The 266,569-nt window shown below is 45.5% G+C and overlaps 11 protein-coding genes and 2 long non-coding RNA genes across 27 annotated transcripts in view; 5 read left to right on the top strand and 8 right to left on the bottom strand.

Moving 5' to 3' along the window:
• Positions 1 to 23,624: 23,624 nt before the first annotated feature.
• Positions 23,625 to 54,012, bottom strand: HDAC8 (histone deacetylase 8). 4 transcript variants are annotated; one of them, XR_014538771.1, is made up of 11 exons: positions 53,881 to 54,012; positions 53,189 to 53,241; positions 52,124 to 52,254; positions 50,119 to 50,260; positions 47,705 to 47,817; positions 44,947 to 45,024; positions 43,073 to 43,181; positions 41,864 to 42,036; positions 39,994 to 40,092; positions 38,961 to 39,066; positions 23,625 to 23,889 (listed from the first exon to the last, which is right to left on the bottom strand). XR_014538771.1 is itself a non-coding variant. In XM_083573045.1 (11 exons), the coding sequence occupies exons 1-11, from the start codon at positions 53,980 to 53,982 to the stop codon at positions 23,867 to 23,869; spliced, it is 1,125 nt and encodes a 374-aa protein (XP_083429171.1). In that variant the 5' UTR covers positions 53,983 to 54,012; the 3' UTR covers positions 23,627 to 23,866. The 4 variants fall into 4 exon arrangements, 2 of the variants coding, with proteins under 2 accessions (XP_083429171.1, XP_083429170.1); XM_083573045.1 differs by having other exon boundaries at positions 23,627 to 23,889; positions 39,994 to 40,088; XR_014538772.1 differs by lacking the exon at positions 23,625 to 23,889 and adding an exon at positions 36,236 to 36,621.
• On the top strand, positions 28,337 to 34,831 carry LOC310743074 (lithostathine-like). 2 transcript variants are annotated; one of them, XM_083573170.1, is made up of 7 exons: positions 28,337 to 28,374; positions 28,911 to 29,058; positions 29,491 to 29,569; positions 30,759 to 30,871; positions 31,903 to 32,040; positions 33,174 to 33,285; positions 34,686 to 34,831. In XM_083573170.1, the coding sequence occupies exons 1-7, from the start codon at positions 28,352 to 28,354 to the stop codon at positions 34,757 to 34,759; spliced, it is 687 nt and encodes a 228-aa protein (XP_083429296.1). In that variant the 5' UTR covers positions 28,337 to 28,351; the 3' UTR covers positions 34,760 to 34,831. The 2 variants fall into 2 exon arrangements, with proteins under 2 accessions (XP_083429296.1, XP_083429295.1); XM_083573169.1 differs by lacking the exon at positions 28,337 to 28,374 and adding an exon at positions 28,512 to 28,675.
• Positions 54,013 to 63,458: 9,446 nt separating the features above from the next.
• Positions 63,459 to 77,162, top strand: LOC310743080 (ciliary microtubule associated protein 1A-like). 2 transcript variants are annotated; one of them, XM_083573177.1, is made up of 9 exons: positions 63,459 to 63,597; positions 64,249 to 64,391; positions 66,585 to 66,666; positions 67,074 to 67,329; positions 68,614 to 68,817; positions 70,711 to 70,812; positions 72,868 to 72,989; positions 75,020 to 75,160; positions 75,867 to 77,162. In XM_083573177.1, exons 4-9 carry the CDS (start codon positions 67,221 to 67,223, stop codon positions 75,945 to 75,947), a joined length of 759 nt encoding a protein of 252 aa, XP_083429303.1. In that variant the 5' UTR covers positions 63,459 to 63,597; positions 64,249 to 64,391; positions 66,585 to 66,666; positions 67,074 to 67,220; the 3' UTR covers positions 75,948 to 77,162. The 2 variants fall into 2 exon arrangements, with proteins under 2 accessions (XP_083429303.1, XP_083429304.1); XM_083573178.1 differs by lacking the exon at positions 66,585 to 66,666 and having other exon boundaries at positions 67,096 to 67,329.
• Positions 77,163 to 77,376: 214 nt separating this feature from the next.
• LOC310743190 lies at positions 77,377 to 79,721 on the bottom strand. The gene is made up of 2 exons (XR_014538869.1): positions 79,618 to 79,721; positions 77,377 to 77,789 (listed from the first exon to the last, which is right to left on the bottom strand). It is a non-coding gene; the product is annotated as an uncharacterized lncRNA (long non-coding RNA).
• On the top strand, positions 77,780 to 106,146 carry TYMP (thymidine phosphorylase). 2 transcript variants are annotated; one of them, XR_014538767.1, is made up of 11 exons: positions 77,780 to 80,560; positions 88,638 to 88,805; positions 91,683 to 91,885; positions 92,094 to 92,192; positions 92,332 to 92,461; positions 93,235 to 93,353; positions 94,754 to 94,916; positions 95,704 to 95,934; positions 101,221 to 101,361; positions 104,743 to 105,124; positions 105,829 to 106,146. XR_014538767.1 is itself a non-coding variant. In XM_083572983.1 (10 exons), the coding sequence occupies exons 2-10, from the start codon at positions 88,688 to 88,690 to the stop codon at positions 104,982 to 104,984; spliced, it is 1,446 nt and encodes a 481-aa protein (XP_083429109.1). In that variant the 5' UTR covers positions 77,780 to 80,560; positions 88,638 to 88,687; the 3' UTR covers positions 104,985 to 105,716. The 2 variants fall into 2 exon arrangements, 1 of the variants encoding a protein (XP_083429109.1); XM_083572983.1 differs by lacking the exon at positions 105,829 to 106,146 and having other exon boundaries at positions 104,743 to 105,716.
• A 2,797-nt stretch (positions 106,147 to 108,943) lies between these two features.
• LOC310743079 (ciliary microtubule associated protein 1A-like) lies at positions 108,944 to 117,252 on the bottom strand. Its single transcript, XM_083573176.1, has 7 exons — positions 117,139 to 117,252; positions 115,048 to 115,188; positions 113,890 to 114,093; positions 113,430 to 113,531; positions 111,916 to 112,037; positions 110,207 to 110,347; positions 108,944 to 109,089 (listed from the first exon to the last, which is right to left on the bottom strand). Exons 2-7 carry the CDS (start codon positions 115,154 to 115,156, stop codon positions 109,009 to 109,011), a joined length of 759 nt encoding a protein of 252 aa, XP_083429302.1. The 5' UTR covers positions 115,157 to 115,188; positions 117,139 to 117,252; the 3' UTR covers positions 108,944 to 109,008.
• A 3,416-nt stretch (positions 117,253 to 120,668) lies between these two features.
• On the bottom strand, positions 120,669 to 161,397 carry LOC310743102 (ovocleidin-17-like). Of its 3 annotated transcripts, XM_083573214.1 has the most exons (7): positions 161,114 to 161,397; positions 142,762 to 143,515; positions 141,502 to 141,628; positions 127,240 to 127,319; positions 122,906 to 123,040; positions 122,483 to 122,594; positions 120,669 to 121,902 (listed from the first exon to the last, which is right to left on the bottom strand). In XM_083573214.1, exons 3-7 carry the CDS (start codon positions 141,620 to 141,622, stop codon positions 121,820 to 121,822), a joined length of 531 nt encoding a protein of 176 aa, XP_083429340.1. In that variant the 5' UTR covers positions 141,623 to 141,628; positions 142,762 to 143,515; positions 161,114 to 161,397; the 3' UTR covers positions 120,669 to 121,819. The 3 variants fall into 3 exon arrangements, with proteins under 3 accessions (XP_083429340.1, XP_083429338.1, XP_083429339.1); XM_083573212.1 differs by lacking the exons at positions 120,669 to 121,902; positions 122,483 to 122,594; positions 122,906 to 123,040; positions 127,240 to 127,319; positions 161,114 to 161,397 and adding exons at positions 135,161 to 136,679; positions 137,160 to 137,271; positions 137,570 to 137,704; positions 139,622 to 139,701 and having other exon boundaries at positions 142,762 to 143,025; XM_083573213.1 differs by lacking the exons at positions 120,669 to 121,902; positions 122,483 to 122,594; positions 122,906 to 123,040; ... (1 more) ...; positions 142,762 to 143,515; positions 161,114 to 161,397 and adding exons at positions 135,161 to 136,679; positions 137,160 to 137,271; positions 137,570 to 137,704; positions 139,622 to 139,701 and having other exon boundaries at positions 141,502 to 141,792.
• Positions 161,398 to 165,975: 4,578 nt separating this feature from the next.
• Positions 165,976 to 173,853, bottom strand: LOC310743109 (C-type lectin-like). Its single transcript, XM_083573225.1, has 6 exons — positions 173,743 to 173,853; positions 173,194 to 173,263; positions 171,468 to 171,559; positions 169,917 to 170,069; positions 167,366 to 167,474; positions 165,976 to 166,158 (listed from the first exon to the last, which is right to left on the bottom strand). The coding sequence occupies exons 2-6, from the start codon at positions 173,255 to 173,257 to the stop codon at positions 166,091 to 166,093; spliced, it is 486 nt and encodes a 161-aa protein (XP_083429351.1). The 5' UTR covers positions 173,258 to 173,263; positions 173,743 to 173,853; the 3' UTR covers positions 165,976 to 166,090.
• A 3,249-nt stretch (positions 173,854 to 177,102) lies between these two features.
• LOC310743110 (C-type lectin lectoxin-Enh4-like) lies at positions 177,103 to 185,576 on the bottom strand. Its single transcript, XM_083573226.1, has 6 exons — positions 185,542 to 185,576; positions 184,990 to 185,059; positions 183,310 to 183,401; positions 181,474 to 181,626; positions 178,455 to 178,563; positions 177,103 to 177,388 (listed from the first exon to the last, which is right to left on the bottom strand). Exons 2-6 carry the CDS (start codon positions 185,051 to 185,053, stop codon positions 177,321 to 177,323), a joined length of 486 nt encoding a protein of 161 aa, XP_083429352.1. The 5' UTR covers positions 185,054 to 185,059; positions 185,542 to 185,576; the 3' UTR covers positions 177,103 to 177,320.
• A 7,361-nt stretch (positions 185,577 to 192,937) lies between these two features.
• LOC310743123 (regenerating islet-derived protein 4-like) lies at positions 192,938 to 200,622 on the bottom strand (the record flags this gene model as incomplete). 3 transcript variants are annotated; one of them, XM_083573248.1, is made up of 5 exons in its annotated part: positions 192,938 to 193,188; positions 196,163 to 196,274; positions 196,824 to 196,970; positions 198,609 to 198,709; positions 200,559 to 200,622. In XM_083573248.1, the coding sequence occupies 5 exons, from the start codon at positions 200,620 to 200,622 to the stop codon at positions 193,109 to 193,111; spliced, it is 504 nt and encodes a 167-aa protein (XP_083429374.1). In that variant the 3' UTR covers positions 192,938 to 193,108. The 3 variants fall into 3 exon arrangements, with proteins under 3 accessions (XP_083429374.1, XP_083429372.1, XP_083429373.1); XM_083573246.1 differs by lacking the exon at positions 200,559 to 200,622 and adding an exon at positions 199,002 to 199,117; XM_083573247.1 differs by lacking the exon at positions 200,559 to 200,622 and adding an exon at positions 199,029 to 199,100.
• On the top strand, positions 200,548 to 238,289 carry LOC310743107 (C-type lectin-like). Of its 5 annotated transcripts, none has more exons than XM_083573223.1 (6): positions 200,548 to 200,654; positions 218,083 to 218,140; positions 221,279 to 221,373; positions 221,874 to 222,020; positions 235,761 to 235,872; positions 238,095 to 238,289. In XM_083573223.1, exons 2-6 carry the CDS (start codon positions 218,083 to 218,085, stop codon positions 238,163 to 238,165), a joined length of 483 nt encoding a protein of 160 aa, XP_083429349.1. In that variant the 5' UTR covers positions 200,548 to 200,654; the 3' UTR covers positions 238,166 to 238,289. The 5 variants fall into 5 exon arrangements, with proteins under 5 accessions (XP_083429349.1, XP_083429347.1, XP_083429348.1 ...); XM_083573221.1 differs by having other exon boundaries at positions 221,276 to 221,373; XM_083573222.1 differs by lacking the exon at positions 200,548 to 200,654 and adding an exon at positions 204,741 to 204,857.
• Positions 238,290 to 247,259: 8,970 nt separating this feature from the next.
• On the top strand, positions 247,260 to 253,379 carry LOC310743178. Its single transcript, XR_014538857.1, has 3 exons — positions 247,260 to 247,357; positions 248,765 to 248,911; positions 253,172 to 253,379. It is a non-coding gene; the product is annotated as an uncharacterized lncRNA (long non-coding RNA).
• A 4,345-nt stretch (positions 253,380 to 257,724) lies between these two features.
• Positions 257,725 to 266,569, bottom strand: part of LOC310743112 (C-type lectin lectoxin-Lei1-like) — a 16,160-nt gene continuing 7,315 nt past the window's right edge. The window contains exons 3-6 of the mRNA XM_083573229.1: positions 264,368 to 264,462; positions 260,298 to 260,447; positions 258,507 to 258,609; positions 257,725 to 257,966 (exon numbers count right to left, since the gene is read on the bottom strand). Coding sequence (XP_083429355.1) covers positions 257,899 to 257,966; positions 258,507 to 258,609; positions 260,298 to 260,447; positions 264,368 to 264,462 — 416 coding nt within the window. The 3' untranslated portion in view covers positions 257,725 to 257,898. The remainder of the gene's footprint in view (positions 257,967 to 258,506; positions 258,610 to 260,297; positions 260,448 to 264,367; positions 264,463 to 266,569) is intronic.

Below are 266,569 nucleotides of genomic sequence, written 5' to 3'. Positions count from 1 at the left end.
GGAGAATAAAACCCCAAGGTGGTTGTCACCAATGGAGGCAAAGGCACTTAAAAAGTCCAATATGGAGGCCAAATGGCCGAAATATTGGGAAATATTGGAACAGGAAGGAGACAAATTGAAATTGCAGAGTTTTGAGAAATTAAAAGACAAGGTGCGAGATTGGCTGCACTATTTTCAAATAAGAGAAGCTTATAATTTGGATAAAAAAATAGGTTTCCAGGTGGAAAAATCTAAATTGGAAACTGAGTTGTTAGAACCCAAAACTAAAACACTTTCAAGAATGTATAACTTGCTGCTAAAATGGAATACGCAGGATGAAACGGTTAAATCTGCTATGATCAAATGGGCACAAGATGTTGGTCATAACATTATGTTTGTTGACTGGGAACAGTTGTGGAACACAGGTATGAAATTTACGGCATGTAATGCTCTAAGAGAGAATATTATGAAAATGATATACAGGTGGTACATGACACCAGTCAAGCTTGCAAAAATCTATCACTTGCCCGATAATAAATGTTGGAAGTGTAAAGAAAATGAAGGAACATTCTTTCACCTTTGGTGGACATGCCCAAAGATTAAGGCTTTCTGGGAGATGATATATAACGAAATGAAAAAAATATTTAAATATACATTCCTTAAGAAGCCAGAGGCCTTTCTCTTGGGCATGGTGGGCCAATTGGTGCCAAAGAAGGACAGAATTTTCTTTATGTACGCAACAACAGCAGCAAGAATTCTCATCGCAAAGTATTGGAAGACACAAGAGCTACCCACCCTGGAAGAGTGGCAGATGAAGCTGATGGAGTATATGGAACTGGCGGAAATGACTGGCAGAATCCGAGACCTGGGAGAAGAGTTGGTGGAAGAAGACTGGAAGAAATTCAAAGACTATCTTCAGAAATACTATAAAATTAATGAATGCTAAAATTGTGCTTGGATTGGTAATAAGTGGTAATTAGTGATAAAAGTTAACAAGATTATGTAAAAAAGGTATTGATAATTGGTTGAAAATATTGATATAGAATACGTTAAGGTATAAAGTTTAAATATTTGAAAAAGGGTAAGAATTTGCTGAATTAAATATCTAAATGGGAATACAAAAGGGGGAGGTGGGAGGAGGTCAAGAACATAAGCATATGAATGGAGAAAAATGGATTTGTTTTATTTTTTCTTTTTATGAAATTTAACCTTTCTGAATTAGTTGTGGTTTTTTCTTTCTGTATTTTTTTGTGTTTCTTTTTTCTGTAATCTATAGTTTTTTACTTTGTGAATTCCTACTTTTTTTCTATGTAAAACTCTAATAAAAATTTATTTAAAAAAAAAAATAAACACATGACGTGTATTTGTGTTTTTTTTTATATATAAAATTTTTATTAGATTTTAAACACATAGTAAAAGACAATACAAAACAATACATAAACAAACAAACATAAAAACACGTATACTTTCTTAACATTTTTTCCTTTTTTTTTTTTTTTTTTAAAAATATTTTTATTTTTCCATATAAACACAATACAACAAACATAAACATACAAAAACAAAAACAAAACAAAAAACATGTATCGTTTCATATCCTAATTTCATATCCTATCTTCCCCGACTTCCTCATGCCTCCCCTTTCTGTATTCCAAATTCTTATCGATTGTTCAGCAAATCTTCCCTTATTTTAATTTAAATTTAGACTATTCTTCCTTGTTTTCCTTGTCTTAACCATTGCTAATAGTAACCATTTACTTTCCAGTCCAACATCATTCTAACTTTCATTAACTTTGTGATATTTCTTTAAATAGTCCTTGAATTTTTTCCATTCTTCTTGCGCTGCTTCTCTTCCCTGGTTTCGGATTCTGCTCGTCATTTCTGCCAAGCCCATATAGTCTATCACCTTCATCTGCCATTCTTCCAGTGTGGGTAGTTCTTGCGTCTTCCAGTACTTCGCAATGAGTATTCTAGCTGCTGTTGTAGCATACATAAAGAAAGTTATATCCGTCTTTAACACCCCTTGGCCGACAATACCCAAGAGAAAGGCCTCTGGTTTCTTGGGGAAAGTATATTTAAATACCTTTTTAAGTTCATTATAGATCATTTCCCAGAATGCCTTAATCTTCGGGCAGGTCCACCAAAGATGAAAAAATGTACCTTCAGTTTCTTTACATTTCCAACATTTGTTGTCAGGCACATGGTAAATCTTTGCAAGCTTGACTGGGGTTATGTACCACCTATATATCATTTTCATAATGTTTTCTCTTAAGGCATTACATGCCGTAAATTTTATCCCGGTGGTCCACAACTTTTCCCAATCAGCAAACAAAATATTATGACCAATGTCCTGAGCCCATTTAATCATAGCCGATTTAACCGTTTCATCTTGTGTATTCCATTTCAGCAGCAAATTGTACATTTTAGACAAATTCTTAGTACTGGGTTCTAACAGTTCTGTCTCCAATTTTGATTTTTCCACCTGGAAGCCAATTTTACTGTCCAGTTTAAACGCTTCATTAATTTGATGGTAGTGGAACCAGTCTCTCACCTTCCCTTTTAATTTCTCAAAACTCTGCAATCTCAATTTGTCCCCTTCCTTTTCCAAAATTTCCCAGTATCTTGGCCACTTGGACTCCATATTTAACTTTTTAACTGCCTTGGCTTCCATTGGCGACAGCCACCTTGGAGTTTTATTTTCCAGCAAGTCTTTATATCTGTCCCAGACATTTAGTAGTGCTTTTCTGACAATATGATTTTTAAAACTTTTATGTGCTTTAACCTTGTCATACCACAAATATGCATGCCACCCAAAAATGTTATTAAAACCTTCCAAATCCAAAATGTCTGTGTTTTCAAGAAGTAGCCATTCTTTCAGCCAGCAGAAAGCTGCCGCTTCATAGTAAAGTTTAAAGTCTGGCAGGGCAAACCCCCCTCTTTCCTTTGAATCCGTTAATATCTTAAATTTAATTCTGGGCTTTTTGCCCTGCCAGACAAATTTAGATATGTCTTTTTGCCACCTCTTGAAACAATCCATTTTATCAATTATTTGCAATGCTTGGAACAAAAACAACATTCTTGGCAATACATTCATTTTTATAGCTGCAATACGGCCTAACAAGGAAAGCTTTAAGTTGGACCAAATCTCCAAATCTTTTTTCACTTCTCTCCAAGTTTTTTCATAATTATCTTTAAACAAATTCACATTTTTAGCTGTCATATTTATACCCAAATATTTCACTTTTTTAACCACAGTTAACCCTGTCTCGTTCTGAAACCTTTCCTTTTCTATCTGTGTCAAATTTTTCTCCAAAACCTTTGTCTTAGACTTATTCAATTTAAATCCTGCCATTTGACCAAACTCTTGGATTATTTCCAAAACTCTTTTCGTGCTAGCTTCTGGCTCTTGCAATGTAAGTACTAAGTCATCTGCAAATGCTCTCAGTTTATATTGTTTAGCTCCGACCTGAATCCCTTTAACCAACTGGTCCCTCCTAATCATATTAAGCAAAACCTCCAGAACCGATATAAAAAGTAATGGGGAGATAGGGCACCCCTGACGTGTCCCTTTTTCAATCTTGGACTCTTCTGTAACCACATTATTTACAATTAGTTTGGCTTTCTGTTCAGAGTATATTGCACCTATACCATTTTCAAACCCTTGGCCTACCCCCATCCCCCGGAGGTTCTTCAACATAAAACTCCAAGAAATGTTGTCAAAGGCTTTCTCGGCATCCACAAATATCAAAACAGCTTTAGTGTTTATGTTCACTTCCAGCTTTTCCAAAATGTCAATTATATTCCTTACATTGTTCGACAAGTGCCTTTTTGGGAGAAAGCCCGCTTGGTCCCCGTGAATCTCCTCCATCAAAACTCTCTTCAGTCTTTTTGCCAAAATATCAGCAAAGATTTTGTAATCCACATTCAATAACGAGATGGGTCGGTAGTTTTTAAGTTGGGTCTTTTCAGTCTCTGTCTTTGGTATACGTGTAATGTAGGCCTCTCTCCACGTATCGGGTGCCCTTTTCCCTTCCATAATCTCATTGCAGACTTCCTTCAAAGGTTGTATCAACCCTTCCTTCAAAACTTTGTAGTATTTGGAAGTCAGTCCATCCGGTCCAGGGGATTTGCCCAGCGTCATGCCTTGAATGGCATCTTCTATTTCTTGTGCTGATATCTCCTGGTTCAATATTATCTTACTTTCATGCGAAACCTTTTTCAGCCCATTTTCCTCGAGGAACTGTTGTATGTCCATTTCTTTTTGCGGCCCTTGTGTGTAAAGTTGTCTAAAGTAGTTCTGAAAACAATTCCTAATTTCCGCTGGGTTGCTTATGTTTTTTCCTTCCACTTCTATATTTGTTACCGTGTTGAGTTTTTGTCTCTTCTTTATTTGCCAAGCCAGTAACTTGCCACATTTATCAGCAGATTCAAAAGTCTTTTGTCTCATTTGTTTAATTCTCCACTCTAATTCTTGATTCATCAGTTCCATATATTGTGTTTGATGAAATTTGATTTCTCTTAGAATCTCTTGGGATTTTGGCTTCGATCTTAATTGTTTTTCCCCTTCTTTTATCTTTTCCAAAATTCTCTCCTTTTTCTCATTTTGCTTTCTCTTCTTTAAAGTATTTTGCTGAATCAAAAACCCTCTCATCACGGCTTTGCTTGCGTCCCATACTATTCTTTTTTCTACTTCAGACCTTAAGTTGATTTCAAAATAGTCTTTCAAGGTTTTTTGGGCCTTCTTACAGATCTCCTCGTCTCTAAATAAGGTGTCATTCATTCTCCATCTGAAGGAACCAGTTGTTGTTTGCCTCATCACCATCTTTACAGCATTATGGTCGGAGAAAGTTTTTGGGCAGATTTCTACTTTTTTTATATTCGGAGCCATACTGCTAGTCACCCAGATTTGGTCAATCCTTGTCCATGTCATTTTGGCTTCAGAAAAGAAGGTTCCCTCTCTTTCTAATGGGTGTTTTGTTCTCCAAATATCAATCAAGTCCATATTGTCAGTCATTTCAAAAAAAGTCTTTGGTAGTCTTCCATCTTTTGTTATTACCTGTCTTTGTGCCTTGTCCATATTTGTTGAAACCACTCCATTCATATCTCCCATCAAAATTAAGTTGTAATCCATATGGTCCATCAAAATTTCATGCAACTTCTTAAAAAATTCAGCTTTCCCTTCGTTTGGTGCATAGATTCCCACTATCAAATACTTCTCTCCTTGGGATTGAATTTCAATTGCCAAATATCTTCCTTGATCATCTTTAAAGATTTGTTTCGGTTGCAATTTTTCTTTTGCATAGATCACCACTCCTCTCTTTTTTACTCTGTCTGAAGATATAAATTCCTGTCCCAGTCTTTTATTTATTAATAATTTTCTGTGTGCTCTTGTCACGTGGGTCTCTTGTAGGCAAATCAAGTCCAATTGGTCTTTCTTTAAGGCATGAAATATACTTTTTCTCTTCCTGGGAATATTTAAGCCATTGCAATTCCAGGTTAGAAGTTGCAGAGCCATGATGGGATTATTTACTCCTTCCTCCTACAGCTCCCTGTTTTTGTTCCTCGTCTGTCGGTGGTACCGTGTTCGTGTCCAGTGATGGATGCCCTTGTCCTGGAAATGTCTCTTTCTGTAGGTCTTCTTCGTGTTCTCCCAAGAACTTGTCTTTATCACTTACAGTCTTTATTCTTCTCTTCTTTCCCTTATATTTAAAAGACAAGCCTTGGGGAAATTCCCACCTGAATGGTATGTAGTTCTTCTTCAGCAGTGTCACCAGGTCCTTATAATGTCCTCTTGCGTCCAAGATACTCTTAGGGATGTCTTTAAAGATCTCAATAAAAGAGTCTTCAATTCGAAGGGCTGTTTGGTAGTGCAGGTTCAATATTTTATCTCGCTCCTCCTTTGATCTTAAGGTAATAAGACAATCTCTGGGTCGATTTCTCTTCTGTCTTATTCCCAATCTAAATGCACTTTCTATCTTAAAATCTTCTTTCTTCAGCTCCTGCTTCCAAAAATCAGAAAATTCTTTTGTCAAATCATCCACCAAGTTCTCTCCTTCCTTTTCCGGCACAAGTCTGATCCTCAGGTTCCTCTCCTTGCGTTGCATATCCTGCATAGAGAGTGCCAGTTCATATTCATCCAATTTCTTGTAAACCGGAGCCTTTAAAAAGGCTATTTCGCAGCGTCGGGGGGGCGCAAAGGTGCCCGCCGAGTCTCCAGTTCACAGGCAACGCGCCTGTGATTTTTAAGGGTCCCCGCTTCGCCGTAGCTGACAGGACCCGAACCCACGAAGCAGATCTCTCCCGGAGCTCCGGTTGAGATCCGCCATTAAGCGCCGGCGCTGACCGGAAGTCCCTTTCTTAACATTTTTTCCTTAGGCCTTCTTTCGGCGACTTCCCCATACCTCCCCTTCCTGCATCCCTGTTGTCAATCTTTTCAGCATCCCCTAATTTCAATATAACACTTTCTTTAGGTCTTGTTTTTCATATCCAATTGCTAATCGCTGCAATTCTGTTTTGCATTACCCAAAGCATTTTAGCATTCATTAATTTTACAACAGTTCTTAAGATAGATTTTAAACTTCTTCCAATCTTCTTCCACCGTCTCTTTCCCTTGGTCACGGATTCTGCCGGTCATCTCAGCCAGTCCCATATAGTCTATTACCTTAGTCTGCCATTCTTCCAGTGTGGGTAGTTCTTGTGTCTTCCAATACTTTGCTAATAGTACTCTTGCTGCTGTTGTAGCGTACATAAAAAACGTCCTGTCTTTCCTTGACACCAATTGGCCTACCATACCCAGGAGGAAGGCTTCTGGTTTCTTCACAAACGTGCATTTAAGCACCTTTTTCATTTCATTATAAATCATTTCCCAGAAAACCTTGATCCTTGGGCACGTCCACCAAAGGTGGTAGAAAGTACCTTCAGTTTCCTTACATTTCCAACATTTATTATCGGGCATATGATAAATTTTTGCAAGCTTGACTGGGGTCATGTACCACCTGTAAATCATTTTCATAATGTTCTCTCTTAAGGCGTTACATGCCGTGAACTTTATACCGGTGGTCCATAACTGTTCCCAGTCAGCAAACATAATGTTATGATCAATATCTTGTGCCCATTTAATCATAGCTGATTTAACCGTCTCATCCTGTGTATTCCATTTCAACAGCAAGTTATACATTCTTGACAAGTTCCTAGTATTGGGTTCCAAAAGCTCTGTTTCTAATTTTGACCTCTCTACCTGGAAGCCAATTTTCCTGTCCTGTTTGAAAACTTCATTTATCTGGTAGTAATGTAGCCAGTCTCTTACTTTAGACTTCAACTTCTCATAACTCTGCAATTTCACTTTTCCCTCCTCATGTTCTATAATTTCCCAATACTTTGGCCATTTGGATTCCATATTAAGTTTTTTCACTTCCTTAGCTTCCATTGGCGACAGCCACCTGGGGGTTTTGTTTTCCAGCAGATCTTTGTATCGAGTCCAAACCTTATACAATGCTTTCCTAACAATATGGTTCTTAAAACCTTGATGAATTTTTACCTTGTCATACCATATGTATGCATGCCAGCCAAATCTGTTGTTAAAGCCTTCCAAATCCAAAATGTCTGTGTTTTCAAGAAGCAGCCAACTTTTCAGCCAGCAAAACGCCGCTGATTCATAGTACAGCTTTAAGTCCGGCAGGGCAAACCCCCCTCTTTCTTTTGCATCCGTTAATATCTTAAACTTTATTCTGGGCTTTTTGCCCTGCCAGACAAATCTAGATATGTCTTTTTGCCACCTCTGGAAACAATCCATTTTGTCTAAAATCTGCAATGTTTGAAACAAAAACAACATTCTAGGCAAGACATTCATCTTAATAGCAGCAATACGGCCTAACAAGGAAAGTCTCAAGTTTGACCATACTTCTAGGTCTTTCTTAATTTCTGACCAGCATTTCTCATAGTTATCTTTAAATAGATTCACATTCTTAGATGTCAAATTAATCCCCAGGTATTTCACCTTCTTTGCTATCATTAAACCAGTTTCACTCTGGAACTTTTCCCTTTCAACAGCTGTTAGATTTTTGTCCAGTACTTTCGTTTTCTGTTTGTTCAACTTAAAACCTGCTACTTGACCAAATACTTGTATTAGTTCTAAAACTCTTTTCGTACTAGTGTCTGGCTCTTGTAAAGTTAAAACTAAGTCATCTGCAAATGCTCTCAGTTTATACTGTTTAGCTCCGACCTGAATCCCTTTAACCAGCTGATCCTCTCTAATCATGTTTAATAGAACCTCCAGGACAGATATAAAAAGTAGTGGGGATATTGGGCATCCCTGTCGTGTCCCTTTTTCAATAGCAAATTCTTCAGTAACCACATTATTTACAATCAGTTTTGCTTTTTGCTCAGAATAAATTGCACATGACGTGTATTTGAAGTGCTTGTGTTTATATGTAAAACTGAACAGCAATGAAATATTGAAGGCAATGTCAAACAATGTGAGTATAATCTAAGACGTAAAGTACCTTTTGATAGAGAAGGGGAGAGGGTTTATCTGGTTTGCTGGTGGTGAGTGAGGATTAGGGCTGGGCGATATATTGATATCTTGTCCAAATCATCTTCTAGACCAAATCATGATAACCTTTGAAGAACAACTGATATGGCAATACACCGTGAATTACAGTGTGTGTTTCTGGGATGTGCCTGCAAGCAGCGGCAGAAAGCTTTGCTTCGTGAAGCCCCTGCAGATGCTGAGTTGCTGACTTCTCTCCCAGACGACAGGAAGCGAAACACACACCTCCATTGCCCTGCGTCCTTCCAGCCTCTTTCCTCCCTTGCTCCCTTCTGCTGGTGTGTGTGCCTGACTTAGATATCCTGTGTGCTGTATGATTTTACTGCTGAAACTGGATTTGCTCTCAGGAGCTAAGTTTTGTGCCTCACTGGGGACCCAGTGAGAACTGTATGCTTTGAAAGCTCAGTGAACCATTACTGAAGAAGTAAGTCCTGCTGCCTCTGTGTGTGTTTTTGACCTCAGCATGGGAATTGCTCTACACGTGGCCCCTACCGTGCTGCTACGTGCCTCATGCCCTGGAGTTGGTCTACTCAAGCGTGCAAGATGGCATTCACCAAACTCTGTCACCCCACCACTGCATGATTTCAAAACACTACTTATGCAACAGAACTTCATCCCTGCCCTCTGCACATTCTGAAAAAAAACTTGAAATACTGAAATTGAATGGGAGATTTTCCCCCAAGCCTATTTGTAGGATGGGGAAGGTGGGGCTGCACGTACCAGGGAAGTCTCCTGGGGGGCCCATCTTCACTCATGAACCCCATGGGCAACCCCAGAGCTCCTGCTTATTCTGGGGTTTGGAGAAGATAGTACTTTTCCATATTCCCAGAAGTTATTATTCAATCCTGCTGCTAGGGAGTATTCCTACCAGAGGACCAGAGTGCATATTACTATCATACTGATTTTACTGCTATGGTTGCTTTTGCTGTCATGGACTGGCTGGGTGTGGGGAGGGGGAGGCACCAGCTGGGGAACCCCCAAGGGAAGAAGGCTCAGATCCTGGGGACTGGTGGTGGGATGGCGATGAGCAGAAAGAGGGAGAAAATGGAGCAGAATGGGAGGGGAGGTGTTGCAAGCTGAGGAGGAAACGGTTTGGTGAGCAGGAAGAGGCTGGGGCAGAGAGCAGTTCAGGCTCAGAGGGAGGAGAGGAGGGGGCCAGGAGACCCAGAGGAGGCAGACTACTGAAGCATCCAGGGAGACCCCCCCTCCTGCTGCGACCAGCTCCCCTTTCCCCTGGTCTCCTAGAGCACACAGAGAAACCCGGTTCAGACCCCATGATCCTGCACATGATATTAAGAGGGTGTTTCCCTGCCCCCCAACATGCATCACTTTAATCTTGTTGACAATGAACTGTATTTTCAGCCCATTCTCCCCGTTTGGAGAGCTCTTTTTGGTGCTCCTTACAATCTCTCTTTGTTTGAACAACTGCCATCAGCAAACTTTGCCCCCTCCCTACTCATTCCTAACTCTAGATCATTTATGAACAAGTTGAAAAGCCACAGGTCCCAATACTGATCTTGAGGGGACTCCACTTTATGCTTCTCTCCATTCACAGGAGTGTTCGTTTATTAGTACGTGTTCCTCCCTCCCCCCATCCTTCTGTGCTGCGGAGGGAAGCGTGCGGAAAAGTTCTGGGGTGAATTTCGCTTCCCTACACATCCAACACAGCTCAGCATTCAGGAAAATGGAAGAGGAAAGCTGGCCACAATCCAAGAGACTGAGGTCAGCAGAAAGGGAAGCAAAGCCTACTCAAAGGGAAGCCGCTTCAGCTTCCAGCCCGTCTGCTCCCACAATGGCTGAAGAAGAATTGCCATTTGGGAATGGCAGAGCTGAATGGAAGTGGGCGAGGAAGCCCCACAATCGCTCCTGCTGGAGGAATAGGGGCACTGACCCCAATACTCAAAGGTGATGACCTGGTCCTTTAGGGGCACTGTTACGCCATCAGGAACCGGGAGTCCCCCACACCTGCCTCCCCCACACCTGCCTCCCTCGTCTGGATTCAACCTCAATCCCTTAGCTGCCATCCATCTTCCAACCACCTCCAGAAAGGCACAAAGGGAATTCATTGCCTTCACTGGTTCCAATTTAAAAGAGAGGAAGAGATGGGAGGAGCCTCTCCATTGTCTTTTCCTTCACAAATCCTTTCTTAAGGGCACATTTAAGATATGAATAGGGTGTGAGCCTGTGACCTGGCACAGGAACTAAGTATTTATCATCGCAAAAGACTGGCCAGGCTCCCCAGGCAATCCAATCAAGTGACCATTAAACATGTAACCTGGCAGACAGGAGGTAAACAAACCACTCAGATTTCTGCTGTAAACCGCCCTTTCTGTGATGCAGGTATGATGTATCTGCGGGTGGTGGTCTTGGGTTACACCCCTTCTGTGATGTATGTATGATGTATGGAGGGATGGTCTTGAGCTCCAGGGCAGGGCATTTAAAATGTCTATATAAGGCCTTTTACAGATAGGTAGCCGTGTTGGTCTGCCATAGTCAAAACAAACAAAAAAAAAATTTTTCTTTCCAGTAGCACCTTAAAGACCAACTAAGTTAGTTCTTGGTATGAGCTTTCGTGTGCATGCACACTTCGTCAGATACAACTTATATGTATATAAGGCCTTGTGTGCCATTGTTCTGGGTTCCTCCTCCCTCCTGCGTGTGGTGAGTGAGGACCGTGTTGCAACAGATCAATAAAGATCAGGCTTACTAGCTGCTTTGCTTCTCAATATTCTCTGGTTGGCCCCTGTTATTTTCTCCTACCAATAGGGAACCTACGTAAGGACTCTATATGGGCTCTTGGATACCCCATAAGGGGAAAAGGGCAGATTTCTTGCTTGGAACATTTATTTTATATATATTAGACCTTAAAATTCTTACAACAATTGCATATGGTTGCATGAACTTTTAAGACCTCTCCCCATTTTGCACAATACATTTTTTCACAGCATCATCCATACATCACAAATGTGTCACAAAGTAGGAGTCTTTGGAATTTAGAAACATGAGCCCGTCACCCAGCCCTGTCAAGACTGCAGGGTGGCACTTTCAAAAGTCTTTATAAGCCCTTGCACAGCATTTTTGTGGGTCCTCCTTTCCTGCGAGTGAGGGGAGCACTCTGTTGCAACAGATCAGTAAAGATCAGGCTTGCTAGCTGCTTTGCTTCTCAATATTCTCTGGTTGGCCTCTGTTATTTTCTCCCCATTTCCCACAATACATTTTTTCACAGCAACATCCATACATCACAAATGTGTCACAAAGTAGTTTTGGGGAGTCGTATAACTGTCCCCCCCCGATCCTGGTTTGAAGAGCACCAATACCTAAAACACAGACGGACGGCTCGTGGGGTGGGGTGGGCGAGGGAAGGATTTTGCAATGTAAACATTTGGGGGGGGGGAACCCTAATTTGTAATTGGATTGCCGGGGTCAGCCCCTCCCCCGCTCTCCTGATATACAGGAGGAAGAGACGAGGGGAAAAACCTTCCTCCCCGCCCCCGCTCAATTCTTTCCCTCCCCTCCCGGCACATCCTCCTCTCACCCCACCCCCACAATCCCAAATCGCCTCCCCAGTATGTTGCTCCTCCTCCTCCTCGCCATCCGACCTCTGTTCCGGGAATAGGGGGGGTGAGCCCCCCTCCCAAACTGCCTGCTTCTCCCGGAAGTGGAGCTTCTGTGCCGGATTGCTGCTCTGCGCCGTAGCTCTAGGGGCGCGCGCTTTCGGAAAGGGGAGGAGGGGCGGCAGGGGAGGACACCCCCCCCGTGGATGTTGCAGGAAAGGAAAGGAGAATCTGGAGCGAGGACAAAGAGGTAAAGGGGTTGCGGGGGGAGGGGAGAAAAGGACCCATAGACCCCCGCCAGGTCCCCCAAGCGCCTTTGGCGGGTCCCATGTCCCATAGGCATGGGCTGCATCCCTGCACGAGTGCTGCGAAGGGGGCTTTCCTTGGCCCCTTAGGTGCCTTGGCAGCAGCGGACATGGGGCCCCCACCCAGGGGGTCCCCACGAAGGCCTCCTTGCCCCGTTTCCCCCGCACAGGCATCCCTGGGACCCTGTGGGATCTGCACGGAGAAAGGCGGGCCATGAAAGGGTTAACAGGCACGAGGGACGCCTGGATAGAGACCCCCGTGTGGCTCGTGTGTGGGAGGGTGTCCTCTGGATGGAGAGATGGGGCGCGCAGGGCGAGGGGTGAGCCCCGCCAAGTCGGCCTCTGGGTGCAGGGGAGACTCCGGGAAAGAGGGAGGGGGTCGAGGAAGTCGGGGGGAGCATCCCTGGGGCGGGGAAAGGCAGCAGTGGCGTGGGGGGGGGGAGATCAAGGAAGACCAGTCCTTGGGGAGACGTCTCCATCGTGGCGCCCGCGGGGAATCTCCAGAGCGGCCACCTTGGCTTCTCCCTCCCACCCAAGAATCGACCCCCCCCTTCAAGGCGACCAAAGAGGGATCCCTGGAAAGTGGGGGGTCCTGTCCCCCCACCCCTTCCTTCCTGCAAGCTCCATCCTCTGCCCGCCCCCATAAGCCCCTGCCCAGACACAGCGATTCTGCCCAGTCCAACCATTGGTCCCCTGGAGAGGAGAGGAAATTCCCAGAGGAAGAGAGGAGGGGGGAGGCCTTCTCCGAAGCGGCTCTTTGTTTCTGCAATCCCACCCAGGAAGCAGCCAGAAACCTTTCCCTCTCTCTCAGCCTTCCATCTTTAATGTCTTTTCCACTGAGGATGAGGATAATGTACACCTGTCATCAGAAACAGGGGTGCAGAGTCCATGGAATGGCTCTCAGGCTTGATATAGAAGTTGCACCTCAAAAGCATTTCTCTTCCTGTTATTCTTTCATTAGCTTTGAAAGGGCCACCGGATACTTGGTGATCTTTTCTTCAAAAGACAAATATTTCAAATACTTTTACAGTGACGTGCGCTGTGGGTTAAACCACAGAGCCTAGGACTTACCGATCAGAAGGTTGGCAGTTCGAATCCCTGCAATGGGGTGAGCTCCCGTTGCTCGGTCCCTGCTCCTGCCCACCTAGCAGTTCAAAAGCATGTCAAAGTGCAAGTAGATAAATAGGTACCGCTCCGGCGGGAAGGTAAACGGCGTTTCCGTGCCCTGTTCTGGTTCACCAGAAGAGGCTTAGTCATACTGACCACATGACCCGGAAGCTGTACGCCGGCTCCCTTGGCCAATAAAGCGAGATGAGCGCCACAACCCCAGAGTCGGCCACAACTGGACCTAATGGTCAGGGGTCCCTTTACCTTTTTATGATGTAAATAGTGCTTCGTTTTCCTTGTTCCACATTGGAGAGAGTTTGATACACAAGTCTGAGTTCATCCCTCCCCCTGAAACTGCTGTGTTAGCAGCACTGCCTGGACAGTGTGTTTGGGGGTCCTGGGCTGCCTAGAGAACAAGACCCCCTTCTCAGCCTGGCTTATATGGTCCCAAGGAAAGCAGAGCAGTACGTTTGGCACCAGCTTGGCTGCAGGAGTGGCTGGAAGGTGGTGTGCAGGACACCATCTAACCGTCTTAGAGACTCTACTCTGGATTTGTGTGAGTTTTTCTTTTCCTGAAGATAACTCACGAGGCAGCAAAGGGTTAGGGCCAGAATTTTCTTTCTCGATGGGCTTCCTTCCCAGGTTGATGAACCCCATCTGCCCTTCACTTTCCTCTGCAGAATGGGCAGAATCTGCCTTCTTGACTGTGGGATTCACTGTTTTTCTCCTCCTCTCCATCCACCAGGGCCTGCCTTCACCTGCAACAGAATTCCCCAACCCACCAAGGATTTGAGGCCCATCAGGTATCCTCACCTGGTTTAGCCGGCCGGTTGAAGCCGTACCTGGGATTGTGGCCCCTGTTGCATGCTGATAGCTTCTGGAAGCCACAGGTGAGAGCTGAGTGCAGGGTGGGGACCAATGGTGGATAAATTACCCCATAGGTTGCATGACATTTCCCCCACCAAAGGTACTACCGCTCCCCTAACACCCCATGACATCGTATGATTATGATATTTAAGACAGAAGAGGAATAAATTCATGTCCACAGAAATAGCACAACTTCAGGCCATAAATAAATCAATAGTACATTTTCAAGGTACTACATATTCCACTAAGTACAGTTTATCTATTTGCCTTGAATACCCTGTTTTTCAGTGTCATTTCAGGATAGACCTGCGTCAGAAGACGGGCACAAGATCAGAGAGCACATCATTTTTAAAAATATGCTGCTTTATTAACATTGATTGAGGATTTTGAAAGTTGCTCATTAATTACTATCATTTGATGACATTGCAACTGTTACGATATAGAAGCAATGCAGCTGCAAACTGCTAGCTTGAAAAGTAAACATGATGGGAATGTTGGGACTGCCCTTGGGAAACAGAAGGACAGTCAATTCACAGTGCGAAGCACCGGAATTAGCTCAGAGTGTAATATGAGCTCTTCCGTTTGTTCCTGTCCAGGAAGTACAGGAAGTGTTTGTCTCTTCACTGCTGGAGTTTGAAGAGAGCAGTCATGTTTTTGTTTCGTTTTTAAAGAATATTTATTAAATTTTCCAATTTTTTAAACAAACAAACAAAAACAGAACAAACAAAAACATTAAAAAAGGCATAAAATTCATAAACCATACTTTTAAATAACAAATTTCTCAGACCTCCTCATACTTCTCCTTCTTGTATCCCAATTAAAGTTATTTGTTCAGCAAATCCTTCATTTAAAGCATTACAGCTTATAACATTATCTTATTTTTCAAACCCTTTCCCCCCCATCTATGTTCCTTTGTATCATTACAGCTAGAAACCTCTCAATTTCAATCCAACACCATCTAACTTTCTTTAATTTTACAGTTACAGATATCTGTATCTGAAGAAGTGTGCATGCACACGAAAGCTCATACCAAGAACTAACTTAGTTGGTCTTTAAGGTGCTACTGGAAGGAAAAAAAAAAATTTGTTTTAATTTTACAGTATTTCTGTAAATAGTCCTTGAATTTTTTCCAATCTTCTTCAGCCGACTCTTATCCCTGGTCACGGATTCTGCTCGTCAATTCTGCCAGTCCCATACAGTCAATCAATTTCATCTGCCATTCTTCCAGAGTGGGTAGATCTTGCGTCTTCCAATACTTTGCGATGAGTATTCTTGCTGCTGTTGTAGCGTACATAAAGAAAGTTCTATCCTTTGACACCAATTGGCCGACCATGCCCAAGAGAAAGGCCTCTGGCTTCTTCAAGAAGGTATATTTAAATACCTTTTTCAATTCATTATATATCATTTCCCAGAAAGCAGTCATGTTTTTGTAATGCTGCAAAGACAGAAATAAAAGCATGTAAATACATTTCTGTCTATCTCTTTCCCCAGCCAGGGGGGGCAGGAAAGAGGGGGGGGTGTTCTTCCCACGTTTGAGAAGAATCGCCTATCGAGACCTAGCCTGGATCTTGCTGGGGAATGCAGCCAGGGAGGTCAACAGGGAATCAAGCCTGGTGCCTGGGAGAGTTGCCGGTTTCTCCTGATAAAGGCTTGATTTCCGACATCAACTTCACTTCCTAAAAATTGGGAGGTGGGGGAATGTAGGAGACGTTGAAATAGGAGAAGGTGCTAATGGCGGCTGATGTGTTCTCTTTCCCTTTGTTCTCTTCCTTGAAACCCAAACAGGATTTCCTTTGCTCCCACTCTGAAGAAGGTGATGGAGTAGAGAGTCAGAATTCCGAGAGATGGGGCACCTTTAATTTCATTAGGAATACAAGAAGAAGAGTTTGGATTTGATATCCCGCTTTATCAATACCCCAAGGAGTCTCAAAGCGGCCAGCATTCTCCTTTCTTTTCCTCCCCCACAATAAACACTATGTGAGGTGAGTGGGGTTGATAGACTTCCTTGAAAGAAGTGTGACTAGCCCAAGGTCACCCAGCAGCTGCATGTGGAGGAGTGGAGACGCGAACCCGGTTCACCAGATTACAAGTCCAACGCTCTTAACCACTACACCACACTGGCTCTCATAGAAATTAAAATGTGGGAAATGTGGGATATACTTCATTGAATGAGCACATATAGTTCACATCAATGACCTCCAACGGGATAAACCATTTAAAGCTATGGGGAGTGGAAAAAGTTTCACTGATAGTGGAAAACTTGGAACACATCAATGGACTCACATGGGCAAAAAACAATTTAAATGCAAGGAGTGCGGGAAGAACTTCAGTCAGAATGGACACCTTTATATACATCAACAGACTCACACGGGAGAAACCATTTAAATGCATGGAGTGTGGGAAGAGCTTCAGTCAGAATGGAGACCTTAAATTACACCAACGGACTCACACCGGTGAAAAACCATTTAAATGCATGGAGTGTGGGAAGTGCTTCAGTAAGAGTGGAAACCTCAATATACATCAACGGACTCACACAGGGGAGAAACCATTTAAATGCCTGGAGTGCGGAAAGAGCTTTAGTGAGAATGGAAAACTTAGAAGACATCAACAGACTCACACGGGAGAAAAACCATTTAAATGTATGGAGTGTGGAAAGAGTTTTAGTGAGAATACAAGCCTTAGAATTCACCAACGGACTCACACAGGGGAGAAACCATTTAAATGCATGGAGTGTGGGAGGAGCTTCAGTCAGAATGGAAACCTTAAATTACACCAACGGACTCACACAGGGGAGAAACCATTTAAATGCATGGAGTGTGGGAAGAGCTTCAGTAAGAGTGGACACCTTAGAACACATCAACGGACTCACACAGGGGAGAAACCATTTAAATGTATGGAGTGTGGGATGAGCTTCAGTACGAGTGGACACCTTAGAACACATCAACGGACTCACACAGGGGAGAAACCATTTAAATGTATGGAGTGTGGGATGAGCTTAAGTAAGAGTGGACACCTTAGAACACATCACCGGACTCACACAGGGGAGAAACCATTTAAATGCATGGAGTGCGGAAAGAGCTTCAGTCAGAATGGAGACCTTAAATTACACCAACGGACTCACACCGGTGAAAAACCATTTAAATGCATGGAGTGTGGGAAGTGCTTCAGTAAGAGTGGAAACCTCAATATACATCAACGGACTCACACAGGGGAGAAACCATTTAAATGCCTGGAGTGTGGAAAGAGCTTCAGTCAGAATGCAAACCTTAAATTACACCAACGGACTCACACCAGTGAAAAACCATTTAAATGCATGGAGTGTGGGAAGAGCTTCAGTAAGAATGGACACCTTAGAACACATCAACGGACTCACACAGGGGAGAAACCATTTAAATGCATGGAGTGTGGGAGGAGCTTCAGTAACAGTGGACACCTTAGAACACATCAACGGACTCACACAGGGGAGAAACCATTTAAATGCATGGAGTGCGGAAAGAGCTTCAGTCAGAATGGACACCTTAGAACACACCAACGGACTCACACCGGTGAAAAACCATTTAAATGCATGGAGTGTGGGAAGAGCTTCAGTAAGAGTGGACACCTCAATATACATCACCGGACTCACACAGCGCAGAAACCATTTAAATGCATGGAGTGCGGAAAGAGCTTTAGTTTGAATGCAACCCTTAGAAGACATCAACACTCACACAGGGGAGAAACCTTTTAAATGCATTCAGTGTGGAAAGAGCTTCAGGCAGAATGGACACCTTAGAAAACATCAGCAGACACACAGGGGAGAAACTGTTTATATGTATGGCGTGTGGTAGGTGCTGCAGTCAGAGTGGAACCCTAGATTTTCGTCAACAAACTCACACAAAAGACAAACCATATAAATGTCAGGAAAGTAGGTAGAGGTTCAGTCCTAGTGGAAGTCCTACATCCACAGACTTATGGACAGGAAGAGCTTTAATAGTTGAAACCCTACAAACCAGCAACAACTCAGAGGAGCAGCAGTTTAAATGGAAAGATTGCAGAAAGTGCTTTACTTATAACAGAGTGTTTATGAAACATGTTTGGACTCTCAGAGGTGAGAACTCATTTAGATGTATGGAGTGTGGGATGTCTTCCTTTCAAGAGTCCACTCTTTTCTTCACAGCAATGAACTCAGCAGGAAATCAGTCTTAAATACATGGCGTGTATGTGAACTTTTATTTTACACCATGAAGGAAGGACTATCAAAGGGGAGAGATTTGACTCAAGGCAGCCAACACCCCTGCAGCTCCAGCGAGACCTACCCAGTTGGCATGCCAACCTTGATGGTCCTAGACAGAAGATCATTGCCCTCACAAAGGACCTGCATATGGGAGTGGATTCAGCATGGACTGAAACAAAGGACAGTGATCAGCTCTTCCTTCTGGAGAAAGGAAACTGCAAACTCCCCTTTGTCTTCTGGAAAGTACTCGGGGGGGGGGGAGGAACCAGCCAAGTGACAAGACACTCAGGTTACCACCACAACTCCTCCCTAAACCCCTCCTTTTTGTGATGTGTCAATGATGTAGTCGTGATGTAGTTATGATGTAGTCTTAGGGATGTAGCATGGGGGATTAGTAGCTAATAAAATTTGGGGTCTCCTTTTGTTCAGGGCTTCCATCTTCTTCCACCTGGTGGCAGGTGGGAGTCCTGTCGCGACAGTCTTCAATAAAGACCAAGCCTACTGGCTGCTGTTTTGCTCTGGTATTCCTGGCTGGTGTCCTTGATTTTTGTGCAGCGAGGCCCTCAGATTTCTCCATTAACAACACACACACAGCTGGCCCTCCAGCCACAGCTGCCTTGGCTGAGCTGGAAACACAAGTCTCAATGCAAAGCACACAAAAAGAAAGATCCCCCCCCAAAAAATGTGCAGTTTAACTGCTAGCAAAACACACAGAGCAGCCTGCCCCTTTGCCTGTGTTTTGGAAAAATCTGGGTGTGAGGCTGCTCAGTCACCCAGCTCGTTGGGCAGAGCCCGCGGGTCCCTGCGGAATAAAGGAAGGAGTCCAGCCACCAACCGGTGTAGACCAAAGTTTATTGCACAACAGGTTCAAAGAGGAATTTTGAACTCCAAGGTTGGGGCAACAATGACTTTTAAAAGTTTCTACCTTATCCCAGCCCCTTCATGGATCACTGCCTTGCCGTGGCAAAGGGGCTTGAATAACTCGGAGAAGCTATGAACTATGCCGTGCAGGGCCACCCAAGATGGACAGGTCAGAGTGGAGAGTTTTGACCAAACGTGATCCACCTGGAACAGGAACCGGCAAGCCATTCCAGTATCCCTGCCAAGAAAACTCCATGGATTTTCTGTAAAGAAAAATATTGCATAGGAACCTGGGATGTAAGAACCATGAACCTTGGTAAGTTGGATGTGGTCAAAAATGAGATGGCAAGAATAAATATTGACATCCTGGGCATCAGTAAACTAAAATGGACAGGAATGGGCGAATTCAGCTCGGATGACCATCATATCTACTACTGTGGGCAAGAATCCCATAAAAGAAATGGAGTGGCCTTCATAGTCAACAAAAGAGTGGCGAAAGCTGTACTGGGATGCAATCTCAAAAATGCTAGAATGATCTTGATACGAATCCAAGGCAGACCTTTTAACATCACAGTAATCCAAGTTTATGCACCAACTATTGGTGCTGAAGAAACTGAAACTGACCAATTCTATGAAGACTTACAACACCTTATAGAAATGACACCAAAGAAGGATGTTCTTCACATTATAGGGGATTGGAATGCTAAAGTAGGGAGTCAAGAGATAAAAGGAACAACTGGCAAGTTTGGCCTTGGAGTTCAAGACGAAGCAGGGCAAAGGCTAATAGAGTTATGCCAAGAGAACAAGCTGGTCATCACAAACACTCTTTTCCAATGACACAAGAGACGACTCTACACATGGACATCACCAGATGGGCAGCATCGAAATCAGATTGATTATATTCTATGCAGCCAAAGTTGGAGAAGCTCTATACAGTCAGCAAAAACAAGATCTGGAGCTGACTGTGGCTCAGATCATCAGCTTCTTATAGCAAAATTCAAGCTTAAACTGAAGAAAGTAGGAAAAACTACTGGGCCGGTAAGATACAATCTAAATCAAATCCCTTATGAATACACAGTGGAAGTGAGGAAAAGGTTTAAGGACTTAGATTTGGTGGACAGAGTGCCTGAAGAACTATGGATGGAGGCTCGTAACATTAAACAGGAGGCAGCAACGAAAACCATCCCAATGAAAAGGAAATGCAAGAAAGCAAAGTGGCTGTCCAACGAGGCCTTAAAAATAGCAGGGGAGAGAAGGCAAGCAAAATGCGAGGGAGATAGTGAAAGATACAAGAAATTGAATGCAGATTTCCAAAAAATAGCAAGGAGAGACAAGAAGGCCTTCTTAAACGAGCAATGCAAAGAAATAGAGGAAAACAATAAAATGGTAAAAACCAGAGATCTGTACAAGAAAATTGGAGATATGAAAGGAACATTTCGTACAAAGATTTCCATAATAAAGTGGAAAGGACCTAACAGAAGCAGAAGACATCAAGAAGAGGTGGCAAGAATACACAGAGGAATTATACCAGAAAGAAATGGATGTCTCGTACACCCCAGGTAGTGTGGTTGCTGACCTTGAGCCAGACATCCTGAGAGTGAAGTCAAATGGGCCTTAGAAAGCACTGCTAATAACAAGGCCAGTGGAAGTGATGATATTCCAGCTGAACTATTTAAAATTTTAAAAGATGATGCTGTTAAGGTGCTACACTCAATATGCCAGGAAATTTGGAAAACTCAGCAGTGGCCAGAGGATTGGAGAAGATCAGTTTACATCCCAATCCCAGAGAAGGGCAGTGCCAAAGAAAGCTCCAACTACCGCACAATTGCACTCATCTCACACGCTAGCAAGGTTATGCTTAAAATTCTACAAGGCAGGCTTAAGCAGTATGTGGACCGAGAACTCCCAGAAGTGCAAGCTGGATTTTAAAGGGACAGAGGAACCAGAGACCAAATTGCAAACATGCGCTGGATTACGGAGAAAGCAAGAGAGTTCCAGAAAGACATCTACTTCTGCTTCATTGACTATGCAAAAGCCTTTGACTGTGTTGACCACAGCAAACAATGGCAAGTTCTTAAAGAAATGGGAGTGCCTGATCACCTCATCTGTCTCCTGAGAAATCTCTATGAGGGACAAGAAGCTACAGTTAGAACTGGATATGGAACAACTGATTGGTTCAAAATTGGGAAAGGAGTACGACAAGGCTGTATATTGTCTCCCTGCTTATTTAACTTATATGCAGAATTCATCATGCGAAAAGCTGGGCTGGATGAATCCCAAGCTGGAATTAAGATTGCCGGAAGAAATATCCAACCTTAGATATGCAGACCACACAACCTTGATGGCAGAAAGTGAGGAGGAATTAAAGAACCTTTTAATGAGGGTGAAAGAGGAGAGTACAAAATATGGTCTGAAGCTCAACATCAAAAAAATGAAGATCATGGCCACTGGGCGCATCACCTCCTGGCAAATAGAAGGGGAAGAAATGGAGGCAGTGAGAGATTTTACTTTCTTGGGCTCCATGATCACTGCAGATGGTGACAGCAGCCACGAAATTAAAAGACGCCTGCTTCTTGGGAGAAAAGCAATAACAAACCTAAACAGCATCTTAAAAAGCAGACATCACCTTGCCAACAAAGGTCCGTATAGTTCAAGCTATGGTTTTCCCAGTAGTGATGTATGGAAGTGAGAGCTGGACCATAAAGAAGGCTGATCGCCGAAGAATGGATGCTTTTGAATTCTGGTGCTGGAGGAGACTCTTGAGAGCCCATGGACTGCAAGAAGATCAAACCTCTCCCTTCTTAAGGAAATCAGCCCTGAGTGCTCACTGGAAGGACAGATCCTGAAGCTGAGACTCCAATACTTTGGCCACCTCATGAGAAGAGAAGCCTCCCTGGAAAAGACCCTGTTGGGAAAGATTGAGGGCACAAGGAGAAGGGGATGACAGAGGACGAGATGGTTGGATAGTGTTCTCGAAGCGACCAGCATGACTTTGACCAAACTGCGGGAGGCAGTGGAAGACAGGAGTGCATGGCGTGCTCTGGTCCATGGGGTCACGAAGAGTCGGACACGACTAAATGATTAAACAGCAACCTTACCCCAGCATACAGTTCGTGGAGCATCATCGCTACATCATTGTTACATCACTAAAGGGGAGGGTTATACATGATTAACATAGGAGAAAACTCACAGCCTCAGCCCCTCTTGGCTAAGCTAGAGAAAATATGTAGACATACACAGAGTTGGGAGCCTCTTGTTGTCTGGGTGGATGGGTGAGTGGTTTCTGTTATAAGAATTTTAAGGTCTTAGATATATAATAAACGTTCATAAATGTACCAAGCAAACGCGTACATAAATATATAAACCACCTGTCAGACAGTCCTGAAACAATTTTGACTCCCAAGCTGACCAAATGTTTCTCTGCAAGGAAGGAGGAAGTGGAAAAAGAAACCTTCCTTGTTACAGGAATTGGGTAATCACCATTTCAAAGGAATGGGCAGACTACCAGGAAAAGGCAATCAGATAAGGCATGATCAGATAACCTGGCAGACAGGAAAAGCAACAACATTCAAATTTCTGTTTTGTATGTATGATGTATGGAGGGGTGGTCTTGAGCTCCGGGGGGGGGGGAATTTAAAATGTCTATATAAGGCCTTGCGCACCATTGTTCTGGGTTCCTCCTCCCTCCTGCGTGTGGTGAGTGAGGACCCTGTTGCAACAGATCAATAAAGATCCAGCTTACTAGCTGCTTTGCATCTCAATATTCTCTGGTTGGCCTCTGTTATTTTCTCCTACCAATAGAGAGCCCACGTAAGGACTCTATAAGGGCTCTTGTGTCCCCCATAAGGGAAGAAGGGCAGATTTTGTTTACAACATTTACACACACACACACACACACACACACACACACACACACACACACAGCTGGCTCAGCCTTCCAGCCCCAGCTCCCCTGGCTGAGCTGGAGACACAAGCCTCAATGCAAAACACACAAAAAGAAAGATCTCCCCCACAAAATGTGCAATTTAACTGCGAGCAAAACACACAGAGCAGCCCCCCCCCTTTCCCTGAGGGACACACACAGAGCTGGGAGGCAGCTGCTCCCTGCTTGAGGCACCCACAACTGGCTGAGACACAGACGAAAAGGAAATATATCAAACACTTTTATTTTCAGAGCAGACAACCAACGAGAAGACACAACCCAAATGACCCCTCCTTGGTTAAAAAAAGAACCTGCTCCAACCCCATCAAACTCCTCCCAAGAACCAGCCGCTTTATAAAAGGGGCCAATGAGTCGGAGCCGTGATGGGTTGGTGGCCAGGGGGCTTCCAGAGACCCCCAGAAGATTTCTTCAAGGATCCGGCAGTGGCAACTGGCGAATTTGCTCTCCCGGGAGGCCTTCGGCAGGACTGAAGGCAGGATCCGTCCTCTTCTGCTACACCACATTCTTCAGGTTGCCTGCAAACAGAGCAACATTCGCAAAGCCCTCCCTTTTACCTGGAGAAGAAAGGCAGGCTCTCCTTCACAGGAGGTTTTTAAGGAGAGGTTGGACCAATTCTTTAGCTGAGATTCCTGCACTGCAGCGGGTTGGACTAGATGGCCCCCGGGACCCCTTTCACCTCTACAATCCCATCTGGAGACCATGGGGCTTGAACCCTTCTGAGCACAAGGCAGAAGGGCTCCCTACATTGGCTCCCAGTACGTTTCCAAGCACAATTCAAAGTGTTGGTGCTGACCTTGAAAGCCCTAAACGGCCTCAGCCCAGTAGACCTGAAAGAGCGGTGAAGGTCCTGTGTGAGTTTCTGGAGCAGTTGAAGGATGGATGGTGGCTAACAGATTGAGGTTGAATCCTGACAAGACAGAAGTACTGTTTTGGGGAAAAGGGGGCGGGGGTAGGTGTGGAGGACTCCCTGGTCCTGAATGGGGTAACTGTGCCCCTGAAGGACCAAGTGCGCAGCCTGGGAGTCATTTTGGACTCACAGCTGTCCATGGAGTCGCAGGTCAATTCTGTGTCCAGGGCAGCTGTCTATCAGCTCCATCTGGTACGCAGGTTGAGACACTCCCTGCCCGCAGACCATCTTGCCAGAGTGGTGCATGCTCTGGTTATCTCACGCTTGAACTACTGCAATGTGCTCTATGTGGGGCTACCTTTGAAGGTGACCCAGAAACTACAACTAATCCGGAATGTGGCAGCTAGATTGGTGACTGGGGGTGGCCGCCGAGACCACATGACACCGGTCTTGAAAGACCTACATTGGCTCCCAGGATGTTTCCGAGCACAATTCAAAGTGTTGGTGCTGACCTTTAAAGCCCTAAACAGCCTTGGTCCTGAAGGAGCATCTCCACCTCCATCGTTCTGCCCGGACACTGAGGTCCAGCTCCGAGGGCCTTCTGGCGATTCCCTCCCTGCGAAAAGCGAGGTTATAGGGAACCAGGAAGCGGGCCTTCTCAGTTGTGGCGCCCGTCCTGTGGAACGCCCTCCCATCAGCTGTTAAGCAAATAAACAACTACAGTGGTACCTCAGGATACGAACGGGATCCGTTCCGGAGCCCCGTTCACATCCTGAATAGAACATAAGACACAACGTCGCATCTGCGCATGCACGGCTTTGCGTTTTGCCGCTTCCGCGCATGCGAGTGATGTCATTTTGAGCTTCTGCGTATGCGCGAGCGGCGAAACCCGGAAGTAACGTGCTCTGTTACTTCCGGGTTGCCATGGAGCGCAACCTAAAAGCGCTCAACCTGAAGCACATTCAATCCGAGGTATGACTGTATCTGACTTTTAGAAGACATCTGAAGGCAGCCCTGTTTAGGGAAGTTTTTAATGTTTGATGTTTTATCATGTTTTTAATGTTATGTCGGGAGGAAACCCAGCCAGATGGGCCAGGTATAAATAATAAATATTATTATTATTATTATTATTATTATTATTATTATTATTATTATTCAGTATTTGATGTTTAAAATGGGACCCCATGGAGGGGGGGGCGGTCCTGCGATTTTATATGGATGTACCTTTTGATTCTTTGTTTATAACATTGTATTCGTAAAACCAAATAAAGACGATTTCAAAAATATATATAAGGAAAAATAAAGCTGATTCTTACAAAGACAATGGGATACATACCCATGACCCTGAGATTAAGTCTCATACTCTACCAACTGAACTATTCCAGGGGCTGGTATTAGAACAAAAGAAGGAACTCAAATATTATGTTAACTATAATCAGAAGAGGGAAAAGAATATCATAGAACGTCCACTTATGTATTATATATTTGTTAGTTGCTTTTACAGTGACCCCAAATGACTTACATTAAAACTAATGAAGAACACCCAATAAAAGTCTAAAAACAGCTTGTATAAAGAGCAGGAGTTACTGATCCCATCCCACTAAACGAGGTCACAATGGCTCGTTTTCAGACTGAAAAGCCTGGGGGGAAAGGAAGGTCTTTGGTTGCTGCCCAAAATATATAAAGATCTTAAGCTTCCGCAAAACATCCATCTTAGCATCTTCAAAGACAGATATAAGTAGAAATGCCCCGACCGACACAAGTACGCCGAAAGGGTCCTGGGCTACCTGTGGCAACCCTTTCACGGGTTACAATGTGCATTTATCCATCTATAGAGCCTGCCTTTCTGTAAGAAATTCAAGCTGGAGGATTCTTACAAATGAAAATGCAAAGCATCAAATTTAAAAGCCAATAAATCTAACTATAAAACAGCAGTAAAACAGGACCGTAAAACACCCATAATCAAAAGCCTTATCAGCAACCGCAGACTACAAAGGACCATTGGATGAGCCGACTGAAAACAGCACCCTGGGATGAAAGGTTCTTTTGTACCCAGCCTGAAGAGGGCAAAGAACGGCCATACCAATGTAATAAGTGAAAATCTGCCCTTATTCCTTTATGGGGGACACAAGAGCCCTTATAGAGTCCTTTGCAGGTTCTCCATTGGTCAGAGAAAATAACAGAGGCCAATCAGAGAATATTGAGAAGCAAAGCAGCTTGTAAGCCTGATTTTTATTGAACTGTTGCAACAGGGTGCCCCCTTCACACACAGGAAAGGAGGAGGACCCAGAACCCAGATGTGCCCGCCCTTATATAGACATTTTAAATTTCCTGCCCTGGCATCCAAGACCACCCTCCAGAAACATCATACATACATCACAGAAAGGGGTGGTCTACAACAGAAATTTGAGTGCGTTGGTTGCCTCCTGTTGTTGTTTATCTCCTGTCTGGCAGGTTACCTGTTAATGCTTACTTGATTGGATACTCTGGGGAGCTTGGCCAGTCGTTTGTAGTGATAAATACTTAGTTCCTGAGCCAGGTCACAGGCTCACCCTATTCATACACAGACAGACATACCCTTAAGACAGGATTTGTGAAGGAAAAGACAATGGGGAGGCTTTTCTATTTTCCTTTGACTTTGCAGAGAAAACATTTGGTCAGTCTGGGAGCCAAAATGGCTTCATGGCTGTTTTCCTGTGCCGCTTCAGACATGTGGTTTATATATTTATGTACGTGTTTGCTTGGTACATTTGTGAACATTTATTATATATATAAGACCTTAAATTTTTTATTTCACCCAACACTCAATTTGTTACTTCTTAAGGTATTGCAAGGCTTTTTTGTGCCCCCCCTCAAAAGAGCAGCATACAGATTTGTGCGTTGACCTCTTCCTGTGAGGAGGCGCCATCTTGTCCTCTGCCTTGGGCCACAAAATGTCTTGAGCTGGCCCTGTCTCTTTTGGCGTTTTGGAAAACGCAGCATTGCCTTTTCTGTTAGGTAAAGCTCCTCTGGTACAAGAGATGCCCGATCACAGTGTTATAGGAATTCTAAGGTCATATATATATATATATATATATATATATATATATATATTTTCATAAATTTACAAGGCAAACACATACATAAGTGTATAAACCATGTGTCTGAAATAGTACAGGAGAGCAAGCCTGAAACCATTTTGACTCTCCCAAATTGACCTCAAATATTTCTCTGCAAGGAGGAAGGAAATGGGAAAATCTCCCCATTGTCTCTTTGCTCACAACTCCTGTTTTAAGGGCGTATCTGTGTCTGAATAGGGTGAGCCTGTGACCTGGATTCAGGAACTAAAGTATTTACCATCACAAAAGGAATGACCAGGATGCCCAGGTAAAAGCAATCAGTGACCATTATCAGGTATTCTGGCAGACAGGATTTTGCTGTAGACCACCCCTTCTGTGATGTATGTATGATGTTTTGGGGATGGTCTTGAGCTACAGGGGAGACAATTTCAAAAGTCTGTATAAGAGCTTGCACACCATTGTTCTGGATGCCTCTCCTTCCCTGCGTGGGGTGAGCAGGGGACCCTGTTGCAACAGTTTAATAAAAGATCAAGCTTACTAGTTGCTTTGCTTCTCAGTATTCTCTGGTTGGCCTGTTATTTTCTCCTACCGATAGGGAACCAACTTAAGGACTCTATACGGGCTCTTGGATACCCCATAAGGGAAAAGGAGCAGCTTTTTTCTTATAACAGTCTTCTTCTACTTTGGCGATTCCTCATAGCCAAGTAAGATTCTCCAACTGGAGCGCTCGCAGGCCAGTGTTTCCCAGTTGTCGGTGTTTATACTACATCTTTTTAAGATTTACCTTGAGAGAATATTTAAACCTCTTTTGTTAACCACCAGCATTACGCTTTCCGTTTTTAAGTTCGGAGTAGAGTAGTTGCTTTGGAAGACGATCATCAGGCATCCACACAACATGACCACTCCAACGAAGTTGCTTTTGAAGAATCATCGCTTCAACACTGGTGATCTTTGCTTCTTCCAGTACACTGGCATTAGTTTGCCTGTCTTCCCAAGTGATGTGTAAAATTTTTCAGAGACACCGTTAATGGAATCTTTCAAGAAGTTGGAGATGGCGTTTATAAGTGGTCCATGTTTCACAAGCAGACAGTAAGGTTGGTAGAGAACCTACATAAGGACTCTATACAGGTTCTTGGATACCCCATAAGGAAAAGGAGCAGATTTTTTTTTCTTATAACAACAGTATCTGTTCCTGGAAGGCAGCAGAATTGGGCAGAGAACCCTTTCTTGTCCCTCTCAACCCGGGATGGTGGAGTTTCCTGAGATGAAAGGGCTGTTGAAAGAGCTCAGATCAAAGGGGAGGAGAGCAGGTGGAATCCACAAAGAGGGATTAGCAGAGCTGGACAAGAATGATAAGGGAAAGGATTCTGCACATCCCAGCTGTGGGTCTCCAAGGTAAAGGAGCATTGTTTGCCAATTGCATTTCTCGCTATTTCTTTGCAATATTTCCTGTAATTCTGAGAACTGGAACATATCATTCCCTGCCACAAATCATTCCCAGCTTATCTCCCAGCTGGTACGTCTGAAAGTGAGCCTTGCATGTTGTCTCACCATAAAATGGTGTTTTTCAAGAGCAAATTTTCCTGCTGGTATCAATCACGTGGTTTCTCACCTGTTTGCTTTTTGACAGGTGGGATGCTGGGGTTTGTTTGCTTAGAAGCCACCACCACTGCCCCGCTTCCTTTAAAATGGTCCAAGGGTGGGTGAGTATCCTTCAGAATTTGGTCCTCAGACTGCGCCACTCCAAACCAGCCACCCAGGAAGGGACAAGCAGAGAGGTGAGTCTTGGCAGCCCCAAAATTCCCTCCTTCCTCGCTTGACATCCTTGTGTTTCTTGTTAAGGCACTCGTAGTGGAAACAGGTAAGCAATGAGCTCCTTGCTTACTAGGAGTAAAAATGGTGGGAGGGAGATCTGCGTTCTGGAGATTTTTCTTACAAACCGCAACACAGTTAACTTTGCTTTTCGTATGACTTGGAAAATACTGAACCTGGCTGCTGTGCTGCAGCAATATTTGATGTCGTCAAAGCAGAAGAGATAGTCTGGGTCTTATAAGCGACTTAGCATTGCCTGTTTTTTGAATTTTGAATGATCACAAGCTCAAAGCCCAAAAAATACACACACACACCCTGCGCCACACAATGGACCCATCATTTCTGGAAATGCCATGCCCTTAACTGGGGTGAATGTTGCTGAAACCTTGTTTTCCCAGGAGAACCAGAAGATGGGGCAAGTGGTCTACCTTGGACTCTGCCTGTTGGGCTGCCTGATCCTGAACCCTATGGCAGAAGGTAAGCATTAGGAGAAGGGGCAGATCCAGCTGCTGTAGATGTTGGTTTTGCAACTTTGCTGTGCGGTGCAACGGGTCGGGGCTTCTGGCTCTTAAGCAGGAGGTTGGGGGTTCAAGCCCAACTTTGGGCAGGATCCTGCAGCGCAGGGAGTAGGGGGGGTCTCTTCCAACTCTACAATTCTGTGGTTCTGTTTCTAATCAGTTCATTAGATCTGTTTAGGTTTGCCTATGTAAAGCTGGCAGCTTTTTCCTGGCCTTCCTGCTCTTGGTAGTGGCTCCCCATCTGTGGAATCTCCTCCCAGAGGGGGGATTTATTGGTCCCTGCTGTGGAAATTAAAAACGTTCTTGCTTTATGCTTTAAGACTTTGCAGCATGTTTATTTTAAAGAGGCAGTTCTATATATTGTAAATTATTAGAAGGTATGAGTTACCACTTTTGCTTGGATGAATAAATAAAGGAAATGATTGTTCCTAACTGGGAAAAGCACTAAGTCTCTTCCAACAAGTTGTATGTCTGGAGCTGCTCTCTGCCCCTTTTTAAAATGATGGAAGAGCAGCACTCAAAGGCTGGGGGGGGGGCTGCACCAGCCTCCCATTATCCTGAAATCTGTCCCCTTCTGGCATAAGTTTTGGGTCTTCCCTTTCGTCCTGTGCATGTTTGTTAAATCACCGGTGCGCTTCTTCCATCACCATCACTAAGTAAATCATTCCCTCCCCTTTCCATTAATCCAGAAAGAGTGCTCTTTTGCAATAATAGAAATCTTTCAGCTTGATATAACCATTTTACACTTAAGTGTATATGTCTGTGTTGTTGTTTTTTTAAAAAAAATATGTTTACTTTTTGAAAATTTGAAAAGAATATCTAGTTAAAAGAGTATAACAATTTTATTTGAAAGCACCAGCGGCGTCTTATCTTGCCACACTAGCTGGATGACTGTTGCAATTGCACTGGACATTGCACTGGACATTGGCTCCCAGTACATTTCCGGGCACAATTCAAAGTGTTGGTGCTGACTTTTAAAGCCCTAAGCGGCCTTGGTCCAGTATCCCTGAAGGAGCATCTCCACCCCCATTGCCAGAAGGAACCTCCAGATTCCTAACGCCAGGGCTTCCTTGTCAAGGAAGGCATCTGTCAAGGAAAGGGTTGGTGGTCTGGGGCATCTATTCCAGTCTCAATCCAATTCCTCACAGGTGCCGCCAGTCGCACCCAGAGCGCTCGCGTTCACTGCCCTGCAGGAGCCGTCTTCTACAGAAAGTACTGCTACCAGTATTTTAGCTCTAGCCTCTCATGGGATGATGCCGAGGTAAGTTTCACCAGGGGGAATGAGAAGAAAGAATAAAGTTACTAAGAACTTCACATAACAAAAGACCAGAAATATACCTTTTGGGAATATTGAATAGTGATATTTCTAGAGAAAATACTAAATTCTTTCTGTGGCGAGAATCCTGGTGGCTAAGTACTGGAAGGGTAACCAGGTACTGACCAAAGAGGAATGGTTATGTAAATTATGTGAATATTTGGAACTGGCCAAACTGATGGATATAATAAAACTAAAGCCAATGAATACAGTCAAGAACGACTGGAAGTGTTTGAATGATTATTTAGAAAGACAAGGTTCTAATGTAAAAATTTGGCTGTCTCTAGAATGACCTCGTGAATGGAAAAGGGGAAACATACATATATACATGGGATGCGGGTGGCGCTGTGGTCTAAACCACTGAGCCTCTTGGGCTTGCCGATCAGGTCGGCGGTTTGAATCCCTGCGACGGGGTGAGCTCCCATTGCTCGGTCCCTGCTCCTGCCAACCTAGCAGTTCAAAAGCACGTCAAAATGCAAGTAGATAAATAGGTACCGCTCCAGCGGGAAGGTGGCTCCCTCGGCCAGTAAAGCGAGATGAGCGCCGCAACCCGAGAGTCGGCCACGACTGGACCTAATGGTCAGGGGTCCCTTTACCTATATACATATCTATATATTAAGATGAAAATAATACTGAAATACAGATAAAATATGAAATGTGAAAGGAAGTGTTGTGAGAGTGATGGAAGCCTATTACTACTATTATTTTGTAAAATAGTGTTTATTGTACTGAAATTTTATGCTTTGCTTTATTCTTTTACTTTCTACTGTTCTTTGCATTCCCCCCTTTATTACTCCCCCCCCCCTTTATATTATTCTTTATGCATGCTTTGGTACTGATGTATTTACTTTGCAATAATAAAAAAATAGTTGTAAAAAAGAGAGAGAGAGAAGAACAAGGGCATCCTTGTTGGGAATCCTTGGGAATCCTGGCTCCGGGCAGCATCTCACTGGTTTCCCCCTTTCTTCTCCCTGCAGATCAGCTGCCAGAGAAGACATGGGTCCCAGCTGGCCTCCATTCTTTCTGCAAGGGAAGCAAATGTGGTTTACAGTTACCTGCGACAATATGGCTCTAGCAACGTCTGGATCGGTCTGGTAGCTGACCGTGGTACTTCGGTAGGTGCCTTTAGGACTCTCTGAAGATGCTGACTGTACAAGCCCCTCAGCTCCCTTGAGGTCCTTCAGATGTAGCTCACCGGCTCTCACTTCCCTCTGAAACCACTTTGTTCCTCAAACGTCAAATCCCATTTGGAGATGGCATTATTTCTCGGAGTGGCTCTGTGGGAGGTTCTGAAGCTCCAGCTCCAGATCCTCATTGTCTTTCCTCCTTCCCAACTCTCATTGCACTATCTATAAAGTCACAGATTCTGTGACATCTCCCCAACACCGTACAAATCGTCAGTCCCCTTTCACTTTTATGGCTCCAGCAAAAATAAATTGACACTGAAACACATACATGACACTGAAACACATACACATACATGAAACACATACATGTCCTGAGTAAAGCCCAGTTGAGTTCAGTGTTACTTACTCCTGGGTAAGTATACATGGGATTGCAGGTTCTGATCATGAAAATAAAAATATATGTAAATTCAGATGAGTGGAAGGAGTGTTAGATGAGACCTTTTCTATCATCTTTGTGGGACAATATAACTCTACTATAATTCACATTGCAATTTATAGCTTGCTCCATTTAATACATTTGCATCTTATATGATGCACACATTGAAGTATGCCCAATATCCCAATCAGGTACTGACCAGACCCAGATCCTTTTAGCAGCAGCAATGTGGGTCTTATTAGCACGCCCTTAGACCTTATCCTGGGCAAAAGGTGTAATTATGATGACTTGTAGTTCATAGCCATATGAGAGCTGGTGTGGTGTAGGGACTACACAACAAATCTTTGTGGATATTCAAATCTTCCTGACTATACAGCTAACTAGTTGGCCTTGGAGAAGCCACTTCTTCCAGCCTACCTAACCAAGCGCTTGTCAAGCTAAAATGCTGCTCTGATCTCCTGCAGTGGAGGCCAGGACAGAAATAACAACATTTCTTAGGGGAAGTGTGGTGGCTCAACAATATATTCTAAAGGATGCAGCAACCTTCCTGAAGCTAAGATGGGAAGCCCTTGGCCTTGTCAGTTGTGCTGATTCCCCAGCTGTGTCCTCTCTGGGGATGTGGGGAGCAACGGGCTTGAATTCCCCTTTTATCACAAGACCTTCCTTTCTCCTTCTCTCTCTCCAGAATATGATCTGGGAATGGAGCGATGGATCTGTCTTCTCTCAACCCCTCTGGGACGGCCGGAGCATCAGCAACTCAATCTCTTCAAGTGAATGTGTCTCTCTTTCTTATTCAGGTATGCAGGAGGAGAGACTGGGGAAGGAGGAGGAAACCCCATTCCGTTCAAGGAATTGAGGGAAACTAAGACAAATCCATCCTCAGACACTCTGAAAGTTGCAATGCAGTTCTCCAACCAAGTGTGCGCAAAAACATATACTTGGGTAAAGGACCCCTGACAGTTAAGTCCAGTGACAAACGACTCTGGGGTTGCGGCGCTCATCTTGCTCTATAGGCCGATGGAGTTGGCGTTTGTCCACAGACAGTTTTTCCGGGTCATGTGGCCAGCATGACCCAGCTGCTTCTGGCGAACCAGAGCAGTGTATCGAAACGTCGTTTACCTTCCCACCAGAGCGGTATCTATTTATCTACTTGCACTTGATGTGCTTTCGAGCTGCTAGGTTGGCAGGAGCAGGTAGCTCACTCCGTCGCAGGGAATTGAACCGCTGACCTTCTGATCGGCAAGCCCAAGGCTCAGTGGTTTAGACCAGTGTGCTTTAAAATGCTAAGGTCTGCAAAAGTATCATGCAAAGGTCTGTTGTATTTGGGGAAATTGCCCTGCAAAAGTGTGTTGACTGGTTGATAATAAAGGTAAAGGGACCCCTGACCGTTAGGTCCAGTCACGGACAATTCTGGGGTTGTGGCACTCATCTCACTTTACTGGCCGAGGGAGCCAGTGTACAGCTTCCGGGTCACGTGGCCTTAAAATGCTGATGAATGTCCAGGAGGAGTTAAAATACGGTAACCAAACCCACCATGAACCACAAACTGATGTGGAAATATAGAGAACTCAAGAATGGGGGAATGGGAAACTGGCAAAAAATGAAAAGGACAGACTTAACTTATTCCTGTGCAGAAAGGGCTTGGCAAGGAAACTGAGGACAGGACAGGAAGAGATGGGGCTCCAGAGAGAGAACTCTACTAGTTTCCTCTTTATACTTGGCACTTCGTATCACCTGGCCTGCATTTTTGTTTTTGAACTGTTGCCTCCATTGGGGTTGGTAGGCAAAGCCTAGAGTGGTTCTTTGGCCCAGAGTAGGGCACAGGGAACTCTGCCCCATGGAAAAAGTTGGAACTTAATTTAAATGCAGAATTCAGCTTTTTGATAGGTGGCTTCAGTGAAGTTTCATTCATGCAGGTGTGGGGAATGCTAGAAAACATCTCAACCATCACAAAGATCTCACAAACCAAGGGTTCTGTATGACACACACACACACACACACCCTACTGGCAAAAGCAGAATGGCTTGTTCAAAATACATCTGCTTACGTATTTATCAAATCTCTTCGTTGCTTTTCCTCATAATTGTCTCCCTCTCCAAAACAGGGAAGGAAATACTTGATTTACTCAAAAGGAAGTCTACGTTCTCTCCCAATTTCTGGACACTCCCTAACATTCTCTCAACCTTCTGCTCTGCAGGTTCCCAGAAATGGATCCAGCGTTCCTGCACGACTACCTTGCCATACCTTTGCAAATACAAGGCCACCTATTAGGCCTGAAACCCTGGGCCTGAGAGGCACACCCACAGACCTCCAGCTTCCCGACAGGTCCAAGGCCAGCCCCCTTTCTGGGAAATTTGCCCCATGAGATATGAAACCTGTCTCACTTTTCTGCAAAGAGATGCTTTTGTGGACTGGTTAGCTGAGTAAACGAGGCTTTCCTTGTGCTTTGCAAAGTGATGGGGCCAACTTTGGAACCCCCTTTCCCAGACCACATCATGGAAATGCAAACCTTTGCAAGCTGTCCGCTCTTTCTCTCTCTCTGGCCAGCTCCCGTCTTCCTCCGTAGTGACAATAAACCTCTTTCTGTGCATGCAATTCTGCGATCATGTCCTCTGTATTCTTGAAATAGTTGTTTATTGTGACATTCAGATCCTACCTTTCCCCCAAGAAGGTCCATGTGGCAGGCATGGTTCTCCCCAACCCTAGTTTGGAGAGTCGCTCCAGAAGGATTTCACAGTCGATGGTATCGGAAGCCACTGAGAAGTCGAGGAGAATTAACAGCGACATGTTTCCCTTGTCTTTCTCTCGACAGAGGTCATCATACAGGGCGAACAAAGCAGTTTCTGTGCTGAAACCGGGCCTAAACCCCAACTGAAATGGATCCAGAAAACCAGTTTCTTCCAAAAGTGCCTGGATCTGGTCTGTGAACATTTGTTCCAGAACCTTGCCCAAGAAAGGGAGATTAGCAAGTGGCCAGCAGTTGGTTAGGTTTTCTGAATCCAGGGAAGGTTTCTTAAGGAATACAGTGGAACCATGGTTCTCAAACCATTTTACTATCTAACGAGACCAGATCCATAAAATGAAAGCAATAAACAATGTACTGCAGTCACACAATCAATCAATCAGTAGCTGAACTGGGTTCCACTCAGTCACAAAAACAAAACAAAAAGAACCATAAAAACACAAAATAAATAGCAAAAACAGACCTCAGCGTAACACTCAAAACGGAAGTGTGGCACTCAAAACGGAGGATGTTCGGCTTCCGAAAACAGTTCGCAAACCGGAACACTTACTTCCGGGTTTGCAGTGTTTGGGTTCCAAGTTGTTTGAATACCAAGGCGTTTGAGAACCAAGGTGCCACTGTAGTTTTACCACTGCCTCCTTCAAACAGGCAGGGACCTAGGACTTACAGGAATTAGAGGACAAATTTCCGTCAGGTTTTTTGGGCAGGAGTTTGAGACGCAAAAGAGTTTGAGAGACAAAATGTTTAGAACAACAGCAACAAAAACCTTAAGAGTAACCCAACCTCTTTTTATCAGCGCATTTTTCATATTCTAAACCTAAATCACTTAGGTCTAAACTAGATGTTGGAGGCAAGCATGTAACTGCAGCCTTCCTTAAAAGTTGAAAATTCACTTTGGGATGAAGAGAGTAGAGACGGGAGATGCTTAGACTTTTCGCTGCTGCAAATCATTTCCCCAACCAACTGGGGAAACGGCAGAGAACCGAGGAAGGACGAAAAGGAAATATATCAAACACTTTTATTTTCAGAGCAGACAACCAACAACAAGACACAACCCACCTCGGCTGCGCAGGACATTTTAGTTAGCTGAGGGGGAGAGAACGCTTTTCTAACAGCCAAACCAGGCCATGGAAGGAAATGACCCCTCCTTGGTTAAAAAAAGAACCAGCTCCAACCCCATCAAACTCCTCCCAAGAACCAGCCGCTTTATAAAAGGGGCCAATGAGTCGGAGCCGTGATGGGTTGGTGGCCAGGGGGCTTCCAGAGACCCCCAGAGGATTTCTTCAAGGATCCAGCAGCGGCAACTGGCGAATTTGCTCTCCCAGGAGGCCTTCGGCAGGAGCGAAGGCAGCATCCATCCTCTTCCGCTATACAACATTCTTCAGGTTGCCTGCAAACATTATTATTATTATTATTACTATTATTATTATTATTATTATATTATTATTAATTCAACATATACACCGCCGCATACCCGGAGGTCTCAGGGTGGTTCACAAGAAGACCACAACATATTAAATCAAACCAAAAGCAATAACCCAATAGCCCCCTCAAAAAAACCCCACATTCTAAAAGGGTTTGGATGTCAATAAGATCAACCAAAGGCCTGGTTAAAAAGGAATGTTTTTGCCTGGTGGCCAACGCAGTATAATGAAGGCGCCAGGCGAACTTCCCTGGGGAGAGCATTCCACAGACGGGGAGCCACTGCAGAGAAGGCCCTGTTCTCCTGTTGCCACCCTCCGGACCTCTCGCGGAGGAGGCACACAAAGAAGGGCCTCAGAAGATGATCTCAGGGTCTGGGTAGGTTCATATGGAAAGAGGCAGTCCTTGAGGTATTGCGGACTTGAGCCGTTTAAGGCTTTATTGGTCAAAACCAGCACTTTGAGCCCGGAAACTAATTGGTAGCCAGTGCAGCCAGAACAGGATCAGTGTAATATGCTTAAACCGTCTTGCTCCGGTGAACAACCTGGCTGCTGAATTCTGCACCAGCTGAAGTTTCCGAATCATCTTCAAAGGCAGCCCTACGTATAACGCATTGCAGTAATCTAACTTTGACGTTAGATGTTAATAAGATCAACCAAAGGCTTGAGGTTAGATTACTGGGAGAAAAGCAATGACAAACCTGGTCAGCATCTTAAAAAGCAGAGACATCACCTTGCCAACAAAGGTCCGTATAGTTAAAGCTATGGTTTTCCCAGTAGTGATGTACGGAAGTGAGAGCTGGACCATAAAGAAGGCTGATTGCCGAAGAATTGATGCTTTTGAATTCTGGTGCTGGAGGAGACTCTTGAGAGTCCCATGGACTGCAAGAAGATCAAACCTCTCCATTCTGAAGGAAATCAGCCCTGAGTGCTCACTGGAAGGACAGATCCTGAAGCTGAGGCTCCAAGACTTTGGCCACCTTGTGAGAAGAGAAGACTCCCTGGAAAAGACCCTGATGTTGGGAAAGATGGAGGGCGCAAGGAGAAGGGGACGACAGAGGATGAGATGGTGGGACAGTGTTCTCGAAGCGACCAGCATGAGTCTGACCAAACTGCGGAAGGCAGTGGAAGACAGGAGTGCCTGGCGTGCTCTGGTCCAGGGGGTCACAAAGAGTCGGACATGACTAAACGATTAAACAACAACAACAACCTTGAGGTTACCAGAGCACAGACAACAGTAATTTGGCTATCCCTGTCCAGATAGGGCAGGGATAGTCAAATTGGGTCCAGAAACTAATCGGTAGCCAGAGCAGTCGGATCAGGATCAGTGTAACCGTCTTGTAAGCAACTTGGCTGCTGAATTCTGCACTAGCTGGAGTTTCCAAACCGTCTTCAGAGGCAGCCCAGCATATAATGCATTGCAGTAATCTAACCTTGAAGGCACCAGAGCATAGACAACAGTAGTTAGGCTATCCCTGTCCAGATAGGGGCGTAGCTGGGCCACCAGCCAAAGCTGATGGAAGGCACCCTGGGCCACTGAGGCCACCTGAGCAACATTCGCAAAGCCCTCCCTTTTACCTGGAGAAGAAAGGCGGGAGGTTTTTTAAAGGAGGGGCTGGAGCAATAATTTAGCTGAGATTCCTGGACTGCAGGGGGTTGGACTAGATGGCCCCTGGGACCCCTTCCACCTCTACAATCCCATCTGGAGACACTGGTGTCAGGAGTGTGTGCAGGAGCCAGGCCCTGTGACAGTAGGACTCTGCAGGACTGGGGCCTTCCTAAGTTTGTTCTGAAGAGGCAAGGCACGGCCGCACAGGTGAGGCCAATTGGTAACTCACAGCACCTGGTGGCAAGAGCCAGGAAGCGATATAAGGTCAGCATTTCCCTTTGGCTCTTTGCCACAGCAACACGTTCCCTGCTTTGTTGTGTTTGGTTCCCTGACTCCTTGATCCTCAGACCCCTGCCTTCGTGACCCCTTGCTCCTTGACCCTCGGACTCTTGACTTCGTGACTCCTTGTTTCCTGACCCTTGGCTTCCTGACTCCTTGCCTTCTGACCCTCGGACTCTTGGCTTCCTGACTCCTGGCTTCTAGCTCCCCGTTCCTGCTCCCTCCCCGCCATCTTGCCCCCGGTCCCGACGTCCCCAGCCAGGACTTCGATCACCCATGAACTGGACTGTGACAACTGGGACTTGATCCCTTCTGCGCACAATTGAGGTGCTCTGCCAGTGGACGGCGCCCCTTTGCTGGGAGCCAGGCTCATTGGCAACCTGCAACCTCCTTCTCCCAGGTGAGGAGGGCAGGACTCACCTTTAATGCAGCCCAGGATTTCTTGGATTCTCTGCGGCTCGTTGCGGTCCAGCCTGCAGCTTGGTGTAACTTCCAAGACGTAATCAGGGCCGTATTCCGTGAAGTACTGCCAGAGGAGGAAGGAAAGGGTGAAGGAAGGAAACAGGAGCCGCTCCTGGCAGATCTAAGCGAGGCAAGACGCACCCAGGGAGGTAAACCCATGTTGCATGCGAGCTTCTGACTTCACAAGCAAAACAAGAACAACAACAACTTATTTACGCCCCGCCCATCTGGCTGGGTTTTCCCAGCCACTCTGGGCAGCTTCCAACCAAGTATTTAAAACATTACAGCATCAAACATTAAAAACTTCCCTAAACAGGGCCACCTTCAGTTGTCTTTTGCATGTAAAATAGCTGCTTATTGCCTTGACATCTGCTGGGAGAGCGTTCCAGAGGGCAGGCGCCACTACTGAGAAGGCCCTCTGCCTGGTTCCCTGTAACCTCACTTCTTGCAGGGAGGGAACGGATTAATTCATTTTGCATTACTTTCTATGGGAAAGCAGGCCTCGGTTTTGGAACGCTTTGGTTTTTGAATGGTGTTCCGGAACGGATTAAGTTTGAGAACCAAGCTACCACTGTATTCTTACTAAGGTCCACTTCCAAGAGCCTTCTGGCAGTTCCCCTAATGCGAGAAGCGAAGTCACAGCGAAACAGGCAGAGGGCCTTCTCGGTAGTGGCACCTGCGTTCTGGAATGCCCTCCCATCAGATGCCAAGGAAATAAGCAGCTGTGTTACATTCAGGAGACATCTGAAAGCTGCCTTGTATTGGGAAGTTTTCAATGTCTGACATTTCACTATTTTTATATATGTTCTGTTGGAAGCCACCCAGAGTGGCAGGGGCAACCCAGCCAGATAGGCAGGGTATAAATAATAAGATTATAATATTATTATTGTTACTAGAAGGACTCTTAGCAAAAGGCTGGGAGGGGTTTCTGCCCAAGAGGAACGGGTCGGTTCTTCTGCGCAGCGAAGGGAATGGCTAGCCAAGGCCTCACCTTGTGATCTGGGATCTCTGAAGGCAATGTTTTCCCTAAGATGACCGCCGTCAAATATGCCCAGCAGCGAGCCGTGTTGGCGAGATGGTAGCCTCCTGCCTCCAGGAGCGAAGGAGCAGGAAGACCGGAAAGGGAAGAAAGAGGAGTTAAAGAATGAGTTAAAGAAATTGTATAAAAGCACATTTGTTAAAAAAAAAAACAGAAGCATTTCTATTAGGTATAGTAGTAGGTGAAGAAATTTCAAAGTGAGACCAAAAACTGTTCATGTATGCAACAATGGCAGCAAGGACCCTTTTAGCCCCCAAACGGAAGCAACAGGAATTATTGATGATAAAAGACTGGCAGGTGAAGATGACTGAATATGCAGAACTGGCGAAACTGATGGGGAAAATCCGAAACCAGTGTGATCAAGCATTGCAAAAAGACTGGGGTAAATTTGTACAATATTTGTTTTTGTTTTCTTTATAAGTCATTTTTATTAGTTTTCCAATAAGAACATCCAATTAACAAATCCATAAAATCATAACCCAATTAAAAACAATAACATAAAATAAAAAACAGCCAAATTATTAATTTTAAAAAATTGTACAATATTTGAAGGACAATTGCAAACAATTAACAACATCAGCAGGGTTGAGCTAAGAAGACTTGTAATGTTAAGGGTTCTTTTTATATTTAATGAAAAACGTGATAATTGGAAGGAACGAAAAGTAAACAGAAAGAGGTACAAATGCTATGACATAGAAAGGAATTATGAAAACCACGAGGCGGGAAAGAGGGAAGTCGACCAGCTCCTATGAGCAAAAACCAATGTGATTAACAAGGATGTATTCAACTATCATGAAATGGAAACCTGATAAAAATATTATTAAAAAAAGAAAGAGGAGGCATGAGGGGTGTGGAGGAAAGGAGCCCGTTGCGAGAAGCTCTGCCTCTTCTCTGCATCTGCAGGTGACAGGTGAGCTGGACTGCTGTCTTGCCTCGATAATGGACCAGATGGCAGCCAAGAAACTGAAGCTCCATGCAGGTAAGATAGAGGCTAAACTGGATGGGTGGGAAATCACCTGCCCTTGATGGGGTTACACTCCTTCTGAAGGAGCAGGTACATAGCTTGGGGCACTCCGGGGTCCTTTGCTGTCGCTTGAGGCCAGGGTGGATAAAAATCAATGATTTTTTTAAGAAATAAATTTTAAAAATCTGATTTTTTAAAATTCAAATCTGATTTTTTTAAAATGGATTTTTAAAATAAAATGCTTTTGTAGGAAAAGTCTATCTAAATATAGTTTTCTATTGAAGTTGCATTATACAAAAGTTAGTAATTTGAACAAGTTAATTTTATTAGAAAGTGGATATTGGAAAATTGCCAAAATGAGATTTAATGAAAATCGGTTAGGAAGGATTTGAGGAAGTCATTTAACAATGGAATTTAATTTGGATCTCTGATTGGAAGATGTATGTTTGTTTTTTGTTTGTTTTATATATGTTTTGTTTTTGGTGTTGTGCTGTATTTGTAATAAATTTGGAAAATTAATTTAAAAATTGGAAAGAAAGAAGTTGCATTATACAGTGGATGCTCGGGTTGTGAACGTGATCTGTGCGGGATGCACGTTCGCAACCTGCAGCGGCGCGTCTGCACACACGCGGGTTGAGATTTGGCGCGTCTGCGCATGTGCAAAGCGCGATTCCCAAAACCCGGAAGTAACCTGTTCCGGTACTTCCGGGTTTCGGCAGGTCCATAACCCGAACAAACGCAACCTGGAAACGTCTGTAACCAGAGGTATGACTGCAGTCCAAAGGCTACATCCATCAGGAAATAAGGATTTGTTCTAGGTTTTTCACATGTGTTAAAACTGCGGCTTCCTCCACTCACCTCCTCCCAGGACGAGGGTCGGGCGCTGCCACTGCAACACGTACTTCAGGCACCGGCCGACCCCTTCAGGGGTCAAGTTGAAGGAGCACATGGGGTCACCAGCGATGGTGTCCGCCCCCAACTGCAGGACGACGGCCTCAGGGCTGAACGCTGCGTAGACCTCCTTCAGGACACTGCAGGGAGAGGAACGAAGACCCCCGTTACACGGAGAGCAGCCAGGCAGGGAGCCTGTGGCAGCAGAGGTTAATAATATAAATAATAATAATAATTTATTATTTATACCCCGCCCATCTGGCTGGGCTTCCCCAGCCACTCTGGGCAGCTTCCAACAAAACACTAAAATACAATAACCTATTAAGCATTAAAAGCTTCCCTAAACAGGGCTGCCTTCAGATGTCTTCTAAAAGTTTGGTGGTTATTTTTCTCTTTGACATCTGGTGGGAGGGCATTCCACAAGGCAGGCGCCACCACCAAGAAGGCCCTCTGCCTGGTTCCCTGTAACTTGGCTTCTCACAGGGAGGGAACCGCCAGAAGGCCCTCGGTGCTGGACCTCAGTGTCCGGGCAGAACGATGGAGGTGGGGAGGCTCCTTCAGGTATCCTGGACCGAGGTCGTTGAGGGCTTTCAAGGTCAGCACCAACACTTTGAATTGTGCTTGGAAACGTCCTGGGAGCCAGTGTGGTTTTTCAAGACTGGTGTTATATGGTCTCGGCGGCCGCTCCCAGTCACCATTCTGAAGCTGACTGGACACGGGTTAGAGCTCAATGTTGAGCCTGCCAAGTGGCGGTAGCGACGGTGAAGAAGACTTCCCACCAGATGTGAAGGAAATAAGCAGCTATCTTATCTTTAAAAGACATCTGAAGCCAGCCCTGTTTAGGGAAGTTTTTAATATTTAATGCTGTATTGTTTTTAACACTCGATTGGGAACCGCCCAGAGTGACTAGGGAAACTCAGCCAGATGGGCGGGGTATAAATAAATTATTATTATTATTATTATTATTATTGCTAAAGACAGCCCTGCTTCCTTGTGGAGCCCAGACATGTTTCAAAAGCCGCAGGGCCAATTCCAGTAGCTCAGCTAGAACAATCTGATGGGAAGACAGAGCGAGCCCCGAGTGCGAGTTATGCCAGGTGGGGCAGAAAGGAGGAACTGTGGGAGAATCACCAAAAACCTTTGCTCCCAAAGGGCCACCGGGTGGTGGGTTCTTACGTCTCGCAGATCTGGAAGTATCTGTCGTCCTGGATGCCGTCTTGAATGGGGACGTTGACGCTGTAGTAACGCCCCTTCCCCAGGCCCACGTCCGTCACATCTCCTGTTCCTGAGCAAGAGGCAGAAGAGAGTTTTTTTACTGACTTGGGACCAGAAAGCAGGACCGTGAAGGATGCTTTGTGCCTCAGTGTAGTGATCAGGTGGGATTGCTCTGAGGAGTTATGAAAATATGGAGCAAGCCATTGTGTCCGCAATGAAAGCATTGCGCTGACTGGGCTTGAGCCATTGACAATAATTTCTGATCAAATTCCACAAGCCTCTGCATCTCTGCCTATTTCTCTACGCCTGACAAGCACGTATAAGCATTCTAAAACACAGAACAGTTGCTTCCCCAGGCATCCTCAGTACATAAAGATAGTAGTTAGCTTTGATGTAGCTTTCCTTGGTTTTGTTAATCTTAGGGCCAGGAAATAGAGTTTCACATAGAGGTGATAATCCTTTTGAATTCTGGTGCTGGAGGAGACTCTTGAGAGTCCCATGGACTGCAAGAAGATCAAACCTATCCATTCTTCAGGAAATCAGCCCTGAGTGCTCACTGGAAGGACAGATCCTGAAGCTGAGGCTCCAAGACTTTGGCCACCTCATGAGAAGAGAAGACTCCCTGGAAAAGACCCTGATGCTGGGAAAGATGGAGGGCACAAGGAGAAGGGGATGACAGAGGACGAGATGGTGGGACAGTGTTCTCGAAGCTACCAGCATGAGTTTGACCAAACTGCGGGAGGCAGTGGAAGACAGGAGGGCCTGGCGTGCTCTGGTCCAGGGGGTCACGAAGTGTCGGACACAACTAAACAACAACAACAATCTTTCCTTGCCATCCTTCCTCTCCTGTTTACAGCCTCTGGGGTTCGCTAAAAGCATTCCTCACGGATTCCTATTTTATTTACTCTGAACTATGTATGCATGCTCAAGTAGGAAATAGTTTCTTTGTAGTTAAAAGGATTTCTTTGATCAACTTTGTACCCACATGGTAGGTTTTTTGAAATGCTCGGAGGACATCTGATTGGTTGTTACAAGCACTGTGTTAAAAGTTCTTTTGTTAATAAAAGGGACCTTGGCCAGGGTGTGACAGATTATTCCTGGCACTCCCCCCCAGAGTCTTGCTGGTCAAGCCTCATGTGTATTTTATTAATCAGGGTCCAATCCTTCCTTCCTTTTGGAACGCAACACCTCAGGTGCTGCCTGTGAGCTGCCCTCCGGTGAGGGGCCTCCGGTTGGCCATTACGACAGCAGGATGCTGACCATTTGGCCTCATCCAGCAGCCTCTTTTCGGGTTCTTATGCCTCTCGGGATTCAGAGAATGGTATGAACAGAGAAAAGGGGAAATAAACAGTGGGTACTGTTTGTGTATTTACATACACAAAATATAAATATACAAGGTGTATAAAAAACTAATAAGGTAAAAAGGTAAAGGGGGACACGGGTGGCGCAGTGGGTTAAACCACTGAGCCTCTTGGGCTGGCCAATCAGAAGGTCAGCGGTTCGAATCCCCCCCACAGGGTGAGCTCCCATTGATCGGTCCCTGCTCCTGCCCACCTAGCAGTTCGAAAGCACAACAAAGTGCAAGTAGATAAATAGGTACCGCTCCGGCGGGAAGGTAAACGGCGTTTCCGTGCGCTGCTCTGGTTCGCCAGAAGCGGCTTAGTCCTGCTGGCCACATGACCTGGAAGCTATACACCGGCTCCCTCGGCCAATAAAGCGAGATGAGCGCCGCAACCCCAGAGTCGTTCGCAACTGGACCTAATGGTCAGGGTCCCTTTACCTTTAAGGGAAGCAACACTCAAGTACAGTAAAAGAAATAAATAATAATCACTTGCCTGGGAAAAACCCTGGAGAGAACTTATGCAGAGACACCGTCATCACTTTGGAGGTGAAGATGAAGGCATCTTCTACACCTGGGTGGAAAGAGAGAGAAGTGAAATAATTGCAACAGGCTCCTTGCCCATCAGCCGCAGAGTCTAGAGCTGGAGGCCAGAGACCCTATAACAGAAGGGGGGCTTATCAGGGAAGGAAGTTGAAAGACAACACAATCTCATAGCTTTTTTTGACAGAGTTGCAAGCTTGATGGATCACGGGAATGCTGTGGGGACATAGTGTATCTTGATTTCAGTAAGGCTCTGGACAAAATGCCCCATGATATTATAATAATAATAAATTTTTATTTATACTCCACCCTCCCCGGCCAAGACCGGGCTCAGGATGGCTAACATCAAATATAAATACATTAAAAACAAAACAACCCCCCCACCAAAAAACCAAACAAACAGTTGATTAAAATATGATGATGATACAGATGATACAACGGTGGTTGGTTTAAGAGGGGGAGGCGGCATATAGGAAGGAAGTTGGAGTGGTGCAGGAAAAACAACTTACTCCTTAACTTAAAGAAAACAAAACAGATTATTGTGGACTTTAGGAAACGTAAATTGAATATTCAGCCACTCATTATTGAGGGGAAGTGTGTGGAACAGGTCTTGGTGTTTCGATTTCTGGGAATGGAGTTGAGAGACGACCTAACCTGGGGAGAAAACAGTAACATATACCGTATGTGTTGGATGTAACACACCGAGATTTGCCCTTGTGTACAGAAACCGAAAGTGGCGTCACTGAGGACTTTGGATTACAATAGGAAAATAAAGAAGAAGAAAAGTAAAAATATTTCACACAGAACTACAAACTCGCTTCCTTAATCAATTCAGTAACTGTTAAAAATAAATGAAGGATCAACATCGGAAATGTTTTATTTTTCTGCTTGGACTAATTAAGAAATGCAATATGATATTAGATCATCACTCCCCGAACTTCAGAGCATGGGAAGTCACCCAAAAGATATATAATTCGGCATTGAATATTTGGCTTTTTTATTGTATTATAATTTGGAATGTTTTATTGTGGTTTTTATTGGAATGCTAAAATGGAAATTTAATAAAAAATATATTATTTAAAATAATAATAATACCACTTCTATTGTCAATGTACAACCTGTGTACAATGAAATTAACTGAGCCCCACCACACAAACACTCAATCTCATTGCACTCTGTGTGCTTGTCGCACAACACACCAACCCCGAAAGTCAGTTGCACTATATTATTTTCCATTCAGCAGCCTAACAGCCCATGGATAGAAACTGTTTTTTAGCCTGTTGGTACGACTGATTATACTTCTATATCTCCTGCCCGAGGGTGGAAGATTAAAGAGGTGCTGGCCAGGTTGTGAATTGTCCCTGAGAATTTTCCTCGCTCTCCTAAGGCAACGATCCCTTGCGATGTCATCTAGCGGACTCAAGGGACAGCCCATGATATCATGCGCTGTGTTCACCACCCTCTGTAGAGACTTTCTGTCCGTGGCTGTCAAGCCAACGTACCACACTGTTATACAATATGAGAGGACACTTTCTGCTGTGGACCACTAGGAGGAGGTCATCAATTGTCGTTTAACATTGTTCTTCCGCAAGACCCTGAGAAAATGGAGTCTCTGTTGGGCCTTTCTAACCACCTGGGTTGTATTGAATTTCCAAGTGAGGTCTTCACTAAGGTAAACTCACAGGAATTTAAAGGAAGAGACTCTCTCCACACAACACCCCCTGATATACAACGGGGCTAGTTCCCCTTGCTTCTGTGGCGTTGGCCTCCTAGGATGGGTAAAGGGTTAAAATGGGTGTGATGTGATTGGCCAGTGAGAATGCAAGGGGGAAGTAAAAGAGACAGCTGAGGTGTGTCACTTGGGAGTTGAGGCTTGGGTGTTGGAGAAGGAAGAGGATGGAATAGGCAGTGGGTTGGTCAAGTTGTATTGTGAGAGAGTAAGAGGAATTGTTAGGGAGTTAGATAGATAGTTGGGAATAATTCAGTTTGAGGTTGTTAGGAACTAAGATTAGGAAACTGACAAGAGAAAAATAAACTGTAACCATAAGCTTGTTCCTGCATTTAAAAATAAACTTGATTATTTGTTTATGTTTACAACTGTCTGGACTCCGTGTGTCCCCGTGAGAAGCGGGGTGGGGGCAGCGAAGAAAGCAACTGCAGTGGCGGCACAGGGTCAATAGACCGTCAAACGTCCGGGGACCCTGTGTGATCACCACAGCTTCCTCCAAAGGTCCAACACCATCTCCTTTGTCTTGCTAATATTTAGGTGCAAACTATTCTCTTAGCACCATGTAGCTACTTTTTGAACCTCCCCCCGTACGCTGATTCTTCTTCTCCTTCTTTGGCGATCCCTTGTAGCCAAGTAAGACTGTCTTCCATAAACGCAGTTTTAACAATGAGTCCATAAGTGACTGTGGAGGCCAATTCTGGATCCACACGTCCTTCCACAGTCGGGACATTGGTTTCCAGGTGGGAGTTGATCCCGGTTGGCAAATACAAATATACGAATAGAAATACAAATATGAAAATATGAAATATGAAAAAACCTGGAAGTAACCTGTTCCATTACTTCCGGGTCACCGCAGAACGCAACCTGAAAACACTCAACCTGAAGCGTCTTTAACCCGAGGTATGACTGTATTTAGGTGCAAGTTATTCTTTAAACACCATGTAGAAAAAACACAAAAAACCAAAGCCCCGGGGAACCTTACCATCCCCGTGATGCAGATCTAGGTCCACATAGAGAACGCGGCCAAATTTCTGCCGGAGCCGCAAGATGCCCAGGACGGCGTCGTTCAGGTAGCAGAACCCGGAAGCTTCGTCCCTGCAAACAAAGCATGATAGGTGAAATGTGAAGGTTCAGAAGCTGCCAAACGAAGCTGGCTTCAAACCAAGAACGTGGAGCTCTTCGCCACTCTGGCTAGTGAGCGGGCAGATTTTGTAGAGGAAAATTAGGCACACGGAGAGGAAGAAATTATAGTGACATTAATCTTATAGTGATATAAGATTTCGGATACAAGATCCAGTTAGAATCCTGGGAAAGGTTGTGGAAGGAAGGTATCAATTTTACTACAGGCAGCCACTTAAAGAAAATGTTGTGAAAATGATGTACAGATGGTATTTAACACCAGCTAAATTGGCTAAAATGTACAAGACAAGAATCAATGAGTGCTGGAAATGTAAAGAAAAGGAAGGTATCTTCTACCACATGTGGTGGACTTGCAAAGAGGGAAAGGCTTTCTGGGAAATGGTATATAATGAGCTAAGGAAAATGTTTAAAAATACTTTTGTTACAAAACCTACTGGGTATAGTGGGTGAAGAGATACTAAGGGAAGATAAAAGACTATGCATGTGACAACTGCGGCATGAATTATTTTAGCTCAAAAATGAAAACAACAAGAAGTACCAATGAAAGAAGAGGGGCAGGTGAAGACGATGGACGTTGCAGAACTGGCGAAGCTGGCAGGAAAAATCCGAAACCAGCATGATCAAGTATTCCAAAAGGACTGGAGTAATTTTATACAATATTTGAAAGATTATTGCAAGCAATTAAACATCACCAGCGGGGTTGCCCGATGACTTGTAAGGAGAAGTTTTCTATCTTCCTATATTTATTTAAATTTTGAGCCATTTTGTAAAGAGTATCGTTAGAATTGGAAAATGCATAAAATGCTATGATGTAAAGGTTAATTTTGAAAGCCATAAGACGGGAGGGAAGGAAGTCAACAGGCTCTAGAGAGCCAGAGAGGTAAAGTAATAATGGTGGATAATAATGATGTGATTAAAGGTAAAGGTAAAGGGACCCCTGACCATTAGGTCCAGTTGTGGCTGACTCTGGGGTTGCGGCACTCATCTTGCTATATTGGCCGAGGGAGCCGGCGTACAGCTTCCGGGTCGTGTGGCCAGCCACTTCCGGCAAACCAGAGCAGTGCATGGAAACACCGTTTGCCTTCCCACCGGAGTGGTACCTATTTATCTACTTGCACTTTGACGTGCTTTCGAACTGCTAGGTTGGCGGGAGCAGGGACCGAGCAACGGGAGCTCACCCCGTCGCGGGGATTCGAACCGCCGACCTTCTGATTGGCAAGTCCTAGGCTCTGTGGTTTAACCCACAGCACCACCATGTGATTAGATATTGATAAATGGAAAACTCATAAAAATTATAAATATATATAGTAACAAACCAGAAGACGGAACATTTTTGATGGCAAGTCTCCCCCTCTGGTAGGCAAGAGGAACATTCCCAGCTGCAGAAATGACCTCAGTCATGTTTCTAACCAGCTAGGACTGCTTGCCCTCCTTCTTGGCCATCACCCTGAACTGCTTAGCTAGCTGAGAGGAAATATGATAGACATCTTCAGGTATCTCAAGGGGGCTGCCCCATGGAAGATGGAGCAAGCTTGCTTTTCTCCGGCTCTGGAGGGCAGGACCCAAACCAACGGCTTCAGGTTATGAGAAACGAGATTCTGACTCAACATCAGGAAGAACTTTTTGACAGTAGAAGCCGTTCGACCGCAGAACAGCCTCCCTCGGACACTGGTGGAGTTTTAAAAATTATTATTAGGTTTCTACATTAGCAGGATTATTGTAGTAACCTGCAGTTTTATAAGTGTATCTATTTACAGTCGATAAATCAAACGAGCAAGTTAAATGAATTTGGATATGCAGAAGGTATTTAAAAATAAATTTAAGGAGCCATAGAAAGAGGGGGAAGGAAGTCAAATTTTGAAATGTTAAATGGATTGTAAAACTAATGAAATGTATAAATTTGAAAAGTATAAATAAAAAATTATTAAGTTTTCACATCAAGTTTAAGGTGCATGAAAGTAAAACGAATGGAAAGACAAACAACCAAAACAGACAAATGCAGGACAATCAAATTTCGAATTAATGGTGAGTAGGTTCCAAATCTATGTCAAATTTAGAGGTTGGATGGACACCTGTCATGGATGCTTGAGATTCCTGCCTTGCAGGCGGGTTGGAATAGATGACCACTGGGGTTCCTTCCAACTCTACAGCCCTGTGATTCTCTGATTCCTCTCCCCGCAGGCCTGACGGATGCCAAGGTGGAATAGGCTTAACGGCGCAGGCTCTGGGAGAAGCAACAAGACAGAACTTCCTTACTTCTTTGCGTGATGCCAGCCTCCGGGCCAGTTGATGGCAACCTGGCAGTCACCGTTCACCAAACACTGGGCGGCTGTGATGGTGGCTCCTCCCACTGCGGCGGCATAGTCAAAGATCCCTTCCGAGGTCGGGCAGTCGTAACCTGGAGGAAGCAGGAGAAAGGGATTGGAACGATAGAAGAATTAAGAGACACCAGGTGTATATTTTTATTATTTGGACAATTTTTCACTTTAATTGCATTTAACCTTTTACAGTGGAGCCTTGGTTCTCAAACGCCTTGGTACTCAAACAACTTTGAACCGAAACACTACAAACCCGGAAGTAAGTGTTCCGGTTTGCGAACTTTTTTCAGAAGCCGAACTTGCTCTATTTTTTTTTTTTTAATATTTTATTAAGGGTTTTCTTGTTTTACAGTGTAAGTGTAATGCCTCGTATTTTTTTTTTCTTCCATGTAACAATTTTACAAATCTGTTTCATTTGATGAGGCATTAGGGAGAGAAGAAAAAGAAAGGGGGTGGAGGGAGGGGAGATGGATGGGGGTGGGGTCGGGTAGCGGTGTTTCTGTTATGCTTAAGGTATGTAGAGTTTGGTGTCAGCGTGCTTGTGTTGTTCACTTGTGTTCCTTTGGTGGTGAGAGAGATTGGGGTTGGCCTATGGTGTGATTGTTTGTTTGTGATTGGCTGTGGTGATCTTTGTTTTCGTGTGTGAGTGGGGTGGGTGGGTGTTTTGGATCAGGTTAGCCATATTGATTTGTATGCTGTTGGTGGATTATTGTCGTTGTCCTGTTGGGCTGTGTATGTGATAAAGGAACTTACTCTATTTTGAGTGTTATGCTGAGGCCTGTCTGTTTTTGCTATTTATTTTGCGTTCTTGTGGCTTTCTTTTTCTTTTCGTTTTTGTGACCGTGTAGAACCCAGTTCCACTCCTGATTGATTGATTGTGTGACTGCAGTAACATCGTTTATTCCAGAGGGATACGTAAGCAGAGGTACGACTGTACTTCTTAATTGTATTTCAGTTCGACAATTACTTTGATAAAATATGTATTTTGTTATGTGCAAATGGCTTTATTATTATTATAAACTCCATCTCCTCAGAGTCTTGCGGAAGAACAATGTCAATCAACATCTGATGATCTCCTTCTCCCAATCAACAATAGAAAGTGTCCTTTCCTACTGCATCACGGTGTGGTACGCTGGTTTGACATCATCTGATAGGAAGTGCCTCCAGAGGATGGTGAATACAGCACAATATATTATGGGCTGTCCCGTGAATCCACTGGATGACATTGCGGAAGAACGTTGCCTCAGGAGACTGAGGAAAATTCTCAGGGATGATTCACACCCTGGCCAGCACTTTCTTGATCTCCTGCCCTTGGGCAGAAGATATAGAAGCCTGATTAGTCGCGCCAACAGGGTAAAGAACAGCTTCTATCCATGGGCTATTAGGCTGCTGAATGAAAAGATAACAACAGGACAACTGACTTTCGGGTTTGGTGGGTCTGCGTCAGTAAACGAGGGGAATTAAGACTAAAAGCTGAGTGGGGGGTGCTCGTGTAATCTCACTGTATACAAGTTGTACAAGTGACAATAAAGTATTTCAGTTTCAATTTAGATACCTGTCAGGTCCATAAATTTCCATATAGGATATATTCTACACAAAAAACAGACCATTTGTTGTTGACAAAGGACAGATGGACATATAAAGGGCCCCATGACCTCCAGTAGATTAAGAGAAGGCATCCCCAACCTTCAGCCTCCAGATGTTTTGGACTACATTTCCCATCAACCCTGACCACTGGTCCTGTTAGCTAGGGATCATGGGAGTTGTAGGCCAAAACATCTGCAGGGCCGCAGGTTGGGGGTGCCTGGCTTAGGGCCTCATCAAACCTAAATCCGGTCCTGGCTGTGAGATAAATCTCAGCACCCTGAGCCTGGAGGCAGATCTTCCCTGGCACCTTGCCTGGAGTTCTCCAGGGAAAAACCCCCAAACAGCCCCCTCCTCACCTAGTCCAAATCCCACCGATTCCGGATGGTCATCGTCGCCTTCCTCGCTCACTTTCTGCAGGTGCTGCAGGTAGGCATCAGTGTGGAAGCCGGCCATCTCCTCCATGGAAGCTACTTTGGGTGGGACAATCCTACGGAAATGAAGAACTTGGTGGGTGGGGCAGACACAGTATATGGAAGGCAGCACCTCAACCGCTCCAAGGGCTCGCCCAAACTTCCCGTGGTCCCCTTGCCCTGCTCCTCCGCAATTAAAACCTGCTCTTTGGCTTTAAATTGGAATAAACGGCAATCCATTAAAAAAACCCCTAACTGCTGTTTGCTCCGATTGAGCGCCAAAGAGCGGTTTTTTGCTCTGACTGAGCGGCAAAGTGCGTTTTTTGGTGATTGAGCACTTTTTTGCTCTGACTGAGCACCAAAGAGCGGTTTTTTGCTCCGATTGAGCACCAAAGAGCGGTTTTTTGCTCCGATTGAGCACCAAAGAGTGTTTTTTTGCCCCGATTAAGCGCCAAAGAGTGTGTTTTTTTGCTCTGATTGATTGCCAAAGAGTGTTTTTTTTGCTCTGATTGAGCACCGAAGAGTGGTTTTTTGCTCCAATTGAGCGCCAAAGAGCAGTTTTCTCAGGAGGAAAACCGTGGGACAAGAAGAAGGATGGATAAGCCTCAAACTGAGCAGGTGTTGCTATGGGACGGGTTAGGAGCAGAAGAGAAGTCCTCTGAGGCTGCCCCTCTGTATCTCCTGGACTACAGCAAAGTTCCCCCCAGGGCAATGTCCCCCTGTTGTCAGTCAAACAGATCTCAGCTGCTTAGCAAGTATTCTTCAAGAGCTCTGAGAAACGTGGCCTAAAGGAAATATTTTTATCATCAATTTCATTTCTATGCCGCTTTGTATTTTTAAGGAAAAAATCCGAGCGGTTTGCAACCGGCCTTAAAGCATCAAACAAAACAATCTGGAATAAAATGCCTTTTTCCAGAACAGGTGGAAGCTGCAGGAGCCCCTGGCAGAGACCCCCCCCTTGCCCAAAAGACCCCCACCTGCCCCATGGCAAGCTGTGCCGCTTGCACCTACCTCATGTGATCAAGCAGCGAGTAGGATTTGATCAAGGAATGCACCATGCTGGCCTGCGGGGAAAGGGAGGGAGGGAGTAAGTAAGCCAAACCAGACCATCCTCACGGAATCAGAGACCTGCAGCCCTGGAAGGGACACCCTGTGGTCATCTAGCCCAACCCCTTGCAAAGCAGGAATCTCAACCATAGCACCCCCTGCGGGCAGCCAATGAACTTCTGCTTAAAACCCTCCAAGGAAGGAGAGGCCATAGAATTGTAGAGTGGGGAGGGATCCACCCCCAGGGGTCATCTAGTCCAACCCGCTGAGGACTAGTGCCTTGGGTAGGTGGGTTGTGTCCCCCCCCATGCATATCCCCCCCTTTCCAGCCCCTCCCTCAGGGACTGCCCCCTCCCTTCCTGGCCCAAAGGATCCCGCTGAGGACTAGCGCCTTGGGTAGGTGGGTGGGGTGTCTCCCCCCTCCCCCTCCATATACCCCCCTTACAGCCCCCCCCAGGGACTGCCCTCTGCCCCCCTTTGCTGGCCCAAAGGATCCCGCTGAGGATTAGCGGCTGGGGGGGGGGTTGTCTACCCCCTCCCCCCCCATGTCCCCCTCCCAGCCCCCCTCCCTTCTAGCCCAAAGGATCCCGCTGAGGACTAGCGCCTTGGCCAGTGCGCCTCCTCCCCCCTCGCCCGCCCCCCCCCCGGCCCCGCACCCGCTCGGGGACTTTGCAGAGGGCGTCGCATCGCGCCAGGTACTCGGCGCTGTGCACGTAGACCGGCGGCGGCGGAGGCGGAGGGGCCGCCTGCTCGGCCATGGGCGCCACGGGAACCGCGCTTCCGGGCGCCAGTTGCAGCCCGGGCGCACTTCCGGGACGGGCTTCCTGACGCCGCGCGGCATGACGGGAGTGGTAGTTCCCGTGGGGAGAAAGGAAGCTAGCGAGCGGGGCGAGGGGAGGGCGGGGCTACTGCAAGAGAGGCGGGGCTTCCCACCCGCCCTTTCTGGAGCAAGAATTAAATAAAGTAAAATAATAAAATAAAATAAAATCTGCAAGCGAAGTGATGCCCTCCCCGCTCTTTCTGGAGAAATAATTAAATAAAGCAAAATAATAAAAATAAAATAAAATAAAATCTGCAAGCGAAGCGATGCTCTCCCCGCTCTTTCTGGAGAAATAAAATTAAAAATAATAAAATCAATATTGCAAGCGAAGCGATGCTCTCCCCGCTCTTTCTGGAGAAATAATTAAATAAAGCAAAATAATAAAAATAAAATAAAATAAAATCTGCAAGCGAAGCGATGCTCTCCCCGCTCTTTCTGGAGAAATAAAATTAAAAATAATAAAATCAATATTGCAAGCGAAGCGATGCTCTCCCCGCTCTTTCTGGAGCAATAATTAAATAAAGTAAAATAATAAAAATAAAATAATATAAAATCTGCAAGCGAAGCGATGCTCTCTCCGCTCTTTCTGGAGAAATAAAATTAAAAATAATAAAATCAATATTGCAAGCGAAACGATGCTCTCCCCGCTCTTTCTGGAGCAATAATTAAATAAAGTAAAATAATAAAAATAAAATAAAATCTGCAAGCGAAGCGATGCTCTCCCCGCTCTTTCTGGAGAAATAAAATTAAAAATAATAAAATCAATATTGCAAGCGAAGCGATGCTCTCCCTGCTCTTTCTGGAGAAATAAAATAAAATAAAAGAAATACTGCAAGCAAAGCGATGCTCTCCATAGTTTTCAGTTAAGTGATAAGTTGTAATTCAGCTCATCTAGCCCAGCATCTTGTTCTTTCCGTTGTCCACCAGATGGTCGTGGAGAAGCCCATAAGGAGGAATGGAGCCTGAGTGGCCTCTCCTGTTGTTCTTAAATCTGGAAGCTCAAGACCTCATCTTGAGGTCAACATCCCTAAAAAAATGCAGAAAAATACAGGCAGCTGCATTGTTGAGTCTATATATTGCTGCAAGCTTGGGGTGTGTGTGTTAGTCTAGATGTCATCCTCTCTAAACCCATACAATGGGAATTCTGCTAGGAAAAACGTACAGTAGAATCCTGGTTCTTGAACGTTTTAAAAGTCGAATGGACTTCCGGAATGGATTACGTTCAAGAACCAAGGTACCACTGTGCATCTAAAATGGTATAACCATCAACATCAGGGCTTTTTTCAGCCAGAACGCGCTAGAACTCTCAGGTTGGCGCCATTGCTGTTCTAAGAGAATGAGGGAGGTATTCACGATAAGTTCCAGCACCTCTTTTTCTGGGAAAATAGCAGAAAAGAAAAGAAAATAGCAGTCCTTTTTCTGGGACGCGGGTGGCGCTGTGGGTTAAACAACAGAGCCTAGGACTTGCCGATCAGAAGGTCGGTGGCAGTGGCGTAGCGTGGGGGGTGCAGGGGGGGCCGGCCGCACCAGGCGCAACATCTGGGGGTTAGGGTTAGGGGGCGCAAATCCACGGGTTAGGGGGCGCAAATCCACGGGTTAGGGGGCGCAAATTACTTGCCTTGCCCCGGGTGCTGACAACCCATGCTACGCCACTGGTCGGTGGTTTTATTTATTTTTTTTAAAAGATTTTTATTAAAGTTTTACAAAAAAGAAAAATAGAAATTCACAGAATAAAAAACCATAAATTACAGAAAAAAGAAACACACAAAAGAGAAAAAAAAAATACAGAAAGAAAAACACAACTAATTAAGAAAAATTACATTTAAACAAAGAAAAAATAAAACCATTCCATTTTTCCAATAACCTCAATTTCATATGCTTATGTTCTTGACCTCCTCGCACCTTCCCCTTTTTGTATTCCCATTCAAATATTTAATTCAGCAAATTCTTACCCTTTATCAAATGTTTAAACTTTGTACCATAACATATACTATATCCCTATTTTTCAACCAATTATCAATACCTTTTTTGCATAATCTTAATAACTTTTATCACTAATTACCACTTATTACCCATCCAAGCACATTTTTAACACTCATTAATTTTATAATATTTCTGAAGATAGTCTTTGAATTTCTTCCAGTCTTCTTCCACCAACTCTTCTCCCAGGTCTCGGATTCTGTCAGTCATTTCCGCCAATTCCATATAGTCTATCAGCTTCATCTGCCATTCTTCCAGGGTGGGTAGCTCTTGTGTCTTCCAATACTTTGCGATGAGAATTCTTGCTGCTGTTGTTGCGTACATAAAGAAATTTCTATCTTTCTTTGGCACCAATTGGCCCACCATGCCCAAGAGAAAGGCCTCTGGCTTCTTAAGGAATGTATATCTAAAGATTTTTTTCATTTCGTTATATATCATCTCCCAGAAAGCCTTAATCTTTGGGCATGTCCACCAAAGGTGAAAGAATGTTCCTTCACTTTCTTTACACTTCCAACATTTATTGTCAGGCAAATGGTAGATTTTTGCAAGCTTGACTGGTGTCATGTACCACCTGTATATCATTTTCATAATATTCTCTCTTAGGGCATTACATGCCGTAAATTTCATACCTGTGGTCCACAACCGTTCCCAGTCAGCAAACATGATGTTATGACCAACATCTTGTGCCCATTTAATCATAGCAGATTTAACTGTTTCATCCTGCGTATTCCATTTTAGCAGCAAGTTATACATTCTTGAAAGTATTTTAGTTTTGGGTTCTAACAACTCAGTTTCCAATTTTGATTTTTCCACCTGGAAACCTATTTTTTTATCCATGTTATAGGCTTCTCTTATTTGAAAATAGTGCAGCCAATCTCGCACCTTATCTTTTAATTTCTCAAAACTCTGCAATCTCAATTTATCTCCTTCTTGTTCCAGTATTTCCCAATATTTCGGCCATTTGGCCTCCATATTGGACTTTTTAAGTGCCTTTGCCTCCATTGGTGACAACCACCTTGGGGTTTTGTTCTCCAGTAAGTCTTTATATCTTAACCAGACGTTAAACAATGCTTTCCTGACAATATGATTTTTAAATGCTTTATGAGCTTTGACCTTGTCGTACCACAGATATGCATGCCACCCAAAGACATTATTAAAACCTTCTAAATCCAAAATGTCTGTGTTTTCAAGAAGCAGCCATTCTTTCAGCCAGCAAAATGCGGCCGATTCATAATAGAGTTTCAGGTCTGGCAGGGCGAAACCACCTCTTTCTCTTACATCGGTTAGTATTTTAAATTTTATTCTAGGCTTCTTGCCCTGCCAGACAAATCTAGAAATATCCTTCTGCCACTTCTTGAAACAGTCCATCTTGTCCACAATTTGCAAAGATTGAAACAAAAATAACATCCTTGGCAATACATTCATCTTTATAGCCGCAATTCTTCCCAACAAGGAAAGCTTCAAGTTTGACCATATCTCTAGATCTTTCTTCACTTCTAGCCAACATTTCTCATAGTTATCTTTAAACAAGTTTAGATTCTTAGCAGTCATATTAACCCCCAAATATTTAACCTTCTTTACTATTGTTAGGCCTGTCTCCTTCTGAAACCTGTCTTTCTCAATCGGTGTTAAATTTTTCTCAAGAACTTTTGTTTTAGATTTATTCAGCTTAAAACCAGCCATCTGCCCAAATTCTTGGATCACTTCCAAAACTCTTTTCGAACTAGATTCTGGCTCCTGTAATGTTAAAACTAAGTCATCTGCAAAAGCTTTCAATTTATATTGCTTAGCTCCGACCTGAATGCCTTTTATCAGACGGTCCCTTCTAATCATGTTCAATAATACCTCCAGGACTGTGATGAATAACAATGGGGAAATTGGGCAGCCTTGTCGTGTACCTTTCTCTATCTTAAATCCCTCTGTCACCATATTATTCACAATTAATTTAGCCTTTTGTTCTGAGTAAATTGCACTTATACCATTTTCAAACCCTTGACCCACCCCCATCCCCTGAAGATTTTTCTTCATAAAACTCCAAGAAATGTTGTCAAAGGCTTTCTCCGCATCTATAAAGATTAAAACTGCTTTGGTGTTTATATTCACTTGCAACTTCTCCAAGATGTTGATTATGTTCCTTGTATTGTCCGACAAGTGTCTACCCGGGAGAAAGCCCGCTTGGTCCATATGAATCTCTTCCAGTAGTACTTTCTTTAGTCTATTTGCCAAAATGTCCGCAAATATTTTGTAATCCACATTAAGAAGGGATATGGGGCGGTAGTTCTTAAGTTGCGTCTTTTCAGACTCAGTTTTTGGTATAAGTGTAATATAAGCTTCCTGCCACGACTCCGGCGCCTTTTTCCCCTCTAGTATCTCATTGCATACCTCCATTAGTGGTCGAATTAACCAATCTTTCAAAACTCTATAGTATTTGGAGGTTAAGCCGTCTGGTCCTGGAGATTTGCCCAACTGCATGTTCCGAATGGCACCCTCCACTTCCTGTTCTGTAATTTTGTCACTCAACATTATCCTCTTTTCTTGAGAGATTTTTTGTAATCCGTTTTTCCTCAGAAATTGGTCTAATTCGACCTCTTTCTGTGGCCCTTGTGTATAAAGTTGTTTGAAAAATCTCTGGAAGCAGTTTCTAATTTCCAATGGGTTCTGTATAATCTTTCCATTTACTTCCAAATTTGTTATGGTATTTAGTTTCTGTCTTTTCTTCATCTGCCATGCAAGCAGTTTCCCACATTTGTTAGCCGATTCAAAAGACTTTTGTCTCATCTGTTTAATTTTCCATTCCACTTCCTGATTTATCATTCTCATATATTGTACTTGATATAACTTAATTTCTCTCAGAATCTCTTGGGATTTTGGTTTCGCTCTTAATCTTTTCTCTCCTTCTTTTATTTTTTCCAAAATTTTACCTTTTTTCTCATTTTGAGTTCTCTTCTTTATTGCATTCTGTTGAATCAAAAACCCTCGCATGACCGCTTTGCCTGCGTCCCAGACTGTTCTTTTTTCCACCGTAGTGTTTAAATTTATCTCAAAATAGTCTCTCAATGTTTTTTGGGCCTTCTTAATCACCTCCTGATTTCTAAACAGGGCGTCATTCATCCTCCATCTGAAGGAGCCGATTGGCATTAGTTTCATCTCCATCTTTATTGCATTGTGGTCGGAGCAAGTTTTGGGGCAGATTTCCACTTTTCGAATCTTAGGTGCCAGTCCTCTAGTTATCCATATTTGATCAATTCTTGTCCATGTCATATTGGCTTCAGAGAAGAATGTTCCCTCTCTTCCAAGGGGGTTCTTAGTTCTCCAAGTGTCAATCAAATCCATATTGTCAGTCAATTCAAAGAAAGTTTTGGGTAGTCTTCCATCTTTAGTTACCACCTGTCTTTGTGACTTATCCATGTTAGTAGATACCACTCCATTCATATCTCCCATCAAAATGATGTTATAGTCCATATAGTCCAACAATGTCTCGTGCAATTTCTTAAAAAATTCAGATTTCCCCTCATTTGGTGCATATACTCCTAAAATCAAATATTTTTCACCTTGTAGTTGAATCTCAATTGCAATAAACCTTCCTTGTTCATCTTTAAAAACAAATTTCGGTGATAGGCTCTCTTTAGCGTATATAACAACTCCTCTCTTTTTGACTTTGTCCGATGAAATAAATTCTTGACCCAATCTTTTATTAATAAGAACTTTCCTGTGGAGCCTTACCACATGAGTTTCCTGCAAGCAAATTAGATCCAATTGGTCCTTTTTCAATATATGAAATACTTTCCTCCTCTTCTCCGGCGAGTTAAAACCGTGAATGTTCCAACTTAATAATTGCAGAGACATGGTGTGATTATTTTAATTTCCTCCAGCCGCTCCCAAGAGCTCGTCAAGTTCTTGCGGTGGTATCTTCTTTTTTGATTTGTCAAATTCCAAAGGTGGTGGTACTATGCCAGCTCCTGGTCTCAAGGCTTTTGGCAGATCTGTCGCTTCCTTTTGTAGATCTTCTTCAAAATCTCTCAGAAATTTTTCCTTATCTTCCACTGATCTGATTCTGAACTTTTTCCCCTTAAATGTAAAGGACAGTCCCTGGGGGAACTCCCATCTGAAAACAATAGTATTCTTTCTCAACAAGGCCACCAAGTCTCCGTAGTTAGTTCTCAAATCCAAAAGGTGTTTCGGAATATCTTTAAAAATCTCCGCTCTGGTCTACTGGTCGGTGGTTTTATTCCCCACGACGGGGTGAGCTCCCGTTGCTCGGTCCCTGCTCCTGCCAACCTAGCAGTTCGAAAGCACGTCAAAGTGCAAGTAGATAAATAGGTACCGCTCCGGCAGGAAGGTAAACAGCATTTCCGTGCGCTGCTCTGGTTTGCCAGAAGCGGCTTAGTCAAGCTATACACCGGCTCCCTCGGCCAATAAAACGAGATGAGCGCTGCAACCCCAGAGTCGGCCACGACTGGACCTAGTGGTCAAGGGTTCCTTTACCTTTACCTTTATTGTTATTTTGAGCATATATTTTGCTCCTCCCATCCAGAGGGCACAAGGTTGGGGCAAGCTGTCCTAATTCTTCTGAAATCAAGTCACACCCCTAGCCAGGGCAGGACCCTCTGTTTCAATGCCAAGTTGTGGCATTTAGGTAAAGTTCTGTGGCATTTATCTGCAATGAACAAGCCCTGGCGTGAAGCCTCTGTTCCAGGAACATGGATTGAGAATTATCACCCGACATGCACACTGGTGATTTCCTTGTTCCTGGTCCTTTATTCCCTGTGCCCAGGTGCATAATCTGATAACAACAGAGCAGTGCCCACAGGTGCTAAAAACTGATAATTGCCTGGTCCTCCATTCTTTGCCACAGTGCTATGTGCTCTGTTCTAAAGGCTCAGTTCAGGTAAAATCAGTATACATTCCAGCTGACCTGCCCTCAAGGGCCGTGTCCCAGCATGACCCAGTAGATGGCTCCTGGCCAACTGTTCTATAAAGTGGCAGAGGCATAAATCAATCGAGGCCATGATTTGATTCTGAAACCACCTGCCGTATAAAAGCCATTGCAAGGAACTGTCCTAAAAATCAATAATATTAACTTACAGAACCACCTAAAATCAATCATATCAACTTACAGAATCACCAGGCAGGAGTATGCATCACAATACATTGGCAGGGTTATTGCAATAACCTGAAGTTGTATAAGGCCTCGGTCCAGTATACCTGAAGAAGTGTCTCCACCCCCATCGTTCAGCCCGGACACTGAGATCCAGCTCTGAGGGCCTTCTGGCGGTTCCCTCACTGCAAGAAGCCAAGTTACAGGGAACCAGGCAGAGGGCCTTCTCGGTGGTGGCACCCACCCATCAGATGTCAAAGAGAAAAACAGCTACCAGACTTTTAGAAGACATCAGAAGGCAGCCCTGTTTAGGGAAGCTTTTAATGCTTAACAGATTATTGTATTTTAATATTCTGTTGGAAGCCGCCCAGAGTGGCTGGGGAAATCCAGCCAGATGGGCAGGGTATAAATAAATTATTATTATTATTATTATTATTATTATTATTATTATTATTAATATTTAAAGTAGATAAATAAATGAGAAAATTAAGTTAATTTGGATATGCAGAAAGTATTAAAAATAAATTTAAGGAACTGCAGAAAGAGAGGGAAGGAAGTCAAGTTTTGAAATGTTAAAATGATTGTAAAATTAATGAACTGTATAAAGCCAAAAAGCATAATTTTTTTTAAAGGAATGCAGTAGTTTTAGTGACACAATGGGACTCACTTCTGAGCAGACGCGTAGAGGGTTGGGCTTGAGTCTGCCCGTTGTTTCCCCAGAAGGTGCATGTAGCACAGGCATAGGCAAACTCGGCCCTCCAGATGTTTTGGGACTACAATTCCCATCATCCATAGCTAACAGGACCAGTGGTCAGGGATGATGGGAACTGTAGTCCCAAAACATCTGGAGGGCCGAGTTTGCCTATGCCTGGTGTAGCAGAAGCAAGTTGTGTGACCCTATTGATTTTACGGTTGTAGGATTGGAAGGGACCCCATGGGTCATCTAGTGAAACCCCCTGCAAGGCAGGGATCTCAGCTCTCAAATCCAGGACAGGTGGTCATCCAACCTCTGCTTAAAAATCTCCAAGGAAGGAGAGTTCGCTACCTCCCCAGGGAGACCATCCCGCTGTCCGACGGCTCTTGCCGTCAACTCGGATGTGAGTTCATTTGCAAAGGAAATGGAAAAGGCAGTTCTCTGAGCATGTGTAGAATGCCCTTTCCTCTCTAGGTAATTCCAGCCAGCGGTTTTTGTTTCTTTAAATTTATATAGCGTTATTCACAGTGCTTTTTTCTGGGGGTGGGGTACGCAGGGGTACGCATACCCCTAAACGTTTTGTGAATCTTTGTACTTTTGTCCACTTACTGTATTTATTTTCCCCGATTCGAACCATAAAATGGTGGTTCTCTTGAGTCAAAAGGAGAGTTGTTGTTGTTGTTTAGTCGTTTAGTCGTGTCCGACTCTTTGTGACCCCCTGGACCAGAGCACGCCAGGCACTCCTGTCTCCACTGCCTCCCGCAGTTTGGTCAAACTCATGTTTGTAGCTTCGAGAACACTGTCCCACCATCTCGTCCTCTGTCGTCCCCTTCTCCTTGTGCCCTCCATCTTTCCTAACATCAGGGCCTTTTCCAGGGAGTCTTCTTTTCTCATGAGGTGGCCAAAGTCTTGGAGCCTCAGCTTCAGGATCTGTCCTTCCAGTGAGCACTCAGGGCTGATTTCCTTCTGAATGGAGAGGTTGGATCTTCTTGCAGTCCATGGGACTCTCAAGAGTCTCCTCCAGCACCAGAATTCAAAAGCATCAATTCTTTGGCGATCAGTCTTCTTTATGGTCCAGCTCTCAGTTCCATACATCACTAGTGGGAAAACCATAGCTTGAACTATACGGACCTTTGTTGGCAAGGTGATGTCTCTGCTTTTTAAGATGCTGTCTAGGTTTGTCATTGCCTTTCTCCCAAGAAGCAAGCGTCTTTTAATTTCACGACTGCTGTGATCATGGAGCCCAATAAAGTAAAATCTCTCACTGCCTCCATTTCTCCCCGTTCTACATTTTTTTAAAGAAAAAAAGTACTGAGTTATTCATAAAACCAAACTAAACCAGAGCCGCTTGCAACAATTGTTCATAAAACCATTCGATGGGGAAACCTGTTTTAAAAATTTGGAAAGTCAATGAAAATCACATTGCAAAAATAGAGAAACCCCGTAAAAATGTTAAAATAAGGAGCCCGAGACCTACTAGGAGCCCACCTGACCCTTCCTCTCCCCGCCCGCTCTCTTGAACCCAGGACAGACTTTACGCAGGCAGACCAGAAGCGCTGGTTATGGACGCAGCCGGCGCTGCGCTGGAGCCGCCCGACGGAGCCGCCCCGGGACCGGGGAAAGGAGGCGGCGCCGTTGCCGGGAAACAGCGTACACACTGCGGGCCGGAGGTTGGGGCAGCTCCGGGGCCGGCTCAGTCCGGTTGCCTCTCTCTCTCCGGGGTCCGCCTTGCGCCGAGCGGCGGTCCAGCAGCTCTCCCTGCCGTCCGCTCCCAGCCCCAGGTCGGTGCTCCGGGATCCCAGCCCCGTCTCCCGCAGGATCCATCCCTTCTCCGCCTCTTCAGTGGCTGAGGATGAGACTTTTAAGCGGTGGGAATCCCACACCCCGTCGGGGATCGCTTTTCTCAAAGGCTCCCCCTCTCCTTCCAAGATCTCCCCACCCCATTCCCGCTGGATCTCCTGGGATCTGTCCTCTCCTGGTTGGAAAGGCGGTGGGGGTGCCCTCGTCCGTCGCCCCATGTCTGGCTGGGATGAGTGGCAGAATATTGGGGGAGAAACTGGGGGTGGAATCGAGGCAACTGTGTTGCCAGGGGTTCTTTAGCCGAGATTCCTGCGTGGCGCGTAGGGTGTGGACATCCCCAAACTCGGCCCCTCCAGCTGTTTTGGGACTACAGTTCCCATCATCCCTGACCACTGGTCCTGTTAGATAGGGATGATGGGATTTGTAGTCCCAAAACAGCTGGAGGGCCGAGTTTTGGGGTGCCTGGACTAGATGGTTCTTCCAACTCTACGTTTCCCTGATTCTAGCGATTCATCGGAGGTTTTTCAGCAGTGGCTGGGATTTTTAAGCTGTCATTCCCGCATTTGCAAAGAGCTTGGGTTCCCTTCCGACGTTACATTTCTACCATTCCTTGGAATGACTATCCCTTGCAGGGATTCCCTCGCCTGGACCGTCCACGGAAGGGACTCATCCAAACGGCTAGGCGAGTTTAGCTGAGGCTGCCCCGGCGCCAACGCTTCCCTGCTTACACCTGAGGACCTGGCCAGGTGATCCTCCAATAGCCTCAAGAGATCAGGTGAGGGGTCATTCCGAAACACCGCCTTAGAACTAAATTGCAATAAGATCTATATGCTTTATATAGGGGTCTATCATGTTCCCTGCATCTCTCTCTAGCCGTGATTCCTGCATTACAGGGTGGGGTGTGTATGTGTGAGTGGACACTTTGGGTTCCTTATAACCAGCGCTTTTTTCCTGGGGGTACGCAGGGGTACGCATACCCTAAACATTTTGTGAGTCTAAGTTTGGCCTCACTGAGGGGCAGCGTTTCAATATGAGTAGGAAAATGAGAGTACCCCTAAACATTTGTTTAGAGAGAAAAAAAAGCACTGCTTATAACTACTATGGTCTTTCTCTCATTGAAACATTTCCCTCTCTCACACACATGCATAAAGAAGATTAGGAGTTTCTCATGGCCTCAGGCAATGCCACCATCTCAAACAGGAACCTGGTGCCCTCCATTTTTAAATTTATTTCTTACAGCTCTTTTTTTTGTGCTCCAGCTTCCAGAGCTAGGCTGGCTGGGTCTCTCTCTCTCTCTGTGTGATGAATTAAAATAAGATAGCACAAAATACTTTGAAGCAACAGAAAACCCAAGGACTTAAAAATGTGAAATACCATATTTTTGGCTCTATAAGACTCACTTTTTCCCTCCTAAAAAGTAAGGGGAAATGTGTGTGCGTCTTATGGAGCGAATGCAGGCTGCGCAGCTATCCCAGAAGCCAGAACAGCAAGAGGGATGGCTGCTTTCACTGCGCAGCGATCACTCTTGCTGTTCTGGCTTCTGAGATTCAGAATATTTTTTTTCTTGTTTTCCTCCTCCAAAAACTAGGTGCATCTTGTAGTCTGGTGTGTCTTATAGAGCGAAAAATACGGTAATTGATTTAATAATCGGACTTGCCATTATTATTATTATTATTATTATTATTATTATTATTATTATTATTTCCAGATAGGATCCTGGGGATTCCTCGTTGCCTGGTAACCAAACAACTCACTCGTCCAGGACAGATCTGACTTTGGCTAAAAAAACCCCCTAATTTAGAGGCAGGAGAAGCCAAGCTGGGTCACGTCTTGCTTATTACACATTTTGCGTAGTAATTCTCCTTCCAGGAGGGCTAGAGACTGCCTTTTTCTTATTATTTAAAAAATAATAGATTCCTGCATTTCTGGATGGGTTAGACTGGATGGCTTTCGTGGCCCCTTCCAACTCTACAGTCCTGCGATTCCAGGAAGTTTTAAAGGGCAGGGGTTGGGTTTCCATCTGCCAGGCATTCTTTAGCTGTGTATGTGGGTGCTTTTGTGCAAAGAAGGACACTGCCCCCGCCTGCCACCAGCGCATGGTCAATCTCTGTTTTGCTGTCCCCGCTGGCATGGCAACTGGGCTAGAGAGAGGAGGGAGAGAGAGAGACCCAGACAATGGTGTGTGTTTGCTGGTTTTGTTTGGAAACTATGTGGGAGACTAACCCGGCAGACACAGTGAAAGAAGCAAATACAAAGCGCATTAAGGAATATCACACTGATTATAGCATGAGCTTCTGTCTACTTCATCAGATGCCTGGAGTTATCTAAGGTCCCGGGCCCTAAGGAAGTCAGATTATCCTCCACCAGGGACAGGGCCTTCTCGGTGATGGCTCCGACCTGGTGGAATGCTCTGTCCCAGGAGACCAGGGCCCTGCAGGATTTAACCTCCTTCCGCAGGGCCTATAAGACAGAGCTATTTCTCCTGGCCTTTAATTTGAATTCAGCCTGATCTTTTATTCCCCTTCCTTCCCTCCCGCTCCCCTTTTTATGAAGATTCCCCTTTCTGGGATCCCACAGCTAATTCTCCCCTGGTCTCCTCGCTGGCCCAAGTAGGACTAACTTAGCCAGCTAGCCCTGGTGATCATCTAATGTTTATTGGATGGATTTCCCCCCTAAATTGATTTTGAATTTATTGTTATTCATGTTCTATACTGTATTATATGATGTTTTTTCTTGCATCAATTGTTTTAAATTTGTTGTTAGCTGCCCTGAGCCCAGTTTTCTGAACCGAGAAGGGTGGGGTATAAATAAAAAATTATTATTAAATTATTATTATCATTATGCATGCACAGAATCGTAGAATTGGAAGGGATCCCCTGGGTCATCTAGTCCAGCCCCCTGCAATGCAGGAATCTCAGCTAAAGCATCCAGGACAGATGGCATTTGTGTGTGGTGTTATTATCTGTAGTGGGAAATTGTCGCCTGCTCTGGGACTGCTTCTGGGTCACGGCCTGATCTGACCCCACAACTAAGAGGCGAGGGAGCTGGGAGTGTCAATGACTATCAGACTTTGAACAGCTGGAGCCAATTCATCAGATTTGTTGCATTAATTGAAATAAATAGTTGGATTTTGCAGCGTTGTTTGTTGGCAGCCATATTTCTCGGGAGGCAACAGAAGAGTGCGCCTTTGGGGGGTGAAGTCAAACTGATAGTAGTTTGTAGAGACCAATGCGGGAGAGACATGTTTTGTTGCAGCTGGGACAGAGGAAGGCGCCTGATGTACAGCTCTGGGTGCACCATGACATTTCTTATCTTTGCGCTCCTCCCAGCAGTCATTCCTCCCCTGGTCACTGCTGTGGATGCATGACTTTGTGGGAATGTTGTGAGTAACAGGAGAGGCTATATTGTTTAGTATTATCCTTCCTAACTCGCGCTAGCAAGTTTCTTCACTTAGCAGAGTGCATTCCCCTATTATACAGCAGGAAGAAGAAGAAGAAGAAGAGGAGGAGGAGGAGTTTGGATTTGATATCTCGCTTTATCACTACCCAAAGGAGTCTCAAAGCAGCTCACAATCTCCTTTCCCTTCCTCTCCCAAGACCGGAACATGTCGACAGATGTTTGGGTGGGGTCCTGGCGCCCCCACCGGCCCAGAGGGCCAATTGCTGCCCTCTACAGCAGCCCCGGGCCCAAATATGCTCTCCCATCAAATGTAGGTGAGTGAATTTGGGGCGGGGACAAAGTCCAGCTTTCAGACCCTAGAACGGGCTAAACAGGAGCAGTCTACCCAGCACAGAAACGACTTGTGGAACTGCTTGCCGCTGGATGTTGCGGTGGGCATGGGAATAAAAGGCTGAAAAAGGACAGGAGGTGTCAGCTCAGGAAGGAAATGTCAACCACTTGCAGAAAACAAAAACCAGTTCTCCAAGACAGCGTCGCTCTTGGGACAAGCAAGAGGGGGCAGCCAGTTGTCATTTCTCTCCCTGCTTTTGAGCTTTGCTGTGATTGCTCACAGGATTTTAAAAACTGGTTCTCGAAAAGTGGTGGTTAGGAAGAAACTGTACCAAAACAATATTTTATGCTAAAAATTCCCTTCCCCCATATATTTTCGTTAGGGAGAATGCATAAAAATATTTCTCATGCAATATATTGTATTAAACTTACTTTTTTTTAAATCGACTAAATGCTTTCAATTCGATTTTGAGCAAATGTGCAATTAATGGTTACTGTTTTGAATTTTGTTGGGTTATTAGCTTCCCTAGCGGGTGATGAAAGCCGCTATTCTGCATAATGTATTAATAATAATAATAATAATAATAATAATAATAATAATAATAGTATCCCGCCCGCCCGGCTGGGCTTCCCCAGCCACTCTGGGCAGCTTCCAACAAAACATTAAAATACAGTAATGCATCAAACATTAAAAGCTTCCCTAAACAGGGCTGCCTTCAGATGTCTCCTAAATGTCTGGTAGTTGTTTTTCTCTTTGACATCTGGTGGGAGAGCATTCCACAGGGTGGGTGCCACTACCGAGAAGGCCCTCTGCCTGGTTCCCTGTAGCTTTGCTTCTCACAGTGAGGGAACCGCCAGAAGGTCATCGGCTCTGGAACTCAGTGTCTGGGCAGAACGATGGGTGGTGGAGATGCTCCTTCAGGTATACTGGACTGAGGCCATTTAGGGCTTTCAAGGTCAGCACCAACACTTTGAATTGTGCTCGGAAACATAATGGGAGCCAATGTAGGTCTTTCAAGACCGGAGTTATGTGGTCTCGGCAACCGCTCCCAGTTACCAGTCTAGCTGCTGCATTCTGGATAAGGTGCAGTTTCCGGGTCACCTTCATAGGGTTTGGGAGGGGGCCCTAGGGTGTGTTTATGGAACCTAGCGGGCAGTGGCCCAAAAATGTTTGGCAACCACTGGGGTAGAGCATCACCCACCCACCCCTGCCATGTCTCTCTGGATCAACATCTAAACTTCCATCCCTGCTGCTGCTCTCCTTGCAGGCTACCAACTGCATGACCCTTCTCGCACCCGGGCCCCAGCCTACAGCTTTGGCACTCGCCACTCCCAGGACCAAGAGAACTGCTCCCCCGGCCCGGGCTACCTCATCCCAACCAACATGACCATGAGGGGCAGGGCTGGCATTCCTGCTTATTCCATCTACGGACGCCCCAAGGACGTGCCGCCTTTTAGGACCCCGGGGCCAGGTCTGTCTTGAAATCTGGGACTGAGGCACCCCATTTGTGCTGGTCCTTGGGGGGGGGGGGTTTACTGCGCGGCGTGGTCTAAGTCTGGTCCTAGGTCGAGGGTATGGAGGCTGTCTGTCAGGGGCGAAGCGAGGTCCAAAGCGAGGAGTCGGGCATGGTCAGGAACTCTGGCAGGAGAGCAGGTCAGGGTACCAGCAGGAACAGGTTACCAATGATGTTGCTCCCACAACCTGGGACTGGGCTGGCTGGCCTTTATCTCCTCTGAGGCATAGGGTGGCCCCAGTCCACAGGTGACTCGCCTCTCCTGGCCTGAAGGTGAGCACTCCTCCTGCAGGAACTTAGTTCCCTCCACCTCTCTACCCTGAGCCTCTGCAGCTCAGGAGAGGCTGGAGGGTTACTGGACCCAGAGGCAACCTCACCTTCCCCTGACGGGGCTGAGAGTGGAGCACCTGCAGGCAATGGGTCCTCCATCACCTCCGGAGCCAGAGCGAATTCAGCTGGTGCCTGCTCCTGAGGATCCGGCACAGGTGAAGGCCCTTCAGGTTCAAGCCCCAGCCCCGGCTCAGCTAGTTCTGGAGGCAGGGACTCCTGTGCAGGCTGGGATTCCTCAGGTTCAGCCTCTGAATCCGATTCCCAGGCCATCACACCATTGTAGGAATAACGAGGACGACGGGAGGTTGAATGCAGGTGAGCTGTGCAGAAGCACTCTGGCAAGCATGTTCCAAGCAAGCCTCTGACTAGCTCTGTAGAGGCTCCTTTTATTAGTAGAAGTCAACAATTGGAAACAGTAGTGAGACGGGGGTTCAATGGGGGTTAGAGTTAGCGAAGAGGCACTTCCCAAGCTGGTCACCCCATTTTTCTTTTGGGAAGAAAGGGAGCAGCTGCAAGACCAAAACTCCCTTTCTAACCCTTGAAGCTGTCCCAGAAACTCCAGCAGAATGCTCCAGTGAGGCTCCTCACGGGGTCTCTGCCATGGGAGCATATTCACCCAGTGCTTTTCAAGCTGCACTGGCTCCCGGTGGAGTACAGGGTCAGATTTAAGGTGCTGCTTTTGACCTTTAAAGCCCTTCACGGCCTAGGGCCCTCGTACCTACGGGACCGCCTCTCCCGGTCTGCCCCACAGAGAGCCTCAAGGTCCATAAATAGCAACACCCTAGTGGTCCCAGGCCCTAAGGAAGTTAGATTGGCTTCAACCAGAGCCAGGGCCTTTTCAACACTGGCCCCGGCCTGGTGGAACGCTCTGCCTCATGAGACCAGGGCCCTGCAGGATCTGATTTCTTTCCGCAGGACCTGTAAGACAGAGTTGTTCCGCCTGGCCTTTGGCTTGGAGCCAGTTTGATTCCCTCCCTCTTTCTTTTTTCTTTTCCTTCTCCTCCTGCGATGAGGCTACATTTTAATATTTTAATGTTTCATTATTTTAATGTTGTATTTTAATTTTGTTTTTAAGTTGTAATTATTCAACTTGTTTTTATTATTCCTTGTAAGCCGCCCTGAGCCCGGCCTTGGCTGGGGAGGGCGGGGTATAAATTATTATTATTATTATTATTATTATTATTATTATTATTATTATTATTAACAACTCAGCAGTATTCCAGTGTTCTTCCATTGGGAAAGGTGGAGCAAACTTGCTTTTCTGCAGCTCTGGAGGAGATGGAATCAAGTTACAAGAAGGGAGATTGTGACTGAGCCTTAGGAATAACTTCCTGGTGGTAACGAACTGTTCATCAATGGAACAGATTCCTTCAGAAGGTGGTGGACTCTCCATCGGAGGTTTTTAACAGGGGTTCATACGGAGTATCATAGAGTTAAGGAGCTGGAAGGGACTGCTGAATGTCAACCCTCCTCTGTGCACTTCTGCATCCTGATCAGATTGTGGCTCTCTGCTTCCAACAGGCTGCTATTCTCCGGAGAAAGCTGGGAGATGGGCTTACCGCTCTGCCCCCATGTACTCCCTTGCCTACCGGACGAAGGAATTCCAGAATGACCAGACACCAGGTGAGAGAGAGGACGCCAGGTGTGGGAAGGGTGTTTGCAGACAAAGGTAAAAATGACATTTATTGGTTATAAGGAAAAAAAAAAAAACCTGCTCCTTTCCCCTTATGGGGTATCCAAGAGCCTGTATAGAGTCCTTAAGCGGGTTCCCCGTCAGTAGGAGAAAATAACAGAGGCCAACCAGAGAATATTGAGAAGCAAAGTGGCTAGTAAGCCTGATCCTTATTCAAGGAACTGTTGCAACAGGGTCCCCACTCACCAGATGCAGGAGGGAGGAGAACCCTGAACAATGGTGCACAAGCCCTTATATAGACTTTTGAAACTGCCCACCCTGTAGCCCAAGACCACCCCCAGAAACATCATACATACATCACAGAAGGATGCGGTCTACAGCAGAAATCCTGTTTGCCAGGATATCTGTTAATGGTTACTGACTGCATTACCTGGGGAGTCTGGCCATTCTTTTGTGATGGTAAATACTTTAGTTCCTGAATCCAGGTCACAGGCTCACTTTATTCATACACAAATACACCCTTAAGACAGGTAAGCAAAAGACTTTTCCCATTTCCTTCCTCCTTTCAGAGAAATATTTGAGGTCAATTTGGGAGAGTCCAAATGGCTTCAGTATTGCTCTCCTGTACTATTTCAGACACATGGTTTATATACAGTGGTACCTTGGTTTACGAACTTAATCTGTTCCGGAAGTCTGTTCTTAAACCAAGGTGTTCTTAAATCAAGGTGTGCTTTCCCATAGCAGCGGGGGACTCAATTTACAAATGGAACACACTCAACATGTTCTGCTTCCAAGGCAAAGTTCACAAACCAAAACACCTACTTCCGGGTTTGCAGTGTTCTTAATCCAAACTGTTCATAAACTAAGCTGCTCTTAAACCAAGGTACCAGTGTACTTACATATGTGTTTGCCTTGTACATTTATGAACATTTAATTTATATTTGAGACCTTAGAATTCTTATAACACCGCTTAGGCCTGAGTGACATGGACCCAGTGGAGGACTATTGCCTCTCAAATTTCAGTGGTGCCCCCTGACAAGAGAAAAATAAACCGAAACCAATTTTGTGGTGATCACACAGGGTCCCCGGACATTTGACAGTCTATTGACCCTGTGCCACCACTGCAGTTGCTTTCTTCGCTGCCCCCACCCCGCTTCTCACGGGGACACACAGAGTCCAGACAGTTGTAAACATAAACAAATAATCAAGTTTATTTTTAAGTGCAGGAATAAGCGTATGGTTTCGGTTTATTTTTCTCTTGTCAGTTTCTTAAACCTTAGTTCCTAACAACTTCAAACTGAATTATTCCCAACTATCTATCTAACTAACAATTCCTCTCACTCTCTCACAATACAACTCGACCAACCCACTGTCTATTCCACCCTCTTCCTTCTCCAACACCCAAGCCTCAACTCCCAAGTGACACACCTCAGCTGTCTCTTTTACTTCCCCCTTGCATTCTCACTGGCCAATCACATCACACCCATTTTAATCCTTTCCTTGACCCATTCTAGGAGGCAAACGCCACATTCCTCCCCCCTTAAGAAGATTGACTCAGGAGGGATAACTTAATCTAGTTATTCTCCTGATCAATCAGCAGTACATCTTTATGGCAAATAAACATTTCCTAACCTGTCATTTCACCCTTCACATCACACCTAACCTTTGTATATCAAATACTGTGTTCTGGTAAAATATACATATATACAAAAACCTGTTACATGTTAGGAGAGATTTTTGAAAATTCAGTGCCCCCCTCAGCTTTCGCTCTCCATTCTATAGCATTATGGTGGCGCCCCCAGCGGCGCGGTGCCCTGTGCTGTCAAACCGGCCGCGCTACCCTTAAAATACCTCTGTTGGACTTGGACTGGTGGTTTGGCTCCGTATGGGGTAGTTACACACGTCTCTATTTTGGAAAGGCCATTGCAGCTCAGCAATAGATGGTTTGCTTTGAGCGCAGAAGGTTCCAGGTTCTCACCCGCTTCTATTCGTTCCCATATGCCCCACTGAATCTCTTCTCTCCACTTCCTGCCCCCCACCTCTAGGGCCTGCAGCCTACTGGCTCCCCCCCATGCTGGGGCCCAATGTGGTTGGCAAGACCTCAGCCCCCAATTTCTCCATTTATGGGCGCAAGTCAATCGGCAGCTTCTATGAGGACCTCAGCAAGGTGAGTAGCAGAACGGACAGGTTTTGAAGACCGTGGAGTGAAAGATTTAGGAAATCCTCTTCCTCCTTGCCGGTGACCTTGAAATTGTCTGATGAATGCACAACCAAGAAATCCAGGGTAGTTATTTTAATACATAATAATAATAATAATAATAATAATAATAATAATAATAATAATTTATTTGTACCCTGCCCATCTGGCTGGGTCTCCCCAGCCACTCTGCGTGGCTTCCAACAAAGATGAAAAATACATTAAAATGTCACACATTAAAAACTTCCCTAAACAGGGCTGCCTTCAAATGTCTTCTAAACGTCAGGTAGTTGTTTTTCTCTTCGACATCTGACGGGAGGGCGTTCCACAGGGTGGGTGCCACCACCGAGAAGGCCCTCTGCCTGGTTCCCTGTAGCTTTGCTTCTTGCAGTGAGGGACCGGCCAGAAGGCCCTTGGAGCTGGACCTCAGTGTCCGGGCTGAACGATGGGGGTGGAGACACTCCTTCAGGTATGGTGGGGTGGTGCATTGATATGGTTCTTAAACAAAAGAGTAACAATATTTTCAAATAGGAGATTATTTTCAAACACTCAAGTCAGAGGTCGGCAACCTAAGGCCCATGGGGGCTCGTGAGGGCCGCTTAACCAGCCCATGAGCCACCCTCGAAACAGGCCGCCTGCTCAGCGAGTCCTCACGCGCTGCGCTAAACCAGCGCAGCGCAGCATGGGGACTCTCTTCTGTGGCTCCGGAAATTGCCTCTGCACACGGCCAGATGCTGGAATTGCTTCTGCACAGGTGTGGTTTTTGGCATCTGGGCATGCGCAGAAGTGATTTCCAGCGCCGCGATATGCCAGCCTGGCCCACGGAGGATCTCCGCAGGAGTGATCCGGCCCACGCCTGGTAAAGGTAAAGGGACCCCTGACCATTAGGTCCAGTCGTGGCCGACTCTGGTGTTGCGGCGCTCATCTCGCTTTATTGGCCGAGGGAGCCGGCGTACAGCTTCCGGGTCATGTGGCCAGCATGACTAAGCCGCTTCTGGCGAACCAGAACAGCGCACGAAAACACTGTTTACCTTCCCGCCGGAGTGGTACCTATTTATCCACTTGCACTTTGATGTGCTTTCAAACTGCTAGGTTGGCAGGAGCAGGGACCGAGCAACGGGAGCTCACCCCATCATCGCGGGGATTCGAACCGCCGACCTGCTGATCGGCAAGTCCTAGGCTCTGTGGTTTAACCCACAGCGCCACCCTCTTTGCCAACCCCTGACTTAAGTCTTCACCTGTCGCTGATGATTGTAAAGTCTAGTCTCAGCACCTCTGCTACGTTTAATAAAGATCCTAAGGGTTTTTTTTGCTTTAGTTTCCAAAACCTACGATCCAAACTACTTAGCAGTTCATAATTGGGCACCTCCCCTATAAGCTGTTCAGCTTCTGCCTCTCTCTCTGAGAGAGAGAGAAGCTGGTCGTCTGTAATAAACAAAAATATGCCCTTATTCCCTTATAGGGGACACAAGAGCCCTTATGAACATTTATTATATATAAAGATAAAGGTAAAGGGACCCCTGACCATTAGGTCCAGTTGTGGCCGACTCTGGGGTTGTGGCGCTCATCTCGCTCTACTGACCGAGGGAGCCGGCGTACAGCTTCCGGGTTATGTGGCCAGCAGGACTAAGCCGCCTTTGGCGAACCAGTGCAGCGCACGGAAATGCTGTTTACCTTCCCGCTGGAGCGGTACCTATTTATCTACTTGCACTTTGACGTGCTTTTGAACTGCTAGGTTGGCAGGAGCAGGGACTGAGCAACGGGAGCTCACCCCGTCGCAGGGATTCGAACCGCCGACCTTCTGATTGGCAAGCCCTAGGCTCTGTGGTTTAACCCACAGCGCCACCTGCGTCCATATATATATATATATATATATATATATATATATATATGAGACCTTAAATTTTTTATTTCACTACCATAGAAGGCATTCCCCAGTCCTTGTCTCCAGACCACTCCCTGACACCTAGTGACCCTTTCCCCCCCTCCTTGCACGACAGACGCCAGGGCCCTGCAACTACCGCCTGGTGGATCCCAGTGTCTACAAGAAACGGCCGCCACAGTTCAGCATGCTAGCGCGCAACATGCCCCCAGGAGACAACACTTTGAAGCCAGGTCCAGGAGCCTACAGCCCCGAGAAGGTGAGGGCAGGTGGCAGCAGAAGGCATTATGGGGGGGCTTTTTGGGGGGGTGCAGCTGTCCTGCAGCAAAGATGTGGGTCTTATGGGTGGTGGGAGCGGGGGCTACCACAGCAGGAGAACTGGAGTCGGCAAGGTGAGCTTCATCAGCCTCTCCCTCCTCTGAGGAACCAACCTCTGCATGCAGGAGCAGGTCCGCAGATGACCTGGCCAGGAACATGACACTTTATGTGTTTATTAAATTTATATCCTGTATGGTATGGGGTTGGAATAGATGACCCTTGGGGGTGTTGGAAACAAAAGGGGTACCTTCCAACTCTACAATTCCATGATTCTATGATATCCCACATTCCCTCCAACAAGCTCAAGGTGGCACGCATAGTTCTCCCCTTTTTTAAATCTTCACAACAACCCTGCAAGGTAGGTGAGTCTGAGAGGCTGTGACTAGCCTTAGGCCATACAACCGTAGCATTGTAGAGTTGGAAGGGACCCCCAGCGCTCATCTAGCCAACCCCCTGTAGTGCAGATCACACCCCGTGAGCTTCATGGTCAAGTAGGGGCAATTTGAGGCCTGGTTTCCAAGGTCCTGGTCTGACGCTCTAACCACTGCACCAGCTTTCCAGCCATTCTCCATTGTTTGGTGCCTCCACCCCTTCCCTTCTGCTGGTGGTGCCTAACCCTGCCCCTCCATCTCTCCTTCCTCCTGCAGCACACCCAGCAACGTGGCTTGACCTTCGGGATCCGCCACTCGGACTACGTGGCTCCGCTCATTGTGGAGGTGGCAGATTAAACTGGCTCCATCGGCGAAGACGGTCTGGACAAGAAAGATTCCTTTGGAAACATATGGATCTCTCGGTGCTTTGTGTTGCTGCTGGGGATTGGGGCCTGGGGAGGGAAGTGGGGTGGGCAGCATCCAAGGCCTGCGGGGGGGGGGGTCCTCAGAGCTGGGGGGCCTGGGTTCAGTGAGGCTCATAGCCTACCCTCTCAGTTCCTTTGGGAAACTGTTGCACCTTTGATTCTCCCTGTTCCCAGATCCTTTGACTGCATTGCTCTGATCCATTCACCCCTTAGTCACCCCAGTTTTCTCTAAGGATGTTTGAGCTGAGGAAGGTCCAGGAAGGCTGTGCAGTGAGATGGGGGCAGGAGGGAAATATCTTCCTATTTGTACGTCACAGCTATTACAGCAGAACCTTGGTTTTCAAACGTAATCCATTCCAGAAGACCATTCGACTTGCGAAATGTTCGAAAACCAAGGATCAATGGGTGGTTCCATTGAAAAAATGGAAAAACACACACCGGAAGCCGTTTGACTTCCGAGGTGTGTTCAAAAACGGAAGCAATCACTTATGGGTTTTTGGCGTTCGGCTTCTGAGACGCTCGAAAACCAAGGTTCCACTGTACCGTCATACCTCATGTTACGTTTGCTTCATGTTACGTCTTTTCAGGTTGTGTCCTGTGGCGACCCAGAAGTACCGGAAAGGGTTACTTCCGGGTTTTGCTGCTCACACATGCGCACAAGCACCAAATCATGCCACGCACCTGCCCAGATACGGCGCTTCAGGTTGTGGGCTTTTCATGTTGTGAATGCGAACGGGCCTCTGGAACAGATCCCGTTCGCAACCAGAGGTACCACTGCATCTCGGTTTTGTGTGCTTGAATCCAAATTCTGTGCCCAGAAAGGCTGAATTCTGCAATCTGTATGAATTACATAGTTAGAAAACATTACGGATCTTCCCCAGTTTGCATCCTCTGCTCTCCTTCCGCCAGTCAAGGGATCCCACCTCAGTTTTGTGCCAAACTGGCCTCTCCAGACTCCATGCCTCCGAGGTAGACTCACATCCCAGAAGTGAAATGACCTTTCCTTGGCTCTGACTCCCTGCATTCATCACCTTAAGCCCATTTGCCAGGTGCTAGCACTGCAGAGCTCTTCTTCCCAAGACTGTGCAAAGGTTGCTGCTTGTATAGTCCCTGGTTAATTGATTAAAAAGAAACGGTGCCAACAAAATACTTTGCAAGACGATTGGGATGATACAAATGGTGTGTGACTCTTTCTTGTCTTGGGGTTGTCGTACGAAAATCCTTGGGCTCACTTGGATTTGACAAACAAAGACACCAGCCAAGAATATTGGAGCAAAACAGCAGCTTGCGGGCACACGCGCTAAACCCCGTCTGTGGTGCCTACCCCTTTTCCCCAAATGATGAGATAAGAGACCAGAGTATGGGTTCAAATTGGCCACAACTTTATTGAGCTTCAGAAGTGGGAAACTTGGCACAGGCCTTGGCAGCTAACCCTCTCAGCCCGCCTGGCTGAGGATATGCAGGCAGATGAGGCCCGGTGAGAGGGGACTGCAAAGCGCAAACTTACACAGCATGCCCTTCCACCGCTGCTCTAGGGCCAGGGACTCGTGGGTTTTGCCCTTTAATGGGCCCTGCAAACGCCACCACAAGGGGAGGGAGCATGAATGCATCACCCCTGACTTGATGCTAGACTAAAGGATACCTTGCCAAGGCCTAAAACCGGCAAGGTTGTGGCGAAATGCTATGGGGAAGGCGAAACCTGCCAATGCAGGGAAAGTTCCTTCCCGGTTCTGAATACAGCAACCATCTTACGGCCGCAGCAGCGCCCGCTGACCTGAAACACAAAATATTAGCCTGTAAGGAAAGAATCATTAATTTGAAGACCGCTGACCTAGGATGAAATTATGGAGGCAAGAAATTATTAATTTGAGGGAGGGTGGGTGGGTGATCCTGGAAGGAAGAACAGCAAAAGAGTCAGCCTCTTTTCTTTTGGCCGAGGGCAGGTCAAAGGCCGGTCCAAGCAGGTGGGTCTTCTACCCACCTCATGGAAGAAGTAGGAAGAAGCCTCAAACAAAGGATAGCTCCCAGTTTTATAAGTTTCCCCTTATACCCATAACACCCTTAGTGAAGCATCATGCATACATCACAAATACATCATGGTTATGTAACATTATGGGAGGGGGTTTCCGGCAGAAACCTGATCATCAGGTTTCCCCCATCTCTCCCTTGCCCTCCACCTCACACCCATCAAGTGATACAATAGGAATATTGACCTGCCCCTGGTTTTCCCTGTCAGGTAATCACACTTCTTTGTCCTGACCGAGAGGACAACCCACCCGCATCCCTGCTCTATCTTACAATCATAGAATTGCAGAGTTGTCCACAGGGCTCCCCAGACATTCATTTTCTCCTCTCATGAAATGATTGAGCAACGATAGCCAAGACCAGTGCAATAATTGATTGCGGCAGGTTAATCGACAGCTCAACCTCCTGGGAGCCAATGAGAAAAGGAGAAAGCAAGAGGTGGACTCCTGGCCACAGATGACCTTTGATTTGTAAGTGACAGGACGGAACGAAGGCACTCTCGGGGGGTCGGTGCTGCAAGAGAAACCATTGGCTTTTCCACTTTGCAAGCAGACCAACTTGCAACCTTCTTTCCGGGTTGATGACCAGCTTGTGGGAGAGGGAATCTGGGGCTCAGAGAGGCTGAGAGAGCTACAATGGACCCCAGAAGGTCCTGGTGAGCAGCGCACTTAGGGCTGCTGCAGACTTAAAGCAACACCCTCTCCTTCCGTTGAACTTTGTGACCTCCCCAAATGAGCTGCTATCTCACAGAGGGCTTGCAATAGCTGGGATTGTTGTTGTTTAGTCGTTGAGTTGTGTCCGACTCTTCGTGACCCCATGGACCAGAGCATGCCAGGCACTCCTGTCTTCCATTGCCTCCCGCAATTTGGTCAAACTCATGCTGGTAGCTTCGAGAACACTGTCCCACCATCTCATCCTCCGTCGTCCCCTTCTCCTTGTGCCCTCCATCTTTCTCAACATCAGGGTCTTTTCCAGTGAGTCTTCTCTTCTCATGAGGTGGCCAAAGTCTTGGAGCCTCAGTTTCAGGATCTGTCCTTCCAGTGAGCACTCAGCACTCAGAGGCTGGGATTAGCCTCTGGGAGAATTTGCCCTCATCAGAACATAAGAAGAGCTTGCTGGATCAGGCCAATGGACCATCATCTAGTTCAGCATCCTGTGTTCACAGTGACAACCTAGAGGCCTGGGGTAAACCCACAAGCAGGGTCCAAGCACAACAGTAACACTCATTCAAAGTGCTGGTACTGACCTTTAAAGCCCTAAACGGCCTCGGCCCAGTAGACCTGAAGAAGCATCTCCACCCCCAACTTCCATCCCAGACACTGAGGTCCAGCGCCGAGGCTCTTCTGGCGGTTCCCTCCCTGTGAGATGTGAGGTTACAGGGAACCAGGCAGAGGGCCTTCTCGGTGGTGGCTCCCTCCCTGTGGAACGCCCTCCCATCAGATGTCAAGGAAATAAACAACTATCTGACTTTTAGAATACAATCCTGGCAGCCGTTATTGCATGTGGAAAGACTCTTTTATTATCCTTTGGGATGTCTGTTGTGAATATACCTAACAAGAAAAACTCTTAAGACACACCTTTCTACTCCCATTTCTGGACCCAAATCTTGTTTGGGCCTCGAATCTCATTCTGTTCGGACTTTAGCATTTTGCGGTGCAAGGGGAGAACCTGTGGCTGAGTGGACAAGCTTGGCGCAGAGCCAGCCACAAGTCACTGACCTGCCTTGGCTGCGTGTGGAACGAGCAGCTTGTTGCTTGAACAAATAGGTGGGATCAAGTGCAAAGAGCAATCTGTTCAAGAGTCGTCATCTCCATGTCCTGGCAGGGGAACAGACTCTTTCAGAAGGTGATGGACTTGCCTTCATTGGGGGTGTTCTAAACAGAGGTGAAATGGCCCGCCACCAGCAATGCTTCATCTGTGATTCCTGCATTGCTAGATGGTCCTTGGAAGTCCCTTCTGACTCTACAGCTCTATGATTCTAGGCTGTGTGCCTAGTCCTGAATGGGTACCAGGCCTGAAGACCTCGGAGGATGACAGCAGGTCAACAGCCTTGAGGAGGAAGCAGGGCCTTCTGAATCGAGTGCTGTGGAGCCCTCTGGGCTGACGTCTGGTGAAGAACCTATGGAGGTGGAGCTGCTGGAGAAGGTGGAGTCCCCACCACCCAGTCCTTGAGAGGGTGCCAGAAGCTTCAGGTCAGCATTGAAGGGTGACCACACAGCATGTGCCAACAGACCCAGGGTTCTGCGTAAGAGAGATACTCACGAGGAAGCAATCCCTGCCAGAACTTGTGGCCAGGGTGTGGTTCAGGATGACAGAAGATATATGGTCTGCCTTTCGAGACTTCTAATTCTTGGAAATGCTACTGAATCTAGGCGCCCAGGCACCTTTGCCTGAATTCCCCCAGGTTCTAGGTCTTGGAAGGTTGTCTCTGGCTTCATCTCTGTTTGGACCTGGACAGATTCTCTGTGCTTGACCACGCTGGGCTTGGATTGGGCTTCAGTGGCAACTCTGCCCTTGTTGGTGAGTACTTTAGGGAAGCATTGTATCCTCAGTGCCTGGAACTTTATCCCTGGGGGTATCCAAGTGGTCGATCACGATCTACTGGTTGATCTCTGAGTGATCGCTGTCGATTGCGGGCTCCCTTCCCACCGCTGGCTCCCTTCTGATTGCTTGTTGGAAAAAGCATTGTGTTTAAAGTCTCCGCCACACCTCTGTCCTTGCTCTGCCTGTCTGTTATGTGAAATGGGCGATCGTTATTGCTAGTTTAGTTTCCTGTATTGCTGCATTCGCCTGTTATTGTCTGTGTTGGTTTTGCGCCTAAAAAAGCTAGACAACTTTGTCACCCCCCCAAAAAAAAGCTCAACAACTTTAAAGGTAAAGGGACCCCTGACCATTAGGTCCAGTCATGTCCGACTCTGGACTTGCGGCGCTCATCTCACTTTATTGGCCGAGGGAGCCGGAGTACAGCTTCCAGGTCATGTGGCCAGCATGACTAAGCCACTTCTGGCGAACCAGAGCAGCACACGGAAACGCCATTTACCTTCCCGCCGGAACGGTACCTATATATCTACTTGCACTTTGATGTGCTTTCGAACTGCTAGGTTGGCAGGAGCAGGGACCGAGCAACAGGAGCTCACCCCGTTGCGGGGATTCGAACCGCCGACCTTCTCATTGGCAAGTCCTAGGCTCTGTGGTTTAACCCACAGTGCCCCTAAAAAAGCTGAACAACTTTGGTTTCCCTCCTCCCTCCAGTGACCACTGCAAGTTGTTTTATACTATGAGTAGATCATGGTCTTTAGGGCATGGGTAGGCAAACTAAGGCCCGGGGGCCAGATCCGGCCCAATCGCCTTCTAAATCCGGCCCACAGACGGTCCAGGAATCAGTGTGTTTTTACATGAGTAGCATGTGTCCTTTTATTTAAAATGCATCTCTGGGTTATATGTGGGGCCTGCCTGGTGGTTTTAAATGAGTAGAATGTGTGCTTTTATTTTAAATGCATCTCTGGGTTATTTGTGGGGCATAGGAATTCGTTCTTCCCCCCCAAAAAATATAGTCCGGCCCCCCACAAGGTCTGAGGGACAGTGGACCGGCCCCCTGCTGAAAAAGTTTGCTGACCCCTGCTTTAGGGAGTTTTATGTGCCTGCTCTAGGGTGTGCTAGATCAGTGGTCCCCAAAACTTTTGTGGCTACCACCCCCTCTTGGTTCCACAAACTCATGTTCAGTTCCCTCTACCCTGTAAAAAAGCATTATCCAGAATAATAGTTTGCACCACCCACCAAGGAAGGTAACACAATAAAATTCAAAACAGTAACAATTAGTTGCACATCTGTGGCGTTCGTACGGAGCCCCCGGTCGTCTCACGGACTATTGACCCGTACACCACTAATCCGCTGCCACCAACCAGGTCCTCCCTAGTAAAGTCACTTCAGTCTCAGTCAGCTTTTCAATTCATAATGTAGCCTTATGAGGCTTTGCCCTCGGGTGGGAAAAATATTGCGCCCGGGAAAGGGAAGTGGGAGTCAACAGACACTCAAGGAATAGTTTCGGAGAAAAAGATTTTTATTTCTACCATCCATGAACTGGTAGAAGGAGCAAGTGTGATAAGTCACAAAAAACATGCACGAGTTCACAGTCATGTGCACAAGCATATATACCCATTCCAGATCCCTCCCCCTTTCTCCTCCTTCTTCCAGAGTCCTGCCCCATGAGTTCCTCTGAGCATGAACAGAAAGCTGTCTTGGGACTATTGGGACTCTTGGCACCCTTCCCAGGAAAGGGGTTTCAGAGTGTTCAGATATGCTTCAAGCTCTTGTTCTGGCATGGTTCCCGGACAGAAAGCAAGTTGCAATGTGGTTCTTTAGCAAGGCCAGAAGGCATGAGAAAGGCCTGAGAAACAATGGACTGTTCTCTACCTTTGTTACAATCTTTTTAGTTACAGCAAGCGGAATGTTTCTGATGCTTAGCTAATGCCTTTTAGCCAGTGGCGTAGCGTGGGGGGTGCAGGGGGGGCCGGCCGCACCGGGCGCAACATCTGGGGGGGGGGCGCGCTCACACTTGCAGCTCTCTGCCCCTACCTGGCTCACTCTCTCTCTCTCACTGCAGTGCTGGCTGTGCGAATCCGATCCGAGCCGCCGGGTCGCCGCCCACTGTGGAGGGGGTGGGTGCCAGGCGTGCGGTGCGGAGAGAGAGCGAGGGACTATCTGGGGGAGGGACAGTGCAGCGGCCGCCCAGCGCAGCGCTGAGCGTGGGAGAGAACCACACCAGACCAGCCCAGGCAGTAGCAAGAAGAAGCTGGCAGCGGTGGCAGGTTAGGGGTTAGGGGGCGCAAATTACTTGCCTTGCCCCGGGTGCTGACAACCCACGCTACGCCGCTGCTTTTAGCTGCTGAGAAAAATGATTTTGAAAAGCTCTGAGAAGCTTTGAGCCTGCTTTGGTGGGGGGTGACTTCGGGCCTAGGTGGGGTCACCTGTCCTCACCTTCCTTCAATAAAGAGGAGTGTATTTTATTTCAGACATAAAACAAAACTTGTACAGCATTCCAAACGGTGTTCCTCTTTACTTTCTTAGTCTTATGTTCCTCTCTCTATCTCTGCTACCTCCCCACACTCAAGGACCAACTGCCCTAACTGTCTCTCTATTACCAACTGCCTTTCCCAACCAGCCAACCAACCCATGAAACCCAACCAACTACCCACCCACAACCCCCAACGAACTCCTCTCAGAACTAGTTTTATAGACCCACCGACTCCACCCCCCTGGGTCCTGTCTGAGCATCCTATTTAACTATTTCCCCTCCAGCACTCTCTCATATATGTTAACGTCACAACATCTGTTCCAAATCCAATCAGAACTTTAGTTTAATTAATTCAACAAAACTGATGAACTTGGTTCAGTGATACCAGCTTTTCAAAATCTGATAGTATTTATACCTCCAGCACCCCTTGGATTTATTTATTCCATAACATTTATGCACTGCTTGATTGTTTAAAAAAACAAACCCTCAAAGCAGTTTATAAAGAGAATGGAATCAAAAAATTGTCAGGAAGAATCCAGAAAGCAACTCCTCAAAATATTCAAAAAAAGGGAAAACCAGCAATAAACTGAAAACTCATTCGTGTTCTACATGCCTGGGTAGACTTGTCTAAGCAAAAATGGTTTTAGCAGGCATAGCAAAATGTACGGCGAAGGAGGCTGCTTGATGTCAATAGGTAGGGAGTTCGAGTTTAGGTGCTGCTACACTAAAATATATCATTTTCTTACAAATGCAGAATGGGTATTATGTAGCACCTGTGACAGGGCCAGTTCCACTGATTGAAGGGGTCAAGTGGTCAGGAAAAGCCTCGGAAGGCAGTGATTTGGGGGAGAATGTCGTGTGGACAAGGAAGAATTACTGGTTGTGAGGACAAGGAAGAAAATTACTGTCCATGTTAAATGACAGTGTGCATCAGTTCCAGATTAACGTGTAAGCTAAACAAGCTATAGCTTAGGGCCCCACTCTCTTGGGGGCCCCAAAAAAATTTAAAGGAAAAAACCAAACCTGGATGTACATTTCCAAAATATAAGATAAAAAACAAATAAAATAAAACCTACATATAGCAACAGTGTTTTGTGTTGTGTAGGCTCCTATGATGTAAGTCATGGGCCCCGCCTGCTGGCCTGCTCCCTAAAATATCACTGGTTTGCTCCTTTCTATATATAGGGTGCCCACATTCTGCATGGACTGGGTGCACGGCAACATGTGCAGATGGCTTGAGATACCTATTGGGTCCATCAATTACCATATAGCATATATTCCAACACAAAAACAGTGACCATTTGTTGTTGACCAACGACAGCTGGTCATATCAAGGACCCCATTACCTTCAGTAGCTGAGGGCCTCATCAAACCTAAATCCAGCCCTGGTGTGCAGGAATGCTGTCTGTACGAAACCCGCCTCAGAAATTTCTCTGCTCACATTTACACACCTCGCCATAAAACTTAGGGAACAAGCTGTGCTATCATAATGATTAAGGCCTTACATGATAATTTTAGGTTATATGTTAGTGACTAAGTTTTAATTTATATACAGTGGTACCTCAGGTTACATATGCTTCAGGTTACCTACGCTTCAGGTTACAGACTCCGCAAACCCAGAAATAGTGCTTTAGGTTAAGAACTTTGCTTCAGGATAAGAACAGAAATCAGGCTCCGGCAGCGCGGTGGCAGCAGGAAGCCCCATTAGCTAAAGTGGTGCTTCAGGTTAAGAACTGTTTCAGGCTAAGTACGGACCTCCGGAATGAATTACGTTCTTAACCCGAGGTACCACTGTACTTTTTAACTGTTGCTATATCTGTATTGTCCCTGTTATACCTAATTGCAAATTCAAATGTATCCCTATCGTGTTTTATGACTTCCTTGATATTGTATGTGGGCTGGAACTGGTCTGTGACCGAAATAATAAAATTCATTCATTCACACCTCATCAAAATATCTGTAAAGGCTTCTCACCTCAGGAGCAACCCCCAATCTATTGCTTTGCATAACACCTCAGGGACAGCACCCCTTTTTCACTGTGGGTCTCTTGGTGCTGGCAAATTGGGGAGACAGCTTCTGGAATGCTGCACCTTTTGAGCTTCCAAGCTGTGATTATCTTGCTGTTCTTTGGTTGTTGTTCTTTCAGGACGTTACGCTAGCATTTACGGCAGCAAAACCACATGTGTGACACAACAGCCCACAATTTTAACGTATTTATTACTAAAAATTCTGGGCAAGACCTTCATGAACATTGCCCAGGCTTGTGCAAGTCACTTCAGTATTGCTAACACAGCAGTTTATTTACCCCCAAATTATTTTTATTAATTTTCCATATTATTACAAAATAAACCAAATTATATGAATATAAGTTCTTAAAATCAGGTTCCCCGCTCCTGTTCCAAACATATGGTCATAATCATTCCCTCTTGTAGCTGCATCATTTCTTATTTAGAGTCTTGTTGACATCCTTCATTTGCCGTTAAACATTTTCCCAGATGAGCCACTGTTGCCTTGCTTCCTTGGTAGCCTCCATTTGTATCTTTGACTGCTAGTGGACTTTAGGGGATCCTAAGTCCCTTGATGGGGAGTTGGGCTGTAAAGGTAAAGGGACCCCTGACCATTAGGTCCAGTCGTGGCCGACTCTGGGGTTGTGGTGCTCATCTCGCTTTATTGGCCGAGGGAGCCGGAGTACAGCTTCCGGATCATGTGGCCAGCAGGACTAAGCCACTTCTGGTGAACCAGAGCAGTGCACGGAAATGCCGCTTACCTTCCCGCCGGAGCGGTACCTATTTATCTACTTGCACTTTGAGGTGCTTTCGAACTGCTAGGTTGGCAGGAGCAGGGACTGAGCAACGGGAGCTCACCCCGTCACGGGGATTTGAACCGCTGACCTTCTGATCAGCAAGTCCTAGGCTCTGTCGTTTAACCCACAGTGCCACCCACGTCCCTTTTGGGCTGTAAAAGCCAACGCCAATTTTCTTAGGACATCACTTTTTTTTACTCCAAGGGGCTCAAGGTGGCAAATATGGTTCTCCCCCTCATTTAAACTCCCACCGCTGCTGCTGCCACCAGTTTCCACACGCACACGCGCACACGCACACACACACACACACACACACACACACACACACACACACTATAGAATCTACTGGAGTTAAACTCAGGAAACAGAGAAGAGGACCAGTTAGTTATTTCTCATTAGGTTTATACTCTTTCCACTCCTAGCAAAGCAGAGTAAACATAATAGGAAACAGGCAGGAACTTTCAGGAAGAGACAACAGAACAATAGAAAAGAGGCTTTATAAGAAATTAGTCATCCCAAAGACTAACTTCTCCTCTTTGTAACCTCTGAATATTGTAAAATCCCTAGATTAGTGGTTCACAAAGTGGGTGGTTCAACCACCTCGGGGCAAGGAGGAAGTCTGGAGTGTAAGGCAGGCTTTAGAAGAAGAAGAAGAAGAAGAGTTTGGATTTGATATCCCGCTTTATCACTACGCGAAGGAGTCTCAAAGAGGCTAACATTCTCCTTTCCCTTCCTCCCCCACAACAAACACTCTGTGAGGTGAGTGGGGCTGAGAGACTTCAGAGAAGTGTGACTGGCCCAAGATCACCCAGCAGCTGCAGGTGGAGGAGCGTGGAAGTGAACCCGGTTCACCAGCTTACAAGTCCACCGCTCTTAACCACTACACCACACTGGCTCTCACAGCTGCACAAAAGCTGGTGGTGGAGAGAACTTGTTGGTATTTTGTATTTTTATATTTTTAAATGGTAATAAGAACAAGCAGAGGAGAGGACTGTGAGAGGACTGTTGGGGCTCCTGGATGAGGAACAGTAAGAGGGGCAGCAAGCTCATAATAATAATATAATAATTTATTATTTGTACCCCGCCCATCTGGCGGGGTCTCCCCAGCCACTCTGGGCGGCTTCCAACAAAGATGAAAAATACATTAAAATGTCACACATTAAAAACTTCCCTGAACAAGGCTGCCTTCAGATGTCTTCTAAATGTCAGGTAGTTGTTTATCTTTTTGACATCTGATGGGAAGGTGTGCCAAAGGGCGGGCACCAGTACCAAGAAGGCCCTCTGCCTGGTTCCCTGTAGCTTTGCTTCTCACAATGAGGGAACCACCAGAAGGCCCTCGGAGCTGGACCTCAGTGTCCAGGCTGAATGATGAGGGTGGAGATGCTCCTTCAGGTATACTGGGCTGAGGCCGTTTATGGCTTTAAAGGTCAACACCAACACTTTGAATTGTGCTCGGAAACGTACTGGGAGCCAATGTAGATCTTTCAAGACCGGTGTTATGTGGTCTTGGCTGCCACTCCCAGTCACCAGTCTAGCTCAGTGACTGCCCCGGGCAGCAAAAACCCAGCTATGCCACTGGCAAGAACTTAGATTTAGCTTGGAAAAGGGAAATAGAGGGGAGATATGAGAGCCATCTTCAAATATCTGCATGGCTGTCCCATGGAAGATGGAGCATACTTTTTTTCTCCTGTTGTGGAGGGTAGGACTCAAACCAATGACTTCAAGTGACAAGAAAGGAGATTCCGACTAAATGTCAGGAAGAACTTTCTGACGGTAAGAGCTGTTCAACCATGGAATGGTCTCCATCGGGAGGTTGGGTGGCCCTCTATCAGGGATTCTTTAGTTGGGATTCCTGCGTTGCAGAGGTTGGACTAGATGACCATTGCGGTAATTTCCAGCTCTATGATTCTATGAATCCTTCCAGGACACGTCCAGTATAAGGACTTCTACCAGGGTCTACAATATCCTTTTTGACCCAAAGCAACCAGAACTGGACACAGTACTCCCGATGTGGTTGCACCATAGATTTGAAGAATGGCACTGGTATTTTCAATTCCTTTCCTAATAATCCCTAGCATGGAATTTGCCCTTTTCACAGTTGCCACACAATGGAGAAATGTCTTCATTGAGCTATTCACTACAACCACCTTGAGTCCCTGACAGGAAAGAATGCATGAAAAATTAAATTAAATTAAAGCCTAAGGTCTCGTTCCTGGTCCACCAATTCCAGTTTGGGACCCACGTACCTATGGGACCGCCTCTCCTGGTATGCCCCACGGAGGACCTTAAGGTCCACAAATGACAACACTTTGGAGGTCATGAGCCTCAAGGAGGTTAGATTGGTTTCGACTAGGGCCAGGGCCTTTTCAGTACTGGCCCTGATGTGGTGGAATGCTCTGTCACAAGAGACCAGGGCCCTGCGGGATTTGACATCTTTCCACAGGGCCTGCAAGACTGAGCTGTTCCACCTGGCCTTTGGTTTGGACTCAGTCTGACCCTTATGTTTCCCTCCCCTTAGGGTCTTGATCTATGGGCTACGTTTAAAATGCCGCTGCATTTAAATTGCATTATAGCCTGTATTTTAAATTGGTCCCCCCCCCCATTATGTTTTTACTGTAATTTTACTGGTGTTAGCCACCCTGAGCCCGGCTCTGGCCAGGAAGGGCGGGGTATAAATAAAAATTTATTATTATTATTATTATTGAAATTAAGATTTTTTAAATCTTCACTTTACACTTGTTTCCATTGAATTGCATATGCCATTGCATATATCCCTGCAGTTTCTGGACGCACCACCAGCTCCGGCTCTGGAGCCCCCAATTCTGGCAGCATGCTCAGCATCCCAGAAATAATCCGGAAGAAGCGGGATAGGGAGAAGCTGCAGCAGGAGGAGATCGTCTTCTTTGTCCAGGCTGTGTCCAGGAAGGCCTTGCAGGACGGGCAAATTGGTAAGGAAGGTTCTGGGGCTGGGGAATCAGGGGAGTGGGATTGTGGGTGGGGGAAAGAGGAGGATGCATTCAAGAATGAGGAGGAAACTCTGCAAACAGGCACAGCCAAGGCAACCCTTCCCATGACTTCCTATGTGGGGAGGGAATTTAGCTAGAACCGCTCTCCAAGAATAATGCTACAGGGTTCAAATGAGGAAGAAGAGAAGAAGAAGAAGAAGAGTTTGGATTTGATATCCCGCCTTTCACTCCCTTTAAGGAGTCTCAAGGCGGCTAACATTCTCCTTTCCCTTCCTCCCCCACAACAAACACTCTGTGAGGTGAGTGGGGCTGAGAGACTTCAAAGAAGTGTGACTGGCCCAAGGTCACCCAGCAGCTGCATGTGGAAGAGTGGAGACGCGAACCCGTTTCACCAGATTATGAGTCTACCGCTCTTAACCACTATACCACACTGGCTCTCTGATGATTGTTTTATTTTTATGCTGTATTTTATTATGCTTTTTATTATGTTTTTTATTATTGATGCTCTGTAATATGTTCACACACACACACACACACACACAGAGCAGGTCACCCAACCTCTATTTAAAAACCTCCAAGGAAGGAGAGCCCACTAACCATAAGTCAGGCTTCGTCAAACTCTGCCCTCCAGAATATATTGGCCTACAACTCCCATGATCCCTAGCTAGCAGGACCTGTGGTAAGGTCCCATCTGGGGTGCCATCTGTTGTAAACAAAAGCTGCCCTTCTTCCCTTATGGGGGACACAAGAGCCCTTTATAGAGTCCCTTGTAGGTTCTCCATCGGTAGGAGGAAATAACAGAGACATCCAGAGACTATTGGGAAGCAAAGCAGCTAGTAAGCCTGATCTTTATTGATCTGCTGCAACAGGGTGCTCCCCTGAGGAGGACCCCGAACCAAGGCGTGCCAGCCCTTATATAGACATTTTAAATTCCCTGACCTGGAGCTCCAGACCACCCCTGCATTCATCACAGAAGGGGCGTAACCCAAGACCACCTACTACAAAAATCATACCTACATCACAGAAAAGGCGGTCTACAACAGAAATTTGAATGTTGTTGTTTTTCTTGTCTGCCAGGTTATCTGATAATGCCTTATCTGATTCCCTTTCCTGGTAGTCTGGCCATTTCTTTGAGATGGTGATTACCCAATTCCTGAGACAATGGGAAGGTTCCCTCACCTGCTCCCTCCTTGCAGAGAAAACATTTGGTCAGATTGGGAGTCAAAATGGTTTTAGGGTGGTCTTCCTATGCTGCTCCAGACATGTGGTCGACATATCTATGTATGTGCTTGGTTGGTACATTTATGAACATTTATTATCTATATAAGACATTGTTACGGAAAATCTAGGTGTGAGGCTGCTCTGCCACCTAGCTCGTCTGACTGAGTCTGCAGGTCCCTGCGGAACAAAAGGAGCGCAGCCAGAGACCGAAGCATTCATTCAGCTAATATTCTCCTTTCCCTTCCTGCCCCACAACAAACACTCTGTGAGGTGAGTGGGGCTGAGAGACTTCAGAGAAGTGTGACTAGCCCAAGGTCACCCCAGCAGCTGCATGTGGAGGAGCAGGGAAGCGAATCCGGTTCACCAGATTACGAGTCTACCGCTCTTAACCACTACACCACACTGGCTCTCAAAGCAGAGAGACTTAGGATGTCTTCATAGGGTTTGCTTAACTTACAAGGAGGCCCTAGTGGAAGCAGACTGACATTCCTGCAGCAGAAAACACAACCATTGGTCCTGCCTTCTTGTCTCTCCTTGCTATTTTTTGGAAATCTGCATTCAATTTCTTGTATCTTTCACTATCTCCCTCGCATTTTGCTTGCCTTCTCTCCCCCGCTATTTGTAAGGCCTCGTTGGACAACCACTTTGCTTTCTTGCATTTCCTTTTCATTGGGGTGGTTTTCGTTGCTGCCTCCTGTATAATGTTGCGAGCCTCCATCCATAGTTCTTCAGGCACTCTGTCCACCAAGGAAATAATTAATTCAAAGGAATTATGGAAACCAAGAGCTGGTTGATTTCATCTTGAGCAGCTGGATAGCATTCTCCTGAAATCTTGCATGCTTTTCCTTATTATATAGTTGCAAGTAGAATATCCAATGATTTCTTTAACACTAAAAAAAGGGGAAAACTACCTAAAACTTGTGCAATCATATCTGTACAAATATCTCTTTTTAGCCATGTCTTTACAAATAGAGCTTTGGGTGAGCAGCCACAACAGAAGACTCTCTTGTGCCCTAGAATAATCACCTTGCTAGTGATCAAAAGAATTGATGCTTTTGAATTCTGGTGCTGGAGGAGACTCTGGAGAGTCCCATGGACTGCAAGAAGATCAAACCTCTCCATTCTGAAGGGAATCAGCCCTGAGTGCTCACTGGAAGGACAGATCGTGAAGCTGAGGCTCCAAGAATTTGGCCACCTCATGAGAAGAGAAGACTCCCTGGAAAAGACCCTGATGTTGGGAAAGATGGAGGGCACAAGGAGAAGGGGACGACAGAGGACGAGATGGTGGGACAGTGTTCTCGAAGCTACCAACATGAGTTTGACCAAACTGTGGGAGGCAGTGGAAGACAGGAGTGCCTGGCGTGCTCTGGTCCATGGGGTCATGAAGAGTTGGACATGACTAAATGACTAAACAACAACAACAAAGTGACCCAACACTTCGCTGTTCTCAGAATCAGAAAGGTCAAGGTTCCACAGTATGGGCAGGTTCTTAAAACAATACAAAAACCTGCACAACCTGCTGACTGAACCAAATCCAGCATGTGTGACATGCCAGGCCATGTCTGTGGCTTGTGCTAGCCCCTCTCAGAATATCTCTCTGGCTTAAGCACCTCACCCTCATCACCTGTTGTCTTCTAGGAGCGATGCTGATGGCCATCCGACTACAGGGCATGGAGCCTGACGAGACTCTGGTGCTGACGCAGGCAATGGCTACATCAGGGAGGGTCCTTGAGTGGCCGGAGAAATGGCAAGGGCTCCTGGTGGACAAGCACTCCACTGGGGGAGTGGGCGACAAAGTCAGCCTGCCTCTGGCACCAGCCTTGGCTGCCTGTGGCTGTAAGGTGAGTTGAGAAGGGTCTTCCAACCTCTCTGGTTCCCGGGCAAAAATGAAAGAGGCCCACAGCCCGTCCTCAAGCCACGATGCTGAACTAGGTCAGCCATTCAGCAGACTCCTTTGAGCTTCTTAAAGAAACACCTTCCCCCCTACCCAACTTCCTATGCTGCTCATAACCTAAGACAACCCAGACTTTCCTCCTTTCCTTTCAACAGGTGCCCATGATCAGTGGCCGAGGTCTGGGCCACACCGGAGGCACGCTGGACAAGCTGGAGTCCATACCTGGTTTCATGGTCTCCCAGAGCCCAGAACAGGTGAGGTGTCCCAGGTTGTGATGGAGATAAAGGGGCTTATGTGGTATGTGTTGAGGGTATGTGGCTGTCTGTTTCTGTCGGCCGAGAACTCTGATGACGAGTGGCCCATGCAGACAGCCCAGGACTTGTTCTCTTGCAGATGAAGCAGATTCTGGAACAGGTTGGTTGCTGCATTGTGGAGCAGAGTTCAGAGCTGGTCCCAGCAGACAAGGTCCTCTATGCCCTGAGAGATGTAACAGCCACAGTGGACAGCTTGCCCCTCATCACAGGTATGGGGTGAGATCCAGTTGCAGGAGAAATTCTGGGTGCTGAGGCCCTGGCTATGGGCTTCTTCCAATCAGGCAGCTGTCAGGGAACTGTGGGCTGAGAAGGGGGAAACGCTTGGGAAATATAGAGAGCAGCCTCCGATAATGAGTAGCTGCACCTCGTCAGAGAGGGAAGATGAGGAGGGGCTGTCAGGAAACAATGAATCAGGGAGGGAGGGGCAACTTCCAAAGCTTCGCTCTTTACATAAGGGAGGAAGGAAGAGGAGAGGTTTCAGGAAGTTGTTATGCTGGAGAGGAAGAAAGGAGGGGCCAGTCTCGGCAACTGACACCGAATGAGTAGGACATGCTTTTAAGAGCTCCGTATTGTAAATAGTATAATGGACTTAATAAATCCTGTAAAGCTGGCTGGAGTCCCGGGCTGTTGTCTCTTCTAGCACCCACCAATCATCCTGACAGCAGCAGTTATGTGCCTGTGGCATAACTGACTTCATTATTCTTCATAATTGAAGAATTCGTTACTTTGTCTAGCGTGTACCCCCCAATTGCACCCAAGGCTACTACCGCCCCCTGGATTGTTCCAGCGCCGTCGCCCCCTCCCCCAGGAGACGGTATTGCCCACTTTGGGAAACACTGGCCTAGATGAACCCAACAGTTTTTAATTTTGTGAATAAAAGCCAATAGCACTTCATGTCTCGAGTCCTCTTCCTGAGCTGCGGATGTACCTGCATTCCTGCATTCCTGCATTCCCTTGACGCTGCCTCTCTCTTGCCTCTCAGGCTCCATCCTGAGCAAGAAGGCTGCGGAGAACATCTCTGCCCTGGTTCTGGATGTGAAATTTGGCAGCGCAGCCCTTTACCCCACTCTGGAGAGCGCCCAGCAGCTGGCTGAGAGCCTGGTGAGTCCTCAGAGAAGGGCCACTGGCTTCTGGGGGCTTTCAGCTCCTTCATGGAGGAGAGGGCTATCGGGGGGCTACCAGCCAGGACAGCTCTGCCCTGCCGCCATGGTCGGGGGCAGCAGTGATTCTGAATCCCAGTTGCTCTTGAATCCTGCTTGTGGACTTGCCACAGGCATCTGGTGAGAAGAACAACAACAGGATGCTGGTCTAAATGGCCTGATCCAGGAAGCCCTCCTTATGTTCTGCTTCTTGGGATGGGGATTTGGAGACCGAATGTTCTCCTTAAATCCTTCCAGTGGCAGACAAAGATGATGGACTATGCAGAATTAGCAAAGTTGACCGGTGGAATCCGGAACCAATGCGACCAAAAGTTTCAAAGAGACTGGAGTAAATTTATTGGGTATATGAATAATTATTGCAAAAATGGGAAGACACTAGCGGGATTGAAATAAATCCTGAAATGAAATTCAAAACATTTTATAACTTTCTAGATCAAAGAGACAGCGTTGACTATAAGGACATAAAAGTCATAAGTGGAGGTTTTAAAGTGCGATGTAAAGTCTCGAAAACAAAAAACCAGTTGAAGGGATGGAGGGATGGAGGGTTAAACCACAGGGCCTAGGGCTTGCCAATCAGAAGGTCGGCGGTTCGAATCCCTGTGATGGGGTGAGCTCCCATTGTTCGGTCCCTGCTCCTGCCAACCTAGCAGTTCCAAAGCACGTCAAAGTGGAAGTAGATAAATAGGTACCGCTCCAGCAGGAAGGTAAACGGAGTTTCCGTGCACTGCTCTGGTTTTGCCAGAAGTGGCTTAGTCATGCTGGCCACATGACCCAGAAGCTGTACGCTGGCTCCCTCGGCCAGTAAAGCGGGATGAGTGCCACAACCCCAGAGTCGGCCACAACTGGACCTTTACCTTTATCTTTATAAAGTCTTGAAACAAAAAACCAGTTGAAGGGATGGAGGGAAGTGACAAGCTCGGCAGAGCAAAGAGTAATTTTATTTGCTATTGTAATGTTGGAAATATTGTGTTAAAAAAGAAATTAATAAAAAATATATGTAATAATAATAATAATCCCACAGAGGGAAGGCAGACAGAAAATGCCTCTTGCTGAGGGGAGTTTTGGCATAAGTGGCATCCAGGGACACCTTTGTTTGTGCCACATTCTCCCCTGGCAGCCCATTGAGGAGAGACAACATTTTCATAGAAGCAAAAGAATAATTCTGGGCGGTCGTGTCTGCGTTAACTTCCCATTAGTGCAAAGGAGTTAAAAAATTTTAGGGATGTCTTTTCTTTATCTAAAGAGGGAGCAGTGCTTGCTTTCCTGGGTGCAAATCATAGAACACTTTATCCTTTACCATGTTCCGGTCTCATTCATTCATTCATTCTCTCTCTCTCAAAGGTGTGTGTTGGGACCCAGCTAGGGATATGCACATCGGCGGTGCTCAGCAAGATGGACGGGCCTTTGGGGTCTCGAGTGGGTCACTCCTTGGAGGTCCTTGAATCCTTGGAGTGCTTGGAAGGACAAGGACCTGGGGATCTCCGTGAGCTGGTGACCACGCTAGGTCTGCACTGGGGGGGGGGGCACCCGAGTGGCATTATAAAACGTTTCACTATGTTGTGTTGGGAGGGAGAGAGGGAGAGAGGGAGGTTTTCTGTTGAATGTCCATCAAGGCTGTGAACAGCGGACCTGTTGTGGCGTCCAGTCCACTTCCATTGCGCCAATCTGCTTCTCCCAACTACAGCAGAGTATCTTGAGCAGCGGTGTGCCTGTGTGGAAGGAATCTCAGCCATGCAGTAAAACTCTCGTACAACAGCTTCTTCTATTCTGCTGTTGTTGTTGAGTTGTTTAGTCGTGTCCGTTTCTTTGTGACCCCCTGGACCAGAGCACGTCAGGCACCCCTGTCTTCCACTGCCTCCTGCAGTTTGGACAAACTCATGCTGGTATCTTCGAGAACACTGTCCCACCATCTCTTCGTCATTCCATTCTCCTTGTGCCCTCCATCTTTCCCAACATCAGGGTCTTTTCCAGGGAGTCTTCTCTTCTCATGAGGTGGCCAAAGTCTTGGAGTCTCAGCTTCAGGACCTGTCCTTCCAGTGAGCACTCAGGGCTGATTTCCTTCAGAATGGAGAGGTTTGATCTTCTTGCAGTCCATGGGACTCTCAAGAGTCTCCTCCAGCACCAGCAAAAAACAAATCAGCCAGGAGCAAGCGAAGGCATGATGCTTCCATAGCTGTCTACTTTTCCCTTTTCTTATGAGGAGGGCATGAGGGTGTGAGTTGGGGCTGGGGAAAGGAAGCCTCTCTCTCCATGGACCACCCAACTCATCCATTTTTCTTCCATCTCTCCAGGAGGAACCTTACTGTGGCAGTGTGGGAGAGCCAGTTCTGTTTCCCAAGGCGCTGCCCGCATTGCCAAAGCCCTGGACAACGGCTCTGCCCTGAGGACTTTCCAGGCCATGCTGGAAGCGCAAGGGGTGGAAGCCAATGTGGCCCATGCCCTATGTGCCGGGGGTCAGGAAGAGCAATTCCGGGTGCTGGGGCAAGCCTGGGCGCAGGAGGAACTGGTGGCTCTGCGTGATGGTAAGGATGGGGGTGAGCTGTTAGGATTTTTAACCACCTGTGCTGCTCCAGCAAGTAGCACTATGTTTGTTTATATCATGTGAGTGCCTGAGAGCGTGAGACAGAAAGTCTCAGCACTGTTAAAAAGTTACCGTATTTTTCGCTCCATAAGGCGCACCTAGTTTTTAGAGGGGGAAATCAAAGGAAAAAAATCTTATTCCCCCCCCCCCCGCCACAAAGAGCAGAGGACAGGCGTCAATAACATCAAATATTCTCAGACGCACAAGCACGGCCTCCATCTTGAGTGCCCAGCACCTGACACAAAGTCAGATATAGGTCCTCCTTCAACTTCTCTGACTAGGGTTGTTGTTGTTGTTTAGTCGTTTAGTCGTGTCCGACTCTTCGTGACCCCATGAACCAGAGCACGCCAGGCACTTCTGTCTTCCACTGCCTTCCAGTGGATTCAAACCCGATTCGAACCATAAAATGGTGGTTCTCTTGAGTCAAAAGGAGAGTTGTTGTTGTTGTTTAGTCGTTTAGTTGTGTCCTGCTCTCCGTGACCCCCTGGACCAGAGCATGCCAGGCACTCCTGTCTTCCACTGCCTCCCGCAGTTTGGTCAAACTCATGCTGGTAGCTTCGAGAACACTGTCCAACCATCTCGTCCTCTGTCGTCCCCTTCTCCTTGTGTCCTCCATCTTTCCCAACATCAGGGTCTTTTCCAGGGAGTCTTCTCTTCTCATGAGGTAGCCAAAGTATTGGAGCCTCAGCTTCACGATCTGTCCTTCCAGTGAGCACTCAGGGCTGATTTCCTTAAGAATGGATACGTTTGATCTTCTTGCAGTCCATGGAACTCTCAAGAGTCTCCTCCAGCACCATAATTCAAAAGCATAAATTCTTCGGCGATCAGCCTTCTTTATGGTCCAGCTCTCACTTCCATACATCACTACTGGGAAAACCATAGCTTTTACAATATGGACCTTTGTTGGCAAGGTGATGTCTCTACTTTTTAAGATGCTGTCTAGGTTTGTCATTGCTTTCCTCCCAAGAAGCAGGCGTCTCTTAATTTCATGGCTGCTGTCTCCATCTGCAGTGATCATGGAGCCCAAGAAAGTAAAATCTCTCACTGCCTCCATTTCTTCCCCTTCTATTTGCCAGGAGGTGATGGGACCAGTGGCCATGGTCTTCGTTTTTTTTGATGTTGAGCTTCAGACCATATTTTGCGCTCTCCTCTTTCACCCTCATTAAAAGGTTATTTAATTCCTCCTCACTTTCTGCCATCAAGGTTGTGTCATCAGCATATCTGAGGTTGTTGATATTTCTTCCAGCAATCTTAATTCCAGCTTGGGATTCATCCAGCCCAGCCTTTCGCATGATGAATTCTGCATATAAGTTAAATAAACAGGGAGACAAAATACAGCCTTGTCGTACTCCTTTCCCAATTTTGAACCAATCAGTTGTTCCATATCCAGTTCTAACTGTAGCTTCTTGTCCCACATAGAGATTTCTCAGGAGACAGATGAGGTGATCAGGCACTCCCATTTCTTTAAGAACTTGCCATAGTTTGCTGTGGTCGACACAGTCAGAGGCTTTTGCATAGTCAATGAAGCAGAAGTAGATGTCTTTCTGGAACTCTCTAGCTTTCTCCATAATCCAGCGCATGTTTGCAATTTGGTCTCTGGTTCCTCTGCCTCTTCTAAATCCAGCTTGCACTTCTGGGAGTTCTCGGTCCACATACTGCTTGAGTCTTCCTTGTAGAATTTTAAGCATAACCTTGCTAGCGTGTGAAATAAGTGCAATTGTGCGGTAGTTGGAGCATTCTTTGGCACTGCCCTTCTTTGGGATTGGGATGTAGACTGATCTTCTCCAATCCTCTGGCCACTGCTGAGTTTTCCAAACTTGCTGGCATATTGAGTGTAGCACCTTAACAGCATCATCTTTTAAAATTTTAAATAGTTCAGCTGGAATACCATCACTTCCACTGGCCTTGTTATTTGCAGTGCTTTCTAAGGCCCATTTGACTTCACTCTCCAGGATGTCTGGCTCAAGGTCAGCAACCACACTACCTGGAGTGTACGAGACATCCATATCTTTCTGGTATAATTCCTCTGTGTATTCTTGCCACCTCTTCTTGATGTCTTCTGCTTCTGTTAGGTCCTTTCCACTTTTGTCCTTTATTATGGTAATCTTTGAACGAAATGTTCCTTTCGTATCTTCAATTTTCTTGAACAGATCTCTGGTTCTTCCCATTCTGTTGTTTTCCTCTATTTCTTTGCATTGCTCATTTAAGAAGGCCTTCTTGTCTCTCCTTGCTATTTTTTGGAAATCTGCATTCAATTTCCTGTATCTTTCACTATCTCCCTCGCATTTTGCTTGCCTTCTCTTCCCCGCTATTTGTAAGGCCTCATTGGACAGCCACTTTGCTTTCTTGCATTTCCTTTTCATTGGGATGGTTTTCGTTGCTGCCTCCTGTATAATGTTGCGAGCCTCCATCCATAGTTCTTCAGGCACTCTGTTCAGTAAATCTAAATCCTTAAACCTGTTCCTCACTTCCACTGTGTATTCATAAGGGATTTGATTTAGATTGTATCTTACCGGCCCAGTGATTTTTCCTACTTTCTTCAGTTTAAGCTTGAATTTTGCTATGAGAAGCTGATGATCTGAGCCACAGTCAGCTCCAGGTCTTGTTTTTGCTGACTGTATAGAGCTTCTCCATCTTTGGCTGCAGAGAATATAATCAATCTGATTTCGATGCTGCCCATCTGGTGATGTCCACGTGTAGAGTCGTCTCTTGTGTTGTTGGAAAAGCGTGTTTGTGATGACCAGCTTGTTCTCTTGACAGAACTCTATTAGCCTTTGCCCTGCTTCGTTTTGCTCTCCAAGGCCAAACTTGCCAGTTGTTCCTTTTATCTCTTGATTCCCTACTTTAGCATTCCAATCCCCTATAATGAGAAGAACATCCTTCTTTGGTGTCATTTCAATAAGGTGTTGTAAGTCTTCATAGAACTGGTCAATTTCAGTTTCTTCAGCACCAGTGGTTGGTGCATAAACTTGGATTACTGTGATGTTAAAAGGTCTGCCTTGGATTCGTATCGAGATCATTCTATCATTTTTGAGATTGCATCCCAGTACAGCTTTCGCCACTCTTTTGTTGACTATGAGGGCCACTCCATTTCTTTTGCGGGTTTCTTGCCCACAGTAGTAGATATGATGGTCATCTGAACTGAATTCGCCCATTCCCGTCCATTTTAGTTCACTGATGCCCAGCATGTCAATATTTATTCTTGCCATCTCATTTTTGACCACATCCAACTTACCAAGGTTCATGGTTCTTACATCCCAGGTTCCTATGCAATATTTTTCTTTACAGCATTGGACTTTCCTTTCGCTTCCAGGCATACCCGCAACTGAGCGTCCTTTCGGCTTTAGCCCAGCCGCTTCATCAGCTCTGGATCTACTTGTACTTGTCCTCCGCTCTTCCCCAGTAGCATGTTGGACGCCTTCCGACCTGAGGGGCTCATCTTCCAGCGTCATAACTTTTATATGACGCTGACTAGGGTATTTAGCCATAAAACAAGGGAGCAGGGCCTTTTCTGTGGTGGCTCCCCGTTCACAGAATGCTCTCCCCAGAGAGCACCATCATTACATTACATCATTACATGTCAGGCACCAAGCAAAAGCATTCCTCTTTACCCAGGCCTATGGCTCTTAAATAATCTATGGCTTGTGAAAGTGTGGGGGAGAGGACTGCTATTGTGGAGGAGTTTGGATTTGATATCCCGCTTTATCACTACCCGAAGGAGTCTCAAAGTGGCTAACATTCTCCTTTCCCTTCCTCCCCCACAACAAACACTCTGTGAGGTGAGTGAGGCTGAGAGACTTCAGAGAAGTGTGACTAGCCCAAGGTCACCCAGCAGCTGCATGTGGAGGAGCGGAGATGTGAACCCGGTTCACCAGATTACGAGTCCACCGCTCTTAACCACTACACCACACTGGCTCTCTGATGATTGTTTTATTTTTATGCTGTATTTTATTATGCTTTTTATTATGTTTTTTTATTATTGATGCTCTGTAATATGTTCACACACACACACACACACACACACACACACACACACACACAGCTGGTCACCCAACCTCTACTTAAAAACCTCCAAGGAAGGAGAGCCCACTAACCATAAGTCAGGCTTCGTCAAACTCTGCCCTCCAGAATATGTTGGCCTACAACTCCCATGATCCCTAGCTAGCAGGACTTGTGGTAAGGGATGATGGGAATTGTAGTCTCAAAGCACCTGGAGGGCTGAGTTTGAGGAAGCCTTCTGTAAGGAATCCACTGTCAAATGGCTCTCACTCTTAGAATGTTCTTCCCAATGTTCAGTTGGAATCTCCTATCTTGGAATCTGAGGCCATCGGTTCAGGTCCTACCTTTCAGAGCAGGAGAAAACAAGCTCACTCCTTCTTCCATACTAACCTAAGGTTACCAGATTTTTTTTCGATAGATCCGGGGACACAATCAATCAATCAATCAATTTACATGTTCGGGATGTTGATGTTGCAGCGATGCGGTGGCAGAGGCGCGGCACGTTTCCCCTTCCTCTGAGGCTTCTATCTCATTTCTCCATGAGCCTTGGCAGCCCCTGAGTTGTGGGTTCTTCGGTGGTGGTGGTGGGGAAGCGGTGTGTGGCGGGTCACGCATGGAAGGTGGAGAAGGAGGGCTGAGAGTGCAGGTGGCAAGGCTCGGGCAGCGCGATGCCTCCCTTCCCATCAGAGCAACCCCAATCCCATTCCTACCTTCGTGCAAGCAGGAAGGTTGCGGGGATCCCTCAGCTGGGAAGGGAGGTTTCACACTGCCTTTCAGAGCAGCCCCAATCCCATTCCCACTTTCGTGCAAGCAGGAGGGGGCAGGGATCCCTCAGCTGGGAGGGAGGCTTCCCGTTGCCTAACTGAGAGATCCCTGCCCCCTCCTGCTTGCACGCAAGTAGGAGTTGGGAAGCTGCTCTGATCGGCAGCATGAAGCCTCTCTTCACAACTTAGTTGCTGGGGTCAGGGAAGGTGGAGGCAGCCCGGAAGCTGCATCTTGGAGCCCCTGCACCACCATCATATGGGGACTTTTGAGCAGCTCCTGAAGCCAGCCAGAGCCAACTGCTCCGGGCTGCTGAGACTGCCACTGCTGCGTTTCCCGGGGACATTAGATGAAATCCGGGGACGGAATTTGTCCGGGGACTTATTTGCAAATCTGGGGACTGTCCCCAGAAAACGGGGACGCCTGGTAACCCTATGCTAACCGCCGTCCTGACTTTCCTCCACAGGGACAGTTCAGCAGATCCTTGGCCTCCCCATTGCCCGGGTAATACATGGTCTGGGAGGCGGCCGCAGCCAGAAGGGGCAAATGATCAATCACAGAGTGGGAGCTGAGGTGCTGGTCTCTGTGGGGCAGAAAGTGAGGAAAGGTAAGAACTTCAAGTGGGGGGTGTGTGTGTTTGTGTGTGTGTGAGAGTGTTCATCTTCTAGTTTGGTCCGCTCTCGTACATGGGATGAGGCAGTCAGGTGTTATAAGAATTCTAAGGTCCCAAATATAAAATAAATGTTCCTAAATGTACAAGGCAAACACATACATAAGTATATAAACCTCATGTCTGAAACAGTACAGGAGAGCAATCCTAAAGTCATTTTGACTCTCCCAAACCATTTTGACTCTCCCAAATTGACCTCAAATATTTCTCTGCAAGGAGGAAGGAAATGGGGAAAGTCTTTTGCTTACCTGTCTTAACGGCATATTTGCATATGAATAAGGTGAGCCTATGACCTGGACTCAGGAACTGAAGTATTAACCATTACAAAAGAATGGCCAAGCTGCCCAGGTAAAGCAATCAGTGACCATTAACAGATATCCTGGCAAACAGGATTTCTGCTGTAGAGCTTTTGAGATGTATGCATGATATTTTGGGGGTGGTCTTGGGCTACAGGGTGGGCAATTTCAAAAGTCTATATAAGGGCCTGTGCACCATTATTCTGAGTGGAATTAGTGGGGGACCCTGTTGCAACAGTTTAATAAAGATCAGGCTTACTAGCTGCTTTGCTTTTCAATATTCTCTGATTGGCCTCTGTTATTTTCTCCTTCCGATAGGGGACCCACTTAAGGACTCTATACGGGCTCTTAGGTACCCCATAAGGGAAAAGGAGCAGTTTTTTCTTACAACACAGGGGAGGCACAATCTTGATTCAGACAGCAGAGTTTCTTGGTCCAGCCCTGCCAATAGGGTGTCCTCCAAATGTTTTGCATCACAACTTCCATCAGCCCTAGCCAGTGTGTATAGGGGTCATGGTGTTAGAATTCCTGCTCCTTAATTGCAGTCATGGGATTGTTGTCTTTCACATGACAGTATATGTTTTGACTCCACAGAGTGGGAAGTGATGGAAACAGGATGTTTGTGTTACTGTGTTCCGTGAAGTGGGACTATTGTCCTTTGTTCTTTCTCTTTGCTGCCTGATGCTAGAGAGAGAGGGAGCCATCTTGCAGTGCTCCATGTGTGTTTATATGTAAATAAAGTAGATTAGCCAAAATGCTGAGTTGCTGAGCTCCGAAGTCTGCTGGCATCGATCGCTGTGATGTTAGGGCTGAAGAAAGCTTTTGAAGCTCCCGAACGATCAACCAGGAGGGAGAGAACATGCCAGTTGGGCATGTGTCTCTGTCAGGGTCCTACTTGAGTGTAGGCTGAGCTCCTGATAAATGGATGATGGGATTTGTAGTCCAAAACATCTATAGCATACCCACATTAGCTAGATCAAGGGAGTGGAGCTTGTTATTGCTGAACTACAGCTCCCATGAGCCTCAGCAAGCAGAGGATCAGCTCCTGTGACATCAGCCTCCCTTTTCTTTCTTGGCCATAGTTTCCATACATCTCCTCCGGTACGGGATCCGTGACTCACATCCAGATGGAACCTGTGAGCCACGCGTTAGCAGAGATATGCAGAAAGTGAGGCTGTGCAGATATGTGGCGTCACAATTTTATTATTTACAGGAAATCAAAACAACAAAACATGGCGGGTGTGAGCAGCGTCTCTTGCACACGTCTTCTCTGTCAGAGCAAAGAGCAGAAAACAAAAGCACAAAGAACAGAAGTTCTGTATCTGAGTTTCCATCCCCAGACTTCCAGCAGTGTGGAATGTAAATAAGGATCACATGACCCAAGCAATGGGAGAATGGTATCCTAACACATAGGACCAGGATGCCGAGTCAAAAAGCAACAACCTAGAAGGTTTTAAAACAGGATTGGACGAATCCATGGAGAGGAATATCAATGCTATTAGAACCACATTCACTATTCTCTGCCACTCGTTGCTGGAAGACTCAGGATAGGAGATTTGCTCTTGTGCTCGAATCCTGCTTGAGGCATCTGTTTGGCCCCAGTGAGAACAGGATGTTAGGCTGGGTGGGCCATTGGCCTGATCCAGCAGGCTCTTCTTATGTCCTTACTGTGGGAATGTTTAGGGATGCGGGGGAGGATATATTGTCTAAGATATCCTATCCCAATGTAGCCTTATTAGACTTTACCAATTGGTGGGCTCTGCGTTGCTCCCGGATGGGAGGAAGGAAGTCAAATGACACCGAGGGTTGATTCAGAGAAAGAGTTCTTTATTTCTGCTCTCCGGAGCAGCAGAAAGGCACTCGCGTGGTCAGTCCACAGCAAGCCAAAAGAAATGAGAGATTTCATGCAGTATATATATTCTCCAGGCACCCTCTCCCTCCTTCCCCAGGAATCCAACCACATCAGCCTATATACACAGATTGACATCACATATGTTCCTGCTCCGGTATTCTTAACCATAAAAGGTATTTCTGTATTTCTGACCATAAAAGGATATTCCTGTTCCTACTCTGTAATAATCCTGTATTTCTGACCATAAAAGGATATTCCTGTTCCTACTCTTATCTTGGAGCAAGAGGTCACCATCTCCAAGAACACCCTCTGGCGCTGTTCCCAGACTAGGTCTGTGCATCTTTTGTGGTCAGGATATAAGATAAGGCACAGACGTGTCTTCTTTGTTCTACTGGTACAGTCAAGGCCATCCTTGCCGTCACAAACTGATAAAGGAGAGGGCTCTGAGCACTTGTTTATACAGCTGGGTTTCAGCTCAAGAGCTCAAGTTAAAGCATTTTAGCTAAGGAAAAATAGGGATTTTGGTGCAGTTTCAAACTGCCTGCACAGTCAGTTTTGGGTTTGGGAAACCCATTCCTTCACCAACTTATCTCTACAAGTTCAACAAAATCAGCAGAGTTAACATTCCCCTTTTTAAAACCACACGCACCGCAGATAGGTTGCTCAGACTTGTTAGAGTCTCTGTAAATATTTCCTGGTATTTCCCCCGTTCAATCCTTCCTGAAATAAGATGCTACGCAGTCTTCTGTAAAGTATAAAATGTTTACTCTCAGGTAATCATCTGTTCACACAAAGGTTCCCAGAAGGCAGACTTAAAAGCTTAGAACATAGTTTAAATGTGGTGACTATCTCCTTATGGGAGAAAGCCCCCTTTTCTTCTCTTGGCCTGGAGTCAAGGGTGCATCTTAGTAGTGCTGTTGTTAAGATGGCATCGATAGAGACAAGAGAGACAAGATGGTCGCCAGCCTGTGGTTCTGCTTCATTTCTACATCAGGAGAGGCCGTGTCTATCTCAAGTTACACGTAGGAAGTTTAGTCTCAGTCTTGGAAAGCAGGAAGTTCCGGCTGGAGGACTGAGACAACCTTCATGTCTACTCTAGCAATGTTGTGTTCGACTGCACCTGATTCTTACATCCCACACTTACAACTGCTTCTTTCCCCTCCCTTTCAGGAGATCCGTGGATCCGGATCCATTATGAGAATCCAGAGCTGGGTGACGCTGGCCGGCGTGAGTTGCAGGAGGCATTGATCCTGGAAGACTCTGAGCCCTTCGTTCCTGGCTCAAAGGTGGCAAGGACTATTCTCCCGCAGGGCCAGGCCAGAGAAAGATTAGCAGGACTTAAGAGGGCTGAACAAAGTCAGCCCCCTGTCAACTGTCCACAGGATGCGGGACGAGATGGGCCATGCGACTGATCATGTTAGGATCACTGCGCTTAGCTCTTGAATCACCTACAGCCTTGGAATGGGGAGCTTCTTCTATTTTTTACTGAACCCATGGCAGGATGAGAGAATGAGAGTTTTGATTTGGCAGGATTTGAGTAATACTTGTACTTGTTACGGAAATTACCTGGGGTGGGGTGGGGGTGGAAAGGCACATCTTTAAAGTTGTTAAATGTTACAAATATTACGCATAAATGTATCCTTTCGACTTGACAGCTCAGGGAAGTTATCTAGCTTTAAAAATCATATAAAATCAACTCCTTTGCCAGTTTCCTTCATTCCACCGCCAATTTGCGTCATTGGCTAAGAGCTTTGAAACCACTCAGTCCCCGCCATAATCCCTCAAGCGGGAGGTCACGTACTCACAGGAAGGTACTCATAGGTGTCAATTGCTGGGCAAAAGCTCTCCTCCGGACTTGCCCAGGTGCCAGACTATGCAAACCAAAGTTCTATTCTTCTTTTGCAGTAGGTGCTAAGAATGTACTTCCCAATACATATCCTGTATCCGCCTGTTGCCCCAACACATTCCTCCTATGTTAATCATGTATAACCCTCCCCTTTTCTGATGTAGCAATGATGTAGTGATGATGCTTAATGAACTGTATGATGGGTTAAGATAGAAACTTTTAAAAGTCCTTGTCACCCCATCCTCGGGGTTCAAAATTCCTCTTTGATGCTATTGCACAATAAACTTTGGTCTACAGCTATTTGCTCCGGTTGGTGGCTGGACTCCTTCCTTTATTCCGCAGGGACCAGCGGGCTCTGCCTGATGAGCTGGGGGGCTGAGCAGCCTCACACCTAGATTTTTTCATAACAGTACTAAAAAAACTAAAGTAAAAATTGATTACTTTCAGAAAAATGGGGAAATGATATGATGCAGTAGACAAAGTTTGATGATGGAAACCATGGAGGGGTGGAGGGAAGTCTAGGGAATCCTAAATGCTGATGATTATGATTACCCTTTGAATTCAAATGTATAGTGTAAAACTGAATAAAAAAAATTTAAAAAGAGAAAATGTGAGTTTTGCAATGCTCCCCCCTTCCCTTACAGCGGTGGCACAATGCAATTTTTGTTGCATATTTTGAAATTTGCAGTATACTTCCATGTCCCTGTGTCATCATAACGCCCATTCTTGAATGGCACTCAGGTCCATTTCATATCTGAGAAGTTTCTGCTGTGTATGCGTAAGAAAACCATTATTAGGGGTACTTTCAGAATTCTGCTACTATGCGGGTGGAATTTAGTCATGTGCTGGTGTGATAAGATTTTTAAGGTCTCTGATATATATTAAATGTTCATAAATGTACCAACCAAGCACACACATAGATCAGCACAGGAAGACCTGAAATCATTTTTTATTCCCAAACTGACCAAATGTTTTCTCTGCAAGGTCAAAGGAAAATGGAAAAGCCTCCCCATTGTCTTTTCCTTCACAAATCCTGTCTTAAGGGCACATTTAAGATATGAATAGGGTGAGCCTGAGACCTGGCTCAGGAACTAAGTATTTATCATTACAAAAGACTGGCCAGGCTCCCCAGGCAATCCAATCAAGTGACCATTAAACAGGTAACCTGGCAGACAGGAGGTAAACAAAGCACTCAGATTTCTGATGTAGACCGCCCTTTCTGTGATGTATGCATGATGTTTCTGGGGGTGGTCTTGGACTTCAGGGAGGGAATTTAAAATGTCTATATAAGGGCAGGCACACTTTTGTTCTGGGTTCCTCCTCCCTCCTGCGTGTGGTGAGTGAGGACCCTGTTGCAACAGATTAATAAAGATCAGGCTTACTAGCTGCTTTGCTTCTCAATATTCTCTGGTTGGCCTCTTATTTTCTCCTACCAATAGGGAACCTACGTAAGGACTCTATATGGGCTCTTGGATACCCCAAAAGGGAACAGGGCAGATTTTTGATTACAACACTGGCAAATTCAGGTTGTGTACTTCAAAGGTCTTTCTAGCCAAGGTTGTGGATAGGCCCTGGATTCTACAGAGTGAAAAGAACAGAGGGTGTCAGGCACACAGTTCAGCTCCCTAAGAAACTCGCTTTCCCTTTGGAATGATCCTCAACACCTTGCCGAGATGGCTGTGGAGATGTTCTTAGGAGCACTGGAGCCATGGCAAGGACATTGCAGGAAGCCAGAGGATTGGCTGATTAAGGCTTCCTGCAGTCAGAGGGGTAGGACATCTGACTGCAGTGCCAGATCTATGTATAAAGTAAACAAGCTATAGCTTAGGGCCCCACTCTCTTGGCGCCCCCCAAAAAAATCAAAGAAAAAAAACCTGGATGTACATTTCCAAAATATAAGATAAAAAACAAATAAAATAAAACCTACATAAAGCAACAGTGTGTTTTTTTTAAATAATTTTTTATTAGTTTTCCATACATTCATACAATTTATCCAAATTTTACCAGATTTTAACAAAGTTCAAATTTTGGACTTCCTTCAACTTCCCTGAAAATCATCCATTTTTACCCTTTAATACGCATTTCTTTAATTGCATTGCCATTTGTCTTCCCTCCTTTTTCTATTTACTTTCAGCAATACCTTTTAGAAATTTTACAGTGCTTCTTGAAACCCCACTAGCGTTGTTTGCACCTCACATACATTTTTCAGATAATCAACAAATTTTCCCCAATCTTCGATGAACTTTTGGTTTCGAACATATCTTATTTTCCCAGTCAATTTGTCCAGTTCCGCATAGTCAGTCAATTTCATTCTCCATTCTTGAATCGTCGGTGTTTCCTCTTGTTTCCATTTCTGGGCCAAAAGAATCCTTGCTGCCGTAACTGCATACTGGAAAAGTTTATAGTCTTTTCTTCTTATATCTTTTCCTGTAATCCCTAAAAGGAAGGCTTCTGGTTTCTTAACGAAAGTGTATTTTAACATCTTTTTCAGTTCATTGTATATTGCTTTCCAGAAGCTTTTTACTTTCTTGCATTCCCACCACAAAGCAACAGTGTTTTGTGTTGTGTAGGCTCCTATGATGCAAGTCGTGGGCCCCACCTGCTAGCCTGCTCCCTCAAATACCACTGCTTTGCTCCTTTCTATATATAGGGTGCCTACATTCTGCTGTTTATAATTATTAGTTTACACCTATTATTATTTCATGTTACAGCAAGTTTCTAGAGACTAGATTACGAGTCTTGGTAAGTTGTGTTTCTAAAGGAACTTTTGTTATTGCCAAATGCCCATGTGCTTGCATTATTAAGTTCGTTATGAATAAAAAATCATTTTAAGTTAGAGCCTAATAATTATTTCACTATTAATATGCTTCTTAGTTGTATTTTACTTTGATAAAATACATTTTTGTTATGTGCAAGTGGCTTGAGATACCTATTGGGTCCTTAAATTACCATATAGCATATATTCAACACAAAAAACAGTGACCATCTGTTGTTGACAAAGGACAGCTGGACATATAAAGGGCCCCATTACCTTCAGTAGCTGAGGGCCGCATCAAACTGAAATCTGGCCCTGAGTGACTGGCAGAAGGAGAGCACATGATGCAAATTGGGAAAGGTATGTGCAGTTTTCTCAGGCTCCAGAATTTATACAGATTGCAGAATTTCACCCTTATGGGCACCGAATTTTGATTTTTTTGCTTCAAGCTCACAAAACAGGGAAATTAACAAATATTGCAGTTATGGAGATCTTTGCCTTCCTGCCCCCTATAAAGCCCACCAAGCAGAAATGGGAAAACCCACACTTCCCAGCCCCACTTCAACTCGCCCACACTTAAGACAACTGGATAGACTAAGGGGTGATTCAATCAGGAGAATCCAGCCAAAGAATCCAGGAACAGGGAGACCCAAAGGTGCAGCCGCCTCGCTGAACCCAGCTCCCCAGCTCTGAGGACCTTCCCCGGCCTTGGATGCTGCCCACCCCAGTTCCCTCCCCAGGCCACAATCTCCAGCAACAACACAAAGCACTGAGAGATTCACGTGTTTCCAAAGGAACATTTCTTGTCCAGACCATCTCCGCTGGTGGGGCCAGCTTAATCTGCCACATCCACAATGAGAGGAGCCACGTAGTCCGAGTGGCGGATCCCGAAGGTCAAGCCACGTTGTGGGGTGTGCTGCAGGAGGAAGGAGAGAGGGAGGGGCAGAGTTAGGCACCGCCAGCGGAAGGGAAGGGGTGGGGGCATGGAAGGCTCTTGGCAGGCCAAGATCTCACATCACACTCTGTTCTGTCAGACCACACCCAGAGTACTTAGTCCAATTCTGAGCACCACAATTTAAGAAGGATGTTGACAAGCTGGAAGGTGTGCAGAGGAGGGCGACCAAGAGTATATTTAATTTCTGGTTAGGTTGTCAACATGCATGCTCCTGCTTGCAGAGATTGTGGAGGGATAATAATAATAATAATAATAATAATAATAATAATAATAATAATAATAATTTTATTTATATCCCGCCCTCCCCAGCCGAAGCTGGGCTCAGAGTTGCTAACAGTGGTAAAAGGAACACAGTTTACATAAAATCACAATCAATTAATAGAAATACATTCTAAAATCAATTCATCCTAAAATCAATTGAGAATCAAATTAATGGCAACCATTGGGCTAGAGTTCTATGAGGATTACCAAAGGAGAGATGGGGTCAGACTGTGTGCTGGCCAAAGGCCTGGAGGAACAGCTCTGTCTTGCAGACCCTGTGGAAAGACGTCAAGTCCCGCAGGGCCCTAGTCTCTTGGGACAGAGCGTTCCACCAGATCGGGGCCACGGCCGAAAAAGCCCTGGCTCTGGTCAAGGCCAGCCTAACCTCCGTGTGGCCCAGGACCTCCAAGATGTTTTTGCTTGAAGACTGTAAGGTCCTCCGTGGGACATACCAGGAGAGGCGCTGTATAGGGCTTTAAAGGTCAAGACCAGCACCTTAAACCTGACCCTGTACTCCACCAGGAGCCAGTGCAGCTGGGATAGCACCGAGTGAATGTGATCCTGCAGCGAGGACCCCATAAGGAGTCTCTCCGTGGCATTCTGCACCCACTGGAGTTTCTGGGTCAGTCTCAAGGGCAGCCCCACGTAGAGTGAGTTAGAATAATCAAGTCTGGAGGTGATGCTAATGAAGATCACCTTGCCCATCACATTTGAATGTTGGGGCAAGAGCTGTCCGCCTCTCCCACCATCCCATAAGACCCATATCTTTGCTGCAGAACAACTGCACCCCTCGCCTTCTGGTGCCACTTGTCCTCACCTTCTCGGGGCTGTAGGCTCCTGGACCCGGCTTCAAAGTGTTGTCTCCTGGGGGCATGTTGCGGGCCAGCATGCTGAAGTGGGGTGGGCGGTTCTTGTAGACGCTGGGATCCACCAGGCGGTAGTTGCAGGGCCCTGGCGTCTGTTGAGCAAGGGGAGAAAAAGGGTCACTAGGCCAGGCATGCCCAAGAGCAGTCCCAGCCACCCACCTTGGACCTCTCCAGCCCTTTCTAGGGTGCTTCAATGTCCTCTGATTATGGGCATGTGAAAGTCATTGAGCAGAACCCCATTTCCCTTCTCATCATGGTTGGCATCTGTCTGTCTTGAGAGACAATGGAGTGCACTTTTGAGGGTGAAGCCAAACTGCTCCGTTAGCAGCCCCAAAGGGACTGCTCTGGGGCGCAAGCCTGGGCTGTGTGTCTGGAGGTCCTGGGCTGCCCAAGCGACAAGACCTCTCAGCCTTGCTAATGTGGTCCGAAGATGTTTGGTCCCAGCTTGGCTGCAGGAGTTGCCAGAAGGAGGTGAAGAAGAAGAAGAAGAGGAGGAGGAGGAGGAGGAGGAGGAGGAGGAGGAGGAGTTTGGAATTGATATCCCGCTTTTCACTCCCTTTAAGGAGTCTCCCCCACAACAAACACTCTGTGAGGTGAGTGGGGCTGAGAGACTTCAGAGAAGTGTCACTAACCCAAGGTCGCCCAGCAGCTGCATGTGCAGAAGCAGGGAATCGAACCCGGTTCACCAGATTACGAATCCACTGCTCTTAACCACTACACCACACTGACCACAAGGCACTATCCAACAGTCTTGGAGGCTCCACACTGGATTGTATAAGGCATGCTTGGCAAATCGATACCGTGATCAACTCCCACCTGGAAACCTGTGTCCCCACTGTGGAAGGACGTGTGGGTCCAGAGTTGGCCTCCACAGTCACTTACGGACTCATTGTTAAAAACGTGTTTATGGAAGGCAATCTTACTCGGCTACGAGTGATTGCCAAAGAAGAAGGAGAAGAAGAAAGAAGATTCTATTCTATTCTATTCTATTCTATTCTATTCTATTCTATTCTATTCTATTCTATTCTATTCTATTCTACAGTCATACCTCGGGATGAATACGCTTCAGGTTGAGCATTTTCGGGTTGTGCTCTGCGGTGACCCAGAAGTAACAGAACATGTTACTTCCAGGTTTCACCGCCTGCACATGCACAGACGCTCAAAATGATGTCACGCGCATGCGCGGAAGCAGCTAACGCGACCTGTGCACACGCAGACACCCAGTCGTGTCTTACGTTCCTTTCAGGATGCGAATGGGGCTCCGGAACAGATCCCATTCGCATCCTGAGGTACCACTGTATTCTATTTTATTCCATATTCTACTTATTCTGCTTGTGTTTTTTGTGCAGCCGTTTTTTTAGATTAGTTTTCTATATCTTATTGCATTATGAAAGATTCAGTTAAAAATTTTACATGCAAAAAAATGAAAGAACATTGAACACAAAGCATAGCCCCCCACTTTGTCCTACATATTCCTCACACACCAGCCCCAAGAAAACTTCACACTTGAGCCCCTTGGTCGCCGAAGAAGCAGAAGAAGCAGCAGAAGATGACTCCTTAGCACATATTTAAAGAACACCCCCCGTTTTCTTGATTTTGCTTTCATCAAATCGTTTCAGGGTCTCCTAAATCTCCAACTCCTGGCTGTTCAGCTGCTTACCTTGCTGAGGTCCTCATAGAAACTCCCAATCATGCTGCGTCCAAAAATGGAGTAATTGGGGGCGGTGCTCTTGCCAATCACCTTGGGCCCAAGCATGGGAGGGAGGCCGTAGGCTGCAGGCCCTAGAGGAGGAAAAGGGGAGAGAAGGGATTCAGTGCGTTACGGCATCTGGGGAATTTTCCTATTCCACTACCCCCTGCAAATTGCTCTGTTTATCTCGTCTCTGGAAGAGTTCCAGAGAACTTGAATGCTTGCACAGTATTTTGTTGAAATATATATACAGTCATACCTCTTGTTACGTTTGCACGTTTTTTCAGGTTGCGTCACGCGGCGACCCGGAAGTACCGGAAAGGGTTACTTCTGGGTTTCGCCATATGCCCATTCACAGACATATATATAATTGTCCAGTAGCACCTTAGAGACCAACTAAGTTTGTTCTTGGTATAAGCTTCCGTGTGCATGCACACTTCTTCAGATACGTATTTTGTGATATTCTTAGTTGGCTAAATAAAGAGATCCTGCACCCAGACAGGATCCACATGTGACTGAAATCAAACAGGGGTAATTGATTTGGATCAAAAACCACCCGAGGGGAAGTTCTGTTAAGAAAGAAAAACCTCTGAGACTTCTGAATTCTTCCCCTTAGCTCAAGGGATCTATGATTCCCCTCAAGGTCCTCTTGTTGGTCAGAAGAAATCAGAGATGGCAACCAAGTATATAAAAAGCAAGGTGGCAACTAAGCCTTTGAGCTTTATTGATCTGTTGCAACAGAGGCCCTGGCACCCACAAACAAGAGGAAGGGTAAGAAGTCCAAACAAAAGTATGCCACAATTTTTTAATTCTTGGACAGTGTCTAAAAACCACCCAGAAAACACAATAGTCACAATAATGGGTTGTACAGGTATATCAGGACATGGTACAGAATATATGTTTTTCTCTAATATTTGCAAGTCTGTCCTTCGAGGTGCTTGACCTGCTTTTCCTGGGCTGCCCCAGACATCCTTTAGAAATGTTGAACAACCTGGCTCCAGAATCCATTGACAAAGGCAGGTTTCATTCGTACACAGTGATCTGCCCTTTTAGACTGGTCTGCTTGGATAGTTATTGATACTTGTTAAACCAGTTTCACAGAGGGGAGGCTCAGGAAGAATTTCCTGAGGTCGACTGGCTATACATCTGTATATTTGCTTGCTTTAATCGAGTAAAGTATTGTTTCATTGATAAATTGGCCCTTTCATTGAGAAAAAGGGATTGATTGACAGTACCTGCAAGCAACTGACAGATAAGTGGAGACATTGTAAGTTTCAGCTCAGCTGAGCTCTTTTGCAGATTGCCTTTGCAAAGGGATCTTGTTGCAGCCTGTAGACGGGGCTGTTTTGCAATTGATCTTGTTCTTTTAAGCTTAGGGGATATGCATTTATAGATCTGCACTGATGCACATGCACCCTATATTAGGATAACAGGAGGTCAGCAGCCAGATGGAGGGAGATTCTCTGTGGTTGCTGCTCTCTCACCTGGTGACTGGTCGTAATCGAAGTTCTTCGTCCGGGAAGCGAGAGAGTAGTTGGGGGCAGAAGGGTAGGCCAAATTCTTTGCTTTCTCTGGCGAATACCGACCTGCAAAAAGCAAAGCACACAGGAGAAGGCTGAATTCACAACACCGCCCTGCATTTCTGTTACTATTTTTTATTAAATTTATACACCGCTCTTCATCCTAGGATTGCAAGAGCAGTTTACAGTACAAAAACACAAACACGCATAACATAACAATGAACAAAGCAACAACTTCCCCCCACAACACATTTAAAAAGGTAAAGGATGCCTGACAGTTAAGTCCAGTTGCGAACGACTCTGGGGTTGCCACGCTCATCTCGCTTTACTGGCTGAGGGAGCCTATTCTAGTAAAATTGTCCTTTATATTCATAAGCCAGTTTTGGTGTTGTTGGTTTGTTGTATAACAGATTTCAAGACTGACCTGGGCCTGGAGTCATAAAAGACATCACATCCCTGGGGCGTCCGTAGATGGAGAATGCAGGGATCCCGTCCTTGCCCCTCATAGTCATGTTGGTTGGGATGAGGTAGCCTGGCCCAGGGGAGCAACCCACTAGCTCTTGGGGCCGGCGGATCCCAAAACTGTACGCGGGAGCCCGGTAGCGAGAAGGGTCGTGTAGCGGGTAGCCTGCAAGGAAGAGCGAGCACAGAGAGGGAAGAGGAGAACTTGAGATGGATAGGATCCATTATTCCACTTTGCTCAGCATCTTGTCCATTAACAGCAACCAAGTGGGGCAAAATGGCAATTTCCAACCCTATACTGCCTTGGAGCAGGGACAATCTTTTCATTTTTGCAAGTAGTAGACCTTTCCACCCTCTAGTATTTGTTTAACCTTCTACACCCCTGCTCATCACAACATCCAGTGGTGAGGAGTTCCACACGTTGATTCGATGCTGGGGAAAGAAGCGGCTGTTAAGTATATTTGCTTAATTCACACTGAAATGGAGAGTGCCTGTGTGTTTTGCTGAAAGGGTTTAACTGGAAGATTCCATTGGAACAAAAGAAGAGCAAGAAGAGCTCTCTTTGCACCTAGATGGGCTGATAACTAACTGTATTTGTTCTCTGCCAACTAACACGTGAGTGTTTAACCTTAGATCAGGTGATTAAAGTATTCAATTGCAAATCAGCATCTTGGGGAGTTGGTCTTTTGTTCCCAGCCAAAGTGGGAGTAAGATGTGATAATGAAGCTCTCCAGGAGATGCATAGCCTTAAGCAGGTGAATGCAGCCTAGAATGGGAGAGAGGCACAGTTTTGATTTCTGGAAGAAGTAAAGTTATTTCTTATAAAATGCTGAGCTTGTGCTGGACATGCTTTTGATATTAAGGAACTGTTTGGATGTTTACTCTGGTTTACTGTTTTTTGATCTGTTTGGAAGAAAGTTCTGCAAGTAAAGCTTTGAATCAATGTTTTACCCCAAAGGAGTTGTTTTTTATGCATCCAGTTGCTTCAAGCTGCACAATATTAATATCTGCAAAAGCAGCAACCCAGACTTCTCCCATTCTAGGATTTTGATGCTGGACTATATCACCTCTTACAGAAACGGGCTAGGGCCAGTATCTGGACTCCTTGATTTTCACTTACCTACATTTGTTGGGAGAGCATATTTGGGTCCGGGGCTGCTGTAGAGGGAAGCGATTGGCCCTCTGGGCCGGTGAGGGCGCCAGGACCCCACCCACACATCTGCAGACATGTTCAAATCTTTGTACTATTCTTCTTCTTGCCCTGAAAGGAGATCAGGAGGAGAAAGGAGATTACCGGGGCCGTGCAACTAATGGATGCAAATCCTGAACTGGATCTGATCGATTTGAGTCAAATGCATATCATTCTGTGTTTTTTTTTTAATGAATATTTATTAGATTTTCCAATTTTATATAAACACAAAAAGAAAAAGAAAAAGAAAAATATTAAAAACAATTCAGTTTCAATAACAGTTTTTCAATCACATATTTCTTTGACTTCCTCATACCTCCCCTTCTTGTTCTCTAGTTCACCTTATTAATTCAGCAAATCCTAATCTCTTAACATTCCTTTTAAAATAAAACCTTATTTTCCATTCAGCTTTTTTAAATTTAATAACACAAACCATCATAATCCCCATTATCTTTATCATAACAGCTAGTCCCCACCAAAGTTCAAACCAACATCTTTTCAAAGTTCATTAATTTTATAATATTTCTGTAGATAATCCTTGAATTTCTTCCAATCTTCTTCTGCTGACTTTTCTCCCTGGTCGCGGATTCTGCCGGTCATTTCTGCCAGTCCCATACAGTCGATCAACTTCATCTGCCATTCTTCCAGAGTGGGTAGATCCTGAGTCTTCCAGTGCTTTGCTATAAGTATTCTTGCTGCCGTTGTAGCATACATAAAGAAAATTCTGTCTTTCTTTGGCACCAGATGGCCGACTATGCCCACAAATGCATATCATTCTGAGGCAGCTACAGTTGCTGCAGAGCAGGACAAATGGACCCAAATCAACTTGTCATGAATTATGCTGTTACAGAACTGAAAAAGCTTTTTGGGGGGAAATAAACAAGAGTGTTGTAGTTATTAATCACATCCTGTAAGGTAAATCCTGGGGTAGGGAGATGGGGAAAAGGAGGTGAGCTGGATTTTGCTTCCATCTAGTTTCTAACCCAGGCCACACTCTCATGAAACAACCTTGACTCACAATGCTTGTTGAAAGAGATGGTGGGACACATCTTTAGTCCAAACATGTCTTTGGGATTTCTTGATTTGTACCATATACATGAACGGTGATATGTTGGGAATCTGAATACGTGCAGCTACTCACACAGAGTCAATTAAGGTTTGGCAGACAGCCAGAAGGCAATCTGAAGGAGTAAATCTGCCTGGTGATAACAGAGACATGGAGACAGCCTCCTGACTGGTCAGGTTCTCTCAAGGGAGTGATAATTAATGGTCCACTAACTGGAATGTGTTGGTTCAGTAGTTCAGAGGTGTGTCAGTGTAGGAGTTGTGAGTCGTGTCAGAGAGAGCTAGCTAAAGATCCGTGTTCTGTTCCTGTAAATAGTCCACTGCATATAATAAACACCTAACTACAAGTTCCTGGTTCCTGCTTCGTCTATCCTGTCTGCAGCCAAGTCACCAATTGCTTCCGTGGATTCTGCTAGGTCTGGCTACGGTCCTGCAACTAGTCAGAAAGTTGCGAAACACCAGTAGGTTTTGCCAATAAATAGTGCTATCATTGCACATCATCTTTAGGTTAGGCTGTGGTCCAGAGTCACACACCACCAATGGGCCAGAGGACTGCAGAGTGCCAGGATTCCACTTAAGTTGTGCTCTGTGCAGAACAGAGGAACACCAGAAGAGCCTTCTGAATTAGGCCAATGGCCCACCTAGCCCAGAATCCTGTTCTTGCAGGGGCCAGCCAGCCACATGCCTGTGCAAGTCGGAGCCAAAGAAATAACAACTAATTGCACATTTATTCCAAATCCAGTTATTCAGAAGAGATTCACACGGGCAATTTGCTTGCCTTTACAAGCCCTTTGGCTGCATTGCTGGTTTAAAATATTCAGCCTTCTCTTCTCCACCCACCACCCTGTTTTTTTGGTACATAATATTTTGCTTCCCTTTTCTTGCTTGTGTTAGAATATTTCTTTTCCAAAGGGAGGGGGGAAAACCTTCAACATCTTTTTTAAAAAAGAATCCAACCTCAGTCACAGCAAAGAAGATGGTCGTGTGCTCTTAGAGTTGCCCACCTCAGTTTAGAGACTGTTCCCGTCCACTCTGGCCTGTGCCTGCCAGCTTGCCAGGAGAGGTGCTTTGGTCGCATTGTGACCTCATGCTGATGACACTTCCCTGAAAAAGGACTGGCCTGCAAATAGACACCTGTAAGTAAAGGTAAAGGTAAAGGGACCCCTGACCATTAGGTCCAGTCGCAGACGACTCTGGGGTTGCGGCGCTCATCTCGCTTTATTGGCCAAGGGAGCCGGCGTACAGCTTCCGAGTCATGTGGCCAGCATGACTAAGCCGCTTCTGGCAAACCAGAGCAGTGCACAGAAACGCCGTTTACCTTCCCGCCAGAGTGGTACCTATTTATCTACTTGCACTTTGTGCTTTCGAAATGCTAGGTTGGCAGGAACAGGGACCGAGCAATGGGAGCTCACCCCGTCGCAGGGATTCGAACCGCTGACCTTCTGATCGGCAAGCCCTATGCTCTGTGGTTTAACCCACAGCACCACCCACGTCCTGCAAGTAGGAAGTACCATAGAAAGCTGCCAGGCACTGAACCAGACCCATTGGTCTATCTAGCTCAGTCCTTTCTATGCCGACTGTCAGGGCCTCTCCAGGAATCCACACAATATTCTCTCCCAGTCCCAGCTGGAGAATGTGGGGACTGAACCTGTGAGCTTCTGAATGCAAGGCAGATTCTCGGCCGCTGAGCTATGTGTCATTGAAATTCTACTCAGTATGATCCAGAGCAGAACTCCAGCATATACCGTATGTTTTGCTCCATAAGACACACCTGACCACCTAGTTTTTAGAGGGGGAAAACAAGAAAAAAAATATTCTGAGCGAAACAGTGGATGTATGATTTTTGTGGTTCATGCTGTGGCCACAGACATGTGATTTGACGGTTAGTTTGGGGTAGCCCAGTGCAAAAATCCTTAGAATCCATGTGGATCTGTGCTTTGTAACCACGTTTTTGCGCCATTGCGGCCCCACGAAACAGTGGATGCATGGTTTTTTGGGTGCAGGCTGTAGCCATGGACATGCTATATGATCTGATGGTGAATTTGGGGTGACCCAATGCAAATATCCTGAGGATCTGCTTTTCACCCCTGGGCAATTTGGCTCCGGGGACCACACATTCGCTCCATAAGATGCACAGACATTTCCCCTTACTTTTTAGGAAGAAAAAAGTGCGTCTTATGGAGCAAAAAATATGCAGAGTTAGCAGAGGAACAACTTTAACACATTGCAGGATTCCCAAAAACAGACCCGAGGCAATTGTAATTCATCCAGCAGAGCTTTACTGCTGCTGAAAGCAAATGACCATAATGGTCACAAATCCAATACATTCAGGACTGGCACTGCCCATAAGAAATCCAGTTGCAGCAGACTTAACTGAAACTTACAATAACTTATAATAAGTCTAAACCTTAACACTAAGCATACAGTGGTACCTCGAGTTAAGTACTTAATTTGTTCCAGAGGTCTGTTCTTAACCTGAAACTGTGCTTAACCTGAAGCACCACTTTAGATAATGGGGCCTCCTGCTGCTGCCGTGCCGCTGGAGCATAATTTCTGTTCTTATCCTGAAGCAAAGTACTTAACCCGAGGTACTATTTCTGGGTTAGCGGAATCTGTAACCTGAAGCGTATGTAACCTGAAGCATATGTAACCCAAGGTACCACTGTACTGTGTACAGAACACCACATCAGAAGGAAAAGAGTCCTGGACCATGTTTCATGGGTTACCCCTGGGCCCAGCACAATTGTGCTCAAGGAAGATTCTGAGAATGCAGAGAACATGAATGTGTGCATGGAGCTGGGAGGCCCAAATGTACAGTACCCTCCTCAGGTAGGGATGGGGGGCCTCTCCATTTTGGTTCTTCTCCGGTTCTCATTTTTCAATTCTTAAATTCACTTCTCTGCACGTCTGCAGCCAGTTCTCTCTCTCTCTCTCTCTCTCTCTCTCTCTCTCTCTCTCTCTCTCTCTCTCTCTCTCATATCCTCGCCTGCCCTGTGGAACGCCCTCCCATCAAATGTCAAGGAAATAAACAACGACCTGACAGCAAACCAAGCCTTATGAGGAATGGTTGAAGGAGCTGGGTATGTTTAGCATGGAAAAGAGGAGACTGAGAGATGATAGCTATCTTCCAATATCTAAAGAGCAGTGCCTATCCCCATGGCACCACTGGCTGTTGTGGTTCTGGACAGTCAGGAATTAACACTCTAGGAGCATTCTGATTCGCTGGGTGCATTGCCCACATGACCCGGGCATTTTCCTTTGATCTGTGCTCTGTGGGGGCTGAGCTCTCTCTGGAGAGCAGTCTGTCTGTCTGAGAATGTGAGCAAGGTAGCTTCGTTTTTGTTAGAGACAGAAATCTGCAAATATGCAGCTAGATTCTGTTGGTTTTCTTTTCTGTTTGTTATGCTTCTAAATAAAGAGTGTTAGATTAGAAGCACTGGTGTCGAGCTGAGTTATTGAAGACACCATGTCAACACAGACAAGCCATTTTACGCTGCATGTGAACTCTGCTATTATCAGGCAACTGAGAAGAGTGGCAGCGTGTGAGTGGAAGCATGTGGGCGCCATTTAAGTTTGTCGGAGTGGCAATAAATCAAATTTATTGCAGGGCCGTTGCAGCAGACTCAGTGGGTCAAAGGATTTACGACCCACAAACTTTAACACTGGCTTCCCAAATACAGTTCTGATTTTGGGGATACTTGAAGGGGAGACTCCCTGAGATGCCTCCTTCCCAAAGCAAAGGAAGGATTGAACTCTGATTAATACACACAGAGGCTTGAAGCAGCAAGACTCTGGGAAGGGTGCGTATAATAATCTGTCTCCACCCTCCGGCCCAGGTCGTTTTATTCACAAAAGAGCTTTTTACAGAGTGTTCGTAAGAACCAATCAGATTTCTTCCGAGCATTTCAACAAACCCCACGTGGGGACAAAGTTAAACAACAAAAACTAACCAAGCTTGCATATTTCTGGGGTAAACAAAACAGAACTACAAAGGAGTGCATTTGGCAACTCCGGAGGTGATAAACAATCAATAGACATGATAAGAATGATGGCCAGGAGGACAGCGATCATTATCACCTTCAGGTGAGATCTGTTTCCTGGCCCTAAGATTAACATCCTAAGATTAGCATATCAGAAAAGCTACATCAAAAGAAGCTGTCCACTGTCTTTGATGATCCAGGATGCCTGCCTGTCTAAGTGGGTACCTGACTTGTGAAGAAAGAGAAATGGAACAGGGATGCAGAGGTGTAGATTGATCAATAATCATATCAAAATAGTTTAAACCCAGTCAACGCAATGCTTTTATCGCTGACACAGATGGCTTACTCTATATTTGTTATAATTCCTCATAGCAATCCCACCTGATCACTACATGCCTCCACGAGTATCATAGCTTATAGAAGAGTAGATTGCCCTCAAGGCCAACATGTTGAAGGCCCTAACCAGCACTTTGAAGTGTTTGAACAAATGACAGACAAGCCACTGAGGCTGATGCAATGTAGAAGTATTTATTTCTGAAGCATATTTGTAGAGGCATGCACACATTATAGACAGTTATGTTTCCCTATCAAAATGACTTAAAGGTCAGGGATCTGCAGAGGAGGGTTCTTTCTTCTGCTCATTGTCCAGTAGATCCAGTGTTAGGTGTGGAGCAGGTAATCCTATGGGACAATTGGGAGCAGAAAGTGAGCTCCTAATTAATCCTTTGCAAGCAGGACTTGGGGATAGCAAGCACTCCTTGAGTTGGTTGCATTACAGATTTCCCCCCATAGATTTCCCTTCCAAACTGATGGGAAAGTGCATTTCAGAGGCCCTCCTCTTCACCACTGATTGGTGCTAAGAGCAAGCCCCATAGGGAACGTCCTACTGCCTTGCTCTCATCTAATTAGTGCTGGACTGAAGCCCCTTTGGAGACACCCTTTCAGCAACAAGCAGCTGGTTTGCGCTGAGAGCACAGCTGCAAGGGGGCTGGCTGCAAGTCCCACTTTGTCTTTTTGCAGGTGTGGTTTGAATTCAAGCCGCACCTGCAAACAGTCATTTCTCCTCTGCAGAGGGCTTGCTTTCATTAAGGCTTCACCCTTCCCAGGGCTCTAGAAGACGCTGCCATAAAAGTGCATTGGTTCTTTGCAAACTAAAAGAGACCAGTTGAATGTCCTAAATGGCTTTCAATCTGAATCAGGATATTGGAGACATGTGAGTTGGGAGGGGCAGGAAGTAATAAAGGGAAGTAATTGACTGCTGTTTCAGGGGCATGTGTTTAAATTCACAGTGGGCTGAGGCATCTATTAGGGATGGGGAGACTGTTGTCCTCCTGATGTTGGTGGACTCCAACTCTCATCAACCCCACTCATCGTGGCCAGTTGTCTAGGATGATGCTAGTGGTCCTCAAGCAACATCTGAAAGGCCACAAAAGTTCTTCATCCTGGGCTCCCAGGGAAGGGGGCTCTTGCTACTTGCAGGATTCAATTAGATCTATTGCAGGCTACAGTGAGAGCAGGACGCTGGAATAGATGGGCCACTGGAATGGGGCAGAAGGGCACCTCTGACGTTTTCATATTCTGAAAAAGGCGCAGGTAGAAAGACAGCATTGGATGGAAGCCTCTGAGATTGATGGGGTCAGCCAGGGAGAGTGAAGAGGTCAGGAGGATCCGTAATTTGGCCTATGTTTGCAAATATAGGACTCTACATTCTTGCAGCTCTCTGCTCTAAATTTCTCAAAACCTGGAAAAACACAGAGAAATGGTCTTAGGCAGAGTCAACAGCAGACACCAGGAGCTCCTTGGCATGCTGCTGCTGTTGGGACCCCAACACCCTCAAAACACATGTACCCCCACCCCACGGTGGCCACAGGGAATGTCCTTTCTTCTTCTCCCATTCAAAAGAAACCAAGCCACTCATCCAATACTAAATTGGCCAAGGTGGGTGGTGGCATCTATTGGGAGGACCTTGAGTAGAAAGCAAAAGTGGATTAGGATGGTGTTCCCTGTCAGTCTGAGCCACCTTGGGAACATAGCTGTCAATGTTTCCCTTTTTTAAAGGGAAATTCCCTTATTCCGAATAAGAAAAGGGAAAAGTTGACAGCTATGCTTGGGAAGGCTAGATTCTTGTAAGGCAGCTTGGAAATATTTCTATCTAACAGATGAAAGGGCACCAAAGGAAGTCCTTCACTCACGACCTCTTGGCCAAAGAGCAGGCAAGGAGCACATCTCATAACCTCAGTAGAAATTTAGAAAATACTGCAACCCACATTGCATTGAGCATGGCAGCTCCAAAGTACCAGCCCTGAGAGCGGACTCCTTACCGTCCCCACGAAACAAGGAGGCACATAAGTTGTTGCCGTGTTTATTAGGTTCTCCCTCAGCCCATGGTAAGAACTCGGCAGCAGAGCCATCTGTCCACTTCCAATTTCCATCCTGCAGGGACAAGAGAGTTGATATGCTCTTTAGAAAGAACAGATCATAAGGAGACACTTCCAAAACACAACACGCTCCTTGATTATTCTACCCAAACGAACCACAGACAACATTATTTGCGTTGCAGGACATCAGCCAGGAGCCCACCATGACTGTTTTGGCCTCAAGTATGTTGAGTCCAGAGAACCTTCTCATAACATTTTGAGGACATCAGCTGGGGAAGCCCCATAGAATAATCTTCCCACTGAATTCATTTACTATCAGCTCCAACAGTGCTGACGGAGGAGGAGGAGAAGGCCTTGGAGACTCACCCTATCCTCGTCTGACAATCCAATCCAGACACTTAGTTCCATCGATCTTTTAAGGTCTTTAGCCAATAAATCCAGTTCTGTTGCTTCACGGACAGAGACAAGCTCAGAAGTCATGTCAAATACACGGCAGGCTCTCTGGAAAAAAGAATGAGTTTTATGCAACTACACTTACCTTTGAATTCTCCTCAAAGTCAGGCTCAAGGTTGAATATTGCAGTCGCAATACATGGAAATCCAGCTCTGGATGTGTGACTGATTGAAATGCAAGCTTTGTTCGGCCAACTGAGATCCAGCACGGTGCAATATCCCCATTTGTGTCTCGCTCAGTTTCTTCATTGTCTGATTTTTAATTAGATTCTCCACTTTCAGTTTGTGATTTTGTTTATAAAAGAAAAGTTCTTGGGAGGACTGAGCAGCATTTGAGTGGACATTGCCCCAGTATAAAAACATTTGTTTGCAATTTCACCTCATATACTGCAGCTTTGGGTGTTATTTTCTTTTGAATTTTTTAGTGCTTTATTGAAATTAAAAAGAAACAGCAAACAAAAAATTTATCCAGAAAAAAGAGACAATAGTTGTAATTGTTACCTCAGATAACAATAAATTCTTCTTATATCTATGTTGATTTATCGTTGCCTCATCCTGTATCTACCACTTAATTTACTTTGCCACTCCAGTTTAGTTGGAATTTTTTCACCTTTCCAATTCATAGCAATCAACATTCTTGCAACTACTGCGGCATACAAGAATATTTCCCTTGCTTTCTAAGGTATGTCTGGACAAAATATTCCCAAGCTAATGTTTTTTTAAATAAAGGACATCTTAAACATCTTTTTGAGCTCATTATAGATTACCTCCCAAAATTCCTCTGTTTTCTTACAGTTCCACCATATATGTAGTATTGTACCTTCCGCTTCCCCACATCTCCACCATTTACTTGAGGTGTTTTTATACATTTTAGATAGTTTTGATGGCATAAGAACAGTGGAATTGCATCTTCATAAAATTTTATTTCAAAGCGTAACATGCAGTGAACTTCATATCTAACATCCATAGGGATGGTGTGACCAAAATCTTGAGCTCATTTTATACCAGTATAAAAACATTGTTTGCAATTTCCCCTGATATACTGCAGCTTTGGGTGTTATTTTCAATAATACACTTTATCTACAATTTTCTCTAATACAGTGGCGCCAACTGGGGGGTGGCAAGCCAAGAGCCCCACAAATCAAGGAAGTGGCCAGGCCCCGTCAAAATTCTGTGGTGTCTGTGCGTGCATGCCTCCTAATGTGCTTACCTCACTCGCATACACTGCATGTTGTGTGCAAAACACGTCAGCATGCTGCATGGCATGCGTGCATGACATTGTCACGAATTCTCCGCGGCGCTTTAGCAGAAATGCTCAGAGTTCCAGGTTCTTCAGTGCAGTATATTTATTGTGAGCTATATATACAAATGGACACGGGTGACGCTGTGGGTTAAACCACAGAGCCTGGGGCTTGCTGATCAGAAGCTCGGTGGTTCGAATCCCCGCAACGGGGTGAGTTCCCGTTGCTCGATCCCTGCTCCTGCCAACCTAGCAGTTCTAAAGTACGTCAAAGTGCAAGTAGATAAATAGGTACCGCTCCAGCGGGAAGGTAAACGGCGTTTCCGTGCGCTGCTCTGGTATGCCAGAAGCGGCTTAGTCATGCTGGCCACATGACCCAGAAGCTGTACACCGGCTCTCTCAGCCAATAAAGCGAGATGAGCGCCGCAACCCCAGAGTCGGCTGCGACTGGACCTAATGGTCAGCGGTCCCTTTACCTTTACCTTTTATATATACAAATATCTACAGGCTATAATACACGGGCAGTTCATAAAGTCAAACAGAGTACCTGGCTGCAGGTATTAAGACAAATAGAAAGATATCTAACTCTCTCTCTGACAAAACAAAAAAATTTTTTTCCCTTCCAGTAGCACCTTAAAGACCAACTAAGTTAGTTCTTGGTATGAGCTTTCGTGTGCATGCACACTTCTTCAGATACACAGTGCATGCACACGAAAGCTCATACCAAGAACTAACTTAGTTGGTCTTTAAGGTGCTACTGGAAGGAAAAAAAAATTTTTTGTTTTGACTATGGCAGACCAACACGGCTACCTATCTGTAACTCTCTCTCTGACCACACTCCTCTACACCACCACTTTACTGCTGGACAGGTTTCCCTTTTAAACCAACGACAGCCAATCAACTGACAGCACATTACTGCTGAATCTTTCTGACCCAGCACCTCCATAGAAAGTATTGCAGGCTGATTGCATCAGCCAGTTGCATCAGCTAGCAAACTCAAGCCTGCAGGCTTACTATCTCACACAACATTCTGTGAATCCTGACAGACATTAGGAACTTACCTGCATGGCATCACCATGGTGCACAGCCCTGGCCCCCTCAATCACGGGGGCAAGCTGGTACACTTTCTCTTATACAGCGGTACCTCGGGTTACATACACTTCAGGTTACAGACTCCGCTAACCCAGAAATATTACCTCTGGTTAAGAACTTTGCTTCAGGATGAGAACAGAAATCGTGCTCCGGTGGTGCAGCAGCAGCAGGAGGCCCCATTAGCTAAAGTTTTGCTTCAGGTTAAGGACAGTTTCAGGTTAAGAACGGACCTCTGGAACGAATTAAGTACTTAACCCGAGGTACCACTGTATATTTGTTCACTGTATGTTTGTTCAACGTATTTTGGGGGAGAACGAAATTTCAAATGGTACCTCTGTTTCGATGTGTGTTATTTCAGGACATGCTAAATGGAGTGGCTCTCATTCAAATGTGCTTCAAAGGCAAATTCCCCCCATCATGCCCATCTAATGAATTTCATGTGCAGTTTTAAGGCTGCCAGATCCATCATGCAGCATGCTTGGGCCATGTTCGGTGGCGTAGTGGTCATTTTATGTTTGTGCAGAAGCTGGACACAACAGCCAACCTGTCCCCAAGGAGAGCTAAAAGCCTTGCCTTGAAAGAATGAAAAAGTGCAGGTAGCTGTGTTGATCTGTTAATATATTCCTTCCCCGAAGGAGGAACAGTACAGGGTAGAATGCCTAATCTATTGGGATCCACTTGGCTTATTGGGACATAGTAGGAGAATGCCAGAAAATTGCCCTCCCACAGCAGAGGCATCTCTGCGGTGGGTGTGGGCTGCCCCAGGTGTCACCTCTGAGGGGGGTGACAAAATGCCAGGCAGCACTCACCACAGGGCCTGTAGTGCGCCTGAGCCATGCGTCTCTCCTGGGAGTGACGTGGTGGCTTGGGTGCCCACAGGCTCTGCGCTGCCCCAAACAGTCCGCCCACCACCTCCCCACCAGCTGTAGGGTGGCTGAATGGGAGGAGACAGGCAGACTCCTTGGAGGCTCAGCTGAGAATCCTGCCCCAGCTGGCCTTGTCCCATGGGCAGCTGGCTCTGCTGCTGTATCTCTGCTGTTGATTTGACAGGGCAGGCTTGAGTTCAGAGCAGTGCAAGCAGACTAGCTGTGTGCATCAGATAGCATCCCTCAGGGTGCTCACACAGCTGTTATTTTCCTGGTGGGCTTCAGTGACCCCCACAACATACATTTCAAGCACCTTTAGTAAACATTCAGAGCATGTAGGTTTTACCCAAGAATCGTGGGGACTGTAGCCCTGCGGACAGCAACCTACAGTTCCCAGGATTCTTAAGGGAAGTTCGTGTTCTTCAAATGTGTGTTCAATGGGTGTTGGGGATCTTGCTCACTTCGTCTCTAAGGTATGGTGGGTTCTCCAAGTTGTTCCTGATAAAATGATGTTGCTTATGACCCTACCCTGTCCCTGGGGGCTCACTTGAAAGCAGAACATGCTGGAGCCTTCATCAAACCTGAGTTAGTACTCCAACCTTTGGGGTCAACAGGTCTTTTCTGGGATGATGAGCCCACCATCTCAAGCCATCTTAAAGAAGGCCTGCCTACTTCCAGCCTATGAACAGCATATCTATCCAATCACTATCCCACATAACCTGTATCTTTCCAGGATTGAGTTTCAGCCTGGTGGCCCTCATCCAGCCCCCTAGTGGTTCCAGGCAATGGCCCTGAGCTTCCTCAGCCTCATCTGAATCTGAGAAGAACGATAAACTGATGAACTGAGCTGGTTGCCCAAGGCCTCACTTCAGATGCCTAAATGACATCTCATCAGCTCTTGAGATGCAAAAGATGGCCTCCTCAGATAAAAATCATGGCCATGGGATTGAGATTCATAACAGGTCTTCTGCAGAAACTCTCAAGCATATCTTGTGTTTTGTGGCCTTGCTCTTTCTGGACCCACCCAAAGCACCTAGAGGCCCCTCTTACCACTGCCTCGTGCCATGTTAGCCGGTTGGAAAAGCCATGATAGCAGCTTTCCATTTCTTTTTTCCAGCCCCGGAGGCAGCCTTGAGGTAACAGAGAGGGAGAACATTAGCTTTCAACATGGTCACGTCAGCACATGAAACAGTGGAAATAAAATATTTTTGGGGTGTCATAAAAGCCAAAGGGAAATTGAACGTCCTCAAAGACGTCCCAGGTCATGGGGTCCTCCACTTTCTTGGTGTCCAATATGACATATAATATTTTCATTGTATTAAATTATTTACCTGCCAATTTTCCAGCCAAGGAAAGCTAATGAGAATAACAGCAATAGATAATCTTATTTCAACCAATAATAAAAAACCACTAGGAAATAAATACTACTAATGATTCTGAAAAGTGTAGCTGGTCACTGCAACTATACTGAGGGTGTGGGTTCCAAAGGTGTGGAGCCACCTCAGAAAAGACCTACTGACAGATGAAGATGGTGGACAGACCAGTATCCAACTGGAACATCTGTGTGCAGGGAAGAGGATACAGGCACAAACAGTTTAACAGCACCACCAGCTCATCTTATACACCTAAAAATATGGTATCTTTGGGGTGCTATAAAAGTCAAAGGGAAATTGAACAGCCTCAAAGACGTCCCAGGTCACGGGGTTCACCACTTTCTTGGTGTCCAATATGACATATAATATTTTCATTGTATTGTATTAAATTATTTACCTGCCTAGTTTCCAGCCAAGGGAAGCTAAGGAGACTAACTGCAATAGATAATCTTATTTCAACCAATAATAAAAACCACTAGGAAATAAATACTACCAAACCAAGAATGATTCATGGGAAGGCTCTTAGGCTCTTTAAGGCCTTCTGAAAAGTGTAGCTGTTCACTGCAACTATACTTGGGGTGGGGTCACCACAGAAAAGACCCCCTCTATTGGTGATAGCTCAACTGACTGATGAAGATGGTGGAAAGATCAGTATCCAACTGGAACATCTGTGTGCAGGGAAGAGGATACAGGCGCAAACAGTTTAACAGATTTCATAGGTCCATCCCATTCAGGGGCCTGAAGGTTAAAGTCAGCAAGTTGAAGTGCACTGGGAGACATTAAAACTGGTACAATCTAAGTGCTTTTGAAGCTGCGTGCTGTAAACAGAACAGGATTCTGAAGAGGAGGTTAAGGGGTGATATGATAGCCATGTTCAAATATATAAAAGGATGTCACATAGAGGAGGGAGAAAGGTTGTTTTCTGCTGCTCCAGAGAAGCGGACACAGAGCAATGGATCCAAACTACAAGAAAGAAGATTCCACCTAAACATTAGGAAGAACTTCCTGACAGTAAGAGCTGTTCGACAGTGGAATTTGCTGCCAAGGAGTGTGGTGGAGTCTCCTTCTTTGGAGGTCTTTAAGCAGAGGCTTGACAACCATATGTCAGGAGTGCTCTGATGGTGTTTCCTGCCTGGCAGGGGGCTGGACTCGATGGCCCTTGTGGTCTCTTCCAACTCTATGATTCTATGATTCTATGATTCTATGATTTTGAACCAAACAGCCAATGGATCTACACTTGGCTTTCTAATGCTGCCAGAAGCTGATATTTCCCTAAGGAGACATCAACCACCTCCGAGATGAAATGATACCTTACCAGCAGGACCGTAGGGGTTGTCTGCTTTTTTTATTTTCATTGCGAAGCCAAAGGAGAGCTGCCATATCAGAACAAGGCAGGTGCAAAGGAGGCTGAGCCTGGGGTCGGAGGAAGGCTGCATCTGCTTCTGGAGACAGAAAACACAAAACACACAATTGCTAGGCTGAGTTTCCTGCATCCATCGCTCAGAAGGCAAGGCATTCGCTTTCTTTCTAACAGAAAAAAACACTCATTATCTCACCCAGATAGAATAAAGTAAAGGTAAACAGAAAAAAGTAAGGAGTTACAAACCCTCAAGATCAAATCATTTCACTTTATAGATTTATCAACTCTTTGATTTGTTGGGGAGCTGGTCCCTGAGACGCAAAGGTACCCCATTGTTCGTGTGCTGCTCACTTTGGAGATATAGCTGCCATTCAAAGGCCAGCATGGAGAGTCAGAGAGATCAGAAAGGGGGAGATAACTGACCTGGTTTTTCAGCTTCTCTCTCTCTCTCTCTGAGCTGCTGATTCTTCTTTATTCAAGTGTTCCAGTTGAGCTACGCCTGGGTGGGAAGCTGGTCTTTATGTGTCATTTATAGTCTGATAGGTAGGCAATGGCATGTGGTGAGAGACACTTGGCAGCACAAGGGAAGCCTAATGGTTCAACGCAATCATACACTGAGATCTTTTGCATCAGAACACAGAAGTACAGAAAGATCTCTTTCACCTGAAAGCCACTGTGGATTGAAAAATGTCCAACTGCTATGAAGTGGAAATTAGCAAGGAGGAGAGTCATGCTAGGCAAGGAGATTGTAAGAAGTTAGGAAGAGTGCTGCTGGATCTGCCCACCCATTTTACAAAATGTGGTCATTGCTGCTTCTCCCCACATTGCCTCTTTGTTGTTGTTTAGTCGTTCAGTCGTATCTGACTCCTCATGACCCCATGGACCAGAGCACGCCAGGCACTCCTGTCTTCCACTGCCTCCTGCAGTTTGGTCAAACTCATGCTGGTAGCTTCGAGAACACTGTCCCACCATCTCGTCCTCTGTCGTCCCCTTCTCCTTGTGCCCTCCATCTTTCCCAACATCAGGGTCTTTTCCAGGGAGTCTTCTCTTCTCATAAGGTGGCCAAAGTCTTGGAGCCTCAGCTTCAGGATCTGTCCTTCCAGTGAGCACTCAGGGCTGATTTCCTTCAGAATGGAGAGGTTTGATCTTCTTGCAGTCCATGGGACTCTCAAGAGTCTCCTCCAGCACCAGAATTCAAAAGCATCCATTTTTCGTCAATCAGCCTTCTTTATGGTCCTGCTCTCACATCCATACATCACTACTGGGGAAACCATAGCATAATAATAATAATAATAATAATAATAATAATAATAATTTATTATTTATTATTTATACCCCGCCCATCTGGCTGGGCTTCCCCAGCCACTCTGGGCGGCTTCCAAGAAATATTAAAATACTGTAGTACATCAAACAAACATTAAAAGCCTCCCTAAACAGGGCTGCCTTCAGATGTCTTCTAAAAGTCTGGTAGTTGTTGTTCTCTTTGACATCTGGTGAGAGGGCGTTCCACAGGGAGGGCGCCACTACCGAGAAGGTCCTCTGCCTGGTTCCCTGTAACTTGGCTTCTCGCAGTGAGGGAACCGCCAGAAGGCCCTCGGTGCTGGACCTCAGTGTCCAGATAGAACGATGGAGGTGGAGACGCTCCTTCAGGTATACTGGACCGAGGCCGTTTAGGGCTTTAAAGGCCAGCACCAACACTTTGAATTGTGCTCAGAAACGTACTGGGAGCCAATGTAGGTCTTTCAAGACCGGTGTTATATGGTCTCGGCGGCCACTCCCAGTCACCAATCTAGGTGCCGCATTCTGGATTAGTTGTAGTTTCCAGGTCACCTTCAAAGGTAGCCCCACGTAGAGCTCATTGCAGTAGTCAAAGCGGGAGATAACCAGAGCATGCACCACTCTTGCGAGGCAGTCCACAGGCAGATAGGGTCTCAGCCTACGTACCAGATGGAGCTGGTAAACAGCTGCCCTGGACACAGATTTGACCTGTGCCTCCATGGACAGCTGTGAGTCCAAAATGACTCCCAGGCTGCGCACCTGGTCCTTCAGGGGCACAGTTACCCCATTCAGGACCAGGGAATCCTCCATCCCTGCCCGCCTCCTGTCCCCCAAAAACAGTACTTCTGTCTTGTCAGGATTCAACCTCAATCTGTTAGCCGCCATCCATCCTCCAACCGCCTGCAGACACTCACTATACGGACCTTTGTTGGCAAGGTGATGTCTCTGCTTTTTAAGATGCTGTCTAGGTTTGTCATTGCTTTTCTCCCAAGAAGCAGGCGTCTTTTAATTTCGTGACTGCTGTCACCATGGATCCTTCATGGATCACTGCTTTGCTGTGGCGAAGGGGCTTGAATAACTCAGAGAATCTATGAGCTATGCCATGCAGGGCCATCCAAGATGGACAGGTCATAGTGGAGAGTTTTGACCAAACGTGATCCACCTGGAGCAGGAACCGGCAAGACACTCCAGTATCCCTGGCAAGAAAACTCCATGGACAAAGACAACATCGCCTCTTACTTTGAGTGTATTGTGTCACCTAATGAAGCCCCACCTCTTTCCCTCACTTTAAGGAAGAAAAGTGGTGTATGTGTGTATCTTTCTTTCTTCAGAGTGAGACAATCTGGTTGAGATGGACAAGGAGAGTGTCTGTTCCACATCTCCAAGGTGATCATGAATGGCAGGGTGAGATTTTCTCCTGTTTCCTGATCTGGAATGGGGGGGGGGGGAGATCAACTTCTGCACAGGGTGCAACTGAAGTGGAACGGCAGGGCTGTGTGGTCCCCTGATCCACTGGGTCTCTGGGATTGTGGGACAGTGGTCAGAGGTTGCCTTAAAGGTGAGGTGCTTTGCTATAACAGCAGTGTCAGTGAACACCTCTTACTTGATCAAAGGCAGGGAGCTCTTCCGGGGTTGGCATAACTCTGTGGTGGAGCCTCTGCTTTTGGAGACAGAAGACTCCAGATTTGTTTTTGTTTTTTTTATAATATTTTTATTTTTCCATATAGACACAATACAACAAACATAAACATACAAAAACAAAAACAAAACAAAAAACATGTATCATTTCATATCCTTATTTCATATCCTATCTTCCCCGACCTCCTCATGCCTCCCCTTTCTGTATTCCAAATTCTTATCGATTGTTCAGCAAATCTTCCCTTATTTTAATTTAAATTTAGACTATTCTTCCTTATTCTCCTTATCATAACCATTGCTAATAGTAACCATTTACTTTCCAGTCCAACATCATTCTAACTTTCGTTAACTTTGTAATATTTCTTTAAATAGTCCTTAAATTTTTTCCATTCTTCTTGCGCTGCTTCTCTTCCCTGGTTTCGGATTCTGCTCGTCATTTCTGCCAGGCAAGACTCCAGATTTGTTTCCCCACCCTCTTCCAGTAGGGCTAGAAGCCTGGAGAGCTGCTTCCTTTCAGAGCCAGATGTAGCCGTGCGTCGACCAAACATGAAGGAGTGAGATCTGTTCTTCGGAACTTCATCACTCTGGCATGAAAACTGTTCCTGGCCCAAGGTGTCGGCCAGAATGGCACCTTCCTTCATGCTATCCTCCTTCTTGCTATCCTCTTCTGATCCAAATGCACAAATGCATGACTGGTGCATACTTTCCCACATGTCGTCGTCATCAGGAAATGTTCTTGCAACTCAGTTGGCATCATCAAGAGGAATCCATTCTCCATCATCTGATAAGACAGGGCATGAAACACCATGTTCCTTTGCCTAATCAGAGTCCAGATTGAAATCCTGCCCACCAGCTAATGCTGTTTGTGGGCTGCTATGAGCACATCCTGATATACCCAGGAGGAGTTTAGAATCATAGAATCATAGAATCATAAAATCATAAAATCATAGAATCATAGAATCATAGAATCATAGAATCATAGAATCATAGAATCATAGAGTTGGAATAGACCACAAGGGCCATCGAGTCCAACCCCCTGCCAAGCAGGAAACACCATCAGAGCACTCCTGACATATGGTTGTCAAGCCTCTGCTTAAAGACCTCCAAAGAAGGAGACTCCACCACACTCCTTGGCAGCAAATTCCACTGTTGAACAGCTCTTACTGTCAGGAAGTTCTTCCTAATGTTTAGGTGGAATCTTCTTTCTTGTACTTTGGATCCATTGCTCCGTGTCCGCTTCTCTGGAGCAGCAGAAAACAACCTTTCTCCCTCCTCTATATGACATCCTTTTATATATTTGAACATGGCTATCATATCACCCCTTAACCACCTCTTCTCCAGGCTAAACATGCCCAGCTCCCTTAGCCGTTCCTCATAAGGCATCATTTCCAGGCCTTTGACCATTTTGGTTGCCCTCCTTCTTGAACTGTGGTATTTGTGCCTCTCGTTTTTTTTGCCCAAGTGCAATACTTTACATTTCTCCCTGTTAAAATTCATCTTGTTTGTTTTGGCCCAGTTCTCTAATCTGTCAAGGTCGTTTTGAAGTGTGATCCTGTCCTCTGGGGTGTTAGCCACCCCTCCCAGTTTGGTGTCATCTGCAAATTTGATCAGGATGTCCTTGAGTCCATCATCCAAGTCGTTGATAAAGATGTTGAATAAGACCGGGCCCAAGGCAGAACCCTGTGGCACCCCACTAGTCACTCTTCTCCAGGATGAAGAGGAACCATTGATGAGCACCCTTTGGGTTCGGTCAGCCAGCCAGTTACAAATCCACTGAGTGGTAGCATAGTTTCAGAAGAACTGCCCCCAGTCTTCTGTAGCAGAGGTACAGAGTGTTCACCCCCCCAACAGTGCATTTCAAAGGCCACATCTTGCTTTTCAAGGTATATGTAATTAAATAACCTCAGGGCTGTGCACCTTACAGGGGGGAAGGTGGTGCAAGGGATCTGAGGTGGAGGTGAGTGTGGTGCCATAGTCCCACACAGCAGAGGGCATCATCAAATGATCACCTATTGGCACGAGTTCCAACTTGGACCAATTAATAGAATTCCCTGATATTTTACCAAAGGCATCTACTGTTTTCATCAACATAAGAACAGCAGAAATAAGCAAAAGAGTGTCATCGGCAAATAAAACCAATTGTGATCCATAGCTGTCAACATTTCCCTTTTTTAAAGGGAAATTTCCTTATTCTGAATAGGATTCCTTGCAAGAAAAGGGAAAAGTTGACGGCTATGTTGTGATCTGCTCTGCAGATCTCACAATGTTGTCTAATAACAGAGGCCATGGGTTCTAGGCAAATATTTAAAAACAAAGGTGCAAGTGGACATCCTTTTTTGTACCTCTAGACAATGGGAAAATAGCAGACATGATGCCATTCACTTTCATTCTAGATGTAGGCAAGTCATGCAATATTTTAATTTGTTTTTAAAGTCCAAAGGAAATCCAAATTTACTGAAAGCTGCCTTCATATACCGTTCCCTTTCAGCATCTAATGATAAAGTTAAGAATTGATCTTTACTTTTGTTTAATTCTATCAAAGCCATACCAATCTGATATAATCTGCTGCTTGTCTCATTTGTATAAAACTGGTTTGGTCATTCTTAGCAACTGACGCTATGGCTTGCTGGATACTGTTTGCTATGGTTGCTGTTAAAATCTTTGTATCAACACTAATCAGTGATCAGCTACCCTGATGAACCCTCCAATGATGCCATCATTCCTTTGCAAATGGCAAATGCATACCCATTCACATGGCGCCACTGGCTTCCCAAACAGATGCAGTTCTGATGGTGCGTGTATGTGTGTGTATATATATATATATATATATATACACACACACACACACGTGTGTGTGTGTGTATGCCTGGCGTGCTCTGGTCCATGGGGTCACGAGGAGTTGGACACGACTAAATGACTAAACAAACAAACATATATAAATAATGCAATTGGAGAGGGCGCATCGGAGCTAGACAGTCGATAGCCCTGGTTAACTCCACATTCCAGCGGGCCACCAGGGAATCAGCTGAAAGGCCATCAACATGTGAATAAAACACCCCCTACCACTCTCTGGAAACCACCTGGATCCATTAAGTGGCGGGGGCGGACCATCCGAATCGGTCCCACCTCCCTGCAGAGTGGAAGGGTCACGGAGAAGTCCAGTTGCACCAGGAAGTAAGGGGGAGACTCCCTGAGATGCCTCCATCTCAATATCAAAGCTTATAGAGGAGTTGATTGCCCTCAAGGCACCATATTGCCAACGTTTCAAAGGTCTTAGCCAGCACTTTGAAGTGGGTGCACAAATGACAGAGAAACCACTGAGGCTGATGCAATATAGGAGTATTTATTTCTGCAGCATATTTGTAGAGGCATGTACATATTTTAAAAGTTATGCTTCCCCATCAGAATGACAAAAAGGTCAGGGATCTGCACTGAAGGAGGATCTACTCATTGCCCAGTAGATCTCTTGGCATCTCAAAATGGTTGTGACATTGCTTTCTGCAAGTGCCTCTGTTGCCCTCAGTCCCCATCATCTTATACTTATTATGCGAGGGATGGGGTACCTGCAAGGCTGTTCCCCTCAAAACTATATCCTCAGTGGATTCAAGTTAAAAGGAAGGAGATTCCAGCTAAACACAAGGATGAACTTTCTGAGTGTAAGAGCTATTTGACAGTGGAATGGACTCCCTCAGAAGGTGGTGAATTCTCCTTCCTTGGAGGTTTGAAAGCAGAGGTGGGATGACAGCCTGCCAGGGATGTTTTCGTTGTGATTCCTGCATTCCAGGGGGTTGGCCTAGATGACCCTCAGGGTCCCTTCCACTTCCACGATTTTATGGTTCTGTGTAACATTGGGGTGGACAACAGGACAATTGGGAGCTGAAAGTGAGCTCCTAATTAATCCTTGCAAGCAGGAATGGGGACAGCAAACACTCCTTGAATTGTTTGCATTTCAGATTTCCCCCCATAGATTTCTCTTACAAATTGGAAAGTGCACCTCAGAGGCCTTCCTCTTCTCCACTGATCAGTGCTAAGAGCAAGCCCCATTGGGAACATCCTACTGCCGCCAAGGGGGGGCCTTGCTCTCATCTAATTAGTGCTGGACCAAAGCCCCTTTGGAGACACCCTTTCAGCAACAATCAGCTGGTTTGCGCTGAGAGCACAGCTGCAAGGGGGCTGGCTGCAAGTCCCACTTTGTCTTTTTGCAGGTGTGGTTTGGAATCAAGCCGCACCTGCAAACAGTCATTTCTCCTCTGCAAAGGGATTGCTTTCATTAAGGCTTCACCCTTCCCAGGGCTCTAGAAGACGCTGCCATAAAAGTGCATTGGTTCTTTGCACAGTAAAAGAGGCCAGTTGAATGTCCTAAATGCAATATGAATCAGGATATTGGAGACATGTGAGTTGGGAGGGGCAGGAAGTAACAAAGGGAAGTAATTGGTTCTTGTTTCAGGGGCATGTGTTTAAATTCACAATGGGCTGAGGCATCTATTAGGGAAGGGGAGACTGTTGTCGTCCTGACGTTGGTGGACCCCAAAGGTTCTTCATCCTGGGCTCCCAGAGAAGGGGGTCTGCTACGTGCAGGATTCAATTAGATCTATTGCAGGCTACTGTGAGAGCAGGACACTGAAATAGATAGGATACTGGAATGGGGCAGCAGGGGACCTCTGACGTTTTAATATTCTGAAAAAGGCGCAGGTAGAAAGACAGCGTTGGATGGAAGCTTCTGAGATTTGATGGGGTCAGCCAGAGAGAGTGAAGAGGTCAGGAGGATGCAGATGCTGGCATATGTTCACAAATATAGGATTCTTCATATAGGCAATTCTCAGCTCTAAATCTCATATAAACTGGAAAGAGAAAGAGAAATGAGCTTAGGCAGAGTGACATCTGCGGCTCCTTGGCATGCTGCTGCTGCTGGGACCCCCACACCCACAAAACACATGCACCCCCACACCCCATGGGGCCTGCAAAGAATGTCCTTTCTTCTTCTCCCATTCAGAAGAAACCCAGCCACCCATCCAATATTAAATTGGCCAAGGCGGGTGGTGGCATCTATGGGGAGGACCTTGAATGGAAAGCAAAAGTGGATTAGGATGGTGTTCCCTGTCAGTCTGAGCCCCTTTGGGAAGGCTAGATTCTTGTAAGGCAGCTTGGGAATATCTCTACCAAACAGATGAAAGGGCTCTAAAGGAAGTCCTTCACTCTTGGCCTAAGAGCAGGCAAGGAGCACATCGCACACCCACAGTAGAAATCAAGAAAATACTGGAACCCGCATTGCTTTGAGCATGGCAGCTCCAAAGTACCAGTTCTGAGAGCGGACTCCTTACCATCCGCACGAAACAAGTAGGCACATGAGTTGATGCCACTAGTCATAGGTTCTCCCTTAGTCCACGGTAGGAACTTAGGAACAGAGCCATCTGTCCACTCCCAATTTCTAACCTGTAGGGACAAGAGAGGTGGGATGCTCTTTAGAAAGAACAGATCACAAGGAGACACTTCCAAGACACAGCACACTCCTTGATGATTCCACCCAAAAGAACCACAGATAACATTATTTGAGTTGCTGGACATCAGCCAGGAGCCCACCATGACTGTATTGGCCTCCAGTATGTTGAGTCCAGAAAACCTTCTCGTAGCATTTCATCAGCTGGCGAAGCCCCATAGAAGAATCTTCCCACTGAATTCATTTACTATCAGCTCCAACAGTGCGGAGGAGGAGAAGGCCTTGGAGACTCACCTTATCCTTGACTGACAATCCAATCCAGACACGTGGTTTCTTTGGAATTAGAAGCATGTCAGACACCCTACGCAGTTCTTTCATATCATAGATAGAGGCAAGCTCAGAAGTCGGGTCAAATATACGGCAGGTTTTCTGAGAGGTGGAAAAAAGAATGAGTTTTATGCAACTACACTTACCTTTGAATTCTCCTCAAAGTCAGGCTCAAGGTTGAATATTGCAGTCACAATACATGGAAATCCAGCTCTGGACATGTGACTGATTGAAATGCAAGCTTTGTTCGGCCAACTGAGATCCAGCACGGTGCAATATCCCCATTTGTGTCCCGCTCAGTTTCTTCATTGTCTGATTTTTAATTAGATTCTCCACTTTCAGTTTGTGATTTTGTTTATAAAAAGAAAAGTTCTCGGGAGGACTGAGCAGCATTTGAGTGGACATTGCCCCAGTATAAAAACATTTGTTTGCAATTTCACCTCATATACTGCAGCTTTGGGTGTTATTTTCAAGAATACACTTTACCCACAATTTCCTCTAATACAGTGGCGCCAACTGGTGGGCAGGGGGCCAAGAGCCCCACAAATCTTCAAGGATGTGCCCGGGGCCCCTCAAAATTCTGTGGCGTCTGTGCGTGTATGCCTCCTAACGTGCTTATCTTACTCACGTACACTGCATGTCGTGTGAAGTGTATGTATGTTTGTTCAAAATATTTTTGGGGAGAACGAAATTTCAAATGATGCCTCTGTTTTGATGTGTGTTATTTCAGGACATGCCAAATCGAGTTGCTCTCATTAAAATGTGCTTCAAAGCCAAATTTTCCCCCATCATGCCCATCTATTGAATTGCATGTGCACTTTTAAGGCTGCCAGATCCATCATGCAGCATGCTTGGGCAATGTCCAGTGGCGTAGTGGTCATTTTATGTTTGTGCAGAAGCTGGACGCAACAGCCAACCTGTCCCCAAGGAGAACTGAAAGCCTTGCCTTGAAAGAATGAAAAAGTGCAGGTAGCTGTGTTGATCTGTTAAAATATTCCTTCCCCGAAGGAGGACCAGTACCTGGCAAAATACCCATTCTATTCGGATGAGCTTGGCTAATCAGGACATGGTAGGAGAATGCCAGGGACGTGCCCTACCATAACAGGAACATCATTGCTATTTATTTAGACAGGGCAGCCTTGAGGTCAGAGCTGAGCAAGCCAACTAGCTGGTGCATCAGATGGCGTCCCTCAGGGTGCTCACACAGCTGTTATTTTCCTGGTGGGCTTCCATGACTCCCACACCACACATTTCAAGCACCTTTAATAAACATGTAGCTGATACCCAAGGACCATGGGAACTGTAGCCCTGTGGACAGCAACCTACAGCTCCCTGGACTCTTAGGGGAATGCCATGTTCTTCAAATGTGTGTTCAGTGGCTGTTGTGGATCTTGCTTGCCTCATCCCTTATTGCATAAGCTGTTCTGACTCTCTCTAACGTACTTTGGGTTCTCCATGCTATTCCCAACAAATGGGCATCATTTATGAACCTACCTGTCCCTGGGGGCTCACTTGAAAGCAGAACATGTTGGAGCCTTCATCAAACCTGAGTAGGTACTCCAACCTTTGGGGCCAATGGGTCTTTTCTGGGATGATGAGCCCACCATCTCAAGCCATCTTAAAGAAGGCCTGCCTACTTCCAGCCTATGAACAGCGTATCTATCCAATCACTATCCCACAGAACCTTTCCAGGATTGAGTTTCAGTGGCCTTCATCCAGCCCCCTAGTGGTTCCAGGCAATGGTCCTGAGCTTCCTCAGCCTCATCTGAATCTGAGAAGAAAGATAAACTGATAGACTGAGCTGGTTGCCCAAGGCCTACTGAAGGAAAACCTCACTTCATATCCATAAATGACATCTCATCAGCTCTTGAGATGCAAAAGATGGCCTCCTGGGATAAAAAACATGTCCATGGGATTGAGATTCATAACAGGTCTTCTGCAGAGACTCTCAAGCATATCTTGTGTTTTCTGCCCTTGCTCTTTCTGGACCCACTCAAAGCACCTAGAGGCCCCTCTTACCATTGCCTCATGCCATCTCAAAGGGTCGGAAAAGATTCGATAGCAGCTTCCCTGTCTTCTGGTCCAGCCCCGGAGGCAGCCTTGAGGTAACGGAAAAGGAGCACATTAGCATTCAACATGGTCATGTCAGCACATGAAACAGTGGAAATAAAATGCCTGTATTTTGGGGGGCTCAAAATTGAGAAAAAAGGGGGGGATTGAGCTTTTGGGGAGGATTATTTGGGGGGAATGAAAAAAATCTCTCACCCACCAGAACGCAGCACACAACCCCTCGCATCGCTTACAATTGCCGCTTACAATCTCGGGCTTGCACTTCGTTCCGACGAATGAGTGATTTTTGCCATCTCTCCCCCAATATCAAGTGGCCAATCGCCGCTTAAAAACTCAGGCTCACGCTTCGTTCCGGCAGGTGATCAATTTTCGGCATTGGCCACCTGATTGTTGTGAGCAGGGGGAATCCCGAAAATCGCTTGCGCACTGGAACGGAGCACACAACCGCTCACATCGCAGCTGCCTGATCGCCGCCATTAGCCCTCCTGCTTTCCACTGCGGCAGCCAATAGACAGCTGCCCTTGTCGCAGGAAGCGGGAGCGTGATTGGTGGCCGCTGGCAGGTGGTTTCTGCAACGTGAGTGGAAACCACTTATCAGCTCCTTGATTGCCGCCAGTGGCCGCCAATCATGCTCCCGCTTGCTGCGACAAGGGCAGCTGTCTATTGGATGCCGCAGCGGCAAGCGGGAGGGCTAATGGCAGCGATCAGGCAGCTACGATGTGAGTGGTTGTGTGCTGCGTTCCAGTGGGTGAGCGATTTTCAGGATTCCCCCCTCAGCACTACCCGTGTATAAGACGAGCCTAAATTTTGAACCTCATTTTTGGGTCAATAAAGCTCATCTTATACACCTAAAAATACGGTATCTTTGGGGTGCCATAAAAGTCAAAGGGAAATTGAACTGCCTCAAAGATGTCCCAGGTCACGGGGTCCACCACTTTCTTGGTGTCCAATATGACATATAATATTTTCATTGTATTGTTTTAAATTATTTACCTGCCAATTTTCCAGTCAAGGGAAGCTAAGGAGACTAACAGCAATAGATAAGCTTATTTCAACCAATAATAAAAACCACTAGGAAATAAATACTACTAAACCAAGAATGATTCACAGCAAAAAAAGTTGAAATTCTAATAGTAAAAAGGTGTTCCAAAAAATAGGGAGAAATAATGATTCACAGGAAGGCTCTTTGGCACTTTAAGGCCTTCTGAAAAGTGTAGCTGTTCACTGCAACTATACTTGGGGTGGGGTCACAACAGAAAAGACCCCCTCTATTGGTGATAGCTCAACTGACAGATGAAGATGGTGGAAAGATCAATATACAACTGGAACATCTGTGTGCAGGGAAGAGGATACAGGCACAAACAGTTTAACAGATTTCAAAAGTCCATCCCATTCAGGAGCCTCAAGGTTAAAGTCAGCACATTGAAATGCACTGGGAGACATTAAAACTAAGTGCTATTGAAGCTGCGCGCTGCAAACAGAACATAATTCTATCCACTGCATTTTGAACCAAACAGTCTACAGAAGGAGACCCACACATGACACATTACAGTAGTCTAGCCGGGACCATGACCAGCCCATGGATCAGGGTGGCTAAAACTCACCTCTTTAGAAAGGGATGCAACTATTTTACCCTCGGAAACTGATGAAACACAATACGCACCATTCAAGACTAGCTGGAATTGTTGGAATTAATGCTTTAACCCAAAATGGTACACGAGAGACTGGGAAAAATGCCAATGGATCTGCACTTGGTTTTCTAATGCTGCCAGAAGCTTCTCTTTCTCTAAGGAGATATCAACCACCTCCGAGATGAAATGATACCTTACCATTGGGACCGTAGTGGTTTTCTGCTTCTTTTCTTTTCATTGCGAAGCCAAAGGAGAGCTGCCATATCAGAACAAGGCAGGTGCAAAGGAGGCTGAGCCTGGGGTCAGAGGAAGGCTGCATCTGCTTCTGGAGACAGAAAACACAAAACACACAATTGCTAGGCTGAGTTTCCTGTATTCATCGCTCAGAAGGCAAGGCGTTCTCTTTCTTTCTAACAGAAAAAAAACCACATTATCTCATCCACACAGAACAAAGTAAAGGTAAAGGTAAAGGGACCCCTGACCATTAGGCCCAGTTGTGGCCGACTCTGGGGTTGCAGCGCTCATCTTGCTTTACTGGCCAAGGGAGCCGGCATACAGCTTCCAGGACATGTGGACAGCATGACTAAGCCACTTCTGGCAACCCAGAGCAGCGCACGGAAACGCCATTTACCTTCCCGCCGGAGCGGTACCTATTTATCTACTGGTACTTTGATGTGCATTCGAACTGCTAGGTTGGCAGGAACAGTGACCAAGCAACGGGAGCTCACTCCGTCGCGGTGATAGAACAAAGTAAGGAGTTACAAATCCTCAAGATCAAAGCATTTCACTTTATAGATTTATCAACTCTTTGATTTGTTGGGGAGCTTTTCCATGAGATGCAAAGGTACCCCATTGTTAGTGTGCTGCTCACCTTAATAAATAATAATAAATAATGATAAATTTTTATTTATACCCCGCTCTCCCCTGCCAGAGCCGGGCTCAGGGCGGCTAATGCCAATAAAATTACAATAAAACATAATAGGGGGAAACAAACAAAGAAACAAACAAAAACCAGTTTATTAAAATATGGGTTAAAATACAATTAAAAATGCAGCCTCATTTTTAATAGTAGCCCATAAATCAAAACCATAAGTTGAGGGAAACATAAGGATCAGACCGAGTCCAAACCAAAGGCCAGGCGGAACAGCTCTGTCTTGCAGGCCCTGCGGAAAGATGTCAAGTCCCGCAGGCCCTAGTCTCTTGTGACAGAGTGTTCTACCAAGTCGGGGCCAGTACTGAAAAGGCCCTGGCCCTAGTTGAGACCAATCTAACCACCTTGCGACTTGGGGCCTCCAAAGTGTTGTCATTTGTTGACCTTAAGGTCCTCCACAGGGCATACCAGGAGAGGTGGTCCCGTAGGTACAAGGGTCCTAGGCCGCATAGGACTTTGGAGATATAGCTGCCATTCAAAGGCCAGCATGGAGAGTCAAAGAGATCAGAAGGGGGGAGATAACTCACCTGGTTTTTCAGCTTCTCTCTCTCTCTCTGAGCTGCTGATTCTTCCTTATTCAAGTGTTCCAGGTGAGCTACACCTGGGTGGGAAGCTGGTCTTTATGTGTCATTTATAGTCTGATAGGTAGGCAATGTCATGTGGTGAGAGACACTTGGCAGCACAAGGGAAGCCTAATGGTTCAACGCAATCATACACTGAGATCTTTTGCATCAGAACACAGAAGTACAGAAAGATCTCTTTCACCTGAAAGCCACTGTGGATTGAAAAATATCCAACTTCTGTGAAGTGGAAATTAGCCAGGAGAAAGTAAGAAGGTATGAAGAGTGCTGCTGGATCTGCCCACCAGTTATGCAAAATGTGGTCATTGCTTCTTCTCTCCACAGCGCCTCTGACTTTGTGTGTATTGTGTCAGCTAATGAAGCCCCACTTCTCTCCCTCATTTTAAGGAAGAAAAAGGGGGTCCTTCTTCAGATTTGGTTGAGATGGACAAGGAGAGTGTCTGTTCTACCACAAACACATCTCCAGAGTGATCATGAATGGCTGGGTGAGATTTTTGTCCACTCAGTTTCCTGATCTGGAATTGGGGGGAATATCACCTTCTGTGCAGGGTGCAACTAAAGTGGAATGGCAGGGCTGTGTGATCCCCTGATCCACTGGGTCCTTCCTTCCTTCCTTCCTTCCTTCCTTCCTTCCTTCCTTCCTTCCTTCCTTGCTGTCCTCTTCTGATCCCAATGCACGAGCGCATAAGACTGGTGTATACTTTTCTACATGTCATCATCAGCAAATATTCTTGCAACTCACTTGGCATCATGAGGAGGAATCCATTCTCCACCAGCAGATAAGACAAGGCATGAAACATCACATTCCTTTGCCTAATCAGAATATTGAAATCCTGCCCACCAGCTGATGCAGTTTGTGGGCTGTTATGAGCACATATTGATATACTTGGGGGAAGGGGGTGTTAGTTTCAGAAGAACTGCCCCTGGTGTTCTGCAGCAGAGGTACAGAGTGTTCACACCCCCAACAGTGCAATTCAAAGACCACATCTTGTTTTCAAGGTTGTTGTTGTTTAGTCGTTTAGTTGTGTCTGAAGAATGTTAATTGCTCAGATAAGCCTTGGCGTCCAGCCCGCTTCGGCTGCGCAGTTCTGCTAGGCCTCCGGACTTCAAAGGCCACATTCCAAAGGCTCTGAGCAAACACAGAGTTTAACCAGCGGCAAGAGAAAGCTGCAAGCTCAAATGCTTTCTTCAGTGTGCTTAAATAAAGTCCACTCAGGATCTTAGCAGCTAAAAGCAGTTTTATTTACAGCAGACTATCCATTATCTATCACAGCGAACAGCATCGTGAAAACACGTCTTCTCTCCTCAAAAGCGAAAGTAGAGAGAAAGAACAAAGGCTGGAGACTCTCGGAAATGACGCATAATGACGCATAATCTCCCCCCTCCCAACTTGTAGGCAGGGCGTACACTCTGAGCTGTTTAACCCTGTAAGCTCAGGTTCTCCTCACAGTGTCTGACTCTTGTTCTTATAAGATCATCTGCAAAAGTTTTTAGCTTAAATTATTTCACCACCACCACTATCCCCTTTATGCCTTCACCTGCTCTTATCCTCCTTGTCAAAATTTCTAAGATCAAAATAAACAGTAATGGGGACAGTGCACGGTTCTGTCTTGTTCCTTTAGTTATTTTAAAGCTTTCTGTTATTCCATTGTTGATAATCAGTTTGGCTTTTTTATTCCCATAAATGGTGTCTGTGCCCCTACTAAAAGACTCTCCCAGGCCCGTTGATTTTATCGTTTTTTCATAAAATTCCATGACACATTGTCAAATGCCTTTTCCACATTGACAAACATTAATACCGGCTTTAGGTGGTAGCCTTGTTGGTCTGACACAGTCAAAATAAATAAAAAATTGTCCAGTAGCACCTTAGAGACCAACTAAGTTTGTTCTAGACAATTAATACTGGCTGTTTGTCACTTCTTGCCTCCAAGTACTCCAATATGTCAATTATAGTTCTTATGTTATCTTTCATTTGGCGTCCCAGTAGGAAACCTGTTTTAGCTTCATTTATTTTGTCTTTTAGTATACTTTTCAATCTATTTGCCAGAATATGTGCAAAGAGTTTATAATCATTATTTAAGAGGGACATTTTACATATTTAAAAAGTTATGCTTCCCCATCTGAATGACAAAAAGGTCAGGGATCTGCTCGTTGTCCAGTAGAACTCTTGGCATCTCACCTCAGTCCCCATCATCTTATACATATTATACGAGGGGTGGGGCACCTGCGAGGCTGTTCCCCTCCCAACTATATCCTCAATGGATTCAAGTTGAAAGAAAGGAGATTCCAGCTAAACACAAAGAAGAACTTTCTGAGTGTAAGAATTATTTGACAGTGGAATGGACGCCCTCAGAAGGTGGTGAATTCTTCTTCCTTGGAGGTTTCAAAGCAGAGGTTGGATGACCGCCTGCCAGGGATGCTTTTGTTGTGATTCCTGCATTGCAGGGGGATTGGCCTAGATGACCCTCAGGGTCCCTTCCACTTCCACAATTTTATGGTTCTGTGTAACATTAGGTAAAGGTAAAGGGACCCCTGACCATTAGGTCCAGTCATGGCCGACTCTGGGGTTGCCGCACTCACCTCGCTTTATTGGCCGAGGGAGCCGATGTACAGCTTCCGGGTCATATGGCCAGCATGACTAAGCCGCTTCTGGTGAACCAGAGCATCACACGGAAATGCCGTTTACCTTCCCGCCGGAGTGGTACCTATTTATCTACTTGCACTTTGACGTGCTTTCGAACTGCTAGGTTGGCAGGAGCAGGGACTGAGCAACGGGAGCTCACCCCATCACGGGGATTCAAACCGCCAACCTTCTGATTGGCAAGTCCTAGGCTCTGTGGTTTATCCCACAGCGCCACCCGCATCCCAGTTGTGTAACATTTGGTGTGGACAATGGGACAATTGGGAGCTGAACTTGAGCTCCTAATTAATCCTTTGCAGACAGGAATGGGGACAGCAAGCACTCCTTGAATTGGTTGCATTACAGATTTCCCCCCATAGATTTCTCTTACAGATTTGAAAGTGCATCTCCTCTTTACCACTGATCGGTGCTAAGAGCAAACCCCATTGGGAAAGTCCTACTGCCGCCAAGGGGGGGGGGGGCTTGCTCTCATCTAACTAGTGCTGGACCAAAGCCCCTTTGGAGACACCCTTTCAGCAACAATCAGCTGGTTTGTGCTGAGAGCACAGCTGCAAAGGGGCTGGCTGCAAGTCCCACTTTGTCTTTTTGCAGGTGTGGTTTCAATTCAAGCCACACCTGCAAACAGACTTTTCTTCTCTGCAGAGGGCTTGCTTTCAGCAACTCAATTCCACGTCTTCACGTACTTCGTGGGGGAGGTTGGATCCAGCCCAACTGGTTTCCCAGGGCATTGCCACAAAAGTGCATTGGTTCATTGCAGAGTAAAAGAGACCAGTTCCGTATCCCAAACAGCTTACAATCTGAAAAAAGGTACAAGAGACAGAGGGGGAAGCGAGTGGGGAGAAGTAAATAAAGGGAAGTAATTGATTCTTGTTTCAGGGGCATGTGTTTAAATTCACAGTGGGCTGAGGCATCTATTAGGGATGGGGAGACTGTTGTCCTCCTGACGTTGGTGGACTCCAACTCTCATCAACCCCACTCATCGTGGCCAGTTGTCTAGGATGATGCTAGTGGTCCTCAAGCAACATCTGAAAGGCCACAAAAGTTCTTCATCCTGGGCTCCCAGGGAAGGGGGCTCTTGCTACTTGCAGGATTCAATTAGATCTATTGCAGGCTACAGTGAGAGCAGGACCCTGGAATAGATGGGCCACTGGAATGGGGCAGAAGGGCACCTCTGACGTTTTCATATTCTGAAAAAGGCACAGGTAGAAAGACAGTGTTGGATGGAAGCCTCTGAGATTTGATGGGGTCAGCCAGGGAGAGTGAAGAGGTTACTCGGGCTCAGACTTTGGCTCATGTTCACAAACGTAACCATATTTTTTATCGCAATGCTGAGCTCTGAATAGCATATAACCTGGAAAGAAAAAGAGAAACGAGCTCAGGGAGAGTCAACAGCAGACAACAGGGGCTCCATGGCATGTGGCTGCCAGTGGGACCCCACACCCCAAAACACACACATGCATACCCACCCCATCGTTGCCACAAAGAATTTCCACATTAAAAAGAAGCCCGGCCACCCAGCCAACACTTAATTGGTGCTGGTAGACGCTATGGTCTTTGCAGTCAGTATGAGTTGTCTTGGGAAGGCTAGATACATGCTAGGCAGTTGAGAAATATTTCAATCAAACAGATGAAAGGGCAGCAAAGGAAGTCCTTCACTCATGACATCTTGGCCTAAGAGCAGGCGAGAAGCACATCTCATACCTACAGTAGAAATTAAGAGAATACTGGCACCTCCCTGCATCAAACACGGCAGCTCCAAAAGATACAACAATGGGGCAGGAACCTTTCTACATATGTGGTGGGAGTGCAAAGAGATAGTGTGTGATGGCCTGGGATTCAGACTCAGATGCTGAACCTTTTTTTATTATTTATATTTTTATTGGTTTACAAATACAAAAAAAAAGAAAACAGAGTTGTACATTCAAGCTTCTTAATTACCTCTTAATTCTATTCTTTTGACTTCCCTCAATTTGTCTGAACTTCCTTCATTTTATAACTTTTAACACAATCCTACTTATTGTTAAATATTCTGGTAGCTTCAATTCATTATTTATACTTATTATTAGATTTTCACATCACAGAGCTTCCTTAAAGCTTACAAACGTAATCTGGTTATCACTTAGTTTTTGCAAATATTGAATAAACCTCTCCCAATCTTCTGTAAATCTTTGATCTCGTCGATTCCGAATCCTTCCTGTCATTCTGTCCAATTCCGCATAGTCCATCATTTTGGCTCTCCAATCTTCTATCGTAGGCATCTCCTCTTGTTTCCATTTCTGGGACATCAATATTCTTGCTGCAGTCACTGCATATAAGAATAACTTCTTCTCTTTCTTGGTTATCTCATTCCCTGTAATACCAAGTAAAAAAGCTTCTGGTTTCTTAGTAAATGTATATTTCAACATTTTCTTCAATTCATTATAAATAATTTCCCAGAAGCATTTTACGTTCTTACACTCCCACCACATATGAAAGAAAGTGCCTTCCTTTTCCTTTTCCTTTTCTTTACATTTCCAACATTTGTTACTTATCTTATACATTTTTGCTAACTTTACGGGGGTTATATACCATCGATACATCATCTTCATAACATTTTCTTTTATAGCAGTGCATGCAGTGAATCTTAAACCACTCGGATGCTGAACCTGAGGTATCCCAGGCTGCACAGGATTCCCTGCCTCCAGAACCAGCTGAGCTGGGGCTGGGGCATGAGCCTGAAGGGTCCTCACCTGTGCTGGATCCTCAGGTGCAGGCACCAGCTGAGTCTGCTCTGGCTCCTGAGGGGATGGAGAACTCATTGCCTGCAGGTGCTCCACTCTCAGCCCTGTCAGAGGAAGCTGAGGTTGCCTCTGGGTCCAGTAACCCTCCAGCCTCTCCTGAGCTGCAGAGGCTCAGGACAGGGAGGCAGAGGGAACTAAGTTCCCGCAGGAGGAGTGCTCGCCTCCAGACCAGGAGAGGATCGAGGCTGCCCTATGCCTCGGGGCAGATAAAAGCTGGCCAGCCCCAGTCCCAGGTTGCAGGAGCAACATTGTTGGCTGCCAGTTCCTGCCCGAACCCTGTCCTGCTTTCCTGCCCCGCCCTGGCTCCCTGCTTGCAAGCCTGTTCCTGACTTCACCCGGCTCCCTGCCCTGCACCCAGCTTCTGCTACTACAGACTGCCTCCCTGTTGCACCTTGACCATGGACTGGACTTGGACCTCGCCTCTAGGGTAACCCATGGGACTAGCACATAGTGGGATTCTGGGGAAATATCTATAATGAACTGAAAAAGATCTTTAGATTTTCATTTGAAAAACCTCCAGAATCCTTTCTCCTAGTTATCATGTCAGAGGAAATAAAAAGAATGGTCAGAACAATATTTATGTATGCAAGTATGGCAGCAAGGTTATTGATTGCCAAAAACTGGAAAAGCAGCAGCGTCCCAACTAAAACAGACTGGTTATCTAAAATGATGGAATACTTCCATATTGCCAAACTAACATGGAGGATAAGAGGCAATATGGTACAAAAAGTGAATAAGGAGTGGACTATCTTTAAGGAATACATCACAATTTATGTGGGAAAAGTAGAATTTCTGACAGATACTGAGTGAATCCAGAAAATGATTAGAGTGAAAGGAGAGTAAAGTTAAAATAAAAGAAGAGAGTAAAGAAATAATGAAATGCGTTTAAGCTAGTTGGAAAAATAAAGTCGCGTAACAAGAACGGCTGGAAGTCAAGTCACGTGGTGGGTGTCCGTGTGGGATAGGTGTGTAGGTATGCTGATATGTACAGTTTAGGTAGGTATTATATAGAGTAATGTAGGTCTGTTTTATGTTATGAAAATAAGGTAATGTGTTGTGTATGTGTATTGTGTAAATGTATATGTATGTGTTTTATATGTTAATAAAATGATTTTATTTTATTTTTTTTAAAGCATGACAGCTCCAATGCACCAGTTCTGAGAACTAACCCCTTACCATCCAAGGAGGCACATCTCCTGAGACTAGGATGTTCAGCCCATGGTTTGAATGCAGCTGGAGAGCTATCTGTCCACTCCTGTTTCCATCCTGTAGGGACAAGAGAGGTGGGATGTGCTTTAGAAAGAACAGATCACAAGGAGACACTTTCAAGGACACAACACGCTCCTTGATGATTCCACCCAAACAGGAAATGTAAAGAGAAGGATGGAGATTTTTTTCCACATGTGGTGGACATGTGAAAAAATGAAACAATTTTGGGAATTGATTTACAACGAACTGAAAAAGATGTTCAAATATACCTTCCCAAAAAAGCCAGAAGCCTTTTTGCTAGGCTTGATGGGAGAGGAAATAGAAAAGGTAGATCAAAGGCTATTTATGTACGCTACGACTGCCGCCAGAACTTTGTTAGCCCAAAAATGGAAAGTACAGGAATTACCAACAGTGGAGGAGTAGCAGACGAAGATGGTGGATTATGTGGAACTAGCAAAACTGACCTACAGGATTCGTAACCAGGAGGAAACAAAGTTCCAAAGAGATTGGAGTACAGTGGTACCTCGGGGATGCAAACGGGATGTGTCCCGGAGCCCCGTTCATATCCTGAACAGAACGTAAGACACGACTGCGCATCTGCGCGTGTGCGGGTCGTGTTTTGCTGCTTCTGCGCATGCGTGTGATGTCATTTTGACCGTCTGTGCATGCGCGAGCAGCAAAACCCGGAAGTAATGTGCTCCGTTACTTCCGAGTTGCTGCGGAGCACAACCCGAAAATACTTATCCTGAAGCATATTTATCCCGAGGTATGACTGTAAATTTGTGGACTATATAAGTAATAACTGTAGAAATCTGAAGACTGAAATAAATCTTATGACGTGGACTGGATATTACTAAGGAACTGTGGGAAAGGGATTGAAGTAAGAAAACCTGCTGAAGGGAGGGAGGGAAGTCAGTGCTCGATAGGGCGTTGAGAAAGAAAGTAGGTATATGATTTTGGAACATTATTGTATTTTGTTTGTTTATGTGAAATGAAAAACTAATAAAAAGCATGTATATATATATAAAGATGATTCCATCCAAACAAACCACAGACAAGATTATTTGAGCTGCAGAACATCAGCTAGTGGCCCACCATGACTCTTTTGTGGTCAAGTATGTTGAACACTGAAGAATTGATGCTTTTGAATTATGGTGCTGGAGAAGACTCTTGAGAGTCCCATGGACTGCAAGAAGATCAAACCTATCCATTCTGAAGGAAATCAGCCCTGAGTGCTCACTGGAAGGACAGATCCTGAAGCTGAGGCTCCAAGACTTTGGCCACCTCATGAGAAGAGAAGACTCCCTGGAAAAGACCCTGATGTTGGGAAAGATGGAGGGCACAAGGCGAAGGGGATGACAGAGGACGAGATGGTGGGGCAGTGTTCTGGAAGCTACCAGCATGAGTTTGACCAAACTGCGGGAGGCAGTGGAAGACAGGAGTGCCTGGCGTGCTCTGGTCCAGGGGGTCATGAAGAGTCGGACACGACTAAGCGACTAAACAACAACATGTTGAATGCTGAGAACGCTCTCCTCGTATGTCCTTTACACTCTCCACACACCAGCCAGAGGAAACTTCACTCATTTCCATCTCTGGGCACACTAAGTCATGCAGGATTCCCCTTCAGATCTTCCTTCTCAACTTGGGATGGTTGGATAGTTGGAATGGAGGAGGAAGCAGGGAAGGTGGTGGTGATGGGGAAACCAGGCACAGTTCAGCTCCCCATCTAGGAGATCTTTCAGTGCCCAGAAGAATAGCATCCAAACAGGGGTACCCATTTGCAGTCAAAAACTAAAACAAGAATGAGCAACTGAAGTGACTGTATTCTCAGGTGTTCCTCAGTTGACTTTCAATTTTCACATAATGTTCACATGCTATTTTGGAAATGTCTCTTTGGCGGGTAGGAATTGTTGCCCTTAACATCTCAAAGACATCAACCGGGGAAGTTTCATAGAACAGCCTCCCCACTGAATTCTTTTATTATCAGCTCTGACAGTGCAGACGGAGGAGGAGGAGAAAGCCTTGGGGACTCACAAAATCTAGGTCAGAGAATCCGATCCAGACATGTTCGTGTTTTGAGTGTTTAATGATTTTAGCCAAGAAATTCAGTTCTTCCACATCAAGGATAGAGGCAAGGTGACCATTGGTGCAGAGGTCCTAAGAAGAAAAGAAAAGGAAAAGAATGAGTTTTATGCAGCTGGACTTCCTATGAAATCTCTTAAAAGTCTGGCTCAAGATTGAATATTGTACTGGCAATACAGTGGTACCTTGGTTTTTCAACAGCTTAGTTCATGAACAACTTGGAATTTTGTTATGTACTGTTGAATAGGATCCAAAAGGCAGCAGTCTGACTGGTCCTAGAACAATAGGATTCAGAATGCAGCAATCTGATTGGTCCACAGGAGCCACTCAATCCAGCTCCAGGTGGAAGTGAATCCACAACCTGATTGGCCTACAGGTGAATCCCAAAATTAGCCAATCACGTGGGGCCCATTGTGTAAATAATGTCTATAAACAGACATTCTGGGAGAACTTCCATTTCCTCCTTACCACTATGAGCTGAATAAAGAGCATGAAATCCACACTCGACTCCAAGTATATTTCAAATTTGTTTTTTGTTTTTTTATTGGTTTTAATTCATTTTGCTACATCCAACATTAAAACAAGTGAAAAAATAAACATACATAACACATACAAAAAAGGAGTACATAAATAAAAGAAATAATAATAATAAAAAGAACAAAAGAAAAAACATCACCTAACATAAAACACCAACTAACTAACTTACATTAACTAAATAACTAAATAACACACAACATTAATTGACTTCCCTTCATCTCGGTTTCAGAATATATTATATGATTTTTTATCTGCAGTTTCTTTTCCTCAAAAGACTCTTTACGTCACAAGTGTTACGTCACACCTACTGTGATTTTTAGATTTTTTACCTCTTTTTCCATGTATGTCATAAATTTATTCCATTCTTTATTAAACTTTATGTCTTTTTGATTTCTTATTTTCTGTGTCATTTTTGCCAGTTCTAAATAGTCAAATAGTTTGGTTTGCCATTCGTTTATAGTTGGGATTTTTGATGTCTTCCAATTCTGCGCTATTAGAGTTCTGGCAGCCACTGTCGCATACTGAAAGAGTGTTTGGTCTTCCTTTTTGATTTCCTCCCCAATTATCCCCAGCAGAAAGGCTTCGGGTTTTTTTATAAAGGTATATTTGAGGATTTTTTTTAATTCATTGTAAATAGATTCCCAGAATTTTTTGATGGGCTCACACAACCACCACATATGATAGAAATCGCCCTCCTTGATCTTGCACTTCCAACATAATTTATCACCAGTTTTATATATTTTTTCCAATTGGAAAATTGGTATATTTCAAATTTGAATACTGCAAACCTGGAAGTAGGTGTTCCGGTTTGTGAACTTTGCCTCAGAAGCCAAACATGCTCCGTTTTGAGTCCCGAGCATCCGATTTTACTGTTGCGCTGCTCATTTGTGTGTGTCCCTGTGACGTTACCATATATGAGAGAGTGCTGGAGGGGAAATAGTTAAATAGGTTGCACAGACAGGACCCAGGGGGGTGGAGTCAGTGGGTCTATAAAGGAGTTCTGAGAGGAGTTCGTTGGGAGTTGTTGGTGGGTAGTTGGTTGGTTTGAGTGGGTTGGCTGGTTGGGAAAGTCAGCTGGTAATAGAGAGACAGTTAGGGCAGTTGGTCCTTGAGTGTGGGGAGGTAGCAGAGATAGAGAGAGGAACATAAGACTAAGAAAGTAAAGAGGAACACCGTTTGGAATGCTGTACAAGTTTGGTTTTATGTCTGAAATAAAATACACTCTTCTTTACTAATTGAAAAGCTGACTGAGACTGAAGTGAGTTTACCAGGGAGGACCTGGTTGGTGGCCGCGGATTAGTGGTGTACGGGTCAATAGTCCGTGAGACGACCGGGGGCTCCGTACGAACGCCACAAAATTGGCGGCAGCGGCGGGATTCGATAAATCTAAGAGCCTGTGAGGGGAAGCAATACACCTAGAGAGGGGAAGGGTAAAATCGGTGAAGAGATTACCTGGCCTGAGGGTGTGATTGAGGATAAACCCCAGATTGCCGTGTGGCCGAGATAATAAGAGCAAGAGATCTCAAAAGACTGTTCTGGCGGAGGCTTAGGCTCAGGGTCAGAGGAAGTAAGCTTGAAAGGTTAGAGGGGGGAAAACCTAAAGCTATACTTTGAGGACCAGGGTCTTGGAAAGCCAAGCCGGGAGGAACAGTGCTGAGAGTGAAAGTCTCTTATTTAATTAATTAGTGAAAATACTGACTCAACCAAGAAGACCAAGCACCCCATGAGAGAAAACCCACATGAAAGCTCGGGAGAAGAGAATGGGAATCCCCAGGGGGAAGAAACCAGAATAGAAGAGATGACCAAAACCCCACCTGAAGTAGAAGTTCCACAGTTTTCAGAGGATTTTGAAAAGTGGAAATTAGTTCAAGAATATAACTTGAAATTAGAGCTTGATAAAAATAGAACTGAGTAAGAAAAATTTAGGCTGGAGCAGGAATTAGAAAAAGAAAAATTGAGGGCTGAACAATTGAGAGCTGAGCAAGAAATTGAACAATTTAGGCTTGAGCAAGAATGGGAAAAAGAAAAATTGAGGACTGAGCAGGAAAGGGAACAGGAGCGGTTTCAGTTAGAGATGAGACGGTTGGAATTAGCGGTTTTAGAAAATCGTAATAATAGTAATAACACCGATGGACAGAATCAAATGAAGATAGATTTAAAACGCTTTCCTGAGTTTAGAGATAAGGATAGCCCAGAAGCATTTCTAGTATCCTTCGAGAGAGCCTGTCACGATTTTCAAGTAAGAGAGGAAGATAAAATGATGATCTTGAGAGCTAGGATAAGCGGTCCTCTAGCCGAATTATACGCTCAAATGACTGAGGAACAATCCCGAAATTTTGAGGTGTACAAGCAGTTAGTATATACATGCTTTGGGATTACCTCAGAGCAGTTGAGGAAAAAATTTAGAAGTGTGACAAAGGTGAGGGAGGAAACCTATGCGCAGATGGGCGCAAAGATAAAAACTTACCTCACAAGATGGTTAGAGCAAGAGAATGCAGACACGGTACCTAAGATTAGAGAAGTGATGGCGTTGGAGCAATTTTACGACACAATAAATGGCCAATTGAAGTACCTGATAAAAGAAAGGAACCCCAAGACAACAGAGGAAGCAGCGGGTTTAGCCGATAAAATAAATGAAATCAGAGACCATGGATTTGATGGGCCAAAATTTGGTGGAAGATATTGGGAAACAAACAAAAATAAATTTCAGCAAACCAAAGGAAAGATTACCTCAGAAACCGATAAGAGAAGCAGCCCCTCATCAGAAAGCCCACATGAGAAGGCACACACCCATATAGAGTTTGCTGAGGGAAAAGTCAATAAAACAAGTTATGCAGGACCCAAAGACATTTCATGCTGGAGATGTGGGAAATTAGGTCATAAAAGTTTTGATTGTAAGCCAGGAAAAGAAACATCTAGTTATAGCACCACACAGAAACAGACATATTGTATGCAGCCTGTGGAGCAGGGCCAGACTAGTCAGGTTGTCAAGGAAACGGCCATGCCAACTAGGCCCGAGGCTGCTGAGGTAGTAGAGGCCAAAGTCGTGCATTGTTATGCGATACAACAAGATAATCTCTTGTTAAAGAATGCTGGAGAGTATATCTGGATAGACGGAAAAAGATATCTCGGGTTAAAGGACACTGGATCGCAAGTCACCATAGTCCACCTGGAAATAATCAGGGATGAGGCCATAATTCCAGGAAAAGTAATGAAATTAAAAGGAATTTCGAAACAGGCAGAGATCCTAAAGGTGACGGAAATAGATGTTGGGTTCAAAAACTGGGCAGGGAAGAGGCAGGTAGCCCTTTCGGAAGAAATTCCCGCCTCTGTGCTCATTGGTTGGGACATTTTAGAACATGTGCTTTCATAGTTACCAGAGCAAAAGGGAGCCCACAGTCACCTAATCCTGAGGGGGTGGATACAGTAGCAGAGGAAGACAATGCTGAAGGACAGCAAGGGGATGATCAGTGCGAGGAAAGAAAAAACACCTTTTTATTTCCTTTGACTAAAAGTCAAACCCCAAGTTTTGCCAAAAAGCAAAAAGAAGATACTGAGTTACAAATGTGCTTTGAGGCAGCCGAGTCGGAGAGGCCGTTAACTCCAGAGTACCCAGAACGGTTTTGTTTGAGCAAGGACCTTTTATATTGAGAAGTCCTTGACCCACCATGCAGGGGGGGTGAAGAAGTGAGAAGACAGTAATCCCACATGAATACCGAGGCAAAATCCTGCAGCACGCTCACAACAGTGTATTTGGAGCGCATATGGGTATTACACATACAAAACAGAGAGCGGCTCAAAATTTTTATTGGCCAGGAATGGGGAAACAAATAAAACAATACTGTCAAGCCTGTGACATATGTCAGAGACGAGGCACCGGGCAGGACAAAACAAAAGCCAAAATGAATGAAGTAAATTATGTGATCCAGCAAGGAGAGGAAGGGCAAAAAGTGGTGCATGTAAATATGATCAAACCGTATTTTAGAACAGAAAAATGGACACTGTATGCCTTACGAGAGGATCCATGTGAACCAGACATACCATGCTGGGGGAACAAGAGAGAGTCCCAGAGTAGATTAACAGACATAAAATTGGCTCCGACTTTAACCCTTAAACAGCCAGAGGAAGCAAAACAGATCTTGCTGGAATATGAATCCTTGTTCAGTAATATTCCAGGAGTGGCCAAAGGTGTGGAACATCGGATCGACACAGGGGAAGCCAAACCCATTGTTGTGAACCCCTACCGTGTAAAAGGAGGACGCTTCAAACACCGGAAACGGGGCCGTCTTAAGCCAGCCAGGACCAGAAGGAGACCTACATCCAATCACCTACATCAGCAAGAAGTTACTGCCTAGAGAAAAGCACCTCTCGATGGTTGAGAAAGAATCCTTGGACATTGTGGCGGATGCCTTATCACGAAAACCAGAGAGTGAAGGATGAACAAAGACAATCAACCATTTGCTTGTTTATGTATGTATGTATGTATATATATATAGATAGATAAAAAACAAAACCACATACAAAACTGTTTGATCAGGAGTGTAACTTTAAGAAGTTAACCCTCCTGAATCGAAACTTCTTAAGGGGGGAGGTATGTGACTTTACCATATATGAGAGAGTGCTGGAGGGGAAATAGTTAAATGGGTTGCACAGACAGGACCCAGGGGGGTGGAGTCAGTGGGTCTATAAAACTGGTTCTGGGAGGAGTTCTGGCAGTTAGTTCGTTGGGAGTTGTGGGTGGGTAGTTGGTTGGTTTGAGTGGGTTGGCTGGTTGGGAAAGACAGTTGGTAATAGAGAGACAGTTAGGGCAGTTGGTCCTTGAGTGTGGGGAGGTAGCAGAGATAGAGGAACATAAGACTAAGAAAGTAAAGAGGAACACCGTTTGGAATGCTGTACAAGTTTTGTTTTATGTCTGAAATAAAAGACACTCTTCTTTATTAATTGAAAAGCTGACTGAAACTGAAGTGATTTTACCAGGGAGGACCTGGTTGGTGGCCGCGGATTAGTGGTGTACGGGTCAATAGTCCGTGAGACGACCGGGGGCTCTGTACGAACGCCACAGTCACTCCTGGCGCCATTCCCGGGGTCTGTGTGTCAGCGCAGTCAGAATAGTTGCAACCTGGTTGGATGCGCCATCCCGTCTCTTACTTGTGACTGACAAGGCCATCTTTTACTGAGAAGGGGAGAAGGCTTTGTTTATTTCAGCTACTTTATGTTATACAGCAAAAGCTAATGTATTTTAGCTACTGAATCCTCAAAGAAAGAATTTGGGAAGTCTTGGGGCCTAGTTGGGCCTAGTTGGGGTGAATACACAGGCCTGGGGTGACTACACAGGCCTAGGTGGGGTAACCTGTCCCTTCAATATCAACAAAGGTAAGTTTGATCAAGAGTTAGACAAGGTGCCGGACACAGTTTGAATGAGTTTTCTGTTTGTGGCTTCTGTAGTAGATCTTGTACATAGCTCTCTCAATTTAGAATGTAGAATGGTTTTGAGGCATCTGATCAAGATCTGTATTATGAGGCATCTGATCAAGATCTGTATTTTAAAATGAGCTTAAAAAATATATTTGCAAATGTTTGTATCTCTCATGCCAGGCAGAAGACCAGTTGTCTAAAAGACTGGCAGGTGTTTATCTTCCTGGGCCCCACTGATTTCAGGGTTGTAAAAGGAAATTACAGGCTGGGAGCAAAAGGTCACACTGACCATACAAATTACAGAATATAATCAAGATTGCAAAAACACAATTAAATAGTAATAATTATTGTGCCTCCCATTAGAGACTTGAGCCACAGGTTAAAAGGGCAAGAGCTAACAGGAACAGCAGCTGGTTTGAAAGGGGGGTGTAGATTTAAGGGGTTGCTTTCAAAACTGTTTTTATTAAGTTCCGTTTTTACTTTGAAAAGGTCTTTCCTTTCCTTCTAAAAAGATATATATGTTAATGTATGAAATATATTGGCTTAAATGTAATTATGCAAAAGATTTAGAAAGTAAGAAATGTTAGATTCTTATGTTAGATTCTTATTTCATAGAATCATAGAATCATGGAGTTGGAAGAGACCACAAGGGCCATCGAGTCCAACTCCCTGCCAAACAGGAAACACCATCAGAGCACTCCTGACATATGGTTGTCAAGCCTCTGCTTAAAGACCTCCAAAGAAGGAGATCTTTCATTGATAATGTGTGAGAGGAGAACCCAAGATCCTTTTAAGATAAAAATTAAAAAACCATGCACCATCTGTTTTAGCCATCTGTTTTGCAGTGAATAGGGCAATTGGGCAAAAGGTGAAATGTTAATTAAGGTATAATAATGTTAATCTAAGAAATATGACTACTTATTTGCCATTTATAGATAGAAGGAAATATAGCTCTTTGTCTCCCATAAAAGGCAATAGGAAATGGGTGTATCTTTTATGATTGGTTCTAGCAAACAGCCAATAGGAATTTCAACCAGGCTGATTGGACAGAGGCAGCCAAAGGAGGAGCAAGGGGGCTGAGCTGAGGAAATATAAGTGCTGACCATCAGGGCTGGAGTGGGCAGAGCTTTGGTAACCATATACCACTGTGTCTCTCATTTATTTGTCTGACAAATAAATTATTATTTTAATTTCTCTATTGCTGCGTTGAATATTTCATTCCAGCTAAGCGTTAACCACAAGCAGGGTGCTACAGTTTGGTAGCATTTTGTGTGCTGCTTATGTGCTGCTTACTTTATACTGGTCTACTACGAGAATTGGCAGCATAGGTTCATTTCTTCAGTAAATGAATCTACCTTTGGCTTTCTAAGGCTGCCAAAAGGTGTTCCTTCCCTCAAGAAGGCTGCAACCACCTCAGAGATGAAAAGATACAGTACCCATCTCTGGGGAGTAGACGCCGGTGTCGCCAACTATTTCTCTGTTTAAGACAAGGGAGAGCTGACATATCAGAACAAGGCTAGTGCAAAGGAGTCTGAGCCTGGGGTCAGAGGAAGGCTGCATCTGTTCCTGGAGACAGAAAACACAAAACACACAATTGCTAGGCTGAGTTTTCTACATTCATCAGTCAGAAGGCAAGGCATTCTCTTTCTTTCCAGCAGGACAATGCGCACCTATTTCACCCACAGAGAACAAAGTGAGGAGCTACACATTGTTGTTGTTTAGTCGTTTAGTCGTGTCTGACTCTTCGTGACCCCCTGGACCAGAGCACGCCAGGCACTGCTGTCTTCCACTGCCTCCCGCAGTTTGGTCAGACTCATGTTTGTAGCTTCGAGAACACTGCCCAACCATCTCGTCCTCTGTCGTCCCCTTCTCCTTGTGCCCTCCATCTTTCCCAACATCAGGGTCTTTTCCAGGGAGTCTTCTCTTCTTATGAGGTGGCCAAAGTCTCGGAGCCTCAGCTTCAGGATCTGTCCTTCCAGTGAGCACTCAGAGCTGATTTCCTTCAGAATGGAGAGGTTTGATCTTCTTGCAGTCCATGGGACTCTCAAGAGTCTTCTCCAGGAGCTACACATACTCAAGTTCAAATCATTTTACCTTATAGATTAATCAACTCTTTCATTTGATGGGGAACAGGGTCATGATATGCAAAGATACCCCATTGTTAGTGTGCTGCTTACCTTAGAAATGTAGCTGTGATCCAATGGCTAGCATGGAGAGTCAAAGAGATCAGAAGGGGGATGATAACTCACCTGGTTTATCAGTTTTTTTCTCTCTCTGAGCTGATGATTCTGCCTTATTCAAAGTGATGACTGTGGAACAACTCCAGGGTAGAAAACTGGTGTTCCTCAGTTATTTATAGCCTGATAGGTGGGCAATGGCATGTGGTGGGAGACACTTGGCAGGACAAGGGAAGCCTAATGGTTCAACCCAAACATACACCTAGATCACCTAGATTTAGGGAAGTAATAGTGCCACTGTATTCTGCTCTGGTCAGACCTCACCTGGAGTACTGTGTCCAGTTCTGGGCACCACAGTTCAAGAAGGACACTGACAAACTGGAACGTGTCCAGAGGAGGGCAACCAAAATGGTCAAAGGCCTGGAAACGATGCCTTATCAGGAACGGCTAAAGGAGCTGGGCATGTTTAGCCTGGAGAAGAGGAGGTTAAGGGGTGATATGATAGCCATGTTCAAATATATAAAAGGATGTCACATAGAGGAGGGAGAAAGGTTGTTTTCTGGTGCTCCAGAGAAGCGGACACGGAGCAATGGATCCAAACTACAAGAAAGAAGATTCCACCTAAACATTAGGAAGAACTTCCTGACAGTAAGAGCTGTTTGACAGTGGAATTTGCTGCCAAGGAGTGTGGTGGAGTCTCCTTCTTTGGAGGTCTTTAAGCAGAGGCTTGACAACCATATGTCAGGAGTGCTCTGATGGTGTTTCCTGCTTGGCAGGGGGTTGGACTCGATGGCCCTTGTGGTCTCTTCCAACTCTATGATTCTATGATCTTTTGCATCTGAACATGAAAGAACTCAGAGATGTATTTCATCTGAAAGCTGTCATGGATTGTCAAATATACAACTGCTTTGAAATGAGCAAAGAGGTGGAGAACCATCCCAGATGAGGAGAAAGGAAGAAGGTGGAATGAGTCCTGTTGGTTCTGCCCACCCATTTTGAAAAATGTGGTCATTGCTGCTTCTCTCCCCTGCTCCTCTTATTTTGAATAATTTGCTCCAGCTAATGAAGCCCCCCACCCCTTTCCCTCACCCTGAGTGAGTGGTCAGTCTTTCAGAGTGAGGCAATCTGGTTGAGATGGCCCAGGAGAGTTTATGTTCCACTAGATATCGTTAGGAGTTGGAAAACATTTGAATTAAGGAAAGAGGGAGAGCAGAGGAGGAACGGTGGCCCTGGCTGGTCTCTTGTCCTTCCTGTTTCCCTCACTGTGAGAAAAGGACAGGGGGTCCTCTCCTCTAACATGAAGGCTGAACATTCCTCCCTCTTCCAACCTTCTAGGGCAGCTAGACATTCTCCTTTTAACCTTATTTAAAGTTTAGTGGCACCTTCCTTCATGCTATCCTCCTTCCTTGCTATCCTCTTCTGCCACAAATGCACAAGTGCATAAGACTGGTGCAAACTTTCCCACATGAAGTCACCATCAGCTAATGTTCTTGCAACTCAGTTGGCATCATGAAGAGGAATCCATTCTCCATCAACAGAGAAGACAGGACATGAAACATCACATTCCTTTGCCTAATCAGAATACAGATTGAAATCCTGCCCACCAGTTGATGCAGTTTGTGGGCTGTTACGAGGACATCCTGATATACTCAGGAGGAGTTTAGTTTCAGAAGAACTTCCCCCTGTCTTCTGCAGCAGAGGTACAGAGTGTTCACACTCCTAACAGTGCATTTCAAAGGCCACATCTTGCTTTTCAAGGTATATGTTATTCATATTTAGCAGATGCAGCGCTGGGGTGCAAATATCCTCCCAGTGCCCCCAAATTACCATGGATAGTGTTGGGGTCTCATAGCTGTGCACTGCCAGCCATCAGGGGGCGCAACTCTCCTCCATGCTGCTGAGGGAGAACAATCCCTGCAGAGGCTTGAGAGTGAAGTTGCACCCCTCCATCTTAAACATCTTGTTCTGGGAAAGGACCCCACTCACCTTCTTCAGGGTGAGGCAAAGGGACCAGAGACCAGCCACTGCTGCCCTTCCCTCTCTGCTCTCCCTCTTCCTACTTCAATTTTTTTGTAGTTCCTAAGTTATCTCAGAGATAATTTTCTAAGAGAATGTCTGGCCACCATGGAGACATGGTGGTGGTGGAACAGACCTTCTCTTGGGCCATTCCAGAATGCCTCACTCTGAAGAAGGACGCCCTTTACATTCCTCAGAGTGAGGCAGAGATGGGAGCAATTCGTTCAAAGTGTTAGGATCGTCCTACTCACGTGTAGGACCCTGGCAGAGACACATGCCCGACTGGCATGTTTTCTCCCTCCTGGTCTGTCGTTTGGGAGCTTCAAAAGCTTTCTTCAGCCCGAACATCACAGCGACTGATACCAAGAAGCATCAATACACTTACGATCCTGCAGAGTATTTGCAGTTTGCGTAACAGAACTCAGTAGCACAGCATTTTGATTAATCTACTTTATTTACATATAATACACTCGGAGCATTCTGCCTTAGCTCCTTCCTCTTTCTCATCAGACAGCAAAGAGAGAAAGAAAAAAGGACAATAGTCCCACTTCACGGAACACAGGAACACAAAACATCCTCTCTCTGTCACTTCCCACACTGAGGAATGAAAACTTACACCGTCATGTGGTAGACAACAATCCCATGACTGCAAACACAGAGCAGGAATTCTAACACAAAAGTAGGAAGAGCATCAGAAAGGAGCAGCAATCACCCCATTTGGCTAATGGGAAAAGGGCACACGGGATGAGACACCACAATTCTCTTCTCCTTAGCTCCTTAGCACCAGTGTGGTTAAGAGCGGTAGTCTCGTAATCTGGGGAACCGGGTTCGCGTCTCCGCTCCTCCACAGGCAGCTGCTGGGTGACCTTGGGCTAGTCACACTTCTTTGAAGTCTTTCAGTCCCACTCAACTCACAGAGTGTTTGTTGTGGGGGAGGAAGGGAAAGGAGAATGTTAGCCGCTTTGAGACTCCTTTGGGTAGTGATAAAGCGGGATATCAAATCCAAACTCTTCTCTTCTTCTCCTTCTCTCATTCTTCCCTTACTTTAAATGTTTTGAAGCTTGTAAAATTGTATGAAAAGTAGCAGGAGAGGAACAGCCTTCACCTCATCTTGTCCAATGCGTGGGCTGATGCAGCAGGACTCTTCCCACGTTCCTGCATTGTCCTCCTCTAGGGTGATTCTCCTAGCTAATTTCCACTTCATAGCAGTTGGATATTGGGCCGTCAATGGCAGCTCTCAGATGAAATAGATCTCTGTGTACTTTTGTGCTCAGATGTAAAAGATCTCAGTGTAAGTTTGGCTTCCCTTGTGCTGCCAAGTGTCTACCACCACATTCTCTCACCCACCTTTTAGGCTATAAATGCCCCATAACCACCTATTTTCTAGCCTGAAGTCTTTCAACACCCATTTGCTGGAATAAGGAACAAGAATCAACTCAGAGAGAGACAAACTGATAAACCAGGTGAGTTATCTTCCCCCTTTTGATCTCTTTGACTCTCCATCAGGGCAAGTGGAGCATGTGGAGACACTTGCCTCATGTGGGGCTCTGGTGGCATCAAAGACTTCTTTGGATGGTGTCAGGAATGAGCCAGCTCCCAGTGAAGGTTTGGAGCCAACTGCAGAAAGCAGCCAGGAACAGAGAGGCTTAGATGTTAGCCAGGCAGGAGAGAGCCAGCAGCTGCAGACTTTGGCTCTTCCTGACCTTGATGGCTGAAAGCAGGCTAGAACACAGCCAAAGCTCACAGGAAGCACAAACAGGCACAGACTAAGAGATAGCCTCTCAGAACACAAAGAGGTTGGAGCTGATCCACTGAGTCCAAAGAGTTGGCAAATGGGAGGGCTGCTAGATAGGAAGCAAAAGACGAGGCACAGTGGTTGTAAGTTCAATATCTTCTGTTGACACCGGAAGCAGTCTTCAGAAGGGTCATCTTGAGTAATGATGCCAGAGGCTTTGTCCTGCTGGCCACATGACCCGGAAGCTGTACGCCGGCTCCCTTGGCCAAGAAAGTGAGATGAGCGCTGCAACCCCAGAGTCGGCCACGACTGGACCTAACGGTCAGGGGTCCCTTTACTTTTACCTTTTATAAGTCAGCAGAGTCACCCAGCAAATCTTCAAGAATCTTCGTCCTCAGTTCAGCTCATCTGTTGGGGATCTCCCATGTGGGAATAAACAGCTCACCTATTTCTGTTCTGCTTAAAGAATTTGTTGAACTTGCAATATTACAAATTATACTACTGGTCCAATAAAGAAACATATAAAGTATATAAAAAAATCATTCTGTCTCACTGCTCTTCAGCCCTCTGGCCAGAGCAACAGCCTTCATGGCACATGCCACAGGCTTGCACACCCTCTCCTCTAGAGAAGGGGTTGGCAAAGTTTTTGTGGCTTGGGCCGGTTTACGGTCCCAAATGCACAAATGCTATTTCTGGAGCTCCTTCTGGCACAGAGGAGGCGTGCACAGCTTCTCATTGGCTGCAGTAGCTTCCTGCAGCCAATGGGAAGCCAGCCAGCGTCATGGAAGACGGTCCGCACTCTGCTCCATGCTGATCTAGCGCGGCACACAGGAGCCGACCGGGTGGGAGGCGGGAGTCCCCGAGTGGGGGGCAGGGGTCCATGGGCCGGTTAAACGACCCCCATGGGCCGCTTGTGGGGAGGGGTATTACTCAGAAGGGTGGTGGGAATGGGTGAAATCAGTATTTGATCCCCTATCAACCAGCCAGATGTCAGGCTACCTGGTATCTTTACTGTATGTAACGAGCTGAGATTAGAAGCACCTGTTGTAAGGAAGAGGTGTTACCTGTAACCCCAGCTCCTTACAGTACCTGTACAAAAGACACCTGTCAACAGAAGCAATCAATCCAGCAGATTCCAAAGTAGCCACCAAGACCAAAGAGCTGTCCAAGACTGTAGACCTGCACAAGGCTGGACTGGGAGGCAACAAAGGAGTGGCTCAAGAATCCCATCGAAAATCTGTGGAGGGAGCTGAAGATTTGAGTAGCTACACATCAGCCTCGAAATCTTACTGACTTGGAGAGGATCTGCAAAGAGGAGTGGGACAAAACACCTCCTGAGATGTGTGCAAACCTGGTGGCCACCTATAAGAAACATCTGACCTCTGTAATTGCCAACAAGGGTTTTGCCACCAAGTACTAAGTCATTTCTTCGTCAGAGGGCAAACGGGCAAATTTCGCAGGGGATCAAACACTCCCCCCCCTCACTGTACATCACAGGGGGGCGGTGTTCCACAGAAATCCTGTTTGCCAGGAAACCTGATAATGGTCAAACATTGCTCTACCTGGGCAGCCTGGCCATTCTTTTGTGAATGTAAATGCTTTAATTCCCGAGTCCAGGTCACAGGCTCATCTTATTCACACATACACATAAACCCTTAAGACAGCTAAGCAGAAGAAAATGGAGGGGCTTTCCCGTTTCCCCCCTCCTTGCAGAGAAATACTTGAGGTGAGTTTGGGAGAGTCAAAATGGTTTCAGGATTGCTCTCTTGGGCTCCATGATCACTGCAGATGGTGAGAGCAGTCACGAAATTAAAAGACGCCTGCTTCTTGGGAGGAAAGCAATGACAAACCTAGACAGCATCTTAAAAAGCAGAGACACCACCTTGCCAACAAAGGTCTGTATAGTTCAAGCCATGGTTTTCCCAGTAGTGATGTATGGAAGTAAGAGCTGGACCATAAAGAAGGCTGATCGCCGAAGAATGGATGCTTTTGAATTCTGGTGCTGGAGGAGACTCTTGAGAGTCCCATGGACTGCAAGAAGATCAAACCTCTCCATTCTGAAGGAAATCAGCCCTGAGTGCTCACTAGACAGACAGATCCTGAAGCTGAGGCTCCAAGACTTTGGCCACCTCATGAGAAGAGAAGACTCCCTGGAAAAGACCCTGATGTTGGGAAAGATGGAGGGCACAAGGAGAAGGGGACAACAGAGGACGAGATGGTGGGACATTGTTCTCGAAGAGACCAGCCTGCAGGAGGCAGTGGAAGACAGGAGTGCCTGGCGTGCTCTGGTCCAGGGGGTCATGAAGAGTCGGAAATGACTAAATGACTAAACAACAACAACAACTATTTCAGACATGTGGTTTATATACTTATGTATGTGTTTGCTATGACCTTAGAATTCCTATAACAGGTGGCTTAAATGAAAACAGGAGAAAGAGCCACAGTGTATTTGGAAGAGAATTTATTGGCCACAGGAGAGACATTCTGTCCCGCTGAGCGATGGGAGTTTTAATCCCAAACCTCTGGTGGGCACCAGGTGGTGGGCACCTCTGGTGGGCACCAGGAAGCGTGGGCTTGGGCTTCAGAGCACAATAGATGGAAAGACTTGGATTCTCGCAGGTAGAAGATGCAGCTTGCTCAGCCTCCCAGGTGCTACTGAGCACATCAGAGTCTTTTCTCGGCCTTAGAGAGTGTATTTGCAGAGGTAGGGGTGTTCTACGGTGCATATTTCGTCATTCCACTTCATGTAGTCTGGAAGACAATGTGGGAGGATGTTACTAACACTCACAGCCAGCCACTTCAGTGTCCAACTTTGTCGGGGCGGCAGGAAGTATTGGAAACATGTGGCAGGGAGTTACAGGGGCCTACTAGCAGCAACCCCGTGCTCTGAAACCATGCACCGTTCTTCAGCTGTGACGCCAAGGGTACTCCCCACCCAAAGGGACTCCAGGGCAGATAGTTAACTCTCTATTGTCAAAGCTGACACAGTAGTTTCTGTGATGGCCTGGGACTCGGGCTCGGATTTGGAACCAGAGGAGTCTCAATCTGCACCGGATCCTCTGCCTCAGGCATCATCTGAACCAAGTCTGGGGCCTGATTCTGAAGAGCCCCAGTCTGCACAGGTTCCCCTGCAACAAGCACCAGCTGGGCCGAGTCAGGGGCCTGAGCCTGCCCTGGCTCCAGATGCAGGGATGACCTTGTTGCCTTCAGCTGGGCCATCACTTACAGCTGCTCCACTACCAGTTGGGTCAGGAGAGGCTGAGGTGGCCTCTGGGTCTAGTAACCCACCAACATCTCCCGAGCTGCAGAGACTAAGGTCTGAGAGAAGGAGAGACCTGAGTACTCACAGAAGGAGTGCTCGCCTTCGGGCGAGACAGGGAGGTGAGTCACCGGGGGATCAGGACGGCCGTTACCCCGACAGAGATAAAAGGCTGTCGGGCCCTGCCCCAGGTTGCGGGAGCAACATTGCTGCTTTCTGGAACCTGCCTGAGACCCTGTGTCTGAGCTACCTAGTTTCCTGCCTTGAGACTTGCCTTGGCCCTGTTGGACTGACTCCTCACAGAATCCTTGGATTCGGAACCAAACCTGGACTGCATTGCTCGGGTTAACCCCCGGGCCCAGCACAGTTTCCACAGTTGTGGATAAACACCCCCCCCCAGTGTAGCATCTAGGCAGCTATTCATAGGTGGGTCTTCATGGAACAGTTGCAGCAACAGGGGGCCATCCTGCCCCACCAGTTTATGTACCTTCCCCTGACAGGCTTCACACATGTAGCCAGAGACTATGCCTACATGGAAACGTCCTCTGCTCTTCCCACTTCAGTCCCCTCCTGGTTCTGGGAGCCAGTGGTTCAGGAGAGGGTGGGGAAACACCTGGCCCTTCCCTTCCCTGCCCCTTCCTCCAGTGCTCCAGCCTCCATCTCTGAAGCACCCCATGGCATCCTCCTCTTGCTCCTCACCATGGCTGAAGAGTTCCACGCAGTGTTCGGTTCTGGGATTATTGGGTTCCTCAGGTGCCCAAGGAGTGTATCTTCCAGTGGTGCTGTCTGTCCACTTGAACTGCCTATTCTATAGAAAGAGAGCAAAAGAGACATCGTCACTGCTGAGGAAGAAAGGGACCTCTCCAGCCCATTCTTCCCTTGTCCAATCAATGGGAATAAGAAGAATATCTGGAGACTCAGAATCCCAGTTCCCACGTTGCTGGGACTTAGAATAATAGAATCTCCGCTAATCTCAGCAGGAATCTCAGCTAAAGCATCCATGGCAGATGGTCACCCAACTTCTGCTTAAAGATCTCCAAGGAAGGAGAGTCCATCATCTCTCGTGGGAATCTGTTCCACTGCAGAATAGTGGATTGCCAACACCTGTAACCCAATCAGTATTGTGTTTGTCCATATAACCGTACTTTATAACAGTTGCTGCTTACCGCAGCTACTAATATGCCATAAGATCCACTGTCCTGTAATATCACATATGGTATGTACAGTTATTTGTGGTTTTATATTATTTTTGCTGTAGAATATGTGAGATCGTGATATTGTATTTATTTGCATTAAAGCTAAAGGGACCCCTGACCACTAGGTCCAGTTGTGGCCGACTCTGGGGTTGCAGCGCTCATCTTGCTTTGTTAGCCGAGGGAGTCGGCATACAGCTTCCAGGTCATGTGGCCAGCAGGACTAGGCCATTTCTGGCAAAACCAGAGCAGCACACAGAAACGCCATTTACCTTCCCGCTGGAGCGGTACCTACTTATCTACTTGCACTTTGACGTGCTTTCGAACTGCTAGGTGGGCAGGAGCAGGGACCAAGCAATGGGAGCTCACCCCGTCACGGGGATTCGAACCGCCGACCTTCCGATCGGCAAGTCCTAGGCTCTGTGGTTTAACCCACAGCGCCACCCGCGTCCCTATTTATTTGCATTACTTAGAGCTTTAACTACTGATGAAGCCCAGGATGGCAAAACAAGGCCAATATTCTGGAAATCCTTTTCTTAGACTTTGTGAAAGGATTTTGTGGAACTGTAACAAGCTTTCATGTGGATGGTTTGGACTTTATGAACAGACAGGTGGAATGGACACCATTGCAAGGATGGACCTCATGTATGAACTGAGTATGGAATGATCTGATCCACTGGGTCTTCTGCTTTGTTCATTTGTTGAACTTTATGAGTTATTTCTGTTGAAATTTACAATTTGATACTATGAATAGTATATCTTATTTATCTAAGAACACACCCAGTTACGTCTCCTGTGTTTCTTGAGTATGTTTTACGTGACCAAAGGTCTGTTTGTCGTTGCTTTGAATAGCTCTTACTGTCCGAAAGTTTTTCCGTATGTTTAGTCGGAATCTCCTCTCTTGTAACCCATCGGTTTGGGTCCTCCATTTTTAAAAAGACCTTCCTGCAATCATGTTCCTAACCACCACTAAAAAACAGCTTTGAGGTTTGTCGGTTTGCTTTTGTTTTAAAAGAACCAATATAGGGGTGCATACATTTTCATAAATAGAAGAGAAAGTGTTGCCTCCTCATTTTTCCACTCCCTGCTTACTAAAATTTGGCATAGTTGGAAAGCAGACTGCGTCCGGTTAACTTGTGTCAACCTGATAATGTTATCCTAAAACTTGAGGCCCAGAGATTTCTGTAGCTACTGCATAGGATAAGACCATGGCTAGGCAAACTAAGGCCCGGGGGCCAGATCCAGCCCAATTCTAAATCTGGCCCGCAGACGGTCTGGGAATCAGCGTGTATTTACATGAGTAGAATGTGTGCTTTTATTTAAAATGCATCAATGGGTTATTTGTGGAGCACAGGAATTCATTCAATTTTTTTTCTTCAAAGTATAATCCAGCCCCCCCCCCCACAAGGTCTGAGGAGCAGTGGACTGCCCCCCTGCTGAAAAAGTTTGCTGACCCCTGGATTAGACAGTGCCTTTTGTCCTAAAAAAAATGTTTAGGAGCTACTCCCATTTTCCTACTCATATTAAATACTGCCCGTCAATGAGGCCAAATGAGGTATGTGTACCCCTGTGTACCCCCAGGAAAAAAAGCACTGGGATAAGACAGCAGAGACATAAAGCTAGTGGAACTTGCCTCTGAGCAAGCATGCACTGGAGAAATTTGCAAATGTTGAGAAAATGGCTATGCCATTTGCAAAAGAAAAAAAGGGAAAAAAGATTTCTTTTCCTTTCCCCCCACCTTGTTGGAAAGGATCAAGACTTGGTCCTCCAATGTTCATGCTGAAAAGGGGATCTTGGCAGGTACAGCTGTTCTCTCCCCCCCCCCACGGCGGCCCCACTTTCACAAAAAGCACACCTGCTGGACTCTCAGGTATTTCCCAGAAAGGTGGATGGCTAACCATTTTCCTAAACGCTCACCTGACACGTGTGTTCCCTTTCCTGCTCTTTCCCTCCATGCAGGAACCACCTCAAGGATGGTTCCCTGCCCCTTGCGGCTGCCATTTTGAACAGTCCCTGAATATTGATTAGAAAGAGGAGGACCGCCTGGCCAGACTCACGTGTTCACTCCCAGTGTTGGGGTCATACAACCCGATCCATATATGTTGTTCCTCTTTAGAGATTTGGCTCAGATGTAGTGACAGCATCTTCATGTCGTCTTCATCGTGAATGGAGGCAAGATGGCCGTTCTCGCCAAAGGCCTGGCAGGCAACCTGAGGGAGACCAAAAAAGAGCACCCCAGAGAATGGGGGACGCCATTGGAATTGACTTGAAGATCTCAGTAGGCTTCTCCTTCATTGTGTCCCTGTGCCTGGACAGCAACTTCTGAGCAGTAAGAGGAGACATTTGCAGTCCATGTATCCACCACGGGCTGAGCATGTACTGCAAAAATCACAGGAACCTAGAATTGTAGAGTTGGAAGAGACACCAAGGATCATCTAGTCCAACCCTCTGCAATGCAGGAATGTGCAACATATGGGGATCAAACCTGCGACCTTGGCATTATCAGCACCACACTCTAGAATTCACTAAGTACCAGCATGAACTGAGTTGGTGTCATGAGAAGGTAAAAGGTAAGGGACCCCTGGACAGTTCGGTCCAGTCAAAGGCGACTATGGGGTTGCAATCCTCATCTCGCCTTCAGGCCAAGGGAGCTGGTGTTTGTCCACAGATAGCTTTCCAGGTCATGTGGCCAGCAGGACTAAACCGCTTCTGGTGCACAGAGGACCGTGAGAAGTGCCACAGCGCATGGAAATGCTGTTTACCTTCCCACCACAGCGGTACAGTCCTTTTTTTCTTTAAAAAATGTTTAGGGGTACTCTCATTTTCTGACTCATATTGAAATACTGCCCCTCAGTGAGGACAGACGTAGATTCACTAAATGTTTAGGGGTATGCGTACCCCTGCGTACCCCCAGAGAAAAGTACTGCCTATTTATCTATTTGAACTGCTGAGCTTTCGAACTGCTAGGCTGGCAGGAGCTGGGACAGAGCAACGGGACCTCACCCCGTTGTAGGGATTCGAACTGCCGACCTTCAAATTGGGAAAACCAAGAGGCTCAGGGGTTTAGACCACAGCGCCACCTGCATCCCACTCATGAGAACCACAAGCACAAACAAGCAGTGAGCCAAATCCCTGATAAGGACGCAAGTCAAGGCAAGCACAGCCTGGGAGTTTGGAAAGCCATTTTTCCCCCAGGGGGATGCACCCCACAAAGAGTTACCGTATTTTTTGCTCTATAAGGCGCACCAGACCATAAGACGCACTGCGCAGCGCTCCCTCTTGCTGTTCTGGCTTCAGCGATAGCTGCGCAGCCTGCATTCACTCCATAAGACGCACACACATTTCCCTTTACTTTTTAGGAGGGAAAAAGTGTGTCTTATAGAGCAAAAAATACGGTAAGCTTCTGAATACCAGTTGCTGGAAACCGCAGGAAGAGAAAGTGCTCTTGCACCCAGATCCATCTTGCAGGCTTCCTGTAAGCCTGTGGTTGGCCGCTTTGGGAACAGGAGACTGCACTAGATGTGTTGGCCTGATCCTGCCGGCTCTTTTACTGTGCTTAAGTTTTTAATGAAATACGTCCCTGGTTTAAGCCACCCTCAGCGTCATACCTCTGCATCATGCCATTTCAAAGCAACATTGAAGAACCCAAAGCATTGATTTCCACGCTTGAGCCAGCCTCTGGGGCAGCTGGAGTCTGCGCCTGGTGAAAGAGAAGGGAAAGCTGAAGTACTGTCCAAGTCAGAAGAACCTAGCAGATGGGTTCACAAAACCTTTGAGCTTCCAAAGACATGGGGAGTTCTGCGAAGGGTTGTGTTTGGGGTAAGTGGTCGTACTTACAGTACTTGCACTCTTCCCCAGTGGTACAGGACGAGAGGGGGTGTGAGGATACCCAGAGCGTACAGGGTTAATAGCTCAAGGGAAATGGCGTCCTGTCACTGGGGTGTGTTCGCATCTTTGTTATGTGAACGTTTTTACTTTCTGCTTTGCTGCGACAAGAGAAGCATCATGCCTTTGCTATCTTCTGGCTGATTTGTTGTTTTGCTGTTGTACAATAAACGCTTCTTAGAACAGAATGCGCTGTTGGACGAGAGTTTTACTGCATGCTGAGATTCCTTCCACACAGGCACCACTGCACAAATTACTCTGCTGTAGCCGGGAGAAGCAGGTTGGCACAGGGACTCACAGCTGTCCATCGAGGCACAGGTCAATTCTGTGTCCAGGGCAGCTGTTTACCAGCTCCATCTGGTACGCAGGATGGGACCCTCCCTGCCCACAGACTGCCTAGCCAGAGTGGTGCATGCTCTGGTTATCTCCCGCTTGGACTACTGCAATGCGCTCTGCATGGGACTACCTTTGAAGGTGACCCGGAAACTACAACTGATCCAGAACACAGCAGCTAGACTGGTGACTGGGAGCGGCTGCCGAGACCACATAACAGCAGTCTTGAAAGACCTACATTGGCTCCCAGTACGTTTCTGAGCACAATTCAAAGTGTTGGTGCTGACTTTTAAAGCCCCAAATGGCCTCGGTTCGGTATATCTGAAGGAGCATCTCCACTCCCATCGTTCTGCCCGGACACTGAGGTCCAGTGAGAAGGGCCTTCTGGTGGTTCCCTCACTGCGAGAAGCCAGGTTACAGGGAACCAGTCAGAGGGCCTTCTCGGTGGTGGCACCCGCCCTGTGGAACTCCCTCCTACCAGATGTCAAAGAGATAAAGAACTATCAGACTTTTAGAAGACATCTGAAGGCAGCCCTGTTTAAGGAAGCTTTTAATGTTTGATGTATTACGGTATTTTAATGTTTTGTTGGAGGCCACCCAATAAATAATAAATTGTTGTTGTTGTTGTTTAGGGAAGCGGACTGGACGACACAGCTGTCCAGCTGTTAGCAGCCTTAATGGACGCTCCATGGAACAAAGAAAACCAGGGGTGGGGCCACAGCTGCCTTGTCAGGAAGGAAGGAGCAGGATGAGGGCCCTGTCGAGGGTGGGTGAGGGCTAAAGAGGGAGGGAAGGAGGATGGCAATGCAAGCCTAATAAAGACCAAGAAGCTGAAGGAAACCCTAGAGCAGCCTTGTGCCTGCTAGATGCGTTGGGCTAAAACACAGCCCAGCTGTGTGGTGCTGAGGCTGCTGGGAATTGTAGTCCAAGCAGTTGGAGGGCACCAGGTTGGCAAAGGCTGACCTGGGGGGAAGTGGCAATGAGGGTGGAGCAAGCAGTTGTCCATTGAAGAGGAAGCGACCCCTGGGGTGGCCGGGTGCCGAGCCCACTTGGTTTTGGAGAAGACTTTGCTTGGCTCATCTCAACCAGGGTTTGATGAGCCCAATTTAGTCATACCTTGCAGGGAAAGGAAAGCCAGGAAAACCACAAGGGAGAGGTTGAAGGGAGAGAACGGCCCCATCTGCACCTGTGGAGAGAGAACATTTTCTTCTAATTCTGTGAGAACAGGATGCTTGAACAGGTGGGCCACCAGCCTGACCCAGCCAGCTATTAGAATCACAGAACCTTGGAAGGGACCTTGAGGGTCATCTAGTCCAACCCCCTGCAGATGCAGGAATACTACCAGAATTTCTTTTCCCTTCTCCCCACTCATATTCACAGATTTCTTTCTCCCTGCTTATCAAAGCTGCATTGCCCCTCAATTTTCTTTTTTTCTTTTTTTACAAAAAAACAAAAATAATACACAGAGTTGAATTTGGTAAGCGGTTCGTGGCATCTCTGTAAAGTTAACCAGCAGTACCTCAGATAATTTAATAAACGCATCCATCAGGAGCAAATGAGAATAGGCGTCTACACTTCAAAGGTAGCACCGTTTGGGTTTCATCTCATCAAAGGAGCTGCAATTACTGGCAGAACCAAGGAGACCCAGCTGCAAAGGCTACTCACCTGTCCCTCTGCTTCGGTTGTCCAAAATGCCGAAACCTCTCTCCTTCCTCTAGAGAATTCTCAACCCTGCTGGGGCATTTATAGACCAACAGTTGCGGGGATGGCGATTGCCTCTGTTGCAGGCATCAAACACGAGCATCATGATCCCACGCAAAAATCCCATGGCAAGTGAGCAGTTAATGGTTACTGAAAAGTCCGAACAAACTGAACATGGTGGGTGGAATATATAATATGTTAACTTTCAGAGTGACGGCTGCAACAACATCTTTTTAAAACTTTTTAAAAATTTCCTTTATTGCAAAACAATTTACCTAAATAAAACATGAAAAACAACACAAACTGACCATTACCATACCCACATAACAACTAGACCCTAACTGACAACATATCATTTAACATCACACACACTTTTGACTTCTGATTCATCTCATTGCACTTTTTACACATTGTTGGTCTATACACACTTGTCAGGATTCAACCTCAATCTGTTAGCCACCATCCATCCTCCAACAGCCTCCAGACACTCACACAGGACCTTCACTGCCTTCACTGGTTCTGATTTGAAAGAGTGGTAGAGCTGGGTATCATCTGCATACTGATGAACACCCAGCCCAAACCCCCTGATGATCTCTCCTAGTGGCTTCATATAGATATTAAAAAGCATGGAGGAAAGGACAGAACCCTGAGGCACCCCACAAGTGAGAGCCCAGGGGTCTGAACACTCATTCCCCACCACCACTTTCTGAACACGGCCCAGGAGGAAGGAGCAGAACCACTGTATAACAATGCCCCCAATCTCCCAGCCCCTCTAGATAGAGAAAACTGTTCTCTGTTTTTTCCATGCATGTGTACTTCCATAAATTTCCATTCTTTCCTCAAAGAATCCTGGGGGTTGTAGTTTGTTAAGGCTGCCGGAAGGTGTTAAACGTAAAGGGACCCCTGACCGTTAGGTCCAGTCACGGATGACTCTGGGGTTGTGGCGCTCATCTCGCTTTATTGGCTGAGGGAGCCAGTGTACAGCTTCTGGGTCATGTGGCCAGCTTCTGGCAAACCAGAGCAGCGCACAGAAACGCCGTTTACCTTCCCGCCGGAGTGGTACCTATTTATCTACTTGCAGTTTGGCATCCTTTCGAACTGCTAGGTCGGGAGGAGCAGGGACCAAGCAACAGGAGCTCACCCCGTAATGGGGATTCGAACCGCCTACTTTCTGATCGACAAGTCCTAGGCTCTGTGGTTTAACCCACAGTGCCACCCGCGTCCCTTGCTAGAAGATGTTAGGAGACTCCTATTCCCCTCCCTGAGCTACAATTCCCAAAGTCATTTAACAATCAATCCCTCTCCCCAGGGAATGCTGGGAATTATAGTTTTGGGACGGGAACAAGCGTTTCCCAGCACCCTTAACAAGCCACAGTTTTCAGGATTATTTGGGGAAAGCCATGGCTGCTTCAGGCAGTGTGATACTGCTTTAAAAGTTTGGTGCAGAAGTGGCCTTAAAAGTTTCCAACTCTGCAACCTTCTTGATTCCCCTTGATCATCTGGGTTACTCTTTCTCCTTCCACGAAATAATGAGCCTGGAGGCAGCCAAAAATGCAGGAACCGGGCAAGTCAGGTTGCGGAGGTGGAAAGCCAAAATGGCGCCCACAGCCCAGCAGCTCCTTTGATTTGACAGAACAGGCACTTCATGTTCCTTGCTAGAAGCTGGATCTTTGATTCTTCCCACCCCTGACCTGGTTCGAACTCTTAATGTGGGTGGGCACTCAGCAAGGTCAAGGATGCAGCTGTGTATGGGAGGCAGAAAATGCAGGGCAAGTGCCATTCTCGTCACTTGCAAATGCTACAAAAAGAAAGAAAAGGTGTGGAAAGTAGCTTGAGAAAGCAGAGACAGTGAGGGGATTGGCAACCACTCAACAGCTCCAGCCTCGCAGCTGCCATGGGTTTCATCTACTCATTAATTTCCACCTGTTTCCTTTCACACCGTTTTGCTTAGCCCACATGGAAAGTGCTCCCATGTGCTCGAACTAGAGTCCTGTTTGTCAGATGTCTGAAGACTTGTACTTAGTTTGTAGCCAATCTCAGATTGAATCTGAGAAGCCAGAAGAGCAAGAGGCATCACTGCGCAGTGAAAGCAGCATTCCCTCTTGCTGTTCTGGCCTCTGTGATAGCTGCACAGCCTGCTTTCGCTCAATAGGACGTGCACACATTGTGAGATTTGACCAGCTCCGGCCCATCTGGAACTGGTACAGGCTCGTCTTATCTTGAGCCGAAGCAGAGCGTAGTCCACGCAGCAAAAGGATAAGCAGGTAAATGTGCTACATGCTGACTTTATTTACAAGCTATGCTGAGAGCATACAAACATGCATCCTGTCTCTGTGAGAGCAGAGAAGCAACTCACTCTCAACACAAAGAAACCGAGAGAACACTGAAAAACAGGAAACCAGTGTACGTCACATCCAGTCTCCCATTCTCGTGGGAACCCAACAGTAACTCTGACTGTGGAATGTAAACGATGCCTTGTGACAAGCAGTTGCTGCACAGTGAGGGAAATAGAAACCAACACACATTTCCCCTTACTTTTTAGGAGGGAAAAAGTGAGTCTTATACAGCAAAAAATACGGTAAATAGGTACCGCTCCGGCGGGAAGGTAAAGGGCGTTTCCGTGCGCTGCTCTGGTTCACCAGAAGCGGCTTAGTCATGCTGGCCACATGACCCGGAAGCTGTACGCCGGCTCCCTTGGCCAGTAAAGCGAGATGAGCGCTGCAACCCCAGTGTCGTCTGCGACTGGACCTAATGGTCAGGGGTCCCTTTACCTTATGCCCTTAAGACAGCTAAGCAAAAGACAATGGGGTGGCTTTCCCATTTCCTTCCTCCTTGCAGAGAAATACTTGAGGTCAGTTTGAGAGAGTCAAAATGGTTTCAGGCTTGCTCTCCTGCACAATTTCAGACACGTGGTTTATATACATATGTATGTGTTTGCCTTGTAAATTTATGGACATTATATATCACCTTAGAATTCCTATAACAGGTGGCGTAAATGAAAACAGGAGAAACTCAGAGCCACAGGTGTTATGTACTGAAGTTCTCACCCTGGGCCAGCAGGGGGATACTGTAGATAGTTATGCAAATGAAGGATCAAAAGTGACGTTCAGAGATTGGATAGTTTGTATGCAAATGAAGGATCGAAAGTGACGTTCAGTGATTGGATAGTTTTAGAAAGTTGCTACAGTTACGTTGTTCTGGAGCTCTATATAAGCAGGCTGACTGAGCTCTTCAGTTCAGTTCTGTTCTGGCCTCTGAATAAATAAGAGCTGTTTGAAGAATCGCTGTGTTGTGTAATATGTTCGCCCATAACTTAACAACAGGTGTATTTGGAAGAGACTTTATTGACCACAGGAGAGAAATTCTGTCCCACTGAGCGATGGGAGTTTTAATCCGAAACCTCTGGAGGGCACCAGGCTGGGGAAGCGTGGGCTTGGGCTTCAGAGCACAATACATGGAAAGACTTGGATTCTCGCAGGTAGAAGATGCATCTTGGTCAGTCTCCCAGGTGCTACTGAGCATGTCAGAGTCTTTTCTCAGCCTCAGAGAGTGTATTTGCACAGGTAGGGGTGATTTGCGATGCAATAGTCGTTATTCCAGTTCATGTATTCTGGAAGACAATGTGGGAGGATGTTACTAACACTCACAGCCAGCCACATCAGTGTCCAACTTTGTCGGGGCGGCAGGAGGTCTTGGAAACATGTGGCAGGGAGTTACAGGGGCCTACTAGCAGCAACCCAGTTCTCTGAAACCATGCACCGTTTGAGTGCACCGGATCCTCTGCCTCAGGCATCATCTGAACCAAGTCTGGGGCCTGATTCTGAAGAGCCCCAGTCTGCACAGGTTCCCCTGCAACAAGGACCAGCTGGACCAAGTCAGGGGCCTGAGCGTGCCCTGTCTCCAGATGCAGGGATGACCTCGTTGCCCTCAGCTGGGCCATCACTTACAGCTGCTCCACTACCAGTTGGGTCAGGAGAGGCTGAGGTGGCCTCTGGGTCTAGTAACCCACCAACATCTCCCGAGCTGCAGAAACTAAGGTCTGAGAGAAGGAGAGACCTGAGTACTCGCAGGAGGAGTGCTCGCCTTCGGGCGAGACAGGGAGGTGAATCACCGGGGGATCAGGACGGCCGTTACCCCGACAGAGATAAAAGGCTGTCGGGCCCTGCCCCAGGTTGCGGGAGCAACATTGCTGCTTTCTGGAACCTGCCTGAGACCCTGTGTCTGAGCTACCTAGTTTCCTGCCTTGAGACTTGCCTTGGCCCTGTTGGACTGACTCCTCACAGAATCCTTGGATTCGGAACCGAACCTGGACCGCATTGCTTGGGTTAACCCCCGGGCCCAGCACAGTTTCCACAGTTGTGGATAAACCCCCCCCAGTGTAGCATCTAGGCAGCTATTCATAGGTGGGTCTTGATGGAACAGTTGCAGCAACAGGGGGCCATCCTGCCCCACCAGTTTATGTACCTTCCCCTGACAGGCTGCACACATGTAGCCAGAGACTATGCCTACATGGAAACGTCCTCTGCTCTTCCCACTTCAGTCCCCTCCTGGTTCTGGGAGCCAGTGGTTCAGGAGAGGGTGGGGAAACACCTGGCCCTTCCCTTCCCTGCCCCTTCCTCCAGTGCTCCAGCCTCCATCTCTGAAGCACCCCATGGCATCCTCCTCTTGCTCCTCACCATGGCTGAAGAGTTCCACGCAGTGTTCGTCGGTGTCAATACTGGGTAGCCCAGGCGCCCAAGGAGTGTATCCTCCAGTGGTGCCGTCTGTCCATTTGAACTGCCTATTCTATAGAAAGAGAGCAAAAGAGACATCGTCACTGCTGAGGAAGAAAGGGACCTCTCCAGCCCATTCTTCCCTTGTCCAATCAATGGGAATAAGAAGAACATCTGGAGACTCAGAATCCCAGTTCCCACGTTGCAGGGACTTAGAATAATAGAATCTCCGCTAATCTCAGCAGAATAGTGGATTGCCAACACCTGTAACCCAATCAGTATTGTGTTTGTCCATATAACACTACTTTGTAACAGTTGCTGCTTACTGCAGCTACTACTATGCCATAAGATCCGCTGTCCTGTAATATCACATATGGTATGTACAGTTATTTATGGTTTTATATTATTTTTTCTGTAAAATGTGTGAGATCATGATACTGTATTTATTTGCATTATTTAGAGCTTTAAGTACTGATGTAGCCCAGGACGGTGAAACAAGGCCAATATTCTGGAAATCCTTGTCTTAGACATGATCACTGCAGATGTTGACAGCAGTCACGAAATTAAAAGACGCCTGCTTCTTGGGAAAAAAACAATGACAGGCCTAGACAGCAACTTAAAAAGAAGAGACATCACCTTGCCAACAAAGGTCCCTATAGTTAAAGCTCTGGTTTTCCCAGTAGTAATGTGTGGAAGTGAGAGCTGGACCATAAAGAAGGCTGATCGCAGAAGAATTGATGCTTTTGAATTCTGATGCTGGAGGAGACTCTTGAGAGTCCCATGGACTGCAAGAAGATCAAACCGACCCATGCTGAAGAAAATCAGCCCTGAGTGCTCACTGGAAGGACAGATCCTAAAGCTGAGGCTCCAAGACTTTGGCCACCTCATGAGAAGAGAAGACACCCTGCAAAAGACCCTGATGTTGGGAAAGATGGAGGGCACAAGGCGAAGGGGATGACAGAGGATGAGATGGTGGGACAGTGTTCTCGAAGCTACCAGCCTGAGTTTGACCAAACTGCGGGAGGCAGTGGAAGACAGGAGTGCCTGGCATGCTCTGGTCCAGGGGGTCACAAAGAGTCAGACACAACTAAATGACTAAACAACAACAAAACAACCTTTCATGTGGGTGGTTTGGATTTTATGAAGAGACAGGTGGAATGGACACCATTACACAGATGGACCTTATGCATGAACTGGCTATAGAATGATCTGATCCACTGGGTCTTCTGCTTTTTTCATTTGTTGAACTTTATGAGTTACTTCTGTTGAAATTTACAATTTGATACTATGAATAGTATATCTTATTTATCTAAGAACACACCCAGTTACGTCTCATGTGTTTCTTGAGTATGTTTTACGTGACCAAAGGTCTGTTTGTCGTTGCTTTGAATAGCTCTTACTGTCCGAAAGTTTTTCCGTATGTTTAGTCGGAATCTCCTCTCTTGTAACCCATCGGTTTGGGTCCTCCATTTTTAAAAAGACCTTCCTGCATTCATGTTCCTAACCACCACTAAAAAACAGCTTTGAGGTTTGTCGGTTTGCTTTTGTTTTAAAAGAACCAATATAGGGGTGCATACATTTTAATAAATAGAAGAGAAAGTGTTGCCTCCTCATTTTTCCACTCCCTGCTTACTAAAATTTGGCATAGTTGGAAAGCAGACTGCATCCGGTTAACTTGTGTCAACCTGATAATGTTATCCTAAAACTTGAGGCCTAGAGATTTCTGAAGCTATTGCATAGGATAACACCATGGCTAGGCAAACTAAGGCCCAGTGGCCGTAACCAGCCCAATTGCCTTCTAAATCTGGCCCGCAAACGGTCCAGGAATCGGTGTGTTTTTACATGAGTAGAATGTGTGCTTTTATTTAAAATGCATCTCTGGGTTATTTGTGGGGCACAGGAATTCATTCATTTTTTTTCCTTCAAAGTATAAGACAGTGCCTTTTGTCTTAAAAAAAAAATGTTTAAGAGCTACTCTCATTTTCCTACTCACATTAAATACTGCCCCTCAATGAGGCCAAATGACGTACCCCCAGGAAAAAAAGCACCGGGATAAGACAGCAGAGACATAAAGCTAGTGGAACTTGCCTCTGAGCAAGCATGCACTGGAGAAAATTGCAAATGTTGAGAAGATGGCTATGCCATTTGCAAAAAGAAAAAAGAAAAAAAGTATTTCTCCCCCCCCCCCCACCTTGTTGGAAAGGATCAAGACTTGGTCCTCCAATGTTCATGCTGAAGAGGGGATCTTGGCAGGTACAGCTGTTCTCTCCCCCCCCCCCCACGGCAGCCCCACTTTCACAAAAAGCACACCTGCCACGATCCCCTCTTCTTCAGAGATGATAAAGGTGTGGGAGACCAGTCGTCATCTTCTCCATCCAGCCACCTTCCAAAGACAGCCCCGTATGATCAAAGTTAAGACAGAGCTCTGACTCGCATGCTGGACTCTCAGGTATTTCCCAGAAAGGTGGATGGCTAACCATTTTCCTAAACGCTCACCTGACACGTGTGTTCCCTTTCCTGCTCTTTCCCTCCATGTAGGAACTGTTAGTTTCTGTTTCTTCACTGAGCAGCTGCTTGCAAGTCACAGGACTGTGTTTACATTCCACAGTCCAGATACTGTTGGATTCTCACGGGAAAGGGAGACGGGATGTGACGTTACTGGTTTCCTGTTTCCTTTGTTCTTTCGTTTTCCTTTGTTCAGTTGCTCTCTGCTCTCATAGAGAGAACATGTATATTTCTTTGCTCTCTGCATAGCTTAGTTATAAAGCATAGCAATGTAGCCATACCTGCCTCATCCTTCCGTTGTGGACTTTGTTGTTTTAATGCTTTGCTGGGAGGGCTCAAAAAGATGAGCCTTATCAGCTCGGACGACCGGAGCTGAAATTTCAATATTTTCAGCTGGTTTCCCTGCCCCTTGCGGCTGCCATTTTGAACAGTCCCTGAATATTGATTTGAAAGCGGAGGACCGCCTGGCCAGACTCACGTTTTCACTCCCAGTGTTGGGTTTGTGCAACCCGATCCATATATGTTGACCCCCTTTATAGTTCTGGCTCAGATGTTGCGACAGGGCCTTCATGTCGTCTTCATTGTGAATGGAGGCAAGATGGCCGTTCTCGCCAAAGGCCTGGCAGGCAACCTGAGGGAGACCAAAAAAGAGCACCCCAGAGAATGGGAGCTGCCATTGGAATTGGGCTTCTCCTTCATTGTGTCCCTGTGCCTGGACAGCAACTTCTGAGCAGTAAGAGGAGACATTTGCAGTCCATGTAACCACCATGGGCTGAGCATGTACAGTGGTACCTCGGGTTACATACACTTCAGCTTACAGACTCTGCTAACCCAGGAATAGTACCTCGGGTTAATAACTTTGCTCCAGGATGAGAACAGAAATCGGCGGCAGCAGGAGGCCCCATTAGCTAAAGTGGTGCTTCAGGTTAAGAACAGTTTCAGGTTAAGAACGGACCTCCGGAAAGAATTAAGTACTTAACCCGAGGTACCACTGTACTGCAAAAATTACAGAAATCTAGAATTGTAGAGTTGGAAGAGACACCAAGGATCATCTAGTCCAACCCTCTGCAATGCAGGAATGTGCAACGATCTCGTTCGGGGATCGAACCTGTGACCTTTGCATTATCAGCACCATGCTCTAGAATGCACTAAGTACCAGCATGAACTGAGTTGGTGTCATGAGAAGGTAAAAGGTAATGGACTCCTGGACAGTTTGGTCCAGTCAAAGGCGACTATGGGGTTGCGATGCTCATCTCGCCTTCAGGCCAAGGGAGCTGGTGTTTGTCCACAGTTAGCTTTCCAGGTCATGTGGCCAGCAGGACTAAACCGCTTCTGGTGCACAGAGGACCATGAGAAGTGCCGGAGCGCATGGAAATACTGTTTACCTTCCCACCACAGCGGTACCCATTTACAGTGCTTTTTTTCTTTAAAAAATGTTTAGGGGTACTCTCATTTTCTGACTCATATTGAAATACTACCCCTCAGTGAGGCCAAACTTAGATTCACAAAATGTTTAGGGGTATGCGTACCCCTGCGTACCCCCAGAGAAAAGCACTGCCTATTTATCTATTTGAACTGCTGAGCTTTTGAACTGCTAGGCTGACAGGAGCTGGGACAGAGCAACGGGAGCTCACCCCGTTGCGGGGATTCGAACCGCCGACCATCTGATCGGCAAGCCCAAGAGGCTCAGCGGTTTAGCCCACAGCACCACCTGCATCCCACTCATGAGAACCACAAGCACAAACAAGCAGTGAGCCCCATCCATGATAAGGACGCAAGTCAAGACAAGCAAAGCCTGGGAGTTTGCAAAGCCATTTTTTTCCACAGGGGGATGCACCCCACAAAGAGTTACTGTATTTTTTGCTCTATAAGATGCACCAGACCATATGACACACCTAGTTTTTGGAGGAGGAAAACAACAAGAAAAAATATTCTGAATCCCAGAAGCCAGAACAGCAAGAGGGATCACTGCGCAGCGCTCCCTCTTCCTGTTCTGGCTTCTGGGATAGATGCGCAGCCTGCATTCACTCCATAAGACGCACACACATTTCCCTTTACTTTTTAGGAGGGAAAAAGTGTGTCTTATAGAGCGAAAAATACGGTAAGCTTCTGAATACCAGTTGCTGGAAACTGCAGGAAGAGAAAGTGCTCTTGCACCCAGATCTATCTTGCAGGCTTCCTGTAAGCCTGTGGTTGGCCACTTTAGGAACAGGAGACTGCACTAGATGTGTTGGCCTGATCCTGCCGGCTCTTTTACTGTGCTTAAGTTTTTAATGAAATACATCCCTGGTTCAAGCCACTCTTGGTCCCATACCTCTGCATCTTGCCATTGCATAGTAACGTCGAAGAACCCAAAGCATTGATTTCCACGCTTGACCCAGCCTGTGGGGCAGCTGGAGTCTGCGCCTGGTGAAAGAGAAGGGAAAGCTGAAGTACTGTCCAAGTCAGAAGAACCTAGCAGATGGGTTCACAAAACCTTTGAGCTTCCAAAGACATGGGGAGTTCTGCGAAGGGTTGTGTTTGGGGTAAGTGGTCGTACTTACAGTACTTGCACTCTTCTCCAGTGGTACAGGACGAGAGGGGGTGTGAGGATACCCAGAGCGTACAGGGTTAATAGCTCAAGGGAAATGGCGTCCTGTCACTGGGGTGTGTTCGCATCTTTGTTATGTGAACGTTTTCACTTTCTGTTTTGCTGCGACAAGAGAAGCATCATGCCTTTGCTATCTTCTGGCTGATTTGTTGTTTTGCTGTTGTACAATAAACGCTTCTTAGAATAGAAGGAGTTGTTGGACGAGAGTTTTACTGCATGCTGAGATTCCTTCCACACAGTCACCTCTGCGCAAATTACTTTGCTGTAGCCGGGAGAAGCAGGTTGGCACAGGGACTCACAGCTGTCCATGGAGGCACAGGTCAATTCTGTGTCCAGGGCAGCTGTTTACCAGCTCCATCTGGTACGCAGGATGGGACCCTCCCTGCCTGCAGACTGCCTCGCCAAAGTGGTGCATGCTCTGGTTATCTCCCGCTTGGACTACTGCAATGCGTGGTGCTACCTTTGAAGGTGACCCGGAAACTACAACTAATCTAGAATGCGTCAGCTAGACTGGTGACTGGGAGTGGCTGCTGAGACCACATAACACCAGTCTTGAAAGACCTACATTGGCTCCCAGTACGTTTCCGAGCACAATTCAAAGTGTTGGTGCTGACCTTGACCTCCACCCCCATCATTCTACCCGGACACTGAGGTCCAGTGCCGAGGGCCTTCTGTCCCTTGCTGCAAGAAGCTAAGCTACAGGGAACCCAGCAGAGGGCCTTCTTGTTAGTGGCACCCTCCCTGTGGAACGCCCTCCCACCAGATTCAAAGAGAACAACAACTACCAGACTTTTAGAAGACATCTGAAGGCAGACCTGTTTAGGGAAGCTTTTAATGTTTGATGTATTACGGTATTTTAATGTTTTGTTGAAGGCCGCCCAGAGTGGCTGGGGGGGGGCAGCCAGATGGGCGGGGTATAAATAATAAATTATTATTATTATATAGGGAAGTGGACTGGACGCCACAGCAGTCCCACTGTTCGCAGCCTTAACGGACGCTCCAGGGTTGGGGCCACAGCTGGCTTGTAAGGAAGGAAGGAGCAGGATGAGGGCCCTGTCGAGGGTGGGTGAGGCCTTAAGAGGGAGGGAAGGAGGATGGCAATGCAAGCCTAATAAAGACCGAGAAGCTGAAGGAAACCCTAGAGCAGCCTTGTGCCTGCTAGATGCGTTGGGCTAAAACACAGCCCAGCTGTATGGTGCTGAGGTTGCTGGGAGTTGTAGTCTAAGCAGTTGGGGAGCACCAGGTTGGCAAAGGCTGACCTGGGGAGGGGAGAAGTGTCAATGAGGATGGAGCAAGCAGTTGTCCATTGAAGAGGGGTGGCCGGGTGCCGAGCCCACTTGGTTTTGGAGAAGACTTTACTTGGCTCGTCTCAACCAGGGTTTGATGAGCCCAACTTAGTCATACCTTGCAGGGAAAGGAAAGCCAGGAAAACCACAAGGGAGAGGTTGAAGGGAGAGAACGGCCCCATCTGCACCTGTGGAGAGAGAACATTTTCTTCTAATTCTGTGAGAACAGGATGCTTGAACAGGTGGGCCACCAGCCTGACCCAGCCAGCTATTAGAATCACAGAACCTTGGAAGGGACCTTGAGGGTCATCTAGTCCAACCCCCTGCAGATGAGGGATACTACCAGAATTTCTTTTCCCTTCTCCCCACTCATATTCATAGATTTCTTTCTCCCTGCTTATCAAAGCTGCATTGCCCCTCAATTTTCTTTTTCTTTTCTTTTTTACAAAAAACCCCCAAAACAATACACAGACTTGAATTTGGCAAGTGGTTCGTGGCATTTCTGTAAAGTTAATTAGCAATACCTCAGATAATTTAATATATGCATCCATCAAGAGCAAATGAGAATAGGCGTCTACATTTCCAAGGTAGCACCGTTTGGGTTTCATCTCATCAAAGGAACTGCAATTACTGGCAGAACCAAGGAGACCCAGCTGCAAAGGCTACTCACCTGTCCCTCTGCTTCGGTTGTCCAAAATGCCGAAACAATTCTCCTTCCTCTAGAGAATTCTCAACCCTCCTGGGGCATTTATAGACCAACAGTTGCGGGGACGCAATTGCCTCTGTTGCAGGCATCAAACGCGAGCACCGTGATCCCACGCAAAAACCCCGTGGCAAGTGAGCAGTTAATGGTTACGGAAAAGTCCGAACAAACTGAATGTGGTGGGTGGAATATATAATATGTTAACTTTTCAGAGTGATGCCTCCAACAACATCTTTTTAAAATTGCAAAACAATTTACATAAATAAAACATAAAACACAACACAAACTGGCTCCACACACTCACACAGGACCTTCACTGCCTTCACTGGTTCTGATTTGAAAGAGAAGTAGAGCTGGGTAACATCTGCATATTGATGGATACCTAGCCCAAACCCCCTGATGATCTCTCCCAGCAACTTCGTATAAATATTAAAAAGCATGGGGGAGAGGACAGAGCCCTGATGCACCCCACAAGTGAGAGCCCAGGGGTTTGAACACTCATCCCCCACCACCACTTTCTGGACACGGCCAAGGAGAAAGGAGCGGAACCACTGTATAACACTGCACCTGGCTCCCATCGCCTCTAGATAGAGAAAACTGTTCTCTGTTTTTCCCATGCATGTATACTTCCATAAATTTCCATTCTCTCCTCAAAGAATCCTGGGGGTTGTAGTTTGTTAAGGCTGCCGGAAGGTGTTAAACGTAAAGAGACCCCTGACCGTTAGGTCCAGTCACGGATGACTCTGGGGTTGTGGCGCTCATCTCGCTTTATTGGCCGAGGGAGCCAGTGTACAGCTTCCGGGTCATGTGGCCAGCATGACTAAGCCGCTTCTGGCGAACCAGAGCAGCACACAGAAATGCCATTTACCTTCCCACCAGAGTGGTACTTATTTATCTACTTGCACTTTGACATGCTTTCAAACTGCTGGGTTGGCAGGAAAAGGGACCAAGCAATGGGAGCTCACCCCGTCGCAGGGATTCGAACCGCCGACCTTCTGATCGGCAAGTCCTAGGCTCTGTAGGTGCCACCCGCATGCTGGAAGGTGATAGGAGACTCCTATTAACAATCAATCCCTCTCCCCAGGGAATGCTGGGAATTATAGCTCCGGGACAGGAACAATTATTTCTCAGCACCCTTAACAAGCCACAGTTTTCAGGATTATTTGGGAAAAGCCATGGCTGCTTCAGGCAGTGTGATACTGCTTTAAAAGTTTGGTGCAGAAGTGGCGTTAAAAGTTTCCAACTCTGCAACCTTCTTGATTCCCCTTGATCATCTGGGTTACTCTTTCTCCTTCCACGAAATAATGAGCCTGGAGGCAGCCAAAAATGCAGGAACCGGGCAAGTCAGGTTGCGGAGCTGGAAAGCCAAAATGGCGCCCACAGCCCAGCAGCTCCTTTGATTTGACAGAACAGGCACTTCATGTTCCTTGCTGGAAGCTGGATCTTTGATTCTTCCCACCCCTGACCTGGTTCGAACTCTTAATGTGGGTGGGCACTCAGCAAGGTCAAGGATGCAGCTGTGTATGGGAGGCAGAAAATGCAGGGCAAGTGCCATTCTCGTCACTTGCAAATGCTACAAAAAGAAAGAAAAGGTGTGGAAAGTAGCTTGAGAAAGCAGAGACAGTGAGGGGATTGGCAACCACTCAACAGCTCCAGCCTCGCAGCTGCCATGGGTTTCATCTACTCATTAATTTCCACCTGCATCCTTTCACACCGTTTTGCTTTGCCCACATGGAAAGTGCTCCCATGCGCTCGAACTAGAGTCCTGTTTGTCAGATGTCTGAAGACTTGTACTTAGTTTGCAGCCAGGGCCAGATTTAGGTTTGATGGGAGGGTCCTCAGAGCTGGGGGGCTGGGTTTAGTGAGACGGCTACACCTTTGGGTCTCCCTGTTCCCAGATTCTTTGGCTGGATTCCCCTTAGTCTATCCCGTTGTCTTAAGTGTGGGCGAGTTGAAGTGGGGCTGGGAAGTGTGGGTTTTCCCATTTCTGCTTGGTGGGCTTTATAGGGGGCAGGGAGGCAAAGATCTCCATAACTGTAATATTTGCTAATTTCCCTGTTTTGTGAGCTTGAAGCAAAAAAATCAAAATTCTGTGCCCATAAGGGCGAAATTCTACAATCTGTATAAATTCTGGAGCCTGAGAAAACTGTACATACCTTCCCCAATTTGCATCGTGTGCTCTCCTTCTGCCAGTCACACAGGGCCAGATTTAGGTTTGATGAGGCCCTAAGCTACCGAAGGCAATGGGGCCCTTTCTATGTCCAGCTGTCCTTTGGCAACAACAAATGGTTGCTGTTTTTTGTGTGGAATATATGCTATATGGTAATTTATGGACCTAATAGGTATCTCCAGTGGCGTAGCGTGGGTTGTCAGCACCCGGGGCAAGGCAAGTAATTTGCGCCCCCTAACCCGTGGATTTGCGTCCCCTAACCTGTGGATTTGCGCCCCCTAACCCTAACCCCCAGATGTTGTGCCCGGTGCGGCCAGCCCCCCCTGCACCCCCCACACTACGCCACTGGGTATCTCAAGCCATTTGCCCATGTAGCCATGCAACCAGTCCATGCAGAATGTTGGCACCCTATACAATGGTACCTCGAGTTACAAATGCCTCAGATTAGAAACACTTCAGGTTACAAACTCCACTAACCTGGAAGAGTTACATCAAGTTGAGAACTTTGCCCCAGGATGAGAACAGAAATCGTGTGCCGCCGGCGCCATTAGCAAAAGCACGCCTCTGGTTAAGAACAGTTTCAGGTTAAGAACGGCCCTCTGGAACAAATTAAGTTTGTAACTGGAGGTACCATGGGGTCACGAAGAGTCGGACACGACTAAACGACTAAACAACAACAACAACTGAAGGTACCATTGTATATAGAAAGGAGCAAACAAGTGATATTTTAGGGAGCAGGCTAGCAGGCGGGGCCCATGACTTACATCATAGGAGCCTACACAACACAAAACACTGTTGCTGTATGTAGGTTTTATTTTATTTGTTGTTGTTTTTTATGTTCTGTTTTCGAAATATACATCCAGGTTTTTTTCTTGACTTTTTTTTGTGGGGCGCACAAGACAGTGGGGCCCTAAACTATAGGCTGTTTAGCTTATATGTAAATCTGGCACTGCTTGTATCATCATCATCAATAATTTTACTGGCATCACATACAAACATCCAAAACAAATCAATACAGAATTACCACTTCCCCAGTGGCACAAAACATTTGCTAAAAGTAAGGAGGCAGAGCAGTCTATCGTCACATCTCTTGGTCTGCAGTGTATTTCGACGACATTCCCTGATCATTCCCCAGTAATAGTAAATGTATGACCTCCAACTCTGGTTTCCATTTGGGGATACAGAGTTGATCTAGAAATTGCTGGCGGAGATCAGCATATAGTTTACAACTGAGAACCATGTGTGTGAGGGTTTCCACCAGGTGGTCTTCACATGGGCAAGTTCTTTCTCCTTCCACCCTGCCTGAGAACCTTCCCCAAAGGAGGTTTGATGGATTTGAATTAAACCTGGCCAGCGAAAATGCCCTTCTTTCTTGAGGTTTTCCCAGGGTGAGGCTCATCCATTGCTCTGCTTGTCGCTGTGGTGCTGTTTTGCCAAAGGCAAGGTGGTTCTTTTAAAATGAGATTCAGAAGCAGTACAGAATACACAAGTGAGTGAGAAGGCTAAAGATTTTATTCTAAAACAGCAAGCAACGTATATGTATCAAGCAAGCACTTCAGTCTGCCACTTGGAAGCCCTCAAGAAGCAGTGAAGCGACTCCTCCAGGTAGTCCTGCGGCCGATCAGTCCTTTCACAAGCTTCAAAGAAACTCTGCCCAAACTATCCGATTTTATAGATAACCTGTGCAGCTTTCAAGACTGGCTACGTGCAGATCCTCCATTAGCTACCCCCTCCCAATGCCTCACTTTCTTAAAACAAAGTCCAACTTCAAAGAAGCTACCCAGCATTATCTTCCACAACTGATTAAGGCAGCTGGCGGGGGCTTCACCTTCTCCCAACGTTCTCAGGACATTAAAGATTGTTCTCACACCATCAAAAAACTTCACAAGAGCAAGGGAAAGGGAAGGAACAGAGGCAGGAAGGGTGACCATGTCAGATCACTAACTCCTCGATAATTTTTTTGTCTTCCGGGTGCATTTCCCATACAAGTGCCCAGTGTCTATTGGCACTGGCAGGGCAGAAGGCAGGGAGCCTGACACTAGGTGGCGCTGGAGCCAATGATGAGAATAATAGGAAAGCGGACTTGGAAACAGAGGTGGAGCTAGCTGCTCAGGCACCCGGGGCAGGGCTAGCTGCCCGCAGGCCGGGGGGGTGATTGGCCCAGAGGATGGATAGTGGATAACAGATTGAGGTTGAATCCTGACAACAGAAGCACTGTTTTGGGGGGCAGGGTTTGGGCAGGTGTGGGGGACTCCCTGGTCCTGAATGGGGCAACTGTGCCCCTGAAGGACCAGGTGCGCAGCCTGGGAGTCTTTTTGGACTCACAGCTGTCCATGGAGGCACAGGTCAGTTCTGTGTCCAGGGCAGCTGTCTACCAGCTCCATCTGGTATGCAGGATGACACCCTCCTGACCTACAGACTGTCTCGCCAGAGTGGTGCGTGCTCTGGTTATCTCCCGCTAGTACTACTGCAACGTGCTCTACATGGGGCTACCTTTAAAGGTGACCTAGAAACTACAAGTAATCCAGAATGCAGCTGCTGGACTGGAGACCACATAACACCAGTCCTGAAAGACCTACATTGGCTCCCAGTACATTTTTGAACACAATTCAACGTGTTGGTGCTGACCTTTAAAGCCCTAAACGGCCTCGGCCCAGTATACATGAAGGAGCATCTCCACCCCCGTCGTTCTACCCAGACACTGAGGTCCAGCTCTGAGGGTCTTCTTGCTGTTCCCTCCCTGCGAGAAGTGAGGTTGCAGGGAACCAGGCACAGGGCCTTCTCGGTGGTGGCGCCCGCCCTGTGGAACGCCCTTCCATCAGATGTCAAGGAAATAAACAACTATCTGACTTTTAGAAGACATCTTTAGGGAAGTTTTTTAACATTTTATGTTTTATCTTGTTTTTAATATTCTGTTGGGAGCTGCCCAGAGTGGCGGGGAAAACCCAGCCAGATGGGTGGGGTATAAATAAATTGTTGTTGTTGTTACTTCTGAGTAGCCATAGGGCCGCAGTTCACATTACTGGCAACTTGGGATGTGCGCCTCATACGATTTCAGCCATTACCTGTGATCCTGCCCCTGAGTGATTAACGGGGCTTGCTTCTGAGGCAGCCCTTTCCCTGCTACTCTGGTTTGGCCAAGGATACTGCAACTGCTTTAAGGCACCCTGATTTTGGTTTGTTATCTCCCCTCCCACCCCTCTCAGCCCCCTCTTCCTCCAAGCTGGGAGAGAGCACTGGGATTCGAACCCACCACCACTTTCCTTTGGCTCCTAGAGAATTTGGGACTCTGCATGACAAAGTAAGGAGTTGTGACATTTTCATGACGGTCCCGGCATTTTTGGGACAGTTGGAGATTATGGCATGAGTTATCTGAAATCGTCTCCCCAAAAAGGAATACATTGCAAAAGTTGACCAGTGCAACTGACCATTATTTGCTATCATATCGGGAATAAAATACCCCTGTCCTTTCCAAAAACAGAACCATTTTATTATTATTTTTAAAAAAGAGAGTAACTCAGGCTGAGAGGGACGCGGGTGGCGCTGTGGGTTAAACCACAGAGCCTAGGGCTTGCCGATCAGAAGGTTGGTGGTTCAAATCCCCGTGACGGGGTGAGCTCCCGTTGCTTGGTCCCTTTTCCTGCCAACCCAGCAGTTTGAAAGCATGTCAAAGTGCAAGTAGATAAATAAGTACCACTCTGGTGGGAAGGTAAACGGAATTTCTGTGTACTGCTCTGGTTCGCCAGAAGCAGCTTAGTCATACTGGCCACATGACCCGGAAGCTGTACGCCGGCTCCCTCGGCCAATAAAGTGAGATGACGCTGCAACCCCAGAGTTGGTCACGACTGGACCTAATGGTCAGGGCTCCCTTTACCTTTAACTCAGGCCGAAATGCCAGGATGACCATACATTTCTGTAAACCAGAAGTGATGTGTAGCCTTATTGGAGTTCAACCCATTCCTTCAGATGGTGGAAGCTCTACGAGGAACATGGAAGCATGGAATTGTAGGGTTGGAAGGGACCCCAAGAGTCATCTAGTCTTACCCCCTGCAATGTAGGAATCACAGTTAGAAGACTGAAGGTGACAAACTCAAAAGTGCCATGAGATTGAATGTATCTTGTCCTGTACAGGTTTACCAGGACAACAGATCTTGCTTAGCTTTGCTAAATTCTGAAGGTTGTAAGCAAAGAACCAAATACTTGCAAATCAAGTTATTTCATGCAAGAGGCTGTATCAAATGTGGATTGATAAATGTGGTTTTCCCAGTAGTGATGTATGGAAGTGAGAGCTGGACCATAAAGAAGGCTGATCGCCAAAGAATTGATGCTTTTGAATTCTGATGCTGGAGGAGACTCTTGAGAGTCCCATGGACTGCGAGAAGATCAAACCTGTCCATTCTGAAGGAAATCAGCCCTGAGTGCTCACTGGAAGGTCAGATCGTGAAGATGAGGCTCCAAGACTTTGGCCACCCCATGATAAGAGAAGACTCCCTGGAAAAGACCCTGATGTTGGGGAAGATGGAGGGCACAAGGAGAAGGGGACGACAGAGGACGAGATGGCGGGACAGTGTTCTCGAAGCGACCAGCGTGAGTTTCACCAAACTGCAGGGGGCAATGAAAGACAGGAGTGCCTGGCGCTCTGCTCCATGGGCAGGACTAAACAACTAAACAACAACAATCCGGGAAAAGAAATTCCTGCTGACCTTTTGTCGAATGTTGCTAACGAGGAACAACTAAATGTGTTTGACCATATGTTGCAAATGTGTTAGATGCCACTGCAATAGTTGCAAAGGAAAAGGGGGAGGATGTTAGTATTTTCCACTGCCACAATTGCAGAGGGTCACGTGATCGGGTGATTTCATTTCTTATCACTGTGTGTGTGAGCGGAAGTGAAGCTGACAGCTTCCGCTCTTTGTTCTCTGTTCAGCTAAGGGCTAGAGAGGATGTGTGAGATGCCGCTCACACAGCCTGCCATGTTTCTTTCGTTTTCTTTGCTGTAAATAATAAAATGCTTGATGCCAATTTACTTTCGCTGACTCTGCTAGTGTGCTGTATATCGTGCACAGGTCTTTCGGATGTGTGTCGATGCTTTCTACGGGACTCCGTCATGTGATCCTCCTGTTAGTCCCACCCCCTGCGATTCAGGAATCACAGCAAGAAGATTGAAGTTGACAAACTCAAAAGCGCCACGTGTACTCAGAAGAGAGAGTTTATTGGTATCAACCCAGCCCAGAACAGACAACATTTAACCTCAAGCACTCTGGGGGGCCAGGACACTGGGTGACTTGTGCCGTTGGGAAGGAAGGACCTCTCCTCTGGGACATTTCCATTTCTCCATGATTCTGGACGTGTTGAAATCCTGATTTAACGTTTCTTCTCCAAAGGAACTCTGCACAGGAAGGGATGTTTCCCTGTACATGGCGCAGCTTTCCATGTTAAATAATCTGGAAGAAAAGAGGTTTTTTATTTACATGAAACTTTTCTATTGCCCCGTCTCAGTTCATCATTTACAGAGTAGTCTGCAGATATATGAATGGTCTGTCTGTGGATCTCTCAGCTGGAAACCCAGCCAGATGGGCAGAGGATGATGATGATGATGATGAAACTATATTATTATTTTTGCAGTTTCATTTATTTATTAAAGTTCTTATGTTGCATCAGTAAACATTATCATATTACATCACAAGACTTATTATACTATAATTTTCAGCATGTATACAAAGTTTATATACTTAAAGAAGAAAGAAAAAAAATCATTAATACATTGGTTTTCCATTCCATACATTAATACATTATCATTAATACATTGGTTTTCCAGTGTCCTAATTTCTTCCACTAACTTTTTCATTTCTTCTTTTTGTCCCCACCCCCACCCCTTCAATTTACTGGATTCCCTAATACTAATTCCCCTCATCACTGCTTTCATTGTATCCCATATTATTGGTCGAGTACTTTGCCCTTTCTCATTAATTTGCCTTATGTCTAATAATTTTCCCCCTATTGTCAGGATTCCAGACGTCTCTCCCCCCTGCCAAGAACGCGGCAAGCTGATGGTTTAATTGCGCTTAGATTTATTAGTAGTTACACAGTAGTTACATTCCGAGCTCCCCAGCTCTAGTCCTCTGGTGAAGACGTTGAGCCAGCTGAAGGACAGGCTTTTCACCAACAGGACATACTCCATCGGCCGACTTACCTCCTGTTGGCCTGATGCTAAGCCTGGACTCTGCCGCTTCTGCTAGCCCATGGGGACTTGGGAACAGCATGTCCCTACTTTCCTGAATTAGTCTCTACCCTCCTCTGAGTGATGTCTAAAAGCTACAGTTCCTCTGAAGCCTGGCCTGTCTCCATCTGACCTATGCTATCTTGGAAATTTCTAACCTTACAACCTTACAACTCTGCCCCTTCTGCTAGCCCATGGGGACTTGGGAACAGCCTGTCCCTCCTTCTCTGAACTGCCGTATTTTTCGCTCTATAGGGCGCACTGGACCATAGGGTGCACCTAGTTTTTTTGGGGGGGGAATAAAGGGGGGAATTATTTTTTTCCCCAGCCCCCAGAGGCTGTGAGCGCTGGTGAGGTTGCGCTCAACCATCGCTCCCGGAGCTTGCCGGGCTGGGGATGGGGGAAGCCCGAGCTTCCCCCGACCCCAGCCCCCAGAATGAGTCCATGAGCTGGGGCGAGGTTGCATGCAACCTCATCTTCACTCCCAGAGCTTGCCGCTATCCGCAAGCCTTCTGCCCGGCGGGAATTCCCACTGGGCTCCAAAGGCTTATGGATAGCTGCCCGAAGCCCAGGGCGTGCGGCGCCGCACTCCCCGGGCTTCGGGCTGCAGGCAGCTATCCACAAGCCTGCAGAGCCCGGCGGATAGCTTCCTGAAGCCTGGAGAGCGAGAGGGGTCGGTGCGCACCGACCCCCCCTCGCTCTCCAGGCTTCAGCGAAAGCCTGCATTCGCTCCATAGGACGCACACACATTTCCCCTTCATTTTTGGAGGGGGAAAAGTGCATCCTATAGAGCGAAAAATACGGTAATCTCTACCCTCCTCCGAGTGATGTCTAAAAGCTTCAGTTCCTCTGAAGGCTGGCCTGTCTCCATCTGACCTATGCTCTCTTGGGAATTTCCAGTTGCATTCCTGGACAGGAGGAGCTTCAAGCAAGCCTCTATTTCCCCTGGCCTGCCACCCCTCCTCCTCAGAGTCCTCGCTGTGGCTATGGGAGGGGACCTTCCTGAGACGTATCTTATTTACTGTTTGGCTATTATTGAAGATCCTCGCATCTAACCTCCATGGAGTGATGTGTCCATCTTTAGTTGTAAGTGTGTGGTAGGTGTTATAAGGAAGAAAACCTGCTCCTTTTCCCCTTATGGGGTATCCAAGAGCCCGTGTAAAGTCCCTATGTAGGTTCTCTATCGGTAGGAGAAAATAACAGAGGCCAACCAGAGAATATTGAGAAGGAAAGCAGCTAGTAAGCCTGATGTTTACTAAAGCTGTTGCAACAGGGTCCCCCACTCATTCCACTCAGGGAGGGAGGAGAGGAACCCAGAACAATGGTGCACAAGCCCTTATATAGACTTCGGAAATTGCCCACCCTGTAGCCAGAGACCACCCCCCAAAACATCATACAAACATCACCAGCAGAAATTTGAGTGTGTTGCTTCTCTCCTGTCTACCTGATCATGCCTTATTATCTGATTGCCTTTTCTGGGTAGCCTGGCCATTCCTTTGAGAAGGTAAATCTCTTACACATATTGATAGTGTGCTCAGCTTAACAGATACTTGCCAGAGTGTATTTACAGGAAGATGTAAGCCCCTACAGTCCAAAGACAATTGGAAAACCCTAACCCTAACCCCAACCCTAACCCGTTTCCTTCCTCCTTGCAGAGAAATATTTGAGGTGAATTTGAGAGAGTCAAAATGGCTCCAAGATTGTTCTCCTGCACTGTTTCAGACATGTGGTTTATATACTTATGTATGTGTTCGCCTTGTACATTTATGAACTTTTATTTTTTATATATAAGACCTTATAACATAACATAGGGATCATGGCTTCTTAGAGGTCTGCCAATAACCATTTTATTCCTCCAAACAATGGATCATTCTCACCTCAATATACCTTAAAGCATGAGTAGGCAAACTAAGGCCCGGGGGCTGGATCCGGCCCAATCACCTTCTAAATCCAGCCTGAAGACAGTCTGGGAATCAGTGTGTTTTTGCATGAGTAGAATGTGTCCTTTTTATTTAAAATACATCTTTGGGTTATTTGTGGGGCATAGGAATTTGTTCTTTTTTTCTTCTTCCCCAAAATATAGTCTGGCTCCCCACAAGGTCTGAGGAACAGTGGACCAGCCCCCTGCTGAAAAGGTTTGCTGACCCCTGCCTTAAAGCACCTGCTCCTGGATGCAAATTGTGACGCCTCCAACTCACCTTCTGCCATCAGCTCGACACACAGCTCATCCCCATTGGCTTGTGAGGGCTGCCCAGGTGCCCAATTGTGATAGGAGATTATGGAGGAATCAGTCCATTTCCATGCTTTGCTCTGTAGAAAGACCAAAGAGGTGGGACTCTTTGCCAAGGAATAAGCAACAACTCTCTCCTCCCCTAAACTTAACACTGTGCCCATTGGTGGTGGAGGGTCCTGCTCAGGCAGTGAGGAGGTGCTTCTGGAGAAAAGTGAGGCTCCTCAATTCTGGAGGAGAGGGCTACGAAGTCTCCTAGCCAGGATGGCTATGTTCTGCCTCCACTGTTGGAGGCAGCAAAGCTTCTGGATCCCAGTTGCTGGAAACCACGGGAAGGGAAAGGGCCCTTGTGCTTGAATCCTGCTAACACGTTTCTCCCAGGCATCTGGGCTAGATGGATGCTAGACTAATTGGGCCATTGGCCAGATCCAGCAGATTCTTCTTAGGAGAAGCAGGTGGGCACAATGCCGTCTTCCTGCTCTACAGCTACACCTTAGATAAGGTAAACTTTATTTGCACTAGCCAATGGCCATGGCAACATAAAACAAGCAATATAGACCTTAGATAGACTGCAGTTCCCGCACTCAGAACACTGATAGAAAGGAGAAGCCAAGGTTGCTTCTACTGACCTTCTGAAGGTCGTAGGAGTGCAGTCCAATCCAGACAGGTTTCCCAGCTTTATAGAGGTTTTTGACATATGCAGCCACTACAGACATTTCTTGAGCATTCATGATGGACGCCAGGTGGCCATTTCCCCCAGAAGATTGGCACTGCTCCTGGGAGAGATCACGGACAAAAGGTTTCACTTTAGAGAGCAGGAAATGCCACTTGAATTGGGTTGAACATCTCAGCAGGCTTCTCAGTCATTGTGCAACTCTGAGCAGTAAGAGGAGACATTTATCTTTTTCTCCTCCAAACCAGCATTCTTGCTCCCCAAGAGGAAGGGTGTAAGCAGAAGGCAGGAAAACTGGCACAGGGGAACCCTAATTTACAGCTCCCTCCTGCCTTGTAACTGGCAGCTTGACTTATCCTTGACCGGAGTGATGTCATCATGCCATGTCTTCCCCACCCCCTCCCTGCCACACCATTGGCTGCTGCAGGTGGAAGGGAGAGAAATGTTTGATGTGCTGATGATGTCACACCACATGGATGAGGAGCCCTAAACAGCTTCAGCCCTGTATACCTGAAGGAGCATCTCCACCCCCATTGTCCAGCCCAGACCCTGAAATCCAGCTCCGAAGGCCTTCTGGTGGTTCCCTCACTGCAAGAAGTGAGATTACAGGGAACCAAGCAGAGGGCCTTCTTGGTGGTGGCACCCGTGCTGTGAAATGCCCTCGCAGCAGATTTCAAGGAGTTAAAGAAATACACAACTTTTAGAAAACATCTGAAGGAAGTTTTTGAACACTTAATGTTTATTATGCTTTTATATACCGTGTTTTTCGCTCTATAGGACGCACCGGACCATAGGACGCACCAGACCATAGGACGCACTGGACCATAGGAGGGGGAGAACGGGGTGGGGTGAAATTCTCCCCCTCTCTGCTCAGCGCCCCTTCAGCGAAGTGGGAGGAGAAACTGAGCCCCTTCCATTTCTCCTCCCGCTTCGCTGAAGGGGTGCTGCGCAGCTCTCCCGGCTTCAGCAAAAGGAACCCGAAGCCTTCGGAGTGCAGTGCGAGTTCCCGCTGCGCTCCAAAGGTTTCAGGCGGCTATCCCTGAAGCCTGGAGAGCGAGAGGGGTCGGTGCGCACCAACCCCTCTCGCTCTCCAGGCTTCAGCGAAAGCAACGCGAAGCCTCCGGAGCGCAGAGGGAGCGCTCCCTCTGCGCTTTGGAGGCTTCGCGTTGCTATCACTGAAGCCAAGGAGCCTGCATTCGCTCCATAGGACGCACACACATTTCCCCTTCATTTTTGGAGGGGAAAATGTGCGTCCTATAGAGCGAAAAATACGGTATGTTGGAAGCTATACATATGTTGCAACCCAGCCAGATGGGCAAGGTACAATTAGTATTATTATTATTATTATTATTATTATTATTATTGACATGCTATTAGGATAGAGCAGTCAAACAAATCAAGTGTGAAGTAGTGGGCAGAGTTCTGACTTAGTACCTAGGACACCTGCAAAACTGAAACTTGGTTAAGCAAAATTCCTTTGGATTTTCCACAAGACCTGATAAGATTCAGTTCAGTGCATAAGATCGGGGCTGCTGCAGAACAGCAGAAGTCTAGATGAGCCTTGAAGTATTGCCAAACTATACTGGTAGGGCTCTGCCCCACCTTGCCCTCGTGGCCAGCCTACCATGGGTACATGTGGAAAACGCTCACCGTTTAAAGCCTGCTAGATTATTGCAGAAAAAGAGGGGGAATAAGCATTCTCAGACTGCGCCCCCTGGTTTGGCCCAGGCCTGCTCCTTACCTCTGCCTCTGTAAACTTCAGGGGAACCTGGATGAAGAGTCCGTAGCAGCTTTTCTCAAAGAACATCCAGCCAGTGGGGCAGGAAGAACCTGCTGAGCTGGCTAGAGAAGAGGGAAAACATGAGCTGTGGTCAAGAGAGCTTGGCTTCGTGGATCAGAATACAGAAATACAACCGTTTCCTGCAGGTGGGGAAATCCACTCAGGGCATAAATAGGGGGCAGTAGACCTTTAATGGAAGGTTGCCTTTAATGGAAGACCAGTGAAGGCTGAAGCCAACAGCTGAGGGGAAAAGAGGGGAAGTTTTTTGGCTGGAGGCTGATGGACTTTCACCAGCAAAATGTTGAACTCAAAGACTCTAGTGGTGACTACAGAACTTTTCCAAACATAACCCACCCCAAATTTCTCTAGTGAATGTCCCACATTTTCCTATTAAGAAGAGCCTGCTGGATTAGGCCACCGAATTAGTCCATCCTCCTGTTGCGAATTCCATTCCACCCTTTGCTGCAGATATGTGGATTGTTACATGTCACATGTCTGTTTACATTCCAGCACAGATTGTTGGCGTGAGCGGAACTTCCGCTCCGTATTGCTTTTGTTTTCTCTCTCCGAGAAGAACGGCAAGGAGAGAAGCCACGTTTTCTTTGTCCTGATTTATGTATAATAAATGCGTAGTTTAGTATCGTATCCACGCCTCGGGCCTGATCTGTTGTGCAGTTTACACTGCTGAGTAATGTGTGCACTGCAGCTTGAGTCGCAGACACACGTCAGAGGAGGATGACTGATGGATCTCCGCAGCGGCAAGGCTGAGAGGGGAGACGCTCCAGTTGGGTCCAAGCCAGCTGGCTTTTCTTTTTTTTTAAAATAATTTTTTTATTAGTTTTCCATACATTCATACAATTTATCCAAATTTTACCAGATTTTAACAAAATTCAAATTTTAGACTTCCTTCAACTTCCCTGAAAATTATCCATTTTTACCCTTTAATACGCATTTCTTTAATTGCATTGCCATTTGTCTTCCCTCCTTTTTCTATTTACTTTCAGCAATACCTTTAAAAAATTTTTACAGTGCTTCTTGAAACCCCACTAGCGTTGTTTGCACCTCACATACATTTTTCAGATAGTCAACAAATTTTCCCCAATCTTCGATGAACAGCTGGCTTTTCATCCCCGGTTCTGACACCTCCTGCTCTCACAGTAGCCAACCACATGCCTGTGGGAAACCTCAAAGCAGGATTCAAGCACAGGAGGCTTCTCCCCTCCTGCAGTTTCCAGCAAGTGGTATTCAGAAGCATTGCTTCCTCCAACTGTGGAGGCCTAGGCATCATTGCTTGCAGCCATTGCTAGCCCTCTTCTCCTCCATGAACTGGCCCAATCCTCTTTCAAAGCCATCCAAATTGGTGGCCATTGCTGCTTCCTGAAGGAGCAAGTTCTATAGTTTAAATATGTGCTGCATGTAAAGGGAACTTCTTTTATTATGGCCTAGGACCCTCGTACCTATGGGACCACCTCTCCCGTTATGCCCCATAAATAGCAACACCCTAGAGGTCCCGGGCCCTAAGGAAGTTAGATTAGCCTCAACCAGAGCCTGGGTCTTTTCAACACTGGCTCTGGCCTGGTGGAATGCTCTCTCTCGTGAGACCAGGCCCCTGCAGGATCTGATTTCTTTCCGCAGAGCCTGTAAGACAGAGTTGTTCTGCCTGGCCTTCGGCTTGGAATCAATTTGATTCCCTCGCCCTCTTCCTTTTCCTTTCCCCTCCTGTGATAGAATTCCTATTTGGGGACTTCCCTGGCTTTTTTCTGGCCCATGTAGGACCAGTTCTGAGAGTTGGCCTTGGTGAAGACTAGGCTTGTTCATGTCATACTAAGCTACCAGTTAGTGTCATCAGTGATGCAAGCATGATGTCCTCAAGCTGGGGGCCAACACCATAGGAGCCCATCCAGGATGTACCTTGCAGAAAGGAGATGACCAGGAAGCTCAGAAGGGGAAGATGGAAGGAAGCACCTGTTCCCATCTTTACCTGGCAGGAAAGAACAAAATGAAAAGGTAGATAGGCAGATAACTACATGGAACAGTTTCCCACTTCTGAATCCAAAAGCATCTGCATCTGCATCAGCAAAAGCATTAGGCATTCATGTTCTGCTTTAAATGTGGCAGCTAGACTGGTGACTGGGAGCGGCTGCCGAGACCATATAACACCAGTCTGGAAAGACCAGCATTGGCTCCCAGTGCGTTTCTGAGCACAATTCCAATGTTGGTGCTGACCTTCAAAGCCCTAAACGGCCTCAAAGGCCCAGTAGACCTGAAGGAGCATCTCCACCACCATCGTTCAGCCCTGACGTCCAGCTCCGAGGGTCTTTTGGCGGTTCCCTCCCTGCAAGAAATGAGGTTACAGGGAACCAGGCAGAGGGCCTTCTTGGTGGTGGCGCCTGCCCTATGGAATGCCCTCCCATGAGATGTTAAGGAGATAAACAACTATCTGACATTTAGAAGACATCTGAAGGCAGCCCTGTTTAGGGAAGCTTTTAATGTTTGATGTATTACGGTATTTTTAATCTTTTGTTGGAAGCTGCCGAGAGTGGCTGGGCAAACCCAGCCAGATTTGGTGTTCTGTTGGTGTACTTCCAACAGAACACCAAAATACAATAACCTATTAAACATTAAAAGCTTCCCTAAATAGGGCTGTCTTCAGATGTCTTCTAAAAGTTTGGTAGGTTTTTTTCCTCTAAGTAATAAATAAATAAGTAATAAATTATTATTATTATGGAAGGAAGCTGTAAAAGAATACTGCCGAAAGACCAGAGAGATCCCATATTCAAAACAACTTCTCCATTCAGTTGATTCTTAATGCAATGGATGGGCTTCATGAAGTCATGCAAGTTTCCCATTGTCTGGTTTGAATTCACTTGCCTTCAGCGCCCCCCCCTGCACCCCTCGTTCCTCTTTGAACCCCCCAAGGTAATCCCACTGCCCACCATAAGGGGTGCTGCTGCCCACTTTGGGAACCATTGACCCAGATTTACCTTTGTGGACTTGGTTCCCTTCGGAGCAACTTGTGAGAGTAATTTACTTGTCTCTGTGGGCCTGCCTCCGCTTAGCTTGCCAGAGTGACTAAAACATCTATTACTTTTATGCAAGATGTGAAGTATCTCTGCGCTATTTGATATCCGAAAGGAATGGACATGACAAGAAGCACAAACAAATTTGCATTAAAAAGCAGAGGTTCTGGTGGAGCATGTATGCATGTAGATAACATTTTCCGCCTTCCATTATATTTCCTGAAAATGCACCGAAGCGACTCAGAACCCAACCTAGGATTCCATCAGGTGGACGGACATCATTGCAATAGTCGTGGTTATCTGCAATCTTTTGCTCATTGCTCAGATACTTTATTCCATAAGGAAATTTCGACATGTACCAGAAGGCATAAAACAACTTCACGGTCAGGTGATCAGTTTCTCAGAATAAGCCAAAGAAACACACATTTAATAAACTAGCAGCCTGCAACAAGACAGACTGTCTTGGCCGTAGCCTTAAAAAACACCACAACCTGCCTGTTATGTTTAATGGAAATATTTCTCATTTTAGTAATGCAGATAACGTTCATAGTAATCTTCCGAGGCTATTGGAAGAACCAGCATATTCACGAACGGTGGTAAATGGTGGTGGTGACAGAAAAGTTGTGTGAAAGCTTCTTACTGCTCAGCACAAAATACTGTATTTTTCGCTCCATAGGGCGCACCGACCCATAGGATGCACTTAGTTTTTTTTGGGGGGGGGAATAAAGAAAAAAAAATTATTTCCCCGCCCCAAGGCGCGGGGCTGGGGCGGGGGAAACCTGAGCTTCCCCCGACCCCAGCCCCCAGAACAGGAAGCTCTCTGCAAGTCTTGGGAGACCAGCGCGACTTCCCGCCGGGCTCCCAGGCTTCCAGATATCTGCCTGAAGCCCAAACCAGGTCGGGGAACAGCGGGATGGCGCACTGCGCCTCCCCACTGTCCCCCGAGCTTGTGGGGCTGGTGGCGGGGAGAAGCTCGCTTCTTCCCGCCACCAGCCTGCAAACCAGGTCGGGGAACCGAAGCCCGGGACGTGCTGTGCAGCGCTCCCCGGGCTTCAAGATGCAGGCTGCTATCCGCAAGCAGCCCAGGGAGCCTGATGGGAACTCCCGCGGGCTCCCAAGGCTTGCGGAGAGTTTTCTGAAGCCTGGAGAGCGAGAGGGGTCGGTGCGCACCGACCCCTCTCGGTCTCCAGGCTTCAGCGAAAGCCTGCATTCGCCCCATAGGACGCACACACATTTCACCTTCATTTTTGGAGGGGGGAAAGTGCGTCCTATATGGCGAAAAATACAGTAGATTGTAGAAGTGGACCCAAGGTCCTCAGTCTTTTTTTCGGTTCCACCACCTAAACTTTCCATCTTTTTCTTAAAGCCAAATGCCCCAGTGCGAAGTACAGGCTCCCCAAGAGTGCATCTGACAAGCAAAAGGGATCTGAGGAAAGCAGGGTGAACATAGATACTGACGGAATCATAGAATTGTGGAAAGAGAAAGTTCTCCAAAGGTCCTCTAGTCCAAACCCTTGAGACACAGAAATCACAACTGAAGCATCCATGAGAGGTGGTCATCCAAGCTCGGTTTAAAAAGCTCAAAGGAACCAGAGTCCACCAGGGAGTCTGTTCCTTTACCAAACAGCTCTTACCGCCAGAAAGTTCTTCCTAATGTTGAGTCAGAATCTCCTTTCTTATCATCTGAGTCTACTGGTTCAGGTCCTCCACTGCAGGGCAGCAGAAAGCAAGCTTGCTCCATCTTCCATGTGATTCGTGCTTCAGATTTGTGGAGATGGCTATCTCATTCAAAGCAAAGTGGTTTAGTTGTGTGCCGTTAGTTAATGTTTCCGGGAAGTTATTAGCCAAATCCTCTGGAGGATGGAGAAATAATGTTTTTGAACAAGGAGTACAAGATGGGGTGATGGTTTGGGAGATTTTGTGTGCCTAACAGGAGTTATTGATGCAACACTGTAATACAAGGGTCACACGACTGGTGGCAGGCGATTCTTTCAGATTAGAGCCTTTTCAAGAAAAAAATGAAATGACACAAACCTTCTTAGAAATAGTAGAAAGTGACAGCAGTCACAAAATTAAAAGACGCCTGCTTCTTGGGAGAAAAGCGATGACAAACCTAGACAGCATCTTAAAAAGCAGAGACATCACCTTGCCAACAAAGGTCCCTATAGTTAAAGCTCTGGTTTCCCACTTCTGAACCCAAAAGCCTCTGCATCAGCAAAAGTATTAGGCATTCATGTTCTGCTTTAAATGTGGCAGCTAGACTGGTGACTGGGAGCGGCTGCCGAGACCACAAAACACCAGTCTTGAAAGACCAGCATTAGCTCCCAGTACGTTTCTGAGCACAATTCAAAGTGTTGGTGCTGACCTTGAAAGCCCGAAACGGCCTCGGCCCAGTATTCCTGAAGGAACGTCTCCACCCCCATCATTCAGCCCGGACACTGAGGTCCAGCTCTGAGGGTCTTTTGGTGGTTCCCTCACTGCAATAAGTGAGTTTACAGGGAACCAGGCAGAGGGTCTCCTTGGTGGTGGCGGCACCTGCCCCAGGGAACACCCTCTCATCGGATGTTAAGGAGATAAACAACTATCTGACTATCTGAGGTTTAGAAGACATCTGCAGGCAGCCCTGCTTGGGGAAGTTTTTAATGACTGATGTTTTAATGTATTCTTAATCTTTTGTTGGAAGCTGCCGAGAGTTGCTTGGGAAACCCAGCCCGATGGGCAGGGTATAATAATAATAATAATAATAATAATAATAATAATAATAATTTATTATTTATTTATACCCCGGCCATCTGGCTGGGTTTCCCCAGCCACTCTGGGCGGCTCCCAACAAAGCACCAAAATACAATAACCTATTAAACATTAAAAGCTTCCCTAAACAGGGCTGTCTTCAGATGACTTCTAAAAGTTTGGTAGGTTTTTCCCTGTAAGTAATAAATAAATAAGTAATAAATTATGATGATGATGATGATGATGATGATGATGATGATGATGATGATGGAAGCTGTAAAAGAATACTGCCGAAAGACCAGAAAAATCCCATATTCAAAACCTTCTCCATTCAGTCGATTCTTAATGCAATGGATGGGCTTCATGAAGTCATGCAAGTTTCCCATTGTCTGGTTTGAATTCACTAGGCTTCAGCGCCCCCCCCCCCCGCACCCCTCGTTCCTCTTTGAACCCCCACAAGGTAATCCCACTGCCCACCACAAGGGGTGCTGCTGCCCACTTTGGGAACCATTGACCCAGAGTTACCTTTGTGGACTTGGTTCCCTTTGGAGCAACTTGTGAGAGTTATTTACTCGTCTCTGTGGGCCTGCCTCCGCTTAGCTTGCCAGAGTGACTAAAACATCTATTCCTTTTATGCAAGATGTGAAGTATCTCTGCGCTAATTGATTGCAGAAAGGAATGGACATGGCAAGAAGCACAAACAAATTTGCATTAAAAAGCAGAGGTTCTGGTGGAGCATGTATGCATGTAGATAACATTTTCCGCCTTCCATTATATTTCCTGAACATGCACTGAAGCGACTCAGAACCCAACCCAGGATTCCATCAGGTGGACGGACATCATTGCAATAGTCGTGGTTATCTGCAATCTTTTGCTCATTGCTCAGATACTTTATTCCATAAGGAAATTTCGACATGTACCAGAAGGTATAAAACAACTTCACGGTCAGCTGACCAGTTTCTCAGAATAAGCCAAAGAAACGCATTTAATAAACTAGCAGCCTGCAACAAGACAGACTGTCTCGGTGGTAGCCTTAAAAAACACCGCAAACTGCCTGTTAGGTTTAATGGAAATATTTATGATTTTAGTAATGCAGATAACGTTCATAGTAATCTTCTGAGGCTATTGGAAGAACCAGCATCTTCACAAATGGTGGTAAATGGTGGTGGTGACAGAAAAGTTGTGTGAAAGCTTCTTACTGCTCAGCACAAAATAGACTGTAGAAGTGGACCCAAGGTCCTCAGTCTTTTTTTCGGTTCCACCACCGAAACTTTCCATCTTTTTCTTAAAGCCAAATGCCCCAATGCGAAGTACAGGCTCCCCAAGAGTGCATCTGACAAGCAAAAGGGATCTGAGGAAAGCAGGGTGAACATGGATACTGATGGAATTGTAGAATTGTGGAAAGAGAAAGTTCTCCAAAGGTCCTCTATTCCAAACCCTTGTGACGCAGAAATCGCAACTGAGGCATCCATGAGAGGTGGCCATCCAAGCTCTGTTTAAAAAGCTCAAAGGAACCAGAGTCCACCAGGGAGTCTGTTCCTTTGTCAAACAGCTCTTACCGCCAGAAAGTTCTTCCTAATGTTGAGTCAGAATCTCTTTTCTTATCATCTGAGTCTACTGGTTCAGGTCCTCCACTGCAGGGCAGCAGAAAACAAGCTTGCTCCATCTTCCATGTGATTCGTGCTTCAGATTTGTGGAGATGGCTATCTCATTCAAAGCAAAGTGGTTTAGTTGTGTGCCGTTAGTTAATGTTTCCGGGAAGTTATTAGCCGAATCCTCTGGAGGATGGAGAAATAATATTTTTGAACAAGGAGTACAAGATGGGGTGATGGTTTGGGAGATTTTGTGTGCCTAACAGGAGTTATTGATGCAACACTGTAATACAAGGGTCACACGACTGGTGGCAGGTGATTCTTTCAGATTAGAGCCTTTTCAAGAAAAAAACAAAATGACGCAAACCTTCTTAGAAATAGTAGAAAGTGACAGCAGTCACAAAATTAAAAGACGCCTGCTTCTTGGGAGAAAAGCGATGACAAACCTAGATAGCATCTTAAAAAGCAGCGAAATCACCTTGCCAACAAAGGTCCCTATAGTTAAAGCTCTGGTTTCCCCAGTAGTGATGTATGGAAGTGAGAGCTGGACCACAAAGAAGGCTGATCGCCGAACAATTGGTGCTTTTGATTTCTGGTGCTGGAGGAGACTCTTTTTTAAAAAAAATAATAATAATTTTTATTGCATTTTCCATCATACGAATTCATCATATCAAATTTTTTTCACAAATTTCAGCTTTTTAGACTTCCATCAGCTTCTGTGCAAATCATCCATATTTTTACATACTTTACGCATTCTTTAAATTTAATATTGCCTTTTAGTATACCCTTACTATCCAGTTCCTTTTTAACAATACTCCTCTAACTCTCACAAAACTTCTTTAAATCCCACTAGCGTTGTTTGTTCGTCACATATACTTTTCAGATATTCAGTAAATTTTCACCAGTCCTCGGTGAACTTGTGATCCCGTTGATATCTAATCTTCCCAGTTAGTTTGTCCAACTCTGCATAGTCCATAAGTTTCATTCTCCATTCTTCAAGGGTCGGTAGTTCTTCCTGTTTCCATTTCTGGGCCATTAATATTCTCGCCGCCGTAACTGCATATTGGAAAAGTTTGTAGTCCCTTCTGTTTATTTCACTTCCTGTTATTCCTAACAGAAAGGCTTCTGGTTTCTTTACAAATGTGTAAATTCATTATATATCATCTCCCAGAAACCCTTCACCTTCTTACATTCCCACCACATATGATAAAATGATCCTTCTTTTTCTTTACATTTCTAACACTTATTACATGTTTTAGATATCTTTCTATTTTCCTCATATTATTCTTTTCTCTATTTCTGTATACGAATGACTATAAAAGTCCAAGAATCCTTTTCTGATGCCTTTCGGGTTTTCTATCTCTTCTCCATCCACAATAATTTTACTGATTGTGTTTTGTTCCTTTCTTTTCTTAATTTGCCACGCAAGCCATTTGCCTGACTTATTAGCGAACTCAAAGTTTCTTTGTCTTAACTTTTTAATGTTCCATTCCACCTCTTTGTTTATTATCATTGCAAATTGCGTTTGCAAAACTTTGATATTTTGTTTTATTTTTGAGTTGTTAGGTTTCTTGATTAATTTTTGTTCATTGTCCATTATTTGTTTTAAGATTTCCTTCTTGCCCTTCTCTCTGTGCTTATTTCTGATTGCGTTCTGTTGAATGAAGAATCCTCTCATTACCGCCTTACTTGCATCCCAAACTGTACTCATCTTCGTACCTTTATTACAATTGTCCACAAAATATTCCATCAGCTTCTTTTGTGCATCCTGTAAAAAATTTTGGTCATCTAAGAGGTAGTCATTAATTCTCCATCTAAATGTTCTTTCTTCGTAGCCTTTAATCTCCAATTTTATTGGACTGTGATCTGAGATCACTCTTCTTCTTTTTTTTAAAAAAAGATATTTATTAAGATTTTCCATTTTATACAAACCAAAAGGAAAAAGAAAAAAGAGAAAAAATATTAAAAACACATAAATTTCATATCATATTTTCCAATAACATATTTCCCTGACCTCCTCATACCTCCCCTTCTTGTATTCCAGTTCAAATTGTTCATCCAGCAAATCCTTATCTCATAGCATTACAGCTATAAACCTTATTTTCAATCCATCTTCTTAAATTATTATAACTTATACTTTTACTTATGTACAGAAAAGAACTATTTTTTCATATTCTTATATACCATTACAGCTGATAACCCCTTAATTTCAATCCAACATCACTCAGTATTCCTTAATATTACAATATTTTTGCAAATAGTCTTTGAATTTCTTCCATTCTTCCTCTGCCGATTCTTCTCCCTGGTCGCGGATTCTGCCAGTCAGTTCTGCCAGTCCCATAAAGTCAATCAATTTCGTCTGCCATTCTTCCAAAGTGGGTAAATCTTGCGTCTTCCAATACTTTGCAATGAGTATTCTTGCTGCTGTTGTAGCATACATAAAGAAAGTTCTATCCTTTTTTAACACCAATTGGCCGACCATGCCCAGGAGAAATGCCTCTGGTTTCTTCACAAAGGTATATTTAAATACCTTTTTCAATTCATTATAGATCATTTCCCAGAAAGCCTTAATTCTTGGGCACGTCCACCAAAGGTGAAAAAAAGTACCTTCAATTTCTTTACATTTCCAACATTTATTATCGGGCAAATGGTAAATTTTTGCAAGCTTGACTGGGGTCATGTACCACCTATATATCATTTTCATAATATTTTCTCTTAAGGCATTACATGCCGTAAATTTCATACCTGTGGTCCACAACTGTTCCCAGTCAGCAAACATGATATTATGTCCAACATCTTATGCCCATTTAATCATAGCAGATTTAACCGTTTCATCCTGAGTATTCCATTTCAGCAGCAAGTTATACATTCTTGATAGTATCTTAGTTTTGGGTTCTAAAAGTTCTGTTTCTAGTTTGGATTTTCCCACCTGGAAGCCAATTTTCTTGTCCAAATTGTAAGCCTCCATTATCTGAAAATAATGAAGCCAATCTCGCACCTTATCTTTTAATTTCTCAAAACTCTGCAATTTCAACTTGTCACCTTCTTGTTCCAAAATCTCCCAATATTTTGGCCATCTGGCCTCCATATTGAGCTTTTTCTGAGCCTTCGCTTCCATTGGTGATAACCACCTTGGGGTTTTGTTTTCAAGTAAGTCTTTATATCTTGTCCAGACATTAAACAATGCTCTTCTGACAATATGATTTTTAAATGCTTTATGAGCTTTAACCTTGTCATACCACAGATATGCATGCCACCCAAAAACATTGTTAAAACCTTCTAAATCCAAAATGTCTGTGTTCTCAAGAAGTAGCCAATCTTTCAACCAGCAGAACGCTGCTGATTCATAGTAAAGTTTAAAGTCTGGCAGGGCAAATCCAGCCCTTTCTTTTGCATCAGTTAATATCTTAAATTTTATTCTTGGCTTCTTGCCCTGCCAGACAAATTTAGAAATATCTTTCTGCCACTTCTTGAAACAGTCCATCTTGTCCACAATTTGCAATGTTTGAAACAGAAACAACATTCTAGGCAATACATTCATCTTTATAGCTGCAATTCGACCCATCAAGGAAAGCTTCAAATTTGTCCAAATTTCTAAATCTTTTTTCACTTCCGCCCAACATTTTTCATAATTATCTTTAAACAAGTTCCCATTTTTTGCTGTCATGTTAACCCCAAGGTATTTCACTTTCTTCACAATAGATAAACCTGTTTCATTCTGAAACTTCCCTCTTTCAATCGGTGTTAAGTTTTTCTCCAAAACCTTAGTTTTTGACTTATTCAATTTAAATCCTGCCACTTGACCAAATTCTTGAATTAGTTCTAAAACTCTTTTGGTACTAGATTCTGGCTCCTGTAACGTCAAAACTAGATCATCTGCAAATGCTCTCAATTTATACTGTTTGGCTCCGACCTGAGATCACTCTTGGCTGGATTTCAATTTGTAGAATTCTTGGAGTTAGTTCGTTTAAGACCCAAATTTGATCTATTCTTGACATTGACTGATTTGGTTCCGAATAAAATGTAAACTGTTTCTCTAGTGGATGTCTGAGTCTCCAAATATCAATTAAATTACAATTCTTCGTCATCAAAAAGAGTCTTAGGTAGTTTTCCTTCTTTGCTAACTTCTTTATGTCTTAACCTGTCCGTTTCCATTGAAACTACTCCATTCATGTCTCCCATTACTATAATTTTTTGATCCATGTATTCAAACAGTCTTTCTTCCAAATTCTTGTAAAAATCAGTCTTATTTCCATTAGGTGCATAGATCCCGACAATTATTAATTTTTCGCCTTGCCATTTGATCTGGACAGCAATAATTCTTCCTTCTTCATCCTTAAAAATTTGCTGGGCTTCAATTTTGTTTCTTACGTATAATACAACCCCTCTCTTTTTCCCTTTGTCAGAAGATATGAATTCATTTCCTAATCTTTTATTAATCAACATTTTCCTGCGTTTTCTTGCCACATGTGTCTCTTGCAAACAAATAATGTCCAAATTTTTCCTTTTTAAATATTGTTCAATTTTATTTCGTTTTTTCCTGTCATTCATTCCATTAATATTCCAATTCCATAATTTCAGCGCCATAGTGAACTCCTAAATAAATTAATTTAAATTATTATTTTTTATAATCTGTCAACTTCTTGTTCTTCTTCTTGTTCCTCATCCGTCTTTTCCCCGTTCTCCTCCTTCTTCTCTTCCAAATGCTTCCCCCCTAGGGGATCTACTCCTCCAACTGCTCCTTTTACTTCTTCCTCTTCTTCTGTTAATTCCTTGTATCTTCTCTGGAATTTACCCACTTCCTCAGGGCTAGTAAGTCTGTGCTTCTTGCTTTTATAAAAAAAGGAAATCCCCTGCAGGAATTCCCATTTAAATTCAATCTTGTTCTTCTTAAGAATTTGCACCAGTGGTTTATATGGGTCTCTTCATTTCAACAATCTAATTGGGATGTCTTTAAAGATGATTATATAGTTCCCATCGATATTTAGTCTTTTTTCTCTATTTTTTTGAAGTATCAAATTTCTCATTTCTCTATCTTTAAAAGTAATTAGGCAATCTCCTGGAACCTTCCTTGACTTTGTTGTTCTTACTCTCATCCTAAATGCATTTTGCACTGTTCTCGCAACCTCTTCATTTTGTAACTCTAACCATTGTGCTATCTCTGTTATTAATTTCTCTCTAATGTTCTCTCCTTGAACCTCAGGCACAGCTCTCAGCCTGAGGTTCACCTCCCTCTGCCTCAATTCGTTCATGGCAATTGCATCCCATATCTCCTCCTGTGACTTGTTGATTTCTGATAGTCCCACTTTGATTTTCTCTTCCTCATGCTTCACTTCCTTCATTTCAGTTCTTGTCTTCTTCATCCCTTCCTCTAGGGATTGTGTTCTTCTAGATACCTCTTTAATTTGACCTTTCAGCTCGTTTACTGTCTCATCAATTTTTTTATCCATTTTTCCAATTCTCGTATCCACTTGTTCTAATTTTTCTTCTAAGTTCTTTTCGCTTTGCCTGATTTCTGCAAACATTTTTAATATTTCTCCCTTGAAGTCTGATTCTTGTTTTGATCCTCTTCTATCTGCTGGTGTTCCCCCCTCTCCTCCTTTCTTCAGTTGATGAGACATTTCCACAAATATGCTTTAAACACTTCTCACATAATAATCCAAATTGAATTTATGAAAATAAATTCTCACCACCACTTACTACACAACCTTATATAAACCTTGCCCAAGGTATAAATATATCCAATTAACTTCAAGTTTGGTATTCAATATCTTTTTAAATTTGTAATTTAGTCCTTTATTAATTCTAATTTCAAATCTTCACTTTAATGTCCAATTATCTTCGGCCCAGTCGGATCCTTAAACTTAGAAAAAGTAAAAACTTAAAACCTAAACCAAATGAATATGTTCTTCTTGCCACCAATTAGGCTATTCCTTTTGAAATCTTAGTACTCCATTTATAATCAAATTTTTAATCCAGTTTTGTTCCAGCTGTGCCGCCAAAAAAAAGTTTATTCTACTCCTAAAAATCAAAGTTTAAAGTTTAAAATCTTCTGCCACCAATTAGGCTATTCCTTTCGAAACCTTTATAATCAGGTTGTATTTCAAATTGTAATCCAGTTTAGATTTATAATCCACTTTAGCCTCTTAATTATACCAAAGAAGATTTAAAAATTTTAAAAGTGGTCTCCACATAAAAAATAATATCCAAATGTTTATATCCAAATAAAGGGTAATATAATCCTTACACTTATATCCAAATGAAGAAGATCCAAGCAAATACTCCGCAAAAGCCCGGTAATGAGGAAAAGGAGGAAAAAAACAGAAAAGCCCAACCCCTTCTGAAGGGTAAAAAAAAATACACCAAACCAAAGAGAACAGGAAAAACAAGTTGTAATTTCTCTTCTGACCATCGGGGGCCCAGACTCAAAAAATTAAGCAAGGAGTCTATAAGTCAAACTTTACTTAGAGTTTTTCTAAGAGAAAAAAAACCCAAAGGTAGCAGTGGCCAATGAAAAAATGAAATAAGTCCATCTAAATAATAACTCCCCCCAAAAGGATATGCAGAAATACCCAAAATAAATCGAAAAAAGATCCTTTTCACGATTGTCTCCGTCCGTAAAAAGAAACAATGGAGTCGGAAGCTCTTCTTCCATTGCGCAGTTTTTTTTAAAGTGAAACTGGAAATGTTTTTCCTTCTTTTTTCTCTCACAGTTACAAAGAGGACCTTCAAATTCCAATTTTAGTCCCTCTGTCCCCCCTTTTAACTTTGTTCCTCCTTAAGTTATTCAGTATCCTCTTTAAAAGTTATTTCTTTGTCAGTCAAACAGGGGGCGGGGGGAAACAATAGCCGCTAGCGGCAACTCACTTCCCTTTCTCCAGCTTTTCTTGTATGATGCGTCTAAGCTGATTGCAGATGACGGCTGACCTCTGTATTTATTTCTTTCGTATCCGAATCCTTCTTGATGTTGCAATCCCCTTTTTTAAATCAATTTGGGGTCGAACTCCTTGCGTTTGAGAATTAAGCGCTTCCCCTGCAAGCTCGGGGCTTCTTTTTCCGGAGGTAGCTATGGCTTCCCTTCAGTCCGCTTCTCCCCCCCGCCACACTCTTCGCTCCTACCGGGAGTTACCTGGCGGCCGGGTGGTCTGCGTTTTCGGCTTCCGTGGGAACCTGAGTATCTGGACACATTCCAGGTACTATTTCTGGGGGCCACTGTGCCCTGTGGCACCCCTAAATCCTCCGAAAAACCCGGGATTCTTCACTGGGAAAAATCCCCGCTTGCGACGGGATCGCGCTCAACCGGAAGTCCCGGTGCTGGAGGAGACTCTTGAGAGTCCCATGGACTGCAAGAAGATCAAACCTCTCCATTCTGAAGGAAATCAGCCCTGAGTGCTCACTGGAAGGACAGATCCTGAAGCTGAGGCTCCAATACTTTGGCCACCTCATGAGAAGAGAAGACTCCCTGGAAAAGACCCTGATGTTGGGAAAGATGGAAGGGACAAGGAGAAGGGGACGACAGAGGACGAGATGGCTGGATAGTGTTCTCAAAGCCACCAGCATGAGTTTGACCAAACTGCGGGAGGCAGTGGAAGACAGGAGTGCCTGGCGTGCTCTGGTCCATGGGGTCACGAAGAGTCGGACACGACTAAACAACAACAACAACAAACTAATAAGAACTTATCCGCTCCTCTCATTCATGCTCACCAGATGGGCAGACTCACTAAAAGAGGTGATCAATCTCTTTTAAGAGTTTTCATACGGCCTCCTGTTCAGTAGGATAGCAATGCGCTGTGCCAGGGATTTTTCAGCCTTTATATAGTTTCACTATGTATAAGTCTTAGCATAGCTTTCGTCACGCTGATTCCTCATATTATCTTTGTGAATAGTTCTTTGTCTCAGCATGTCCTTTGTGAACAGTTATTTGTCTCAACATATCCTCAACTCATCCAAACATCTGGTACATCCTGCTTATCCATCCTGTTTTGTACATTCCATTAGCTGGTTCAACAGTCCCTCTTTCTTTATCTTCAGAATCAAACAATCTCTTTATCTTCAGAGTCACATACCATCTGGTTTTACTCACACTCAAAACATACATATCTCCATTCATACTCTAAGACACTCATAGGCCTCACACAAGTAGGCCACCCAAAATAACCCACGAGTTTATATATCAGGTGCACTCTCAATATAAAACAACTGTATGAAAATAAATGAATTGGATTGCTGTATGGATCAGGGACTGGATAAAACTGGAAAAGGAAGAAGCATTGGACTTTGAAGGTCACTGTAATGGGAATTGGGGTTGCTTGTGGGTAAATTCCAAACTGCTCCCAGCTGTTGGGGTAGCTAAACCTTTCCCTGATATGACAGCCCTTACAAGGCGACTGTCTCAGTCACTGGCAGAATCCGTCAGTGGGCGTTCCCTAAACTTCTTCCAACATAAAAGCTGTTTGACGCCAAGTCTCCTCCTAGCCTCTCTGCGCAGAAGTCTCCTGCGCAGAGTGGGCATGGCCAGCGGAGGTCCTGGGCTCTCCCCGCTGGACCCTGTGGAAGGGTCTTGGAGCCCTCTCTCCGAAAACCTTTCCTCCTCCCCTTCTTTCCTGGTGTCACGCTTATTTCCTTCCCCAATGGAAGTATTCTCCCTCTCCCTGCTGGTCCCTTCTCCTGCATCATCGGAGAGCCCTACCTCCGCTCTGCGCTCCGATGTCAGTTCCCTGACAGTCACAATAACAGTTTTGGATGGCATGCATATTTATGGTATGGGAAAGGAAAAGTGCATAAAGGATTCTACAATCATATAATTAGGAAATCATTAATGAGGGTTTGGGATGCGGGTGGCACTGTGGGTTAAACCACAGAGCCTAGGACTTGCCGATGAGAAGGTCGGCGGTTCGAATCCCCACGACGGGATGAGCTTCCGTTGCTCGGTCCCTGCTCCTGCCAACCTAGCAGTTCAAAAGCATGTCAAAGTGCAAGTAGATAAATAGGTACCGCTCCAGTGGGAAGGTAAACGGCATTTCTGTGCGCTGCTCTGGCTCGCCAGAAGCAGCTTAGTCATGCTGGCCACATGACCTGGAAGCTGTACGCCAGCTCCCTCAGCCAATAAAGCAAGATGAGCACCGCAACCCCAGAGTCGGCCACAACTGGACCTAACGGTCAGGGGTCCCTTTACCTTTACCTTATGAGGGTTTGGGAGAGATATAAAGATTTGACAGAACCAAAGACACTTTGGTGGCTCTCACCAATTGAAGCTTTATTGCTCAAACCACTTGGCAAGAAAGGGAAGTGGCTTACATACAGTGATTTATTAAAAGATCAAGAAGGAAAAATGAAATTAAAAGAATATGAGGTAATAAAAGACCATTTTCAGAATTGGCTACATTATAGGCAGCTACATGAAATGTATAAAGAAGACAAGAAGAAAGGATTTAGTTACACCCCTTCTAGATTTCAAAAGGAAGTCATAGAAGGGAAGGTGAAGTTGCTGAAGGGTGCATATAGTATTCTGCTAGAATGGGAAACAAAAGATGAGAGGTGAAATCGGTCATGATCCAATAGGCACAAGATATAGGCCATAACATACAATTTGAAGACTGGGAAAAATTGTGGAAAACAGACTTAAAATTTACAGATTGCTCTCTTTCGAAAGAAAATTATATGAAAATGATGTATAGATGGTACATAACGCCAGTACAGATAGCAAAAATGGATTGCTGACTTTCTGAATCAGATAAACACACGCCAATAAATGAGAATTTTGACAGAATGCAGAGTAAGATTTGCAGCTGGATTCAGATCCAGTCTTTGGCCTTCATTCAACCCAGTGTTGCCCCTAAGCAGCTGCCTAAAACCTCAGCGGCCAGTCTTGGTTCAGATTCATTTAATGGACAATTACTGGCCCAAAGTCACCCACTGAGCTTCATGGCTGAGTGGGGATTTGAAACATGGGCTCTCCCAGACCCTAGTCCAATTGTTTCTCCATTATTTTCTAATATTATATTTCCTGCAATTTCTGCTGCCTGGACAGCTGCTCATGCATAGAGCTTTCAAAGGAAAGTGGTCGGGGTGTGCTTTTGGGTTGAGTGCATCTGTCCGATTATTACAAACTCATAATGAATATGACACCCCCATACCCTTCACAATATTATCTATAAAGACTCTGAAACTATCACAAAGAGGAGAAGTTAAAGTTGCCATGATTTTCAGCAACTGAAGCAGAGAACGACAGACAGAAAAGTGAGTAGCTTTCCCAGATTGCTATTTTTTTGCCCAGTCCTTGAAGAGGTGTTCAGTGGCACCAGATTCTCACAGCAGTTTTGAAGTGGAACTAAAGGGTTTTTTTTTAAAAAAAAAAAGGTAAAGGACCCCTGGATGGTTAAGTCCAGTCAAAGGTGACTATGGGGTTGCAGCGCTCATCTCGCTTTCATGCAGAGGGAGCCAATGTTTGTCCACAGACAGCTTTCTGCGTCATGTGGCCAGCAGGACTAAACCGCTTCTGGTGCAATGGTACACTGTGACGGAAACCGGAGCGCACAGGAACGCCGTTTACCTTCCTGCCACAGCAGTACCTATTTATCTACTTGCGCTGGCGTGCTTTCGAACTGCTAGGTTGGCAGGAGCTGGGACAGAGCAACGGGGGATCACCCCGTCGCAGGGATTCGAACCGCTAACCTTCTGATTGGCAAGCCCAAGAGGCTCAGGGGTTTAGATCACAGTGCCATTGCAGAGATGAAGCCAAAAGTTGGCAAATTTCAAAGCTGGGGAGGTGTTTCAGCTGGGGAGCGGGTGCATTCAACACAGTCACAAACATTAAATCTCAAACGCTGATGTTATATTTCATGGCAAAGAAATTAAGAGTCAATAAAACACATTCTTTTCAAATGAGAAAAGGAAAATCCCAAACTGTCATTGGAAAAGCAAACTTCTCTGGACCATCAATTAGATTTTTTTAATCTAGGAGAGAGAGAGAGAGAGAGAGAGAGAGAGAGAGAGAGAGAGAGAGAGATGTACTGTATTAGGCGAATATGTTTGAAGCCTTTTTTCCAGCTTTGTTTCAGCTCGGATCCAGTGCTGCATATACAGTTGAAAGGTAGATTCTCCTCCACTGGAGGTTTTTAAACAGAGATTATTATTATTATTATTATTATTATTATTATTTACACCCCACCCATCTGGCTGGGTTTCCCCAGCCACTCTGGGCAGTTTCCAACAAGATATGAAAAATACAATGAAACATCAGACATTAAAAACTTCCCTAAACAGATTGAATCTGTCAGGAAATATTTAGCTGTGGTTTCTGTTTCGCAGGGAGTTGAGCTAGCTAGACGACCCTTGGAGTCCCGTTGCAACTCTAGAACTCTATAATTCTTTGAATCCTATATTTCAACCACTTAAATTTCACCAGCCCTCTAGTTTAAGCTTACTACATGATCCCCACTGCCAACCCAGAGAGACATTCCAGGAATCAGGATCCTGGAGTCTCAGAAGCTAGTGATTTTTTTTTGATTTTTTTTTTTTTTTTTGCTAGTGATCAATCTAGTATCCAGGGAATAGGATCCAGGAAAATCCAAACAGGAAACCGGTTTAGGTAAAAATGAAAGAAAAACATTTTCAGAGGAAAAAGGGAGGTGGGGAGGAAACTAAAATATTTTGGGACAATGAGGATACCTTAAGGTCCACCTGAGCCCTGATATCCCAGCTTGAGAGAGCCAGCTTGGCAAAGTGGTTGGACTTGGACCTGTGAGATCAAGGTTTTTGAATCCCCACTCAGCCTGGAAGCTCATTGGGTGATCTCGGGCCAGTCACGCCTTCTCTGCCTAACCAACCTCTCAGGTATGTTATGAGGGTGAAATGGGGAGATGAAGAACTATGAACAGCGTCTGGAGCTCCTTAGAGGAAAGAAAGTGGCATATAAAGCCAATAAATAAAAAGGAATAAACTTGACTACAACAGAGTCATGTCAACTCCCAGGAAAATAAGTATTTTCTTATAGGGTGGGGAATTGGATACAAGATAGGAAACTTAGTCTACTGGAGAGCGAGTGTCTCTATGTATTCCTTAATCTACTTCTTCTTCTCTCTGCAAGTACAGATGGGGCCAGTCACTTCCTTCCTTCCTAAACTCCTGGTCATCACCTTTCTCCTGCAAGGTACATCCAAGCTGGACTCCTCAATCTCTCTTTCAGATGAGGCAAGCCAAGATGAATCAGGATGGCTTAGCACTCAGGTGCAGTGGGGATTCCTTCCTGCTGGTATGCAGTGGTGGAGCCATCACTTAGTGGTGGAGCATAGACTATGCATGGTAAAGGTCCTACGCTGGACCCACAATATCTCCAGTTTAAATGAGGATCAGGTAGCAGGTAATAGTAAAAACACTTCTCTCCCAGACACACCACAGACACAAGGTCTTCCCGTAACAACAACAACAACAACAATAATAATAATAATAATAAATTTTATTTATATCCCGCCCTCCCCAGCCGAAGCCAGGCTCAGGGCGGCTAACAACAATAAAACAGTACAAAAGTACAACACAAACAACACTCTAAAATCATTCATTATAAAATTAATTCAAATCAAGCCACTGGCAACCATTGGGCCAGAGCTCCGTGAAGATTGCCGAGGGAGGGAGTCAGGCTGTGCCCTGGCCAAAGGCCTGGTGGAACAGCTCTGTCTTGCAGGCCCTGCGGAAAGATGTCAAGTCCCGCAGGGCCCTAGTCTCTTGTGACAGAGTGTTCCACCAGATTGGAGCCACAGCCGAAAAAGCCCTGGCTCTAGTTGAGGCCAGCCTAACCTCTCTGCGGCCTGGCACCTTCAAGATGTTTTTATTTGAAGACCGTAAGTTTCTCTGTGGGACATACCAGGAGAGGCGGTCCCGTAGGTACGAGGGTCCTAGGCTGTATAGGGCTTTAAAGATTAAAACCTTAAACCTGATCCTGTACTCCACTGGGAGCCAGTGCAGCTGCTATAGCACCGGATGAATGTGATCTCGCAGCGAAGACCCCGTAAGGAGTCTCGCTGCAGCATTCTGCACCTGCTGGAGTTTCTGGGTCAGTCTCAAAGGCAGCCCCACGTAGAGCGAGTTACAATAATCCAGCCTGGAGGTGACCGTCACGTGGATCACAGTGGCTAGGTCAGGGCAAGAGAGGTAAGGAGCCAACTGCTTAGCTTGGCGGAGATGGAAAAATGCCGCCTTTGTTATAGCTGCAATCTGCGCCTCCATGGAAAGGGAGGTGTCGAAGATTACACCCAAACTCTTAACGGACAGTGCTGGCACTAATTGCGCCCCCGCAAGAGATGGGAGTTGCCCCCCCAATCCCATATCGTCCTGTCCCAGCCACAGGACCTCTGTCTTCAAAGGATTTAGTTTCAACCGGCTCCCACGTAACCATCCAGCCACAGTTTCCAAACATCTGGTCAGTGTGTCTGGGGCCGAGTCAGGACAAATAAGTCCTTCTGGCTTTGTTTTCCCCCAAATCACTTTTCTCATGGAGGAACAGACTATCAATGACTATCCAGGACCAGTAGAACATGTCCTGAGTACAATCTACTGGGGATCAAGCATGACAGAGTCCAGTTGTCCTCATGCCCTTGAATGTGCATCTACCACCTCCTTCAGGTGCTTCTTGACTCCTCTTCCCAAATTAGTCTTTGCCTGTATCTATAGCCGCTGCATTATAGTCATCACACCCTGTGTGATGTCACACAAAGAACTCCGCACACAGCGTTGAGCAAATCTGTATCTGAATTCTGACCTACTCTTCCCCACAAGAAGTTATATTTTATATACATGGCACGTCCACACTGGAGGAAAATGTGGAGGTCTCACCATTGATGTAGAGATGTCCACATGACGTTCTCCTCACCCCAGTGCTGTCCTGGACCTTCCCCTTTTAAATGCAGTGAGGAGAGGTCGATTCTTGGAAAATCCAGATAAGAACACCATCAACACCACCCTATGTGAAATGGAAAAGATTTGGGCCAACACTGTGGTGGGGTCCATATTTTGTTCCAATGTGGATAAGCCCATAGGTGAATTAGGTGTTACAGGATTGCAGTTTAAGGGGGTAAACCTATTGAATGCAGCTTGTATAGGATTGCATTTTCTGCTTTGCAATTAATCGTTCACTCAAGCAAGCAATTCAACACAAATAACTCAGTATAAATGTTTAAATATAGCCATCTTCAAATATCTAAAGGACTGACACAAGGAAGATGGAGCACACTTGTCTTCTGCCATTCCAGAGGGTGGGACTCAAACCAATGACAGGAGATTCCAACTAAACATCAGGGTTAACTTTCTGACAGCAAGAGCTGTTCGAGTAGGGTTGCCATATTTCAAACAGTGAAAATCCAGACAGAAAGTTGTTGAGCTGTTGTTGTTGCTGTTTGCCCCAAGTTGCTGAGCTTATTTTGCAAAATCACATAGATAATTTACATTTTTGAGCTATTTTTATGGAAAGCTTTGGGCAAAATCACATCGATAATTGACGTTTTTGAGCTATTTTTATGGAAAGCTGATGAAAACGACACTGCCAACATGGGTTGCCAAACGTCCAAATTTCCCCCCGAAATTTTGACAATTTTTGCCCGGACACTGCTACCAACTGCAGTGTTCGAGATGTGTCCAGGAGATTCAGGTTGTATGACAACTCTGCATTCGACAGAGGAATGGATTCCCTCAGAAGCTGGTGAACTTTCCTTCATTGGAAGTTTTAAACAGAGTTTGGTTGATGTTCTTCAGTTGTGATTCCTGCTTTGCAAAGTGTTGGACTATTGGGCCCCTTCCAATTCTACAGTTCTATGATCCTATGATTCTAAGTGAAATATACTCAGAGTCGCAAAGTGATTTCATGCTCTTTATTCAGCTCATAGTGGTGAGGACGAAAATGAATGAATGTCCCCTCAGAGTATCGGCTTATATAAATTATTTACACAATGGGCTGCACGTGATTGGCTAATTCCGGAATTCTCCTGTAAGCCAATCAGGTTGTGGATTCACTTCTATCTGCAGCATGATTGGGTGGTTCCTGCCGACCAATCATACTGCTGCATTGTTCTAAGACCAATCAGACTGCTGTATTCTGTATCCTATTGTTCTAGGACCAATCAGACTGCTGCATTTTGGATCCTATTGTTCTAGGACCAATCAGACTGCTGCAGTTTGGATCCTATTCAACTCAGTATATAACACTAAGTGTAATTGAAATTTGTTGATTGTATTTAAATTACAGTTAAGGGCATGACTTTGCTACACCCCCTCACCAAGATTTTCTCTCCTCTAGCAGGCGCAGAAGCAAGTCCCTGCCCAGAGAGATGGATGTTCTTTGGTGGAAGTTGCTATGCATTATTTGAGAATCCCCTATCTTGGAATGATGCAGAGGTAAGAAGCTATTCTTGGAATATTGCAGTCTGTTCAACTACTAAGAAAATTCTCAAAGTATTTTCCTAATAATCTTCTCACGGAGTAATCATGACCCAATGCATTCAAAATTATAAAAGGAAGGTATGCATTTATGTGCCGTACACAGCGTGGTGGTGGGAAGAGAAGGTCTATTTAAAAACTCAAACCACTAACTGGCAAAACGATCTCTTGTTCTTTCTATCTGATTTGTTATCAAATAAAATTCAGTGCTGATTCCATAGAAGCATAAGAGTCTATATCACACAAAGTAGACGTAAGTAAAGATGCCGTTTCTAATTTTGCGATCTTTATGCTCAAGAATGTTTGAGCTCACCTGGAGCCCTAACCCTAACCCTAGATACTTTGTGGGGCTGATCCTGCCAACCCAAGCTGGCCACTGAAATTCATCCCCCTGGGGTGGGATGGAGTCAAAGAGGGCACCCTCTAGGGTGAAAACCTTAACTCTTTATCTCTCTCAGGCAGATTGCCAAACGCAGAAGCAAGGAGCACATCTGGCTTCCATCCTTGATGACCACGAGATGAAGACAATAGCAGCCTATATTCGTTTCAATCAAGAAAAAAATTCTGCGGTCTGGATTGGGCTGTTTGCCCACAAGGCGAGTGAGGTGTGTACAGGAAGCTTCTAGTTTTGTTTTGTTTTGTTTCTTCTTCCTCTCCATATTCTGTGCCCGAGGAAACTGCAGATCGAAAGCTTAGGAAGATGCCGCTGAACCAAGAAAGTGTGCCCTACGTTAGAAGAAGAGGCCATTGTGCCAGAAATTTTCAAATATTTGAAAATTCACTGCCATGCAGTGTGGAGAACAGTATCCCCATCACTTCTTCAACTAAATGGAGAGAAGCCTCTCTTACAGGACTGGCCCTCCCCTGAGGTGGGGTGAAGCAGTCATGGCAGAACCCCAAGAGGTAGCACCGCCACGGTCACCCCACACCACCTCTGTCAAGAAAAGAGAAAAGGCGCTGGGAGCAGTGCCTGCTACTGGCAAGATCACGTGTGACCTTGTCAAAATCTCGCGAGAGCTTGCTGAAACCCGTCCTGCTGCTTCGCAGGCACAGCCACCCATGCCTTTGGCAGCAGTGAGGAGGGGCAGCACATTCCCATTTCTCATAGAATCATAGAATCATAGAATAGAATCATAGAATCATAGAGTTGGAAGAGACCACAAGGGCCATCGAGTCCAACCCCCTGCCAAGCAGGAAACACCATCAGAGCACTCCTGACATATGGTTGTCAAGCCTCTGCTTAAAGACCTCCAAAGAAGGAGACTCCACCACACTCCTTGGCAGCAAATTCCACTGTCGAACAGCTCTTACTGTCAGGAAGTTCTTCCTAATGTTTAGGTGGAATCTTCTTTCTTGTAGTTTGGATCCATTGCTCCATGTCCGCTTCTCTGGAGCACCAGAAAACAACCTTTCTCCCTCCTCTATGTGACATCCTTTTTTATATTTGAACATGGCTATCATATCACCCCTTAACCTCCTCTTCTCCAGGCTAAACATGCCCAGCTCCCTTAGCCGTTCCTCATAAGGCATCGTTTCCAGGCCTTTGACCATTTTGGTTGCCCTCCTCTGGACACGTTCCAGTTTGTCAGTGTCCTTCTTGAACTGTGGTGCCCAGAACTGGACACAGTACTCCAGGTGAGGTCTGACCAGAGCAGAATACAGTGGCACTATTACTTCCCTTGATCTAGATGCTATACTCCTATTGATGCAGCCCAGAATTGCATTGGCTTTTTGAGCTGCCGCGTCACACTGTTGGCTCATGTCAAGTTTGTGGTCAACCAAGACTCCTAGATCCTTTTCACATGTACTGCTCTCAAGCCAGGTGTCACCCATCTTGTATTTGTGCCTCTCATTTTTTTTGCCCAAGTGCAATATATTACATTTCTCCCTGTTAAAATTCATCTTGTTTGTTTTGGCCCAGTTCTCTAATCTGTCAAGGTCGTTTCTCCTCAGGCGGTGGAACAGGACGTGTCATTCCCTGCTCTTTGCTACTTGGGATAGGATCGAATTCCACAGAGGGAAGGAGAAGGTCCAAGGACAGTGAGGGAACAAAGGCCACTCCATCCTTCCTTATTGTATTTTAATATTCTGTTGGAAGCCTCCCAGAGTGGCTGGGGAAACCCAGCCAGATGGGCAGGGTATAAATAAATAATAATAATAATAATAATAATAATAATAATAATAATAATAATAATTATTATTATTATTATTATTATTATTATTATTATTATATGGAGGAGAGGCAACTCGGCCATCACTGTTGAGGTGCTACAGCCTCTTAACTTCCTCCTTCCCAGTGCTCCTGTCATAAGAGCGACAGCTAAGTTCTTTTTGGATCAGAGCGTTTTCAAGAAAGACAGAATGACACAGATCTCTTCAGAATACAACCCTTTATTGATTAACTGGTAAGAGCTAATAAGGGCTCATTCACTCCTCTCATTCATACTCACCAGATGGTTGGACCCACTAAGAAAGGTGATCAGCCTTTCTTAAGAGTCTGTTGGGTGGCTTTCCTCTGCAGTCAGACAGCCAATGCACCTTGCCAGGGCTTTGCAGCTTCTTAAATAGTCTCCTCTCTCATAGGAATCAATGTTCCCTTTGTTACACTGGTCCCTCATGATGTCCTCATGAAGAGTCTCCCACAGTCTGGCTTCTGTCATGCTGCCATGCTGTCTCCATGAATAGCTTGCTTGTTTCAACATGTCTTCAGTTTGTCCTCTAATTCACCCAGACATTTGGTACATCCTGCTTTTGTTGCAGTCCATTAAGTCATCCATCCAGTTTTGCCCAGTCCATTAACTGGCTCAATAGTTCTTTATCTTTGACTCAACAACCTCTTTATCTTTTGTCTTCAGAGTCACGTACCATCTGGTTCTGCTCACACTTCAGACATGTCTCCATTCATACCATTTGGCATACTAGATATATCTTCAGTTATACCATAAGGTCATTTTCTGGCCTCACACTCCATCATGTTGAATAGGGGAGAATTGAAAGGTCAAGAAATTGGCAGCTCTTCCCCAGCTCAGAATTTAATCCAAGCCATAGAAGAATTTTAGGGACCTTAAATAGACTGTAGTCCTCCACTGGGCTGGTTTGTTGTGTTGGTTTTTTGGAAGGTGCAGCACAATTCCTCTGCATCATCTTTCAATAGCCTATTCTTTCCTTTGTTTTTCTTATTTTCTGATGGTAACAGCTGTTCGACAGTAGAATGGACTTAGATTCATAAAGGCCATAGAATCATAGAACTGTAGAGAGGGAAGGGACCAGAAAGGCCACCTCATCCAAACCTCTGCAATGAAGAAATCTTCGTTGAACCCACAACCCTGAGATTTGTCATGAAATTCTACTCATAGTGATCCAGAGCAGATTCCAGCAGATAGGTAGCAGAGTATAAATTTAAACACATTGCAGGATTCCCAAAAATAGACCCGAGGCAATTAATATTTCACACAGCAGAGCTTTACTGCTACTGAAGGCAAATGTGCATAATGGTCACAAACCCAATACAATCAGGATTGGAACAGTCCATAAGAAATCCAGTTGCAGCAGACTTAAATTTACAATCACATGTTGTTGTTGTTGTTTAGTCATTTAGTCGTGTCCGACTCTTCATGACCCCCTGGACCAGAGCACGCCAGGCACTCCTGTCTTCCACTGCCTCCTGCAGTTTGGTCAGACTCATGATGGTCTCTTTGAGAACACTGTCCCACCATCTCGTCCTCTGTCATCCCCTTCTCCTTGTGCCCTCCATCTTTCCCAACATCAGGGTCTTTTCCAGGGAGTCTTCTCATGAGGTGGCCAAAGTATTGGAGTCTCAGCTTCAGGATCTGTCCTTCCAGTGAGCACTCAGAGCTGATCTCCTTCAGAATGGAGAGGTTTGATCTTCTTGCAGTCCATGGGACTCTCAAGAGTCTCCTCCAGCACCACAATTCAAAAGCATCCATTCTTCGGCGATCAGCCTTCTTTATGGTCCAGCTCTCACTTCCATACATCACTACTGGGAAAACCATAGCTTGAACTATACGGACCTTTGTTGGTAAGGTGATGTCTCTGCTTTTTAGGCTGCTGTCTAGGTTTGTCATTGCTTTTCTCCCAAGAAGCAGGCATCTTTTAATTTCGTGACTGCTGTCACCATCTGCAGTGATCATGGAGCCCAAGAAAGTAAAATCTCTCACTGCCTCCATTTCTTCCCCTTCTATTTTCCAGGAAGTGATGGGCCCAGTGACCATGATCTTCATTTTTTTGATATTGAGCTTCAGACCATATTTTGCGCTCTCCTCTTTCACCCTCATTAAAAAGTTCTTTAATTCCTCCTCACCTTCTGCCATCAAGGTTTTATCATCTGCATATCTGAGGTTGTTGATATTTCTTCCGGCAATCTTAATTCCAGCTTGGGATTCATCCAGCCAAGCCTTTCGCATGATGCATTCTGCATATAATTAAGCAGGGAGACAATATACAGCCTTGTCGTACTCCTTGTCTCAGATTCTGCCAGTCATTTCTGCCAATTCCATATAGTCCATCACCTTCATCTGCCACTCTTCCAGGGTGGGTAAATCTTGTGTCTTCCAATACTTTGCAATAAGTATTCTTGCTGCTGTTGTTGCATACATAAAGAAAGTTCTATCCTTCTTTGGCACCAATTGGCCGACTATGCCCAAGAGGAAGGCCTCTGGTTTCTTCAGGAAGGTATATTTAAATACCTTTTTCATTTCATTATAGATCATCTCCCAGAAAGCCTTAATCTTTGGGCACGTCCACCGAAGGTGAAAGAATGTACCTTCATTTTCTTTACATTTCCAACATTTATTATCGGGCAGATGATATATTTTTGCAAGCTTGACTGGTGTCATGTACCACCTGTATATCATTTTCATAATATTCTCTCTTAAGGCATTGCATGCCGTAAATTTCATACCAGTGGTCCACAACTGTTCCCAGTCAGCAAACATAATGTTATGTCCAACATCTTGTGCCCATTTAATCATAGCAGATTTAACCGTTTCATCCTGCGTGTTCCATTTTATCAGCAAGTTATACATTCTTGAAAGTATCTTAGTTTTGGGATCTAACAGTTCTGTTTCCAATTTTGATTTTTCCACCTGGAAGCCAGTTTTTTTGTCCAAATTATAGGCCTCTCTTATTTGATAATAATGAAGCCAGTCTCACATTTTATCTTTTAATTTCTCAAAACTCTGCAATTTCAATTTGTCTCCTTCTTGTTCCAGAATTTCCCAATATTTCGGCCATTTGGCCTCCATATTGAGCTTTTTCTGAGCCTTTGCTTCCATCGGTGACAACCACCTTGGGGTTTTATTTTCAAGTAGGTCCTTATATCTTATCCAGACATTGAACAATGCTTTCCTGACAATATGGTTTTTAAATGCTTTATGTGCTTTAACCTTGTCGTACCACAAATATGCATGCCACCCAAAAACATTATTAAAACTTTCTAAGTCCAAAATGTCTGTGTTCTCAAGAAGCAGCCAATCTTTCAACCAGCAGAATGCTGCTGATTCATAGTAAAGTTTAAGGTCTGGCAGGGCAAATCCACCTCTTTCCTTTGCATCAGTTAATATTTTAAATTTTATTCTGGGCTTCTTGCCCTGCCAGACAAATCTAGAAATATCTCTCTGCCACTTCTTGAAACAATCCATTTTGTCCAAAATTTGCAGTGATTGAAACAAAAATAACATTCTTGGCAATACATTCATCTTTATAGCTGCAATTCGACCCAACAAGGAAAGCTTCAAATTTGACCATATTTCTAAGTCCTTTTTCACTTCTGACCAACATTTCTCATAGTTATCTTTAAATAAGTTTAAGTTCTTAGCAGTCATATTAACCCCCAGGTATTTTACTTTCTTAACCAATGTTAAACCTGTCTCCTTCTGAAACCTCTCTTTCTCAATTGGTGTTAAATTTTTCTCAAGAACTTTAGTTTTTAACTTGTTCAACTTGAATCCTGCCACATGACCAAATTCTTGAATCAGTTCTAATACTCTTTTAGTACTAGATTCTGGCTCCTGTAACGTCAAAACTAAGTCATCTGCGAAAGCTTTCAGTTTGTATTGTTTGGCTCCGACCTGTATACCTTTAATCAGACGGTCCCTTCTAATCATATTTAGCAAAACCTCCAGGACCGAAATAAACAGCAATGGGGAAATTGGGCAACCTTGTCGTGTCCCTTTCTCTATCTTGAATTCCTCTGTCACCACATTGTTAACAATTAGTTTAGCCTTTTGTTCTGAGTAAATTGCACTTATACCATTTTCAAACCCTTGACCAACCCCCATCCCCTGGAGATTTTTCTTCATAAAATTCCAAGAAATATTGTCAAAGGCTTTCTCCGCATCTACGAAAATTAAAACTGCTTTAGTATTGATGTTCACTTGCAACTTCTCCAAAATGTTAATTATATTCCTCGTGTTGTCAGACAAGTGTCTACCTGGGAGAAAGCCGGCTTGGTCCTTATGTATCTCTTCCACTAATACTTTTTTAAATCTATTAGCCAAAATATCAGCAAATATTTTATAATCCACATTGAGCAGGGATATGGGGCGGTAGTTCTTAAGTTGTGTCTTTTCAGACTCAGTTTTTGGTATAAGCGTAATATAGGCTTCCTTCCACGACTCTGGCGCTTTTTTCCCCTCCAAAATTTCATTACAAACCTCCTTTAGTGGTTGAATTATCCAGTCTTTCAAGGATCTATAATATTTTGAGGTTAGGCCATCTGGCCCTGGAGATTTGCCCAACTGCATATTCTGAATGGCACCTTCTACCTCCTGTTCTGTAATTTTATGGTTCAGCATTATCTTATTTTCTTGAGAGATTTTTTGTAATCCATTTGTTTTTAAAAATTGGTCTATATCAAACTCTTTCTGTGGCCCTTGTGTGTATAACTGTTTAAAATACCTCTGGAAGCATTTTCTAATTTCCACTGGATTCTGAATGTTCTTTCCTTCCACTTCCAAGTTAGTAATAGTGTTGAGCTTTTGTCTTTTTTTCATTTGCCAAGCTAGCAATTTTCCACATTTATTAGCTGATTCAAATGTCCTTTGTCTCATTTGTTTGATTTTCCATTCAATTTCCTGATTCATCATCTTCATATATTGCACTTGGTATAACTTTATATCTCTCAGAATCTCTTGTGACTTTGGTTTCGCTCTCAGTTTCTTCTCACCCTCTTTTATTTTTTCCAAAATTTTATCTTTTTTCTCATTTTGAGTTCTCTTCTTTATTGCATTCTGTTGAATTAGAAACCCCCTCATAACCGCTTTGCTTGCGTCCCAGATTACTCTTTTTTCAATGGTAGTGTTCATATTTATCTCAAAATAGTCTCTCAAGGTTTTTTGGGCCTTCTTGGTAACCTCTTGATCTCTAAACAAGGTGACATTCATCCTCCATCTGAAGGAACCGGTTGGTGTTAATTTCATCTCCATTTTCACAGCATTATGGTCGGAGCATGTTTTTGGGCAAATTTCCACTTTTCGGGTCTTAGGTGCCAGGCCTCTAGTTATCCATATTTGGTCAATTCTTTTCCGTGTCATTTTGGCTTCAGAAAAGAAGGTTCCCTCTCCACCCAAGGGGTTCTTAGTTCTCCAAATGTCAATCAAGTCCATATTGTCAGTCAATTCAAAAATGGTTTTTGGTAGTCTGCCATCTTTCGTAACTACCTGTCTCTGCGACTTGTCCATGTTTGTAGATACCACTCCGTTCATATCTCCCATCATAATGATGTTGTAGTCCATATAGTCTAACAATGTCTCATGCAACTTCTTAAAAAATTCAGATTTCCCCTCATTTGGTGCATAAACTCCTACTATCAAAAATTTTCCTCCTTGTGTTTGAATTTCGATTGCCACAAATCTTCCTTGATCATCTTTAAAAATGAATTTCGGTGATAGGCTCTCTTTTGCATAAATAACTACTACTCTCTTTTTAACCTTGTCCGATGAAATAAACTCTTGACCCAATCTTTTATTAATCAATACTTTCCTGTGTAGCCTTATCACATGTGTTTCCTGTAAACAAATCAAGTCCAATTGTTCCTTTTTCAGTAAATGAAAGACTTTCCTCCTTTTCTCCGGGGAGTTAAATCCATGAATGTTCCAACTTAATAGTTGCAGAGACATGGTGTATTTATTTTGCTTTTCCTCCAACTGCTCCCAATAATTCCTCTTGTTCTGATGGTGGTATCACTTTCTCTAGTTTGTCCAATCCCAAAGGTGGTGGTACTATGTCTAGTACTCCTGGTTTTATGGCTCTTAGTTCTTCTACAGCTTCTTTTTGCAGGTCTTCTCCGTGTTCTCTCAAATTTTTTTCTTTATCTTCCACTGATCTTATTTTAAACTTTTCCCCTTTAAAAGTAAAGGATAGGCCTTGGGGGAATTCCCACCTAAAAATGGTTCTATTTCCTCTCAACAGGGCCACCAAATCTCCGTAATTAGACCTAAGGTCCAAAAGATGTTTCAGAATGTCCTTAAATATCTCCACTCTTGATTCGTTTATTTCCAGGGTCTTCTGGAAGTGCAGACTCAGTATTTTGTCTCTCTCCTCTTTTGATCGGAGGGTAATCAAACAGTCTCTCGACCTGTTCTTTCTCCCTCCTCTTCCAAGTCTAAAGGCACTTACTATCTTGCTTATCATCCAAGTTCCAAAAGTCTGCAAATTCCTGTGTAAGAAAATCACTTAGGCTGTCTTTTTCAAGTTCAGGTACCGCCCTGATTCTCAGATTAGTCTGTTTCTCCCTCAGTTCAATCATAGACAAAAGCAACTGATGGTCCCCAAGCTGTTTGCATATCGGTGTTATCTTTTCCTCTACAGCCGCTGCTTTTTCCCTTGCTTCCTCAGCTGTCTTTCGATTAGAAGTAGATTCTTGCAGCAGTTTTTCAATGGATTCTGTATTGGAATTCACCTTCTGCCCCAGGTTGTTAATGCTGATAGTATTTTGGTCAATTTTAGTTGTTGCTTCAGTAACTTGTTTGCTTAATTTTTCCAATGTTTCATAAATTTTATTTAGTACTGAAGTAAATCCCTCTTCCGAGGCCATTCCCTTTGACCCAGCTTGTACAGGATCTTCCCCCTGTGGTGCAGGAGGGCCGGATGCAGATGGTCTACGCTGCTGGGATACTGCACTGGTCTGCTGCAATCTGACCTTGCCCGATCTTGTTATTTTTTCATCCATCACACTTTGTCTGAGAATCAAGGTCAGTCCCATGGCCAAAGCTTGTTTTGCAGTGGAAATTCCCAAGCTAATTGAAAATGGAAAATTCCCCAACTGGTTGTAACAATTTCAGTGTTCCTCTAGGGGGACACAGTAGCAGTCAATAATATTGCAATAGAGTATCTTTCCAACTTTTCCAAAGTCCCCCTTCAACAAAATAGGCAACAGTTTCAAGTCCAATGAAGCCCTTCAACAAGTATCTCCCTTGCAGAGTTAACTGTCAAAAAGTTACATTGTCCAGAAATAGTGCGACTCTCAGTACAGCAGTTCTAATAATCCTGGCAATCCGTTCCCAAGGATTAAGTGGTGGTCTTTATTCCCTTTTCTCTCCTTCTTTTCTTTTTTTGCAGGCAAAAAGTTACTTTCCCCTCTTCCCTCCCCTCTCCTGCAATTCAGGGAGGGAATTCTTTTGTTTTGACGTTCGGATTTGAGACTTTTAAACGCAGTTCTCCAGGTCTTAGCTTAAACAGTCTTTGCTTTGATCTGTATACAGAAAGCGGAAGGCGGACTTCCTGTTTACGCCTTCCCGCTTCAGTGCCAAATTAGTCCCTTTTTTCCCTTTCATCCCCAATCTTTAAGCTTCACCTACTCACGGGTAGTTGTTTAGTAGCCGAATTGTCACAGGAAAAAGGTCAGCGCTCTCCGGCAACAGCTGCGCGGCTTCACTCCACGGAAAGAGCAATTGACTCTCAGCACCGTGCCACACTCCCCTGTTACGCTCCGGAGCCCCTCGCGGGGTTCCCTCGCGAATTGGGGGGGCGCTGAAGGTGCCCGCCGAGTCCCACGGTCACAGGCTTCACCCGCCTGTGATTTTCAAAAGGGTCCCCGCTTCGCCGTAGCGGCAAGACCCGATTTCCGCGGAGCTACTCCCTCCAGACTAGAGGGAATCCGCCATTGCCGATGGCACCGCCTCCGGAAGTTCCTCCTTTCCCAATTTTATATTAAAGCTGTATATTAAAGAAATATTATATTAAAGCTTTTATATTATAAATAATATTTCAAATTCCCCTATACCCCTCGTTCCCCTTCATCCATGTTTGATCTTTCTCTCTCTCTAGAATCATAGAATCATAGAATAGAATCATAGAATCATAGAGTTGGAAGAGACCACAAGGGCCATCGAGTCCAACCCCCTGCCAAGCAGGAAACACCATCAGAGCACTCCTGACATATGGTTGTCAAGCCTCTGCTTAAAGACCTCCAAAGAAGGAGACTCCACCACACTCCTTGGCAGCAAATTCCACTGTCGAACAGCTCTTACTGTCAGGAAGTTCTTCCTAATGTTTAGGTGGAATCTTCTTTCTTGTAGTTTGGATCCATTGCTCCGTGTCCGCTTCTCTGGAGCAGCAGAAAACAACCTTTCTCCCTCCTCTATGTGACATCCTTTTATATATTTGAACATGGCTATCATATCACCCCTTAACCTCCTCTTCTCCAGGCTAAACATGCCCAGCTCCCTTAGCCGTTCCTCATAAGGCATCGTTTCCAGGCCTTTGACCATTTTGGTTGCCCTCCTCTGGACATGTTCCAGTTTGTCAATGTCCTTCTTGAACTGTGGTGCCCAGAACTGGACACAGTACTCCAGGTGAGGTCTGACCAGAGCAGAATACAGTGGCACTATTACTTCCCTTGATCTAGATGCTATACTCCTATTGATGCAGCCCAGAATTGCATTGGCTTTTTTAGCTGCCGCGTCACACTGTTGGCTCATGTCAAGTTTGTGGTCAACCAAGACTCCTAGATCCTTTTCACATGTAGTGCTCTCAAGCCAGGTGTCACCCATCTTGTATTTGTGCCTCTCATTTTTTTTGCCCAAGTGCAATACTTTACATTTCTCCCTGTTAAAATTCATCTTGTTTGTTTTGGCCCAGTTCTCTAATCTGTTAAGGTCGTTTTGAAGTGTGATCCTGTCCTCTGGGGTGTTAGCCACCCCTCCCAGTTTGGTGTCATCTGCAAATTTGATCAGGATGCCCTTGAGTCCATCATCCAAGTCGTTGATAAAGATGTTGAATAAGACCGGGCCCAAGACAGAACCCTGTGGCACCCCACTAGTCACTCTTCTCCAGGATGAAGAGGAACCATTGATGAGCACCCTTTGGGTTCGGTCAGTCAGCCAGTTACAAATCCACTGAGTGGTAGCATAGTCAAGACCGCATTTTACCAGCTTCTTTACAAGAATATCATGGGGCACCTTGTCAAATGCCTTGCTGAAATCAAGGTAGGCTACATCCACTGCGTTCCCTTCATCTACCAGGCTTGTAATTCTGTCAAAAAACGAGATCAGGTTAGTCTGACATGACTTATTTTTCAGAAATCCATGCTGACTATTGGTGATCACAGCATTCCTTTCTAGGTGCTCACAGACTGTTTGCTTAATGATCTGCTCCAGAATCTTCCCTGGTATTGATGTCAGACTGACTGGGCGGTAATTATTTGGGTCCTCTCTTTTCCCCTTTTTGAAAATAGGGACAACATTTGCCCTCCTCCAGTCTGCCAGGACTTCGCCTGTTCTCCAGGAATTCTCAAAGATGACTGCCAGTGGTTCTGAAATCACATCTGCCAGTTCTTTTAATACTCTTGGATGCAGTTCCTCTGGCCCTGGAGACTTGAATACATCTAGACTAGCCAAGTATTCTTGTACTATCTCCTTAGTTATTCTGGGCTGTGTTTCCTCTGCTGAATCATTTGCTCCAAATTCTTCAGGTCGGGCATTGTTTTCTTTATCGGAGAAGACTGAGGCAAAGAAGGCATTGAGGAGTTCAGCCCTTTCTGTGTCCCCTGTTTGCATTTCACCATCTTCTCCTCTGAGTGACCCCACTGTTTCTTTGTTCTTCCTTTTGCTACGAACATACCCATAAAAGCCTTTTTTGTTGCTTTTAACCTCTCTAGCAAGCCTGAGTTCATTCTGTGCTTTAGCTTTTCTGACTTTGTGTCTACACGTGCTGGCTATTTGTTTGAATTCCTCTTTGGTGGTTTCCCCCCTTTTCCATTTTTTGTACACATCCTTTTTTAATCTTAACTCAGTTAAAAGTTCCTTAGATAGCCACCCTGGCTTCTTTAGGCACCTTCCATGTTTCCGTCTCATTGGTATTGCCTGAAGTTGTGCTTTTACTATCTCCCTCTTAACAAACTCCCAGCCATCATGAACTCCCTTTCCTTTTAGTATTACTGTCCATGGTATCTCACCAAGCACTTCCCTAAGTTTTATGAAGTCGGCTTTCTTAAAGTCGAGAAATTGAGTCCTAGTATGCTTGGCTGCTCCTTTCCGCTGTATAGTAAACTTCAGAAGAGCATGATCACTCGCGCCTAATGATCCTTCCACTTCTACCCCACTAACCAGGTCATCAACATTGGTTAGGACCAGATCTAAAATGGCTGTTCCTCTTGTTGCTTCTCCCACTTTCTGGACAATGAAGTTGTCTGCAAGGCCAGTGAGGAATCTGTTTGACCTTATGCTCTTGGCTGAGTTTGACATCCAACAAATATCCGGGTAATTGAAGTCCCCCATTACTACTATCTCCCTTCCTTTTGCATGCTTGGCCATCTGTTCCAGGAAGGCATCATCTATGTCCTCCGTTTGGCTTGGGGATCTATAGTAAACTCCCACAATGAGGTCACTGTTATTCTTCTCTCCCTTAATTTTGACCCAAATGCTCTCACTTTGGCTTTGAGGTTCTAAATCTTGGATCTCTTCACAGGTATACACATCCCTGACATATAACGCCACTCCTCCTCCTTTCTTGTCTGGTCTGTTTCTCTGAAATAGATTGTATCCCTCCATTATTACATTCCAATCGTGGGACTTATCCCACCAGGTTTCAGTGATTCCTATTATGTCATATTTAGTTTGCTGTACCAAGAGCTCAAGCTCATCTTGTTTATTTCCCATACTTTGCGCATTAGTGTACAGACATTGAAGTCCATTAATCATTCCCCCGTGTCTCTTATTTAAGGATTTTTTCCTCCCACCACTAGGTCTGCGTGCTGTTTGCTCCATTCGGTCTATGACATTTGGATGATCATCTTCATCAATTGATAGACTCCTACCTTCAGGAGCACTGTCTCCCTCCCCCACATTAGTCAGTTTAAAGCCCTCCTGATGAGGTTTCTGAGATTTTTGGCAAAAACATTCCTCCCAACCGTTGTGAGGTGCAGCCCATCGCTTGCCAGAAGTCCATCTTCAAGAAACTGCATTCTGTGATCTAAGAATCCAAACCGTTCCTGTTTACACCATTTGCGAAGCCAGTTGTTCACTTCCACTATTTTCCCCTCTCTCCCTGGGCCACGTCGTTCAACTGGGAGGACAGATGAGATGACAATTTGTGCATTTAATTGCTTCAGTTTCCTGCCCAGAGCCTCGTAATCTCTTTTGATCTTCTGGAGGCTATTGCTTGCGGTGTCATTGGTTCCCACATGAACCAAGAGGAAGGGGTATTTGTCAGTGGGTTTTATGATTCCTTGCAGTCGTTCAGTTACATCTTGGATCTTAGCCCCGGGGAGACAGCACACTTCCCGAGACATCTTGTCAGGCCCACAGATCACTGCTTCTGTTCTCTCTTTTTACTTCTTCCATCTTGTTGTGTTGTTATAATTTAATCATTGTTCAGCTGATTCTTTTATTATTTCCTCACCTACCCCTGTGCGTTTTACACGTTATCTATTAATATTCCAGTTTTGGAACCCTATTTTTTCATATATTCCTTCAGGGAGTGAAGGAATATATGTGAAGGCCCCTGTCTCTTTTTCTTTTTTCTAAAATAGTTTTTATTAAGTTTCTTACAAATATAACACGTACTATGACAAAAAAGAAAGAAACAAAATCACAAACTTAACAAAAAAAGTAAATAGGAAAAAGAGGGGGGGAAATACATGTCAACAAACACCTAAGCAATACAAATTAATTGGTTATTTAAACTTCTAACATCATAAACATGTTTTGGACTTCCTCTGATCCCTCCCATCTGAATTTCCTTGTATTTAAATGCAGCAGTTTTCTAACATCATTATTAAAACACCGTATTCCAATTAAAATAAAATTTCTTAACTTATCTTAAGGTTCTAAATCTCAATTATTTAACTAACTCTTAATTTCCTGTCTCTTTTTCTGTCTCTACAGATCTCCAAGTGGCAGTGGGTTGACATGTCTCCACTCCCGTACACTGCATGGGCACCCGGGGAGCCCAGTGGGACAGGTGGCATTGAGAAGTGTGCCGAACTGAAAACTAATGGTGAGAAAGGGGGGGTGTATCACAATATGCCTTTGGGAGTGCCAGCAGTCATCTTCTTCTATACTGTGTGCCACTCGTGGCCTGGTTGAAAGCAGTCCAAGGGTGAGTGCATAGAGAAGAAGAACTTGTCCCTAGCCACCTCCTGCCTGAGCAAACCAGCAGGTCAGTTGGCCATGTCAGCAGAAGGGAGGCTTTCACAAACCAGCGACCTGCCTATTCAGTGTGGTGTAGTGGTTAAGAGCGGTAGTCACGTAATCTGGGGAACCAGGTTCGCGTCTCCGCTCCTCCACATGCAGCTGCTGGGTGAACTTGGGCCAGTCACAATTCTTTGAAGTCTCTCAGCCCCACTCACCTCACAGAGTGTTTGTTGTGGGGGAGGAAGGGAAAGGAAAATGTTAGCCGCTTTGAGACTCCGTAAAGGGAGTGAAAGGCGGGATATCAAATCCAAACTCCCCTTCCTCCTCCTCTTCTTCTTCTTCTTCTTCTTCTTCTTCTTCTTCTTTGAGAAAGTCTCTCGGGTCCCAATGGAGCAGGAAAGACAATTTATGTATGAAACCGCGACTGCGTGGATGAAGAGTGGCAGATTTCAGTGGATGGATTATGCCAAAATGGCAAAAATGACCGGAAGAATCAGAAATCAGAAAGACCAAAATTCTAATAAGGAATGGGGGGAATTTATAATTTATCTTAATAAACCATTGTAAACAGCTAAAATCTTTAGTAGGATTGGAAGAACACTTGTAGTTTAATGGCAAATTTGGGATACAATGGAGAGGTAAAACATTTGGACTTGGATTATTATAAAAGATGCAGGAGAAAATGGTTCATAAAAGGACCCACAAAGGGGGGGAGCGAAGTTAAGGAGGTTCTTTGTCTTTATGCTGTATGTTGGATATGTGATTGTAAAACTTCGATCTGAAATTAGATAGATAGATGATAGATGATAGATGATAGATGATAGATGATAGATGATAGATGATAGATGATAGATGATAGATGATAGATAGATGATAGATATAGATAGATGATAGATAGATAGATAGATAGATAGATAGGTAGATATAGATAGATGATAGATAGATAGATAGATAGATGATAGATAGATAGATAGATAGATAGATAGATAGATGATAGATAGATGATAGATAGATGATAGATGATAGATGATAGATAGATAGATGGTAGATGATAGATGATAGACGATATAGATAGATGATTGATAGATAGATGATAGATAGATAGATAGATAGATTGAGATAGATAGATGATAGATAGATGATTGATAGATAGATATAGATAGATAGATAGATAGATGATAGATGATAGATGATATAGATAGATGATTGATAGATAGATGATAGATGATAGATAGATAGATAGATAGATAGATTAGATAGATATAGATAGATAGATAGATAGATAGATAGATAGATATAGATAGAGATAGATAGATAGATAGATAGATAGACAGATAGATAGATAGATAGATGATAGATAGATAGAGATGATATAGATAGATGATATAGATAGATGATAGATGATAGATGATAGATAGATAGAGATAGATAGATAGATGATAGAGAGAGAGAGAGAGAGAGAGAGAGATGATAGATAGATAGATGATAGATAGATATATAGATAGATAGGGAGAGAGAGTCTCTTGGAGGTGCCCCAACCTGCTTTGGTTTATCCAAGCAGCAGCAAGGAAAACACAGGCAGAATATTCTTGGGTAGTAAATGCAAAATGGTAGCTTCAACCATGTGCTCTAAGCTTGGAGCCCATGTAGGCATGTCTTTCTTGACCATGGTGCAAAGAGTGGGGGGGGGGACAAGGAGTGAAGACTTCACTTACTCCCTCATCAGAGAAGAGGGGGCATGACCTAGTGAACCCAGGAGCACACCTCTATGATCTTAACCCATTCATACACAAACTAACACTCATGCACAGTTATGTTTGGCTGAAATAAATAAAACATTAACAAAAAATACAAAACCAAACTGAACCATTTCCTACATAAATCGCTGCAGTCCGGAATTGTCCTAGATTCTGTCAATTACAATGAAAACAAAAATCGCTTGGTCAAATGTGTGGAGTGGAAACTGCCATCCAATTTAATTTATTGGGATCATTTTGCCAGGTCTGAATTAAGATTTTCTTTCAGCGGGAAGAAGCCATGAAAGGACAGGGACACCTGACACCTTTTCTCTCTTTCCCCCTCTAGATTACCTGCAGTGGAATGACCGTGACTGTGAAACTGCCCTTTCCTATCTCTGCAGATATTCCAGGTACTGAGGGCAGCCGTTTATCGAGGCTTCAACACGCTCAGTGACCTTTGAGGAATATGGGGCTGAATTCTGCCTTCCAATGCCCCTTCCCCATAGGCTGCCTGTGGGTCAGATCTTCTCTTCTCTGGCCTCTGATACTTTCTCTCAAATCAGCACAAGGGCTTGGAGTTTCTCTGTCTCCTCTCCTTTCATCCATTCATAGCATCTTTGGTTTACAGAAGTTCTGGCATCTCCACCTGAGTGTCCTGGAGAAATTGCTTTTCTGCCCCAAGGGGAACATTAAAAAAAATGTTGTTGGTTGTTGGCATTCCTCTGTCTTGAGAGATAATGGATTGCGCTTCTGGGGGTCAAACTTCCTGGGTGGAAGTCTGGACACAGTGTACAGAGGATGCAAAAGTCCTGCCCCACTTGTAAATGTCCTGTTGCCCTGTGCTTCTGCATCAGTCTGTGTCAGGGAACTGCCATCAGCTCAGAGGCGAGAGGTGGAAGGGCAGCTGGATTACAGAGAGCCTCCAAAGATCGTGGGAAGCAGCACTTCCTCAGTGGAGGAGGGAGGCCCCACCTCTAGTGGGGAAGAGCTGCAGGCTCGGAGGATGCAAGGAAGAGCCAAGACACCTTGCCTGAAGAAAGTGGGGAGGAGGGAGGTCCCCCTTTACCCAAGCCTTCCCTGCGCAGTAGGTTTTCACGCAGAGAGGGGAGGCGTCAGATGGGGGTCAAGAGACTACTCTGCTGGGGAAAGTTTAAGGACCGCCCACTCTCAGATTCTGCTAGTGACTGAGCAAGACATGGAATTGAGGCTTTCTGCAATGTAAATGCTTCACACCAATCATAAAGCTTTTGAAAAGACCAGTGAGGGATCTTGCCTGTTTGCTCTCAAGCAACCACCTAATAGGCACAATAGCAATCTGAGAGTCCCTCCATATCTTCTGCAAATTGCTCTGCAGCTGGCACACTTCATTCCTCCTCTCCACGCCCTGGGAAGGCCCATAGTTGGCCATAAATGGGCTCATCCCCATGGACACATGTTCAGCGTTGTTATACGCAAACTCAGCTACCGCCAATTTCTCCACCCACCCAATCATTCTGCCTCTCACTGACGTCGCAGCGTAGGTACAGCTGCAATATGCCGTTCGCTCTCTCGGCCTGCCCGTTGGTTTCTGAGTGCCTAGCCATTGAGAAGCTCACCTCTGCCTGCAGCAGGCTCATGAGTTTACGCCAGAACCACAAGGTAAACTGTCTTCCGCGATCGGAGACGACCCTTAATGGAGTTCCATGCAGCCTAAAAATGTGATCCACAAACAGCTTGGCTGTCTCCTCGGCTGACACCACATGGGAGCAGGCCACGAAGTAACACATTTTGGTCAGTAGATTGACCACCACCATCACCACTGCCTTTCCCCTTGACTTGGGCAGATCAGTCATAAAATCAATGGACACCACCTCCCAGGGCCTCCCCGGTGTCGGTAAGGATTCCAGTAACCCCGCTGGTGCAGTTCTTTCCCCTTTGGCCCTCTGACACCTGTCGCACCCTCAGACATATTCCCATACATATTCCTGTACATATTCCCGTACATTATGCGGGAATGTCTTTAGGTTCATTCAAACCAAAGTAATATACTAATATAAATGGATTAGTTGCAGGTTTCTTCTTCTTCGGGGAATTAATCACCTTATCTAAAAATCTAATAACTGCTTACCATCTATAAACCACCATCCCGTGTATGACACCCCCTATTTTGGGGACACAAAATTAAGAAAATGGGGGGAGATTGCCCAGAGTTGTTGAGCTTTCTTGGGGGGGGGGGGGAATTGCAAAAAATCACACACCTGCAAGACTGTCGATGGCAACTGCACGCATCACCAAACCCGCCAATTGTCTGTCCGCTTGCTGCCAGCCGCCGCCCAATTGCCGCTGCAACAGCCAATTGACAGCAGCCTTTGCCGCAGCCACCAATCCCCCACCCAATTGCTGCAGAAAAACTCCTGCTTGCGGCAGCAACCAATTCCCCCATCCCCACTCTGCACTGTCCTTTTATAAAATGACCCCCCATTTTTGACATTATTTCAAAAGAAAAAACCCTCGTCTTATACACGGAAAAGTACAGAATGTCCATTGGATCATGGAGACATTTTCTTCTAGCCAAACATTTCTGAATCATGAGCATCTGATGTGATGGATAAGGCTGACAATTTTAGGGAACATCATAACTCAACACAAAGTGAACACTGTTCTATAGCATAGATCTCACAATGTATTCTGAGGGTCATAAGGTAATTGTGCCATCCTATATGAAAGACTCTTTCAGATCTCTGTTGGAATTTGGGGTTTTCTGTTCACTAGCTCTGAACACTGTATTGGTGAGCTTTCTTGGTGAGGAAATGTTTCTAAAAACATTTGTAGAAGAGTGTAGAGATTAAAACAAGGGTCAGCAAACTTTTTCAGCAGGAGGCCGGTCTGCTGTCCCTCAGACATTGTGGGGGTCGGACTATATTTTTAAGAAAAAAAGAAGGAATTTCTATGCCCCACAAATAACCCAGAGATGCATTTTAAATAAAAGCACACATTCTACTCATGTAAAAACATGCTGATTCCCTGACCGTCCGTGGGCCGGATTTAGAAGGTGATTGGGCCGGATCTGGCCCCCTGGCCTTACTTTGCCTACCCATGGATTAAAATGAAGAAAATGGCACATTCTAGGAACATTTAGAAAGGTGAGTACAGTGGTACCTCAGGTTATGAATGGGATCCGTTCCGGAGGCCCTGCCATATCCCAAAAATTCTGTAACCAGAGGATCACTTTTGCTCACATGCGCTGCGCTGCAGAGCGTTTCTGCGCATGCGCAAGTGGCAAACCCACTTCCAGGTTTGCCACAGCCGTAACCCGAAGATTCCATAACCTGGAGGTTACACAACACGAGGTATGACTATTGCTGACCCCAGAAGAAGGGATGTTTCCTCCTAAACACTCTAGGAAGCCCAACAAGAAACTGGGTCAACTCATGAGTGTTCACAATTAAGCCGGAGATGAAGGAAAACTTCAAGGGCTTTGCAGCATCTATCGTTTGAAAACGGAAATCGGAAAAACGTCCAGGAAAATCCGGACATATGGCAGCAGTGTCGTTTTTGCCAATTTTCCATAGAAAAATAGTTCAAAAATGGCAAAGCTCAACAACTTTGCCCCAAAAAACTTAGCAACTTTGAAATATGGCAACCCTAGTCTGACTGTCCGTTTAGACCCAGTAGTGAGCTCAGTGGACCAGTGATCAGAATTGAAAGAAATGTCCCAATCGTTTATGTCTGTCCTGTCCAGAACTTCAGCTTTTAATATTATATTCTCCATGCACCCTACACCAGTTCACTGGGAGTTCCTGGTTCACAGGTCACTGCTCACCTGGAAAAATAAACTGTTGTTCTAATAGGTTGTGACTGATGACTGCATTGCCAGCACATGCCTCCCCCTGGCAGTCTCTGTATATAGAAACCTGTGCAGAAGGAACATAAGTTTCCCTTGCCCTGGACAAGTTAATTGGGGAAAGGCAGTGAGACAAAGAGGTAAGTAGTTCTCTTTGGCTTTGCTAATCTTTCAGAGGCTCTCAGTGGAGGCAAATGCACATGAAAAGTTGGAAGGGAAATGGATGGGTCTCCGTTGGGAAGATGAAATAAACTGTGGCTGCGTTTGAAATTTGCAGGGTTTGCTTGCCAACAATCATGGATTCAAAGAATTGTGGAGTTGGAAAACATCCTTTAGTCCAACCCCCTGCAGTGCAGGAATGTTAAGTTTTGCTATATCCGTTTCAATGTTATATAATAGATTTGTTAAAAAGCTGTAGTTATTCAATTGCAATTCCTCCCAGGTGCTTGGTTGGTGAAGATTGGGTTAGAAATATCATGCATGGATGTAGAAGTAAGGCGGGGCATTTAGACGGCACAGCAGAAGTCACAGAGGAAGAAAAGGGGGGTTGCTACTTAATACGCTGCTTTAGAAGGTGGTTAATAAATTGGTTGTATTATTATTATTGTTGTTATTATTATTATTTTTCATTTCTATACTGCTTTATAAGAAAAACCTCAAAACAGTTTGCAGCATATTAAGCATTAATAAAACAATCCAGAATCAAGCATTTCTGAAGAAAGTCAAATATAAAGTATACAGTCAAAGCAAGATAGTTAACAGGACAATAAAATATTACCTTAAAGATTTCAAAATAAAGGAGGTCAACGACAGAACACTTATTTAACACAAGACAAAGTTAACACACAAAGAAATCTTTAACATTTCAAAAGAAAGCATTGCTAAGTGAAGTCAAATATAAAATGCACATTTAAAATAGCATAGTTAACAAGAGAATCGAATGTTATAAGCACGACACGGCTGTTTGGCAGGCACAAAAAGATAATCATTAGTAGTAGTGATATTTTTATTGTTTCTCGGCGTTTCTACCAAGTCATGGCTAATACTTGTTGGGAGACAAATTTTCTCTCTCTGAGCCATCATTTTAAAAAACCTGCCTAACCTAAAGGCCAAGATCACATATTGTGGCGGTGAGTTCCATAGGATGATTGTGGGGTGCTTGAAGGTGTGCTTGCTTTGGTCCTAGAAAACCAACCCCTTTGTAAGAGAGGAAGAATAAATCGCTTTATACCCTCTCTGCTCATTGTTCACAATCTCTTAGTAGCCTGTCTAAACTAAAGATATATTTTTAAAAAATCAGCCTCTCCGGTGCTTGGACCTCCTAATCCTTCTGTTGGTGTTGTTATGTGTTGGTGGGCTAAGAGCCATAGCAGAGCAAATGGAGAGCTGTAGAGAGCAACTGACTGGCAAAAGTGTGTGTGGCGGAGGATTATGCTTTTATTTATTGCTTTTTTAAAACCCCGCCTTTCCTCCATGAAGCTGCATATATCCTCACAACAACAGCCTCTCAAGCCCAAGCACGCCTGCCCTTTGGAACTTCTTCAAAACAGGTACCAAAAGCAAGCAATGATACCTCCAAAAAGTGGTATAAAACATATGCATATTCAAGCATAAGTTCTTCTTAAATATAGAATTACGATCACAGCCAAAATCAAAGCTCTGTCTCACCCATAGCCTGCATCCAGCCTAAGACTATGCAGCTCCATGGAGAGGCACCAGGATGGCGTTCTTATGTTTTCTGTGGCGTCCAGAGAAAGACTAACAGGAGATTTGCAACTGAATCCCTTCACATGATCTAAGGTTAAACACTCACTTGAGTGTTAGCAGAGAACACCAGCAGTTAGTTATCAATCTGTTAGAGCTCGGAGAGAGCTTCAGCGTGCTTCCATGGAATTTCCCAGTGTCAAACCCTTCACCAATATATATACAGGTTTTCTCCATTTCAGGGGTGCCAACTTGAATAAAATATGGTGGGGGCGTAGATATGCCCAGCCCTGCATAATTGATCACATGATGCAATGCGCACACACCGTTTGAATGGGAATGCCCATCAACTTTAGGGGGGCCTGGCCCTCTCAAATATTTCATTGTGGAGGTCGAAGCTCCCAGGGCCCCTTGGAGTTGGTTCCTACGCTCCATTTCAATGTGTAATTGAGCAATTATAAACAACCCCAGGAGGGGAAAGTCCTCTTATGCTCAAATTCTGCATCCTGTTTCCCATAGGTTGACTACTGTGAGAACAGGGTGCTGAGCTAGATGGATGCTCTTATCTGTTCAGGTAAATCACTGCCAGTAGATCATTGTAGAAGTAGAAGTAGAACTTTTACTTACAACCGCCTCTGCTCGCGGACGTTCCAGGTTGCGACCGCGGCAAACCCAGAAGTAACCGGCAGGTTTGCCGCCACTCGCCGTTCGCGCATGCGCAGGAGCGTCGATTGCCGTTCGCGCAAGTGCACAACGGCGTCTCTCCCAGTGTCCCGTTTCACCATAAGGACGGGCCTCCAGAACGGATTGTGGTCGTGAGTAGAGGTTCCACTATGTAGTCTCTTTGAAGCATGGATTGGGGCTCCCTACCTAGTTGTTTATTAAGCAATGCCACAGACACATTCAGCACATCATATACACGACTAATTAATGTTGGTGGTGTTCATTTGGAATGGAGGTAGCTAGCTTCGTATTGCAGTACCTTACAAGGATGTGGTAGGATTTTTACAGCAGTTCTTCCTGCTTAAGTCAAAGCACATGGCTACCCTCAGCAATGTGGCTGAATACAGTTGCATGAGCACATGAACTTTTCTACCAATCCTTTCCCCTTGCTCTCTAGGTACAGATGGGGCATCTATCACTCAAGTTCAGACTTTCTCTTTTGAGGCTCCTGGTCATCTTCCACGAAGATATATTCTGCCTGGGACAGGCCAACCATGAGGGCTTGGGTTCGTTTTGCTTATATTTTGTATTTCTATATTGTTATTTTATGTTGCGAAGCACCCTGAGACCTGCGGGTATAAGGTGGTATACAGGAGGAGGAGGAGGAGGAGGAGAAGGAGAATACATATTTCCTTAGCTACCAGTTCAAACTTTCCCTTCTGAAACTAGCTGGTAGAACCAGCCAAGTCAAGTTTTGTAGTTCCTCATTGTATCTCCCTTCCTTTGACAAAACAGGAAAGCGTTGACCTCAAGAGTCAACTAGCTTCATTTTTAGCTTATAATTAACCAGCTCAACTATCTGGTTTGGCCAAGCATGGCAACTACACGAATGTTAGACTATTACGTTTTGCAGCCGTAGAAATCCATCTCTGGTCCCCTCCAGCTATCATTCCTGCTTTTGCAATCATGGAAGTCCATCTCAGTCCCTAGGTCCAGGTTCAGGCAGCTACAATTGTTGTCGTCACCATCCAAGGCCCCTTCTTCATGTGTCCCTTCCATGGGAGATTTGGAGGATGGAAACACAAGAACAATGGATCTTTTCAGTGGTGGCTCCGCATTATTGGGATGTTTTTGCTGGGGAGCTTCGCCTGGCACTAACATTACCCATCTTCAGTCATCAGCCAAAAACATTCCTTATTAACCAAGCATTTGACCTTTAACAATCTGTGGCCTTTTAGAGCAGGTGGGCTGTTCTAATGTATATTTCCTATGGTTTTACTGTCTGCATGAGGTGGGCAGGCTGATAACTCATGTTGTAAGTAACTTTGAGTTGCCATGGCAAATAGATAAAGCAACTACAGTCATACCTTGGATCCTGAACGCCTTGGTACTCGGACGTTTTGGCTCCCGAATGCCACAAACCCAGAAGTGAGCTTCCTGCAGCCAATCAGAAGCCGCGCTTTGGTTTCTGAACGTTTTGGAAGTCAAGCGCACTTCCGGAACAGATTCTGCTTGACTTCCAAGGTACGACTGTAATAAATTAAATTTAATAATAACAACTGAATCAAATTTCTCCTCCGTTCTTTGCCCTGTGTGCCTGAAAGAGCTTGTAGATGCCAGCTGTTGGCGAAATGAGCCCTTCCGAAGAGCCCAATGTTTTGCTTATTCTTACAGAGTGGACTTGGAGATCAAATGATGGAAAATTTGCTGCTCCACCTCAAAGCTCCATGAAGGACATTATCAATCGCATTGCGAAGGTAGAATTAAGACTCTCCCAGCTGGAAAACATTTTCGCAGCCTATCGTAAAGAAATAACAGGATTGCAAAAGAATAACATTGCGTTGATGGACAGAATAAGTAAAGTTGAAGACGGTCCAAACGGTGGCCAAGGTTAGTCTGCTAAATTTTGTTGTTGTTTAGTCGTTTAGTCGTGTCCGACTCTTTGTGACCCCCCTGGACCAGAGCACGTCAGGCACTTCTGTCTTCCACGCCTCCCGCAGTTTGGTCAGACTCATGCTGGTAGCTTCGGGAACACTGTCCAACCATCTCGTCCTCTGTCGTCCCCTTCTGCTTGTGCCCTCCATCTTTCCCAACATCAGGGTCTTTTCCAGGGAGTCTTCTCTTCTCACGAGGTGGCCAAAGTCTTGGAGCCTCAGCTTCACGGTCTGTCCTTCCAGTGAGCACTCAGGGCTGATTTCCTTCAGAATGGAGAGGTTTGATCTTCTTGCAGTCCATGGGACTCTCAAGAGTCTCCTCCAGCACCAGAATTCAAAAGCATCAATTCTTCTGCGATCAGCCTTCTTTATGGTCCAGCTCTCACTTCCATACATCACTACTGGGAAAACCATAGCTTTTACTATACGGACCTTTGTTGGCAAGGTGATGTCTCTACTTTTTAAGATGCTGTCTAGGTTTGTCATTGTCTGCTAAATTTATACAGGACTTTTTAATGGGAGATGTTGGAACATAAAATATGCTGTGCTAGATATCAAGAGGGGTCTCCTGTTCAGTCTTTATTGGATGAAATGCAGCAAGGCTATGGCTTTAATTGCGTGGCAAGTTCCCGCCCCCACAGTGGAAATAATGACTCATGACATAATTATTAAGGTTAATGGGCTAAATAAGGCCACAACTTTATTGGTTACAGGTGATTGGCTTAGGCATTGGTCCTAACCGACTATATCCGGCTTCAGCCCATCTGCTTGAAGTCTTGGAAGGGTTAACCACCAGTAGGGGGAGTCCTGCTGATGCACATCAACTAGGAACTCCCCTGGGGTCACCGTTAGGGGGCGTGCCTTAGGCCCTTACCTCCCAAGGCTTCAGACAGGGCCATGCCGCCCAGAATCCTTTATTGGACTACCCTTCAAAATGGGGAGCAGGTGATGGCGCTTCCTCCCCTCTTCCATCTACAGAACAATACCAATGCCTACCCGCCAATACCCAGAAAGTTGTGATGATTTGCTATGAGGTAGGCAAAAACCAAGTGGCTGGTGCCAATTTGCCAGGCCCCTCAATGGCGACCAACCAAGGTCCATAGCAAGGTCAAGGAACGAAAACCTTATAGGGCGGGAGGGTGGGAAAAACAGGAACAGCTGGCAGGCGGGAAAGAGGGAGATCCCCGGCCGCATCCTGCCTTAAATAGGGCAGACCACGCCCCCAGAGCCAGCCAATTTGCTGGCTAGAGGATGACGCGGCCGGGCATCTCCCCAATCTCGCGGGGCTGGGCTATGAAGCCCACAGCTCCACCTCCTTCGAAGGGCGGAAGTGGCTTTGCTGGGAAACAAACCCTGATTCCCCTCTGACCCTCCTTTCCTTCTCCATTGAAAGGCTCAGGAGGCCCCTGCCCCAAAGACTGGTTCTCCTTTTCCCGATTTTGCTATAAATACAACGAGAACCCAGAATCTTGGAACAGAGCTGAGGTAAGGCATGAATCTTGGAACTTCTGCACACCAAATCCCTAAGCGCCTGACTTGGCTGCCCAACTTGCATTGCATGCCAAAACTTATTTCTCTGATGATCTTTAAGCTACAATCAAAACCACACTCTTGGAAGCCATGAGATCCTGCAACAGGTGAAGCCCTTTTCCTTTGGTAAAAACCTTGGCCAAGCAAATGTACCCCAGGATCAAAGAGAGGGAGTAGTAGTCGAATTGTGCAGTAGTAATTGAAGAAAACAATGGTTTGTCCGTATGGTAAGGGCATATTGTCATATTGGCAGTGTGTTTCCCCCACATTTTGTGAATCTTTGCACTTTTGTCCATTGCCTGTATTTATTTTCCGCGATTCGAACTATAAAATGGTGGTTTTCTTGAGTCAAAATGAGAGTACTCGTAAATAGTCTTTTAGAAGGGGGGGAAAGCACTTCATATTGGTATTCATTATTGATTACACACACAGAGAGAGGGTTTTTTATTAAGGTTTATTTATATGGGACTATGGTAGCTGCTAAGAACGCGGGTGGTGCTGTGGGTTAAACCACAGAGCCTTGGGCTTGCCGATCAGAAGGTCGGCGGTTCAAATCCCCGCAACAGGGTGAGCTCCCGTTGCTCAGTCCCTGCTCCTGCCAACCTAGCAGTTCGAAAGCACATCAAAGTGCAAGTAGATAAATAGGTACCGCTCCGGCGGGAAGGTAAACGGCGTTTCCGTGCGCTGCTCTGGTTCGCCAGAAGTGGCTTAGTCATGCTGGCCACATGACCCGGAAGCTGTACGCCGGCTCCCTCGGCCAGTAAAGTGAGATGAGTGCCACAACCCCAGAGTCGGCCATGACTGGACCTAATGGTCAGGGGTCCCTTTACCTTTACCTATGGTAGCTGCTAGCCAGAAAATATAGCGGAAGGGTTCAGGCAGTGGTGTAGCATGGGTTGTCAGCACCCGGGGCAAGGCAAGTAAATTGCGCCCCCTAACCCGTGGATTTGCGCCCCCTAACCCGTGGATTTGCGCCCCCTAACTCGTGGATTTGCCCTAACCCCAGATGTTGCGCCCGGTGCGGCCCGCCCCCCCTGCACCCCCCACGCTACGCCACTGGGTTCAGGAAATGAGAAGGGATGTTGCTAAGTAGCGATAAATGACAATAATCCTCACCAAAACTAGCTGGTGCCACAATTTACTTCCTTTCCCTGCTCCACTTCTCTCCCTGCTCCATTGCTCTTTTAGGGTAAAATGCCGGTTCAGGGAAACTTGGCAGGGGTGTGTGGGACCTCTCCTGTTATCCCTCAGAAGTGATTGTTTGTTCAGATGCACAGAAGGAATAAGAAGAACTTTGTGGTATTCACGAGGCGACCGTCTGTTCGTTGGGCTAACCGACTCCTTTTCCTCGTTCTCTCTCAGGCCAAATGCCAAGCCTACAGCCCAGCCGTGCATCTTGCCACCATTGCCAATCATGAAGAAATGGCTGTTGTGGCCAAAGAACTAGCTAAGCGCGTTCAACCTAAGCATCAGGTCTGGATTGGGATGCACAGGATGAAAAGTGGCAAGGTGAGTAGAGGCAGCCTGCGATTTTTGCTGCTATCCTGGGGCAGTGAGCTCAGGGGCGGGGCAAACCACCCATAGGGACGGCACGGCGCATGGGGGCTGCGCTGGTGGCAGCAAGCCTCCTGAGTGTGCAACAGTGGCGAGCCTCCCAGGCCTACAACGGTACAACGGTGGTGAGCCTCCCGGGCGTGCGCCACTGCCAGCAAGCCTCCTGGGGAGCGCTGCTGTGGCGAGCGTTCCAGGGAGAGCGGCACAGCGATGTCACCCCCCCCCCAGGGATGAAACCCAGGGCAGGCCGCACCCCCACACCCCCTTCCTCCGCTAATGGTGCACCTGCCACTATCCCCTCTTTGGTATGAATGTTAGAGGGACAGAGGTCCTAGCTTCCTTTACATTTGGCATCTTGTTTCATTTTTCTCCTTTAAAACAAACAAATTATTTAGTTTTTCAGATTTTACCAATTTGCAAACGGTTATCAAACAGCCAACAAAGAAAGAGAGTTTCCGGAGAGTCTCCTGAACTTCCCTCCTCCCCTTTGTGGGTCCTTATATTAACCTTTTCCTCCTGCATCTCGTCTATTAATCCAAATCTATGACATCTCCATGGCACCCAAAATTTAACAGTAAACTACAAGTGTTATTCCAATCCTACTAATAATTTTTATTGTTTACAATGGTTTTTAAGGTAAATTAGATATTTTCCCCGGACACTCTGTCCCTTTCCCCCACCTCCCGCAAAAGCCCCCTTTTATCCCTCCTAAAAAGAATAAAGACACAAAAGTCTTCTTTTAAAAGTATTAAGAAATTTACTCACATTCAGTTCACGGTTGGATCCCTGAAGACAGGTTTTAGCTTAGAGCAGGCTTCCTCAACCTCGGCCCTCCAGATGTTTTGAGACTACGGCTCCCATCATTCCTGACCACTGGTCCTGCTAGCTAGGGATCATGGGAGTTGTAGGCCAAAAACATCTTGGAGGGCCAGGGTTGAGGAAGCCTGGCTCAGAGTTACAGAAGAGGGTTAGAGTTCATCCTGTATGGGAATGAGCCCGTGTCCTGGTGGCTAAGGGCCAGCAGACAGCAAAATACATCAGTATCAAGAGAACATAGCATCAAGAGAAGGGAGGTGGCTGTGTGACTGGCCCTTTTATGGGGTCTTCCGGGGTCATGCCCACCTACCTGGTCACACGCTGAGGATGTGACACGAAGTCCTACTGGCTGTGGAATAACACCCTCCTGTGTGTCCACTCTGGGCAAACAGGAAGTGTTGTACTTGACTAATAATAATAATAATAATAATAATAATAATAATAATAATAATTTATTTATTTATACCCTGTCCATTTATACCCTGGGAGACTTCCAACAAAAGATTAGAACACAATAAAACACCAGTCATTAAAAAATTCCCTAAACAGGGCTTTCTTCAGATGTCTTCTAAAAGTCAGATAGCTGTTTATCTCCTTGACATCTGATGAGAGGGCATTCCACAGGGCGGGCACCACCACTGAGAAGGCCCTCTGCCTGGTTCCTGGTAACCTCACTTCTCACAGGTAGGAAACCGCCAGAAGGCCCTCAGAGCTGGACCTCAGGGCTGAACGATGCGGGTGGAGACGCTCCTTCAGGTATACTGGGCCAAGGCTGTTATGCTTATGTTACACCCCACACTGTCTCCATTCCATGTTGGTGAGACCATTGCCCGCCTAATATTTCCCCCAGAACTGACTATTGTAACTCAGCAAATCCTTACATACTTTGGAAATCCATATGGGTTTTGTCTTGTCTTTTACTTGGGCAGAGCCAATGAAAGAGTCTGAGTCAGGGATGAGGAGGTAGAATTGGATGGTGCTGCTTTCTCAAAAAGACACTGACCCTTTTGCTATCTCTACAGTTCCCAAGGTGGATGTGGGCAGATTTTGCGTCAGTTGACTACATGCCTTGGGCAGTTGGGGAACCGCACCCTCGGGAAAAAGACCACTGTGTAGCGCTGCACGCTGAAAGTAAGGAGATTTGACCACCTTGGTGGGGTTCAGAGAACATTTCCTCTTAATTTCAGTCTTCCAATTCTTCTTTCCTGCCCTCCCTATTAAGGCAACCCTTTGCAGATACGCACTGTATAGCAAGGACAAGCTTCTCCGCATAATTCAGAATGTTCTTGGGCAGCTGCATTTGAAAATTGGGATTTTGAACTGCAGCAGGAGAGTCCCATCTCAGAGCCAGTCAGCTGACAAAAAGAGGTGTGGCAACCCTAAGTCTTCAGGGCAGAGTAGGACTGGTTGCATAGTCCACAAAACAGATTAGCAGTCACACAGGGCTTGTTAGGCTGGATCTAGACACGTCGAAGAAGCATTTCAGTTTAAAGCATAAATTTAAACAGGGAAAACAGGTAGAGAGAAACAGGACTCCACATTGCAATCTGATGGCAGGGTGTTATATCGCACATACAACACATATAAATCACTTTTTTTTTACCAGTCTAGCTGAGTCCTCAGTTGCAAGAAGAGCTTTATTTGAACCAGGACACAGTCTCAGAACTTGTCTGCCATATGAGAAATCTTACTTACTCATATCTGGCACCAGTGAGGACTTCCTTTTCCCATGCTTGTAAGGTAAAGGACCCCTGGATGATGAAGTCCAGTCAAACATGACTATGGGGTTGTGGCACTCATCTCGCTTTACTGGCCAAGGGAGCTGGCGTTTGTCCACAGACAGTTTTCTGGGTCATGTGGCCAGCATGACTAAGCCGCTTCTGGTGCAACAGAACACCGAAGCCAGAGCAGTGCATGGAAACACTGTTTACCTTCCCGACGGAGTGGTACCTATTTATCTACTTACACTTTGATGAGCTTTCGAACTGCTAGGTTGGCAGGAGCTGGAACAGAGCGACGGGAGCTCACTCCGTCACGGGGATTCAAACCACTGACCTTCTGATCAGCAAGGCCAAGAGGCTCAGTGGTTTAAACCACAGTGCCACCCACTTTGAAATGAAGCTTTGTGTGTGCAGCACACCTTTTCTCTTTGGCAAACTTTGCTGTATTACTAATATTGCAGAGATCCCAAATTCTGATATAGCAGGGGGGGCCAACTCCCAAGAAACTGTGATCTACTCAGAGAGTTACAGACTGCCAGTGATCTACCCCATTTTGGGGGGTTTCAGGGGTTCAAGTCATCGAAGTTAGGGGTACAGAGCTAAAATGTTGAACCAAAGTAGGGGAGCCAAAGTTGTTGAGCTTCTTTGTGGGGAGCCAGTGATCTACCACAGGTGTCCTGTGATCTACTGGTAGATCACAATCTACCCATTGGATGTGCCTGTGATACAGCATGTATACCAGATTGATTGCCACTATTGATTTTAGATTAAAAATCAAAGGGATCAGATATTAGATTTCCCCCCGCCCCCATCATTTGGCAAATGCACCACCAATGGTTTTTTGTTTTGTTTGTTTATTTGTTTGTTTTTAAGAAAAGCTGTTGCCAAAGAGCAGAGCTCATCCTTCAGAGTTTTCTCTGCCCTGTGCTCTGGGTGGCATATATCAATTTTCAGTTCAAGAATAAAGGGGAGTCTCCATCAGTCCCTGTCATCTGGCACAGCTGATCTTGTCCATAGTCCTCTCCTCCAGCAGAGTGAAAATTAGAGGTACAAGCAGGGCAATTAAATGCTCGATACTTCAATAGTACATGCACACACCCACACCCAGATTTTAATGCACCTCTAAAAGGGATGTGGGTGGCGCTGTGGGTTAAACCGCAGGGCCTAGGACTTGCCGATCAGAAGGTCGGCGGTTCGAATCCCCACAACGGGGTGAGCTCCCGTTGCTCAGTCCCTGCTCCTGCCAACCTAGCAGCTCAAAAGCACGTCAAAGTGCAAGTAGATAAATAGGTCCCGCTCCAGCAGGAAGGTAAATGGCGTTTCCGTGCACTGCTCTGGTTTGCCAGAAGCGGCTTAGTCATGCTGGCCACATGACCCGGAAGCTGTACGCTGGCTCCCTCGGCCAATAAAGCGAGATGAGCGCCGCAACCCCAGAGTCAGTCACAACTGGCCCTAATGGTCAGGGGTCCCTTTACCTTTTTAAAAGACTAAAAAAGAAAAAAGAAACCTGCAATGTTTAAAGAATTTGGAAAGTTCCTTTTTAAAGGTTTTTCTTGAAAACGCTATGTGCTCTCATGTGTGAGCCACATGATACCATCTGTATCATTTTACCAGCTGTGATAAATAGCACTGTTTCAGTAGGGAAAACCTGGTGACATTTCTTTCTGATTTCTTCCAGACCTTGCTCTATGGAATGATAACAAGTGTGAGGAAAAGTTTCCCTTTCTGTGCCGATTTCCATTGTACTGAGTGCAGCAGTTTGCCATGGCTTTCCAAACAGCTTCCATGAGCCCCACACGCTGAATAACAGGGTTGGCTTCGAGTCCTTTCCTTCCATGGGGGCCCAAGCCATTGTCCTTGCTATGTTCCAGCACCTTCGCCTCTTTCCTGCCTGGCCTGTGTGTGACACACTGACGAATAAACTCTCTTTCAAGCACATATGTGATGCCGGTTTTGTCTCTGCCCCCTTGAATCTAGTGATGGCGCTGCTGCTAATATTGGCTTACAAAAGTTCTGGCGTGTCAGGCTGTGTCTCAGTGTGTTTCTGCTTGACGACAAGCTTCCCTGTACATTCCTGGTTTAAAACGTTAAGGAAAGGTTAAGGAATGGTTTTGGTAACTATATGGACTCAGGACGTCCTACTTTTAAGGTTCATAACCCATTATTAGGGACGTGAGTGGCGCTGTGGTCTAAACCACTGAGCCTCATCATAATCTCATGCGGGCGATTATATATATTTAAAATTCTGATGTCTTTCGTTATTACGACTGACTCATTTTCATTTCATGTCTCCCAATAGCCTGTTTCATCTGTCTACAAAACAATTCAAGATTAATCACAATGGCTGTGCCAGGCACCAGGCAAGAGCATTCCTCTTCTCCCAGGCCTTGGTCTAATTTATGGCCTTTTAAATGTGTTGTGTGGGACGCAGGTGGTGCTGTGGTCTAAACCACTGAGCCTCTTGGGCTTGCCGATCAGAAGGTCGGCAGTTCGAATCCCCGCGACGGGGTGAGCTCCCGTTGTTCGATCCTTGCTCCTTCCAACCTAGCAGTTCGAAAGCATGTCAAAGTGCAAGTAGATAGATAGGTACTGCTCCGGCGGGAAAGTAAATGGCGTTTCCGTGCACTGCTCTGGTTTCACCAGAAGCGGCTTAGTCATGCTGGCCACATGACCTGGAAAAACTGTCTGCGGACAAGCACTGGCTCCCTCGGCCAGTAAAGCGAGATGAGTGCCGCAACCCCAGAGTCGTCCGCGACTAGACCTAACAGTCAGGGGTCCTTTACCTTTACCTTTTTAACCCATTATTAAAACATGACGCGGAGGGACGCAAGTGGCGCTGTGGGTTAAACCACAGAGCCTAGGACTTGCCGATCAGAAGGTCGGCGGTTCGAATCCCCACAACGGGGTGAGCTCCCGTTGTTCAGTCCCTGCTCCTGCCAACCTAGCAGTTCGAAAGCACATCAAAGTGCAAGTAGATAAATAGGTACCGCTCCGGCGGGAAGGTAAACGGCGTTTCCGTGCGCTGCTCTGGTTCGCCAGAAGCGGCTTAGTCATGCTGGCCACATGACCCGGAAGCTGTATGCCGGCTCCCTCGGCCAGTAAAGCGAGTTGAGCGCCGCAACCCGAGTCGGCCACGACTAGACCTAATGGTCAGGGGTCCCTTTACCTTTATACCTTGCTTAAGGATTGTATATGGTGCACATCCTGAATTGGATCCATATGATAGGAAGGAACCAGTAAAGAAATTTGTTACAAACATTACCACTGAGCCTGTTGCACTCTGCAGCAGTGGAAGTGTGCAGAAAAATCGCCTGGTTTGATCAACTCATCAAGGACTTTGGGTTGATGAGAAAAGAACCTGTCAGCTTGCTAGAGGACAATCAGAGTTGCATAAAGCTGACGCAGAGTGAGCAATTTCTAGCCAGAACGAAACATATTGGAGTCAGGTAACATTATATATGCCAGATGATCCAGGATGGACTTGTAGAATTATCTTATTGCTGCACTGACGAGATGACTGCTGACATCCTGACAAAACCCTTACCAAGAGAGAGTTTCCAGAACCTACGTATCAAACTGGGACTCTGGGTGGTTGATTGAAGTTATCTACATTTTTGTATGTTGTATTTGTCTGAGAAGGGATATGTGGGATGTAAGAATCAGGCGCAGTCAAACACAACATGGCTAGAGTAGACATGAAGGTTATCTCAGTCCTCCAGCTGGAACTTCCTGCTTTCCAAGACTGAGACTAAACTTCCTGTGTGTAACTTGAGATGAGCGTGGCCTCTCCTGAAGTAGAAAGAACCAGAACCACAGGCTGGCGACCATTCTTGTCTCTCTTGTCTCTATTGATGCCATCTTAACAACAGCACTACTAAGATGCACCCTTGGCTCCAGGCCAAGAGCAGAAAAGGGGAGGCTTTCTCCCATAAGGAGACAGTCACCACATTTAAACTATGTTATAACCTTTTAAGTCCGCCTTCTGGGAACCTTTGTGTGAACAGATGATTACTTGTGAGTAACTTTTATACTTTACAGGATACTGCGTAGCGTCTTATTTTGGGAGGGATTAAACAGGGGAAATACCAGGAAATATTTACAGAGACTCTAACGAGTCTGAGAAAGCTATCTGCTGTGCGTGTGTTTTAAAAAAGGGGAATGTTAACTCTGCTGATTTTGTTGAACTTGTAAAGACAAATTGGGATAGGATATCTTAGACAATATATCCTCCCCCGCATACCTAAGCATTCCCACAACTATTGCATCTGCTTAATAAGATATTGTTTTTGTTTGGACCTCCTTGCTCAGCAGCATGGCAAGTGCAGTCCGGCCAAAGTTGAGGGGCCTGGACTTGCCCAGAGGGACCAAAAGCTATTGCAAAGTATAAGTCTAGCACAGGGCAGGGAAGCAAAGCAAAACCCATTTGTGGGGCATGTGAGGAGGCATCTGGGTACTTACAGTGTACTGGAAGAAGTAAAGATCACCAGCATTGAAGCAATGATTCTTCAACATCAGCTTCGTTGGAGTGGTCATGTTGTGTGGATGCCTGATTATCATCTTCCAAGGCAACTGCTCTATTCGGAACTTAAAATGGAAAGTGTAATGCTGGTGGTCAACAAAGGAGGTTCAAAGACTCTCTCAAGGCAAATCTTTTAAAAATGTAGATGAACACCAGCAACTGGGAATCACTGGCCTGCGAGCGCTCCAGTTGGAGAACAGCCTTTGCCAAAGGTGTCATGGGCTTTGAAGACACTCAAACTCAGGATGGAAGGGAGAAAGGTGCTAAGAGGAAGGCACGCTTGGCAAATCCACACCGTGATCAACTCCCACCCAGAAACCAATGTCGCCACTGTGGAAGGACGTGTGGATCCAGAATTGGCCTCCACAGTCACTTACGGACTCATTGTTAAGACTGTGTGCATGGAAGACAATCTTACGATCGTCAAAGAAGAAGACAGGTGGAAGGCGAGGGAGGGGGGCAAACATGGAACTATTGGGAGCCAAACGCTCATGGTAGGGACAGGGAGGCAGTGCAGTATAGTGGTTAGAGTGTGAAATGAGCACCTGGGAGAGACCAGTGTTCGAATCCCCATTATGTCTTGAGGCTCACCAGGCAACCTTGGTCACTGTTTTTTTTTGGGGGGGGAGGGGTGTTATAGGGTTGTTTTTATATTGTGATTTTATGTTGTAAACACCCTGAGACCTGCGGGTATAGGGCAAGATGCAAATGCAATGAAGAAGAAGAATAATCTCTCAGCCTAGCCTACTTCACTGGGTTGTTATAGGGGGAGGAGAATCAGGTACACCACCTCGATTTCCTTGGAGGGAAGAAAGAGCTATACGTGTAATAAAGAAGTAAGATTAGGGAACAGGGAACTCGTACGCCAGGGTGGATTAGCTTTGAAGGAGCAGGTTTCCCAAACCTAAAACCTGACTGTGCAGTCAGTCTGAAACGGGCCCCAAAATCCCAATTTTTCCTTCTCCAGGGATCCATTAGCTAAAATCCATTAACTTGAGCTCATGTATAACAGGGACCCAGCTGTATAAACAAAGCCCTCTCCTTTATCAGTACGTGACGCTTAATAGATGACCTTGTCAGTTCCGAAGTGGAGACGGGACGGCAGAGCTGGGGCTTATCTTATCTTGTAGGTTGTAAATATCCTGACACACTGATGCACACACCTTGCAACACCCCCCCCCCACGCTCAGGGATGGTGCCAGGAGTGCTCTTAGAGTTGGTGACCTTCTTACCCCAAGATAAGGAAGACAGGAACAGGAACATCTGTTTATGGTCATGGATGTCAACTTACATGTATAACCTGACGTGGCTGGATTCCTGGGGATGTCAACTTATGTGTATAAGCCAATGTGGCTGGATTCCTGGGGAGAGGGAAGAGGGTGCCTGGAGGATATATATACTGTGTGAAATTTCTCTTTCTGCGGACTTGCTGTGAACTGACCACGCAAGTGCCTTCCTGCTCCTCCGGAGAGCAGAAATAAAGAACTCTTTCTCTGAATCAACCTCGGTGTCTTTTGACTCCTTCCTCCCTCTCTGGGAGCAACGCTCGCCCTACCAATCGGTAAAGTCTAAGAAGGCTACAGCTTCCCTTCCAGACATGGGGTGAGAAAAGCAGACATTGGCTGTTTCTGCCTGTGTTTCTGACAGCGACCTCTGACATCCCTGGTTGATTAGCCCCGTGATCAGTTTGAAGGAGACAGAGACGGGATGCAGAGGAGAATTTCTTTATTGAAGTCTCAAGATGGAGACATCTCAAAGGCTATGACATGGGGATGCAATGAGGGTGGGTGAACGAATGCCCCGGTGGAAGAAAAAGACCTCCAGGTTGGTCCCATTCTCCAAGGTGCTGAGCTTTTCGAAGCCTCAGTAGTGAAGGATGCCCATCTCTACAGTGGAATTTTGCACAAGTAATAGTTCTCGTTCTCGCAGTCGGTATCATTCCACATATCATAATCTAGAGAAAACAGCAAAGAAGAACCGTCAGACCTGCCTCCCTCCCTCCACGTTTAGAAAACAGCATGGATAAATGTAAAACTTCCCCCCACCGCCAGCCCCACAAGCTCGGTCGAAAAGCCCACAGGAGCCGCGCACTCTTTAAAGGATGCGCGGCTCCTGTGGGCTTTTCTAGGAGGTGGGGGAATTCCAGCTGTGAAATTCTTGTGGGGCTGGCGGTGGGGGGAAGTGCTGCTTCCCCCACCGCCAGCCTCAAAGACCAGACTCTCCTGGCTTCAGCGAAAGCAACGCGAAGCCTCCGGAGCGCAGGCTTCGGAGGCTTCACATTGCTATCGCTGAAGCCAGGGAGCTTGCATTCGCTCCATAGGACGCACACACATTTCCCCTTAATTTTTGGAAGGGAAAAAGTGCATCCTATAGAGCGAAAAATACGGTATGTCCTGAAAGGCCTTATATAGATAACAGTAATCAATAGAACGGAATCAAGGTTCACAGAATACAAAGAAGCAAAGGTCTTCAGCTTATGAAGCCCCCTTCTTACCATCCCCAAATATCTCGACACAGTATCCGCTCTTGTCTGGCTGTCCTTCTGCCCAAGCTGCGTACTCAAAATTGGCGGTATCAGACCATCTTAACTGTACGTTCTGTAGAGAGAGCAAAAAGTCTTTGCTGAGGAAGGAACAGGAGCTTCCAGTTGCCTCATTCAGAATTGAATTTAGGGGAGCGTGGCTGGTTTGGCCTCGCTGGGCCTGGAGCTTTGGGGGCACATTTCTAGAATCGTAGAGTTGCAAGGGACCCAACCTCCTGCAATGCAGTAATTTCTTGCCCAGCGTGGGGCTCGGACCCACAACCATGAGATGAAGATTCCCATTGTTCTACCAACTGACTCCCAGGGACCTGAGTCCAAAGGGATCATTTGTTGTGGCACCAAGCAATCACCTCCAAGCAGCTTCAGCCTGAGACACACTGGGATACCTCCCTGAGACTTTGCCCATCCTTGAGAGGAGGTGCAAGGACTCCATTTGAGGCCAGGGGTGCTGCGAGGGCACCCATTCCTTAAGACTTCTGGAGGCAGCAGTGAGCCACATTGATTTGAGGACCTTGACCCAGTGGCGGAGCTAGCTGCATGGGCACCTGGAGCGACAACTATGCCATTCACTCGGCAGGGGCAGGGCAAGCTGGGGGCGCGATCCGCCGTTCATGCAGCATGCAATGGCAGCAGGGTGACCCGCCACACACGGCAATCCACGGCACACAACGGTGGCGGTGGAGTGATCTGCTGCTCGAGGCAAGGCAATCCATGGCGCACAACAGCGGCGGTGGTGCCTTTTTTTTCACACCTCCCCTACGGATGACACCCAGGGCGGTCCGCACCCCCCGCACCCACCTTCCTACGCCCCTGCCCCGACCTTTCAGCTCTTCTCCCCAGTGTGATTTTAGAGCAAGGCTGTATAATGAATTGATTTTCAGCTGGTGGGATCAAATCCCAAGGAAGATGAGGCGGTTGGACCTCTCAGACTTGTAGTGGATGGGGGAGATCTAGGAAGGATCAGCTGTTCCCCATCACCCTTCCTACGCCCCTGCCCTGACCTTTCAGCTCTTCTCCCCAGTGTGATTTTACAGCAAGGCTGTCAATGAATTGATTTTCAGCTGGTGGGATCAAATGCCAAGGACTTGTACTGCTTGGGGGAGATCTAGCCGGGATCAACTGTTCTCCATCACCCAGCACAAGAAATGCACCTGCTACATCCCTCTACTCTGCAGAAGTGTTAAAGGTAGAAAAGACGGTATGTCCTCCTTTCCAACTGGATAGTCAAATACAGTGGTACCTCGGGTTACATATGCTTCAGGTTACAGACTCCGCTAACCCAGAAATAGTACCTCGGGTTAAGAACTTTGCTTCAGGATGAGAACAGAAATCATGCTCCAGCGGCGCGGCAGCAGCAGGAGGCCCCATTAGCTAAATTGGTGCTTCAGGTTAAGAATAGTTTCAGGTTAAGAACGGACTTCCGGAACGTATTAAATGCTTAACCCGAGGTACCACTGTATTGCTCCAAGGCTAAAGGACATATCAACTTTGTTGATTTAAATCCTTATTAAAGTAATATTGCGAGAGTTATAAATGGGACCTGTGTTGCATCCTGCGGATGCAGGCAGATGGCTACTCTTTGAATTCACCAGAGCCCCAGATCCTCCCTTACAGAGATGGGAATAGCTGCCCTTCCCTTCCCTGCAGGGAGCTCTCGTCTTCTGGACTGCTCCTCTGTGCCCTTGCCGGCTGCTGTTCCTACTGAGAGGCAAATGAAAAAGAGAGTTTGCCCCCTTTACTTACCTTCCCGCCCTTTTTCTTTCTGAACAGTCCAATCCAGATATTATATCCGGGATCATTTCCTCCTGCTATAACAGCGGCCACACGCTTGTTCTCTTCCTCGCTAAGGATGGAGGCCAGGTGGCTATTTTCCCCATACGTTTGGCAGTCTGCCTGTGAGAGGAAAAGAACATGGGGGGTTACCTTGGAGATGAGGGCTAGCTGCTTGGCTGCAGCGAGTGGCTCCTGCAAGATTTCCCAAGAAGGATTATGTGGGGTCTCAAAGATGAGACTTCATCTGGGAGCCTTCTGGACTCACAGCTGTCCATGGAGGTGCAGGTCAATTCTGTGTCCAGGGTAGCTGTTTAGCAGCTCCATCTGGTACGCAGGATGAGACCTTCCCTGCCCATGGAATGTCTCGCCAGAGTGGTGCATGCTCTGGTTATCTCTCGCTTGGACTACTGCGATGTGCTCTATGTGGGGCTACCTTTGAAGGTGACCCGGAAACTGCAATTAATCCAGAATGCGGCAGCTAGATCGGTGACTGGGGGCAGCCACCGAGACCACATAACCCTGGTCTTGAAAGACCTACATTGGCTCCCAGTACGTTTCCGAGCACAGTTCAAAGTGTTGGTGCTGATCTTTGAAGCCCTAAACGGCCTCGGTCCAGTATACCTGAAGGAGCGTCTCCACCTCCATCGTTCTGCCCGGACGATGATGTCCAGCGCCGATGGCCTTCTGGCAGTTCCCTCGATGCAAGAAGCCATGTTACAGGGAACCAGGCAGAGGGCCTTCTCGGTAGTGGCACCCACCCTGTTGAACGCCCTCCCACCAGATGTCAAAGAAAAATAACTACCAAACATTTAGAAGACATCTGAAGGCAGCCCTATTTAGGGAAGCTTTTAATGTTTAATAGGTTATTGTCTTTTATTGTTTTGTTGGAAGCCGCCCAGAGTGGCTGGGGAAACCCAGCCAGATGGGTGGGGTATAAATAAATTATCGTCGTCGTCGTCGTTGTCATCATCTTAGGGCATGTTCACATGTTACATGCAACCCATGTACAGTTTGCCTACTTGTGTTTGCAAACTGCTGAGTTGCATACTTCTATGATTATTAACATGCAACATTGTGTGAGTGTACACTCTGTGTACCACACCTTTCCGACCACATCACTGGTTTCTGTTGCAAGAGGAAGAGGAAATCCATCATCTGACAATGACCCATTACAAAGAATAATGGAATTATAGAGTTAGAAGGGACTGGCAAGGTTCACCTAGTAAAGATGGATCCATTCAGTGTGCTTGTATTTTGTTGATATACCAAGAAAAAAGCAGACCAAGAACTCAGGCCAATGTAAGTTTCAATAGTGGGAGGGGTCCCTACTCCCAAATCAATAGTCAATTGTAACAAAAACTAATCCATTCAAAAGTATGTATTCTAATAGAGATTACAAACTCAAATAGAGATTACAAACTCAAACTCATAAGGATGTGTATAACACAATAATTCGTTATAGAATTAGAGATAAGAGTTTATGAGTAAAGATAAGTTCATGTTAGTCCATAGTCCGATTCGACGTGAAGCTTGAGAAAAGCTCAAGATGCACGTTGATCTACTCACACTTAGTTGTTATCTCTGAGAAACGTAGAAAATAACAGGATATATTTATACAAATTCCTCAATCTTACACCACCCCTTAAAAATTAGCTGATGAAGATGAAGACATCGAAACAGGGCCCTGTCCTGGTTTCTGATCCATAATTTGACTTCTGACTTCTGCTCAATGACTGAAACTAAGACTTTCACATCCAATCGGACTATGGACTAACATGAACTTATCTTTACTTATAAAGTCTTATCTCTAATTCTATAATGAATTATTGTGTTATACATATCATTATGAGTTTGAGTTTGTAATCTCTATTTGAGTCTGTAATCCTTGTCAGAATACATACTTTTGAATGGATTAGTTTATTTTTTTTAAGTAATATTTATTAAGAGTTTAAAGATTACAATAAAAGAAAAAGAGTTAAACAAAGCAAAACAATACAATACAATACAAAAAAAAACCTGCTTATCTTAACAAAACAAAAGCAAGAACAGAAACAATTAAAAACACATCCAGTATTTCCATATCTTGTCTTTCATTTACTTGTTTCAACGACCTCCTCACACCTCCCTTTTTTGTATTCCAGTTCAGTTAGCTATTTCAGCAAATCCTTTCCAGCTTTCTCATTTTTTTGTCCTATAATTTATCTTAACCCAATCTAACCTTATTTTTTCCCCTTTGGCCCATTAAACAATCTATTCTTACTTAATTCTTTATAACATTCCTACTAAAGCCATATAGCTTCATTCCAACATCCTTCTAACATTCATTAATTTTACAGTGTTTCTGTAAATAGTCTTTAATTTTTTTCCAATCTTCTTCCACTGACTCTTCTCCCTGGTCTCGGATTCTGCCAGTCATTTCCGCCAGTTCCATATAGTCCATCAACTTCATCTGCCATTCTTCCCGGCTGGGTAGATCTTGTGTCTTCCAATACTTTGCGATGAGTATTCTTGCTGCTGTTGTAGCATACATAAAGAAAGTTCTATCCTTCTTTGGCACCAATTGGCCGACCATGCCCAGGAGAAAGGTCTCTGGTTTCTTCAGGAAGGTATATTTAAATACCTTTTTCATTTCATTATAAATCATCTCCCAGAATGTCTTAATCCTTGGGCACGTCCACCAAAGGTGAAAGAATGTACCTTCAGTCTCGTTACATTTCCAGCATTTATTATCAGGCAACCAGAAACCAGAGGCTTTTCTCCTGGGCATGGTCGGCCAATCGGTGTTAAAGAAGGATAGAATTTTTTTTATGTATGCTACAGCAGCAGCAAGAATACTTATCGCAAAGTATTGGAAGACACAAGATCTACCCACCTGGGAATAATGGCAGACGAAGGTGATGGATTACATGGAACTGGCAGAAATGACTGGCAGAATCCGAGACCAGGGAGAAGAGTCGGTAGAAGAAGGTTGGAAGAAATTTAAAGACTATCTACAGAAACATTGTAAAATTAAGGAATGTTAGAAGGATGCTGGAATGAAGTTATGTGGTTTTAGCAGTAATGTTACAAAGGAGTATGTTAACAGGTGAGAATGTAAAGTTACAATATACTAAGATAAATTATTAAGATAAAAACAAAGATGGAAAGGATTTGCTGAATTAACTAATTGAACTAGAACACAAAAAAGGGAGGTGTGAGGAGGTCAAGGAAACAAGCAAATGAAAGATAAGATATGGAAAAATTGACTTGTTTTTAATTGTTTTTATTTTTCTGTATTTTTCTGTATTTTGCATTTTTGTTTTATTTTCTTTTACTTTTGTAATTCTTTGAAATTTTAATAAATATTATTATAAAAAAAAGAAAATAATCAACTGGTTTCTATTCTTCATTGAGAAACCAGTTTTATATATTCCTTTTGTTATGTACTGAGTTGAATAGGATTCAGAATGCAGCAGTCTGATTGGTTCTAGAACAATAGGATTCAGAATGCAGCAGTCTGATTGGTCCTAGAACAATAGGATCCCGATTGCAGCAGTCTGATTGGTCCTAGAACAATAGGATTCAGAATGCAGCAGTCTGACTGGTTCTAGAACAATAGCATCCAGAATGCAGCAGTCTGATTGATCCACAGGAGCCACCCAATCCAGCTCCAGGTGGAAGTGAATCCGCAACCTGATTGCCCTACAGGAGAATCCCAGAATTAGCCAATCATGTGGGGCCCATTGTGTAAATAATGTATATAAAGCAGACATTTCGGGGGAACTCCCATTCCTCACTACTATGAGCCAAATAAAGAGCATGAAATCCACACTCAACTCTGAGTATCTTTCACCTTTATAGCAGCATCATCTTCCTTTCATTTCTTTTTAACCTGCCATGTGACATATGCATGGATAACTTTGTATTCCAAGACTACGCTTCATTTGCTGTGAGTTGCTTGCCAGGGAGGAGAGGAAGGGTGGGTGGGTGTTTGACATTTGACCGGAAACATGGTGTCTGGAGGAATTTGCTACACAGGGCTTCCAAGAATCTCTCCTTACCTCCGCATCATTCCAATTCCGCGCAATTTTCTTTAATGAATAGCAATGCCTCTGAAAGTTGATCCAGTCCTGGGGGCAGCTATATGCTTCTGCGCCTGTCAGAGGAGAGGGAACACAATGTCAAGGTTGTGGAGGAGGTGGCTGGGTCAGAATTTGGACTATTTGCAGGAAGTGGAGAGGGGCCTCACCCAGGACCTAGGGGTGAGACCTGAAAGGCTGTGTGGCCGGCACAATCTCAAGGATGCTGAGGACCTGTGGGAAGGGGGATCTAATATATGTGCTATTGAGAAGCAAGGATTTGTGCAAAAAGACACTTATGGAACAATAACAACAGTAACAATAACAACAATAATAAAAATAATAATTTATTCATACTCCACCCATCTGGCTGGGTTTCCCCAGCCACTCTGCGCTGTTTCCAGCAAAATATTAAAACACAATAATTTACCAAATATTAAAAGCTTCCCTAAACAGGTCTGCCTGCAGATCTCTTCTAAAAGTCAGATAGTTGTTTATCTCCTTGACATCTGATGAGAGGGCATTCCACAGGGCGGGCGCCACCACCGAGAAGGCCCTCTGCCTGGTTCCCTCACTGATGGTTCCCTCACTGTGAGAAGTGAATTTACAGGGAACCAGGTGGCACCCGCCCTGTGGAATGCCCAGCATCAGATGTCAAGGAGATAAAGAACTACACAACGTTTAGAAGACATCTGAAGGCAAACCTGCTTAGGGAAGTTTTGAATGTTTGATGTTTTATTGTGTTTTTAACGTTCTTTTGGAAGCCACTCAGAGTGGCAGGGGAAACCGAGCCAGATGGGCAGGGTTTAAATAATAAAAGTTTTAGTTTTAGTTTTAGTTTTAGTTTTAATTTTAGTTTTAGTAGTTTTAGTAGTTTTAGTAGTTTTAGTAGTTTTAGTTTTAGTTTTAGTAGTTTTAGTTTTAGTAGTTTTAGTTTTTTAGTTTTAGTTTTAGTTTTAGTTTTTTAGTTTTAGTTTTTTAGTTTTAGTTTTTTAGTTTTAGTTTTAGTTTTAGTTTTAGTTTTAGTTTTAGTTTTAGTTTTAGTTTTAGTTTTAGTTTTAGTTTTAGTTTTAGTTTTAGTATGGGACCCAAGGGTCATCTAATCCAATCCCCTGAAATGCATGAATCACAACTAAATAATCCCTGACAGGTGGCCATCCAGCCTCCATTTCAGAACCTCAAATGAAAGCCTGTTCTGCTGTCAAACAGCTCTTACCATCAGAAAGGTCTTCCAGCAACATTTTCACCAGCCAGATATTGAGGCGACAGTCTCAGAAAACTTCCTCTGTCCATCTTACCCCCAAACTCCCCAAACTCCTAGCGGGCTAGAAAGTTGCATTTGAATATTTATGTAGCTCATTTATGGAGAATCTACCAGCCATGATGGCTCTGCTCTGTCTCCACAGCTCGAGGCAGCCTTCCGAATCAATCTTGGTAGGAACCACAGGAGGGGAGAGAGCTCTTCTGCTCATCTTCTGCTTGCTGGCTTTTGTTCGGCCACTATGAGAAAAGGATGCTAGACTAGATGGACCATTGACCTGAACCAGCGAGCCCTTTTTATGTTCTTTCTTTGGCTGCGCCGGACAGCCCTTCCAAACCATCTCCAGCACTGCCGACCATCATGCTTAGCATGATTTTCTCCTGGAGGAGGGCAAGGTGCTGGTTTTAACCTTTAAAGCCCTATACAGCCTAGGACCCTCGTACCTACGGGACCGCCTCTCCAGGTATGTTCCACGGAGGACCTTACGGTCTTCAAACAAAAACATCTTGGAGATCCCGGGCCACAGAGAGGTTAGGCTGGCCTCAACCAGAGGCAGGGCTTTTTCGGCCGTGGCCCCGACTTGGTGGAACGCTCTGTCCCAAGAGACTAGGGCCCTGTGGGACTTGACATCTTTCCGCAGGGCCTGCAAGATGGAGCTGTTCCACCAGGCCTTTGGCCAAGGCACAGTCTGACCGCCTCCTTTGGTGATCCTCGGAGAACTCTGGTTGCCATTAATTTGATTTTGAATTGGTTTTAGAATGCATTTCAATCAATTGATTGTGATTTTATGTAAATTGTGTTACTTTTATTGTTAGTAATTGTTAGTACTGTTATTGTTTAGCCACTCTGAGCCCGGCTTGGACTGGGGAGGGCGGGATATAAATAAAAAATTATTATTGTTATTATTCTTATCATGAATGCCC

Source organism: Podarcis filfolensis (genome assembly GCF_964270895.1).
Source record: "Podarcis filfolensis genome assembly, chromosome: 10".
Classification (NCBI taxonomy): Eukaryota; Metazoa; Chordata; class Lepidosauria; order Squamata; family Lacertidae; genus Podarcis; species Podarcis filfolensis.
This window is presented reverse-complemented; position numbering and strand designations above follow the sequence as displayed.

What these genes read in the sequence shown, in the direction of transcription:
- LOC310743074 (XM_083573169.1), top strand. Translation starts at nt 28,527, where the DNA reads ATGGTGGAGTTTCCTGAGATGAAAGGGCTGTTGAAAGAGCTCAGATCA. An exon ending in CCCAGCTGTGGGTCTCCAAG is followed by an intron (nt 28,676 to 28,910) that starts GTAAAGGAGCAT and finishes GCTTTTTGACAG; the next exon opens with GTGGGATGCTGGGGTTTGTT. An exon ending in CCTGAACCCTATGGCAGAAG is followed by an intron (nt 29,570 to 30,758) that starts GTAAGCATTAGG and finishes AATTCCTCACAG; the next exon opens with GTGCCGCCAGTCGCACCCAG.
- HDAC8 (XM_083573045.1), bottom strand. Translation starts at nt 53,982, where the DNA reads ATGGCCGAGCAGGCGGCCCCTCCGCCTCCGCCGCCGCCGGTCTACGTG. An exon ending in AGATCTGCATCACGGGGATG is followed by an intron (nt 45,025 to 47,704) that starts GTAAGGTTCCCC and finishes CTTTCCACCCAG; the next exon opens with GTGTAGAAGATGCCTTCATC. An exon ending in GACCCTCGTCCTGGGAGGAG is followed by an intron (nt 40,089 to 41,863) that starts GTGAGTGGAGGA and finishes TCCTGGAGGCAG; the next exon opens with GAGGCTACCATCTCGCCAAC.
- LOC310743080 (XM_083573178.1), top strand. Translation starts at nt 67,221, where the DNA reads ATGTCGACAGATGTTTGGGTGGGGTCCTGGCGCCCCCACCGGCCCAGA. An exon ending in TTTTAGGACCCCGGGGCCAG is followed by an intron (nt 68,818 to 70,710) that starts GTCTGTCTTGAA and finishes TGCTTCCAACAG; the next exon opens with GCTGCTATTCTCCGGAGAAA. An exon ending in GAGCCTACAGCCCCGAGAAG is followed by an intron (nt 75,161 to 75,866) that starts GTGAGGGCAGGT and finishes TTCCTCCTGCAG; the next exon opens with CACACCCAGCAACGTGGCTT.
- TYMP (XM_083572983.1), top strand. Translation starts at nt 88,688, where the DNA reads ATGCTCAGCATCCCAGAAATAATCCGGAAGAAGCGGGATAGGGAGAAG. An exon ending in TGGCTGCCTGTGGCTGTAAG is followed by an intron (nt 91,886 to 92,093) that starts GTGAGTTGAGAA and finishes TCCTTTCAACAG; the next exon opens with GTGCCCATGATCAGTGGCCG. An exon ending in CAGCTTGCCCCTCATCACAG is followed by an intron (nt 92,462 to 93,234) that starts GTATGGGGTGAG and finishes CTTGCCTCTCAG; the next exon opens with GCTCCATCCTGAGCAAGAAG.
- LOC310743079 (XM_083573176.1), bottom strand. Translation starts at nt 115,156, where the DNA reads ATGTCTGCAGATGTGTGGGTGGGGTCCTGGCGCCCTCACCGGCCCAGA. An exon ending in CGATTACGACCAGTCACCAG is followed by an intron (nt 112,038 to 113,429) that starts GTGAGAGAGCAG and finishes TTCCTCCTCTAG; the next exon opens with GGCCTGCAGCCTACGGCCTC. An exon ending in GAGCCTACAGCCCCGAGAAG is followed by an intron (nt 109,090 to 110,206) that starts GTGAGGACAAGT and finishes TTCCTCCTGCAG; the next exon opens with CACACCCCACAACGTGGCTT.
- LOC310743102 (XM_083573214.1), bottom strand. Translation starts at nt 141,622, where the DNA reads ATGCAGCCTTCCTCTGACCCCAGGCTCAGCCTCCTTTGCACCTGCCTT. An exon ending in AAACCACTACGGTCCCAATG is followed by an intron (nt 127,320 to 141,501) that starts GTAAGGTATCAT and finishes TGTTACCTCAAG; the next exon opens with GCTGCCTCCGGGGCTGGAAA. An exon ending in TAACATGGCACGAGGCAGTG is followed by an intron (nt 123,041 to 127,239) that starts GTAAGAGGGGCC and finishes TCTTTTTTCCAG; the next exon opens with AGAGCCTGCCGTGTATTTGA.
- LOC310743109 (XM_083573225.1), bottom strand. Translation starts at nt 173,257, where the DNA reads ATGGGGCCGTTCTCTCCCTTCAACCTCTCCCTTGTGGTTTTCCTGGCT. An exon ending in GGCTTTCCTTTCCCTGCAAG is followed by an intron (nt 171,560 to 173,193) that starts GTATGACTAAAT and finishes CTCTTTCACCAG; the next exon opens with GCGCAGACTCCAGCTGCCCC. An exon ending in CGTGGAACTCTTCAGCCATG is followed by an intron (nt 166,159 to 167,365) that starts GTGAGGAGCAAG and finishes ATTGTCTTCCAG; the next exon opens with ACTACATGAAGTGGAATGAC.
- LOC310743110 (XM_083573226.1), bottom strand. Translation starts at nt 185,053, where the DNA reads ATGGGGCCGTTCTCTCCCTTCAACCTCTCCCTTGTGGTTTTCCTGGCT. An exon ending in CCAACACTGGGAGTGAAAAC is followed by an intron (nt 178,564 to 181,473) that starts GTGAGTCTGGCC and finishes CTCTTTCTATAG; the next exon opens with AATAGGCAGTTCAAATGGAC. An exon ending in CGTGGAACTCTTCAGCCATG is followed by an intron (nt 177,389 to 178,454) that starts GTGAGGAGCAAG and finishes ATTGTCTTCCAG; the next exon opens with AATACATGAACTGGAATAAC.
- LOC310743107 (XM_083573219.1), top strand. Translation starts at nt 219,956, where the DNA reads ATGGAAAAGATTTGGGCCAACACTGTGGTGGGGTCCATATTTTGTTCC. An exon ending in TATCTTGGAATGATGCAGAG is followed by an intron (nt 221,374 to 221,873) that starts GTAAGAAGCTAT and finishes TATCTCTCTCAG; the next exon opens with GCAGATTGCCAAACGCAGAA. An exon ending in TGCCGAACTGAAAACTAATG is followed by an intron (nt 235,873 to 238,094) that starts GTGAGAAAGGGG and finishes TTCCCCCTCTAG; the next exon opens with ATTACCTGCAGTGGAATGAC.